The sequence below is a fragment of the Besnoitia besnoiti genome, chromosome I (assembly GCF_002563875.1).
Source record: "Besnoitia besnoiti strain Bb-Ger1 chromosome I, whole genome shotgun sequence".
In the NCBI taxonomy this organism is placed as follows: Eukaryota; Apicomplexa; class Conoidasida; order Eucoccidiorida; family Sarcocystidae; genus Besnoitia; species Besnoitia besnoiti.
This window is the reverse complement of record NC_042356.1, coordinates 1,899,329-2,131,992: the sequence shown is the minus strand read 5'-3', so window position 1 is coordinate 2,131,992 and position 232,664 is coordinate 1,899,329. Positions and strand designations below refer to the sequence as shown.

The window sequence follows — 232,664 nt, the reverse complement described above, 5'->3', positions numbered from 1 at the left end:
AACCTGATGCCTGAACGGTCGCGTAACAATAACTGAGAGCTCTTGTTGCTTCATTCGATTGGGCGGGTTACCAGGAGCGGGCGGGGCACTCGGTCAGATCGCATTCTCAAGGCTCACAGGGGATGGAGGTCAAACGAACTCCCTGACGAATCTACCATTTCAGGTGGCTGAACGGGGGCTGGGTGCTTGGAAGCACCAACACGGAAACGAGGAATACGGTCGAAGATGGCACAAAGAATTGCCTGCCCCGCCAGCTAGCTATCAGAGAGAGCCCGAGGGCATTGCTATAGCTGCACCCGGCGCATGGGCACCCTCGAGACGCCACATGTTCGAGCTCTTGATCAATGTGAACATGTATGTTCCCTGCGGCTCAGACGGTTCGTGAATCTTCGAGGCACTGAAGCAGAATTGCACGAAAATGGTCGTTGTGCCTTGCTGCGCTAGCCTGCGGCGTTTTTCAATCATGTTGACCCTTAGAGGGATGCCCAGCAGGACAGCGTTTATTTGGTTGCTTTCTGCGACAATCCTCTCGCTCTTGGTTGTTGAGTCCTGCTACACTGTTTCATCTCTGGGAGCTACGGACTGTGAAAGGCCTACACTGTAAAGCGGAACCGATAGTGAAACGCCTAGGTCGGCAAGTAGTGCTGGGCGGGGTGAAGGTCAAGTCTCTCGGCCGGAAAGTATCGAAGATTTGATTTCGGAGGCACATCTGGATATTGAAGGCGAGCCTCGACAAAAGCCTGAGCCGGCAATCGCAGAGGCATTGCGGCAAGTAGGAGCACAACAACCGCGGCTGCTTCCCCATAGACAGGTGATCGCTGTTGAAGCAGATCGCGGTCTATATATCAAAACGAAAAACGAGAACAGATGCGGAGGTACGCGCGCGACGCCAACGCCTCGAGAACGACGCCAGACTCTTCTACAGGGTGCTGTCGAGAAGCATGGCAGGGAGGAGCCCCTACGCAGGAGCGGCGCGGGCCCCGCCTTCCGGCGTGGGAGCGAATCCATCTCAAACGAAAGCAACCAAATACCTTTAACTCGTCTCCCTACTACCCCGAATTCACCTGCAGGGGCTGGGATGTATTTCATGTCCAAGCCTCGCCTTCTCCAGGGCATACCCCCAATACACCCGGGAGGGCGTCACGACTACAGGCCTGATGTCGATCACCAGCATCTCCATCGTCAAAGGCACGACATGTTTCAGAGGCTTCAGCATCTCAAAGAGGGCACTACAAGGGAAGACAAAGAAAAAACTATCGGTGCTTTGGAGGAGTGGCGTGACGATATGCTCTCCCGAGTAGCAAAGCTAGAAGCCCGAGTCTCAAAGATTGTCGAGGACGCGAACGAGCAGACGTAAAGTCGACACCCTTCAAAGAAAACCTTACAAAACAGTGTTCACGTCAGTGGCGTTTCCTTGTCGATGCGAGGACAAATACCCCGCCCCCAAACTTAACTCTCCGACTTTAGTAACTTGCCGGAACTCCAGCCACAACTGCTTGTGTGCGTAAAACTGCATCTTAATGTAGCTGTTTTCGTGAGGCTAGAAAGCTGAACTTTGAGTGAGGAGTATATCTGTACCGACGGTTGTGGATTCTGAACGCTTGAGATTTTTGTCTGCGGTGGTCGTAGCAGCCAGTGGAGAAGGTTGGAGCACTCGCGCTCGAATCTTGGTAACCGCAAACCAACACAAAACATGTCATAGTGGGCCACTACCGTACAGCTAGATCCCCGCGGGAGCGATGGTTGCACAGGGATGTCACATGCGTGATGGAGATGAGCTGCATACGCTTCATGCGGGGCACTGCTTGTTAGATTGCTTGTGGGCTACTTCGGACTTCGGCTGAGGGTGGATCTGCTCTTAGGGTAAATTGTGCATGCCATAGCAGAAGTTAAGAGCAGAACGCGTGCGCAAGTTCGTGCACACACATTGTCGATGGGGTTATACCTAAGTCACATTTTTCTTGTGTTCGAACTCACACAAGAAGGAAATGTTCCAGCGGCGCTTTTCGAGGCGCGGAAAGACCTAACTCTCTAGCGTTACTCGAGGCTACAGAGTATTTTAACACGAATGCAGCTGGCACATTCTCCACATGCATGAACGTCTCGAGATCAACCCTCCTATCTCAAGGACCAGTGCAGTGTTTGGGTAGTGATGACGTCCCTCCAGCAGACCCGGGTTGGCGCATACAACGATCGCAGACTTATTTTGTAGCCGACGATGGCGGTGCCGGTACAGTACGCGGGTTAAGCGTTGTGTAGGTAGCTGATAGCATTCTAGGTCCAGTATCCTCCGCAGATGAAAACGCGCCTTCGTGATCAGTAAGTCGTATTCTGAGCGACGAGGTTCCAGTTCTCTTCACTCTGTGCGTGCAGGTGTTGTGCAGTGCAACGGGTAACACGTGGCGTAGACCGTAATAGCACTGTCGAATGCGGCACGCATACCCCTGCGCGTGAGCCTCTGAGGAAAACGATGGACGGGTTTTCACGGGCGACGACAACTTTCTGGCCTCCAACTGCACAGAACGGGGAAGCACGAAGAAGCCGTAGATTCTGTTCAGACGGTGTTCGCTTGCGGCATTGCAGGATGCTGTTACCCCTCGGCACGTGTGCACTCAAACATAATCGGAGCCCTTACATGAAACTCGCTGGTGGCCCACTGATGTTCACTTTTGTAGAACTACTGCTCTCCTGGCCTTGACCACTACCTGCTTGCTCTTCACTTTAGCCTCCCCCTGTGACGCACAACATTTCAAAAGCTTTGGCATCACGAGTTCGCTTCGGGCCCATACTTGTTGGACTGCTCGGCGGCTGGCCCATGCGAGGTGCCCCTATGGCGTCTCAAACTCTCCCGGAGCATCGTCTAACCTGGTGAACTCGCAAACGTCCGATACACTCGATAGTATCCTGTGAGACTGCCAGGCAGAAACGCCATGGAATATCGCTGCCCAGGAACTGCTGGAGGCATTCTTGCCCGGCTCTTCCGAGGTGCTTGACGCCGCTGCTGCCCGGTGCGACACTGTCCATACCAGGGCGTTCGCCTGGTGGCGTGTTGCCTCCGGGGCTAGCCGGTTTGGTTGCCCCAGCCACATCTGACCCTGGGGCTGCTGGACTAGTTCCAGACGAAGTTTCACTTGAAAACGCCTTTTTTGTCTTGCTTGCAAGCAGGACGTGGACGCATAAACAGGCTCTCAGTGTCGATTGTTCGGAAAGGTTCGACGGATTGGGGCGGGCGTGCTGGTGGCTTCGTCACTGCAGCGGGTTTGCTAAGAAATGGGCATGACTTTCCATGTAGCTTTTTCTCATTATCCAGAGCTTCTCTTGGGTCCTTCAAGTGTACGAAGTGAATACCTTCAGGCTTTAACGTTCTGATGTGCGCAAGGCGCTTGCTCTACGCGATGGCAATGGATCCGAGGGCCGCACACTGGGGTTGGCCCACTTGTTGTTGCTGTGCCACCCTAGCGCTTCTGTTTATAGTCTCCGTGCCAAAGTGTGGTACAGTTGCTGCTAAACCCTTCACCGCCGTCTCCAAACCAGAAAGTGAGGCAGAGGAACAACGAAACATTCGCTCATCGTTGAGGGCCGAAGGCCCCCATGCCACGGCAACACAACCAAACCTCGCGCTCGCCAGTGAAACGAGGGGTGATCTGACATTCCAACCGCAGAGAGCCGCAGAGTCCTTTGACGACAGAGCCAAAATCAGTGGACGAAGAAATCTGTACAGAAATATGGATCGTAAGTCTGTTTCAGCAACGCCAGTGATGTGTTATGACGCAGTGCGCCATACCCAGCGTGTAAGTATAATAGCTGATATGACGGAGGCTTGCTGCTGCGATTGGGACTGTGCTGTGCGAGAACATCCGTATTGCTCTTGAGGTCGGTACGCACAAAGGCGCACTCTACGATATACTTACGGAATGGTGAAAGAGCGAAGTAAATACTGTTTTGATGCACTTGTGTTTGTACGATGAACTGCTGACATTGAGGTGGATTAAAACACTTTTAAAATTCTCTCATACGACATGGTGTGCTTTTGTTGCGTTTGTAGCTGCAGAAATACGGAAGACTACTTCAGGGTTGGCCGCAGATCCATCCAACGACATGGAGATCGATGGCACCCGCACGGGTGCGGCGAGCGACAGCTACCAAAGAACCCTCCAGCACATCGAACGCAGCAGAGCTCGCCGTAAACGGGACAATTCGGCTGCTGAAGAAGATGCTTCACCGTCTGTCGGAGATCTTCCCCGAGTGCTGCAGAGTGGCATGTTTCCCGATACACTTGGGTTCAACCAGCACGCAATGGAAGGTGCTCCACTTTTTTATGGGATAGGGAGCTCACGCCAGAAGACGGGACCCAGCTATTATAACTCGCCACGGGCGGACAACATTATTCCTCCGTTTCCGTGGGCAGAAAAAACTCAGGAATCACCTGTACTCATTCCATACATCACTAACCCCTACTACTCAGTGGGTCTACTAGATCCAAATTATTGATGACTAAGAGAAGTCGCTTGTACAACGTCTTTCACGATCATGTGCCTCTCTACGATGAGATCAAGCATTTCTGTCTATACTTCTTCTTCTACAGCGACTTCCGGTGAACTTCGAATATCAGATCGTAGGGGATCCGTTCCCTGTTAAATATCCCAAAAAGCGTTCTCAGTCAATTGTGGCTGGATATCAAGCGCGAGTTCGTTTATGTCTATGCCGTCATTGTATTCGATTTGAGTGAACACATAAGATCATCGAATTCAACGGTATGCTCCTGAAAGTAACGGCACAAGCTGTAATTTCATCCTGCATTAGGGAGGAAATGCAAGTTACTGCGCGAAATTCGAGAAAACGTCCTTTCATCGGAGACATCAAGTGTACAGGCTCGCATAGCCGATAAACGTACGTTTCAGCGTTTTCAAAAGTATATTCCACCTGCGGCTATCTGCGGAGTGTTCAGTTTGCCACTACCGACATTCCACTACACCTGGGCTGTCAGCACCCGTGATATCCCTTGCGACGACAGTGAATTTCGACGTATTTGCCGTGATCATCAAATAAACGGGCTCAAGCAGACCCAATGTGCTTTCTGAAATACACAAGGCTGTTCAACTCGGAACTCAATTCTACTCAATGTTCACGCGGCAGAAATGTTCAGAAAATGTGTACCGAGTATGGTCTCTCTTCTGATATTAATATGCGACGAAATTTCGGCCCCTCTCTACCGTTTATAGACGAAGCGCTCGTGACAGCTGAGCCTAATTTTCCTCTGAATCGCAGTGGAGGGGGAAATACAGACGAATCTGGTTCCTTAAGCGTACCAACCCTTCTGAGCAGTAGCCGGAATGCAAATAGTCTCTGCCGCTGCTCCTAAAAGTTATAAGCTCCTGACATACATGATCCAGACCCAAATAGCAGCATGGAATAGTTGTAACACGGTTTTTATCGGGCACTCTGCAAGCTGTTGCGAGCTCCGCATCGTCAACATTACTGGACCCTGCTCAAGAATGGCTCGGGGGCCCCTCTGCTCCAAATAGTTCCTGATCTAGGAGTGGTTGATGACATCTTGAATGCCACGTGAGCCTTTCCTGCCAGGTTTGATCTGCTCCTGTTTTCCACATTCTGTGTGTCCGAACCCCGTTCATCCGCTTCACCGACTGGAGAGTCGGCCTGACTAGTCTCCTTGCATTCTCCCTTATGTTCAAGAATCGCCTTTTTGCACTTTAGGGTGCATGCATTCGGATAGGTTCTCCCATCTTCTCCGCAGACGGGATCCCAAACTGCGGGACAGATGCATCCAGTCCAGCTGTCCTGCTCTTGTGATTCACAGGGCCCCTGGTGCTCCATGGTGACGTTCGCGCACCGAAGCAAACATTCGTTACCATAAGTTGTACCGTCCGAACCACAGACCGGGTTGAGAGCTTTGGAGCACTTGCAGAAGGTAGAAGACGTGTCGTCCCCGCACTGCCCGCGGTGCTTGAGTTTGACCTTTTCACATCTGAGTAGACACTGATTTTCGTATGTCTTGCCGTCCCTGCCACACACAGGGTCAGTTACGCGGGGGCACCCGCAGCTGCTGGGCGCTTCATTGCCGTCCTTCTGTTCCTCACATGGCCCCCGGTGTTTTAGTGAGACTTTTGCGCATCTCATGAGGCAATTATTCTCGTAAGTGTTACCGTCTCTTCCGCAAACGGGATCGTACTTCTTCGGGCAGCCGCATGCTTTCTGTTCGTTGCTGCACTCACCATCATGTTTCCACCTAACTCCGCTGCAGCGCATAAGACACTTGTTGCTGTAAGTCCTGCCATCCTGACCACACACTGGGTCAAGGTTGTAGGGGCATGCACACTCCCTCTCCGGGATTGATTCCGTTTTCAACGAGGGCTGCGATGAAGTGACGTTCTCGTCATTGACGCAGGGGCCGGTGTAGTCAAGTCGCGTTTTACTGCATCGTAGAAGGCAGCGGTTTTCGTATGTTTTTCCGTCGATGCCACAAACAGCGCCTGGCCGCGCAAGCTTGCACTGACAGCTTGAGTCGGAATCGCACTCACCACCATGGCTGAGCCGGACGCGAGCACATTTCAGATGGCACCTATTCTGGTACGTGACGCCGTCCTTGCCACAAACGGGGTCAAAATCCTTCGGACAGTCGCAAACCTCGTCATCTTCTGGCTTGCATTCTCCACGGTATGCCAAACGGACACCCTTGCACCTCATGACGCAGTGGCTTGCGTATGTTGTTCCGTCTCTGCCGCAAACTGGATCCTCGACAAGGGGGCAGCTGCATTCCTTAGTGTCATCTCCAGATGCGGGGATGCATTCGCCTTTATGAGCCAGCTTAGCACCCTTGCATTTGAGCATGCACTTATTTGAGTACGTCTGGCCATCTCTGCCACATACAGGCTGGAACTCGAGGCTGCAGCCACATGCCTCTTCTGTTCCTGCCCCCCGGAGGAGATCGCATGCTCCCCGGTGATCCAGCGACGCGCCGTGGCATTCCAAGAAGCATGCGTTGTTGTATGTTACTCCATCCTGGCCGCACACGAGATCGACGCCGTCTGAGCAGTTGCAGTTGTCTGGACTGCCGATGCTGCTGCACGCCCCATGGTGCTTCTTCTTTATGCTATTGCACCGCATCACACACTGATTGGTGTACGTGTTTCCATCCATACCACACACAGGATCTACGCGGTCAGAGCAGTGGCACCCGGTAACTGAGCTTCGACTGTCTGCCAAGCACTGACCTTTATACGCGAGGCGTATACCGTGGCATCTCATCACACAAGCGTTGCTGTAGGTGTTATTGTCTTTGCCGCAAACGGGATCGTCCAAAAGTGGGCAAGGGCAGTCTGCTATCTCCTGATCTGTCGGTCCAGGGGACGGGTCAGAGCCGTCTTCGCAGGGTCCATCATGATCCAGGCGGACTTTATTGCACTTCAGTAAGCACTCGTTGCTGTATGTGGTGCCGTCGACACCACAAACGGGCCGGTATAGTAAAGGACATATGCATCTTTGCAGTCGTTTAATCCTCCTCTCTTCGGCAGCGCTTTTCGAGGACGGATCGAACCGCAGTGTGCGAGTTCGATGCCAATCAGTTCCAAGCAAAGGATTTGATTTGTCTTGCACTGGAGAGTACGTTACCGTGAGCCTAAGCGCGTCACTGATGTCATCTGGATTTTGCCCGGATAACCGGGTTGAGTAATCGGTTTTACCTCCAACGGAAGCCTTGGGTTTGCCGCCCGCCTCCGCCACCATAGCAGCCTGTTGTTGTCGTAGCAGTGCGCCCAACGTCACGGAGTCGCGCTGAACGATTCTGTGGGTTTCGTCTGCCGAAATAGACATGTCGATACCCGTGTCTGCTGGAAGAACAGACGTGACGCTTGAGAGATCTCCTACCCATTTCTCCTTTGTTCGCAGCGCTTGCCTCAGTTCTCCTATGGTCATAGAGCTCTTCAGGGCCTTGTACAGGCGCCGACGAATTGTTTTATCCTCCAGCTTGAAAGTAAGTGCAACCTTAATGTGCTCATTATCTGCAAAACAAACGACAATAATAACGGCACAGGCAAAACAACATCCGGTTGAGGGCTCCGGCTGCATGTCACCAAGACGCCTATTACTGGTGTCTGCGGTCGTCAAGCTAAACTGGGAGTGCAAAATACCCACCAGAAAAGAAACACAGCTGCCATCGGTACTCGAAGTTCAGGTACCCCGTGTCGCTGACATCGTTGATTAGTCTACTGCAATCGTACCTCCAGAAAAGCCACAAACGGAGACGATGAGGGGGCCTGGCACGGTGACGATGAGGGGGCCTGGCGCCGCGACGGTGTCATACAAAGTAAGTAGGGCTAAAGCCCACACAAGATTATTCTTCATTTTGGAAAACTAAATCCCCGGCCAAGTTAAACCAAGTCGTTAATGAATTGCTTGACTGTGGTGTAAGAGTTGCTGTGCTTCGACGCAGCCGAAGCAGTAGCACCCACGCCCGGCCATGTAGCAGAAAATACTAGGCACGAATAGCCAGATTGACTGGCTACCGATTTGCTGCCCAGCAGGATGAAAAATTGACGGCTCCTTTCGGTTTCCTTCTGGGGCAGTTCAGCATTACACAATTGCCGATACGCACGAAGTGTACTCAAATGGGCGGTATACCATTCGCCCAAAAGCCTGCTTCCCACTGCATCACTGCTCTATTGTGGAAAACATTCTTTCTCACAGCATACGCGCCACTGCAGTCTCCGTAATCCTCACTAACTGCAGCTGGCTGAGATGCATCATCTAAATGGTTATGGAGGTGCCTGAGGCGTGTTGGCTCACGCAGGTGGCGAACACGCACCTGCCCGCACAGGATAGGCTCGCATGGTGGGAGAAACGCCTGGTAGAAAAGCACGGCCAGGTAATATCCTTGCTAACTGATGATCTGGTCCTCTTTTGGACGCAGAGAAAGGCTCGAACATCTTGTGATCCGCACTTGTGTAGCGACTGATGCAACCAAAGAACCAATGCCAGGCAACGCAATGCCGCAGACCCGCGCCTCTGCAGCGCCGACTGGGGTGCCCCACTTGTTCCCACCGTAAGCATTTGATCCACATATAGCAGTTAGTCTCTTCCCAATCGCAAATTCATGATGCTCCAAATTAAGTTTGCCAGAGAAGCAATACCCTTGTGTTTGAGGATCGACGGAGCCACTGGGAAGGGACCTGCAAGTGTCAGCAGCGCCTGATTCAGCTCTGCCAGCTCTGTCAAATCAACCCTTTTTCTTCGTACGAATTACTTGCGAAGCTCTCTCTGTTTGTTTTTCCATCAGCCGTTACCCAATGTCACTTGCTGTGGTCACAACCTGCTGAATGCTCATTCGATTTCTACACAGAGCTCGCACTGCGCCCACGGGCCTAGCTCCATGATCCGAAATCTATTTCCCGCACGCGCACCATGCGTAGGAGACCTGCTAACAAAACAGGGAATTTTCAAGAAAAAACTCAGTGCTTCCTGCAATATGTACCGTCTCTTTGCTAGCAAGAGCTAACCTTGCATGACCATCCGCTGTGCCGGGGAGCGTCACGTTTTCGAAGACATGACAAGTTCTTTAAAAAGTCTTTGTAGTTTTCGAGGATCGGAGGAAACAAGGAACGTCTCCACCTCAACGCGGTCGCCAGAGCCCGACCTACACTACCCGCGTACATGTGCGTGGACAAAGCTGCGAAAGACCACTGTATTCTTGCATACACTTGTACTAAGATCCTAATTAACAGAAACCCAGTTGGCCGCGGCTCCAGTCCGGTGCTGAGACTAAACTGTTTCTGCCTGACCTGACAGTATCCGGGGTAATGCCCAAAACGCCAGTCCAAACACTGTGAATTGGTCACTGCCGTGCCACTCGGGGCGTTGCGAGACCGGCGCAGAGTGCCACAAGTTTTGCAGCTCATAGCCCCGGTGTCCCCAATGCCGTCCGACACGGTGATGACAAAAAGGTAGGGCAAAAGTACACAGTACGCTGGCACTCTCAGTCACCACCCACATTTCTAAGTAAACGCTCACGACACTTCTCTCCTAATCCATATGAACACCCGCAGTTGGCAGAGCGCTTCTCTTCCGACGGCAGCAATACACTTGTGGGCCATAGGTGGAGCATCCAGTTGCTTTGCCAGATAGAATTCCTGGTGTTGGTCCAGAAATTCCCTGAGAAACGATGGAACCAGCGACTCGTCATAGAGTCCGAGCTCCTCCCTCCAGGAGTAAGGAGTATACACTCGATAATCAATAACGCGAAGCATGTCCCTGCAGATGCGTGCGACAATTTCAAAGTCACGAGCCATCAGGGAAAGTGGATCCGCTTCCGTCGCGTCACCACCCATACTTGGAACAGCGTTCTTGATGCATAGGACACGCGCTTGATCCTTGTATGCTTCTGCAATCTGCGTCACATCGCCTGCTGGCCATTGGCCCCCATGCGTCCAGTACAATGGCAAAAGGAGCCCCACAACGTTCGGAATAAGCGCTTCAAACGAGGCCAGGCGGACGGCAGGTTCGTCTGCCTCATTCCCATCTTCCTTCTTGGCTTCCCGCTCTAAGGCTTCTACTGCGCCGTGACGGGAGTCCGCGGCCACTACAGGCTCGCCCGCTTGATCCTGGGGAGCCGCGGAGGCACACTCCTGCTCCAATTGGCGCGTGCCTACTACCGCAGAGAGAGCATTAGGCGAGCCCCCAGATGGCAACGAAGGGAAAGTGGCGTTTTCACGGGTGCCAGCGACTGTAACCGAACTCCGGCTTCGCGCGCTTGATCCAGGTATCTCTACCGGGTCGCCCGAGTCCCGAGTGTTTCCACTCTCGCCATACACCGCATCTGCAACACCCGCGTCGCTGGCCTCCTGGAGTGAAGCAGATTCTCGTGGATGGCCCACAATGCTGGCCGCCTCCGCGACATGATTCTTATCTGACTGCTGGGAGCTCTCCCGCGGAGACTCACTCTCGTCCCCGTCGTCCCGATCTATCCAAAATAGGTGATCCAGGCTAAGGATTGCATGACGGAACGTGGTAGCAATGTCTAGGAAATCCTGAACGTACTGAGATCCCCACTCAACCTGATGACGCACGGTTAAAAAGGGCAGACCCCAGTCCTGGCCCGCTTCACGACCCCCCACGGGATGCTCTAGCCCCAGATATGGGAAGTACGCCGCCACACACATCCGATGAAACGCACTGATGTCCAGGTGCACGGACTCAGACTCAGTCGGGTCAAAATAGATGTATAAATCTTCCACTAAACCCGAGGCCAGCCACCGCCGTACATCCGCTCTTCCTCTTTCAGACAAACCCGCCCCATCATTGGCGGCCCACGCGAGCCGACCCATCGGCTCGCCTTCACTCCCCCCGTCGCTGTCACTATCCTGATCAGCTGCGTCTCCGCCGCGCGCAGCGTCTTCGATGCTCGGGGGTGCCTCCGCGGAGGCATCGCGGGGCTCGGCGTCGCCTGCATGGTCCTCGTCAGCTGCGACGAAACCGCCGTCATCTTGAGAAGATGGAGTCTCAATGCTTACAGTGGCCTCCGCTGGCTGTCCTCTCGGTCGAGCCCGTCTTGCCTGCTTTCGACTCAAGAAGCTGGACAACCGCGAGGGCCAGTCTGTATGTGGCGCGGCCTCCGCAGCGATTTCTACCAGGAGGCTCGTGCTGATCACAAGTGCTCCCTGGACATCCACGACGGCTTGGGGGAAAATGCCATCGAAAAATCGAACTGGATCGTCTGCTGCTTCGCTCACAAAGATGCCGACAAACCCAGACAGGAGAACTCGCCGAATCCGCGGCAGTCTCTTCATCAAGCGGATATAGTTTGCTGCGTCTGGATCATCGTCAAAGTCGTCAGTGAGCAGGCCATCATCCACTTCATCCATGTCGCTCTCCCATTCGCGGTCAACTTGCGAGTCGACGAGCTCCAGCTGCGACGTAGCCGGTCCGCCACCGTGGCGTACCCCCCCATTGTCGCCTTGGGCTTGCCCGTTATCAAGGTCTGTTAGCCAACTATCTGCGCATTCTATCCAACTGTAGCCACGGAAATCTACAGCACGCCTCTGCCCCTCGTCCCTGTTTTGGAATTCTGCTCTATGCTGCACGCAGTAGTCCCGCCAGATCTGCGTAAAACTGTGTCTGGGGCCAGCATAGAAGTACCAAAACTCGTCGGGCGTCCAGATGAACCCAGCGCCGTTGACTTCAAGACTCATCAAATTGCAGAACAACCGCCGCCCTCCAGAGTTCTGCGAGGCCAAGAAAAGCAGAAAATTCGCGACTGTGCACGTGTGCCAAGCGCCGAACCCGAGGTGTTGCACGGATGTCACGTTGTGCTTGACAAGGAACTGCTCCAGAATTTCCAGACCTCGAGAGGTCATCTCGAAAAAATGGACCTCCTTTAGAACCGGAAACGGCTGCACCTGCGCGTGCGCGCTCACCACCGCGCTCGACGGGGAGGCAGACGATTCAGAAGAGGAAGGCGGAAGACCTCCAAGAAAAAGATAAGTGAAAGGACACGGCTGCGGAGGGTCGCCCGACCACTCGCCCCGGTTGCGCACTGTCAGTGAACGTAGACGCGGAAACACACACAAGGGAAGCACTTCGTCTTCTGGCGCGGGCGGCGGCTGCGGCAGCGACTCCTCCGGGCGTGGCTCGTCAGGGCGCTCCTGGGCATCTGCGGCACCAGTCTCCGACTCAGAAAATGACCGAAGTGTGTATTTCGCAGGACACGCGGCAGCTCCAGAACTGGAGGAGGCCGGGTCCAAGCCAGGAGAGGAGGAAGAAGAGCTTACCTCGCTGCGGAGCGATGAGGCATCGGTTTCATGTGGATGTCCAGGGCTCTCTGGTTCTTCGCCGGCAGCTTCGCTCCCCGAACCGGCGTCTTCCACGCTGTTTAATCTGCCAAAAGGCGGCCACTCGCCTTCAGTGAGCTTGTCACCTAAGCGGGCAGAAAATAATTCGACTAGAACCAGACTTTCGAGACTGGGGGCAGCCACGCACAGCAGCTTGTGGTAAGTCCGCAGCCAGGAGCGCGGCACGGTCCGCACACTCTCTGGAATGTGCAGCGTCAGGTGATGAAGCTGCGGAAGAGGCGGAGCTAGAGAAACAAACGTCTCAAGGAAGTTGAACGAAAGAGGATGTTCGGACGAATTCACGGAAGACAGACACTCGGAGCGCCGTGTCAACCCGTACGCGTGCGGCGCCGAGGAGTCGGCTTCTTTTTCATACTCCTGGTTGCGATCATTGCGACGATGCAGGTCGTCTAAGATCTCTTGACCCCAACCGGCTGGGAAAATCATAGCCGGAGGCAGACGCATCAACACGCGGAAGGCGCCGACTGTGAAAAGGCTTTCATTGAGGCGCTTCGATAAAAGCCGCAAGTTGGCTACTTCGTTTACAAACAGAAACGAAACTAGTCGGCCGAGGACGGCCTGGTCGAGACGCTCCATCGTAGACTACGCAAAACGATCTACATGCAATGCTCACGAACTGAGAGTTGTCCAGATATCGCTTCGATGCGGTGCCCGCCGCCTCTGTACCCGCAGGAGTCGCAGCGGGTGCTTCCGCCGACCCATTGCAGCGCAACACCGCATGAAGAATCCGAGAGACACTGGTCCTTTCTCGAGCCGAAGCGCCGGCCTGAAGGAAACTCACAATGGAATGCAGGGAGACACACCGAGCGTTCGTCTCGGACAAAAACAGACGCGCAGTGTGACGGCGTTTGTGCTGCTCAGAGTGGAACCTTTCGTGAGCACGCTAGCAGACCAGCGTCGACCTCCTTTCAACGTTAGAACAATCGGGCAGGTGTTAAACCAAGCTCCCTTTGCGGAAGAGGATCATACACATTCCACGCTACCAACCACGTCGAATATGTGTCTGCAACTGAAACCGGACGCGTGTCCCACGTTTGAAACGCCGCAAAGGTTATTTATTGGTTTCGACACGCGCCCACCCGAGCGGGCCTCTACGGTGTCACTGTTCCGCGCCACGGATACTTTCGCCGGCAAAAACCAGTTTTGAGGGAAACGTTCTCTTAATCATGAAGCGTTCACGTTCGCGGCTGCCTGGCAGACTTTGAGTGAGGCAGCGTAAGCGGCTTGTCTCGCTGCTTCACTTCGCCATCCGTTTGAAGTGACTCCCCGCTGGCTCGCTGCGCTGTTTCCTGTTAGTTCGCGAGTGCTTGTGCACTGACGCACTGCGTTCATCTGCTGTTCATTTGCCGTCTTGGGAGCATCTGAGGGTGATTTCCTTTCCTGGGTGATTTCGTTGCTTCTTTCGCTTTTTCTGGCACGGAACCGTGCTAACGCCATACGCAGTTTTACGGGTTTGGGCTGCGGCGGGTGTCCGTGTTTGCCCGGTTTGCCGCATGCGAGCACAGTCTTGGTCACCTCTCGGAGGCAGGCTGGAACTTTGAATTTTTCTCCTTACTGCATACCGAAGGGAGGTTCTCCTGCATGCCTCTGGATTTAACACCATCAAGCTAGTACTTAGTGGAGGATACATTGTCCAACCAAGACAGGGTCGCTCGTTTCTGCCTGACTCTCTTTGGCCAAGCAGAGCGGGGGCTTGAAGGCTGTGTCTCGTGGTGGCTGTCTGGCAATGGTTTGAACGGCCGCGCGGCCCCTCCCTTAATCGAATTTTTACGTTCTCCCTCACCAAAAATTCCTCGCTCGCGTTCAGGGACCAGAACTCCAGCGCGTGACGAGACTGCTGGAAAGCCGGCGACCGGCGCCGAAAAGCATGGGATGACGCCTAGCTGTCGGACGGTGTTCATATCTTTCCAATCTTCTTCACGCTACAAGCGATGCGTATGCGAACCATGCCCGTTGATGCTGAGTGTTGAGGTTTCACGACCTCCAGTTCCATTGATAGTTGCCGGTAGGCGCCCTGTCCCGCTACTGAGGAGGCGCTCATCCCTTCCGAAGCGTTGCCAAAGGCCTTCCAGACCGCTTCAGCGTCCAGCTCGTCCTCAGCTCGCTTTCCAACGATGAGGCCGTGGGAGAAGATCGAGAGCTACACAGTGTTCAATTTTCCTGAGCATGTCGTTCTTTTAGGGGCTTTTTCGGCCCCTGTGCCTGGGGCGGAATGTGGGTCAGGAGTCGAGGGAAGCTCACCGCATGCGCGTGCCTTCTCGCCGTGTGGCGCAAGATGTAGGGACGCCCGCGGACGCGCTCACGGCGTTCGAGTCTGCGCCTGCGCGGGGAGAGTGGCGTTCATTCCAAAGAAGTTCATCTCAGAAGAGGACCTCTCTCGCACCGCTCACCGACACCTCCATCAGCAGCGCGCCGCCTCTTCTGCAGCGCGCGTGACGGCCCGCCTCGCTTCTGAAGCAGCGACAGCAGCTGTGCGTGAAGCCACATCCGACGAGGGCTCGGCTTCACGCTCGGACCCATCCGGCGGCAAGGACCTCTCGTTTGAGAGAGAGGCCGGTGGCGCCGCCTCCACTGCGGCTCCAGTCGAGAAGCGCACGACCAGTCTCTCCATTCTGGGGGGTATCTTGTCGAGTTTTTCGGCAGCGCTCGCCGACTCGAGCAGCGGGAAGGAGCCTGCGCAGACTGACGCTGCCATTCTGTCTTCCTGTGCCCTCCGCGACGCCGCTCTCTGCCCGACATCCGTTCGGGTCTACCAGCGCTGCGTCACATCGTGGGCGTGCCTGGAGGACCTCCGTGCCGAGCTTCAGCGGCTGGCAGAGCGCGCTGGCCAGCGGTACAGACTGTGGAGGCTGCAGCAGACCAGACTTCACCAGCCGCTGCTTCTCCCCGAACACGCGCCGCAGCGCCTCTGGGCCGTTTTTCACGCGCTGGCTGCGCGCGTCTCGAGCACGAGGGACGATGAGGCGCGGTCCTCGCCCGCCACGGCGAGCCAAAGCGCAGCTCGCGGGATCGACTCGGCATCTTTGGCCAGTCGCCAGCAGCCGCCTACGCGTGAGGCCGGAGACGCTGAGAGTGTCGCGTCGTTCGGCGCAGGCGCCGGCGCCTCCGGCTTGCGGGAGTCAGGGGAAGGAGTCAGTTCGATGCAGCGGGCGCTGGAGGATGCGTCAGAGCGGAAAGCCGAAGAGAGAGCAGGAGAAGGAGAGCGGTGCTTCCTCTCGTGCGGGATCGTGGGTGCCATTCGGTTTCTCATGGGCTTTTACCTCGTACTGGCCACGGAGAGTCAGCAAGTCGCCACACTCGGCTGTGTCCGCGCAATCTCCGCGCGAGCCCCGCCAGGTGACGCGCAAGCAGGAGAGGGGAGGCAAGGGGCGGCAAGCGCCGAGACGGCGGCGGTGAAGGAGATCTCCCGCGCCCAGGAGGAACGGCGCGCCAGCGCATATGTCCTCCTGGACGGGGCGAAGCAGCCCGAGGCAGCGGCGGCTGGCGGACATGAGCACTACGGCACTGGGCACCCTGTTTACATGCTCAGACATGTCCACCTCCTGCCTCTCTTTTATTTCCACTCCCGAAAAGAAGCGGCTTTCTCTCCCTGGCTGCAGCCTGCCTGGCAAGCGGAGCGGAGTGAGAGTGCCGCAGGCAGCAACAGATCCCACAGCGCCTGCTCGCCCTCGAAAGACGACGTCAGCAGCGAGAAGGAAGCGATCCTGCGTTGGTTGGCTGACGTGGCTCACTCCGACCGGGCGGACAGCTCGCACACGGGCGAGCGTCAAGAGAAGTTGTCGCCGGATTCAGGGATGTGTGACCCTTTGCATGCCCCCCGCGATGCGCGCGCGACGAGACCCGAGGTGCGGCGGTTGAGCGCCGCGTCAAACGCGTCGGCGGAGGACGCGACGGACGCCTCACGCAGCGTCTCTTTGTTTCGGCCTGGCGTCGCTCCACTCATCGCCCAGAAGGCGACTCCGGCGTATGCCGCAGATTATCAGAGGAGCCGGGCGCAGCTGCTTGAGTCCGAGAGGAAATACCAGACGCTTTTTCTTCAAGTCTTCCTCAGCCCGGCGCTCTCTTTCTTCTACAGCCCCACCCTGGACCTCACACAGTCCGCACAGGCAAGCGGTCTTCGACGAGCGCAGGGGACGCGGGATGTTACCCACGACGAGAAAGTGAATATGCGCGGAGGGAGTGCGGGAGACGGGGAGAACAGAGAAGACACGATGTACTCAGACGACTTCCAAGGTGAGAACCAAACAACGGCTCGTCTGGAGCTCTTGGAAGGCAAGAAACTCGACGCCGTCTTCAATCTCTTTCTTCTCGAGCCGTTCGTCCCGCTGACGTCGCCTTCCTCTCGCCAAGCGCCTCCCACTTGTCTTCCGCTCGGTCCCTCGCATCCCCTGCCCTCCTCGTCTTCGCTTTCGTCTACAAAGGATGGGCGAGAAACGCCGAACTCTGTCTGCGACGACTCCGCACGCGTTGCGCGGGCCTGCGGGCACTCAGCCATTTTGCCTGAGGGTGCGCCTTCTCTGTGCGCACCAGGCGACGTGGCTGAGGCCTCAGCCCGACGTGCAGCGGGCCGCCTTCAAAGGTGTGCATATCGACTCGCGGAGGCCCCGAGGGCCGGGCAGGCGCCGTGCGCGGGTCTCGCAGACATGTCGCCCTGGCTGCTGCTGCTTCAACAGGGATGCGTCGTTCAGAAGTTCTTCTCAGCCTCTCGCCCTGTAAGGGCGCGGGCGCGCCTTCGTCATCCGCACGGTACAAGGACTGGGTCGACGCATTTGCCGTCTTCCGAGGGCACGTCGTCGCCGCAGGACTCCCTCGCCTTGGCGACGGACTCCCTGCTCTCTGCTTTTTCCTCTTCCCCTTCGTTGGTTCCTTCCTTGGTAGCTGCTTCCTCCCCCCCGCGTTCTGCGGAGCCTTCTTCGTCCTCGACTCTGAGTTCGGCCCCGAGTGCCTCCTCCACAGCCGCGCGTGCAGCTGCGGCGTCGCGCCGCGGGCCGCAGGCAGCGCTGGAGGATGCCTCAGCGACACCTCTGCCTCCCACGAGTCACAGCGCGGCCGCTGAGCCCACCGAGCCGACACGCTTGCAGCGAGACGTGCATAGAGAGGAGGAGTGCACCACAGAGGAAAGTAGAGAACGTGACCAGGGGCACACGGCGCCGGCAAGCCTTGCGGAGAGCGCACAGCCGAAGGACGAGATTCGAGTGCTGTTTTCACTCGTTGTTATCGCTCGCCGGCTGAGACTCGGTGCAGGCGCACGCTGGTTTCGCCGTGGCCTTGCGCTACCGGCGCTCCCTCGTGCGGCAGGTGCTGGTGCATCGGCCCCAACCACAGGCAGCTGGCGGCTTGCCGCTCAGCCTCCACCCTCCCAGGTGTCCTCAGCAGCCTCCTTAGCGAGCAACGAGCTCGCCGCAGTCGCCGACGCCGTCTCGTCGTCTGCGGAGGACTGCGCGTGGCCCGTCGAGGACGCGCTCGCGGCTCTGGGGGACAGCGCGGTGGCGGCCAACCAAGTGGAATGTGAGCAGATTCTGTGGCGCGTGAAGACTCGAAGCGCGGGCGGGCGGCGAAAGCGAAGCTCCGCGGAGACTCGAAATGGGCTAGAGAGGACGTCGTCCTCCGCCACTGTGCGGCAATGCCGCGGCCCAAACCTCGACGGCGCGTTAGACGCGTCGTCTGCCGCCTCAGCGTCTTCGTCTGCCGCGAGTCCGCGCGCGGCTGTGGAAGCGCCACCAGGCGGCGAGAGGCCAACTCGGGGCAAGCTTCCGTCGGCGGCTGCGTCGCCCGTGCGAACCGCTTCGTGCGGCTCCCTCTCCTCCTCAGCCGCTTCGCCCCGCGTGTTCTTCTCAGGCGACATCGCGGCGGTGGTTCAGCTGCGCGGGTCGGTGCCGGTCTTTTGGGGTCACTTGCCCACGCAGGCGTCGCTGTGGCCGCCGTTTCTGCAGGGTCTGAGTCCGCCTCTGCGGCTGTCCTCCGCGACCTTGGATCCGCGCTTCCTCCACACGAAGGGTCACTTTGACGCGCTGCACCACGTGTACGGGTGCCCGATCCTGTGCCTCGACCTTGTGCGCCAGCAGCCTCTGAACCACATGGAAACGAAGCTCGCCAGCACCTATCGCGCGGCTCTCGCGGCGACAAACGAGATGTATCGTGCGCACCGCCGCGCGATTCTGCGGCGTCTCCAGCAGGCGCTCGCCCAAGAGAACGCGGAAGACGCGTGCAGGCCGTCGTCTTCCGCCTCGGCAGCCTCGGCCGCAGGCGCGGCGGCTGCCGGCGCTTCTGCGGACTCGAGGAGTGGCAGAGACACTTCGGCATGCGCGCCGGAAACTCCGACTGGAGTGGGGCCACAGGCGGAGCCGAATCAGGTGGAAGAAACGAAAGGCAAAGGCAAACAGAAACAGGAATGCAGACTGAACTCGACAGGCGCCGCGCACATGGAGGCGCAGGCGGAATTCAGTCCGCGCGGAGGTGGCAATCGGGCTCTTTGCACGCCAGGCGAAGACAGCGCGCACAGCCCACGCGAGTTGCAAGAGCCTGAGGCGGAGCAGGCAGAAGCAGCAGCTGTGCTAGCGGAGGAAATCTCCAAGGATGCTCGAGATTGCGCGTCACCTCTCCCCCCAGAGGTTTCGTCGGCTCCGGCAGGTTTCAGACCGCGAGCAGTAGTCAAGGAGGCGGTGGCGAAGCAGAAGGCAGGCGCGGGCAGCAGGCCAACCGACGCCCGGCGGCAGCGCGGTGTGGACGCACTCGGTTCGAATGACGAGGCGTTTGATCCTCTGCCTGGATGGACTGGCCGCTGGGCGCTGTTCAAGCAGGAGGCTGGCGGAGGCGCGAGACCGGCAGACTGCCACAGCACCGAGAGCCGCGTTCGGAGTCCGTCCTGCTGGACTCACGACGGGCTCTGCTTCCGGTGCATGCAGAGCTTCGTGGGAGACGCGGGCCGTGACGCAGCGCCGGCGGACCAGACGGGCCGGCCGCAGGCGAACAGACTTCAGACGATGGCACGAGCCTTGAGTGCTGCTCAGAGGCGCGCCTGCTGCTGCGAGGTCGCCTACGAAGCGTTCGACTGGCAGGACGCAGACAGACGCCTGGGGTTCGACGAGGCTCTCCAGCGACTCTTCGGGCTGGTTGCCACGTCTCTGCGGTTGACAGGGTCTTTTGTGTGCTTCGCGCGTTCGAGCCGGCGACGCGCACTGCAGGCCCCCGCGGAGACACAGCCGAATGGGGACGCACGAGGCGACTGGACGAGCCCAAAGGACGCAACCACAGCGGAGAACACGGCTCACGAAGGCAGAGAGACATTTGCGCGCGGGTCGCGACCCTGTAATGCCGAGGGTAGTTTGAAGGTGCACGGCCCCGGGGATGCTGCGAGCGGAGACCGAGGAGGGCGAGCAGAACCCCGCAGCAGATACACAGCGCCGGATGGGGATATCGGGGAGGACGGTGACGTGGCTGCGGGGTTCATGAGTGAGATCCAGCAGGGGGTGATTCGAATCAACTGCGTTGACTGCCTAGATCGAACGAACCTCGCCATGCTGGGCCTTGGAGTGGCGGCGCTGTACCGACACCTTACGACGCTCCTCCGCTCCCGAGCGCTGCAGGGAGGCGCGTGGACGTTCGCGCGAGAAGAAGACATCGAGGAGAGAGAAAAGCGATCTTTTGCTCCCAGTGCGTGGTGGAAGCGGGCGATGCGCGAACGGCCAGCGACTCGAGAGGGAGAAGTGGAGGGTTGGCTGGGCGAAGATTTCGCAGCAGATGATGGAAGGCGCTCGTCTTCACCTCGTTTGAATGAGACGTCGCCGCAGACAGCGGCGCCAGCGCCGACAGAGACAAAGCGAGAGGGCGACTCGCGGAGCGAGGGAGGGCACGCAGCTGTCGTCCATCAGCTGCCCTCTTCTGCGTCGCGTTTTCTCTTCTCGTGGACGTCTTCCTTTGACTCTCTTCTGACCTCAAGCAGCGACAGCGAAGGCGAGGAAGGCGACGCGCGGGACTCCACGAACGACACCACAACGGAGGGCAGCTCCTCTCTCGGATTTGACGCGGAGTCGACTCTTTCGCGGAGCGACAGCGACTTTTCATCGCATCTCTCCGCGGCAGGCTCTTCCGTGGACCTGCCCGCGTCTGCCTCTGCGTGCTGCTGGACGCCTTATTCCCCGTTTGCCGATTCTCCGCAGGCCCCGTCGCCGCCTCAGGCTTCAGCGCCCTCCTCGTCTGCTTCGCCGTCGGCTGCTGCGAGGCCTTCTTCAACCCCGCTGCCTGCCCCTGCGCCCGCGGCGTCGGTGTCGTTTTTAAACTTTTTGCCGACTCTGCTGCTGCAGATTGTGGGAGAAGCCTGGGGCGAGGTAGGCGACGCGCTCGCGCAGCAGTACGGTGGCTCCCCGGCGATGCATGCGGCTGACTTTGGCGCCGCGGCCGGCGTCGCGCGAGCCGCTGAGGCGCAAGCCAACGAGGCGCTCGCGGGTGCGCGCAAAGCCAGGGAGGCGCGCAGCAAGGGAGACCGTGGCAAGGCTGAGGAAGCCGAAAAGCGCGTCTGGCGAGCAGTGAAGCGAAGCAACGTGCTGATCGCCGTTCAGAGGTACGCGAACCAGAGAGAGACAGCGTGACGCGACAGCTAGCCGGGGCAGCGAAGAGGCAACGGCGGCAGAGTCTCAAAGATCTGGGAGGAAACGCGGCGACTGGGCAGATCGAGGAGAGGAGACGGGCAGGCCTGTCTTCGGGAACAATAGCCGGCGTTCGTGGCCAGGGCGCGACGCGGGCTTAGGCGCCTCCTCCTCCTCCTCCCCTCCCCCCTCCCCGATGAACATCTCTCTTGCCTCGTGCGTCTCGCCGTGTTTTGTCTTCAGGTACTTTAACAACTGCGTCTACGACGCCGACAAGCAGCGCGGATTGGATTTGTTCGTGGGTCTTTTCAGGCCGTATGCTTCTCCGACTGACATTTGGCTGAGAGATCCTCTAGACCCCTTTTCCCGCTTCTTGACTTCGCCGGCGCTCCCACTTCCCCCGCCACGCCTCCTCTTTCCGCTGCCGTCGCCGGCGGCTGTCAAAGACGCTTCGGCCGCGGCGGCGTCTGCGGGCGGCGAGAGGCCTCGCGGGTGGAGAGAAGGGCGACGCGGAAACGAAGAGGAGACTGGTCGGCCGGCTGTGGCAGGCTCCAAGGCAGGCGAAGAGGGTGCGGGCGTGCGGGGGAGGAAATCGCGCCGAAACTCAGATCCGTGTCTCATCGAAGGGGAAGAGTTTTTCGCCGCAGGCGACGCCGTCAGTTCCGGCGTGTGCTGGGCGTGCAGGGGCATCCGGCTCTGGAGCATCCACTAGAGACGGCGGAGTGAAGAGCGAGAGCCGGCAAGAAGACGGCAGACTCGGGCAATGAGCAAGTCGAGCGAAATAAATGTGAGCAGACAAGAAATCAGCAAAACGCGGGGGGAGGGGGGGGCCTAAATGTGAAGGGAGTACTGGCTTGTTCTGCACGCGAGAAAAAAGGACGGAAAAGGATCAGGATGAGCTGACGAGCGGAAGAGAAGCTACGGGAGAAGAGATCATTCTGCGAAAAGATCCGCGAAGGGCGCTTATTCGTGAGTGGCGACGCCTCGTACTGGTGTCTCCCTGCCAGTTGAAAGACTGTTTAGTCTTCTTCAGGTTATACAAGGGTATGCACGTATGCGTGTTGTATATTGGCGAGACATGTGCATCTCTGCGTCGAGACATGCATGCGTGGAGGCACTGTGCGCGCCTCAGAAGGGAATGCATGTGTGTCCGTGGTGGCGGGACGGCGGCCAAAAATGCAGAGACACTCAGGTCAGGCAGGCCTGTGTCTTGGTGGGAGTGTCCTGCATCCTTGGTTGTTTCCAGCGATCGCTATAGGGAGCGCGGCTGTAGTAGTGTGTCTCCTTCCCGGTTTCGAGACGCATTTCTCAAGTCAGCGCAAGACTTTTCAAAAGCTCTCCTTGCGCTAGACGTGCCTGCCGGTGACGCCCAGCGAAGGAGAGCGCATTCACAGAAGCGACACGAACGCAGCCAGCGTGCGTGCAGACGCACCTCACACACTTTCTGCTCGATGGATTCATGTCTGTACAAATGCATGCATATCTACATTGTGAAATACATACATGTAGATGTAGATATATGCGGGCGCGAAGAAATATCCATTCCAGGGGGGTTTGGGCGTAGGGCAAGTTTTGGCATCTTCGCCGTTCGCGCAGAAGGCTCTTTCAACGAAAACGCCAACACACCGGTAAAAAATATGGAGGAATACACGCAGGCGCCCGACTGCTAAGGCGCATGCCGCAGGCGCACGCCCGCAATGGCATGCCGGCGCTTTGCCAGCACAGGCCCGTCCTTCCTATCATACACACGCCTACGTGTAGCGATAAATACACGCACGTATACCGTGCCTGCATATCTCCATATACTTGATTTATATATATATATATATACGCGCCTATTCACACAGGAGTCTAGTACCGAGCACACCTGGCATGTGCATATATATATATATATATATATATATAGGTGTATACATTGATAAAGTCCCTGTTCTAGGGTGGTCGGCTGGCAGTAGCTTGTACGCTATGAAAATTCCTTCGACACCCCCGCCAGCGACGCCGACGACGAAAGCAACGACTAACAGAAAGTGCCGCAGGCAACGCTGCCCTGAATGTCTGTGAGAGAAAAAAAAGAGCCTGCAATAGTTGCTTCCATCTCTGACAATGTCGCCGACAGTAACGCGCATCCCGAGACGCGGCAAGCATATACACAGCGAAGGAGAGGTCTACCGTCACTCCGCACTGCCTCCACACAACCGCGTGCACGTAAAAACCGCAGAATCCACCACGTCTCTCGGATGTCGAAAAAACGGCAACCTCTCAGTTGTGAGAAAAGCACTTCGCGGGTTCGCCGGTCGGACGCGGAGAGCCGCGCGTGCCTTTAAGTTTCAGCTCGAGATCCTCCAGCTGCCGCCCCACACCGTCTGTCATGAGCACGCAGGTTCCACCCCCCCCCCCTTCCCCCCCCCCCCGCCGGGCCCCTCAAAAGACGGACGTTAACGAAACTGGAACCTGCATGTGTCTTCAGTGCGAGACGCTTCGGGAGTATTGTACTGAGGCGCGCTTCGCCGCGCTGAAAACGCAACGAGCGAAGCAATCTGAAAAGAAGGCCAGAGGTCTCCGGGAAGACTCCCAGGCACAGAAAGGAAGCTGAGCCGCTCGCACGCAGGCGGAGGCCTCGCGCCGATGAAGAGGAAGCGGAAAAAAAGCAGAGATGCGACTATTCGATGAACCGATAGGTGTCGCCGGAGTCGTGCAAAAGCTTTCGCAGTGTGCGGAACTTGTCTTTCAGTTGCGGAGGCGTGAAGCGCCGCAGGGGCGGGAAAAACTGAAGAAGAAAGCACAACACATACAGTCTGCGTGGAAAGCGACTCAACTGTATCCGTCACGCATCCTCGTATTCTGCTGAGTACGCCACCAGTCCCGCGGCCGGAGAGTGTCAGCGGACAGACCGCGCACTGATGGAGGGTTCAAATAACAATGATTATTTACGAAAAAGTGCTCATACAGTCTATTTCCTCTCACCTTGTGGACCTCGTTCCATTTTCCAATGCCAAAAAGATTCACGCCGGCGACGAGCAGCTGCTCCTGAAAAGGGAGAAGAACGCACATCCCTCTTCGATGAACAGACACACGAACCCTGGCAGCGCCTCCGCGCGAAGCCCCGCTCGCAATACCCCCTCACACCGAAGTATTGAGCAGCCTTCATTTGCAAAACGCGCCAGACGCTGCCGCGCGCGGCCGCACCTCTCGTAAGTTCCGCGGACACAGAAGAGGATCGTCACAGACCCAGAATAACATGCGCATCGACCTACACGCCTCCCTGGGCATGCAACGGCACGCTCCACACACAAAAAAACAATACATACACATATTTATGTGTAGATACATGTGCATAAGTGCAGATAGGTGCATATGATGTCTGTGTGTCTGTCGAACGCGAAATAATCTGGAACGTCGGCAGGGAGACTGGTTTCTACTGAAAACTCTTCGTGTGGTGGCGCTGCGTGAGTTGTGTTGGATCTAGCGCTGACTCACGTCGGCAGCCATCCACTTTCGCTGCGTGCGGCAGACGAGGCCGGCGCCGGGGTGGCGGGCGTTCAGGAGCTTCCGCGCGAGCTCCGGTTCGCCCACGGCGTCTCTGTACTTCTGGTAGCGCATCGAGGCCGCGTCACGCAGTTCGTCGCCGTCGTCGCTGTCCTGCCCTCGTTCTGCTTTGCTGCAGGCACCCCCCCGCGGAGAGCCTCTCCGCCCCTGGGCGCCAAGCCGGCCGCCCCGCGCGGCTGGCCTCTCCTCAGGAGCGCCCAGCAGCTCGCGTTCGCGGCGGCGACGCGACGGTGCGCGGCGAGCCTCTTCGGTCTTGCCAGCACTCTGCCGCGCGCCGCCGGAAGCAAACGCCGAGGGGCTGTTGTCCAGCGAGTCAGACCCCCACCTGAAACGCATAAAGGACAAACACACCACACGAGCGCTCACGGCCCAGTCAGACGGCACGTGCACGCCAAGCGACGCGGTGCCGCAGGCGAGTCGCGGCCGCGATCGGCCACGGTCGATGAAGCAAAGCACGCCGCCTCGGTCATGTGTCCACGGAAACTCCACATACACCCATACACATAGATAAATGTATACATATACAGACAAACAGGTAGATAGATAGATAGATTCGCGTATTTACGTAGAGCGACAGATTAAAAGACGAGCTCCTGAGGATAAATATATAAATATATATATGTAAATCTGAGCGATGAGCCAGCAAGTCACACAAGCAGGCGCCGACAACGCAGCAGCCAGTGTGCCGCATCGTAGGCATTATAGTTCGGAGGAGGGCGTCGCGGGGTGGTGCCTGAATGAGCCTTTGCATCACAAACCCCTATGTGAATATCGAAGCAGATACTTGTTCTATCGCTGCCTGCAATATATATATATATATATATATATATATATATATATATATATATATATATATGCGGCGGGGGACTCAGGGACACGAGGCCTATCGGCTGGTCCGGGAGTCTTTCTGGCTGAATCTAGTCGCAGGCGACTCACTCTTCTCGTCGTTCCCCTGCCTGCGGGTCGAGGAGACTGCGTGGTCGGGTGCTTTCGGCAGACCCGCGCTGACTCGCAGAGGACGAAGACGCTGCGCCTGCCACAGAGATCGACGCCGAGGAAACTGAAGACGCCGACGACACACGAGGCGTCGCGGCCGGCTCCGCGTGCGAGGTTGACGCCAACGCCGCCGCTGCAGTGGAAGCTGCGGAAGCGACGTGCATCTCCACATGCGCCGCCGCGGACACACGCTGCGAAGCTGCTGAGAGCAGCGAGTCCTCCACAACAAGAGGCGACGCATCCGACGCCCAGAAGCATGAACTGAGGCGAAGAGCGGTTTCATCATCAACTTCCGCTGCCTCAGGTATCCGCGGAACCCCCTGCTGAGTCTGTGCGCCCAGCTGGTTCTCATCTCGAGGGCTGCTCGTAGCCGCCCTTAAGTTGAGGCCGCTCGCGTTGCTCTCGTCGGTGACAGAAACGGCTCGCTCGTCTCCATCGACTTTGCCGACTTCCTCTTTCTGCGCTGCGGCGTCGTCCTCCGTTATTCGTCGCCTCTTCTTCGCTCCGCCGGAGTCCTCGTCTTCTCTCGCGTCCTCAGGATACGAAGCCTTGTCTTCCTCACCTCCACTCGATTCTCGCGCTCGCTTGGGTTCGCACTCTTTTCGCGCACCCGCCGCCGCGCTCACGGCCTCCGCGGAGTCCGCCACCTCGTGTTCGTTCATCTCCTTCAGATTCTCTGTCTCTTCTGCTTCGTCTGTTGGTTTGTCTGCGCCAGGCCGCTTTCCTTTGCTTGCCTCGTCGCTGCGCTCCTCGAGTGATGCCTCTCCTTCCTCCGCAGCCCCGTCTTCGTCTTCTCTGTCTCCCTCCTCTCCCTCCTTGTCCTCCAGCGTGTTGTCTTCTTTGTCCCCGTTCTCTGCTCCGGCATTCTCGATTTCCACCTCGCCGGCGCACCTCGTCTCTGCCTCGTTTCCACGGCGCCCTTCTCCTCGAAGTTCCTCCTCGGCCGCGCCATTGGCGGGCTCGCTGTGTTGCTGCGGCTCGGAGACTGCTCCTGAGGCGCGCGCGCGACCATCTCCTTCGTGAGCCAGTTGGCCTGCGGCGCCCGCTGGCGGCGCTTCCTCGCCCTGGCGGAGTGCGTCTCGCTGTCGCTGCTCCACGAGCGGATGCAGCAGCCCGCCCTCCTCCTTCTGCGCGCGAGGGCCCCACGACCAGAAGGCCAGCAGCGCCTCCCGCACGCCGCGCGAGGACGAAAGCGATGGCGCGAGCGACGCAGAAACCGCAGCTGACGACAGCGTCGAACACGCGCCGCGCGCCGCGCGATGTGCGCTCTCTGCGGCTGTTATGGACGGGCTGCCGCTATCCTTCTGAACCTTGCGACAAGCCTCCGGTGCTTTCTCTTGGCTCGGCAGGTCGCCTTCTCCTTCCTCCGCAGGTTGCCAGCGCCCAGCTGCCGCCTCCCCCTGCGAGGGCTGCCAGTTTTCTTTGTCTGCTTCGTCGCTGTCGCTCGCGGCCTCTGCTTCCTCTCCTGCAGGCGCCGGGCGGAACTGCGGAGCCACCTGTCGGCAGCCCGCGCACTCGCCGGTTGCTCCCTCCGCAGCGGCCTCTGGGTAGACCGTCTCGTTCTCGGCTCCGACCTGCCGCGGCGCACCCTCGCCGTCGCCCGCCGTGTCAGCCTCGCGCGCCCCTGCTGGCACGTGCTGCGCGGCCGTGGTCTCGCCCTCCTCGTCGTCTGTCACTACGACAACGTCCTGATGCTCTGCGGCCTCCGTCTCGGTCTCGGCGTCGTCGCTGGCCTCCGGCGTCTCGTCCCGACCGCCGTCCGTCTGCCAGCCGGCGCGCAGGACGCTCTGCAGCCGCTCCCAAAGGTCCTTCTCCGTCCAGAGGACCCTGACTGTCCTCTGCACCCGCGCGAGGGCCTCCATGCGGCAGCGGCGCCATTCGCTCCAGGGCGTCCAGCCCGCCCGCGGCAGCAGAAACCGCGGCGAGACCGCGCCGCGCTTCGCGAGCACGTCTAGCGTTGTGATCACCTCCTCGTGCGTCGACGCAACCTTGTGGAAGTGCGAGAGCAAAAAGAAAATGTTCTCCTCGACCAGCACCTGAAAGTCAATTCGTGCCTTCTCGCGGCCAACGAGACCCTCCAAATGCGCAGAGAGGCACTGCGCCTTCGCTCGCGAGTCTTCAGCCGTCTCGCCCCCTGCGCCGCTTGCAGCCGCGCCGGCGGCCCTTCCAGGACGCGCCATTCCCCCCTCGCTTGGCTGTCCTGCTTGCTCCACGCCGCGCCCAGCGCCTCCCTCCTCTCCGCGTTTGGGTTCTGCGTGAGCGGCGCCTTCGCCGCACGACGACGCCGGCAGCCCTCGGCGCCTTCTGTCGCGGCTTCGGGACCCTTTCCCAGGAGAGGATCGCTCGGCGGCTCCGTGAGGCTCCGCGGCTCGAGCCCCACGAGCAGGCCAGGGCGCAGCCGACGAGGCGCGCGGCGTCTTCGGTCTCCCTTCCGGCGTCGATGGAGACACAGAAGACGCGGCACAGAGCGGAGACAAGGGTGGAGGCGCCGAGACGCGCTTCGCGAGAGAGCGAGACGACGAAGCAGACGCGCGTGGAGTGGCGGACGGAGAATCCGATGTTTGAGGCAACAAGAGGCGCTCGTAGGCCTGAGGCAGCAAAAAGAAGACCAAGAGGGAGAGGCATTCTAACGAGATGCAAAGGCAGACGTGGAGGCCTCAAACTAGTTTCCAGTGAACGGCGTCAGGAGTGCATGCGGACTCAACAAGGGCAGAACAGCCACAACATCCACTTAGCCACACACGAATATAGATATATACATCAAGGTATGTACATGTACCTGCACACATGAGTCCAAGTCACCGTATGGATGCATGCATGAATGCAAGTGCTCCGAAGACATACAAGTATATAGATAGACTGATTGATTAATAGATGTATATATGTGTATATGCACTACTAGACTGACAGAAGATGTTGGCATCTCGCGCGGGAGCCTCCCAGATAGAACCGCCGCGCGCTGGGGTCGAGGTCAGCGCCGTTTCGGTTTCGGATCGCTGCGTCTTGCGCCGTGGCTAAGTCCCTTCGCTCGCGTTAAACTTTCCTCCGCAGCTCACCTCGCGCGTGGGCAGCGTCCGCCACAGCTGCGCACCCTCGCCGATGGACACGCAGAGACGACGAATCGCCTCGATTGCTGCGTCTGTCGCAGCGAGAATATCCATTTCCGCTGCATCCACGTCTGGACGGTGAAGCTCGTCGCTCGCATCGTGCCCCGTGGCGTCGCCCGAGACCGGCAGCCGCTGAGGCGACGTGCAGCTGAACAGAAAAACGCGCAGCAGACGCCGACAGCAGACGGGTCTGAGCAATCCTAGACCTTGAACCGCGAACGTGTCGCATGCAGTTCAACGGAGGAGGCCCGTCCGCCCGGGCAGAAACGCGCTCGCGCCTGCGTAGGGGCCTGAAGACGCGGCTATGAGATCACGTGAGCTCGCGTGCCCTGCGCGTAACACGAAAGAACCAGAGGATCGCCTCCTTCAGCAGTCATAGGCCGGGCGAGAAAGAAGCATGGGGAAGGCAGAGAGCGACGCCTCGTCGTCAGACGTCGTTTCGGATACCGAATTTGCGACTGAGTACGTACCTGATATGACCAGGCGCAGGCTCTAGGGGCTTATTCGCACCCGCGGGTGTCGCCGTCTCTCCACTCTGAACAGACGACACGCACACGTTTGGCGGCAATCGACACGCACCAGAGGGGCGGAGTGCGTTTAGGGTGTAGGGTTTATGCAACTCGCAGCTGCGCTCGAGAGGAACACACAGCGGCGCACCGGCATACAAAAAAAGAAGAAATGAGGACTAAGCAGCGAAATGATCTGAAGCATTAGCTTAACCTTAAACCCCACGCTCATGGGAACGCCACCTTCCAAGGAAGAAACACACGCGACACACACGGAGAAGTCGCCATACCTTGCGGGCGATCACCGCTGCCAGAGGGTCGCCTGTCTCTGTGAGCAAGGCCTTCCGGAGGCGCTTCAAGGCGAACATCAGCCTTCCCATGTGTTGCATGGCCTCAAACATGCGTTCGTTCGCTGCGGCATCCGCGTCCTCTTCTCTCGCCTTCTGCTGGGTGTCGACATCTCGTTCCAATGCCGCCCACTCCTGCAGCTCCGGCGGAGTCTCCCTTCGTCGCCTCTTCGCGAACGCGTCTTCGCCTCCCCCTCTCTCTCCTGCGCGTCCCGGGGCGTTCGCGCTCGCCGCCACGGCTTCCCCTCGGCCTTCGTCCTCCCTGCTGCCCTCGGCGGGCTCCGGCAGTCCGTCGCCTTCGCCTGCTTTTTCGAGGTTCCCTTCGCGCTTTTCACGCAGCGCAGCGGGCGCGCAGAGGAAGCGCGACACCGGGGAGACCGCAGACGCCTCGCTGGCGCTTGCGGCGCTGCCGGAGGTCGACGGCGAAACCGTGAGGAGCGAAGACGACGCCAAGGCGGAGAGACCCAGCGCTCGCGACAGCTCAACAATCTCTTGCATGCGCAGAAGAAGCTGCCACCAAGCTTGATCTAAAAATGCAATCTTCTCCTTCGAAAGAATCTCGACCGCCTCCAGTTGCCCCGTCGAGTCGCGCGAGCAGCGGCGCTTCCCCGGAGTGCCCGCCGCCTCACCATGCTGCGCGTCGTCTGGAGCGTCTGCGGCGCCTGCCTCCCGCGTTTCCTTCTCCGCCGGTCCTACCCTTTTCGGCGCCGTGTCTGCGGCAGACGGAGACAAAGGCGAGGCTGCGGCAGAGGCAGACGAGCGTCTGGAGGCGCACAACGAGACGCGCGAAGCCCCGCGGCCCGAAGAGCTCGCCAGGCGAAAGGGGGGCGCCGGGATGCCACGAAGGACGCAGTCGATGGCAGAGGCTGTCGCAGAGGTCAGCGCGCATGCAGCCACTTTCAGGGAGGCGACTTGGACGAGGAGAAAGAGGCGGTCTTCGATGTAGACACAAAGCGCCGCTCTCCGCTTTGTTTCGTCCTCAGCACATCTTTCTGGGCCCTGTTCGTCGTCGTCGTTCGCCACATCTCTCTCTTCCTGCGTCTCGTTACCGCCGTCGGTTTGTCTTGCCTCGTCTGCCTTCAGGCCATCCTGTGGCGCCGCTGAAGCTCCGCGAGCCTCCGCCTTGCCAGCGCACGCCCGAGCAAAGGGCGACAGCACCTCAGCGTCGAGAAGACTGGACGCGGCGAGGCCGCGGCCGCCCCACAAGGCCGCCCTCGCGCAGAGGCCCTCCCTCTCCTCTCCAGCGAGGAGCGCCACGTTTTCAGGCTGCGGCGCCGAGAGGCCTCGCAGCCGCTCAGCCTCGAAGGAGAGCGTGGCGAGCGCAGGACGGGCGAGCGAGCGGAGAAAGGCGGACGTTGCGCAGGGCGGCGACGACCCCAAGCCGGCGCAGGCCGCTGCAGCGGAAACGTAGCTGCGCATCGATTCGCGTGGCGCTTGATGTGCGTCTTGCCCGAAAGAGTAGAGAGCCGAGGAGGCGGGGGCCGAAGCGGAGAGCCACGCGCCCTCAGGCCCTGCTGTTTTCAGCTCTTCGGCGAACCGCTGCCCTGCAGCGTGGCGACAGAATCCAGGAAACAAGAGTGGATGTTGCGCGGCGCCCCCCGGCGCATCCTGCGACAACGGCCGAAGAAACCCAAGGAACGCCAGCGTGTCGCCGGCCGCGAGCGCGGCGGCCAGCGGCTCCGTCAACCCGACCAGCAGGGCGTCAAAGGCCTCGAAAAGGGGGAGTCCATCCATCGCCCAGGGGCACTCGCAACGCGGAGAGGACGGCGGCCCAGGAAGTGCAGGCTCCGGTGGACAGCCAGAAGACAGCGAAGCGCTGGAGGAGGAAGCAGCTGACGCACACGGCGGCGCAGGCGCAGAAAAGGGGGCATCCGAAGAGGATGCCGAAGGGGTAACCGGCCGTGAAGCATCAGGATTCCGAGCTTCTCCTGCTGCGGTGTTGTTGTTTGCCTCCACGCAGGCAGAGCCGCTACCTGGTGCCGCAGGGTCTCCCGCTCTGTTGCTCAGGGCTGCATCCTCGGAGACAGAGCAGCGATGCCGCGACGGCGAGCCGCGGGTCGCCTGTATGCATCGACGCAAGAACGACGAAGATGGGCTCCCTGAGGCTGCAGAGCCAGCGCCCTCCAGATACTCGCCGCGCGACTCAAGTGGCGGAGCGAGGGGGAGGTTCTGGGCGGCCCAGTGGAGGAAGAGCAGGTACGCGGAAAACGAAGAAGAAAACGCCGCGGGGACGGGCGCGCAGGCGGAGCGGGAAGGCAGAGCAAGAGCGGACGACGCATAAAAGGGCGACTGGCGTGCCGAGGCACGTGAAGGAGAGGCGCAGCAAAACGCCAAGAGAGGGGAAGGCCGCGGCGAAGAGGCGGGAAGCGAGACAGGGTACGAAGAACAAGACGGACCCTCGGAGCATGGAGTGCTTCGACTCCTCTCTCGGCTTGGTATCTGGTTGTCCATTTTGCAATAATGTGCCAGACGTGTCGTTTCCTCCTCGTGCTTCGTTTAGATGCCCACCGCGCCGGCGCGAGACGGGCGCTGCAGCCGCGAGGCCCTAGAGCACGCACAGCAGCCACGTGCGCGCTCGGGATAGACCGATTAAGAAAAGAGGCCAAGGCACTTAAAGGCAAAAGACTGCTGACTCGCGCCCGGGCTGAGACCGACAAAAACTGCGATTTAAAGTGTGGGACGCCTGATGAGTGCGGTGTATGTACACCGCCCATCAGGACAGAAAGTGACCCTCTCGTACCCGGACGGCTTTTTCCCGGGTTTAAAAGCGAAAACAGAAGAGAGACAGACGCACGACAAGAATGAAAGATAAACCCGCCCACGAAGAGAAATTTATGGACGAAAGGAGGAGCTCACGAGAAGATGGTGACGGAGTTTAACGAAGTTGTCTCATCGCGGCTGAAAGAGGAAAACCGGGACGAGACAAGTACTCTGAGTTTCGCAGCGCATTTCCTCTTTATGCATGCGCGGAGAAATGTGAGCATAAACCGTGTGCGCATGTGCCCCTTCTTACGATTCCATCTTCCCTACACGAAGAAAGACGTCGAAGGCGTTGAAATCTGTCACAGTGTTGAGGGTGGCTGAGGAGGCCTTCATTTGCGGATCTGCATTTGTGAATGCGTTTTTTCTCCCAACTTTTTCTTCCGCCCGTCCGGAATTGCTGGAGGAGGCGCATGTATGCGGCGAGGCAGAGTCGCTTGTTTTTTCTACCACTCTGTATCGTGTGTTTTCCCTCTTCTCCGTCCATGAACTTCTACATCCTTGGTTGTTGTGATGATCTCCCGTAGACTGTCCGCGTGAGGCCAGGTACATGCGACGCCGCGCGGCGAGGTACACCGGAGCTTCCGAGGTGCTCGCCCTGACGTGGTTCGCCTCATCGGCCTTTCGTTTTCCTGGATGGGCCGTCAGTTGAACCTCGCTTCTCGATTGGACATGTGTATTCTTCTGCCTCCCTATGGACTGCATTTTTCGGCGATCAGGCGTGACAGAAGACTCCGCATTTGGATACAGCCGAAGAGCGCAAGGGAGAGAGAGGAAAGCAGACTTTTTTTAAAGTTCTAGACAACATGGACATCCTCCTCTCCCCGTCGTCCTCAACTATGAGGCTGCGACTGGCGCGTCGTCCGCTTCTCCCGGCGACGCGTTCGAAGGAGTCCCTTCTCGCGACGAGAGACTCTCTAAAACCGAAGGACGTGTCTACCTCTCACACGTTTCATACGCATTTGCCCTTTAGCCGTCATGCCTGCGGCCCCACCGTTTCCTTTTCTCCCTCGCGCGCCTTGCGCTTGCCGTCTTCCGCTCCTTCGTCTCTCGGCTCGTGTGCGTTCTCAGGCTCCTCAGGTGCTTCGCTGGTCTGTGGCGCCGAGGGTTCTTGTCTGCGTTTCGCGCGTTCAGTTTCCTCATCTGCGTCTTCTGGCCGTCGTTCTTCGCCGCTCTTCTCTTGTTCGCTGTCTCTCTCTGGGGGCGCGCTTTGCCGTCGCGCCTCGTCGTCTTCGCCTCTCCCTTCAGCCGTCGCTTCCTCTGCGGCCTCAGCTTCTTCTCGTCGTTACCCGCTTGTCTCCATCGGGCCTTCCTCGCTCGATCGCGCACGTTCAACTTCCTCTTTCGGCGCGCTTGGAGGCTCCGTCTCCGCTACTTTCGAAGGAATCCCTCCTGCGTCGCCTCTCTGTCTGCACGCGGAGGCTGCGACGCTTCGGTCTGGGACGAGAGCGGAGCCGCGGTCTCCCGCTTTCGCCGTTTTCTCCGCCTCGCGCGGCTTCGCGTGCCGACCGGGCGCCTCGCGGATGAAGTGGCCTTTTGCCAAGCCTTACGTGCGTCGCGTCGCCTCTGATCTGTTTCGCTTCCCGCTCGTCTCATCCGTCTCGAAAGAGAAGATCGACTGGCTGTACCGCCACCCGCGCTCGGGCTACGAAGGCGCGCAGATCTTCGGCCCCAACACACTCGAAGTGACCAACCTGCCCATGGGCAAGACCTGCGAATATCTGCAGGAGCGCCTCTGGAGGTACTTCGGGAAATTCGGCGTCGTCGAGCACGTCCGCGTCCTCCCCAACGAACGCGACCCCTACCAAACGAATGGAACTGCCTATGTCTGCTTCCGAAGGTACGCATATCTGAATATTGTCAATATATATAATATCAATATAGTTAATTATATCACAATGTATATTAGAAATATGTTCTATAAGATATTAGGTTTTATTTTGTTCTGTTGAACTATTTTGTGTTATTTTATTCTATTATCATTGTCTGCAATCCTGCATACATATATGCGTATACGAATACTCGCGTACATCTATATGTATTTACATACGTGTGTATACGTACATACCATTATATATATATATATATATATTTTATATATATATATATATATATATATGTTTATATGTAGGCGTTTTGGTATGTGTTTCCATATGTGGGTCGCTGACTAATAAAGCATGTACGGCCCGTTTGCGATGTCGTTTCATTTCAGCCGCATGGCGTCGCTGCGGGCAGTTCGACTGCCGGTGCATCTGCCTGCCTCGCTGCACAGCCGCGTTCTCCATCTGCGCCACCTCGGCACCGACAAGACGAGCGACGACGCCTTCTACTTCCGCCGCCAGCAAGCGATCCGCAGTCTGCTCTCCGTTGCGCAGTGAGGATCAAGGATCCAGATAGTCCTCCGTACACCGCTACCCCTTTCGCCGACAGACGGTTGCTTGCACGCATGTCTCGGATGTGTACACCTCTAGCGAGTGTCTAAGTGGAGCATTTGCTGCGCTGTGCTGCGTTGCCTTTCAGACAACTCTACGCCTACCTTGAGCAGCGCGGCCCGCTGCCTGCGGACAAGGCGCTTCGCCTTCTCTTCGAGCGATCGTATCCCCGTCTCGCCTGGCGACAAGCAGGTAGGCCCCGCGTGCGAGCCGCGTGTCTTGAAGCAACGCGTGCGAGCCGCGTGTCTTGAAGCAACGCGTGCGAGCCGCGTGTCTTGAAGCAACGCGTGCGAGCCGCGTGTCTTGAAGCAACGCGTGCGCGTGGCGCCGCTGATTTAAGCTGGCGTCGCTCTCTGTCGCCGCGTGTTTCATGTTGGCGTCTGCGTTCTCGCGCGTCCGCGACACACTGGACTCTGTATCAATGCAGATTCAGCTTCATCTACATGTCTGGACTGCAGAGACGTCGCCTGTCGGTCTATCCTTCTGGTTCTTTCATGGACTTCGTGCGGCGCGTGACTACACCGCCTCCTAGATGCCCAGCCCGTCCGGAGGCAGATTTGTGTACCCCCGCCCCCCCTTTTTGCGTGCGCCGTATCCGCTCTGTCCACTGTTTGGTTTCGGATTTTCTCGCATTTTTTCCGTTTTTTTCTCGCCTCTACTCCTCGGATGCAGGCTACTGCGTGCGGCAGTGCTGCGGCAGTTGGCTAGATTTCTTCGCCCGCGCGCCATTCAACGAGCTTTTCTACCTGGCAGAGAATCCCGCGGATGGGCAGTCGCCGCGTGATGCAGGCGACGTTGACGGCTCGCTCAAGGGCGAGGCTGCGCAAAACGCTGCAGAGACCAACGGCCGCCGCAAGTCGCGCAAGGGCAGCAAGGAAGGATCCAGTGTCCGCGACGGGAAGCCGCGGACGGGTGAGGCGCGGCCGAGCGCAGCCACAAGACGTGCATGCGTGGGGAAAAGGAGGCAAAAACACGACATGCGCGTGGACTGTTCTTTGAGTGCGCGAGGCGAAATATTCGTTGAGAAAGACTGCTACATGGTGCGCGATGCGAGCGTGCTGGATGGCTAAGTGTTTGCGGTCGCAGGCCTCGGGGCCTGAGCGATCAGTTTATGCTTCGCGCGGTTTTGTTGGTGTTTCAACTCGGGATGAAGCTTCGTTTTTCTCCTCTCGTTGCTGCGTGGACTCTGTCGCGATGCGAATTTCCGGTGTCCTTTGCAGATCGCGAAGAAAACGCGATCCTGGCGAAACTCGTGATCTTCCCGCATTTGCTGTCCAGAGAGAAGCTTCAGACGCTTCTTCTGCGAGCCGGCCGCCTGCTGCAACAAGATCTGCAAAACGAGCTGTCTGTTCACTGGCGAACAGACCGCCCCCCTCTCCCAGAGTACGAACACAGAGTCCGCGAGGGCATTTGATAAGATTCGTCAGATGCATTCGCGGGTCTAAACACGTTAGCACGCCACGGAGTCGCGACGGGCGGATAGACGTATGACCTTTTGTCAACTCTGCCTGCAACGTGTTGTCGGCTCGCGGAGCACATAAGAAGGGCTAGTTCGCGCTGTCCTCGTCCGCACATATATATATATATATATATATATAAATATAATATGTATATAAATACATAAATATCACATATATGTATACATTGTTTATGATTATTGATGTGTATTACGATGGGAGCGCCACCATTTTGGAAGGCTTTTTTATGTTTTTCCCTCGTTTTTTTTCGTTTTTTCTGCAGTTGGACGCGCAAGCAAATTCAGCTGTGGGAGCATCAAGACCCGCTGCCTGAGGAGCTGCAGATCTGGTCGAGGACGAAGGACTACTATAAGTAAACGACTCGAAGCGTTTCTCCAACGCTTGGCCTCAGTTCACTCACGCGAACGCGAGCAGGCCGCCTCCAGGGTTTGGGGTTTAGGATTAGGAAACCCTAAACTCTAAATCGCAGCCACTGCTCGTTCGCTGGCATCTCTGCGTTGTGTGTGTGTGTCTTTTAGAATTCATGAAGAGCGTTTCCTTTTCAAGCTGAAGCTGAAGAAGGAGCGCGCGCAAGCCAAGCAAGAGCTGAAGCAACAGCGACGGTGAGGAGGGCGGAGAAGCACTCGCGAGGAGGGCTGCAGCAGAAGCGTCGCTCGTGGCAGAGGGCAGAGAGTATATTGAGTTGTTCGTGTGTTTTTCCAGCGTCTTCTCACTCCCGCCTTCGCTAAGGGCAGTTGCATGTGTTTTGTTTTTCCATTTTTGGTGCTTTAGTTTGCTGTGGCAGACCGTCAGTCAATTGCACGTAGCCTGCCAGTCGCGGGTGTGTTCACAGAGGGTCTACTGAGCAAAATTTTCAGTTCTTTTTTCTCCTGTTGTGTGACGCGCATCAGACGAATGGAGCTCGAAGTCGGTCGCCGCGCTTCGGCGTGAGGCATGACTGCGTCTAGAGGGCGCATCCAAGACAGCGCGACGCGGTTTCAGCAAGAGCGACTGATCACGAGCGCTTTGTAGCCTGCAGAGTGACTCAAGGCGATTGTGGTCGTGGTATGCAGGACACCTGAGGCTGTGAAGATCGACGAGTCGCCGCAGAGAAAGCCCCGCGAAAGCAGGGAGACAGTTGCAGCTCGGCAGTCTGAGGGAGGGCTGAAGTGTAGGACGTTACGCATCGAAGAGCGGAATATCGACGAGCCGCAGCGGAAAAAAGCTGCTGGTGGCGCGAAGAGGCTCTAGGGGCAACCTCCACGCGTCGAGTGTGTGAAGCGAGCATAGGCATGCAGCGGTAGTGTTTGTTCTAGTTCGAACCATGCACACTGCAGAATGTGCCCCCTATGTCTGACTATTTTGTCTGACCTGTCAAAGCAATCTACGATCCTGGCCTGGCGTCGCCGGGGTTGCATCTGTGATGATTGAATGCCCTGACGCCGGCTGAAGCATTTTTCGGTTATGAATCGTCTGCGCGTCTGCGGCTCTGTGCGGCTGAGTCCTGTGAATTCGCCGGCGTGCTGTTTCGTTGCGCGATGCGCATGCGAGGCCAGTAGTCAAGAGGACGCGGTCCTCGAGCGAGGGAGACTCCACAGCCGCGCGAGACGCCCCTGAAAGCGAGCTGCGAACAGCTGGGTGTTGACGCGACCCGAACTCCAGTGAAAGGCGCGCTAGCGTCAGACACACCCACAATTATGGGGACACAAGCAGGGCGGTACGAAAAAGCAGACACCAGGACAGGTTAGTGTAAGTTTTGCGGAAGCTATGTGAAGGCAGGAGTTTGGGGTTTAGGGGCATACGTGCAACAACAGGTATGCACGTAAAGATGTAGTGCCTGGCAGCCGCTAGAGTGCAGAAGGCTATGAAGGCTTCCCTCACTGGGGAGAGACTGAGCACGACCATATGAAGCAACTGAGCTGCAGTAAGACAGCGCATATCGGCGCAGAGCTGAATTGAAACGGAGCCGAGCTGGCTCGTTGTCTTTCTCGACCAGAGCATCGTATCGTCAGAGACGAGAATAAAACCGAAACAAAACAAACCGAAAGTGAAAGTCAACACTCCGCAGGAGCCCTGCGTAAAGCGGATGTGGCGCCAACGTACACGAAGGCGCCGATAGGACTCTCGACTCCTGACAACTCATCACAGATTCTCTGGCTGGGCTCGATGCTTCCCTTCCTCGCTGCAAGGCCGCTGAGCCGCTCCGGCTTCGGAGGCGGTTGGGGTTCGGCTCCACATTGCCTAGAGCGTCGCTTCTGATTCTCGCGCATTGTCTGTCATGAAAGTTCTGCAGCAGCCCCACCATTATTGGCGCTGGTCTCATTCTCGCCTGCCGCCTTCGCTTGGCCGTGTCCGCGCCGTCTTTCGACGCTGCCGCGCCGCGATGAAGAGCCGCAGCACGTCGCGCAGGATGGGGTTCGCAGCCAGAGCTTGGCGGCGTCGCGCGGAGCCTCTTTCGCGGTTTCGTCTTTGACCGGCTCCAGCCAATCAAGTGAAGGCGATCTGCGTGAGACGCAGGCCGTCGCCGTGAAGGCGGCTCGTGCTTTGGGCTCAGCTGCGCGCCGTCGGCGTGGCTCGCACCCTCTACGCCGCTGCCTCGCAATCCCCCACCCGCTAACGTGACTCGCGTAGCGCATTCAACACAGCTCTGCGGAAGTAATCTGCTGCAGCCACTGATCCAGCACAGCCGGGCCCAGGCGGTGGACGGTGGCGGCATTCTCGCGCATGCGTGGGAGTTTCCCTTCTCGAGATGCGGTTCCTCCTTCACCGCCCGTCGTCGCGCGGCGCGGCGCCGGTGCGTCTACGCGCCCCGCCTCGAGGGTCGCGGGGCCTTCGTCCGCGGAGTAGAAGCCGGCGCGGCCCTGAGAAGCCGGCCGCGCGGACGCAGATCTGAAGGAAGAAGGCGCCAGCGCCGGTGCCGAAACGCTCCCGGGGTCTGACTGAGGGGTGCAGACTTCCTGCGTCTCCCAGAGCGCGTCAACAAGTTCTTCGAGACTCGCGGTGGTGGCATCGAAGCTCGAACTCGCCTTCTTGTCGTCAGTCGCACGCCCGTCGCTCGCGCCCTGCTGGCCTCGTGCAGTCGATCCTCCGCCTCCGACGCACTCCTCTGGGGACTCTGGTGCAGTCACGTCGTAGTCAGCCGGTGGTGCAGGCGCCGCCTCCTCGGCGGGACGCCTGAGATCGCTATGAGCATCCTTCGCCTCCGGGAAGAAGTCCGCGCAGGAATGTTGAGGGTACGCGTCGTCGCGCGCCTGCCCGCTTCGCCTGCGATCAGCTGCCGTCCATACAGCGTGCTCCCACCGACGCAGACACGCGCGCCGCGACCGCCAGCGCGTCCACGCAGCGGATGAGGATGCCGACGGCGACGGCGACGGAGGAAGACCCGAGTCGGCGCTCGGAGCGGTGAAGGGCGTGGTGAACTGCGGTGCCATGAGCAGCGGTGAGCAGATCGGGAGCAGCGCGACCTTGGGGGTGGAGTCAGCGGTGTCCTGTGAGCGCGCGGTGTCCGTCTCCAGGAGCCTAAACGCCGTAGAGGGGGCGTCAGAGGCCGCGCGCGTCCCCCGAGGCCGCAACGCCAGCGGTGAAGGAAGAGTCAGACGGAAGTGCGTTCGACTGCGGAGAATCGCGTCCTCAGCTTTCAGCCAGCTGACATGAGACACCTGCGGCACACACATCGCCACAGCCCGCGAACCACCGGTGAGTCTGGGTCTGGCTACCTCGTATCACGCGCGGCTAACGCCTCATCAAACCCCCACGTGGCTGATTCCCGCCCCCCGACGTTGCCTGAAACGCGGCGGGTTTGCAGAGCCGTCTTTCTCGAAGAAGCAGGTGTTGCAGGCAGCACCCAAAATTCCCTTCCTGCTGCTACGTCTTTAACCAGATGATGAACTCTAGCAAAAGCGCAAGATGCTTCGCAAGTATATTCTCTTTTCTTCTCACTTCTCTGGCGAACTGCCTGAAGAAGAAGGAAGTCGTGCCATCCAAGTCTTCGCCGCTGAGTTCCTGTTTCTCGTGGAAACTGAGCAGCTGCTGGAAGATGCTGTACTGGCTGACGACCGGCACCCCGCCGCACTGCCCGCCCTCGACGCGGAATAGAAGCAGCGGCGAGTCTTCTTTGCGGCCCTGCGGTGAGACCGCCGACAGGCGTGGCTGCTGCCCCTGCGTCGCCGGCGGCGCCTCCGCCGCGGCGAGCGACAGCGCGGCGCGAGACAGCGAAGAGCAAGAGGCGAGGGAAGAGGAAACGGAGACCGGTGAAGAAAAGGCGACCGCTTGCGCGGGATGGCGGCTGGGACACACCTCCAGCATGCAGCAGAACGCGCTATGGCGAGGGAGAGTGAAAACCTGAAATCCAAACCACATGGGAGAACGCGAAAAACGGTGGGCGAGTGTGTCCTTGTGCGTCGCCGGCAGACGGACCCACGCGTCAGTCACGGTTCCGCGAAGCCCCTCCACGGCATGCTGTCTGCCCGTCCTCAGACTTCAGCGCCTCCTCAGTGCGTGACTCGATGGGGTCCCATCATCTGCCTCTGCTGATATATCGGAGACCTGTGGCGTTCTCATCGTGAGGGCATTCAGGCGACCACATTCCGTGCGCAAGCCCGACGTCTCAGACGCCATCTCGAGTTGATTTAAACTGCTGCACGACTGTGCCTATCTCTCACTTCTTTCACGCCTCGCCTCTCCGGGGTCTCGAGGATCGCGAGCGTCGCGGGATGCGCGGCAAGCGCCGCCAGGCGGCCTGCACTCCGCTGCTTCGCCTCGGCAGTCGCGTGTCGGCTGGCCTTCTTTTTCGTCGCACGCGCGCCGGCCGCGTTGGCGTCGCTGTGAGACTCGAACGCCGACTGCCTGCTGCGCTTCGCAGAGCCCGGCGGCGCAACGAGCAACGCGTGCACGAGTCGCGCGCGGGCGAAGGCCGGGGGGAGCGGATCAGAAGGCGACGGCTGGAAGAAAAGGCTGTCCCAGTCCAGAACGAAAATGCGGCCGCCCTGCACCACCAGACACACACGCACACCAGCCCTCGACTCGCGTGCACGTCGTCTGAAACGACGTCACGCTACCGTGCCTACAGCCTAGATCGTTTACTCGCCTCGATATCGACCCAGGGATAGACAGGAATGAAAAATAAGTGTAGAAGGTACGCAGTCGACGTCAGCTGCTGCTGGACCGCTGCGCTTGCAGGGAAATCAACCAATAGACGCAGGCCCGCGTTTGACTACCTCGAAGCGACCACTATACTGAATACCTGTGCATGCAAGCGCCTTGGTGTAGGATGTCACGTTTTAATATTTTCGCTTCCCCCATCCCCCCTCCCGACCGGCGTTCGGGTCGTGTCCGCGTCTCGCGGATCTGACTGCGATGTCGTGGCATACCATCTTGGCGCTTTGAGCGAGCACGAGCTGCCGCGACGGAATCCGCTCGTCTGTGAACGCGAGCGTCGCCCCGCGAAACAGCGGAATCCAGTTTTGCCGCCTCACGCGGACTCCTCGTCCGAGGGCATCGAGGTGTGTCTGGGGCGACGCGTCCGCGGCCTGCGACTCTGCTTGAGATCGTTCGCTGTCTCTTAAAGCTGCTTCAGGCGCGTGCGAGAGCGGGCGGTGAGGATACAATCCGCCGCTTGCTGACGGCGATGGCAAGCCTGGAGACGCCCGCCACGCCCACGACGCGGCCGCCGAAGACGCCGGGTGTTCGCGCGAAGGCGACGAGACCGCCGGTGCGCCGCCGCTCGAGGGCGGAGCGGCGACGAGTTCGCAGACGCTGAGTTCGAGGACGGCGAGGCCATCCATGGCCCAAGTGAGCGCCGCGACGCACGATCGATCTTGGCTGACGGCAACGCGTTTGCAGTCGAGTGAGAGCGCACCTCTCGCGGAGCCCGTTTGCTGCAGCTGATACGTCCAGGTCAGCGACGGCTTTCGCGGGGGGCGCCGCGCGGTCTTCTCAGTCCGGCCTGCGGACTGCTGGCTCGCTGCGCTGGAAGAGGCGGCACAGCGTGCGTCGCCCTGCGCGCTCGTGGAGAGTGCCGGCTGCCGCGGTGTCTCCGCATGACCCAGCCGGTCGTGGCCTGTGTCGGACGGGGCTGTTGCGAACGACGCGAATCCGCTGCCTCCCATGAGGAGGTCAATCTGCGTGAGCACCGCGCCCGTGTGGGCGTCGCAGATGTGCAGGAAGTCGTCGTGCGTATGCGCCACAGACCACCACCAGTGTGAGAGATCTGCGACCGCACGTAAGGAGCTGATGGAGTCCTCGGCCTGTGTCATCGCTGCGGATTCGCCGCGAGGCGAAGGCCGATCGCCTGCCACAATGCGCATGTCTGGATCTCGCAGCGCCCGCGCCTGAAGCGGAAAAGCCTTTTCAAAGTCGACGACGAACGCGCGCGCGAACCAGGAATACAGAGCCGTCCCCATCATCTCTTTTACCATCTGCTCGGAGGGAAGGCCAACAGGTGCGGCGGCCTGCGCGAGGAGCGTCCGGAAGAAAGACGCTTCGCGGCTGCTGCACAGCCGAAGGTTCCGCGCTCCTATCTTCTTCGTGTGCGCCCCCGATTGCGCTTCGCAATCTGCGGTGTCGTCGTCGCGCCTGTCGCGGTCGCCTGCCGATCCCTCTGACAGGAGCTTGTCGCCCTTCGCCTTCTTCGGCGTTCCAGCGAGCGACGCCGGTTTTCGCTTGTGGGAAGGCGAGGCGCACAGCGGTGTCCTGTCGTGTTCGCTGTGCGCCGCCTCTTTTCCACTGGCGGCCGTCGCCTGCTTCTTGACAGGCGGGCTGGTCGGCGGAGACGCCGCCGGCGACGGCGCAGCCCCCTGCGCATCAGCGATAAGCGCCCGGACGGAAACGAGCGCGCGCATCCAGTGAATCAGCGTGCGGTAGGCGACGCGGTTCGCAGCGGCATTCTGCCGAAGCTCCACGGCGAGGGGCGCGGGACCGGGGACCCTCCGCGCCACCAGCGCAGGCCACGCAAGCAGCTGAAAAGGGGGAGACGGCAAGCGCGAGAGAGCGCCCGCAGAGCAGCCCGACGACGCGACCGAGGGACAAGAGGGCGACGCGGTGAGCGACTGCGGCTGCGGCTGCGACTGAGACGGCGGAGGTACAAAGATCACAGAGGTCACCGAACTCAGATGGCTGTTTTCGATCTGTGGCGCGGGGAGGGCTTCAGCGGCCCCACCTCCGTCGCCTGGCGCCCCGCCCGCAGGAGGCGACGCGGCAGCCTCTTCGGCAGAGGGCGGCGGCGACCCCGCGCGCCGGGGCTCCAGTGCGCCGCCCCCCGCGGACGAGGCGACAGGCCGACCGCGTGCCTCGCCGAGGGGACGAATAGCTCCGCACCGCGAGCAGAAAGCGATGAGAAGCGGCGGCTCACCAGGCGTCGCGGCTGCAACGACGACAGTCGCAGAAGGCAAGGCAGCCGACGTGCACGATGAGGAGTCATCCGCCGTTGCGAATGACAACGCTGGGGAGAACGCAGGCTCGGGGCGAGCAGCGTTGGAGAGCTGCGAGACGGCAGAACGCGGCGAGATTGCAGCCTCCTCACGAAACCCGTGCGAGGAGGCGCCTTTCGCGATTCGCACATTGGCAGGCACGGACGACCCTACCTGAGGAAATACTCGCCTGTCCTCAGGTTCTTCGCCGTCCACCGGCTGAGGGGAGGAAGTCGGCCGCCCAGGTCGATCCGCATCGAATCGTCTTTTCTTGCGCTCGTTTGGCTTCTCAGACAGGCTGTCGATTTCTCGCCAGGCGCCATGCATGCGCCGCGTCCCTGAGCTGTGGCCGCAGCAGGCGCAGCTCCAGCTTCCCGATGCACGCCGGCTGTTTTCGTGTTTGTCTGTGAGGTCTCCCTCTCCCTCCCGATCGTCTGGCCCCTGGGAATCCTGCCGCTTTACCTCTTCTGTGCGGCGCCCCTGTTGCAGGTTTCCAGCTTCGTGTCGCGCATCTCTGCCTTCGTTCACTGCCTCTTGAACCCAGAGAACTTGCAGGAATGCGCCCCGGCAGGGTCGCGCGGCGCCGTCACCTTCTCGTTGCCGCTTTCTGCTCCGCGTCCTCTGGAGCTCATGGGCGTCGGTGGCAGCGTCCTCTTCACCCGCCTCCTCGTCGTTCTCGCTGCCTCTGTTGTCTCCCTGCGCGCCAGGATCGCCAAACTGCTTGCCGACGCTGCGGCCCTCTATCGCCTCGTTCCTGTCACCTGCGATGAGCGGCTTGTCGCCAAACAGGCTGCCTGCTTCCTCTCCCAGGCCGTCCTCGGGTGATGCAGCAGCAGCGTCGCCTTCCCGGCCTGGAGAGTGATTCTCTCTCGTCGTCGCTTGCTTGCTGCGCCCGTCGTCCTCTATCCGAAGGGCACTCTGCGCGCCGGCTTCAGCCGCTCGCGCGGAGACGCCGTTCCGCTCTGCTGCGGGCGCAGGCTGCGAAGGCGGCGGCGCGGGTGTCGCAGAGCGCCTTTCGGATGGAGGCGCTGTCAGCGCGCGCGACGTCTGAAAAGACGACGGAAGCGAACCCCGCGAATCTCGGTTTGCTTTCGGCTCTGCGTGTGCTGACTCGATCGGGCTCCGCGCGCGTCCTTGACGAGCCCCGCTGAACGGAAACAGCCACGCAATCCGCGCATGCAGTGGCGTGTTGTCGCTGCCATGTCTTGGGGAGGACTCTCGGGCGCCCGCCTCAGCCTCTTCGCTGCCTTCCCCCCTTTGACTCTCGAAGCGAAGCGCCGCCACGAGTTTCACGCTCGCCTCGTCTCGCGCGGAGTCGCGCGGCGCGCCTCGAGGCCTAGCGCCGGTCCGAGTCCCTTCGCAGTCGCCTCTTCGCGAACCGACCGGCGGATGCAACAGCAGACACGGCACGGGAAGGCGAAAAACAAAGAGGCTCTCGTACGCCTCGTCGGTGACCGCCAAGTGCCCGCCGTCAGGCGTAAAGGCGAGGTGGCATGCGCCGCCTGGCTCATGCGGCGAGGCATCGATCGGCTCTCGCGTCCGCGCCTCACTCCCCCCCCGAGCCGGCGCTGCTGCCCCGCCAGCGCCTGCAGCCGCCGCCGCCATTCTGCGGGCGCAGGGCAGCCGCCACGAGGTGATCGCCGAGCGCGTCACACTGTCGCAGAGGACCAACACAGTGAAGGACGAACGGGACGACGCCGGCGCCGACGAGTCCGGCGCGCCAGAATCGCCAGCCGCACGCGGCGCCTGCGACGCACTGAGCGACGCGTCCCCCAAGTCGGGCGCAGCCGCCACCGCGGTCGAGGCGCATGCATACGAAGCGGATGATGGCGGAAGGTTGTCTGAAACTGCAGGCGCGGGGGCCGTGACACACGGCGACACCAGAGAGCCGGAGTCAGGCGGGACGCTGACCGGCTCGGAAGCGGCACGCGAAGAATTGAGAGACGCGCAGAGGGAGCGCGGAGACGGAGAGTTATTGCGGAGGGAGACCTGGCTTTCAGGCGGTTCTTCGAGTGGTGCTTTGTGCAAAAGCTCATTGTCGCCTTCTGCATCTTCATGCGAAGCCACAGAGACGCTGAAATCATCTGCGATTACGCTCTGCGGCTGCCGCCTGTCGGGCGAGCGTGGCCTTTCGCCCGCTGATGGCTGGCGCCCCTGCTTCTCAGCGCCGCCTCCCTCGCCCTCTGTGCGCGGGGGTTCTCGGTGATCGCTGCTATGGGGTTCCCGTCCTCCTTCGGCCTCAGTCCATTTCTCTGCGTCCCTTGTCTGGGCGCTCGCCTCATCGCAGCTTGCCTCGCCTTCTGCCGCGGCCGCTTCGATCCCCCGTCTTTCCTCTCCGCGCCGCGCAGACTCTATTTGGCGTCTCTCAGGCAGAGTCTCACCCCCCTCCTGCGCGCGCGGCGCCTCGGGGGCAGCTTCTGCCGTAGGCACGTCTGCGCCCCGCGGCGAGACGCAGCCTTGCGGGTTTGCCTCTGCGCGCAGTGCGGCTGAGAATGCAGTCGGTTGCTGGTTTGCCGCTGAGACCTCGGGACGCGGCGTCGACGCGTGTTCGTCTCCCGTCTCCGCCGAAGAGATCGCGGACAAGCCAGATGAACCGGGCGCGGCTAGAACGACGGACGCCGAAGACGCTGCAGCCGCAGTCCCGGCAGAGACTCGATCCGCCGACGAAGCGGCTGACGCTGACGCCGCGGGGGACGTGACGCGAAGCGCAACAGCAAAGAGGTCTTCTGTGTGGTGGAAGGCGACACCAGTCACACGGTACGAAGACGCATAGGACGCACGCCGAGGGGGAGCGCCCGCAGACAAAGGCGCGGGGGGACAGCTGTATGCTGCGCAGGTCTCAGAGAGATTTTGAGGCTCCGCGGGATCGAGTAGCTCGGGAGGAAACGGGTGCGTCAGGAGCGGCTCGTCGCGAGTGGGGACGCGGAAGACATTCGGGTGGCGACAGAGATAATGAAACCCCTGCGTCGCCATTTTCAGCCCCCGCAGAAGGCAGGGCTCCGAGCCGGCAAAGCTGTAAAAAGCGGCATGAAACGCAGACGGGAGGGGAAGGGAAGGCCGAGGAAGGCAGTCGACCGGAGTGCCGCCAACCAAGCACAGAGGGTTGAGATGATACCGTCGCTGGAGCGGCAAGGCCGCCGCTCTTCACGAAACCGAATTGGCGGGCACAAAGAGAACAGAAGACGCAAGAGGAGGTGAGAAGGAGATGGAACAGCAGACAGGATGCAAACGTAGAGCGGTGCAGACAAAAACTACGGGAGGACGACTGCGTTGTCGGCTGCCTTGTGACAGCGGAAGCCGAGGCGACCGGGGCCTGCGCCAGACAGCCCCTTGAATGTGCGTGAGCAACGAAGGGCACGCTACGCAAACAAAGCATAAAAATGTCTTCCATCTGCTCTCCCAATCCGAAGCGGATGTGGGACATCAGTCGGCAGGGGGAGTGCTGTTTTGAAAAAGACGAAAACGCGGTCGCAAGCGATGGTCACCTCCGCAAAATCGACGCGGACGACAGCTCACTTGCAAGCATGCATGCATGCGGCCGCAAGATGTAAGCGTGTCTAGAGAACCGACAGGCCGAAAATGAGAATGCTTGTCTGCTCAAGCGCGGCCAGGGAATCGCCAAAGCAAATTTTGAGAATAATGCTGCGGCTACATTCAGTTTCTACGCCAGCGCAGCAGCGCGCATGTCCGCAGTCGTGGACGGCGTCACGCACACGCGCGTGCGCGTGTGCGGAGGCACTGAACACTAAACTGAATTTGGATACCAGTTTTTCACTCGACCTACTCGTGCCTACATAAGCATATGAGACGTTCATAGTCAGAGATGCACCCTGAGGCCAATCTGCATTGCAATTGACCAGATGTCGGCTCCCAATTTGCAGCACACTCGTGGAACCATAGGGAGACGGTAAAGACATACCGGGAGACTTTCCCTTCAACTCCGACTTTCTCGCTCCGAGGTGAGCATCCAGGCCAAACAAAAGGAACGTCGCGAGGACGCATAATCCTATTCTTCGATGCAAGAGGATGCCGCACGGCAAATGAAAGTAGTTCTTCACATCCCGTCATCTTGCTGCTGCGAATCGCAACTGGCTGCTCAGAATTTCGGGGTCGCGCGACACACGTAAAGACAGCCAGTGCAGCAAACCAGTTGGTCTGCAATATTTCGTGACTAGCGCAACTGCTGATGGACTGCGAATGCGTCCCTAGAACGCAATCCGTGGACTGTGATGATAACTCCAAGGACGATGCTACTGATTAGACTAGCATCTGAGTAGTAGTTTTCTCTCGCCGTTAAGATGAGTGAAAACAAGAATCCATATATTACGCCTAGAACATAACCGATGTGGAATAATCTTAATGTCGTAGGATCTTGAAATCCAACACTTTTAGCTGTCTTACCTCGAGGGATACCGGGGGCTAACGATGGAATTTTCAGCCTCCACCAAAACGGAAAGGGACAAGGGTACGGTGTAGCACACTCCAAACAGCGAGACACCAGTACACGCTGTAACACAGTCCAAACAGAAGAAAGGGCAGCTAGAATATGCTGTATGGGTGCCTCAGAAAAGCTTCTCGTTGAATTGAGGCCACACTCCGGTGAGCATTTTGTATTTGGTCCGGATTCCTTTCATCTACAGTCTGCGGCTCTGATCACCAAAATGATAGAATATTCGGATTGACGACGACCGTCTTCTAAATGGCTCTATCCACATAGGAGAGGCGGTGCACGTCCCTCGAAAAGACAACGCTGGTGTACGGGAGAGGTAAAGTGATACGACAAAGAGACGGTCATACGCAGGAGACTGGATGGATCTCTATCAGTGGAGTCGCTGAAGACTTGTCTACGCGCGTTCTGCACTTTTCTTTCATCTCTGGGTGAACGAGTGTATTCTCTACCCTGCTCCACGCACACGGTATACGGGTTTTTTCAGCTCTAGCGAGTCTGATTTGCCACGTCCTGGCCTTGCCCATAACGGATCTTCATTCTGAGACCCCTTTTTGCTCAACGGATACGTGGAAGCGCAGTGAATCTACGAAGTGGGCGCGTTATCAGCGTTCTACGCGTCCCGATATTCCCGTCTAACGACAGTGCATGAAAATACCCCTTCAGAGGCATAAATCACATCTCAGCATCTTTCTGTCGTAGGAAGCCCGTTTCTTCGTGGTTTCCATCGTCACGATGCTTTCGGTTGCTCACCGGCAGACCTCCTCCGCTCATTGCGGTCAAACTGTGACCTTCTCTACGATGGGGTGAGACAGCCCACAGAAAGTCTCCTTTTGCAGCCGTCTCGGGCGCCGCGGGACGTTGGGTCAGCTCTGCAGATTTGAGTGGATGTTCACAACGTTGACGCTGCGTGACCCCCCCCCCCCCCTCCCCCCCGGTTCCTCGTTCACTGACGGCTCTTCCGCGCGAGCAGAGACGCGGAAACACGGCGTGGAAGCAAACCAGCTGCCAATCCTACGGGCCTCCGTTCCCTTTCCTAGACTTGATTAGTTCTGTGAGTGCCTGATCTCTCCCTGCTGGCCGTGACAAGGGCTTCACAGCGTGCCAGGGCGCGGCGGTTTTTGTCGAAGCCACGTCAGTCAGAAGAAGAAGCGAGAGGCGGAGACGTCGGGCTACGAAAAGGGGGTTGGACAGCGAGGGAGGAATACCGAGTCCGCGGGTGACTGTAGGTGGTCGTCGCGGAGAGGCGACGGAGGAGACGCCTCCGCTTTCCTGGAGGTCAGCGACGCTCGCTCTGAGCGTGCTGGGACCCCACGTGGTGTTTTCGGCAGTCGTTTCGCTCCTTTCGAGCAAGAGACAGACAGATATCTACGCTGCATAAATTCTTCATTGCGCCGTTGAAGGGAAGAAGGAACGTGCGAGACCCTGCGAAGTCCAGTAGTCGCCCCGTGACCGTTGCTCGATATCCGCGACCGCGCGAGGGCGAGGCGATTGGTTCGGGCACAGTCCCCTTTGCTCTCCGTCCGTCGCAGCGGGGTCTCTCTGCGGAGCGAAAGGAGAAAACCCCCCACAGGATCGGAAATTTGCAGTGAGAAATGCTTCGTTGAGGCCGGAAAGCGCAAAACTGTCGCTCCTTTAAAGTCGTCTACATCCGCGTCGTTCGCGGCTGCCCTCGCTCCAGGGTTCTCAAATCGCTGCCAGACGAGGTGACAGGGCAGCGGCCGAGGAGGAGGCAGCCGCAGTCATGATGCGCGGCAAGACGCGCGGCGCTTACTGTGGGAGTGCACTGCGCCTGTAGATATTTAGCGTGTTCGTTTCTCTCTTGCTTCTGCAGCCGCTGCACATTCCCCCACCTGGCGGTCTTCCGTGTAGGCGTCACGTTCACGTGACGCCAGCTTAGGGAGAGACGCGAGTTTGAAATCTTTTCGGCTACGCATCTTTTGAACTCCACGCGCCGCAGAACGCGGGCGCCTGCTACTCCCTCTGTCCCTCAGCAGCAGGCGGCCAGTTTCCCGCCACAGCGGACGTCTTTGTACCCTTTTGTGACTTTATATCCCTGTCACTTTCCACGGCTCGTTCTTTCCCGAGTTCCCGTCCTCTCGTCTTTTCGCCGCGGTGTCGCGCCCTTGGGCTGTCCCCCGCGTGCTGCCGCGTGTCGCTCGCCCCTCTGTCTTCCGCCGCTCCTCCTCCCGCCAGGTGCGTCACCTTCCGAGATTCTGCGCCGACCTGATTGATGAATTTCCTGTCGTTTTCTCTCCGCTCTTTTCTTCCTTCCTCTTGCATCCGCCCGCCTCCCGGCCGGGCCTTCCAAGCTGCAGCCGCGCTCGCATGGTTGCGCCACCGGGAGGAGTCGGCAGTTTTCGTGCCCAGGTCATGAAGATCTGCCGCCGCCTGCGCCTGGTGTCGCTTCTCTAGCGTCTCGCGCTGCGTCGATGTAGGATTTAGGATTTGCCGGGCTTCTCCGCTTTTTTGCCGCCAGTGCGAGCTGCTCCCCTCGGGCAAAGGATGCAGATCAGCGACCGCGACTGACCGCTCGTTTCTTCCAGCGACACTCTCTGGTGTGTTTGTCGTCGCCTCAGGTCGCTCGACAGCAAAGCGAAATCTGGCGCACGCAAGAGAGAAAGGATGGTGCACACGATGGACGACTCCAGGGCGAACCCAGGACGGCCGGCGTCGCCCTCCCCTCTGTCTCGCGCACTCTCACTCTCGTCTTTGTCTGTCCTCCTCTTTCTGGTGTCTTTCTCGTCGTCGACCTCTTTCTCTGCGCTTCCCCCTCCCCGCGTTTCGGTCTCTTCAGTGGACTCCGCGCCCGCGGTCTCCGCTGCACAGCGCCTTCTTCTGAATGCGTCTGCGTCTGTCTCCCCCAGCTTTGCTCCCTCGGTCTTTCTCTTCGCCGCCGCCGCGAAGGCCAAGCCCGACGCGAGCGACCGCGCAGGCAGGCGGCCGCCGCTCGCTCTTCGCAGAGGGGGCGGCGAATCCTTCGGTGCGAAGCTGCCTCCGCTCTCTGCCGCAGCTGCGTTGACTGACGCCGAGCAGTCGACTCTAGCGTCGCTGGGGGACTTCGGTTCCGACGACGGTGGAGGCGACGACGCTGAGGAGGGGCATGAACTCGAAGGACGGGTGAACGACGGAGGCTCCAGTGAGGCAGGCGAAGAGGCCGACGCCCGCGTGGGCGTCGCAGAGTTGGTCAACGCGGTTGCGGAGGACTACGAGGCGCACGCGGAGCCTGCGGTTTCGCATGCGTCGTTGCCGGCGGCGCCGCGTCTGCGCCGCGCGGGGGAGGCTGCGGAGACGCTGCGTGCGGACGCGAAGGCGGTCGCGGCGAGCTGGCCTTGCAAGGCGGGCACGCGGTTCGTCTTCCTCTTCGTGAACGGCACGTCGGGCGGCGGCAGCGGCGCCAACTGGCTGCGGGAGGCGGACGCCAACGGTCGGTACGCGCGGGATTTTGCGGACATCTGCTCCCGCGTGCTGATCTACGACTTGGGAAAGAGCTGCAAAGACGGCTTCCTGGTGCTCAAACAGGTCGTCGAGACCAAGCGCACGCTCACCGGCACGCCGATGCCGAAGAAAACGAGCGCCCTCGTCCGCGTCATCGCCGTCGGCGGCGACGGGACCGTCATGTGGGTGAACCAAGAGGCGCTCAACGCCCAGGTGCCCCTCGAGTGGATGGCAATCGGCACCGTCGGATTCGGCACCGGGAATGACTTCGCGCAGAGCTACGGATGGACTGGTCGCCACCTCACCAAGGCTGATATCTACAAGGGCGACACGTAAGTCCACGCAGCCGTCACTCGCGCAGAAAAAGGTGCTTGCTTGCCACACACACTCTCATATATTTATGCTTTCTTTTGTGGACATGGATGCGTGTTTGGAGACGAGTCTGCGTGCACGCATGAAGACGAGATGGCCGGAGGGTTTAGGGTTTCGAGGCGCCAGACGCTGAGTTTAGGGTGGGGACACGGTTCCTTCGCATGCAAGGGGCGATCGCCCGGAGCGCTGTAGCCGTTCAGATGCGTGTGCGGAGATGCGCAGATTCGGTTTCTGCGTCCGCGAAAATGGGCAGAGGCTTCTGCTGTGTGTAAGGCGACGCTGCGTGTGCCTTCGTTGGGAAGCTTTCACCGTGGTGCGACTGGAGAATGCCGCCTCACTCTCATTTCGCCTTTATCCAGCATCTGTAGGCGTGCTCAAATGGGTTTGTAGTATGGTTTCGTCTGCTGTGTGTGATTGGCCTTCAGGCTGAAGACGCTCGTCACCGAGTGGCAGAAGGCCTCCGTGACTCTTCACGACATGTGGAAAGTGAACATCACGACGGCGGAGGGCGGCTACTTTGAAAGAATCGACAGGAAGACGCGCCAGATGGTGAAAGTCCTCGATGAGACCACCGGCGAGCCTGCGCGACACTTCGAGTCGCTGCTTAACCTCTATCTCGGATTCGGGTACGCAGAGCAACTCCCGCATCCCATATGCACATATACAAATTTGTATCATACATCATCTCTCTGTAGTACTTGTGACATATATGTGTTAAATTGTTTTAATTGATGCGTCGCTTCATAGTCGACGCGTCTACTTGCGTCCACGAGACGGTTTTCCTGTCTTCATTATTTTTCGTCGGTCGCGGTCTCCCCCCTGTTCTATTTTACAATTTTCAGCTTCGAGTCGATGGTCGGTCTGGAGTTCGACCGCCTGCGCAGCACGTCGCGCTTCCGGAATCGCATTATGTATGGCGTGGCGTTTTTGAAGTTCTTGAACCGCCCGTGGACGAAGATTTCTCATCAGGTCGAGTCCGTCTATGCCATCGAAAACGGCGAGAAGCGGATCCTCTTTACCACGAACCCAACCAAGTACCCCGACGCGCTCCAGCTAGAAGGTAGGCAAACATCCCCGCTCCGTGTGTTAGTAGCCTCTCTTGTGTTTCCTGTGTTCGCGTGGCCGCGTGCCGGCGTGCAAGGAAGGCGGGTGTGAGGCCGCGCATGCGTTTGTGTGTGTGTGGCTTTTCCGCAGACTGTATTTCGCTCACCTTGTTGAACAACCGCTCGATCATCGGCGGAGTGGCGCTCTGGCGCAGGACGCAAAAGGTCGGCGTCTTACCTCCAGCCAGCGACACGCCGGCTAACCGCGCTGCGTACGAAAACATGAAGGATCGTCTGGTCAAAGCAAACCAGTCGATGGGGGACGGCAAAATCGAGCTGTTGTCTTTCCATGATCGCTTCGCCCTCATGCGCAGTGTCCTGGTAAGTGCCCGCGCCGCGAAGCCCATGCGTGAGACGACACACTCGGTGGCAGAAAGCGTGCACTCGCATGCATGTGTGGAGGTCGAGAGAGACTGCGGCGGGGTCACGGCGCAGGCCCATGTGGTGCGGGCTATTGTTGTCGTACCTGTCGGGGTGCGTTGGCGGGAGGGGGGGGGGGGAGGGGGGGCGGAGACGTCGCCTCTTTTCGAGCCTCACCGAGGTCCGCTCGCTCCACGGCTTGAGTGCATCCATCCAGGATATGCCTCGCCCTGATTCAGAGGCACGTGCGTCGGTCGCATCGCAGCTTCTCCGTTCCTGAGGCTTTTCCGTTCGTCGTGCGGCCTGGACCCTTTTCTGTCCACGTGAGGCGAGCACTCTCCTCTCGGACTTGGCTCCTTGCCTGCGTTTTCGAGGTGGCCTCGGCGTGACCTTTTTCCTCGTTTTCTGTTTCGCTGCGCAGGTCGACCACAACGCCGCGCGGCGGCTCGCGCAGCACCGCGGCCCCTTCTCGGTGACCTTCTACGCGCCGGAGAAGGCCGGGTCCGTCGGCTTCCAGGTCGACGGCGAGTTTCGCCAAGCCACGCGCGTGGAGTCTGCGACGGTGGAATACATTCGGTCGTTCAACGTCCTCAACAACGAGGCTGCGGCGCCACGCAAATAGTAGAGGCACGGCAGGCGCGAGCGGCGGCGAGTCGAGGGCGCGGGAGAGGCTTCGCGGCAGCGAGCGGCGGCGTCTCGCCGTCGATGCAGGTTGCCGCAGGACCGGATAGGAGGCTGTGGAGGTCTGACGCATGCGATCGGGAAGCAGGCGTGCTGCCCTTATCTCTGTATAGACACAATTATCCACGACTGAAAGAGAATGTGGAGTGGAGGATGAGGCGCACAGCGGCGACAGAGAACAGGAGGGAGAGAAAGCGAAGATCATGGATGGAGGGGAGGAACAGAGGAGAGACTGCGAAAACGCCTGCCCCGATGTTTGTTCACGTGGAAAGGAGACTTTTCTGAGCACGCTCGGGCGTCTTCAAGCTCGGCTACGTGTCCGCGCTTCGAGGTAGATGTATAGGTTATGTAGATCTATAGTCCACACCGCAGCAGAGGTATGTGCACGTATTTCCTGGTGCTATATGCAGGCGTGTGGGTTGAGTGTGTAGTGAACACAGGGGAAGCGGTATCGGGTAGAAAAGTCTCCAGAGGGGGGGAGGGGGGAGGCCAAGAGGCGGGCGGAAGTCCCACGGCTGCATGAGTCTCGAAATCGTCTGTGCAAAACCGGGCCTTGGTGACAGCAGACCGCGTGCAAGGAGGTGCGCACACCCTCTGTTGATTTCTACAGGGGTTCCATGCGTATGTCAAGACGCGTATACTTACGCGTTTTCTGGCGCATCGGTGGAAGTCCACTCTCTCTCCGCTTGAAGCTGAGAGAGAAGGCCAAAAAGAGCGTTGAAACGGCAGCGCAGGCGCGCAGTTCCTGCTTCCGGCAGCCGGTCGGCTCGGCGAATGCGCATTTGCCGAGCATCTCTCGTGACGCATGCGCGAGAGAGGTGCGTGCAGGTCGGGTCTCCTTTCGGCTGTCGTTCGGCACTGCAGAGAAAAAGGACTCAAACGCTTTGACACCGAGCTGTCGCCTATCCCGCAGGCGACGCTGTGGCCGCGCAGGCGCGCAGGTCTTCGAGCGGGTTTTACGCGTTCGCGTCTTCGTCCTCCCTATCGTAACAGCGAGTGCTGGATTCGTCTGCTTCGCGAAGCAAGTTGCTCGTTCCTGGGTTCTGTTCCTCCATTTTTCCGTTTTCCTCCCTTTTCCGGCCGCACGGTGTGCTGCGTCGTCTCAGTCGGACGGGGCCATTTCGAGTTTGAGCTTGTCTCGCTCGTGCAGCGCTACCAGGCCGTGCTGTATTTTCCAGATATTAGTTTATGCGACAAACGTGCATTTGCACAGCGACCGCGTGTGTCTCTGACACCTGTAGGGTTGTATCAGGGTACCTGTGGATCGTGTATGTGCGTTGCACGCAGCTGCGGATATGGCGCATATTCGATTTTCCGTTTTTCTGGCGGTGCGTCGTCCAGGGCTGGTTTACCCGAGTGCTTGCGTCACCTCGTCCCCTGGCATGTCACCGTTTTTTTTTCTGTTTTCCCGCTCCTCTCGGGGCCTGGAGCCTTCACCTGGTGTTTAGTTGCGTGTTCGTTCGAGGTGCGAGCGATCGCGGCTCGGCCACGATCGCCCGCGCCGCCTCCGCAGGACAACGCAATGTGTCTATCCCTCCGACTCGAGAGAGCGGGGTGCGGCTCCTTTCCGGCAAAAAAAGGGCGTGCGCAGTGTGTAGCGCGCTTGCAGGAAGAAGCAGTTTGCCACTGCACAGTGCGGCGCGGAGGCGGCAGAGCCGGTTTTTCTCGATTGTACTCTGTCATGGGTGTCCGGCGACTTGTGAGTGGAGGCGTTTGTACCTTGCAGCGGATGTTCCTGTGTATGAGATCACGTGCATTCCTTGCATGCTGGGCGAGCGTATCATTCTACGTGTCGGTCCGTGTGTCGTTCCGCGTTTTATGCCGCACGCTTGTTGTGGGGGTTTGTTGAGGCACCCTCTGTGCTCAGTGTCGATGTTACAACGGCGGGCGTGCTTGTCTGTCTTTTGCGTGGAGGTGGTCAGCAGTTTGAAAAATCATTCGTCTCGCCTTTGTTTTTGACCCTTTTGGGAAATGTCTCGAGTTGTCGTGGAACGTGAAGAGCGGACGGAACCGACTCGGAGACTGCTGGTGCGACATGATTCAAGTCAGTGCAGTTCGAGAGCCCTTGCCTGCGCGGGCGTTCGCCTTCTTCCCCGTCTTTCGCGCGATGCTATCGGCTTCTGCCCTTGACGTGGGGCGGGCCGTTAACCCACCTTCATCTCCCAATGCGGCACGCTTCGCCTGCGTCTGTTCCTGTTGTTGCCGTCCACCCCGCGCGCTTTTCCGTCGCATCCTGCACGCTGTATGCGGCTTCGGTTGCTCCTGCCAGGCCCTCACTCCACCCTTTCTCTGCGCCGCTGTCGGTTTGCACTCGGATGTCCCTTCACACGATCTGGAGCGCCCGCCGGCAGCTAGCTGCATTGCACGCAGACACGCGGACCGTGCGTCAGCCTGTCGGCGCTTGTCAGAACGCCGTACGGGAAGCCGACAGCGGGGCGAAGAGAGTGCGCGTTTCCCTAGATTGGCTTGTCCGGCGTGCAAGGCCCGTTGGGACACGAGTCGTGCAAAGTGCGAAAACAACGCAGCAGCTGCTTGCCGCCCAGAAGAGATACAGGGGAGCGCTTCCGCTGGATTTCGTTGGATTCTGTGTGGGTGGGCTCTTATGTACGGTCCTCTAGCTTGTTCGCGCACCGGACGAGTTGCGCGACGGTTGGGCACCCCACAGCTGTCTCACGAGGAGGTTTCTGTGTCACTCGAGGAACCGAGCGCCTTTCCTCCTCCGTGGAAAGCTCGGCTGCTACCCTCGACTGACTCAAACACTGCACTGAGTGTTCCGCGCACACACAGACACAGTCTACGCATTCGACTCCGAGAAAGTCTATCACCAGTGAACGCGACAAGGTGTCTCTCCTGCAGGATGGAAAACGAGGCAGCTTTTCGTCTTACAGGGCACCCATGCGATATGGCTGTAAGCGCCTGCTGGATGCGCAGTCCGGCACGCGGAGACTTCATTCGTTACTGAGGGTTGCGTAGACAGGATTCAATCAGTAGAGAGCCGGATGCCGGCTGCTAGAGAGAAAAGAGCGCTGGCCGTGGTGAACATCAACAAAGAGTCCCACGACGCTTGTCTGTTGTACGTTTGTATGTGAACCGCTTCGGGCTCATGAATCGCGTAACTTACACGGCTTCTCTCCCCTACACCCCTACTCATGTCCATTTATATTTACAGCTATGATTTCCTTGGCTTCACCGTTTGTCTGCGGCTTCTTGTTAATGTTTTCCCTTCGTTACACGAGTGTCATATGCTCTAGTGTGACTCACAGGGGGGTTAAGAGGGAGGTGACCCTGTCTGCGTTTTTCGCGGCGAGCTGGCCGCCTCCTTTTGTGTCACCTCGCGTGTCTCTGCATGCGCTCCGTATGTCGCCTAAGCCTTCGTTTCGTCTTCTTATCCGCTATTCCGGAAGACACACCCAGGGGAAAAGGACATCGTGGTCCGTTGCTAGGGCGTAGATGAAGGGGAACCGGCCAAGACAGAGGCTGATCTTTTTACAAAGGGAGAACGGCGGAAGCACGGTGGAGAGTCTCCTCCCGGGATTCCTGCAGCACCCTGTGTCTTTTTTCTGTACAACCACTCCAGGAGTGTTATCTGTTCCTCTGTCTTGCGAAGGATTGTCTCAATTTCCTTTTCTTTCTCGGGATCAAGATTCCAAGGGCCAGGCCCAGCCGACGTCTCTCATTTCTACAAGAAGCCAAAAGCGACAACTCATAGGACCGGCAGTGCACATTTGAGCTTCGGTCTGTATCATCTTCTGTATCGTCTTCGTGTGTTTGTACGCTTCGTGGATTGAAACTATGTGAAGGAAAACAGCGTGTTGTCGAAGCTCACCGACGCATTTATCCTCGCCGCTGGGATTTGATAAGATAAGGCACACGGTGCATCGGGCTTGAGAACGTCAGCTCTCTCTTTGCCTCGTGGTCCGAGCCCCGCCATTGCCTCCTCACGTCTCGTTGCTCTGAACTTCTTTTCTTTCACTCCCCCGCCAGTTCCCCACTGGGACTTTCGAAACTGTGTCTCTCGTATGCCCTTTGGGTTTTTTCCACACGCTCTTTTCCGCGATCTACGCCGGCAGGCTTATTCTTGGCGGCGGGTGTATGCGCACTCAACTTGAGTGTTCCTTACGGCTCCACAGTGGTCTGCAACTTTGGTTGAGTGCATCACACCTCTGTTTCTCTAAAGCTGGTTGCTTGGTGCTCGTTTCGCTGACAGACTCGCCACTCACTCGCAGCGCTCTCTCGTCCGGTGTGTGTACACCGGAGTCTGCGTCTTGTGCCCGCCAAACGACGGCCTGCCGTTCCTTCTGCCGAAAAAGACCGGATGAGCTCGCAACGAAATCTGACTCCGTCTGCACACTTTTTCCGTCAGGTTCTATGTTTCGTGGTCTTCAGCGTCTCCCTTGATCGCCTTGCGTGCCATCACTTGCCTCGCCGGAAGTGTCTATTCCCCGCTTGCGCCCTCTATCGCTCTCTTCACCAGGTCTGAAGCGCATTTAGTGCCGCCCATTTTCCGTTTTTCCTGTTGGCAGCCTGCGAATATTCTTCCGTCCCGGTTCTCCGCGGCGAGTTGTCGCTCGACGTGCGCGCAATGGAGGTCGATGGAGTGCCCTGCGGGGCTATCACCGCGCGTCAGACCAGCAAAGAGGTTCAGGGAAACCCTTTTGGCGCCGCTTCGTCCGGGGAGAAAACGAGGACGGCGGAGGACCCGGCGGGCGCGAGCAAGGCGCCGGCCGGGGCTGAAGAGCGACAAAAACTACCTGCCGGAACCGCGTCGCCAGGGACATCGCTGACGCAGCTGAGCTTCAAAGATGACTTGTACGCTTCTGAAAACGCCTGAATCAATGGGTCCTTAGCCCAGCGAAACGAACTGCGCCAGATGGAGCTCCCTCTATACTCCAAAGGGGTGGGCTGACTCTCACTGCGGTGCTCGTGGCTCGTCCCCTGCTTGCGCCTAGCGCTCCAACGATCGGTGTTTTCTTTTTTGACTGTTCAGGAATTCGGACTGGTGCTTGGCAGTCAGCCGCGTGGACAGTGGGCGCATGCTGCTGGAGCGCCTGCGGGCGGCGCTGCTGCTTTGGGCGAACGCGGCCGTCGAGCAAGCGAGCAAAATGGAGAACCTCGTGCAGACCTTCGTGGCGACGAACCTCGAGAGCAAGTGCGAAGTCTCCGGAAACTCAGCCGCTGGGCTCGCAGCTACGGATCATCGATACACGAGGCACTGGGGCCGGCCGCTGCTTCGTCCCTACAATACACATGTCAGATGTACAGAGAAGCGAATATGTGTGCTTCTGTATCTGCGTTCTGCCCCATGAGGGCACGTGCGGGCGGTCTCAAACACGCGTTCTTTTTCTTCGCGCTGTGTTGGGTTCTCTTGTCGTTGTGCGTTCGGAGTGGCGCCCTGCGCCTCGACGGCCGCCTGCGTATGCGATCTCCCTCTCACTGTGTGGTCTTTCCTGTTTTCGCTTCCGCCCTATCGCAGAACGATCATGGGCGCCGTGAACGCGCTGCGGCTGGAGTGCGCACACCAGGCCGATCACTGCCGGGAGTTCGCCGAGGCGCTGCGGAGGGACGTCGTGGAGGGCACGCTGACCAACACAATTCACAATCACTACTTGGTTCTTCAGCAGGTATCGCCTCGCGCTGCAGTTCAGCCAAGGTCTCTGCGGCTCGACGCGCCGCGTCCAGGCAACACAGAGGACGAAACAACTTACGAACGATATACATATATATATATATATATGTATAATGGTCCAAAGAAGCGACGACTCCTCCGTGAAAAGCAGGGTGTAGTTACTACGTAAAGATCATAGCGCGCAGAGGCCCGCACTTCATCGTTCGTTCTCTGGATTAGACCTTTCCGCAGAAGCACGCGGAAACAGTCACGATTCTTGGCACTGAGACATGGCTCGTTGCTCTCCCGCCCCTCGACGGGAGCTGCGACAGAGGAGAGGCTCGCGTGTGGCGGTGCGCCCGCATGTCGAGCGCCGGCAGGGCTCGCTGGCTTCGCCTTGCCCTCGAGACCCGCTGCGTGGTGCCTTTCCTGCTGTTTCAGATCAAGGCAGACGGCGCTGAGTCGCAAAAGGAGTTGACGCTTGCGACTGTGGATCACCAAAAGGTGAGAGAAGAGGAATCGTCCGTTTCACGTGGGAGCATATCTCTACGCTTCGTAGGCATGCCGTGAAGTGCAAATTGTCTGCGTCAAAGCGCCGGGGTCTTGTCTCGCCGTGTTACAATGCGTGATGCACATCTGTAGGCAGGCGCGTCCGTGTGTGTGGATGCGTCAACACATTCTCGTTCGCGCATGCCTGTGGGCTGCGTGCCTGCTTCTATTTTGTAAGGCTCTGCGTGTCGCGGAAACCGGATTTGTGGCGATCACGCATTCGCTTTCTCTTCCTCGCGGGCGGTCAGTCGCTGCTGTGCGCGTCGCTCCATGCGTGAGGGATTCCGTCTCCATCGTCTTTAGGACATCTGGCGCGGGTCATTCTCGCTTCGTCCCCCCCCTGCCCCACTTCTTTCTCTGATGCACCTTGGTGTGTTTGCGCGTGTCTCTGGTTTCTTGCCGCGCTTCGCCCTCCGGTCTCGCACAGCCTTGCTTCCGCTGCTGCATTTCGCTTGAGAAAGGCCTGCAGGTCCCCCTGCTGGGTGCGCGCCGGGGCCGGGTTCAGGGTTTAGGGTTGTGTGCCACTGCTTGGTGTCTGTATTTGCTTCTTCACTTTTCTGTGGCGTGTCGGTGGGTCGCGTTCCTCTCCACAGGCGATGGACCGGTATCTGCGCTGCAGCAAGGAGGCGGCGGCTGCGGCGCTGAAGGCGCAGGCGGCGGAGAGCGAGGCGCCGAGTGTGCGGACGGAGCTCGCGTTGTCGGCGATTCGGCGGTGCGTGGAGGCGAAGGCTGCGGAGGATGAGCACCGGGAGAGTGTGGCGCGTTTGAACGCGGCCGCGCAGTCGAGCGAGAGGAAGATGTCGATCATTCTCCAGAGTCTGCAGGACATGGACGAGAAGCGCATGCTGTGCTTCCGCGACGCGCTCCGCAAGGCCATGGTCTACCAGGCCGCGTACCTGCGCAACCTCCAGTACGACCTGGAGCAAACTATCAAAACGGTAGACCTCGTCGAGCCGAAAGCAGATCTGCAGGAGTTCCTCGGCAAGCACTACCTGCCGAGGAAGAGCCAAGCCGCGGGCCCTGTCAAGGCGCAGTCCTGGGTGGAGCTCGAGACCACTTTTGGCGACGCCCTTCTGGTCTCAGCTCCCCTTTCCGCCTCCTCCGCAGCCGCTTCGCCCTTCGCCTCCACGTCGTTTTCCTCCTCGTCGCTCGGGGTGACCTCCGCCGCCGCCGCAGCCTCGAGCGTCGCGCGCTCGCTGCTGCAGAAGTCTCCATTCACGCGCGTCATGCAGTCCGCAGCGTCGCTCGTGGGGGGGGCGGGAAGGCAGGGGCGAGCGCCGGCGCCGAAGACGCTGCCGAGACGCCTCCCGGCTGCGGGCGGCCGCCCCTCTCGTCGGGCTCTGTCCTGGCGATCGCAACCGACGAGGCTGCGCCGCGCCACGAGACAGCCGCCGGCGACGGCCGGAGCAAAGTGCGAGACGCGCGGTCGGCGTCGCCCGTGGGCGCAGGCGAGAGCCGAGAGGGGGAGGAGGAGGCGCTGGGGAAGGCGGAGAGAGACTGCGACACCGTTCTCGACTTGCTGTGGAGTGCGGCGGAGCTCGAGGAGAGTGAGCGGAGAGACCGTGGGCGCGAAGCGAGTCAAGCGGCCGGCGAGCCCAGCAGAGACGGGAGCGAGGCGTTGCCGCCTTCCGCTGTGGTGGTGGATCCCGCGCAGTGTCCGTACTCCGCAGAGGTCTGTGCGCAGCTGTCGGCAGTGCTTCCGCAGCTGAAGGTCGATTTCGCGTCGTCTGCGAAGCGTTTCGCGTTCCTGAAGTCGCTGGAGAGACGCCGTCGCGCATGCATGGTCAAGGGCCATAAGCAGGTGTATCTGCGCCACGTGGTATGTCTGAGGATTCTCGGACAAATCAGCGAGTGGCTTCTCGACTACGCCGATGAGCAACTCGACGTCTGGACTGGACGCATGCTTCTCCTCCTCTCCATGCAGATCGCCGCCTCGGGGCTGAAAAGCGCTGACCCGCAGATGCAGACTTTCGCGTGGCCGGAGTTCGCGCGCGCGGTTGAGGAAGAAAGGAAGAAGCGCGGCAAGGCCCAGGGAGACGCCCAGCGTGTGGCGGACGAAGGGGCCGGCAGTGCCGACCGCGAAACAGTCCGCTGGTCGCTGCATGTAAGACGCAGAATCAGCTTTTCACAGGTGCCTCGGGGGGGGGGGGGTAGTGGGCACGCAAAAAGCGGGAGGCGCGGCGCGTGCGGATTAGATGCGAAGCGCTTTGCCTTCTCCGGAGAGACACGTGTATGGAGACGCGTGTCTGTCAGGCAGCCCACAGTCAGGTCGTATCTGCATTCGTTCATAGAGGCGGTGAGTGTCCTGCGCCCCTATCGTGTGAACCTCGCGCAAAGCGCCCCGGAGGTTATGTTTAGAGCCGACACGCTGGACGTGCGGCTCGGCTGCCTTCTCTATTGCTGTCATGGGTCGGTGTAAGTCCACGTGCCGCCGCGTGTCTGCGAACAGTGTTAATTTCTTCTTTTTCGGTGTTTTTTGTTTCCCAACTTCCGCGTGAACCCTCTGCAGAGGTGCATTTATCATCATCGCTACTGGAATCGCGTGACGTTCTGGGAGGAGGCTCTCACGTTGACGATAAGCGAGGAGCTTCAGCGCCAAAAGGTAAAAGCATGAAGTAGCTCCAGCATGCCACGGTCATTTCGCGCTAGCGAGCATGAAAGAGACGCATTGCAGAATTGTCTAGCGCATAGGGATGCTTAGCTCCATGTTATCGGCAGCCCCCCTCTTGAACCTGAATGTTCTGTTTCCTGCAGCTGATGGAAAAATGGAGGACGATGGGAGACGAGGTCCTCCAGCAGGAGGAACAGAAGTTCCGCGAGCGCAACCCTTGCTGTGGTTGCCTTACCTCATTCGGTAGGCGCGTGCTGAAGTCGGTTCTTCTGTACCACGGATGCTTTGTCCCTTGTTTTTTTTTTTCTTGTTTGTTCGCGTCTGCGTATTGTTGGCTGCTTGGCGCACAGATGGCATTCTCGCGTGTAAGGATTCCCACGCGTTCCCGCCTTTATCTTACATCGTGGTCGTCTGTTTTCCGGCGAATCCGCGTTTAGGCCCCTTCTTCATATCTGCCTCCCAGTCTTTCGTCTCCTGTTCCTCTTGCTCGTCGTCGTGCGCGTGTTCCGTCCTCTTCTCCGTGTCCCTGACTTTTGTCTGGGAGTCGTCCGCGGCGCTTGTGGTGTTTATTTGGTCCTGTGTTGGCTCGCATCCTGCCTGCAGGTTCGTTCATGGTCCTCTACGGCATCGCCCCCGAGCAGGTGCAGTCGCTGCTGCTCTCCGTCTGTCGCGCTTGCCACCTCGATGACGACTTCGCGGCGCGTCTCGTGGAGGGCATGAAGCAGTTCGCGGCACCAGCGGGTGCGGGCGGGGCTCCGAAGCCGGCTGCGCTGTCGTCGGCGTCTTCTTCCTCTGGCGCGCTTGCCTCTTCTGCGCGCTCAAGTCAGTCGCGCGACAGCGCAAGCGGCGCGGCCGGCGAGGCAGACCGAGGGGTGGCAGCGAGCTCCTCGCACGCAGCGTCGGAGGCTTCCCCTGAGTCAGCCATGGCTGAGGAAAGTGGCGCAGCGTGTGCAGCGTTCGATAGAGGGGAGAACGGGAAGAAGCGCGAAGAAGACGGGAGGGTCGCCGCCGCGGGGGAGGAGCCGCGCCGCACGCGGAGTCTCGCGGGCAGTGCAGAGGAGGAAAGGGCAGGAGCGCAGGCGGGGGCATGAAGTGCGGGATGGCGCAGAAGGGAGTGCGGAGAAGGGACTCCGACGAGAAGGCGCCCGCAAAAGCGGCGCGAAAAAGAGAGCGAAATAGAGCAAAGAGGCGGCGCGACAGGCGGCAGCGGAGCAAGAAGACCGTGGAGGAAGCGACACCGCAGCAAGTGTTGCCTCCTGGTCTCTGCGTCCGCGCCCGAGCGCCAGGGTGATCCTGACGCTTCCGTGACTCTGCTGAGGCCGCCAAAGTCGGGTGCGGAAATGAATCGGCGTAAAGGGAGGAACTGAGAAGGAGAAAAAAGTCCTCGAGTTTGGTTTTACATATCTGCAGGAGGCGGAGGGGCACGGCGAGGCTGGCGTGCGGCTGAAGGAATGCATTTGAAGACGACGAAGGCCGCGATGACATGCGTGACGTTGTGTGTGCGTAACTACGGTAGTTCAGTATTGAATACATCAATATATATATAATATACGTGCATGTCGAGGCATGCGCCGGCGCATTGATGTGTCCTGCAGTGCATCTTGTGCGCTCAACGAAAGAGCTCGTGTTCGTGGTGTAGGAAGAAGTCTAGGCAACCGCATCGAACGACGTGGCCTTCATGGATATAGAAAGAGGCAAAGGGCGGCCCCGTCCCGCGGCTGACAAGCAATCGCCTTTAGGTGACGCGGCTAGGTGACGCAGCAGGGCACAGGCCGCGTGTCGGCACGGCGCGTTTCTGTGTGGGCGACTCAGGCTAGATACTACACACGAAGGAAAAACACTCCACTCGCTGCCTTGCACAACTCCGAAGAGACACGACGCTATTCAAGTGGCTGCCGCGGTGTCACTCGGCCGCTGAATGCCTCTCTTCCACGCTAGTCTTTATATATATACATGTATATGTGTAAAATATTCAAACATATGACTTGTTCATAAATATAGATGTGTACACATATATTCGTATAATATGTCTTTGAAGGGTTCCCACACCGCAGTGGATCAGACACCAGAGTCACCGGCTCTCAACAGAAACAGGGGCCGCACACCACCTGGATCGCTCATGCATCGGCCTGAAAGAGGCGACGCTATGTGCTTCAGCCACACGCCAGTAATGAACATGTGAATATGGATATATATATATATGTAACTATGTAGCTTGTGGAGCAGCTTTCTTCTGAGCAGTTTCGTTCCTCTTTTCGTGTATGAATGACTCGTGTTAAATGTCTGTACTCACCAGAGGGACGGCCGAAGGGACTTGTTGCACTGTTCTCTTTAGCGAGTGGTATCACCCCAGCGCCGCACGCCTGTCTCCGCATGCATGTGCCCGTCCCCACGAGAGTCTCTCGAACGCCACAAGCGTGTGCGCAAGCGATGACAGACATCGTTCAGCCTTGTTCTAACTGTGTCAAAGTGAAAAGGAGCCCCGCCTCTGTAACTTACTCGTGGCCATGGCACGCACGACGAGCTCATGCCTTCCTTGCGGCTTGAATGAAGGCCATAGAAGCAACAGCAGAAGCAGCGGTATTCGCTCAACTCTTCCGCGAAATCTCGCTTCAATATCGACGTCCAGTCACTCCCTCGTGCACCTCTAAGTCTCGAGATGAAGCTCCACGGCATCACCTGCTCGCTGCCTGTGAACGTATACCCTGAACGACTCACGCTTCTGCCGAATGCTTACGGAAACCTGGTCTGCGTTTGCCGCTCTGAGGTTTTCTGATGCGGTGGCTTCTCTATTCGACAGCCTTGACGCGTCGTCTAGCTCTAAATTTGGCGAGACTGGCGGCTCGCTCGCGCGCCGCCGCCGCCGCGCGACTTTTGGTACAAGTGGAATTCTTGTTCGGCCTCTTCAGGAGAGACGAATGAGATAGTATTTCATATGATTTTTAGTGCTGCGGCTCGGTGCAACTGTTGGTGGCAGGCTCGGCTGTGTCCGCACTCGGCTCGCTTTCCGCGTATGACCGTTTCTCGCCGCCGATGACTCTCGAGGGAAGCTTGTGGCAATTGCGAATACCGGCCTCTGTCAAAGATTGTCACGGTTAGCGTTTCGGCTTTTCTTCTCCCATGGTCTTGCTGTTTCGAGGACGCTGCATCTGGTCTTCACGCGACACTAAAAAAAATGTCCGCCACGACTCCGTTCGCGTATGTCTCCACTGTAGATGAGCATCGTTTGCAGTCTTGGCGGTTTGCGGGCTGCTGTCGCAGCGGTTCGGTGTTTTCTGGGAAACTCATGCACTGCACACTGGTGGGAAACTGCAGTTTTCAGTCTGCGTTTTTTCAGAGTCCTTGCGCGCGCATAGTGTCTTTTTCAGCCTCTCTTTCGGAAAAGTAAGAAGACAAGAGGATCACAGCCGACTGCGGCTCCGCCCGTGTTTGCTCGTTCATCTTGCCTTTCCCCGGGTGCGGAGGGCGGGCGACAGACTGCCGTTGCCAGGTTCCTTTTTTTTCGTATCACACCTTTGCCTGAGGATCCGATAACCACGGTCACCGCTGAAGCGTAAACCTGCTTCATACGATCCCTGGTGCAGGCCGCCCTCTCATGGGGATTTTTTTGCCGAATTGGCATGCCTTTCTTGTCTCCGTGGTGACGCTTGCTGCTTATCGGTGCGTATCGGGTGCTTCGTGTTTATTTGCAAGACCTCGTTCCCTCTTTTAACCGCTTCAAGTTGACCTTTGGCCTCTTCCCAGCGTGCCTCCGCGCTCTTCTGTCTTCTGTTGTGCCTCATCTGCTTTTTGACGTCGACTCTTCTGCGCGTTTCCCAGCAGCTATTGCTGTTCGCCGCTGTCCTTGTCTTCGCTGATCGGTTCACCTCGCGCGTCTGCGGTACCCTGTCTGTTCCCAGGTCTCGCATCCTTTCGCGTTTGCCTTCACTGTGGCCTCCCAGCTGGCGAAGAGGTCCTCGCCGCAGCACCTTCGACAGAGGCTCTCCTGCTGTGTTGCGCTTCGATCTCGCTCTCAGTGTTCGCGATGTTGTCGTCTTTTTGCTTTCTTCCCCGCGCTCTTCAGGGAGCTGCGGCGGCGTCCTGCGGGCTCGCCCAGCGCCACGTTTCATCGTCACTGCGTCTCCGCCCCTTGCTGCTGCCTCGTGCTTCCTCCGCGTTCGTGGGCGCTTCGGCGGGCGCGCGCGCACAGCGCGCTTTCAGCTCCGCGGGCGTCAAGAAAACACTCGGGCTATCTTCGAGTCAGCCTCTTTCGATTTTCGCTCAGCACCGCCACGTGGCTGGAGGCGCCTACTACTGGGCTAAAGCGCGGGAAAAGCAGTACAACGACGAGGAGGTTGAAAAGTGGCGCGAATCGTTTCTGAACCTCAAGCCGTACGACGATAAGGGTACGTACGCGCACAAGAGTCTCTCTGCAGTGGATGCACATACGCACGCGCATAAATATAAATGCACACGTACATAGAGGCATATATATTTATAGACATCGCCTGTGTCCGCGTGTGCTCGGCAGCATGTATCGGCTTGTGTGCGCAAGCCCGTGTGACAGACATGATTTGGTCGTCAGGGTACACCACGAGGGTCTCCAGTCTTGGCGGCTCTCTCGCAAGAGCGCTGGGCGGCACCAGAGACGAGTTCGCTGGGTTTGACGCGTAACGCACCCACTTCTTTTTCCGCGTTTTCGCGCCTCCCTGTGCTTACATGTATGTATATATATATATATATATATATGTATTTATATGTATATATCCATATACGTCTATACAGTACAACACACAATGTATACATATGTACTTACGTACGCACGGGGGCACATGCGCCTGTACGTGCATGGGTGTAGCGCAGCCGATATGTTTGCCTTCCGACGCGCGCCGCGTCGGAAGGCAGACATATCCTTAATTGGTACTGCATTGATATCATTATCGTACAAGCACTCAGCTAGTTATTGAGAGACACTCACGAGCCCAAAACCATAACTACCTTGAAGTGACGAAATCTCTGCTAGACTGTGCGTGTCTCCGTGGGGCTGCCCCGTGGGCGCATGCTTTTGAGACTCCGGCGCATGCGAGCCCAGGCTATGTTTGTGTTTTCGCGCAGCACTGCGCACGTGGCGTCAGGTGTTTGACTCGCTGGATCGCGATATGGATGGATACATCTCCCGCGCGGATCTTCAGAAGACCCCCGAGTTCACTCTTGCCAAGGCACACAAACTGAAGCGTAGGCATCAGACGCGGAAGGCCTCTCAGATGCCCGCGGCCGCCTCGCGTGAAAAGGAAAAGAAGCTCTTTTGTGTGGGAGAGCCGTGCTGCACCGAGGCGGGCGCTCTCCGCCGTGATGAAGATGGCGGGCTGTCGCCAAGACGAGGGAAACTACGCAGCGTATCTACGCTAGGGCAAAGAGTTTTGCTCTTTCACGATCTTCTGTGCTGCGTGTGCGCACTCCGCATTCGCGTTTGCGTTTCTCTGTGCTCAATAACCTGATAGGTACATACATATGCAGGCTTAGGGATTTACATATTCGTGCAAATGGAGAGTCGCGTGCGCGTGTGCTTCTGTGTGTCGATAGGGCTTAGAGTTGGGTCGCTGACGCGTGAAGAGTGTGGGTACTGGAGACGTATCGGCTGTTCCCCGAATGATGGCCTGCGTGAGAGCCGTGGATGCTTGTCTGCAGGACCTGCATTCAGTTTGTCTCTGGCTTCGGTGTGGGCTGTTTGTGGTCGCGCAGGCTACGACACAGACGGGAACAATTTGATTGACTTTGGTGAATTCATTGAGGCTCTCTACAACGTCGACAAGCAGATGTTCCTCGAGTCCTTTGAAGGCTTTGACCAAGTCGATATTCAGCTTGAATTCGACAAATATGCCGGTAAGGCGCGCCTCACTTCGGGGCTGCAGGCTGGCGCCCTCTCCAGCCGCACTGCCCTCTGCCGAGGCGCGTCGGTTTCCGGGTTCCTACGCATGCGCGAGAGACTCATTTTGACTTCCCGCTCGTCTTTCGACATCTTTTGTATAACACACGGAGGGGAGTTGCGCGGTGCTTTACAGTCTTCAACTTTATTCTAGACCACATACGCACACGCACAGGCATATGCGCGGATCGGCTCCGCGAAGCCGATCCCCTTGGCCCATGCATCAGTCATACTCTAGTCATCAGGCTCGCGTTGGTGTATCCGCGCGTGCATGGGCATGTGGTCTCCTCGCCCTACCGGCTGACACACATGCGCATGCGCGGCGTGTGTTATTTTTTTCAGTAGTCGACGAGACGTCGCCGACGAAGAAGCACATCCCGGAATCGCGGGTGGCGGAGATGATGCTTGACCACAAGTTCACCTGCGTGACGGCCCTGGACGCCAAGCGCCTCTTCCAGGAAATGGACGTCAATCACGACGGCGTCATCGACCTGGCGGACTTCAAAGAAGTAGGTGTCTGCGCGGCGTGTTCATAGCCTTGAGCCGATGAGGACTGGCTTCCACGCGTCATTCGTTCTTCGCAAGTGCGGTGGAAATACGAGGCGTATATATCCATGTAGCGCGTGGAGCAACAAGGCGGTCTCCCGCTTCCTTTCCTCCCCCTTGCACGCTCTGCATGTGTGGCAGTGGGCTGGAGAGCGCGTTGCTCCAAGTCGTCGCGCAGGGTGAGCGTCAATCACGTAGCACAAAGCCTTCCTGTTCTTTAGTCTGCTCGCCTCGAACTCTCTCAAAGGGCCGCCTTCGCCGCTGTAGAACCCAGCCAGTGCTGAGGCCAAGAAGCTGCCCTCGAGCGACGATTTATACCGCTTGCTGTCCCCACCCTTACAGGTAGTCATGTACCGCGTGCACTGAGGAGAGTCTCATGCGTGTGAAAGCGTCTTTTTGTGCTTCCAGTGCGTCCAGCGACGATGATCGTCTTGCGTCGGAGCCCAGCCGCCGATGACGGGCCGGTTGCTCCAAGTGAGCAGAAATGCCGCGCGCGCTTCTAGTTCAAAACGGTGAACCACTGGCACGAGAAGAGCGGGCGCCGTGTAGGGGGAGTCTGAGAGAACGAGGCTAACGCAGAGGAAAGGCGCGAATATGCTACGGAGACAAACGAGAGGAAACCAGATCGAATAGGCGACTGATAGGCCAACATGCCCAGCGAAAGGCCCGCATAGAGGAAGATAATGGACAGGCAAGAGTAGAAAACCGATTTGTGCGGAGCGGTCATGCGCGTGTCGTAAATGTGGCTTGGTGCGTGCGTTCGTTGCGTGCATGTAGACACGAGAGGGCGGGTCGAAAGGATGCGTAATTTTTTTCGGAGCACCGAGGGTGTCTGGAATGTTTGGAGAAACAACCGTCGCATGGTGGACTCGGATGGGGGCCAAATGGTAGCCGCCTGACGACCTGAGTCCGCGCAGAAAAGCGGGCAATCACCATAGCCAAATTCCCCCAAAGAGACAGCCTTATTTCCCACTAAGTGCTCACATACAAACTGACATCTTTACTGCCTTCGAGCCGGACGTCATTTTCAACGAGACGTGCGCGTCACGGTTTTGAAGGCTGTGTGAGCGACTTTCCTACTCCGGAATACACCGATAGCAATGAAGTCACCCGGGCTTCTGCGCAACACTAGCCGGCATTCTGGTTTTACGTCAGAGGCCGGATCCGGAAGCTAAAGAATCAGATAATTGTGAAGGCAGCGGCACTGGAGTGGTCTACGTTGTTGTTACTGTGCGGAGGCCCGCTGGCAGTTATTTTATACCATAAGATTAGCTGGAAAGGATCAGCGGTGGATCGTAGGATCGTTTCACTTTGAAACGCAATCCTGCAATCTCTTCAGCACGGCCACTAAAGGAAAAGGACGTTTCTCTGTGGAAACAAATTGAGCGCTGCCCTGCGGCGATGCCTGCAGCATGTGGCCTGGTCTGCCAAAGATCTGGGAGAGCTCAAGTTACGCAGGCCGATCCTGAGGCAAAAGACTCCTGTCGCCGCGAAAACAGTTTTAATTGGCGAGCACACACCTAGCAACTCATATCTCTGTGTCCGCAGTGTGGCATACGTCTAGAGCAACAATTTGTTGACGTCCCTCGAGCGCAAGTAATAAAGGGCATGTAGAAGCTATGTCTGTCTTCAGTGTATGAGGCCTCCTGACGAACATAGCTAGCTACCTGTAGGCGTCAGCCGACGCTACAGTGGAAAGGCAAGGCGTATTTTGTTGCTCGGAAGAAGACAGGTGACAGATCGCTGAGTTATTTGCCCATTCGTCCGCGGACTGGCGCATCCTTGCGCGTCTTTTCCACGGCTCTCAAGAGCCCCTTCAAGTGCTAGTCTGGTAGAGAGTGTTTAGACCGCCAGCGTGAGTTGACGGATTGCATGCGACGAATGGTAATGACAAGCGGCCGGCGCCCCGATCCTACCGAGCCCTTTAAACAAAGTACTTCCTTCTCGGATGCTCATATGTTTTATCTTTCGTTCTTCTCATGTGACCAAACTCCGAACCAGAAGTGAGTGCTGTTCGGTGCTTAATAAAAAAATAGGCGACTCATTTGCCGGTGTCTCGCTGGTCACCAGCGGAACGCTGGTATCCGGCGGTAGACTGCACGTGCCTCCGTGGTTCTCTCGCCGCCCGCCAGCTTTTCTATTTGAACGTCTTCCGGCTCCTTTATATGGGCTTCGTTTGTTTGTCTTCTGCTTCCGAGCTTTTGTTTTCACGTGTATACATCCACTTCGGTGGCATTCCGGTTCATTTATCCTCTGGCTACCCGGCCCTCCCAAGGCGGCTCACCCGACTAGCGACGCCGCTCGCTCTAGACAAATGTATTCTGCAGTATTCGTTTGGGGAAATTCCCAACTGAAGATGGTCTCCATTCTACTTTGGAGGCCAGACTGCAGCGTAGGCCGCGTGCATTAGGCGTCTGCAGTACATGAGGCTGGGGCGTGCAGCAGCTGCAGGCTCTCGTTGAGTCGCTGCGGTGCGGTCAAGCGATCCGAACTCAGGGCTGGTTAGTGCCGGAATCAAACACCCTATCCACCTGCTTTTAGCGTAGGGGGGAACAGATGGGCTAACGCGCACGCATGTTGGATGGAGAGAAGGGACGGAGGCCTTGCCTTCGGATATCGAGTGCGTTCTTGCTGTGTGAGCGCGAAGTCGGAACGCGGAAACCGTGGCGTGAGGATATGCAACACTCCGCGGCGCTGCTGGTCTCTTCACGTGGGAGTTCCAGGACTCTGGAACCGGCTTTTTGAGGGAAAATGTCGTTCATCATGGATGAGGAGGCCCGTCCAGAGCCAACTGGATTATCGGAACGAGAAAGTTGGATGGCCACCCGAGAGGAAATAGAAGACGCGCGTCGGCCGTACAAGGGCGAGAACGTGGCGCAGAAACAGATCGAGAGATTGCGGATGCGCGTACTGTTCATGTGGGTTTTCAATGTCGTTCTTCAAGTGTCGACCATTGTCATTGCGGTGTGCTCCGCTACTCTCACCTTCCGGGGCCAGCAGTCGACGAGCTGGCTACTAGCTTTGACGCTAGTTAATTTTCTGGTCCTCGCACTCGCCATCGGCGCGGGAGCATGGGGCATGAGCAGAAAACACGCCCGTCTGCTCAAGCAGTCTTCGTCAATAATGGTTGCGCTCTGTATGATTTGTGTATTTGAGTGGTGCTACGAACTTCTCTTTATTCTTGTGGGATCGAGACGCGAAGGCAAGTGGCAGAAGGGCGGCAAATACACATCCGAGCAGATCTGGGAATATAATGCGTGGATGCTCGGAGACATGGTTGCAGATATGCTCTCCATAGGTGTGTGCTTCATCTCAAGTAAGTAGCAACGGGAGGAACTTTTTATGCCGGCGACACGCATGTGCTTGCTGGCTCGGAACTTTTGGGTAGTATGCTGCCTGTCATACCTCATTGTGCTGTTCACTCATCCCCTTGTCAACGATCCACGTATCGCATGCATTTCAATGTTAAATTTGCCTGTGTTCAATCACTCACTTGTCCACGGAGCATGCTGATATGCGTATACATACATACACATATTCATGCAGGGCGCGAGAGAAGCCGTCCGAGGTTGGCGTGCCTTATATGCCACCGGTCGCTGAATAGATTATTAAGGGCGTCCAGTCCCTCCTGAGCAGTATCGACGCTGTTATCGTGGGATGTCATTTGCCTGAGAAGCGTGCAAAACGTCGTTACTTGCTTGTCGTTCAGGTCACCATACCTGGGAGCTGGCGAAGATGTTCGAAATGGAGGATCAGACGCAAGTGGAGAAGCTACGAAGAAGGGGCTCAGATTCCGCCTACGGAACTTTCTACGAGAAGGGTGGTAGACAAGGCACGCCACCCTTTACGACGAAAATATAATTTTGGTCAGCTGGGTCACGCGATGCGTCTTCTGATATGTCCACGATGAACGTGTCTCACGCATCTTTCCCATGTACAGACCGGGAGGCTGCGAGCGCGTCGAATAGGGGACGCGTGAATATGCGGAGGCGAAGAGGCCTCTTTTGAGATGCGTTTTGAGACGGCGACGTGGTGTACCGGTCCTCGCGTTTTGCTTGTCTTTCCTGCGAGAGGTCTCTGACCTTCATGTGACCACCCTGCCACGAGCGAAGCACGAAACCTTGAACGTGCGTCCGGCTCGCAGCCCCGCAACAGCATTTTCAGGTTTTCTCCATGCGTGCTACTCTCACACGCCTGTGACGCTCGGATCACGTCACATGTGAGAGCTAGGGCGCATACCAGGGTCTTCGCTAACATCATGTAGCACTCGTCATGTAGGTCGACGGAAACACGTCTGCCTGTAAAGTATCTGCATGAGATGGCGGTGAAAGTTTCATAGCAGTCACGAAAGACTGTCGAGTTGAGGGATACTGTTTGCAAGAAGTGCACCCTCACAATCGGGTGTCATTCTGGTGCTTTCTTACCCATTCTGTGTGGCAGACGATGGTGCACGTCTCGCCATTATCACAAAAAAGAGGATGCCATCAAGAATCTCTTGCTTCTGAAAGCACTCCTCTCAGCGGCGAGACTTCACACAAACGAATTCACGTGAATTCTGTTCAATACATCAGAATCGCTAAAAAACGTAGCTCTAGGGTCAATGTTCCCGCCCCAGTCACAGAACGTGGACTCGAAAATGACTCCAGGCATATAGACGAATCTTACACTGCAGATCCCCCCGAGAAGCTCCCGAACGCTTCCATAGCACTAACAAACTGACAAAAAGAGCTACCGTCATTGTATGACAGCAACTGAAGACTGTCCCACAATTCCATACATCAGGGTTCGCATGGCCCCGTAAACGACACTACGTACTTTGCTCCAACAGGCCTGCTGGCTGCTATTCCGTTTCATCTTCGTCCCCGTACTCTACGGTTACCCAATGTGCTTCAAATCTGCGCCCATCTGCCAATACAAGGCCCGCCATTCTGTCCTCCCACGGAGTCGATCACCGCGTAGGCGCCGGTAATAGCTGGCGGAAATGCCTGCTGCCCTGCGAGCGCGTCACATACCGTCCCCATTCGATCAGCAGAGGCGCTGAAATATTTATATATATATACTTATGGGCACGGAAGCGATACGCTCATCAGTACAAGAAACACTTTAAACGACAACCCAATGCAACGAGCTTCAGGTTTTTCCATAACACATAGCGTGTCAAGGACGCCTAACGCTTTAAATGCCCGGAATTTCATTTCAGAAGGCTCTGCCTCTCGAAAAAATCGACGTCGCGTGGTGGCGAGGACGGGCGCAGCTACCGAAGCTATCGTGTTGCTCCAGCCGTATCAGTGTGGTGCTTCATTCCTCATGTCTGAATCCAGAGCGTGAGAGGGATGCACCAGCGTTTCCGCAGTTGAAAAGCTGGAGTTTCCGAGCGCATTGCTTATAGGACTCTTGTCATCGCTGTACAACGCGTTTACGCACGGCGTTGATTTGTTCTCTGTATAAGTTTGCTTGGGCAGCCATATCCTGTGGCAGCAAGGACAAGATATGAGAACAAACGAGCAGACTAAATCTCTCTCTTCGCGGAAGATATCATCAAATGGTTCTCCCTGTGTAGACGCCCACGTCTCTGGTGACCCCAAGCAGTGCTATACACACGTCTGAATCCTCTATGTTACCCTTCGCCTTGGCTGCAGGACCTCCTGGCAACCTTGTTTCCACATTGCCGAGATGAAAAGACGAGAAAAGCTACTCTGAAAAGACAGCATTTGAATGTGACAACAACGAGGTACTCCAGCCTCTCAAACGATACACAGTTGTTCCGCTCCAAAAACGTGGTCACGCAGATTGGTTTTAATGAAATTGGATTGGTGGCTCTCAATCCCGACCGCTCGTCCTTACCTGAGCGCGAGAAATGCCGCGGGAAATCGGAATGAGCATCCCTTTACCGTCCTTGCAAAGGCCTGCACTCACAAATGCAAGTCTGGTACGAACGATGCATGCAGGCATGGAGGTTCCAGGCCGTCAGTTCATGTCCGGGAGCCTCCTGTCTGTCTCCTACGTGCATTTCAGATTTCAGACATCGATTCTGTGCCAAAATGCTGCCTAAGACTCTCGTCGCTGCACGTTCGCTACTTTTTTTCTCAGAGGAACTTGCCATCTGCGTACCTGCTTCCATGGCCTCTTCAAGGTCGCCTCCCTGAGCCCCAATGCCGGGCGCAAGAATGTAGAGGTCAGGGCATGCCCTCCTCACTTCCTGCAGAGCTTTCACGTCTGTCGCTCCGACTACAAGGCCCACACCGCCGCCGGATGCATTCTGGCGAAGACTCTGCCCAGGCTGGAGCGCTGAACCTCCTTCGGAGATGCTCTCTGTTGAAGAGGAAACACAGAAGGAGGGACAGCAGACACATAAGGAATATGGGCGAATACATACGCAGACGCCAGGAATGCCACGCAGGTATGCCTTGCGAGTCCGGCTCGGCTGAGCCACGTGTGGGGCTGTGTCAGAAAAGTTGTACGCATCCGCAGGCGTAGCGCACGAACTCGCGCTTAGTAATTTCGAAAACTTCGCGTTGAGTCCGCCGCCAGGACGGCACAACGTGAGTCTCGCTCTGGTCGACTAAGGGTGTGGATGCGCTAGTCGCGTTCAGCAGCAGCATCAAGGCGTGGAGCAGAGAACGGCGCGACAAAATGGAGGGGAAGTGAACGCCGCTCACCTCGGGCGATGTCATTGCACAGCCTGGCTACTTGAACGTAGAGCGGGATCTGCTCTTCAGGTGCGGACTGCGGGCCTGCCCTGACAAGCAGAGTCTGCAGCTCGTTGGAGGACGGGTTCGACGTTTTTGCCAAGACGAAGACTCCTCTGTCGCGGTAGGACAAAAACGGACGGACTGCATCCCTGCCCATATAGGCATTAACAGTCACGCCCTCCGCCTGGGAGCGATGAATACAGTAGACAGGGACGTGTAAAGCTGATGGCAAGCAGAGACTCATGCATGATCGTTCCAGACTGACAGTTCCTCGGACACGCATGCCCCTTCCTTGCACAAGAAAAGCAGCCGAGTGGCAACATCAACCGTTGCTGCGGCACTGCCGCATGACGGAGGCAGCGGAGGCCCGAGGAGGCAACGAACACCAACGGCTTCTCGACAAGGGCTGAATTGGCTACTCAGGCGGCGGCATCGCCGCTATGGGAGGAACAACCGCACCAAGGTGATTCTGTCTCATAGTGCACTGACGAGAGCGAGCTGTACCTGAAGGCCCTCGAAAGCAGCGACCGCGTAGGCTTGAGCCGTCGTCCCGATGTCTCCCCGCTTGGCATCCAGCAGGATAGGAATATCGTCGGGAATCAAGGCGCATACCCTCTCCAGCACCTGCGGGCGATGCGTAGGGAAACGAAACGCCACAGCGTCCAGGTAAGTCCCGCTTAGGTTCCGTTTCAAAAAACGTAGAGTCACTCCCTACGGATCGGCCGCAGACTCGCGTGGTAACGGTTGCTACCCGCAAGATGGATTCTCCACGAAAAAACGCGGATGATTATTTTGACACGGCACACAGTCGTCGCCGCAGTGGTTCCGCTCCTTCAACCGGATTGATACGCAGCGCAAAAAGATAAGTTGTACGTGGGCAGTTCACGCTGCCCTGTCACGCTGGACCGTCACATATCCAGGCAAGGATATCAGAAGTCAGAAGGAGTGTGGCCGCCCACACTCATCTACAGGCGCGAAAGTCTACCAGAAAGTTGTTTTCCAGTACGTATACGCAGCAGATCAATATTATTTGCATTCCGGCTTACGCGCACAGTTGCACTGACAGAGACCCCCACATGTTCGCCCCCGCCGTTTTTAAGCGCAGGCGCGTATGAGGGCCGTCGGCTAGAGTAGTGGATTATTGAGCACGCTTGTCTCGCCACAAGTCGGAACCCCACGGACGTCGTTAACTTATATAATCATTCTCGACTCGGTGGCGACAGAATTTGGTACAAGGAGGCGTCCGGAGGAACAGACACGAGAGGTATGGGCGTTGACTACAGATTCGACGGAGACTCAAATCCGGCGGACGGCTGGTAAGTCGGCCGATACCCATTATGGTTTCACGTTGAAAAACTGTATTTAACCCGGTAGTACCAATGTGGCCGTCGCCCATCCGTCAGCCCACACACGTCAGCGCGCTTAAGACCTGCCGAAACTTCGTGCGAGGCACATCTTCTTCTCAGACAGAGGCCCTCGTTTCCGTCGGAAAAGCTCGTCGTACCTGCACCCCTTTTGACCCGAAGGCCTCGAAGAATGCGCAGTTTGGTTTGTAGCAGCACGCATACGGTAGAGTCGCCTTGATCACTCGTTCGCAAAATGCAAAGGCGCCCTCAGCTGAGGCGGGAGCTGGCAGCTCTGCGGAGTGTGGGTCAAGGCCGACAGTGAGCAGCGAGTCCACTGCATCGATCCTCGCATTCAGCTTTTTAAAAAAATTCGTATCGTTTCTCCGAGCAGCTGGGGAAGCCTGCACGGACGACGTTGGTTCTGCCCCGTTTGCCGACATTTTATATGACCAGTTATACGGAGTCAAGGCAGGGTCAACAAATGTAAAAAAAAAAACAGATCCACAAGAAAAAATCGTACAAGTATGGTGGAAAAGGCACACTGGATTGGACGGCCGAGCTGTCTCGCTGCGCCAGTCACTACACCGTGACAAAAACGAGAGAAAGCGCCGCAAAGGCTGTAATGCTCACCCCGCGGATGCGCAAGTTGTGCCACGGAAATGAGTAGCAAACTCATCGCTGAGTCCCCTCAAGCGCAGTCGGTAGAACCTGGGACAGGTTTCGGTGCTGTAACAGTCAAAAAAGCGAAGGAGCGTAGAGGCGAACTCATCGTCGAGGCTGTGACTTTTCGCCGTGTCTCCATGTTTAGAGACAGAACTGCAACAGCGCTGGGACAGCCCACGGGGTTTTTCCCGCCTCGAACCCATACCGAGCATGCACTAGTGGGCCCCACAAGACAAGCTACTGCAAACAACCGCGAGGAAACTAGCGTCCTCGAATTTAACACTTTAACGCATCGTGTGTTTCATTGAGGCATGCAGCAAGAGGAGCTGGGGTGCAAGGCGTGCAGCTTGGCAAGGCGCCTCGTCACCGGTCGCGTTCATTGCCCGGCAAGGTTACATACCGCTCACAGTCCGCTGTCGTTGGGTCGGCACCATAGCATTTAGCAGGAAGATCGCGGAAACTCCGCCCTCACCCATCAAGTACATCGTGCTCGTAATTGCCATCACTCGCCTGTTATCGTTTACGGATGTGGTGAGGAGCTCTCCGTGGCGTAGCCGGAGGATGTGACTATGTGGGTTTAGAGCGCACTTTTGTTTTACAAGGCATCCATGTAGCTTTCCATATGTCTACATCTCCACTATCGTTTGAAAGAGTCTCTGCAACGGACGCTACTTGGACGCGTATCTGCGTAGGACACTGCCTTTGAAGCCAGCCCGTATGGCCTTAGCGCTCTTGTCACTGGTGCCATAGGCAGGTGGAACACCGAAGATACAAATACGGTACCTGGGATGCCAGCAATGACGCACTGCATTATGCTCACCGCGTGGTCCACGCGACTCCTTGAGGGCGCGGAGGAACCGCCACAATGCTGAGCGCCGAAATGTGTCACCAACGGCCGTTGTGTGTGCTTTTAAAAGTGAGAGATTCATCTGACTCCCCATCATGCACTTAAATATTGTCTCTTGCGCATCATCGGGGCATAGCATCGCAGTTCGGTTTCGGCGATAACTTTCTGACTCCCTGGCGCGGGCGAGCCGTGATACTTCTTTTTCTGCGCCACGCCTTCTCTATTCGAGGGAGCGGCAACCCCCAAATCCGTGCATCGCCGCAAGTGAAATGCAGGTATGCTGACCATTGCAGTCACTTGACCAGAACACTCTGCGCGGCACAAGTGAGGTTTCATGTTCCGCACCCCCCGCCTGGGAAACCTGGGCACTGGCTCGTAGTTCTCAATTGCACGCTCCGTGGTGTTGCTCTGTAGTCAAAGTTGTGGTGCAGAGGGTTATGGACCGCCATCTGCTGGCAGCATCGCCAGCGCTGCACACATCATCTTGCGACTGTCGAGTCATGTCGCGAGCTCTGCCTTATTTATGCATGCAGGACAGTTGCCTGGTTGCCCTATGGCAGCAGTTTAATACCTGCTGGATTTGCAGTTTCACGTTGCGTGGAGCCGATTCATCTTGATTACTTATCCGAGCCAAATGACCGCTCATCGCTTGCAAATGCGCGAGCACATTGGCCCGGAGGGACAACCTCGCTCTCGGGTACTCTGCAACATTTGTCACCACCTGTAATGCCTGCGGGCAGCGCCATTCCTGCGATGTCTCACGATGATTTTCAGGCTTCGTCAACGACTTTAGAGGTTAGCATGCATAGATCTGTGCTTCCGACCCCCACTTCAAAAGGAAGGAACCTGGACTAGGCGGAGCTTCGCTGCTACAAGCATGTATATATATATATATATATATATATATATATATATATATATATATATATATATATATGCGTATGAATATATGGCAATCAGCGTTACACTATATTTTTCCTGTCGAGCACACAGCTCCAAGCGCACACTGTGCCTTGGGCGGCACGTTCGTCCAGTGACGGCAAAGTGGTTTTGTCACGCTTGATTTCCAGCAGCAACGGTCATCTGCACGGTGGCAGTGTGCAGCATGCTTGTCGTGCATGCGGACCTGCTGCAGCTTTCACCCCTCTTGGGGTCATATTTCTGACCTTGTGGGGAACGGATTTGCTGCGACTACGATGGGTTACGTTGTTCACCCGCCGTTGTCCAGACGCCGGTGCCTGTGACGACAAGGGTGAGGAATACTACAGTTATGCAGAAAAATGGTACATTTAGCTCAGCTCTTACATGAGAAATGCTAGAAGGATCGGTCTCCAAGAAGCATGCAGCGGCCACTACAGGAAGAAGCTCGGCCGCACAGTCTTTTTTTCCTTGCACTGACAAGCACAAGGCGCTCAAAAGAGCTAACACTTGGCTCCTGCAAGTGTCATATAGCGGCACCACAGAATCGCGATTCCCCGAGTCCTCGAAACAGAATAGAGCTTCGGAGAAGTAATCCTGACGTACGTGAACAGTGAGAGCAAGCAGCACAAAAGGCACACAGTCGGAGCAGAGGAGTCGGTCAAAACAAATCGATTTTATCATCGCATCTCAAGCGCGGCTCGGGAGACGAGCGAATCTGCACCGTTGATCACTGCGTCATCCACGACAGCCAGTTCGGCAGCTACTGCTAGAAGCACAATCGAGCATCTGGATCTGTTGAAAAAACTGAGCTCGGTGTGTGCTGCAGAACGTGTGCATCGGTCCAAATGCTTCATGCACGGCAAAAGGAGACCTTCTCGGCAAAGGGCGTGTGGGGAGGCATGGACATATTAGAAGATTTGCAGTCTGTTTGACAGAACTATATTTCCTTCGTCAGATTGAAATAAAGCTCTCTACCTAACAGACGCCGCAAAAGACAGGCACTTCCTAATAGCAATGTCAGCTTGACAGTTCGGTCTGCCGGCAGTTGTTGCTGACCGCCGTTCAGTGAAGTGCACAGAAATGAACAGGACGAGGTCGCCTAAGGGCGAGGCTGGCATTGTGAATGTATGTGATAAAATGACACCCCCTGCGCTATTGAGCATACAGTGAGCCCTCGCTTCTGATTTACCTTTCGCTGTTTCGATGTTTGTGTGTCTTCCAACTTCTGAATCAGCATGTGCCCTTTCCCAGCAATGAGCTGATCCCGGCGTGACCCTGGTTGTAAGCACCACGTCGAATGCAGACCACTCGCTTTTTGGTCGATGACTACTGAGCACGAATCATCTTCTGAATCACAGTCGAGCGGGAATCTCTTCTCTAGCATGGCAGTCAGAAGGTTGCCTACGAAAAGAACGAGTCCCCTGTTTACCAGGGACTCCCGCACGCCCTCTTCCCCGCACAAGAGGAGAAGAAAATGCAGCACCGCTTCGAGGCAATTTCGCCTGCTATTAGGCCCTGGCTCCTTGCTACTTCTAGTTTCTCCAGAGGCGGTGCCGCACAGCGTGGTTTGCAAAGGGGTGGCGCGTGGCGCAAACGCCTCGAAGAACAGAGCCAGGAGACGACCGGGATGAAGTTGTACCAGTTCTCTTAAGGCCTCCTGACAGTTTGCGCCGATAGTGGCCGCAAGCCGCAGGGATGCGGTGCGAGCCGGCAGACTGAGGACCGAAGGAGACCTTATTACAGATGAATAATTCTTGCGCCCAACCAAATGATGTGATTGGACGTCCTTCGAGGGCTCGGTCGATTCTTCTGAATCTTCGCGACTGACTGTGTCGCTCATAATCCCTCGGTCCGGCCGACCGTTCTGGGTGACGTCACAAAGTAAGAATCCAGATAGGAAAGCAAACAACTGAGACAAAGCAACTGTGCCGGTCCGTGTACTGACAGCTGGAAAACGATGTTACAGTATTTTGTGGGTAGCTCTTGAGGCTTTTTGCTGTTTGTGCCATCGGTGGGATCGGGTCACCAGGGAGAGGACGCTAAGGCAGAACGAGCTATTGGATAGACCGCCATCTATTCGTGATGGCGTGACTTGGCTTTGCTACCCTGACAACAACGACGCTGTGGGGCGGGCACGGGTCCAACAAATTATGGCTGTCGCTAGGCAGCGGGCTGGGCGGGGCGTCGGTTTACTCTTCTAGACACAAAGGGAGGCATGGCACCGCCTGCGTTCCGGCAACTCCAGGCAGCGAGTAAGATTTACTCCAGGCAGTGGTTGATGGAATGGCTGCTGTAGGCGGGTCTGACTAGCCAGAACGAAAGAGGCGACGCTGTGTAGATTAAGCCTGATTCGATGCGTGATGCCACGCAATTGGACAGAACAGGTGTGCGTCTGCCTCGGTGTGGTGCTGCGTCCCCCGTGTATTGAGTTCCTTTGAGCATATGAACATGTTATCTTCATTGGCTGTCTTCTTCCCTCCCACGCTGTTCCAATCGAGACGAGTAGCTCGTGTGTGAGCCGTACTTTTGGTTTGTTCTGAAGAGGGGGCTTGCCACCGGGCCCCGGTACCAGCAAAATGTCGTGGAGAGGCTCGTGCGCCCGAATGCTTGTTCCGGCATCCGACAAAACGTTATTGCTGTGTGGCTCCGACATTGTCACTTCATTCGCCGAAGCGGTATTTTCTTCGACGTCCTGAAGCCCCATCAGCTGTCTAACAGGAAACGTCCTCCACGTCTTCCCCCATCTGGCCCGCGCTTCTCCCTCCACCGCCATCCACTTCTGCCGAAGTGGGCATTTCACTCGCAGCAGTCGCCATGACTTCTCAGGGTTCCTCACAGTAGCTGCTGGTCCAGTCTGCGTTGATGAACTAAAAGGTTCCCCTTCACTGCCGTGGTTCGTCGTTTTCACATAGTCATCCCGCTGTGCACATGTTCCTCTCTCCTCTGTCCCTATCCTTCCCGAGCAACGGGGGTCTTGTTCGGGGCTGACACCAGTTTGAGATGCAAAACGGAAGCCACCCCCGTCGAGGTGTTCCTGGCACTGAACCAGGCAGTGTCTGAATGTCCGTATCCTGCAGTGCGTCCCAACTCTCAGTGGGACCTCACTCTCCAGCGCTACCCACAGGCGGTGGAGCCCTTTCTTGATTCTGAGTTGTCGCCATGTAGTGGTGGGATGGACACGTTGGTGACCTTCAGGCTGTTGATCAAGTGGCTGGGAGTCCCCGACACCAACATGTTGACCTCCGGTCACCCCCTTTTCGTTGCGGGACTTGCGTGCATCAATGCCCGAGACTGAGGGGACGCATGTCGTGACGCTCTCCGGAGGTCTACTAAATTTGATGAGCTCGCCCTGTAATGAATCGTCCAAGGGAATGGCTTGCCTGACAAACTGCCACATGGTCTCGCTAGAAAAGAGGAAGCTGGCACCTTTGCATACACGCATCACAGGGGCATAGAGAGAAGCCCTGCTACAGACGTAGGTGTATGGATCTGGGGCGGCAACAAGTAATATGCACTGCACCCGGAGGATCCCAGAGACGACGAATAACGAATGCAAGCTTTGACTGGTTAACGTAGTTTGAAATGCACGTTACCTTTATGTACAGAGCCCAGTCCAAGATCTGCTGATTCTATTGCGTTGATAAGCTCGTCAGGCTGCTCAAATTGGCCCTCTTACCTAGACGGGTCACACGTATCGCGTAGTATCAACACAGACCCGACCACATCAAAACATACCTTCCTTGCTGGTCGCCACAAGTTGTGCAAATTCTGCCACCTCGCAGCAGATGGCTGTATTTTGAGTGCACAGCATCTGCGGCAGAAGCCCGACCACTGCCGCGAGGTTTTCAGGATCCAGCAAACGGTGTCTCGTTGCATCATGCTTCGCTAGCTGGATCAAAACGGATAGGCAGCATCGTCTCAAGGATACGTTCTCCAGCTGCGCAGCACTGAGAAGAGCAGGAAGAATGCCTGGAAGGAAAGGAAACAGATACGCTGTGGACGTGGAGGCGAGAATAAAGGGCCATGCAGTCAACAGGACTGCGGAGACATACTGTCTCAGGTAGGAGCGGAGCAGCAGCAATTGAAGTACTGCGAAAATATAGACAACGCGGGAGGAGCGGGGGACAATGCCTCACCTGCTTCAAGTGCTTCGATGCAGTTTTGAGGAGTGCAGAAGAGCGTCTGCAACCGCTCCAGAATTTTTGCCTTCAGGACTTCATCATCTTTGTCGAGCTGTGCAGCGAGGCTGCCAAAGAGCCGCAGACCAAAAGCGTTTTTGGCTGTACTGGCAGGAAACATTGCCACGTCAGGATTCACAACCCCCAATCGGGGGACCGTGGAGTTGAACATTATGCAGGGACGCCGCCGCGGGGGGGTAAGACTCCCACCACGCTTGTTCGCGCAGGCGCGGCGCCGCACAGCCGTTCTCGTCTTGGGAACAGCCTTGCAAAAGCAAAGCACAAAGTCCATCGTTTATCTTGTTGTTGCTTCTGTGTTTGCGGTCAGGGGGTCCCTGGAACCCGCATTCAGGTGGTTCATGCACAGCAGAATAGTAAAGCCCCACCTGTATGCGCAATGGCAGTCCAGCCCCGGTGAGTGAGCATGCGGTGCCCAACCCGGCCAGCTTGTATCTGCCACTTGATCGGAGCCGAGAAAGCTCCCCCCGCTGTAGCCGTAAGAATGGTAGGAGCCTAAAGCCCCGATGTAGAGCGATATGGGAACACACCTAGGACCAGCTGCGTCGGAACATGCTCGCTTCAGAGGGGAAAAGCAACTGATTTCGGAAATCCAGGTGGTTGGGACGCGCATCATTCGGTACGAACGCGCGGAGGCGGGGGACACATCACCCTGAAGCTACCCCTATTCTTGGCCATGACACGGCTTTTAGAATAAGAGGTGGGATCTTGGTGGCGACTCTTTCGGTGTGGCTATGCGGATCATGCAGTTCCTCAGTTGTGTGCCATAATGGAAGGCCAGGTGACGGAAATGTTCCGGGCGTAGTATGCCTGGACCGTAGGAATCCGTGTGCATAGTGGTGGCTCTTGTTTGGTGCAACAGAGTATACTGCGCTTGGAACGAATGTTTGGGCAAACGGCAGGAGCTTCACAACTGACAGAACTCAATTCGAATAAAAAAACACCATGGCTGGTAGAATAGTGAAGATTTCTCGTTCTATCATATGCTCTACTACAGATGATACTACGGACGGCCTTGCTAGTTTGGCGCTACCAACGTTGCATCAAACGAGTTACAGCGTGCTTCTTTCCAGGGTCCAGCACTGACGCGTGCTGCCTGCGTACACAGACACTCCTCCGTGTAGCTAATATTCTCTCATGTGACTGAACAATGGTTCGACATCTCCACCTGCGCATCATGCTCTCCCCCAAATAGCCTGGGTCCTTATACAGAGTCACACACACGCGCGCCGCCAGTTCTTCTCAATCAATAATCGCACTGTGACTTGCCGTCATCTATATCCCACCGATGTTATGCATCGAGTGCCATAAACGGCAGTGTTCTGCCACTTCTTTTCTGGGGTCATCTTTGTATGGGGATCGAGCCATTAGGAAGGGTGCTAGTGTGTACGGTAGGGAAGCAAGCTTCAGGGTTTGCCCTGGCACACGGCGCGTCATCGACACTTTTTATGGCAGCAATTCAGTGCCTTCCCTGTCGTATGCCGTAATCTACGTCCGGAGCTGAGAATGGAACCAGACGCTGCCTCATTACTGGCCCAGCGTAAAACAACATATCGATCGCGGACGAGTGTTGCACGCCTCAGACAACATGGCGAGTTCCGTCTATCCCAAGTCCCCACTCGACGCCAAAGTGCGAGCCAAGAACTCGAGCGCAATCGCACCGGATTGGTATGGTCACTGATGTGTACCGATGCACCGCGCGTGGCATTTCAGTATCCCCTTGGATCTTGGAACGCGACACGAAGAAGGCTACACCACGTTGCACGATGGCAGCGGCATTGGCCCATCAAACGCGAAAGATGTTTTTTGGCTGTTGAACGAGGTGCTGGGGATTGGTGTTGGACCACGAGCAAAGGCAGATCAAAGGTTTCCCCGAGGGGCTAGCGCTCACGGGCCGCCTTCAGCGGGTGACCTTCTAGTGCTCTAGTCCTCCTGGAAGTTCTTTGCGTGATGTGCTTGAACACTATGACGGCCCAAGCACTGTACGAGCCGATGCGAACTGACCACGAGGCGTGTCATCCGCCGCTTGAGGGTGGCTAGCTCGCGCGAGTGGGTGAACCGGAAGCGACAGTCATCGGACTGTCGATGAACAAAGTGAATCCCGAAGGACGGGCCGCCTCGGGAGGAAGTTGGCCCGATGCAAATGTTATTGGCGTTTCATGGGTATTTTTGAGCAAAGGCAGTGTAGACCAACGGTCAATGCCGGACTACTTTGTTGCATTCCTCCGTCTCCTCCTTCATTTTACTCGTGGCAGAGTAAGGCTTCCTCTTGAAAGCAGCCCTTTGTGCTCACAGAGCACTCACTGTTCGCATAGAGTAGTTTCCCCAACTAAAGAGCTGTAGCCCGGTGCCGAGGCGCATCGCCCGTCGTTGTGACCACGCAAATACGCATTTATAAACGTTGACGCACAATCTTCATTTTCTGTTTCCACCCTGCTCTTGCTTCTGCTTACCGAGCGGTGCCAGCAGAAGCGACGTTTTCCACATCAGCGGATAGGAACCTTATTGCGTGATTTACGCTCACCCCTTTTCGTTATGAAGGGATGGCGAGTGCTGCTGCTGGCCCTATGGGGTCCGGCAGCTTGCTTGGGGGGCACTATTGCCACCTCTGGATCTCTTCGGGAAGGTAAGACTTTTGCGCCAGAGGCGATATCAGTAAACAGCTGCCGGGCGAGACCCTCAACAGCACTTCTTTCCGAAGCCACGCTCTGCCTATTGCCATCCTTCTGCGTTCGCTATCAGCCGTCTGCCTCACAGAAAACAACTCAATGCCTTGCGCTCTGTGGTGCACGTGAGCTCAGAGTCCGATGTATTACAAACGTATAGTAAGTCGTATGTGACATGGGAACGAATTCGCGCCACTGAATGTGATGGGTCTGTGTTCGCAGCTCCACGCGCATGTGGCTCTAAAATCGACGCCGTCATAGTGCTGGACAGTGCGGGGAGTCTCGGGGCTGCCAACTGGGAGAAAATAAGGCATCTAGGAGCCAGTATTCTGAGTGACCTCGACCTTGGGAGAGAAACGACGCACGCGGGTGTCATCTCGTATGGCCAGGTGGCTCACGTTAACTGGGACCTCAACGACGACCGAGCATATCACCTAGATCATGCGCAGAATGCTTTGACCAATATGGCATGGATGAACTCCTTTACAAACACACCGGCCGCTCTGGAAAGCGCAGTGGGTATTTTCGAACGCTCATATCGTGCTGCCGATGAAACTGTTGACCGGTTGCTCATAGTGGCAACAGATGGATGTGCCAACTATTACGACAGATTTTCCCACAAGAGCCTTTCGGATCATTACGACAGCGCCTTCAGAAAACTGGAAAATGTCAAAAATATTCACACCCTGGTTATTGGCATCGGGAATCAGGTCTGTCGCGGTGAGCTTCAGCGAATTGCAGGCTGCGATGGTCAAGAAGGCGCCGATTCTTGTCGCAATGTCAAGCTCGTAAGCTACGATAAAATACCAGAAGATGTGAAGGGGTATTTACAAGAGGCTTGCGGTCACGAGGTGGAGAAGGAGCAACCTGGCACTGACGGTGGTGATACAGATGTCTCGCAGCCAGGCAGTGAACAGCCCGAAACCTTCACGCCCGGACACGAGAATGAACCTGAGGAGGAAGCCGGTACTTCTGATGGAGAACAGAAACCGGATAAATCGGATCAATTCGCACCGCCTACTGAAGATGAACAGCACGGCCAGGAGCGGTCGTGCAGAATGAAAAATGTTGATGCAGTTGCTGTTTTAGACAGCTCGATGAGCATTGGTCCTGACCGATGGCATGATCTGCTGAAGATGATTAAGAAATTTGGAAAGACACTGGATAGCACGGCTGGTCAAAGCAGACTAGCAGTCGTCACCTACAGCGATGATGTCACCGTCAATCGCGCGCTGAACGGTGCCCCGCTCGGATCGTCCCAGGCAGAAGAAGCTCTGTCCCGCATTCCGTTCAAGAACGGTAACACTTTCACTCCAAAGTCCCTCGATTCCGCATATGAGATTTTCAGGGGAGCCCTGGAGGAGAGCACGGAGCATGCCGGAGACCCCCACAAGGAACGTGTGTTATTGCTTGCGACTGATGGGTGCGCGGACATATACGGCAAAGAACACGGTAGCCTGGAAAACCATTACCGCGTTGCCAGGGCGAACCTGAATAAGATCCCTCACCTGCACACAGTCGTGCTGGGTATAGGAAACCACGTGTGTGTCGACGAGCTGCGATTCATTGCCGGGTGTGGTCCGAAAAGCTCCGGTAGCCCATGCAAGAATGTAGTTCTCAGTTCTTGGGAGTCTCTAAAAGATGATTTCGAACGCCTTGATCAAGGTCTATGTGAAGAACTAAGCGAAGGGAAAGAAGAAGAGGACGAAATACCCTCACCAACACCTGAGACACCACCAGCTTCGAGCACCACGTGCAAAAGAGGAAGAGTCGATGCTGTAGCCATCCTTGATGGATCTAGCAGTATCGGCAGGACTGACTGGAAGAAAACCCGTGAAATCGCTAGGGCGTTTGCAGCTGCCTTGAGTATTGCTGAGGATGCGAGCCACATGAGTGTTGTACGGTTCTCGAACACAGCACGATCAGACTGGCATCTTAAAGACTCAGTCGCGTGGACAGAAGCGAGGCTGACGGAACGCATATCGAGCCTCCCTCAACCGTATGGAGGGACGAATACTCCCGCGGGACTAGAACAAGCCTACGAAGATCTCGTCGCTTCCATGAAGGCGCGAAACGAGGGCGACGCAGACAACGTGCATCGGTTGCTGCTAGTTACCACGGACGGGTGCGTAAACCAGTGGAACCGATATAAATATAAAACACATGAAGACCATTTGCGTGATGTCCTTGGACGCATTTTTAGTCTTAAGAACGTGCATCTCAAAGTGCTGGGAATTGGCCGCGAGATCTGTCGCTCAGAGGTCCGGCTCATTGCGGGGTGTACACCGGAGGGGACTGACACTTGCCATAACGCAAAATTCACCGATTTTGGCTCAGTGCTTGACGAGCTGCCGCATTACCTTGAGGAAATCTGTGACGAAGTGGAGACCAGCGCTCCGCCACCCGAGCTCCAACCAGAAGAGAGTGGACCGCCGGTGCCGGTGACTCCTCCTACTGGCGAACTCCCACCGACTGCGGAAGTAACACCGCCAGAGGACCTTCCGCCGACTGGGGAGGTCCCACCAGCTGAGGAGCTGCCGCCAACTGGAGAGGAGATGCCCCCGACGGAAGAGCTTCCTCCGACTGAAGAGATTCCGCCGAGTGAGCAACTCCCGCCGACTGGGGAGGTCCCACCAGCTGAGGAGCTGCCGCCAACTGGAGAGGAGATTCCCCCGACGGAAGCGATTCCTCCGACTGAAGAGATTCCACCGAGTGAGCAACTTCCGCCGACCGGGGAAATCCCTCCAGCTGAGGAGCTGCCGCCAACAGGAGAGGAGATTCCCCCGACGGAAGAGCTTCCTCCGACTGAAGAGATTCCACCGAGTGAGCAACTTCCGCCGACTGGGGAGGTCCCACCAGCTGAGGAGCTGCCGCCAACTGGAGAGGAGATGCCCCCGACGGAAGAGCTTCCTCCGACTGAAGAGATTCCGCCGAGTGAGCAACTCCCGCCGACTGGGGAGGTCCCACCAGCCGAGGAGCTGCCGCCAACTGGAGAGGAGATTCCCCCGACGGCAGAGCCTCCTCCGACTGAAGAGATTCCACCGAGTGAGCAACTTCCGCCGACTGGGGAGGTCCCACCAGCCGAGGAGCTGCCGCCAACAGGAGAGGAGATTCCCCCGACGGAAGCGATTCCTCCGACTGAAGAGATTCCACCGAGTGAGCAACTTCCGCCGACCGGGGAAATCCCTCCAGCTGAGGAGCTGCCGCCAACAGGAGAGGAGATTGCCCCGACGGAAGAGCTTCCTCCAACTGAAGAGATTCCACCGAGTCAGGAACGTCCACCGACCGAGGAAGTCCCACCAACTGCGGAGGATCTTCCGCCGACTGAGGAACATCCACCAACTGAGGAATTCCCACCAGCTGAGGAGCTGCCGCCAACCGCTGAGGAAATGCCACCGGCAGAGGAGATGCCGCCTGCTGAGGAAGTTCCACCGACGGAAGGAGAAGAGGGAGTGGTGCCTCCGCCTGTGCCTGAGGAGCCAAGCGAGGAAGTGCCCCCCACGGAAGAGACAGTTCCGCCTCCGGAAACCGAGGTTCCACCCGGCCAGGGAGGATTTCTGCCTCCCACAGGTGAAGGTGCTGAGGAACCTACGCCTGTGCCCCCGACAGAACAAGGTCCCCCGTCAGGCGTGTTCCCAGGCGAAACCCCCCAAGAGCCGACCAAAGAGAAAAAAGAGGAAGAAGGAGTCCCCATGGCTGCAATCGCCGGAGGTAGGCACAGAATAGCTTCTCTGACTTTTCCACAGCTGGCTTACACTCGCCGTTGGGACGGTTTTAACTGGATAAACCTGACGGCACTACGTCAGCGACACATGGGAGTCAGCGCGATTTGACGAACAACAAAACGCGTAACCATCCGACTAGGAAGATTCGGTTGTGAGCTAACGATTGTTTTAGTCAGAGAATGTACAAACTGGACTGTCCCGCTGTTGGATGACGTAGAGCTTGCTCCAAGCGACATGTGCTTGAGCGGTTTATCCATTCTGGCAGAGTTATCTATTTCCTTGTGAAAGGTCAGGCATGGAAAAATACCGCTGTGTCTTCGTGTGGTTGCAGGCGTTATTGGAGGTGTTCTGTTGCTTGGAGCTGCGGGAGGCGGAGCGTATGCATTTGCTGGTGCTGGAGGGTAAGAATTGCAGAGAGGTCGCTGTTTTCAGTCTAGGCTGTCTCACGATATTGGAATATGCTTCAGTACCTCCCAACCCCTCATTTTTGTGGATGGGGTGTGCGCGCACGTCAACATTCAGCAGCTGCTCTATCTTTACCACGGTACCCTATATTTGCGGATACTATATTGTTTACAACTCTGAACAAAGAACATACGTGCATATAGATTTATGATGCTACATTCAGACGTAGTGCGCAACTTCGCTGAGCTGAAGGGTGCTAAGCTGCTCTTGTTCCCGTGCTTGTTTCTTGCGTGCAGAGCCGCAGCTAAGGCGCCGGGGGATATTGGCGCGGAGGAGGTCGCCGGAGAGGAGGAGGGACTGGAAGAGCGGGACATAGGCATTGATATTGATGATGATATGTTTGCCGTGGATGAGATGTGATCTGGCGTGCTTCGTCACGAAGGTTCGCTACATGCGCTTCAAGTCGTCAATTACGCCGCTCACTAAGCAGCCTTGTTATACAGGCGCTTAATCTGTCGGGCTGAATCGCTGCGACAGCTGGTCGGATTATTTGAAGCGAGCCGTCATGAGCTTGTCGCAAAACGTTTGTTGTACGACGTATGTGAGAGGCTGCAGCTTGGCTACTGTGCAACTTTGTGATCGCCGTTGCAGTCTGAGTCTGTAGGAGACAGAGTTTCTAAAGGAGGGTGGCAGATAGTGTGCCATCCGGTACTAAACTGGTGTCGAACTGCGAACCGTAACCTCGCATCCTCCGCGCGTGATTCGTATACCCGTCAGGTGAGAGGGCGCTGCCAGCCTTTTGCCGTTCGAAGGTTGCACGGACTTTATATCGTGGTCTTTCGCTCGAAGCTGAAAGTACAACTGCGTCTGTGCTCTGATATACGGAGCATCTCATAGTGGTCTGCTCTCTTCACGACAGCACCCCGTTCAGCCCGATGTGCACGAACCCTCGACACCTGTAAGAATAGTGCTAATCAGGTCGATCGGAAAGAAGGGTCTTTCGAGGGTCTCGACATCAGTAATGCGCAGGGGCTCGCAATGCCTCATACAGACTAGCGGGTCGAAACGTAGTCAGCAGATGGCTGGTATTTGGGTGTTTCAGCGGGTAGCACAAGAGTGACGTCTGAGTGCTCAGGTGCCGATCGAGACTGTTTGACCCTTATAGTCTTTCTGACATGTATTAAGCCCCTGGAGTCACCTGCGGCCTGACCGCGGGCGTGCCTGCACAGCGGACGATGCTTTTTAGAAGAAACATATCAACACTGGTTGAGGTGATTGTGAGGCGAAGCGTACTCTTAGTGGCAACTGATCTATTTGCGCTATATGTCTGCCCACGCGATCTTCGCCGCTAAGATACGTAGATTATTTAGAGCTGGAAGGTGCTTTGGTTAACGCGTCCACACCCATTAACACCGAAACTTCGCATCACGGGTGCATACTCGCAAGCATTACAGCCGCCGCTGCAATTCCTGGAGCACCGGCAACAACGAATACGCGTAAGTGGTACCAGAGAAGCAAGCTGGATGCATTCAGAAGACCCACGTCACACCGGGGGCAGACTAGACGCAAATCCTCTAGCACATAAGTCGCAGAATCAGACGGCATCTATGGCTCATGGTCAGCGCGGGCAGATCCAGCCGACCGGTCCACACTGCCCCAGATCGTTATGTCGACGCGTGGATTCCCATCTAAAAAATTTCTGCATCGTTAACGATTTTCCGTTCAATACACCAGCATAGCCTGTAGCTGTGCGAGAGCGTCTGCGCGGACCCTCGGCGAAAAAAACTGAGCTGTAACACCGCACTCCCGACCAATCCACTGAATTCGCGTCTTCGTTCCCATCCACTGAATCACCAATATCACGACGCCAAAGGCGCAAGCCATCGAGGCGAATCGCGTACGATAAACGCCTTAACAAAGAAACAGATGATTTTAATGACAGGAATGCATGCGTCTTGTGATGACACATACACATACATAGTACGCGGTTTCTACGCCTTACAATACATCTGTGGGTAGCTCGTCTGTAACTCCATATTTGCGGCGATATTCAATTAAATCATTTCGAGCTTTCTGCAGTGTCGCCCGCGACTCGAGGTCATCACCCGAGGAAATCAGCTCATCGAGGAACAAAAGCATATCCGTTATGTTGAGGACGGAGAGCACCGTGGTCTTGCAGTCCAGCGCCAGTTGCTCAGCAGCAGATAAGTTAGACTCTGAATGCGCAGTGCATCACCCATAAAACACCGGCTTTCTTCTGAATATTGCGCCATGCTGGACGACTTTGCACGGTATATTTAGCATCATCGAAGATCCTGTGCGCAGCGCGCCGACCGGCGGCTAAGGAGAGTTCCCGCCAGCGGCTTCGGCATTCTTCCTCCGCGAGCAGTGAACCGAGAAGATAGTCGTCTCTTTTCGAGAGATGAACTGCGTTCCGAAGCCCAGGTTCTGCTTTGGACGAGTGAGTTTCCATGCCCCTATGCCACAGTGGCAAGCTCGCCCAAAACCATTGATTCGTCTAGTCCATGTCCTGAGCGAATGCGAGGCCCTCGTTACATCCTGCGCTGTAACTGCGTTCTGTCACAAAGCAACTGAGAGCACTTGGAACGAGCGGGCGAGGCGCAAATGAGCAACCGCGTCGTGCCTATGTAGTTTAGGGTTCGCTCCCATGCACGGTGGTGCGTCCAGACGCAAGTGCGCCCCTATCCATGCGAGTACACTGATAAAAATATCCGAAAGATACAACTGAATATGCCGACGACAATACATGTAGCTGCACAAGCGATAGCGTGTCTAACGAGGGCGTCGACACAGAGCGCGCCGAGCTGCAGTCTCGTTGAACGATATTGCCCACATCTTGCTCCCCCCCCCCCCCGCCCCCCCCCCCGGCCCCCGCCCACCTCCCCTCCCCTGGCAGAGCTGAGGCTCTTCGCGTACCTTCGGAAACCCGTTCCTGGCGATCGAGCATCACACATATGGCGGCGACCTCGACGTCGGGCTGCAGCTCTCTGAGAAGTTTCATGCTGGCGCGGATCGCCGTCCCCGAAGTCAGCACGTCGTCGATGAGCAAGACCCGCGGCGGGCGGTACTGGTCGGTTGTTCCTGGAATGAGCTTCGGTTTGAGCTCGTTCAGTGCGCCGATGAGATTGCCACCTTCCCCGTGATCTTTCACTTCTTTGCGGTCGTAAATAAACGGCGCCGGGCGGGAGTACACGCGGTTCAGCGACATCGCTGTGCACGCCACCAGCGGAATGCCCTGCGAGAAAAAGCGGGGGAAAAAGAAAGCTGTCTCGCCTACGACCCAGCACCCACTTAGTCACTCCCTGGCCGCGAGCCTCGAAGGAGCGTCTGCGGCTGAAATTTAGTATACGCAGAGAACCGATCCGGTAGTGAGATATACAATAGTAGCTAATCTACCCCATATAAGATAGAAGTCGCTTGTGGAATACCACTACCAACAATAATCGAGCAAGTCACAATCAACACCCAAATAAGGACCCATCCACTGACTACACGTGGCGTCAAAACACGTTGCCGTATCAACACTCGGGTCTTCAAAGCTCGACTTTCGGACAATCGAGCTACGTTAATGAGGGAAAGGCCCCCTCAGGCGCCAAGAACCCAACAACACATGGCGAGGCCCCCTAGGATCATTCTTTCCGCTACGCAGTCCCATGCGCGCGAGCAAACGAGCCGACAAGAGAGACATTCAACACAATCGGCTCGTACACGGTGCATAACAATATACTTCTGTTCCACAAAAATTAGACAGCTGGGGAGGGACATTGACAACGCGAATGCGCAGCAAAGCCGTTGCAAAGCGGAGCCCTAGGCGTAGACGGCCACCGCTCACCTTGTAGGCGGAGCCGAAGAGCAGATCGAACTCGACTCCGCTGCGGACGATTTCGGTGGCGTACGCCTTGGAAATGAGCTCCATCGCCTCGCCGTTGCCAAACATCCCTGCGTTGAAGAAGAAGGGGCTCGTCCGCCCGCTCTTCAGTTTGAATTCTCCGAACCTGAGCGCGCCATGGTTGTGTGCGAGATACAGCAGTTCCTTCTGCGGCTGGCTCAACTTGCGCCCTTCGTGCTCATCCGTCTCTCCTGGAGGGCCCGCGAGGACGCGGCTCAACGCGCGCGAGGTCGAACTCGACAAAGTTGCGCTGGAGTTGGCTCGCGACATTTCGGCGGGTGATGGTGACCGAGACGGAAATCCTGTGGGAGCCTACGGATTCAGCCACACACGAAAACGCCAGGTAAAGATCCACTGCGAAGCTTGCTGGAACGACGCCCTCGTCGATCTCTGCAGCCATCCCGGCGTGCCTCTCGACATTCAAAAGTGAGACTTCACGGATGTTTCCACAATGCAGGTGCGTAGAACGCCAACGGGAAGCTAGAGGGACGGAAACGCAAAATTGAAACACAACGGGAACGACCCGCTGAGCGGAAACGGCGACCAGCACGCAGAAGAACCGAGTCCGATACAGCAACAGAAGAGGAGGGAACGGCAGACCGCAATACAAATCTGAACAGCATGGACACGCACACGGTGACAACTACGAGAAGACGGAAAAAACTCGAAGAAAGCGACGGCAATCACACCAACAGGGAACGATGACCCGTGCGGCGGCGCTGCATAACGACTTGTAATTCGTAGCAGAGAATACGCCGTTGGCTCAAGACGCTCACAACAGAGACAGCCGTTCGTGGCTTTTACACAAGCCACGAGTTCGAAAGCCAACACTCCTCTGCCAACACTCCTCTCTCATCACCTTGGAAAAAAATGCGTAGAAGGGGGTAGTGCTGTAGAGAAAACGGCGAAGAAGAACGACGCCACGAAAAGAGGACTAGGATCGAGACTAGCAGGTGAACAGGGCGCAAGAACGCCGAGTTTGCATCTGCTTGTCGCGAAGCAGGAACAGGAAATCGAAGCCCAGTAGTTGGGCTGAGATGAAAAAATTCGAGGCGTCAGTCGATGGACGGCCCGCTCTCGAGGGACTGTATTCGCGCAAGCGTGACACACGGGTGCCGGAGTATTTCTCACAGCGGAAAATGCCTAAAAATCGAAAGTTTACCCATACAACGCCGGATGTGCAGCAGAATACACCGGAATACCACGTCGATGCGGCGACTTGCAAGAAAAACTTCTTCGATTCCCCCGAAGAATCGCAGCTGGCCCCGCGGTGTGCAACTTTTCCCTCCAGTGTATGCCCTCTGGACAGCCAGAACCTTTCCAACGCCCGCCTCAGTTACTGTTCTGAGGAATCAACCGCATGTCGATTCTTTGTCCAGGTGGACTTTTCCGTAGACTGTTTGATTTTTTCGGTTTTTCACAGGTTTCCCGCTTCGGCCGGGGCGTGCATGCATTTTCAGGGCACATGAGGCCTGCTACGCAGCGGTTCAAGCAGCTGAAAGTTCTGCTAAACTCGCAGCCCCTTTCAAGCATTGTATGCCTCTTCGTGTCGCCAACCTGAAAGAGTGTAACACGCCTTTCCGCGGAGTCTCAAACAAGGCATCTAAGCTTCCTCCCCTGGCCAGGGCGCTTTCTCAGTCTCGTGGCTGGGCCGCCCCCATCCTCCGCTTCCCAGCTTGTGAATGTCAGTCTGCTTTTTCTGTGGGGTAGGGGCCGCAAGACCAGGAATTCTTTCTTTCGTTTATCATTCGTGCGCGTCACGGCGTTGCTGCGAGGGCGCTGAGAGTGCCTGTCCCTTTCTGAGACCCGCTGTAGGGGTCTGAAGCCTGCTTGCCTGCGCGTCGAAGTTTCGTTCTCAGGGCTCTGTTGTCTCCGCGGCCTTGCGGGGATCCTTCTTCCTGCCGCTGCGTCTGTTGGGGCGCTCTCGCAGTTCCTCCTCCACGAAAATGCTGAAGCGCGCCGTCTTCGGCCTCTTCGCTTCTGGCGGGGGCAGCCGGCCGACCTCGAGGCCCGGCGGCAAAGGCGAGGACTCTGCTACCAGGCGGCGGGGGCGGGAGAGATTTGGCAGCGAGGAGAGAAGCGCTTCAGACTTGTCTTCAGACGCGGACGAGGAGTATGAGCAGCGCAAGCGCTTCCAGAGGCGCGAGGTCTTTTCGGATGAGGAGGGCGGCACCAGCGGCGGAGAAGAGGGGGAGGAGGAAGACGAAGAAGAGGAAGCGCTCGACGCGGAAGCGAGACTGGCGTTGATCAAGAGGGCGGCCGCGATGTACGCCACAGATCCGCGCTCGTTCGTCAAGGCGATGAAGCGACACGATGCCGACCTCGCGCAGGAGACGGAGCGAGGCCGCGCCGCAGTTGGGCAAAAACCGAAGAAAGCCAAGAGAGGCAACGAGCAGAAGCTGTCGAACAAGCGACCGGCAGAGCCCTCAGAAAACGAAGAGGAAGACACAGAGGACGAAGACGAGTTTGCGCTGTACGACGACGCCTCAGAGGAGGAACTCGCCGCGGCGCCCAAGGAGAGCGCAGAGCCGGAGGACAGACACGAGGAGGACGCTGCCCCGGAGAACTTCCGCGGGCACTTCCAGTGCAAACTGTGCCCCAAGAAGATCTTCATTTTCGAGGCTGACCTCGAGCAGCACCTCAAGTCCAAAGTAAACTGACTTCTGAGAAATCCCAAAGCACGCGAAATGCTGGAGTGCCCCCGTGGCAGATCTTCCGATGTGTCCACTCCACCCGCGTACGCTGCACTATATATATATATATATATATGTACATGTACACATACTTGCATATACATATATATATATATATATATACATCTAAGCATACATACATACTTGTACAGAAAGCCCTGCTCCATTGAGCGCAGCAGCTGCGCAGGCGCCTGCGCGGCTTGCTCAGCGCGTGCGGCAGCCCGTACATTTATCTACGCATGTTCCTGTATAAATATTTATTTATGCTCATATATATATACTGATGTATGTGATTTTTTTTCTTGCTTCCGCTCGCTGCACCACTGTACAGAAACATCTTCGGCGAGAGGCAGAGTGGGAGAGGCAGCACGGCCTGTCGGGCGCGGGCGAGGAAGCTAGCGGAGACAGTGGCGTGGACTTGGCGCCGATCGCCAAGCAGAGCAAGAGAAAGAGAAAAGAGAGTGCAGGCGGCGACGCAGCATCCGCTTCAGCGGCGCCAGCTGCAAAGAGCGACAAGAAGAAAAAAGGAAAACGCTCACACGATGAAGAGGATGTGGCAGGCTCGTCTGAAGCGCAGAAGAGAGCTGAGGGCCCTGCCGGCAAGAAGAGGCGAGCAGCTGCGCCTGGAAGCTCGAAGAAAGACAACGAAGGGGACGGCGACGACGAGGGCAGCGCAAACCCAAGAAAGAAGAGAGCGAGAAGGTAAACAAGTCACGGCCTGTGGGCGCGGCTGCTTGCTCTTCCCTGCAGTCTGTGAGTTCCTAGCTGCCTCGTCGGTTGAATCAGCTCAACCTGTACGGTAGGCGTCACAACGAAAGTCGCGAGGAATGCACGCACACTGCATCAAGCTGACACGCGAGGGCGGTCTACGCGCTTAGCCGCCTCCCGCACGCGCCCACACACACGCGCAATTTGTGTCTGGGTGTCCATTGGCGCGCAGGAGGAGCGTTGCTGTCGACGAAGAGGAGATTCGGCGACGGAAAGAAAAATTCCAACGCAAGAAAGCTCGACGCCTCGCCCGCAAGCATGCGCGGCAGCAGGTAGACGGAGCGGTGGATAGTGGCGACGCGTGAAGAGACGTGTTTACGCCTCCGAAGCGACAGATCACGAAAGAATGCGTTTGCGCCAGCTTCACTTCGATTGTCGTGTATCTCTCGGGGAGGTTAGAGAAATTTGCTTTTTCCGATGCGAGGGTCTGCACGGCTGCCTAGAGGAGGAACTCAAGTGACACGCTTTCCATTCCTGCAAGCAATGACCCTAAATAGGATTCGCGCTGCTCCCCACAACAGCCCCGCGGCGGCAACAGGAGTGCTGAGATATCTGGCTGCTTCTGCGAGGCTAGAGCAAGAGGACTTTGTTCAATAACGATAAGCGCTAAAAAATCAGAAACGTCAGTCTACAGCTCATTGGCGCACACTGAGTAGCTGGTAGCTCTGTGTATGAGTTACGCGTAATGGGTTACGCGGCACAAATGCGCTTCTACTGAGTGTAAATATTGATTTTGGCAGTTTGTCAGTCGCTGCGATGTAAGCCGAAATACGGCGGCGGCGGCGGGGGGGGGTGGGGGGGGACGCCGCTGCTGCGGACGAGAGAAACGCGATCGGCAAAAGACGAAGAAGACGCAGCAGGAACGCCAAAGTGAAACGGCGTAGTCGGCAGCCCGTGGCACCGACACACACGACACAGGAGTCGGGGTGCGATGAGGCAAGGAAACACCTCTTGAGAAAAAACGTGTGCAGGACTTTCGCATCGAAGTCTCCACGATAACTTCTCTTCCTGTAAGTTGCGCGAAACGCATGCATGCCCCGCGGACGCGAGAGCGCGCGCGGCGAGACAGCCCCCAGAGGCGGGCGGTAGCGAAGGGCTGCGAAAGGCCTCAAGGCTCAAAAGGCAGAGCAGCGACGCTCACGCACGCCGCCTCAGCTGTTTCATGGGGCGTCGTCGGTCCCTTCAGCAAGAGCGCGACGCCCTGCCTCGCCTCAGCGACCCGCGTCAGCGACCAACCGCTCTGCCTCGCCTCAGGCTTCAACGGGCGGGCGACGCGGAAGCCCCGCGCGTCCGACTTCGCCGTCGCTGGGCCGCGTGGTTCGCGGCGCGCCTGTCTGGGCTCCGCGTCGGCCTCGGATGCTTCGCATCGCAGCTCCAGCCCCGAGCGGCAGCAGGCGAGCGCCTTCCGCTCGGGCCGCCGGCTGCATGTCGGCGCCATGATCGCTTCACTCGCGCGTCTCCTCGCCCGCGCGCGTGTGCCCTATCTACACACTTCTCACGCCGTGCTCTCCTCAAGAAGCGCAGTCCTCACCGCTATCCAGAATGCGTGCTCGCCAGATCCTCCGTCAGCAGAGACGCCCGGCCGCGACACGCCGTTTGTTTGATCAGCCTCCGGTCTCTGAGTCTCTTGCTCCGCTTCTCGCAGCAGACGCGCGGACAAGTCTTCGTCCGCAGCTCTCTCGTCGCTGTCCGCGAATGGCGGCATCTTGCGCGAGACAGCGTCCCAGTCCTCGCGGCTCTGAAAAAGGAAAAGACAGGAACTATGTGGACTCCCAGTCGCGCTGTCCCACGCCACAGTCAAATCCCACAGGGCATCTGACGGACAGGAAGCGAGAGCGCTATGCCATGCATCAAACACGCGGAGACAATGTGGGCGTCAGCCCATCTAAAAGCGTAGCTCGCAGTGCGAGTGCTCCACAGGTGTGTCATATCCTGACTGCTCAAGCACCCGGGTCTGTGTCCTCCAACCAAGTTCAGGTGAATGTTGCACTGGGCGCCTCAGCGAGGAAGTCTCACCGCCACAGACGCGAGACGCAAGTGGGATGCGAAGGCGGAACAAGCCCAGCTCGCACGGCGGCAAAAACGCAAGTCGCTTACGTGCTTTCTCTGTCTCTTCATCAGCCAGCGGAGAGCGGTCTCCAGGCGCGCGAGACGCGTCAGATCGACCGGGAGGATTGACCTTTGTTCGGCGCCGACGGCGCAGCTCGCGAGGATTTCTTTCTCGATTCCGTTTTCGCGGACGGTCACCTCTCGCGCGTCTTCAAACAACTTCGAGGGACCCGCGCCCAGAGTCGTCCGCACCGCTTCGAGGATCTCGAGCAGCAAACTCATCTTGGTCTCAGTTGACAGAATCCGCACCGAGGGAACGCGCCCCACGCCGCCTGCCGCCTCCGCGGGCCTCTCTCCGGCGTCACCTGGGGCCGGAGTGTCTCTGCGTCGCGCCGTCTCATGCAGCCTCAGCTCCTCGGCGAGGGCGCGAGCCGGCCCCGCGTGAGTCGAGCCCGTGAGGCTTTCGCACTTCTCGAGGGCCCTGCGCATGCGCGACACGCGAGTCCTCTCCTCCACGAGCTGCATCTGCTGCAGCAGCACGGCCAGGAGAAAGCCTGGGAGGCACTGCAGTAGGGCCCGGCCCGCCTGCCGCAGGAGGTGTCTCTCGACCGCGCCCGACGGGCTCCAGAGACTCGCCAGCGACGCCCGCAGCGGCGCCGCAACCGATGACCCCAGGAACCCGCGGGTCAGCGGCAGACGAAGTCGCAAGCAGGCCCAGTAGAACAGGAAGGCTGCCTGAAAAGCCAACGTGCAAAGCCAGAGAAAACGCGACCCTCTGTCGCACGGCGGAAAAGGAAAACAAGCAAGAGACGGGTGGGGGACGAGGCGACGGTACAGGACACGGGCACAGCAGCCGGCACGCCAACGCAAATCGCAGAAACCTCCTGATATATCGCTCTCAGACTCTGCCTCCGTCTTCGTAAATGCATATATCCTCTCTCTGTATCGGCGGTACGACTCAGCCGTGGTTGCTGTGGCGCTCGTCTCGGACCTGCATGAATTTCTGTTGGTTGAGCGCGTAGGCGGCGTCGGCCTCGTCGATCCACCACTGTGGGACGCCGATTTCATCGACGAGGACGCGCAGAATTTCTTGCCGGTTGTCCTCAAACAGCGTCTTCTCCACCTCCAGCCCACGCGCACTCTGCTGCGAGTCTCCGCCGCCCGACGCCGCGAACCCGGCGCAAGTGAACTCCGCCGCGTGACGATTGATCAGCGCGCGCACGCCCAGCAGGGCCCGATCTGCGAAAGCGCCACGCCGAGTGGATGAAAACAAAGATATTTATATATTCCTTTTTTCGCACATGTTCACTGTACATCGCTCTCCCGACGGCCAATACGCGCAAGATTTCTCGCTTGAATTCTGTCTAGGCCCCCTGCGGATCGAACGGCCTCCTGCGACGCCATCCGTGGCATCCCGCTGCCCTGCTACTTCATTCTCACGCGACCTTCTGGCGAGCCAGCACAGAGAAGGAAGGTCGTACCTTTCTCCTCCGCGCTGGTTACGGTCAGCCACATGCGCCGCACCGCGACAGCCACACGGACTGCGGCCGCGCCCGCAGTTCGGCGCGTTTCGCCGGCACAAATTTCTTCCTTCTCGCCCCGTTCGTCCGCGCATCTCGAGTGTCTCGCGACCTTTCTCCCCGCGGACTGACTTCCGTAAGAGCCCCCTCGCCACTCCCCCCCCTCCCCCTTTCTACGCACTTACCGTGAAACGGCGCAAAGAGGAGAGCCGCGCAGGCCCAGGGCCAGCAGCGCGGCAGCGATTCGAGCTCGTTGGCGAACGAGACAGTCAGTCGCTGCAGCTGCTGCGCCTCGTCCCTGTCCAGGCCTTCTGCGTCGCCTTCCGCCTCCGCAGTCTCCGTCCCCCCCGTCCGCGCTCTCTCGCTGCCGTGGTGCAGCGCCGTGACGAGGCCTGCAGTCCACGCGAAGAAGAAATCCAGCGTGTACGGCGTGTGCGACGCGGGGTCGAACAAGGCGAGTGAGGGCTGGACCAGACCCGCATGCGTCCTGAAGAAGCCACACAGGCAAACAGCACCGAGTCTCCTCACATGTCTCCCTCCGCGAGCAACCCAGAAGGAAACTGTGGAGTTCGAGACGTCGGGGGCCACAGACGGCGTGGCGGTAGGAAACGCGATTTCCACGAAGGCTCCAGTTCTGGCCAAGCAAAAACATCTCAAAAACCACCAAGCGACGCGAACTGCAGATGCACACATGTGCAGAGTAGTCGCCCGCCCGTAGACGACGGCTTGGCGCCTCGGGGCACAGTCGCCCCGTCCGCCGCGCAGGAGCGTTATCTGATTCTCTGCGGCACCGCCGGCGCTCGCCGCACGCTGCAGCAAACTGCCATCCTGACCCCCTGAGACACAGTGAAGGCTCCACGCGAAACCAACAAGCGTCGGCACACGCAGGCCCGGCGCAGAAAATCTACAACGCTGGCAAAGACAGAGTTGCGATGCCTTGTTTGCCGCACACACACAGAACTCGATTTAATAGTCACACGAGGACTACGGAGGGATAGACAAACAGACAGACAAATAGACAGACAAACAGATAGGTAGACAAACAGATAAATAGACAAACATATAGACAGATAGATAGAGTGCCACAGGCGAATGAATGCATGAGTAGGGCATGCAACTGGGCGCGTACCGCAGGAGACTGTACTGGAGATCCAAGACATCCTTCGCGCCCTCCGTGCCGGTCGCTTCTTGCTGCCGGTACAGCGGCGCGGGCGAAGCAGGACGCAGCGCGCCTTGGCCTCGGGAGCGACGCAGCCGCTCGAAGTGCAGCAGAGCCTGGAGATGAAACGCACGGGCAGACGGGTAGAGACTGTCGAATCGATCCTCCCCACCTCTGCGGAAGGCGAAGACTGCTGAAGCAACGAGACTGTCGACGAAAAACTGCAGGCCTCCACGAATCCCTTTTTAATGGCACAGAGTCAATCGTTGACACGCACGAGCTAGCCGCGGCGATGCAATTACACTGGGTCTCGCTCCCGACAGCCTCTAACGTTCAATAGGCACTAAAGCCTCAGCATATAACGGTGGAGCGTGCCAGATGCAAACGTGCGGCCGACTGGTTCGCTCATCGCCGTCTCCCCTCCGGCTTCCTTTGTTTCTTACTCGGCGCAGTTCCCTGGGCGCATCCCCAGCCTGAGGCGGGGCCACCAGTTCCATTCGAATGCGCTTGAATACGTCGGCGTCGCCGGCGTCTCTTGCGGTGGCTCCCGCGGTGGCGGGGTTAAGTGTCTCTTCTGCGGCCTTCTGCGCGCCATCCTTCTCTCTGTCTGCGCCGGATTTTGCCGCGCCGCCCACGCTTCGCGCCGGGCTCTCCAGGGGACTCGCCGAGTTGAAAACGAGGCTCGCCGTCAACTCGTGGCGCCAGCTCACAAAGTGCTCCTGACCGAGCGCGAGCGCGTCGTGCGCGCTCGCCTGCCGGCTCTCCTCTTCTCCCTCCTCGCTCTCGAGGTTCGCCTGCGAAGCCAGAGCTGCGGAGGTGCCAGACGCCGCGGGAGTGCGCCGTTTGCTGGGAGACAAAAAGCAGTAGGACCTTCTTCGCTTCTCGCCGTCCTTCTGCGCAGAACTCGCGCCAGTGGAAGGGAGTTCGTGAGACTGTAACGTCGACGGAGTGAGCAGGCGATAGAGACGAACAATGCCCGCGGGGGGAGTCAAGCCCGCAGCCGCCGTCGAGCGAAACAAGTTGTAGTAAAGGAACTGAGATCCCGGTAAAACACAGGGAAACTGGAGCCACACGCGCAATACAAAAAAACTCGCCCGCAGCCGCGACCGCCAGCCGACCGGAGGCGCATGCGAAGAACGGCAAACACGCAACTCCGCACAAAAAACTGTCGCCTTCCCCTTCACGCTCACAGTGCACGTATGCCGAGCCACGCAAGCGTTAAGTGCGTCGCTCAACGGAGAGAAGCAAGTGTGAAGCCCGCAACTCGAAAGATCACGTGTGAGTGCCCCTAGGCATTGCGTGTCTTCGAACCGAACGGACGGAGTGGCGATGCCAGTGCCACATATACATATATATTTATTTATCTATGTACCTACATGCGTACATACCTATACTTACATAGTTTACGTCTGTATCCGTCGATATAAGCACATCTTTGCGGAATCGTGCTTCAGCAGGAACACCGAGCACGCACTTCATCCAAGCGTGCCTCGGAGTATGAGGCCCTGCGCGTGGTGGTAGGCCGCGCGCCTGAGCTGCTTCGCGCTTACCTCGCGTCCGACCTGCTGCTGGACGTGGGCAGCGAGACACAGCGCCAAGTGCGGATAGAACGGCGCCCCGGGTGCGCTGTTTAAGAGGAGCTCGACGGCCTCGAAGAGCTGCTCGCAGGAATAACAGGAGGTCTAGACCGGGGTGGGCTCCGTCGGCCTCCGCAGTAGCGTTGCCAGTTCCCACACAAACGTCAGCGCACACCACCGGGAGAGAGGCAGGAGACAAGGAAACAGGCGCAGGAGTCCACGGACAGAAAATGCGTCGGCAGTGTTTTTCCTCAACACATAATATGGAATAGTTCCTCGTGGCAAGTGGCCATATGCAGCATCCCGAGTTCCCGTGTCCTGAACTCTGTCGAGCATGGATAGCAAAGGGCGTACCTGTCCTGCAGCAGCCAGGTGGTAGACAGCCAAGAGCTTCCTTTCTTCGTCTCCGCTGACCGCAACCGCCGCGTCGAGAGCCACTCTCCCAGCGGCTCCTGCCAGCCTGAACAGCGCAGGCGTGCGCATCCCGTCCGCCCTCTGTTTGTCGCAGCTTCCTGAGGACTCCCGTCCTTTCCGAGTCTCCGGCTTCTTGCGAAGGACAGCGGCCTGCTGCAGCAGCGTGCGGACTTCTCGTGCGGCCTCACCCAGAAGCCAGTCCAGGACGCGCTCTTGGCGCTGGCGCTCGAGGATGGCCTCTGGCGAGATGTCGCGTCCGGAAAAAAGGTTTGACGCTGCGCCTGCGCACAGGACTTCCTCCCTCTCAGGGCTGGAGAGCATGAGTGCGACCAGCAGCTGCCAGGTCTGCAGCATATACGGAGCCAGATAGGAGGCCTCCGGACGCGGGCCTTCCCAGGCCGAAGCCTGTCCGCAGTAGAGGCGTTTCTGCTGCTGGAAAAACGCGAGCAAACGAACCAGCAGACGCTGCACAACGCGGGCACTACGGGGAGCTCGACGCGGAGAGGACGGCGCCGCGTCCTCTCCCTTGTTCTGCGGGGGACGGCATATCTGGCTCACAAGCCACCACGTGCACGTCTTGCTGCGTGCGCCATTTTTGGAGCCCTGTTCCGATCCCTCGGGCGTGGGGACCTGCCCCGCTTGCTCGCGCAAGTCTCCTTCCTTGACAAGCTCTTGCATGAAGGCGGAGATGACCTGAGACATCGCCGCAGCACACACGGTGCGACGCACTCCGCAGCCGTTTCGAGAGGTGCTCAGGAGCTCCTTGGAGCCTGCGTCTTGGCCGTGGGCGCTGTCTTCGTCGCGGCGGCCCGTACCGAGCGGGAAAGCGTCCCCCACGGGGAAGGCCGAAGAAACCAAGTCGCCGGCCGTCGGCTGCCGAGAACCCGACTCGACGTACCGCTGAACTGCGGCTCCGAGAGACGCCTTCTCGTCCTGTGCCTCCTCTCTCTCCGAGGCGAATGTGCCCTCCTCCAAGACTTCCCCGGCTGTCCACCGCGCCTCCTGCTGCTGAGCGGCGTGTGTCCGGCCGGCAGCAGCGACCGCAGGAGCCGAGGCGTCCCGCGCTGCCTCAAAGCCTTCTTGAGAGAGAAGCGGCGAAACGCGGGCAATCTGGAGTACTGCACACGAAGGAGACGCGAGCACGGCGGGTTCTGCGGAGGCCGCAGGGAGAGCAAGCACGGGAAGAGCCATGAGGCCGCCGCGCGAAATCACCGGCGCGCAGCGGACCGGGTAGGGACAGTGCCTGCGCTGCGGAAGGGGCAAGAAGGAAGGCGAGGAGAGCGCGGACACAGGGGCGGCAGGAACGGCGTCGCGGCCTGCTGCCGACCCAATTCTCCATGCGCTGCCTCCAGTGCCCGCCTCAGAAAGAACGGACCGCGCAGTCGCCGTCTTCACGGAGTCGCCTCCGAAGGAACCAGCCTGCGGGTTGAGGCTCGCGTCTCGCTGCGCGTCGGCCTTGCCCTGAAGGCCCGCAGCGAGCGCCAGTTCTGCGTTGATCAAGCCACCCGCTTTACGGTCCGCAAGCTCTCCTTCGGGACGTTCGCCAAAAAATTCTAGGCGCGTGCCCGCTTTCGTTTGGACGTCCGATGTAGCATGCTTTCGCCCGCTGAACGCCGCATTCATCAGGCCTGCGTAGCGAAAAATCCCTCCGGAGACAGCAGCCTTTGCGCCGCGGTCGCCGAAGTAGAGGCGGGACAGATACTTTTGCTCGGAGGTGAACGCGTCTGGCCCTGCGGAGTCCTCCTTCGGCTCGTCGCTTCCCCCCTCGGGGGAAAGCGGCGATGGAGAGCCGTCGCAGGTCAACAAGTCTTGTCTGGGTGAGCCGGGCGACTGAGGAGCTGGGTGTGAGGGCGGCGGACGGGAGGACGCCGCGCACACGGCCTCTCGCCCTAGTTTCGCTTGAAGGGCCTCGTCGTTCTCGTCGTCGTCCTCGTCGAGAAAGCGGTACGTGCTAAAGTGCTCAACCTCGAAAGTCCACTCGCCAGTCGCCAGGTTGAGATCCAAGAATTTGGCGCCCATGCGTTCCGTGTAGCGCCGCACCTTCGCCACGTGCTGGCGCTGCTTGTCCTGCAGGTACGCCTCGTCTTCCGGCCGCTGAAGTGCCCGAGTCTCGAGGGACTTCATGCTCTTAGGCTTGCAGTTCTTGAGAGTTATAATCGCCCTCCTATTGAGCCCGACCCCGAGCGGCGGAGAGTCGTTGCCGTACACGCTCACCTGTAGACAAAACGCACTCAGAGTTCAAAACAAATCCGCAGTCAGACTTCCACTGAAATTTCCGAGATGCAGCAGAGCATCTGCAGTTCTAGTGTGTGTGTGTGTGTGTCTATTTTGCCTAGCAACGGCACCGCTGAAATCTAATGCGAACATAATCCCTGCCCCCGTAAACGGGAAGCGTCGGCCTAAACTCAGACGTTTTTTCCACCACGTAGACCCCCCCCTTCCGTCCCTTCCCTCCCCCCCCCCCTTTCCATCCCGCCCCGGGCCATGTCGCGACGGCAGAAAACCACTTCTGGCGGGTATGATAAGGCGGAGTTCAACGAGATGCGCAGGCTCCGTCGGCGCGCTTACTTCCAGTTTCTCAATCTTGACGACTTCGTCGAGGTTGATGCCTCTGAGGTCCGTGTATCCGGGCCAGCGAATGCTTCCGTATCCCCTGCGCGTGATAGTGAAATCTTGGACTCGAGAGAGCTCTTGCTCTGTCATCCCCGTGAGGACTTCAATGGAAGGCACGCTCTCGTAGTCGGCGCGCGTGAGAACAGGGCGCAAGTCCTGGGGAGCGGGCATGCAGGCGATCAGCGTGTCGAGGCCTGTAGACGACGCGCCTGCGCTCACGACGGCCCTTCCGCCCGAAGCGCTTTCGGCGGCGGATCCTGCACCATCTGGCGACGTGCCTGGAGAATCTCCTGGAGTCGCGAGGGAGAAGGTCTGGACAGGCGCGCGTCCCAAATTGGCTTGTCTCTGCGCAGTCGAAGTGCCCTGGGCGCCCCCGGCAGCGGGCGACGCGATCTCAGGCGCGCCGCCAGACGCACCGTGCGCGAAAGTCCCGTCCGCGGCGGGACACGAGGCCGATGTCGGTGGAAGCGACGCCGCCTCCTGAGAACCGGAGCTGCCGGCTGCGGCTGGAGCCGACTTCGACGTTGGGGGAAGGGCGAGCGAGGCTCTGTTGGCAGCTGTTCGTGCATTCGCCTCAACCAGTTCCTGCTCAGGGTACGGACACGAGCGCATGAAACGCAGAGCTGTCGCCGACCACGGAGTGACTTGCTCCGGAGTGAGAGTTCTTGCTTTGCTGGATCGCTGCAGCATCAGCGCTTCAGCTGCAGATCTCTCGAACATCCCCGAGACCCATGAAGGCCCCGAGGGGACCCTCCCGTCCGCAAGCGTGCGCAGAAGGCCGCTGTTGCTCGCTGATGTGGCCTCCTCACCAGGCGCGGACGAGCTGCGACTAACCCCGAACGCACGCTGAATATACGCCTCTGGAAGTGCAAATGAGGCGTTTGACGCTCCGTTCGTCAGATAACTTCCAGCCAGGCCTCCTCCTGTTGACCCCACCGGCCGAAACCGTCGTCCCCGCGAAAGGCGCGCCGGCGCACACGACCGCCACATACTCGGGCCAGACGCTCCCACGAGGCCGCTGCCCCCTGCTGAACCTGCGCAGGGATCCAGCAGCTGCAGCCTCGGCGCGAAAATCTGGGTTGTTTGCTGAGCTGAGGACTCCAGTGGGCGCGCCGAGAGAGTCAACTTGACCTCGACTTGACCTCCCAGGAGCGAGGCTAGGCCGTACGCATCTGCCGCCGCCGCTGTGGCGGAGCCTCCTTGCGCCGCCCCGGCGCCAGACAAGTTCCCCAAAGCTCCAAACAGACCTGTCTGAGTTGTCTGGCCCAAGCTAAGTCCCGTGCCTCCTGCTGCAGAACCGGATCCAAAGAGGCCTCCGCCTGTTGTAGCCTGCTGCTGACCTGCCGAAGAACTGCCAAAGAGGCCTCCGCCTCCAAAGAGCCCAGAACCTGTGCCTGTCGTGGACGAGCCGAAGAGGCCTCCACCTCCCGTCGCGCTGGTCCCTGTCCCGGAGGTCGTGGAGCCCAGAAGGCCTCCTGAAGTCGTGGCCCCCGTGGTGTTTCCAAACAGACCTCCTGTGGTGGTTGACGTCCCGGCGCCCCCGAAGAGGCCACCCGTCTCTCCTGGCTTCGCTGCCGTGTTCCCGAAAAGCCCGCCGCCAGATGTCCCCAACGAGCTACCAAAGAGCCCGGTACCGCCAGAGGTGCCCGTCGTCGTGGAGCTTCCGAAGAGGCCGCCAGTTGTGCCCGTGGCTGGCGTGGATCCCGCAGCCGTCGTCCCTAGCTTCAGACCGCCGGAGTTTCCAAACAGACCGCCCCCCGTCAGGGAGGATGTCTGCTGCTGCTGAGTGTTGCCGAAAAGGCCGCCGCCGGTCGTGCCCGCTGCTGTCCCCGTGGCTCCAGAGCCGAAGAGGCCTCCGCCTCCGGTGGTGCCGGTGCCCGAAGCGAGCCCCCCGAAGAGGCCTGTGCCGGTTGTCGACTGGCCCGTTGCTGTCGAGGGCGTTGTCGTCGAGCCAAAAAGGCCTCCTCCAGTCTGACCTGCGGCGGCGTTCTGTTGAGGCTGCTGAGCGGTAGAGCCAAAGAGGCCACCTGTCGGCGGTGTTGTGGAGGAGCCAAAGAGCCCGCCGCCTGTAGCTGTGCCAGTCAGGGAGCTAGAGCCAAAGAGCCCCCCTCCGGTGGTGCCCGTCTGCTGCTGCTGGCCGAAAAGGCCTCCGCTCTGCGTCTGCTGGGGCGTTGTCGTCGCCCCAAAGAGACCGGTCCCCTGGTTCGCCGTCCCAAGCGTGCTGTTTCCGAAAAGGCCGCCCCCCGTCGTCGTCGAGGTCGTTCCGGCATTTCCAAAGAGGCCGCCGGTTTGTTGTTGGGCCCCAGGCTGAGTCACTGTCGAGGATCCAAAGAGGCCGCCGCCCCCCAGGCCGCCAGCGGTGGACGTGCCAAAGAGACCGCCAGTCTGCTGCCCACCGGTCTGGGTAGAAGAACCCAGAAGCCCTGTGCCCGTCGTCGTGGAAGCGTTTCCAAAGAGGCCGCCTCCGGTCGTGCCCGCTGAACTTCCAAAGAGGCCGCCTCCGGTCTGCGGCGTCGTCTGTTGCCCGAACAGGCCTGCACCGCCCCCAGCGGACTGGCCTATGCCCGCCGCCGCTCCCCCGCGCTGCTGGTAGAATCGCCACCGCTCTTCGTCTTGGGAGATTTCCGCGAGCGGGCCATAGCAAATGTTCATCAATAAGCCATCTTCAGTTTTGTGAGGCTGGAAAGGCTGCTGCTGTTGCACGGAGGTCGCGCCAAGCATCGAGCCTCCAGCGCCGCCCCCGAAAGCCGACGTGCCAAACCCTCCTGCTGTCGAAGTTCCGGTCGTCCCGAACCCGCCGGTTGCAGCCCCTCCAAAGAGGCTCCCACCCTGCGGCTGACTTCCAAACAGACCTCCCGACGCTGGCTGAGCCGCAGTGCCCAGCGTGCCTGTCCCGAACCCGCCTGCAGTTCCGACTCCAGACGCAGCGCTGCTGCCAAAGAGACCCCCCCCTCCTGTTTGCTGCTGACCAAACAAGCCGCCTGTGGTGCCGGTTGCCGTTCCAGGTGTCGTAGACGACCCGAAGAGGCCCCCGGTCTGCTGAGGTTGCTGGCCGAAGAGGCCGCCACCAGTCATCGACGAGCCAAGAGTCGTGCCTGCGTTGCCCCCAAAGAGGCCTCCTCCGCTTTGTGCAGTTGTCTGCGCAGGCTGTGAGAGGACCGAACTCCCGAAAAGACCCCCGCTCTGTTGCTGAGGAGTGCTGCCAAACAGCCCGCCTCCAGTCGTCGTCGAAGATCCGAAAAGCCCCCCTGACTGCGGCTGCGACGTCTGTTGTTGACCAAACAGCGACGCCCCTATTGTCCCTGCATTGCCAAACAAACGGTTTCCCGTCTGCTGCTGTGGTTGAGATAAGAAGCCTGACGGGGAGAGAAAGAGAGGAAGACACGGAACCACACAAAAAAGTGAAATACGCGGACGAGCCTGCGCGGACAGAAAGTCTAAAACGACGACAGGATGGATGACCAGTGTCAGGACGTCAGTACGCTGTGCTACATTCTAGTCTTCGTGTGCGACAGCTGCCAGTGTCGCCACAGGCCGTGAAGAACCGCCGAACGGCCAAGACGGCTTCGACACCATATCGTGTGCTTCTATCACTACAGCTCCCTCCGTTTATTCTGCGTTGATGTTTTTCTACCGGCAAGAAGGGTACATGCACACAAAAAAGATGCGTGACACTTGAAAACACGGCCAGCATATGAATCTGGAGGCACCCCCACACTCTCACATGCAGCAGAATATGAACATCCCCTGGCTGTGCACAGCTTACCACCTCCGCCTCCAAAAAGACTGCCGTTTTGCTGAGGCTGCGCTCCGGTCGCACCAAAAAGTCCTCCTCCTCCGGAAGATCCAAAGAGGCCTCCCCCTCCGGTGAGGGACGAGGACGTGTTTGACGAGAACATCGCTCAGAAAGAAACGCCGCCAGTGGAAAAACACGGTAACTGCAGGCGCGCCGAGCCTGCTACAGACAAGCAAGCGGAATTTTTATTGTTTGCACAGAAAAAAGTCTTTTACTTCGACACAAAGACAAAAGAAAACAACGAGTGTCTACATGATGAAACACGTGCCAAACCGGGCAAGAGCGTCGACGGACGCAAGTCGCGGGCGGGCTCGGTTCTCAGAAGGTCATCGTTCGCGGAGTGATCCAAAAAACACCGCTGTCCTGTCCGGATTATGCAGTTACGACAACATGGGACTGAAACAAAACATGAGGAGAATGTACAACCTCGAGTAATGCAACCGCCTAGCCGGTGCGGGGTGCATCCGTCGGCGACGAAAAGAGGGCGGCGGGAGAGCTTGGGAGGAAACTTCCACGATATCTCTGGCACGCCTGCATACATCGACTGCGAAAGACAAGTTCACGGCCCAGGAAAGCAAGCTACGAATATCAGACTGGAAAGAGCAAGCGAACGAGCGCTTTGCCGCTGGAAAAGAATACCGCGAGATCCGCCGAAGAAGACACACTTCTTTGGTCACTTCAGATTTCGGCTGGTCGGTCGATTACGCTTAGCAAAGGAGTGAGCCCTCTTATACCGATATAGTCTCCTAGTGTGTCTCATCAACAAAATACCTCGGGCGGCTGACGGATGACTCACACATGTAGCTCGACGCTTTGTCCTTTTAAAAACGGCAAGAAGTACACGCCCGTGAGAAACGTATTGCTACTGCCCTCCAAAACCACACGACATGCGTTTCTTCGGTTGGGCGTCGCATGTGGGCATGCGCGCAAGGGATGCACAGAGGCACCACAAAGCCGTATGACTTTGTCTGGTACGAACAGCAATATGGTACTGCGCAGCAGTGCGACCTAACTTGTCTAAGGCGAAAACAGGCATCCCATTGAGTGTGTGATATAGACGAGGCGGCATGGAAGGCGTACCATTTAGTTCCTTGAGTTTTGCGGGGCATTGGAGCGCTCACGACGAGAACCCGCGCAACCCGTTACAGCCGTTTCCCTAATTTAGGCCGATAGCACACAGTGTGAACCTGAGCGGCGGCGCGCTTGGCTAACCCTCAGTGAGCCATGGCTCATCGACGGCCCAGGAAGAGTTACAAGGTCAACCTTGCTCTTAGCACGGTTGACAAATGTTACAGCGACGGCGAGCCGTCTCCTCTATTGAGCAGAAATTTTACTTCAAGATTTTTCACTTCCTTTTTGCGTTGCGAAGTTCATTCCACCGGCGCGTGCTTTCCTAACAGGGTTTGCATCCGTTCACAGTTTGTGCTAAACCGCACGGTTTCTCATAGCTGCAAGGAGAGTGATCTCCCACTTCTCGTCACCATGGCGGAGCAGAGCGAATGGGCCCGGAACCCCGACGCGAGTGAGTCACGTGTGCCTCTTTTTTATCGTGCTTCGACACTGCCACATCATCGGTGGTTCGTTTCTGGTGACCCTCATGTATCGTAACACACTGGGGATTAGAGTGAATGTACGTACCTTAGGGCCGCCAAGTACAAAAGGAGTCCCGCGCTTGTCCGTCGCAGAGGGCGGGGCCCCGCTTCCGAAGAGACGCCCATTAATGGTAGAGCCTCAATCAAGAATCACCCGGGGGATAATCAGTTGTATCATGTTTTCTCATTTCTTGTTCCATGACTCACTTCCTGGTATTCTTGAGAGAGCTCTGCAGTATCCCGTGTGTGAGCGGCGCTCGGTTGCATTCGATGCCTCTGGAGTGCTGGATGAAGAAACCATCATTTGGCCTCCATTCATGCACAGTACGTTGGGACATCTCTTATCTTATCTTATGAACCCTTATCTTACGAACCCGGTGTCCGGTGTTTGACCAGGCCAAACTGAGAATGAGTTGCCGCTCAAATCAATCAATACCGCGGATATCGAAGGGCCTGAATTGCACTATGCGGGCACCAACGTCATCAGGGAAACGGTCAAGTCCCCAGATGAAGTCATCGAGGAAATGAGAACGTGGCTGAAGTAAGTGATGTAGCAGGCCTCGGTCATCAGGCCCGACGGCGTAGCGGAGCTCAGGCCTGCGTCATCTGGTTCTGCGACACCGTTGATATCTCCATGGATGTGTATGCTATCTTGCCTGTTGTCCTCAGGTCTGGAGTTGCCCCCGATGGCACCCGCATGATGACAGAAGAGGCGTGGCAATGGTAAGGAGTAGTAGCCTTGCAGTGACTTTCTAGTGTCAGAGAGTGATAATCAGCCCAGAGCTGGATAGAGGTGGTTTGAGTTTGTGTGTGATTCTCCAGGCATCAGGACTACTACCAAGTGACTGTCCGGTCGGATAAACACCACGAGTGTCTGCCAGAAGGTTCTGGAGTCGACTACTACTACTGGGAGACTCCCTACCTGGCTCACGTCGGCAACATGAATCTGGTGATGATGCATTCACAAGTCAATCTCCCCGACGGCACTCACCTGCCTTGCGACCGGCTGAAAGCAGAAGCGCTTCAGTCCAAGCGACTGCGACAGCTAGCAGAGAAGCGAGTGGAGGTGCAGCGTAGGGAAGGAGAAGCGTTCGTCCGGGAAGCCATGAACCCTCATGCGCACATGGGCGCACCTTTTCGTAAAGAGGGATTGTACACGAAAATCATGTACCGACCATTCCATCGAACGGAGGAACGTACCGAAGTGGTGAGGGCACCCACCGTGGCGCTCCAGGCAAGAGCTGCAGAGGCAGCTCTGAGGGCCTCCGAGTAAGTGCATGTCCGTGCAATTCGCGGCGCTCAGACATAATGTGCCGTTTGTGTCGCACGTAACGGTCGATTGTCATTCAGATTAGTCTCGCTTTTTTTGTAGTAATGGAAATCGTGGCTCGCGGTCGGTAACTGGGCCATGTTGTTCCGCGGAACAAACAGGATTGTCCACTTCTCCAGTCATAACAGGTTTTTTCCTTTTCAATAAAGTACCTTGGTGTCAACTATCGTGGGGAGCGAATGTTGATGCGGAAAAGTACATGAACTTCTTTGGTACAGACTCTCACTTCAAAAGGTTGCTCATGCATCCACCGTTCCAGACGTCCTTGTCTATGAAACTGCAACCACAATCACTATTAGATGCGGCAGCGCACCTTGTGTTGTTTTCGGACTCAGCTCGCTAAACTGTGTTTGTTAGCAATGGAAGCAAAGCTGCGCCGTCTTCTACTGGCCAGACTCTGTTCACGGCTCACGCTTTTCGTTGTACAGACACCACAGTAGTACGAAAGCACAGGGGCTGGCTTGGTCGTACGCCCGCTGAATGAACCTTTACAGGATGTGGCCATCTCGCACGAATTCGTACACTGTTTAGACAAAATGGCTGCCCGCAACTCAGCAGTGATCGCGTTTCTCGCAGCATTGCGCGGCATTGCTTTCTGCAACGCTGTTGAACAGTATGAGGCACAGCAGGCAGCCCAGCTTCCCGGTCTCTTTACAAGCACAAAGGCAAACATAGCTCTCAAAGTACAGCCCGCGAGATGGCTCCGGCTGTCAAAAAGCGACATCAGTGGCTTGCTGCTGGACCTCCGACACGAAGTGAAAAAACAGGTAGAACGACATTACCTCGTCGGCAATCACCAGATTCGACACACCAACCGCTGCCCACACAGGTCTCCCAGCTTGAAGGTAACGGGGTACCGCTGACATCCCCGGTGTGTAGGCAGCACTTTTCGTCTGCAGAGGAACTGGCAGAGAGAGCACGTCTGCGACAACGATCAAAATCCACCTGGTCAACGCATGGTGCTCCCATCTGGATCCCCTCCGGAGGTGTGTAGACGGAACGCATTTCTAGAAAGCACCGCCCTTCGTGGACACGTCGTTTGTGATAGGAACAGCTAGTGCGCTGCAACCGTCAGCTCCTAGGATGGTAGGTTGACCTCTTGCTAACGCGCGGTGCTGTCCCAGAGTAGCGTACCTGCAGCAACAAGTCAACCCGGTGGAGGATTATACGGATCCAGATGCGGGTCAATCACACCAGATGCACCGCAGCAGTTGGAAGGTCTACTCGCCCCCCTGTCATAATTGTTGTGGGTCGGCATTCGAAACTTCCCCGTATAAGCATAAACGCATCATCTAGTAATGTGTCTAAGTCCCAATGCAGTAGCATCTCTGCATAGGCGTCAGATAACAGGCTACCTTAACCCATAAAGGATACCCGCCATTGGCCGCAGGCCCCGGTCGGGGGATGCTCACGGGTTTGGCCTTCGTGATGGCGTCCTGCTGAAGTTGCGACCCGCATTGTCTGTTGGCGTATTCTCACGGCAAGTCAGGCTTTCGTACTGAAGCCTTCCATGAAGAAACGCAATGAAGGGAACCATGTTGACCCCGCATCACCGCAATCCAGTGTCGAAGTGTGCAGAGGCTGGACTGGTGTCTAAGAAGCCATGGCGCTTCCTTCGCACGAACCTCGACCAGCTACGCGGGCCTATCTAACCGAGGGTTGTGGAAACATAACACAGGCACATGGTATACGCAAGTATCATGATTATTTTTTGAACGGTGGGAGCAGTCACACCACTATGTAGGGGCGTGGGCGGCCCCGCGAAGCTTCACTCTGGCTGGACTGGTGTCTAAGTCATGGCGCTTCCTTCGCACGAACCTCGACCAGCTACGCGGGCCTATCTAACCTAGGGTTGTGGAAAAATAACACAGTCACATGGTATACGCCAAAAGACACACACCTGCCCTGCCGCACATACACACACCCTGCTGTTTGCGGCTTCGCCTGTGCGGAAAAAGGTATCACGCAGACTGTCGCTGACTGCGCTCCACACCTTGCATGCACGGCGCTCTACGTATAGCTGCATTCGGGCGTTACCTCGTGCCGCCTGCATACGCGACTCGCAGTTGCTGCAGTTTGGGACTGACGATCGTCGGTCGCGTTAGGGCTGCCGGTCATCGCGCAGGAGCCCGTTACGCACTTCTTCTGAAGTCGCAAAAGCAACCACGCACTCCCTGCGAACCACTGGATCAAACCGTATGCGATTAAACGCTTTTTTTTTAAAGAGGCGAACCCTGTGAGCCCCAAGAAACAATGCGCCGGCAGGGGCAGGCCGAACACGGTAGATACCGCACGTTGTGTAAACACACTGACGCTCGGCTGACCGAACTAACAGGTACATCTCCGCGATGTCATGGCTGCCCTGCCACGCGAAGCATTTTGTATTACGAGCCTTACACTGCTACGTATTGGTGCGCCACGGTTGCCCTCATTCGCGGATCCTGTCGCAATTAGGTCACTCGGTCGGGGAGAAAAACCACTCCTCTCTTCGCCGGAGACAAAATAAATCAATTCGCGGCACTAGACACGCCAATCTATGGTCCCGTCGGGGTTGCTTCATTTTGACTACGCGGCATTCCAGCGCCTTCGACGGGCGGCGTCAATCACATCCCAACCATGCACCGAATGGAAAGTCCTCCCTTGCAGAGTCATATAATATTGCCAATAGCCGGGCGGCCAGTGTTACCGCACATCTCCAATGCCGTCTCACAGAAGTCTACCAGTGTCAATCAGGCAGGGGCCACCACGGTAGCCGCTACATAACTCGAAACGTAGTCAGTGGATGGGTTATTATTTGGGTGGTACCGAATATGGGAACACACGATGTTGCTCGGAACAACCGTTTCTTTAGTTCTTACGGAAATCAAGAGCTTCCACACACTTACTGTGTAGTATTAAACGCAACGCTCGAAATTTGGTCAGCGAATGAGTCAGTATTCGGGTTCTCATCTTAAGTATGCCATGCCAATGCACTTAGCATGACGGTCAGGAAACAGGAGATCGCGTTTTTCCTTGGGAGGACGATTCCTGAACTACTTAGCGCTTCCTAACGGTTCCGTCTTCCTATGTTACCTTTTCAGATATCAGCGGTCTAATTTGTAACTCTACTCAAGATCCAATCCAGGTATTCCGGACAGACTCACACCGCTTATATATTTAGACGCTAAACTTCCTTTCTCGCCGTCCTGAATAGTGGACCGTTTTTACAGAGACAGTAGGATTATCGGAGGTCTTGCCGTACTAGGAAGTATTTACGTTTTCGAAATGTCAATGAAATATAAATTGTGACTCCCACGATCATGCATATCCTACAACCGCTGATCCGTCGCGGACGAAGAAGTCGTCGACGACGGCTGAACTCGGCGGCCAGCCCGCAGCTCATCCCAGGTGCTAGACCGACGCGGACCCTGTACCGCTTCACGCCGAACTTCGTCCCATGTTCGATAAGTAAAGACGTGTGCTGAAAAACACATTGTCACAAGTCACAGATATGCGGGGCAGCAGTGAGGTTGCAGGAAAACGTTCACCGCCCCCATCCCATGGGCATGCGTGCCACACTCACCTTTCAGTGACGGGGCCGAAGTTGGTTGTGCCTCTCTGAGAGAAGAATAAGATGGAATGGTTAACACACATGGCAAGCGCTTGACCGAGATGGCAAATTGAGGGGATGTTTCATGCGGTTGCTGCCACTTGCTGCCTGTAATGAGCGGCGGGCTTACGAGTCCTTTTTGTCTGTCGCTTGCTGCGGGACGTTGACGGGTTGCCAAGCCTCCACGCCGTCGGGCATGCGCCACTCGTTTGGCGCTTCACACGCATCACCACAGTCCCCTTCAATAGGAGCAATGTGAGCCTCTGACCCATTCTCCACGCGCGTTTCAGGATCGTGCTGAGATGCTTGCCTGGCATGGCGGTTTTGCCCCTGAACAGCAGGGCTTCGGTCAGCCTCCGACGGCTTCCCTGAGCCACCAGGAGGCGCAGAGCTTGGTTCGAATTCTTTCCCCACATGGGTCGATGCTGCTTTGCGAGCTGCTGCCGGATCACTGGCCGAAATATCGGGGGTGCGGTCTGCTGTCTGAACCCAAAAAGAGTGTGAAGAGACTGCGCCGCGTTCCGCGTCGATTCGCAATTGCGAAACGAGTGACCTTGCAGCACGCCCAAGCTCCGAATTCGGTTGCTTCATTAGGTTTTCCCACTGTTGTCGTTGGTATACTGGAAAGAGATTCGAGTAACCAACTGTTGAGCCGATAGCAAAGCTCATCAGCCGTGTTACCTGAAGGCATGCAGAGAGTTTTCTGCACCGCGTAGTGAATCCTCATTCGCTGATACTCATTGAGCAACGGAAACTACGCTCTGGTTTGAAGCGATACACAGAAAAGTGGTCAAATATTCGTTTTGCAGCGTTAAAACAAGCGTGGTAACCCTGCGGAACTGCCACAACAAAAATGTTGCTGCCCTGGAAATACCTGGCTGATCTGCTGGACACCGGTGTATATTTTTCCTTACCAAAGCAGTCGTACGCCGAGAGACAGCGGTCGCAGCCAAAAAACCCATGAGACTGCCATATCCAACTGCTTTTACCCAACATTTCATGAATTCATTCATCTCTTCTGAAGTCGGGGTATATCGCGTCGCTCTGATCCATGCCGGCATGCGTGTTGTGAGTTCTGCGCATTCTACCCGCGTCAGTCGCCTTTGCGAGGATGCATCGTCAGCATCTGAACCTGTCAAACGTTGCGAGCAGGAATGCACACAGGAGTAGTGACGCATCAAGAGCAATATAGTCCGATACTGGTAAATATAGGACTTTTTATGGCGCTATTTCACGTATCCACGCAGAATGGCCGCGATCTGCGTGCTGGCGGAGTGGAAATAGTCTGCTCAAGATTGATGCCCACCGTTACACATCTTTATGCACTACATGCATAAACGCACAGCCACCGGTGGCTTCATGATACAGTAGCGTCTACACATCAGCTGGACGCATGGGCGCCACAGTGTTTGGGGTAGATCGCGCTCCTGGCTGCGATCGGGCGCCGTGGTTGTGCTCACTTGCACGAATGAATTGCTCATTTCGTGCACCTAGCGGGTGAACGTCGGAAGAGGCCGCCATGATGCCAAGAAACTTTCATTCGATAATTGTTGCGGTATTAAGAGGGAGAGAAACAGGAACCATGTACCAAACACCCACACGCTTTCAGGTGAGCAATCCCGTGCAATGCATGCAACCATGCAGTTATATGCATGTTCGCATGTACCTGTTCTGTCTCTGCATGCCCGCGGCCGGCACCGGGGATTCAATAGGGTTTTCTGGGCTCACAGAGGTTTTATTGTGTTCTTGTGTCCGTTGTGGAACACGCGTCCAAGTACAAGGGGACCACGGTCTGGCAGATGCTGCTGAAAGAGGCTACCCCCTAGTACTGAGAGGCTTTCGCGGTAACTTGAGGGGGCTCCGCGGTCTTCAGCACAGAGCAACTGCGACGCTGCGTCATGTCAACCTCATAAGTCGAGAGGCGCGCTCAATACACCCCTCTAATAGCAGTCGTGACTACTACGTCACTCCTGCGAGAAAATGCAGACGGCTTGGATCGTTGTCTGCGGATATCGGAGCGGATGATTGCGGCGCACGAAGTTGGATGCGCCACCGCCGTCGGAGGCGATATTCACTGAGGCGTTGCGGGTCTGCCGCAAGGGGGCAAGCGTAAGCAGAGCTGCTTCACCGCATACTTTCTGTCACCTCCAAATAATTTGTCGTTCGTTCCCTTAGTCATTCTATCTTTGCTCTTTATATTTCTCTGCCGGCGTTGCTGACGAATGCCCTCCAGAATCTTTGGCCTGCGCCGCCTTTTCTAGTCTGTGTTCCGCCGACCTACTTCCAACAGAACTCGCTCACCCGGAGTTTGGCGCCTGTTTGGGACTGGGTTGTCGCGGCATCAAAGCGACGAACGAGGAATCCTAGCCTCATACAGGGGGGGAGGGGGGGGAGGCGGGGGGCACACCGCTGGGTTCCATGCTGGCAAACGCTACGGTAGCCCCGATCTCCACAGACGTCGCGCTGCGCATTTTCGCCGCACAGGCGACGGCTCCGACGCGCTCCTGGCGCTTGTAGGACCCCTCGCTCAGGCGACTGCATCCGCGTGGGGGATGCAAGAATGTGGGATCTGAGGCGCGTTATTCTTGGGGAGGCTTGCTTGCAGGTCAGGCAGATTGCACAGCCGAACCGACTGCGACATTCCTCGGCCTCTCGCGCAGCCATCGGACTTCAGGATACGTGGAGTCCTCCCTCGGCGAGCTGTGATCATCGCCTCTCTCCCTCCCTTGGGGGACGACTCGGACGTCCTCTCTCAACCAGCAATGACTCCTTCGATCATGCCCACTCGACGCCAGGTTGCCGGCGGGACCGCGCGGAAAAGGAGAGGCAACAAGAGGGCGCCTTTTCGGCTGCTCCGCCTCGACTAGATCAGATAGCTGCGCGGCAATGCTTCTCTTCCCTCCGCTTGGTTCGGACGCCCACTCACGGGCCTCTGACGTCTCCTCTGGGAAGCTCTCCGCTGACTAGCAAAGGATCTTCTTCGGTTGCCAGTGAAGCGCCAGCGGTCGCGACGCGACTAGACATAACATCCTCATGGATCCGCGGGGGGCTGAGGCAGGGACGGCATTTTTCGACGACATCGGCGGGCGGCGCGCTCGCCGACAGCCGGTCGACAGGCGTTCAAGAGGATGACAGACGCACGTGCGGATACAGCGTTTCGCAGTTTGTCCGTGCATGCGCTGAAGTGTTGGATGAGTCTCAGCTTCGCCGAGTGGCCATCAGGCTTGTGGAGTATAAAAATCTGAAGCGGCAGAAGCCTAACAGCAGGGACGCCGCTATCCGGGCAATCAAGAGAATCCTTCCAGGTGCGTGTCACTCGCGGGGGCCTTCCTCCCAACATCTCGTGTCTGGAGCGTTACGTTCCGTGCGCTTCCGATGCAGCAAATCACTAGTCACCGTGCACACGTATTTCGCAACTAAAGTGCGTCGCCTCCAGCAGGAAAAGCTGTGCGGAATGTCTCGTGTGCTGTATATACTAACGCAGGCAAGTACCAAGACTCCATCGCTGAACACTTGGCTCGCTGCATCGACGTTGTGGATCCCGACCAGTTTCATCGCTTGGCAAAGTTGGCACGCGCTCGCCACTGCCTCGTAAGCAAACACGCGATGGAGTGATCGCCGTCTACGCCTCGTTGTGGACAAGTGAACCGTCGATCGAGAGCAGTGTTGAAGTTTGTGCCGCACCTTCCATGTGCCTGGTTATTCAGAGATGCTCAGCTTTGTAAGGCCACTGCGTTTCAGCGTCGTGCGTGACTGGAGCCCGCGGTGGCGGTCGATGCATGCGGCGTTCTCTGCTGACAGTGCGCGGCGCACGTTAGCACAGCGATATCCTCTTGAGTGTGATGCGTGGGCCGAGGAATTCGAGATCGAAATCGGATGGGTGGCTGGGGTGTACTGTCTGTTCAGGCTGACGACTTCCATGAGAGCGTGCCGCAGTCGCGGTTGTCTGACTACACATCCGCTGCTCGTTTTTTGACGAAGGCGTCCAGCTCGAAGGCGCAGACGTCGAAGAAGGCAGCCAGCGCTCACCAGACGGCTGAGGCGTACGAAGCCCTGTGCGACGTAGGAGACGTCGGTGTGGCTGCCACGGCCGACGGGCTCGTCCGCCAAGTGGCTCGGAGGCCACCGGCTCCGACGCGAATGCAGGACGTAAGAGACTCACCGGTGTCTCGCGTCTTCCACCGTGCAGTTCCCATGCTGACGTTTTGTAGACCAGTCGCGTGATAGCGTGAAGTGTCCATTCTCAGCCGCTTGTGACAGAAACGCTACAGGTGCGGATCGGGTCGTTTAGGATTGAGGGGTCGAGGGGCGCCAGCAGTCGTCTTGCTCCGCGGCCCGCTGTTGTGAAGTTGCGTTGCTGCGGCACATTCCGAGAGTTCACGAGCTCAGCGTCCCAGGAAGGCGCCGACACGGCGGCGTCTCCGGAGGCTTCTCTTGGCTAGACAAGACTTGTGGACTTTCGCGGAGTCTGCATTTTTCATATGGGTTCCACCGCAGAAACGCGTTGGCGAGTTCCTAGTACACATTGAAGACCCCTCGATACCGGCCGCGGGAAGCACAACAGACCGTCTCGTCTTTATTTCGAATATTCCTCACGGACCGCGAAAGCAAATACGGAAAGCTATCAAAGAGGTGAGGGGCGCTTCGGTAGGAAAGCCTGACGATTACTCTAATGTTTTCGGTAACGCGTATGAAGTCTCCGATGCAAGTTTTCTTTTTCATGCAGTTCGCTGTCTACCTTGTAGATTAATTTCCGTAGCGGAGCAATCTCACGGTTGGCTACAACGTTAGTTTTTGTGGCACACGCGATCTTCTCATAATCGCATTTAGGCCCTCAGCGTGGCTCGTGTCTGGTCAACTTGACTTGTCGTGCAATGCGCTATTACAGGGCTTACGATAAGCCAGAACTGACTCTCTGGGCTCCTGTATGCGTCGACGAGTCTACTATGCGTCTTGCAGTTTATATCTGCGTGTCTGTGTGTGGCTGTGTGCATTCAGGCGTTCATGGGGTGCGGCAAAATCGTCAACCTCGAGATCTTTGATGACCGACTGAGGACGGTGGATGAACGGGATGAGGTAACCAGAGGAATGCACGTTCGCGTGATGAACTTGTTCAGCTTATGAGCTACGTGACGACTATGATGCGATCATTGTGTTTCTACACGTGTTGGAGTTTGCACGTTCCGAGGCTGCAGCCGTCCATCGAATCTTCAAAGTGGGAACGCTCTTTTGCCGTATTCGCTTAAAAGACATCTGGTCTCATAACACCCGAACTGTACAGTTCTCATTGTTTGTGTACCTGCCTGCGGATAATGTGCTTCCGTCTGTGTTATTCAGTTGTCTCTACAAAAACGCGGTGCAAAGGCGTCGGCGGACAAACTGCGCGGCCGGTTTTCACCGATCTTTGCGATCGCAGGTGCGTCAGGAAGATTACGGCGGGGGGCAGGAGCCACACGCGACTTTGAACCCAGCGTAGACGGGTAGGAAACATCGATATTTTGTGTCCCTTGCGCAACGCTGATCTCTCTCGTGTTCAGTTCCTCAGTGGAGTTTACGGTTCTAGGCGACTGCTGCATGAATGTTTTTGGCGCTCGATCAGAGTTCGACACCGCTGAGGCAAAACGTCGCGCTTGCAGCACCTTCCTGCGCATCTTCGGCGTCCCTTGCATTGACCGGCTTCTCTACGTGGAAGATGCGGCTGACAAGAAAACACTTGTAGCCAGCAACCTGCCCTTTGGGCTCGCTGCTGATGGTACGCCGGCCTCAGGTGGTTTCCGTATGCGGGCAGGGAGTACCGCTCTGGTTCCAAGCCTATTCCGTGCTGTGAGACCTCGATATGCCTGTGTGGAAGACAATGCGTCATCAGCCAAAATGGTGTTTCGGAGATCACAGCACGGCGACAGGTACCAATGCGGTTGCGTGTGAAACTCGCTCTCCTAGGTGGCTTTTTGTCCAGTTTAGCATCGCCCTGTATGATCCTACCAACATGCCTGGAACTCATGTGGCCTCACTTCACTGATTTCTCTTTTTTGTAGACATTGGCGGGTCAACCTGTTGCGCACTGCTTGCTTGCAGAGATTGCACGCATACTCGCGTATGCACTGGCGTGTGACCGCTCCGCATCGTCGGTTCCGGCCAGCGTTTGCAGAATCGAAATGACGAACCCACATGTCTACGGTTACAAGGACCTGATTGTGGAAGCCCGCTCAGATTGCCCGCGCCCATATTTCGTCTCGTTACCAGAGGGCGTTTCTGACGCCCGACGTGACGCTGCGCATGATGAGTGCCCAATCGGCAGCGGTGCGTCATTGCAGCCGTCTCTTTCAGGTCAGGAAGCGACGTGTGTTGATGATTGCCTCGCGCCGCCTGCCTTCCTCGATGAGTCACCAATGGCCCGTTTAGCAAGAAATGCGACGAATGATATCCAACTTCCAAGCTATGAGTCGGCCGGTTACGGTCTTGCTGAGGCGGCCATGTTGCACGCAGAAGGTCAAACCCGGCACTCCACAGAGCCCCGTCCCGCGTTTGAGCCCCAGAGGCTCAGCGTCGCCAGCTTTGAGCAGGTGCACGACCCTAATATCGCGCACATTGACATGCCTTCGGAACACTTTTGTGTTGGCAGCGCTGGCGTTCGAGTGAAACCCTCGGGGAGCGCGCCGCAGGCGGGTCCAGGATCACGGGACATCGACTCGTCGCCGGTATTGCGACAAGATCAAGCCCCCACCATGAAGTCTCTTGGTGGCGCAGACGACGCTGCTCCAGGATTGTTGCCGCAAGGCGACTGCCGTCCCAGGGATGTGTGGGCAGGTTCAGAGCGACAAGCTGACGTATCGTGCTCCTCGCATGTGTCAGGCCAGCGCACGGGCGAGCCCCCTCAGGGCGCTGCATCCTGGAAGGCGCTTGACCTCTGCTCTTCTCTAGAGCATGAAGCCGCTTTTCCTCCATTTGTAGCAGACGGGAATGAGCCGCGCGTTTCTCACGCCAGTGCGTCGGGGGGCGGGGGCACACCGTCAGCACAACCCCTTTCAGCCCTTGCTGACGAGACGGTCCCTCACCCTAAGCTGCTGGCCGACCAATTACAATATGATGCATCTTCGGCGCAGAGCGGTTTCTTGCCGTCAGAACCTTCCGACTCCGTATCCCTTTTTTCGGTCACCGTAAGCCGGACTGGTGACTTGAACGAGGAGACGTTTTTTCCTGAAGAAAAGTCAGACTGCCTCGAAGTAAGCTGCTCGACCGTGGATCAGCTCGGGTGACTGCATGCTCGGGAACTAGGGAGCTCTGCTCAAACGGCGATGACGCTCTGCAGAGCAACCTGGTGTAGGGTAAAGTGTAGTACCCAGACTCGTTGCCAGCTCTGGTCACGTTTTCAAGCACCGGTCATCGCGTGTTGCGCCATCTCTCGTATATGCCCGCTTGTTTCAGGAAAAATCATCGGATGTCAGCGACGTCTTACCCGTCCTTCGGCATGACCAGGATATGGCGAATGTTGTGCTACAAAAGTGAGGCAATATTCGGCGGGCTGCAGGCTCCGGCTGCAACATTCGCCCCTCTCAATCTCTGAGGCCGCACAGAATCTGGACGGCCGTGCTACAAGCCGCAATAAGCACGCCTGATGTGGGCGGACGTTTTCCTCCAGGTTCCTTACAGATCGTCTCAATGCGCAGAACGATGGCCTGTTCGTCCTGAGATTCGCATCATTCGAGGCGGCGGCGGTGGCAATCCGAAAGTGCAGGGGGACGGTTCTGTTTGATAGACGCGCTCTTCTGATCTTCTCCCCAAGGCGATGCGTCGCCATCGATGGTAGGTGACCGGACACCTACAAGGTGTGCGATGTGTTACTCCCATGTCTTACATTATTTTTGATGAATTGCTGAGTTACAGTGTAGCCATCGAGAACCCCATTTCTACGAGTTGCTTGTACCAGGTCACTAGTTTTTTATTTCACAGTAGAACGGCCACTGGTGTCGGCTCATTTTTTTTCCAGGACAGTTAGCTGTGGTATCGGTTCATGTTCTTTTTTAGGACAGTTGGTTGATCTTCCCCTACGCTAAGCGCCCAGCGGGATCACAGGTTCGGTCATCAGCGATGCTTGAGATTGACGGGTGCGCAGTTAACGAGGTACACTTCGATTTCGGAAGAGGACACGTGACCGCCATGGCCGGAATAGTGCCAGAGGGACGTACGGGACACTGTGGGTCGGATGGCCTTTCATGTCAACACCGCGCAGAGATTACCTTAAGATCCTGAGGCTAAACTAACCCAGGAGACTTCCCCCCCGTAAACACCATTTGTATCAGCACTACGGCAAAGAGAAAGAAGATGGCTCCCACGGCTGCAGACCAGAACAGAGTCACCTGCAGGTGGGATGTTTTTCAGCACGTGGGTAAATCGTTAGAGAATTCAGTTCTTACTGAAACGAAAACGGTCCACCACATTGAAGGAGCGGTCGATTCGCATGTCGCTGACATGTTTATCTGTATGTTCCGTGCGAAATTGTGTCTCGGTAATGCGGGACGACCGTCTTGCGGACGTACCTCAATTGTGCCAATCCCCATCCAGATAAATCCGAGGACGAGAATAAGTATTTCAGCCCATATCTGTAGGTGTAATGCTGCTTCGCAGAAGCCTGCGAAAGTATTCAATACCACGGACCGTAGGTTCGAAGCCATAGTATTTCTTAATCAAGCCAGTCATGTAGGTCGCCGGAAAGCTCTGCGCCGCGTAGAGATATGCATTCGAATGCTCTCAGAAAACACCATTGGTGACGTACGAAGAAGGTACAACCGAGGAGCCACCACTCTGCAGCAGGTGGATCAGCCGGCAATGTACAGTGGGCTTGTCATGTCTCTTACTGAGAGGCACGTCACAGTCTGCGTCTACGTTAAGCAGAAAGACCGTTAGAAATACAAGAGTCGCCGTGCCTGAGACAGCAGTGAGAGCCATCGCCTGCAATTAGTGCCGTCAGAAATGGTGTGAGAATGAAATGTTAGGATATTCTCGAGAACAGGCAGGTGGGCTTAGCGATTTGCCTTCGTTAACGCACCGCATCTAGAGATGGAGGACAATTGAATGTGGCGCTACAGCGTAGAGAACGCATCTTGCGTACTTTGAAAGGTCTCCTGCGACAACCTGGGCGGCGCGTCGGCACGTCGGCGGCCCCTGTCTGCCATAGTGCTGCAACTCTGTTTTTATCACGTCAAATATCTGTTTTAGGATATATGTGCTGTCACAGTCACCGATTTGGCGGCCGTGGTAAACCTGTAAAGACAATGGCAAGATCCCGCAGTGCTCTGACATCTGTAGAGACACCTTCCATGCGCTTGCCAGTGGTCCTTCAACATGCCCGCGAGCTCTTCGCGGCTGTAGATTCCTGCAGTCATCTGTACCGTTCATCAGAGAAAGGTAAACGCGAAAAAAAACGTCTCAGGAGGCGTCAGGCGCGTTGTTCAGAATCACTTTGCCTCGAAGCAGCGTCACATTTTTCCAGCTGCTATGCCCTCGGCGGTTGGCGAGCAATCGGGCGAATGACTTCCTTAGCACCTGATGGAAAATGCAAACCTTCAAACCTTCTTCGTGTGCTCAGAAACGTTTCATATGAATATCTCTTTGGAATTCGCTGCGCGCGTAAGAGACGGTGGCAGGGATAATTTATTATGTGTGTCTGACGGGGAGCTGGGTCATGCCGTATGCCGTCGTGCTAGACCCGTGTGCTCAACGCTTTACATCCGCATGCGTGCATGATCTCGTTGCCTACAAGAACCTGCTAAACAGCCCGTTTCCTCTGCGTGTACCACCTTTTCTCTGTCTTTGTTTCAACTTTAGAGGGGGGGCAGCGGGATAGAGATGCTGTCCTGTTCGGTTTCCTGCATTCCACGGAAGGGGCAGGCGTCTTCGCAGCATGAGCTTGTCTAAAGCTACACCTGCCTCGCCCGTTGAGGCTGTCTATTTCGGCGTCGTAGACTGTGAGTGCTTAAACAATTAGCGTCTTTTTTGTGCTTTATTGCCCTTAAACTTCACGAAGTTGCCCCCGTCGCATGCGCTCAATGCTTGCAGGTGTTTTTAAAGAATTACAGGCCGGCGGTTTCTCTATCATCGATAAGAACACTGCCGAAGCGTTCGTAGTGGTGAGCAACCGAAATGCTCATACCGTAGAGAACGAGTGTACGGAAGACACTGGCCATCTTTGCTTCCGCTTCGGCTCTGTGTTAGCTGCCTCAGTGCGTAGGCGCCTGGGTCGGATACGTGTGTACGATTTTCCACGAAACTAGCTGGTGACAGTACAGCAGCAATTTTTGTTCGCGCGCCACCACCAGCTGTAGATGCACTGCCTATAGCTGACGGTAACAGTTGGTGAGTCCTTTCGTCTTTTGTCGCGTCGCAGGCATGGAAGGAAGGTATAAAGTTACGACTGGAAAATCCTTCGCCGTTTTCTGCCCGGGTAGGTGTTTGATTCGGTATTGCCCGCTTCACCAGGGGGAACGTTAACGATGATGGTTTCCCAGTCGCGTACTACGACTACAGAGGCGGTGACTTCTTGTATCATACGATAGATATGCCGTCTCACACGTGTGCGCCACAGGGTGAAACACGCAAGCAACGTCGATTGACATCGAGCGCTAGACGGTGAGGACAGAGGTCTTCCAACGCAGCTGTCATCCATTAGTAGCACACTCTTCCGCAACTAATGGTGCGACTTGCCGGTATGTTCTCTGCCCTCGATGAAAAATATATCAATTTGCTCAGCTCCGACCAATCATGCCGGCGCGAAGTCCTACCAGATCAACACGGTAAGTGTTTTGTAGGAGAGTACCTCTTCGTGGAGGCTGGGGAACCGCCGTTATGGCAAGTGACAGCATCACCGTTGTCCTATACGAAATGTGCAGACGATGATGACTTTGAAGATGCAAACGTCGACCAACCGTCAGAGCCGCACCTGCAAGACTCACTCGGAATAAACCTTGCGGAGGAGGAGATCAGATTTTTATCGTCAGCAGGGGGAAGAGCGGCGCCGTCTTTAGAGGACCTCACAGATGTGGACTCGCGGGAAATCGTGCAGGGGCATATCCTAGGAACTTTCGAAAAGGTAAGATGCTGCTGATGTACAAATATGGTTATGCTGGTATACAGAGGAGGTTTTGCTTCATCAAGCGGATGAATGAACAAGAGCCCGGCATTTTACTCGAAGGTGTCGTCGCGTCTCCTGTACCCCAACTGTGAGTTTCGTGTGCACTCGACTTTTTGGCAGGTGACGCGTCCTGCCGAAACGGGAAAGCGTCTGTCCGACACTCGACCAGCTTGCTGGACACTTACGGTGAAAAACGGAGTCATGAAGGTATGCGTCGTGCACAAATCCGTTTGTGTTTAGCACCAGTCTGCGAGGATTGCACAGAATGAGACTTTGAGCTGGTAATCTGAGAAACGTTTGTTGCTCTTGATCAGGTTTCGGGGCGCGAATTCGCCTTTGATAGACTCGAAGCGGAGGTGAAAGAGAGCTGATCTACGTGGTACTGGACCGCGCTACCCACTGGATTTTTTTGCAGAATCAGTCGAGCTGGTGTCGTCCGCTAGTCTTCGATCCTAATGTACAGGCGGGGCCGGTCACTGTAGCTAGAAAACACTATCATGAAGCCGGTTCAAAGCCCACACCCAGTCGCGGTGGTGCCCTACACTGAGGCTGAGCAACGGCGTTTCATGACAGCTGCTATCAACGAGGCAAAGGCTGCTCTGGAAGAGGGAGAGGTCCCAGTAGGGTGCGTGCTTGTCGACTCAAGGACACGGGAAGTTGTGAGCACCGGCAGGAACGCAACAAACAGGACGAAGAACGCGACAAGGCATTGTGAATTCGAAGCTCTGGATGCATACATGGCTTCACATTCTCAGCAGGATGGAGAGGACAGCGGCCCAGAAGCTGACACCGCATATCTCGACTTGTTCGTAACGTGTGAACCGTGTGTTATGTGTGCCGTCGCCCTGCAGTGCGCGGGGATTAGAAGAGTTTACTATGGCTGTGGGAATGACAGATTTGGGGGATGCGGTTCTGTGTTGTCTCTCAATAAGAAGCTCTCTACGCAGTGGACGGGCTTGGAATGCCATCCTGGCATTTTCAAAGAGGAGGCGGTTGCTCTTCTCAGGTCGTTTTACTCGCGAGGAAATCCAAACGCTCCAGACGAAAAACGCCACCGCCACCTTTAACACATTACTGCCTGACAACTCTGGTGCAATGGCATCGCTCTTGTTGACCCGGCGTGGAAGGCCGCTGAGGGTTGAATGCAGTTCAGCCTCAACTCGGCTCCGAAGCCGGTGATTCCCGTCTTGTCATTGTGTGGACAAGGTATCGAGCACGTATCTAGCATTGAAAACTGAGTACAGTATCTATGTCACTCAGTCGGTGATGATGAGCTTTGGGCCTTCCGACGAAAGCAGCTGAGCTGCAAGACAGGGCCCCTCCACATCTGCGTCGTGACGAGGCACTTTCATTCCTATCGTTCTCGTCTAAAGTGGGCTTGTGTTTCTGCTGACGGATTCTACAGCAAGAGTCCACAGGCGGGGGAACAGGGACGGACCCCCGCTACTACGTGGCACTGACTACTAACTCGGGCTGAATACGGCAACTGTGACTCGGCGCACGACTTTCGTCTGCGTTCGCTGCGTGCCGAACCAAACACACCGAATACAGTAGCCCGTCCGTATACCTTTGCGGTAGATTGCATCGCTTTCTGTTCGCTGGTAGAAAATGAGCTGCTTCACAAGTTGCTGGGAATGTATGCTGGGCAACATCCGGCTCAAACAGAGCAGAGGTATCTGCAGTTCTGATGGAGGAAAATGCTACAGTACAGAGTAAAACAGAACCACAACGGGCCATTGGATTTCGTCGACGCTGTATACAAGATAAAACGGCTCATGTCGCTGTTACTGCTGGCCACACGCCGAAGTGAGAAAAACTTCGTCCACGATCGCTCCAAGCAGAATAGGGGAGCCGGAGCGCGCGGCCGACAGGCCCGTGTGACGCAGCCGAAATTTCCACGTGGATGTCTTCTGTCTGTTAATAAGGCCAGTAAAACTGGTTGTCGAGATAAAATTGCCGCAGGACTACGCAAAGCTTCCTAAATGCCTTCATCAACGCTTTGTAGGAAGAGCATTTTGCATCGGCGCATGCGTGAAGTTGCCGGCAGCGCATAGACATTCATTTCGAGGACCACGGGAGGCTGGTGGAGGGAGGGGGGGACGTTGTCGCTCGCTCTCTCCCAGAAGCCTCTCCCAACACCATGCAGCCAGCCAGCTTCCGTACTTGACTGAGACGAGAGCAGAGACGGAGTACCTCAAGACCTGCTGCCGTACTCGATGCAATATCAGGTGTGAGGACGACGTTCCCAATGCCGATCCCCGTTAAGCTTATTTGAGATGTTGTTTCTCTCTTAGTGAGCTTGAGGGGCCGAGGCATAGAGTTGGTGTTTTTTTCGATGTTATAGACATAATATCAGCGGCCTTTTTTGCGGGTGTTGGTTTGTTTTCCTCGAGCCATCCCAACTTGTACAGGCTTGACCAGATCCCCGGATACGAGGTGTCAAACTACCCTTTCGCGTCAAAGATGTCCCTGTTTTAACAAAGAAGTGCTCTTCGCCATGTCGGCGAAACAAGAAAGATGAAATAGATTCATGCACTGTCTGTGATGGAGATCCGCAGTCTCTGTGCAGTTTGCCATGCGCGCTACTGTGAGATCAAAAATCGGGACAATATGCGCGAGCATTCACCTCAGAGCGCTCATACCGACCATGTGCTTTCCACTCTCGCTGTCTTTTTGAATGGCGCTTCCTCATCCATGCTGGGCATTGTTTTTCTGGGCGATGCTCCTGTAAACATCACATTCAAAACAATGCGTTCTTTGCTTTCTGTAGTCCCGGTGCTTTGAATAAGCGTTATCCCGACGGGAAAGCCTTCAGCCCTCCTTGGTAAGAGTTGGGGCAGCAGCTTTTCGTCACCCGTCCATTCTTCGGTGCGTCTGGAAGCTGTTTCCGTGTGTGTATTCATGATTGCGGTAGGCCTGTGTGTAGAGAGGTTTGCGCATCTCCCATCTGCAACCGTTCCCTTTCGTTCTTGTTCCTGCTGCGCGGGTGAGTCCGGGGGTAGTGGACTCGGGGCAGGGTGACGTTTTTCTGTTTTGCCTTGTGGACATGCGTGCGGAGCTCTGCTGTCATCTGTTCGCGCCACGCATTTTTTTTCTCCTCTCTGGATATGCGTTCGTCTTCGGGTTGTTGAGTTTCTCACGGTGAAACTGAAGCACACTGAGCGCACCGGAGTCAACGGTGAAATCGCCGGTAGTGAAGGGGGCGTCTGTTCGCGTTCAACGGTCCAGCCCCCTTTCAAGAAACCGCAACAGAGCAGTTCTTCTGGCACAGTGTTACCCGTGCAATATCTTCCGTCATTCTGTTTTAGAAAACGGTTGTGGTGGTGGCGTTCGCTCCGTATTTTTCGGCAAAAAGCAAACTCTTCTGTCGCTGTGTCTGGTATTTGTGGATCGCGGACGGCAGTGGAGGGTTCTCCGCTTTTTTGGGGGATAAGCACGTCTCTCGCTGCTGATTATATCGCGGGTTCCTTTTGTGGTCCTTCGTTTTTTGCAGGGTCGCTGTGAGGTGCTGGAGGCTTCTGCGTCGTCCATGCCGCGCCCGTTTTCTGCGGCGTGCGCCGCAGGCTCCGTCCGCTGAGCGTCTGGGACCGAATAGCCTTCGGCTGCCAGGGCTGAGGCCGCGGACAAGCAAACGCATCTGATTTTTGGCCAGTCATGCCCTCAGCGTTTTCAACTGTGCTCTGCCCCATAGGGCCCCCGTCGCCTCATTCAGCCTCGCTGCCCTCCACAGCATACACTCCCTGTCGAGAGGCTTGTGAATTGAGAAAGAGTTACCACGGTTCCCCGTGTATATCTGAGCGCAAACAAAGCGCAACGACTAGCGCTTCAGCAGTGACATTAAAAGCGAGAAACGCAGACGCTGCGCCAGGAGGGTCCCGGCGGACTCCTCCGCTCCGTGCTGAGTCAACGAGGAACTCTCTCAAGTCTCGGAACACAATGACTGCCTCCGCCTTTCCGCCCGTTCTTCAACGCCCGTGTGTCACGCTCTTGCATCAGCACCCACCCACCTCTGGCCCTTTCTCAGGTTCTATGGAGGGGTCAACAGGCCCCACTACGTCTAGCGCCACGTCCGGTCACAGCCGCTCCCTTTCACGCTCAGAATCTTCCGGAGAGTTTCCTGCAGCTCCTGGAGGCGGGTTGGTAGAAGGATTGTCGCGCCAGCCGCAAACGAGTGACATGAATGGTCCTGGCTCCACCATGCCAAGCAGGAGGCACACAGTGGATGGCCAGGGCCAGGCTTTCGTTCCTCGTCATCCGTTTCTGCAGGGCTTCAGTGGACCTCCCCAAGCTTCCCACCGCGAGCCCCGTGGGGGTGTGGGAGCGTCGCGCAGCCAGCAGCCGCCTGGGCTGCGAACTCGAAGCAGGGGTGAAGCTTCCAGCGTCTGGAATTTCTCGGCCTCTGGAGAGAGCGGCGAGAACTCGACGTCAGCAGTGGGTTTAGATCGTCTCTCATCTGAAACTCGCCGCGGTTCCAGAAATGGGCCAGATCCTGCTGGGAAAGCAACCAGTGGAGACACCAGTACACACTCCTTTATAGCAGCCAGGAGGGATGAAGGTTCAAGTGCTGGAGCCAGTGAGAGTGGCTCGACGACCGCTGAAGCAGCGACGTCGGGAGCTGTGAGCGGCAAAGGCACAGACAGCACAGGCGGAGGGCGCGGGTCTCCAGAGGATAGCCAAGCGCTGGTTGACTCTCGAGATGGCTCCAATCCGGGAGAATGCGCGGGACACATTGCTGATGGACCGACAGGGAAAGGCGCGGGTGCCAACCGAATATACACGCGGGACCACGGAGAAAAGGAGACCACCGCGTTGCGATCGCCAGCGGCGACTCCGTCCACCCCGCCGGTCGGGCTAGCGGCTACCCCGCAACGTGAGTTGTCTCTGGGGGGCGGAGCGGGGGAAGGAGCAGAGTTGTTGCGGTGTGACTTGATGTGGATCGCATCCGGGAACAAGGGGGGCCCCATCACCCCTGTTGAGAGCTGTGAATTGCATCCGATTGTGATCATTCGCGATCGGAAAGGAAGGGTGTTTGACGACGACGAGGAGTGTGCAGAGAATCCGATAGGCAAATCGTCGGAGATTTTTTTCCGTTGGATGCGCGGGCCGCCCCGGGCAGTTTGCACCTTCCATCCGCAGCGGACTGCATCACTGCAGTGCGTCGTGACGCTGCGCTGCTTCTGCTGCTATGACTGCTTCCGGAAAGGATATAAACAACTCCACAAATTCTACAGGACGCGTGGCATGGCCTCTATTTTGCCTCATCCGAACTCCCACACATACGGGGTTCCCTGCCGTCCTTTCGACTGGAGCGATTTCGATGCAAATCGCCATTTCGATGCAGAACATTTGGCTCTCCTGAAGCAGGCAGGGCTCGTGGCAACAGAAGGCGAAGAAGGGAACTGGCAGCCGGTGTCCACTAATCGAAACTACACGCCCACGAAGGCTGACGTGGGACACCAACTTAGACTCGAGGCTCTGGTTGTCGGGCGCACGGCGCTGGCACAACTGATTGAAAATGAAATTGAGCGTGGGTTTGGGGGGCCGAATGGCGACGGAGGGCAAGGTGCTTTGGAGTCGGCTACAGGAGATGCGGAGGTCTGCGGCGGCGCGGCGGTGGATGGCCAGTCGAGAAGCACACGTACGTCGGCGGGGGAAGCAATAGAAGGAGGATCTGCGGCCTCGCGGCGTGGAGAGGGCGCGAGGCGGCTTTCGCAAGGTGGTGCGTCAAGTGATGGGCGGTTTTTAGGGACTCGACGAGGGAGTCAGTCAGAGGGCGCGGGGGGGCGTGCCGACGCAGGCCCGCCAGAAGGCCCTCGGAGCCAGAACACGGTGGCGGGGAGGAGCAGCAACACGCGTGGCAGCAGTGCAATATCCACAGCGGTGCAGAAGAGTGGAGAGCCACATCAAGGCAGCAGCTCCTCGTCCGAGGATGATTCATCGCGCTTCCTTGTGAACGGCAAACCTGTCGACATGGCGCTGGCGGCCAAACTTGCCTGGGCAGCTGCGTCTCTCCACGACTCAAGTCACTACCGTCAAGTCTCCACAGGATGCTGCGTTCCTACGGTCGATACGGTGCCTCGCCGCAGGAGACGGTTGGCGTCTGTTCCGCTGGCGCCTCCCATGCATGGGATGGCACAGCCGCCTCAGCACCAGCCGCAAGCCTTGGGGCCGCCAGGCGCTGCTTCGCAAGTGGGGACTCTTCCACCTCACAGCCTGCAGGCTGTGAGGTGGAAGAGTCACCACAGGCAGTCGAGTCCGCATGAAGTGGGTCGGTCATCCGATGGAAGTTTGCAGCTGCCGCCCTCTGCGCGTCTCGGCGGAGCGTTCCCCGGGCCAGGCGGCCGAGTCGCTGCCGCTGCACGAGATCGGTTCCTTGCTCCTTCCGATGAACTGCGAGCAGCCGCGTACGGCGCACGAAGTGGGGGATCAGCGAGGGAGGGGGCTGACTCGTCGACATTGGGTGGAGGCGTGGTGGCGTTCTACGCAGGGGAGAATGACGGCTCAGCGTACCCCGGTTCCAGCATTTTTGGCGCCGGGTTCTCCTCGTCCCCCTTCGGCGTCGGAAGCACAAACGGGCTGTGTGATTTCGCGCGTGGTGGCGGCTCGGGCAACGCTGCTGCTGCTCTGTTGCCGTCTTACGGGTCAAACGCAGGCGGGATTACGTGTCACCAGCCGGCAGGCGGCAGCGCCCGACTGTTCCACAACAGCCCCGGGCCTAGCGCAGGTGGGCACGGCATGGGGCGTGACGGCGGGCTGCTAGGAGGCGAGCTGGAAGGAGCTCAGCATGCGTCACGTGCTGGAGGAGTCTTTGATGATTCGGACAGTGACTGCTGTCTCAGCATAGAGGGAAGCTGCACCAGCGGCTGCGCAGGAACTCCACGACGACTTGGCAGCCAGGATGGAAGCCAGATTCGCAGCAGGAGCAGCAGCTCCTGCGCCCTCGAGGAGCTGTCTCCGGAGGACGCCGGACAGTTCAACGTTACGGTCATGACGTGGAACGTGCTCGCCGAACTCTATGGCACTCTGGATGCGTTCCCCCACTGTGATGCCTACATGCTAGCTTGGCCTTATCGAAGGCAACGGATTCTCGACGAGATCGTCGCTCACGACCCCGATGTTATCTGCCTGCAGGTCAGAAAGTTTCCGTGATGTTTTGATCAGTCATCAAACCGCCGTTTACTTGAGATGGGGTAACATCGAACAAGCCCGAAGCGTTTGCTTTTCTTTGACGCTACCGGCCACAGTGCGTCTGTGTGTGTAAGGCTCCAATGCAATACATCTCGTGTGGCCTGCTGACAGCTCATAAGAGTCTATCAGTTGTCAGCACACACCGGGACGAGGCGTGAGTGAGGGGCCTGTGTGCTCCTGATAGATATCTGGGGTATCCATTATTTGTGTGTGGCCCGGGCGTCTATTTGTTTTAGCCCGCACTGTGCCTGTCTTTGTTGCTTTTCAGGAGGTGCAAAGCGAACATTTTGAAGACTTCTTCCTGCCTCAGCTGGCTCGCCGGGGCTACAACGGTGTCTACAAGCAGAAGACGATGGAGATCTTCACAAGCGGTAGTGGAAAGAAGAGCGGCGGCAAGTTCACGATGGACGGATGCGCAACTTTTTATCGAAAGTCGAAACTCACCATCGTGGACCAGTGCGGTTTGGAGTTCAGCCAACTCATCAAGCAGGCGTCTCGTGAGCAGTTGCCTCGTCAGTTACAGAGACAAGCCATCAAGCGTCTCCTCAAAGACAACGTGGCTCTGCTTCTGCTTCTCGAGGTGAAGAACGAGGGCGATACTCGCGCAGCGGCCAAAGCGGAGGAAACTGACAGGGGCCGCGACACCGGAGAGCGTCGGAATGATGACCGCGGCAATCGCAGCAGTAGTGACAGTAGAGCTCTTTCTGCGTCAGCGGGCACGCGCTCGTGGGCCGATTCCGCGAGTAGTCCGCCGGAGTCTGCCGGTGCGACGTTTTCACGGGGGCGCATGCAGGCTACAGCTGGCTTTGTCAGCGGAGGCGGAAGTCTTCTCAGCGGCGCAAATCGCGCAGAGTCGGAAAATCCGCGAGGCAGTCGCGGCGCGCAGGAAGAGGACGCCGAGCCCGTCCGCTCGACGCTGCGGGCAACCGCTCCGGCGTGGGGAGAAGCCCCGCGTTTCGTTTTGGATCACGCAGCGCAGGGCGGTGGAATGGAGGGAGCGCAGTGGGGACTGTCTCTCGGATCTAATGGACCGGCAGGTTTGACCGGGGCGCGACGCAAACTTCTCCTAGTAGCCAACACGCACATCGTCGCGAATCCCGAGTCCAACGACGTGAAAATCTGGCAAGCACAGACTCTAGTCGGGTAGGTGCTGCTGCAGCGGCGCGTGCGGCACCACGTGCTACGGACGGAAGGGGAGCGGTCGTCGAGCGTGTCTGCCGCAGCCGCTCTCTCCGAGCTGCCTCTGGCGTTTACAGCTGGAGTGTTCGAATTCGGGCCATCCAATCCCTGAAGCAGCGGGGGGGCTTGAAGAAGTCACTGCGGAATACAGAGCTTGTGCCGTGGGATCTGGGTGTGCATATGTTCGGTGCATGCTTTCTTCTTTCCTGTGCTGCGCTCGCTTTCTTCAGGATGATGGAGAAGTACTTGCTGGCGTTCCGCCCTCCCGCCTACATCGATTCCCCCTGCCTCACCCCAGCTGCAGTCCTGTGTGGAGACTTCAACAGCACGCCAGACAGTGCGGTCTACCAGCTGGTGGTGACGGGCCGCTGCGATCGGCAGCACATCGACCTTGCGTCCGATCGCCACGGCCTGCTCACTGAGCTGAATCTTGGCCACAGCATCCCTCTCAAATCTGCGTACGCCGTTGTAAGTGGCGCACGAGCTTGCTTTGCTAGAGCCGTGGAGACTGTCGCGCAGCGACTGACGACCCAGCTCTGCATTGCCGCGGTCTGCACGCAGCGTTGAGGCGGTGCGGACGCCTCTGCCCTGTCGCCCCGCAGCCAAGGCATGACCCCGCGAGACGGTGTCCCTGTCGCGTATCGGGAGCTGTGGTGTCTTCATGTGTCTTGCTTCGCAGAGCAAAGCGTTAAAAGATGGTTTGAACCCGCACGATTTCTACGACCTGCGACAGTCCGAGCCGGAGTTCACCAACTACACGGGGAGCTACACAGGCTGCTTGGATTACCTCTTTTTCACTGACACCGTGTTGCGCGTTCGCGAAATTCTTGAGCCCGTCGACTCCAAACAGCTGTTCCGGGTAAGCCTAGCGTTTCCTTCAATTTCATGCCGTAGGAGAGACCTACATGTCTCTCAGTACGGGTAGGGCGCGAGTGTGTGTGCCTTCCTTCCTTCTAGTTTGTGGTGAAGTCGGTCTAGCCTGGCTGGCATATTCAACTGTACGCACACTATGCGGATCGCCACACTGTCGTGCTGTTTTGTTTCCAGTCGTTCATACCCGCCGGCTACTTCTGAACGCACGTCTGCACGGGTTTGGCGTTGGGGAGGAAGCAGGCATGCTCGCCTCTGTTGTCCCGTTCCCGTGCTTAGAGGGTTCGCGCCGTATCTCCAGTTCTCCCATGTGTTGTGCATGTGCGCCGTCGAAGAGTGCGTCTCGAGGTGTGGATGTCACTAGTTTATGCGTGTGTTGCGTGTGGGATCAGGAAGCGCGAGCGCTGCAACTCCTCCACCAAGCGCTGCCGAGTCCCCTGCGCCCATCAGACCACATTCCTCTGTTATGCAAATTCGAGTGGATAGCGTGACAGTGGCAGTCCCCTCCGCGGGGGGGGCACTGACGCTGGAGCACAATCGATACATGTGACACCGTTGCAAGGCCGGGCGCTGGCTGCCTCCGCTGGTCGACAAAAATGATTGTGAGTCTGTGGACATGGCGCCGGACACACTCGGGTTTCGAGTGAGTTGACCGGCGGCGTGGGGAGGGGGTGGGCGCGGGGATCGAGAGGCTGCGAACACGCAGTTTTTCGTGTGCGAGGAGGACGGCAGCTTGAACGACCGATAACGAGGGGAGTGCAGTGGACTGGGCCGAAGAGGTCCTTCAGACTTCAGAGTAATGTATCATTCCTTGGTTTTTCCAGGTGCTCTGCTGGAATTGTTTGTTGGAAGGCCTTCTCTGTTGTCTTTTTTTTATTCCGTTCGTCAGCCGTTCCGAACGGGTCGATACATTACCCAAAGCTCCGATTGTCATGGGTATTTGCTGACGTTGCGTGTCCACGAAGGTGTGATAGTTCCTGCATTCAAAGAACTCGCCTCCGCTTCAGCAGGGCCACCGTTTTCACAGAAATGGAGTTTGACGTCCTTTGCTGCTGACGCGTGCGACAAGATGATAGAGATGAGGGGGCTACATTCGCGAGATATGATCGTTTATGTCTATTTTTGTTGTGTAGGCCGGCAGTAGTAAACCGGTAGTCGTTTCTGTTTCTTCACTGGCAACCGGTTTTTGCTTGTAGAAATTGATGTTCCTGTCAATCAACACCTGAAATCACGTTTTATCGCATTCGTGTAATCCTAGCGCGCCATGGCTTCCCAGCGCCGCTCCGTCATGCATTTTTGCGGCAACAAGTCCACTGGTGCGCAGAGGGCAGCTCCGGACGGCTGTAGCCCAATTCTAGAGTGTGTCAGGCAGATAGCACGGTCGTTCCATTAGCACTTCTCCAGAGCCCACCCCGTGTCAAGGTCCGGAGAGAATGGGCGAATTAGTTGTTCGCATGGCAGCTGATGAACAGCTCCAAAAAGCGTGTAGCCCCGTCGTGTTTAGTGCCAGTGCTGTATACACGCGGCAAACGCGGACACGGGAGTCGGCTGTGCTCTCTGTGTTGCAATCGTCACCTTTTCCTTCCAAATCCGGCAATGAGGGTGTGTAGCGGTTTCCCGCTGCAACGGTGGCCCAACAGACTGTCGATTTTCTTCGTGTTCCCAAACCCGTTGTCCCACAGTCAGGTCTTGTTGCGATGAGGCCCGTATCACATCAAATAAGTATGTGAACGGAACCACGGCTCCACGGAGGGAATAAACCAGGCTACACTGTTGTGCTATTTGAGGCTACCTACAACCCTCCCCTGAAAGACCTATTGCCTGAAGGCGCCATCACGCCCAACGCTCACATGATCACCCAAATCCAACGTTGACCTTGCTGCCTCGCGATGTCTTCTAACACCCCTCCTGTGCTTGGTGAGCCCCTTTGTCTCGTCATGCTACCTGTTGGCTCGCGCTGTACCGCAGTGCCTCCCAGCAGTGTGTGATAAAGGGCGGGCAATCACAGGCATGGATGCATGTGTCTGAGACCCGTGCCCTGGTGCGACAGTCTGTGCGGCCTGCCCCGCTGCCTTAATGAACAAGACTGGCCACGTCGATACCAGTTTCCCTCATGTTGCTGATGTAGCACTGCGATACGATCGCAGAAGTGCTACAGTGACGCACCAGGATGTAAAAGCACTCACCCCCCGAAACAGCAAACATGCTGCATTAGTAAAGTAATCGACCCAAACACCCCACCACGTTGGCGTGCCGACGCCCGATATTCCCTAGAAAATCCCTTTTCCTGACTCGCGGTGGAGTCGCAGCGAGCGACCTCAGACTACACATAACCTATACTGTACGCAAACTCTGTACGACAGCAAAATCTGGGAGTTCATAAGTTCCTCTTGCAAGCCACGCGGCCTGCAGATTATTCGCAGGTGTCTGAACGAGGGTGGAATCATACCCCACTTGACTTGAACGACCTCTCAAGAGAATTGGCCAGGCACACAGGCATCTTTGCCACCAGCCGTGCATATTCGCGCGCGTCGCAACCCCCGCCCAATGTAAAGGGATGGCAACTATTGTTCTTGTTGAAAGCCACGGAAAACTGTCATAGCGTTTCAGGGCCGAGTTGCCAAGAATTGCAATGCAGTCCATGTTGACATCGAGGACCAGTGTAGAACCACCTGCGTGCGACCACTTCGAACTATCGTGCACACAGCGACCCTCCCCACGACTTCTGTGCAAGATGCTGCACCGCTCCATGAACGGCGGCCCGGGTTGCGCTGCAACTGTACTCCGTCAAAAACAAGTGGAGGTCCAGCCTGCTTTGTTTTGACAACTGGGCGTATGTGACACACATCGCGTGCCCGCTGACAACTCCTGTCCTACAAGCAAGTGTCCCACAAAAGCTCTATATACTACAGTGAAGGAAAGAGGGTTGACGGGCAGAGGAGCTACTTCCAGAAGCTGAAATATGAAGAGATATCAGGGCTTTCGGCCATCTTCTCGATCGCCTTGTCCACGCCTTGGATCTTCTCAGCCACATTGCGCACGAGGCACGTCTCCTACAAGTTTAATAGAAAAACACAGCAATCGGCATACGGCCGCATCTACCAAATACCTCCGTAGCGGTGAATCTGTCCCGACCCTAGGGCCCGTTCATGCAAGGCACGCACACCTGCACGGTGGCGGTAAACTTGCTCTTGAGCCGCAGTGTGAAAGTTACACCAGCGTCCGAGAAACATGGCACACTGTTGAGGCAGAGCGTTGCATTACACAGACAACACTATTCGGGATGCGAGTCCACAGGTAGATGGTCCCACCCTTCGCAAGCTAGTTTACCGCCGAAATTCCTTTCCATTTGTTAGGACGTCCTGTGCTGTGAAACTTCACCTGTGCCGGCCGTACTAACAAGAAAGCCACCTACCGACATGTTTTCCGTCTGTCTCTCAGATGTTTTTCATTCGCATGCGTGAAGGCATGACGCACCCAGTCGCGAAGGTGGACTTAAGCGACTTACCTTCACGTCGTGCGTGCGAATAACACCGATAGCATCGGCGTTCGCAGTGCACCACGCGACCACCGCCGCCCCCCCCCATCGGCGTCCTTCGACTTCTTCCTTCGACGGTGGAGCCGGAGGCTTCGGGCCTTCTTCGTCGGTTCCCCACCCAATAAATCTGCGGAGCACAACGTGCAGACAGCCACGTCGGTACATTCGAACCCTCCACGCCTCCTTTCGCTGCCTTCCTATGTCATACCCGCCAGAGCTGTTCCTTGTGTCCAGTCTCAGAACCCCTGCGCGACGTGGCAAACAACCCCCCGGGCGGTATACTAACCACTGCCCGTTCAAAGCAAGCAATACCGCACCAGCCCCGCCGAAAGCGCGAGCCCCCTGCTGCCGACAACATCCCGCATTACCTCTTCCTGGAGTGACCAATGAGCTGGGGAATGCCTTCCGGCAACATTTCTCTGATGCGTCTCGCGGACCTGAGAAGCTCGAAGCTTTGTTCAGGGCTCTTAGAGATTCCCAAACCTGGATCCGCCAGAATCCTCCACCTGCCGCGCAAAGGCACTGTCGCGCACATTTCGGTGTCCCCCAAACACTGGTGAACTCGTGACTGATAGGCCCTCGACAAGCTCCGCTTGGCGCCTCGGGCTACGCTACCGTGAACGAGCTCCGCGGCAAGCAGGCTGTACTGTGAAGGTCCCAGCGAACACTCAAGCGTAAGACGCTTTGAAGGAGGACGGCTACTACTGTCCACCCTCTCCCCCTCATTCAACACCGCCCATAACAGATGAACGGGCGTGCCTATCGCCTGCGCGCACCGGCATATCCACGGCGTCTAGAAGCGCAGCCACGTACGCCAGCCCCGGCCGTAACACAGTCCAAAGCGGCAGGCGGAAGGCCTATTTCTCAGGAGGCTGCTGACCTACGGCAGCCTGATCCACGAAGCGAGCACAGGTACTGAAAAAACGTACCGGCCAAGGGCATTTTTTTGCAAGGCGTTGCTCATCTCCGCCAGCCACGAGCCGACTTCGCGAACCACGTCCTCATAGTCTACACCGGCGCAACAAACACCAGCAGCGGCGTCCTTCAGTGTGGGCACTACCCCCTGACCCTAAACCGACTCCATTCGTTCCAAGCCATGACACGGGGACTAGATGCCTTCATTCCCTCGCGCCCAGCAAAGGCAGGGGTATCTCCACTGTCATATCTGAAAAGATCTTATCCACGCGTATTTTCCCCAATTAAATGCGACGACGCGCAAAGTGAATCGATCCCTTCAGCGGGAACACGCAAGACGCAACGACTGTGAAAAAACCGGCGCGGCCACGCGCGTGACAGCTCTCACCGCAGTAGGAGTCGAAGGTGTCTGGCGTGCCGCGCTTGTGCATGAGGACGATAGTGGTGGAGCTGTCCTGGACGAACGCTAGAGGATCTCCACTGCCCTTCTTCCGCATCTCGCCAGTCTGGTCATTTACCTGAGAGCGGAACCCCAGAGGAATAACGCGACCACAGGAGATGCACGTCAGTATGAGGCCCCCGATGGCCTGCATGCACTCGTAGCATTCAACACCCGGACTCCGCATAAACGGGGCCGTCTTGCTCAAGCCTGTGAAGGTGTTAATACCCTCGAACAGGTAGTCACACTATGCGACAAGCTCGACTGAGTGTGAGTGAAATTCCCGCTTCTGTCGAACAGGCGTTCACGTCAGAAACTGAGGAGTGCCTGCGGGATGCGATTCGCGGGTGCGCGAGCCGAGGATGCCTCTTTCCTCCTGCGTCCACGAGTCGCGCCTTACCCAGTTCGCGCCACTGCTGACGGCTTCCCGAGCAAGCTCGGCCTTCATGGTGTCGACTGATACGATGACGTCGCCGTTGATTCTCTTGCGAATGCCTTGGATTACTGGGATCACTCGCTCTCTCTCCACGGCGAGGGAAACCTCGCCTTTTGCCTTGAAGGGACTAGTCGCTTCGCCTCCTACGTCGAGAATGTCTGCGCCCGCTGTAACCATGCGCTCGGCCGCTTCAAGCGCGTCGTCTACGCTCTCGCAGAAGTTGTCGGTGAACGAGTCTGGGCTGACGTTCACAATCCCCATCACCTTCACTGGGTGCTCCTTTCGAAGACTGTCCTCCAAACGCAGCAGACGGCTGAGCTGCGTGCGCTGAGAATCATCCAGTAACTCCACCATTTTCGCCGCTGCGCGCTTGACGTCAGCTATGTAGCGAAGAGTATCCGCAACCCCTGCGAGGCCCCCGAGAGTCCACAGATTCTCGGTAGTCGCCGCGAAGCAACGCCTGGGTATGGTCAGCGACCCGTCGAGGGTGTAGGGCAGCTCGGGCGCTGACTCAGAGCATGCAGCGTGGCTCCCCGCGTGTTCGCAGCTGCGGGTCGCAGTGTTTTTGGCCGCTGCCTCTTGAAGGCGAATTCTGCGCAGCTCGAGGTTGCGGAGAAGAAGCTCTTTCAGCGACACGCCTTCAACGGGGTGTATTTTGTCAGGGTCGATGTCGCAGAGGGGAAACAAGACAAAGTTCCTCGTGGACAAACGCGGATGCGGCAAAATGGTCTGCCACTTCTTGTCTGGGGGCCAGGAGGACGCCTCGTCCACCACGCACGACGCACCGTTTTTGTCAAGGAAAAGCAGATCCATGTCGATGAGGCGGGGCGCACCGCGGACGTACTTGGCTTTCTCAGGCTTCTCCGCCGCGTTCCCGTCGGCGCTGGACTCCTCGTCGGCCGCGCAGTCGTCTTTGAAGGCTGCGCCAGTCTTGAGGAACTTCTCCAACTGCTTTTCCTGTTCTTCATCAGTCGGCAGCGGCCGCCCGGTGCGCGCCTCCAGATCCTTGAGAACCTCGAGGACGTCCCACGGGTCTGTGACCCTGGACTGGAGCTTGACTACGGCGTTGAGGTAGAACGGGTGGAAGACGTCGTGCGGGACGCCCGGCGGGCAGACATCGAAGGCGGGCACAGTCTCGTACAGACACGACGTGCTCAGAATCGGACCCAGACATTCTCGTAGCTCCCGAATCGCCTGTTCGATTATGGCCAGCCGGGCCTCTCCACGAAGGTTCGACCCCAAACAGATGTACGCCGTGGCGCTCTCCTCGGCGGAGCCCTCCGCGGCGCGCCCCGGGTCTGCCTGCAGGGGGCCTCCCGCCATCGTTCTCGACTGGATCCCAAGCACCAGAAGGGAACTCAAGGACGCACCGCGTGTTTTCGCGCGCGTCAGCCCAAACGACAGCCCCGAGACTCGGGGGCAGACGCCTCCGTAGAGTCTAGATGGCCTGTTGAAGGCAGCTCGCTGAAACTGGAGGAGCCGTGGCGAGCTGGGGGACGAGGCAGCTACGAGATCCGCACGCAGAGTCGGTGGATCTGAACAGAGAGGACGTGGCGAAGGCGCGGCTCGTGGACACGAAAACGATCGCGGACGAGCAAGCGCGTAGCTTCGAGGCCACAAAGCAAAGCCGGGCGAGACTCCCGCCAGCAGTGGCAGCATATCTGCACAGGAAAAAAAGGATAGACACACCGCACAGGCAGCAGTTGTCCTGCTTCAGAGTCCTCGACGCCCACACGGCAGCAACCGGAACTTAGTTACGTCCTCCCCATCCTACCACGCATTTGCAGATAGTGCAGCCCACTATTCAGAGACAATGGTGTGCGCTACGTGGGCGGCGGGGGGGGGGGGGGGGGGGGGGGGGGGGGGCCGCATATCAAACCGAGTCCTGGGAGCCGCGCTGCCTAGACGCGCAACGCGTTCAAGCTCGACGCAGATTCCTGTCCAGCCTGTCGCTAGAGAAATGAGCACGCATGCCCATAAACTGGGTTTTCTGGAGTTGTTGACAAGGAGCTCCAACACTGCTTCCCCGATAGATCGTTTGCACCGTGCCTTTTCCTTAACATCCTGCACAAGTCGTCCGCGCAGGAAAATATCAAAGATGGACTTGCGCCCACAAACACGCAAAGGCTCGTAAAGCGCACTCGTGGAACATACCTATTCACCGGACGGGTGGAGGCGACGCCCCTCCTTTCGTTTGGGGAAGGGAATGATATTGAGGCGGGGTGCTTCGTCAAACACGTTGACCTCGACGGGAGTCGCGGTCTAGAGCTGTTTTACGCTTCGCAAAATTGAATTGAAAGGGCTCGACGCGTTTCGCAGGGAGGCGCTGAAACAAATGGAAGTGACTGAGCTCGCGAGCAATCGTGAGCACACGGAGCAAATCTGATTCGTCCCCGCGGTGGGAGAAACGCCGTCTGCTAGTTTGCAGGCCGCCTCGATTCTGCAACGGAGACGGGTCTGACGCGCCTGCCGACGCCCAGAGACGCTGGGAGCCGAAGCGTCTGGTGGGGACGAGCCGCGCAGAATCCGTTGCAGAAAGAAAAGCCAGTCAAGCGCGCTTTTTTCTTTGTTTTGGAGCGATGGCTCGTCCGCAGAATGCGGCCGGATACCGATTTCGGCAGCGGTGGACACGTCTTAGGAGACAGCGCGATCTACGCCGTCCGCATGGCGTCGAATTTCTGGAAGACACCACCGAGACAGTTGCAGGAGGAGAACGACATGATTCTGCTGAAGACACCGACGACTCTGCGTCAAAGCCGATACTGTCGACCTTCCCTTTTTAGAGGTTTCCGTTCTTCTTTGCGAAAAAGTCGCACAGCGTCTAACGCGGAGAGTCTACATTTCGCTGTTGACTGATGTTCCCAGAAGGATGAATCGTCACACGTCACGTGCTTGCGTAGGTTCCAGCGTACTACAGTTGCTGAAAATTCGCGTGCCAGAGGTCGCCTTGCACATGCTTCACCAGGTTCATCCGCACCTCTGTATTCTCGACGCGCAAGTCTCGATGAACGAGCTTTTTCGATTTGCGGAAGGAACAAGAAAGGATCACGTCGCCACGCTGTGCCCAAAAACTGCCGCTCCTCCGTCGCCGCGTCCAGCGGCGCTCAGCGTTTTGCTCACTCACGCACCATTCCATGGCGTCAGCTTTCCTAGCACTCGTTCGCGAAACCGCAGTATCTGCGACGTCCACGCCTTCTGTCCATTTCCGTTGTCCGTGAAAGACTGAACACGGGTTCGGTCTTCGCCAGATCACGCCGCGCTCCGTGTTTGCACTATCCGCTCGCAGCCACCCCCCGCTGGCAGTTGGCAAACCGCTGCGTGTTTTTGTCCTTTCTGCGCCAAACTGGGCAGGGATGGGAAATCAGGTTAAGGGGGGAATGCACAGTTGCTCCACGGCACATCGAATGCAGGTTTCATCTCCCTCCAGTTCTGCTCAGCCGACTCGCGCGGCCTCTCAGGCACCCGCTGCGGACGCTTCGGCGTTTTCCGCTCCCCTCTCCATTAATTGAGGGAGTTTCTGGTCCTTTCTGTCGAGGCAGAGCTCTCCAACACCCTCGGATGAGATCAGGAACGCCCGAAAGCAGACGAGAGAGAGCCGGGGGTTTCCTCCAAACAGGCAGAACCTGTTTGCGTCACAAGGAAGTCCGTGCGGAAGAAAGAGACTGAAGGGCAACGAGGCACATTCTCACACCGCAGCCTGCCGCGCTTTTTATTCTATGTGTGGAGGCGCTGCGTTAGAGAAAGTGCTTTTTTGGAAAATCCTAGTTCAGGCGGCACTCGTGTCCTTCCTCCCCTTCAAGGCGAGCCATGTTTTGCTGAGCCTCATTGGGTCGTTTGAAGCTGGATTCCACCGCAAACCTCTTTTGAAGATGTCGAGAGGGAGATCGAGCGCTTCACGAAGCGTTTCTCGATGACCCAAGCGGCTTCGACCTGCCGCTCGCGTTTTTCCGACTTCCTGCAGTCTCCTCTTGGCGCCCCAACTCCACGTCGGCGACGCGCCATTTTGTAGTTGAGTTGCCTAAACGCATCACTTCCGCAGGCTCTTTCTTCATTTTTCCCCGAATCCCGCGCCTTCCGTCCGTCAGGATCTGCCTAAAGGCTTCAGCCGGTCCCCACCTCCGCGTGCCCGAAAGTCACAAGCTTTCCGTCAACAGACACTTCCCCCCCCCTCCCCCCCCGCCCCCCCCTTCCCTACCCGCTAGTCGTACCATCTCTGCAGTGTCTCTGCGTGGATCTCAAAATGGAGGAGTCTCCAGCCGATGCCGTCGGCAAGTACGGGCGCGACGGAGACAGTCTCTCGGCGCGTCACCCGCGGGCTCGCTCTCGCTCGGGGTCGACGTCTACGCCGCCGCCCGAAGACGCGCCGGCCTCGTCTGTGGCTGTATCTGCCGCGTCGTGGCCGGTATCGCGGTGCGTCTGTGGGACGCTCTTGACGGCATTTTCCCTCACTCTGTTCATGCTGCTTATTCTCCTCTCTCCGAGCTCGCTCTTTTCGCTCTCTGGCGTCCGCTCTCTCTCGCGCGCCTCGCCCAGCCCGCTGCGCGCGCGGATCGGAGCGCCAGAGTCGAGCAACCGCGCGCCGCAGGCCGCCGCAGAAGCTCCAGGAGACGCCCGCGGCCCCGGGGGAGCTGACGGAAGCGCCGCAGTCGCCGCGCTGCTGCAGAACTGGAAGCCGCGCCCACGAAGGGAGCGGCGGCGTACGCATCTCGGCCACGAGGGCGGGCGCTACGGAGACGCGCCAGCCGTCATCATCGAGCCCGAGCTGATCGAGGAGGTGAGGCAGCCCTGCGCACAGAATGCCGACGGAACTCACGCAAGTGGGCCTCGAAGCCCGAAACAGCCGAGCCAGCTACTGGCGGAGCCCGCGACTTGCGTTTCGTGCTCGTCTCGCCCGCACAGCGTGCAGAGGGCTGCGACTCTCGGCGGCCGCAACTTAGGTTCAGGGTTGACGGTTTGGGAGGGGTCCAGTGCACTCTCTGTGTGTCTGCGGACGCCTCCGCTGCCTTCAGGTCAATCCAGGCGCGGACTCGGACCGCCTCCACGGCCTTGTCGGCATCCTCGACGACGGCACGCCGGCGTGGACTCCCACGCCGATCTTCTTCAAACAGTCGCCTGAGCAGAAGCGCGAGGCACACAAAGGTACGGAGCCTTCTGAGGCGGCCGACACTTCTCGCGCACGCGCGCGGCACTCTGCGTCGGCTCCAGCCTGTGCGAGACCGATGATGATGCATCATCAGGTGCTGACAGACCGTCACGCAGGACGGAGCAGGCACGTCTTCAGAAGTTTAAGCGTCTCCCTCTCTGATCGATTTTCCCCTGCAGCATCACGGTGAAGCGTCAGCACTGCCTCGCGCTCACTTCTCTTCCGGTGACGAACTTCATTCTTCTGTTTTTCTCCTGCCTTCGGTCTTCCGCCACCCCTCCCCCCCCGCTGCTCCGTCTGCATCCCCATCGTTCGTTATGCGTTCGCCCGTTTTGCTTGTCCGCTGTCGCGAGCCAGGCTGTTTTTCGACTGTGTGAGAGTGGAATGCCTGCCTCTGACCGCGACAGGCGTTGCGCACAGAGGCGATATGCGTTTCGACGTCTCGTCAACCCCGTGTCCTCCTTCGCTCTGCTTCGCGTCTTTGTGTCTCTCTGCAGGATACTGTTTCAACACAAAGGTAACCGACTCCCTCTCGCTTGACCGCGCAGTGCCTGACTATGCGTCGGCGTACTGCCGCGAGCAGCGGCCGCTGTTTGATCGCCTCACTCCGCCGCAAGTCGACGTGAGGACCGACTCGAATGCTCAGCATCAAGACTCCGCCGTTTCTGTGGAGAACGCAGGTACAGGTTTGTTAGTTGACGGGTCATACGGGCACTACCGACGCAGAGGTCCCCAGCGTTCTACTTTTTCATGCACTCTCCGTCGCCGGTTTCTGGTGGTTCCTCCTCACTAGCCCCTGCGTGTGCGTGTCTTCTGCTTTTCGTTTTTCATGTGCGAATTCTCAGTTCCGTTCCTTTCGTTCGTCGCACGTCGGGTCTTCGCCCCTTTTTCTGCGATCCTGCGTGCGCCTTTGTTGTCCGTCTGTCGAGAGACTGTGCACGCGGCGCGGCCGGGCTCTTGCTTCCTTTTCTCATGAGGAAGGCCTCTCTTTCCGTGTGTCGTTTCCAGGCATGGAAGTGGCTTCCCTCACCGCTTCGAATGCGAGCGACGGCCGCGGCCTTCCGACTACCAGCGTCGTGATCGTCCTCTATAACGAAAACTTGAGTGTGCTCCTGCGATCCATTCACTCCGTTTTGAATCGCACGCCGCCGTCTCTGCTGAAGGAGATCATCGTGGTTGACGATTTCTCGAATAAAGAAACGCATCCCTGGTGAGACAGCCGTCCGGGCTCCTGTCCGCGGCAACCGGGCTTCGCCCCCTCATCGCCGCCCGACGGCAGAGCGCCTCTTCAGCCTCCCGGCAGCACGTGTGTCGACTCTTGTGATGGATTCCCGTGGCGAGTCATCCCGCAGGCCGACGCGGGTCCGCAGGAATGTCGCGTTTCTGGTCTGGTGCGCTCTCTCATGCAGGCTAGGCGAGCAACTCGAAGACTATGTCGCTGGAACTCTGCCCAAAACGCGCCTCCTTCGACTGCTTCAGCGACGTGGACTCATGGTATGCCCCCGTAAGAGACTGGCAGATTGACGCGACTCCACACGCCACAAGGGAAACAGCTGTTTGCGTCCTTCACTTCCTTGCGGTCTCTTTTCCGTCACGCCCCTCGGGTGAAAAGGCGAGGCAGCGTCCATCCTCATTGCTGTGTGCGCAAGATGTGTACTTGCGCTTGCACTGTCTCTCGGTATAGTGAGTGCCCTTTGCTCTCCTTTTGGTTGCAAACTGCCACCGACCGTGTCCGCCGTTTCTTCCTGCCTGCATGCGCGTTTGTCTCCCTTTTCTTTTCGCCTTCACTCCTTGCATCGGCCTCCGCGCTTCGCTTGCCTTTCGCTTCTCAGGGCGCCCGCGCTGCAGGCGCCGCGGTCGCGACTGGCGAGACAATCACTTTCTTAGACAGCCACATCGAGTGCTCAGCCTACTGGCTTCAGCCGCTTCTTTTCCACGTCAAACAAGACTGGCGCAGAGTCGCCATGCCTCTCATCTCCACCATCGACGCCGACACCTTCCGCGTGGAGGTATGCAAATGCATACACTCACGTACACATGCATGTACATAAAATGCATAGATACATACATACATACTTACGGACACACATGCATACGTGCATACATACATACATACATACATACAGACATACATACATACATACATACATACTTACGGACACACATGCATACGTGCATACATACATACATACATACATACATACATACATACATACATACATACATACTTACGGACACACATGCATACGTGCATATATACATAAATACATCAATACATCAATACATCAATACATACATTTATACATATATACATGTACACATATGTATACATACATACGAAGCTTTGCTTGTGTATCTGTACGAGTGGCTGAGTCTGTGAAGGGCGTGGGCACGGTAGACCACGCAAAGGCGACGTTTTCGTGTGCGAAAGCGGGTCTGATACGCCGTGAAGGTCTCCTGTGGAAGCCCGAGGGTGTCCGCGGCACGCAGCTATACATGTATTCAAGTAGGTGGCATTGCGTGCGTTTCTTTGCGAGTGCCTGCCGTCGTCGAGGCCTCGGGCTGGAACCGCCCCCCCCCTCGCCCACCCCTCCCTCGCCCACCCCCCCCTCGCCCCCCCCCTCCTCCCCTCAGCCCCCCGTCTCGAGCGGCTTGTGCCCGGCGAAGGCGGAAGGGATTCGAGAGGCGTGTTGTCTCGAGAGCGGGTCGCGGTTTCGATTTGCATCTGCCGCTCTTTGTGTTTGCAGGAGGGCGGCTTGAGGACGTTGGCGTTTACGTGGGGAATGGGGCATCACCACATCGACGAGAAAATCCGAAAGCGCGTCGCGCAAAACGGGGACGAAGAAGCGAAGAATCGAGACGCTCCCGTGATGTCGCCGATCATGGCTGGGGGCCTCTTCACTATTGCAAAGGAGTGGTAAGACAGGCTTGTGACCGCGCACAGTGCGGAAGAAGCGCCAAGCGTGGACTGCTCGAATGCCGCCATCCCCCGCGCAGAAGCTGCCGGGAGGAATCATAAAAGGCGCAACAGCGAGAGTTCCATGACTGCGAATCAAGCGAAGAGGCAAAGAGAGATCAAGAAAGAGAGAAGAGCCCGCCTGCAGCAGCTTTGAGGTCCCTGCGAATGGATGGCACGGTTGTGTTTTTCAGTCAGGGAGGCGCGGCTGCATCTCGCTTTGTGTCTCTCTTTGGCTTGGGTCTTAACGTCGTCTCACGTTTCTGGGTCTTGATGACGGAGAGGTGGGGGATGTGTCTCGCGCGGAAGCGATCTGTGTGAACTGGAGATGCGTGTTGCCAGACGGCGCGTTGTTTTCTTTCTCCTGGTGGTGTCTCTGCAGGTGGAAAACGTTGGAAGGCTACGACAAAGAAATGCAGATCTACGGAGGAGAAGAGTTCGAGCTCTCCTTCAAGGCTTGGATGTGCGGAGGCTCCCTCCACTTGGTTCCGTGCAGCAAAGTTGGCCATGTTTTTCGAAGCTCCAAGTTCTGGAAAGGTTCGTCGTGCCTTTGTTTCCCCGACTTCTCCCCGTAAAGCAAGGCTTCCTGCATCAGCGTCCGGCGTTTGTGCTTGCTTTCGGCTTCGTTTCTGCAGGTTTCGCTTGCTTCAGTTTCCTAGATATGTGCTGCTGTTGTTTTCCTCCTCTGGCTCGCTCTACAAGTTCTTCTGCGCTTACGTGCGTCACCCGACTTCTCGTCGTGTGTTCGGCGCCCTCTCGTGTAGCTTTTCATATTTTTGCCTTCACCGTTGCCGTTTCCTTCTTTGCCTCGTTTCCATCCTCCGGATACTTTCGTTGAAGCGTTCGGGGAATCTTATGTCCTCGAGTCGGCCCGCGGTCGTGTGTCTCATTTCCACGTCTCTTTCTTTCCTTCTTCCGTGCCCTGTCGCGCTTCATTCGCGGAGTTCTGGTGCACTGTGCCGCTTCAGGCCAAGTGTACGCAGTTCGCGGCGAAGTCATTCATCGCAACAAGCTGCGCACTGCGCACGTCTGGATGGGGGACTACGTGAAGATCGTAGAGTTGGTGGTGCCGCGGCTCCCGCCTGACCAGCCTATCGGCGACTTGACTGAGCTGCGGGCGCTGCGCGAACGCCTCCAGTGCAAGGACTTCGACTGGTACCTGAAGAACGTCTATCCGGAGCTCAAGCCACCGAACTTGAAGGCGTCGCTCACGGGCGCGCTCCAGAACGGCCGATTCAACTGCTGCGTCGACACTCTCACCGCGATTCACGAGGATATCGGAGTCTATCCTTGCCACTTTGAGCATGGCACGCAGGTGAGTAGGCCGTGTGACTCTCGCCTCGTTTCCAGGGGCTTCCATTCGTCTCTGTGCTCAAGGGGTAGTAGAGCCGTCTGCGGCGACGTTGTACGCATGCTCGAGTAGACATGTTCGCGCACTGGGCTGCGCTTGGGGTCGACTGCGCAGTATCGTAGAGAGCCGCTGGCGCCCGATCCGCCTGGAGTCCGCACCTACTGCCAGGCGGCGCCCGAACGTGGCTGGGCGCTGACTGCGTGGGCTGGGCGCTGACTGCGTGGGCTGTGCGTGCCGCTCTCTCTCGCGAGTTTAGGCCTTTCTGTACTCCAAAGAGAGTCACCTTCTCATGGTCGCGGAGCACACATTCGAGGAGTGCGTGTACGGGAACCCGGCGACGGGACGTCTGCCTGAGCGACCCTGCGCAGAGGAGCCTGCGGAGGCCGGCCTCAGCCGGTACTGGCTCTACAACGAGCAGACGAAGCAGATGCAGCTGATGGATGCGACCAGCACCCACCTTCACCCTGATAACCTCTGCATGCAGGCCGTGAAAATTCAGACGCCCAAGAGTCCATACGACCTCGTCCTGCGGAAGTGTGACCCAGACCTGAAGGAGCAGAGCTTCACCTTCGTTCCCTAGGCCGCGCACAGGGACAGCAAGGCGAGTGCATGTCAAGCGAGCGAGACGCACAAGGGGACAAGCGGGGCGTGCATCGAACACGGCGGCGGCGTCAGCAGCGGCGAGCCGTTCGCTCCACGGCAGGAACCAGGCCGAAGCTGCAGAGAGCGGCCTCGGCGCCTCGCGGATTGGCGGGCGTGCCTCGCGCAGCAATGGCCACGTCCAGGCAGTCTGTTCCTCCACGCCGATCAAAAGGCAGCGGGGTCAGTGGAGTGTCACCTCGTCCGAACAGAAGCGCGTGCCTCCGTAGCGAGCCCTGTGGGGGGGGGGGGGGGGGGGGGGGGGGGGGGACAAGGGTTGAGGAGGTGGGGAGAGGCAGGAGTTGCAGGAGCGCCGCGGGAGATTCAAATTTGGTTTCACTGTTCATTTTCGACCTGCTGCTGTCGAGTGGGGTGCTGACGCGCACGTCATGCCGTTGCCGGTGCGTTGACGACAGACTAGCGAGTGTCGCTGTTCAACTGCTTCGTGTGCTGGCACGGTAGTGTTTTTCCGTTGACCAAAATCGTTTTTTGTTGATTTGAGAGAAGATCGAGTTTGTTTTTCCGACGACGCTGCGATCTGCGTAGTTGTGGGACTCGCCAGCCGAGGTGCGAGACTCGGTATACTTCTGAAAGACACTCTGCCATCAATGTAATGTAGACCGTCCTGCACCGCCTTCGGCCGCTGTGGCCGCCTCTCGGTCGTGCCCTCCTCCGCGAGTTATTTTGCATGTCCGCGGACACGTCGTCGCTCTCTGCACAGGATTCGTCCCACTGAGGCGATCCGCGAGTCCGCCGGCGGCCGACCGTCCTCTGTGGAACCGCATTTGTACTGTGGCGCCTTCACACGGGTGAGGCCTTGCGCCCTGTTTCTCCTGGTTAACTACGAATCTATACTCACGTCAGTTTGCGATGTGTCCGAGAGAGAGAGAATCTGGAGGTTCGCACCGGACGGCGAAATGCTGCTGCAGTCCTGGCGTGGGCGTGCAGGGAATCAATCCCGTATGTGCGTGGGAGCAGCGAGCGGCTGTCGAGTTCCAGTGGAAACTGGGGTCACGCCTACTCACACAGTTGCGACTTCGGACCGTGGTAGAGAGTCAGCCGAGCTACAGTGCAGGCTAGAGCCACGCTTACTCACACGGCTGAGGCTACGGACTGCTGCGAGCGAGAAAGAAGTCTGCAACGCGCTGGTCACAGCCCCCGCCCGCAGTGGAATCACAGAGTTCCTTCGGATACGGGCACACCCACATCCACGAGGCTTCAGGCGTCGTGTGCGAGTTGCTTCTGCGCCAGCTTTGCTTTTCAGTGCGCGACTAGGCGGAAAGCATAGACAGACGAGCGCCACGGAAGGCGATCCACGACAGAGAGCTGAGACGTGCGTTCCTTTAAGAGTGCCGTGTCAAGAGCTCGGCAGAGGAGCCGACCCTCTCTTCTGTTGAACGCAGATTCTGACAGTGGCTGCACTGACGCTGAGTGTAGTCCTGTAGCTCTGGGCACACCTGCTGGCCGGGGCAGGTCTCGCCAACGTGAAGGACTGACGAGTACTGTTGAGGAACCGAAAGACAGAGGAAAGAGGAGAAAAACAGCTTCACAAGAAAGCACAGAATGCCTCCACACCGAAACGGGACTGGAGACCGCAATTACTCGAACGCGTTAGGCCTGGACAGACGGCAGCGCGCGGCTCCGGCCGTCAACCCAGCGAATTTTCTGAAAAAATCTGAACATGCGACACAGTGGCGCTCGCACTTCGTTTAAGTTGCCAGGAGCGGATACCGCGTGCCAGTGTTCGTTCTCCATATCCTGGTCAGAAGACGGGCACCCCGCTCTCGCGCCTCGCCACCCACGCCTTCGAGCCAGATTTCTATCACGCCACAACGTTCCCTGGGAAGACACTGATTTTTCTACCGCCGTAGCAGAGACGTTCTGCTCTGAGTGCCGTCCGGCCTCCTGGCTGTTGGGGCTCGGGAGCCTGCGGAGGCCAAAGCCCCTCCTCGCTTCGCCGCGAGGCCTCCGCTGGCCTCTTGCCAGCTGCCGCTTCGAGCTCTCGACACAGCGCCCAGTCGACTTGGAGGCGGCCGCCGGGAAATGACAGAAGAGGAAGGAGACGAAGCCCGGACGGCGGTTCCTGCATGACGCGACCCCCGCAAGGCACCTCGCCGGCCGCCTGCAGCCGCTCGCGTCTTCCTCGGAGGCGCCAGGAGACGGATTTCTCCTGTCCTGCGAGAACGAAAAAGCGACAGCAGGCCACGGGCTGATGAGACTGCCACGCTCTCTCCCGGGAACGGTGCAAAGCGCGGAGGACGAGAGAAGCAGACACGCAACAGTATGGGGAGAAAGGCGTGATTTCCAGCGGTAGCGAGTGCAGTAACAAGAATACTTGCAGACATAGGTGGCGCAGGACACGATACAAGCAAGTCAGAAAAGAGACAAAAACGAGAGGCAGACGCAACGAAACCCGCGCGGAGGACAGACGAGGCGAAAAACGGGCAGCTGCTGCAAAGTTGAGCGATCCGGAAGAAAACACAGATCCAGGCACATCAGAGAACGGCGACCGAAGGAACACCAGCGGGCAACCAGACGTCCTGTATCTGTGCATGAGCACACGAGCAATTTTCTTGCCACGCAGCCAATAGTGGCACTGCGGACTCGCCGAAAAACACTGTACGCCTCGTCGCGCCATTCTAGCGTCTCCACGTTACCTGCCATTGACTTCGATCAGGCGCAAGTAGCGAAGAGTTGAGAGCTTCGCTTCGCCTGCGTGATGAAATCCGGCACACATCGAGAGATAAGACAGGGAACATGTCGCCATGCATCTACGGTACAGTGCGGAAACACCTGAAGGGGCAGATCCTGCAGTGAATCACCCTCAGGCAGCGAACAGGCCGCTCCAGCTCTCCCCGAAGTCCCTGCCGCCCAGTGACCCGCGAATCCTACACTTCGTCAGCCGCACAACGCAACAGGAGAGGACGCTGGTGCACTTCTCACCAGTCTGTCCCACGACCGTGAAGTTCATTTTGTTGAGTTCTTTGACGGTCGTCGACGCGCCTTCCCTGCCCTTCTCGTAGCGCATGTGAAAAAGACAGTGGAACAGCGCGTTCACGTCTTGCAGGCGCGCCCTTCGCCGCGTCAACGCTGGAACCTGTTCAAATACCGGAGCTGAGAGCTGCGGACAGAGAAAACGGGATTTTCACAGCGCGGCATACGACCTAGGGAAGATTCCGAACGCGCGAAAAACAGAGGCAGAAGTAAACAGCCCCAGCCCGCACATCCACCGCCAGAGTGTCCAGCCCCGATCGCGATATGAAGCGCCACAGTCTTACGTGCCAGGAGCCTTTGTCTGTTCCAACGAAACTGAAGAAAGTTTGTTGACCCTCCTGCCTCACGAGTGAAGCATTCGACAGTCCTGCCTCCGCTGTTGTACGCGGAATGGCCTCTCTGACTAAGGCCATCTCGCGACCTCCCGGCGGCACTGAGGACGTCTCCAGCTCTATCCAAGACGTACTGAAACCCCAGCTTCAAGAGCTCACCGGTAAGAATCCGCAGACACAGTCTTCGGTTCTCGTCTCTTCGCTGGCACCCGAAGTCTGCTGTTCAGAAAGCGCTTTCTCTCCCGCAGAGTTCCCACTGTCTCTCGAGCCCGGAGCTGCAGCCTCCGGAGCGGGCTCGGGCCGCCCCAAGACAGTCGCCGGAAGGCCGGCGGGAAACGCCTCCGCGGCGCCGGCGACCGCGGAATTCACCTCTCCAGGCGCTGCAGGCGGCTCAATAGCATTTACCTGAATGCAGAGCTGTGAATCGACGCCGGCAGCGGCGAAAGGCGACAGAAGCAAGCCACAGAGTGACGAAATCCGTGTGCAGCGTTTCCCGGCGCCTGAACGATGACGGCGCGAGCAACTCGGATGGTAAGAGACGCCACAGAAGTCCTTATTACCGGTCAGTGCTGCGCGCTTCGGCACGACCCGAAGACGAAAGGCTTCGAATCGCGTGCATCGCAGCATGGGGAACAGCGTGTCCCAAGGCGGACATTCGCTTCCGCCCACCGAGGCCGGTCTCTTCCGGCAGACAGTCTGGAGTGAAGAAGCTATGCATTGGTGGCTAGAGGTGTAAACAGCAGACTGACTCCGTCTCCTTGAGACAGAAGACACGTCAGAAAAAGCTCCACAAGAGCGACGAGGGCTTCCCCCAAGAGAGTGCATCGCGGCAGGCGTCTGCCCTGGCCTTCTGCCGCGATCCTTGCAGCGGTCGAAACGGCTCCAGTCTTCAGAAGGCGCTTTCAGAGAAGATCACTTGAGCTGAGGTTTCTTCGACTCACGTGATCTTGGGTTCTCGCCCAGATGCCGTCTACAGCCGCGTCGGGGGTGCCCGCGGGGCCTGGGGCGGCGGCGGTCGCAGCCTTGCCTTCCGCTCCCTGCTCGTCGGCCGCGAACTCGGGGAACCTGCTCAGCACAGCGTTCAGAGACACTCTATCAGTCCATAAGCAGCCGCACTCCCAGGATAGGCATGATGCCGTCAGTCCCGAGACGAGGCGGCACGCTGCATGTGTTGGTGCAGAGGAGGCTGTCCCAGGTCCGAGCGCTACTTGTCAACTACGGTGGAGGACAAATAAAGCAACTCAGTCGGAGTTTCATGAGAGGCCGCAGCGCTGACGCCGCGTTGGAGAGTCGAGACAACTGCCCGAAACACGTGAGAGCGACGGGCGTCACAAGGCTGACAAAGATGGCAAAGACTTTCAAGCCCGAGTGCCGCAAGGTGTGCGGACGGGGGCGGACACTGGCGCCAACACGCGTCAGCGTAAGCCGACTGACTCTCCGACTGGTGGGGTGTGCGTGGGTTTTATTTATATGCTACTCACTGCATCGCGCGCTGGTCCGTGTTCATCCATCGCCTCAGAAGCTCCTCGCCCTCCTGGTATATCTGTTCGCACCGCACGTCTTGCGCCGGAGCCTCGCCGCCGGCGGCCTCCTGAGACCACATCCAGACAACGGCAAAAAACTTGCTTACGGAGGCAGCTCATCTCAGGCTTCGGATCCTAACCGCGGAGTTTCCTCTTCTGCGCCTTGGGGACGCACGATTGACGCGGTGCCAACACTTTCAAAAAAGTAAGATGCCGCGGTGGCGGACGCTGGTGGGCGGGAACACAGGGAGCCTGTCGCCATAAATGACTGGTGTGTGAATACAGACGCTTTCACGCAGATTTCAGTCTTCGAGCAAACAGAGAAACGTGGCACGCCGGTCGACTAGTTGTCGCGGCAAAGGTGGCAGAGTCGCTCTCGTAGCCGCAATTTCCCTGCTCAATTCGTTGAGGCGTGAACGCGCCGGCCGACGAATCCCTCCTTCCGCCCCGTGGTTTCGAACGCAGATGAGGCGTCAGCTCTCGCGTGCAGAATGCGCGGAAGCGGAAGCGAATCGCCCAAACTGCTGAGGCGAGCGAGGCAGTGACGCCCCACGGAACCGTCAAAATGTCTGTGAGACGCAGCCGCTCAAAGGCGGAGACAACGCACCTGCAGAGTCGCAAGGAGTTCATAGCTGCGCAGCTGCTGGCGGAGCGTGTCTGCGAGTTGTGACTTCGCTGTGAAGATCAGCTGACAGGAACGGCGCACACGCACAAGAAACAACTCGCGCGAAAGTCATGACGGTGTAAAAGGAGGAAAGCTGCCACCCGTCAGCGGGAGAGGGTGTGACAGTTTCCATAAAAAACTCTGCGTTCGCGAAAAAAGGCGGACGGCGTGTCTCTCGGGGAGGCAAAAAGCGGCGAGAGAGCCGTATTGAAGAGTCAAGCTACGCTGCGTTGCCCCGCCAGTTTCGCTCATGTTACCGCAGCATCTCAACGCTGTTGACAAGGAGACAACAGGAGCGGCAAACGCAGCTCAGGGGGCGCAGTGGAAGCAGTTCTCGCTGCTTTCACAGGACCTGTTGCAAGTCGCCCCCTCTTCCACTCGACGGCATTCTTCTCACGAGCCTCCTGTGTGGAAACAGGGCAAGTGCAACTATTTTGCGGATGCTGAGGAGCTCTGCAGGAGCAAGCAACGTCGAGTAGCAGTCACCGCAGTTGGCGTGATACGCGCGATTGTGGGTTTCTGATAACTGAGCACAGAGTGCATATACCTGGAATTGCTCAGAGAGCAGCTGGATATTTTTTTGCACTTTCGCCAGCCGCTGGAGCAGGTGACGAGGATGGCGTTCCGGACCATAGATGTGAGCAAACTCCTGATCCAGTCGCTGCTCAACTATGAAGAGGTCCGTAGACATGCATTCAAACTGCAGAAAAACAGGGACGCAGACGAAAAAGGAAAAATGCTTGCCACCCCTCGCGCTGCGTGGGCGCTCCCCATGCTTCCGGAGGCCAGACGGCCCTTTAAGGCCCAACACGACTTCGTCCTCACGTCAAAGTGTTGCAGCCGCGGTGAGAGAGGATGAAGAAAAGAGCGGAACGGAGCGTGCAGTAAACGTTGATGCTGGAAGTCTTTTCGCCCAGGCATCACCACAAACGAAGCGAAAGAACCACATGCTTTTTGCCTGCAGTCCGCCGCGAGTGTGCATTCCGCCCGATGCGTTTTCGTGGGGACTCACCCTGTCGCGCAGTTGGTGAATGGCGTCCTCCATTGGGAAGCAAGTTTTGACGCACACGCGTGGACTTCGACGGGACTGAGGAACCTGGAACCACCATTATCGTGGTTGCCCCGTGCTCCGCGAGCCGCAGGGTGAGGCCGCTGGCTGTGGGCGCGGCGAAAACAGTCCGCGCTGCTCCGCGCTCCAGACAGAGGTGCCAGCACCGCAGAAGAGCTCCAACCCGCAGGTCAAACTGGCCTAACCGTTGAGCAACGCGGACAAACACGAGTCAGAACATATACCCTTTAATAGCGAAACGCGGGAACAGCAGTGACCCTGTCGCGTGCATGCAGTCCGAAAAAAACACAAGTAAAGGAGACAAGCAGTGACCACCGAATGGATAATACACGCTCCCCTGAGAAACGGCAAGGTAAGAAAAGAGGAAATCAACAGACTCCAAACTGGATGACCGACTATCCTGCCGCGTAATGTCGGATGATCGGAGTGGTGTCTGTCGTCAGCGCCTCTGGTGTCTTGCAAAGCCGCATGCGACTTGGCTGCGAGGAGAAAGGCACGACGTGCTTCACAGGTGCGACACACACCAGCCTCTCTTCTTTTCGGGTTTGGGAGCTGACGGAGGCGTTGCTTGTTTCGTTTACCCAGATAACTCCATACCAGTGAACCGGTTTGTACCTCCGCTTCATATCGTACCTGAATGGTACTTTGATAAGCGAGAGCAAATAAGTTGGGGATGCTCGAGACCAAGCCGCACAGTGTGCAGAATTTTGCAGGAGACTAACCTGTCACAGCATGCCATAGCGAGAATCGCCAAGTTTCGACCGACAGCCCATATATATGGCAAAGCGAAGCCGCAGTGGAACGCCAAGCTTCTTGCTTTCTCTTGACGCCCTCCATGCCCTTCTTGTGAGCATGTTTCAGGTGGCAGGTGGAGCGTATTCATCATGGGAGATGAAGCCGACCTTTCCCGCCAACGGGGAGGCTGAATTATGCAGCGAATCTTTTCAACAAGCACCATCGAGGCAATATGTGCACTTTCACCGAGCCACTGACGAGTGAAGTGAGCCCCTTGTGCATAAGCTTATTATGCATTGCAGATTCCATTTTGGAAAAGACGATGTTTGAAACCGAAAGGGTATGCGGCGGTTGCAGCTGTCCTGTCGCTGGAGCAGACCCACGACGCGGTTCTCGTCACAGGCAGCCAGTTGTTTCTCCAGGCACGACTGCTGTACTACTCGTCCTTTATTCGCACTTTTTGTGGGGTATATATGTTTGCATCTCACAGAGGCGCTCTAGTCGCCGTGAGCCTCAGGTAGAACTCAGCGTCAGCAGAGTCTTAGGTTCCGCACGGATACTACTGGGTGGTGTCCGGCGAACCCTACAGGACTTACTTTGCAGGCACCCAGGGCAGGATGCCAGCTGAACATTTATATCGCCCCAGGGCTCTCAAGCAGGGCCGGTCAATCTGCACATAGTCGCAAGCCCCTCCTGGCATTTTCTCACCCATGTACGAAAATGAGGTCAGAGTGACTGTTTCAGGAGATTTGCCGAAGGGCTGATAGGGTCACTCGTTTTGAGACTCCCCCACGAGAATGCAGTCATATAACTCCCGGGTTCGCTGTTTACACTTTCCTAGGAAAGGAAATGCGGATGGACGCAGCAGCAGCACCTACTTCAAGCTTGAGAACAATTCTGCGCCGAGAAGCCTGCACGGGAGGTTGGGTTTGTGAGATCCGCTGTGGTCGGGGCAGTGCCTCGGATTAGTATGGGACAGTGATGGTGCAGAGTGTGGGCTTGTTCACTGTAACCGACGCACTGTTATGCTCTAACAGTGGGCATCAGTTCCGGAAATTTACATCGCACGGCCCACGCAGAAATCCATCGACTGCTACGTGCGCAAATACCCTGTCAGGCCAAAAACGCTAATCAGCGTGTGCGCGTTGAAAGACGAGCAGCCTCCCAAGGGTAGCGTGGGTGTGGTTCGAAAGCGAGCCTGCATTAGTTTGTTGGACAGAATAGGAAGGCACTTTCCAGTCCTTCAGGGGCGCTTCGTGTCCTGGAAATTGCAAAAACGGCCGCTGAGGCCTACTGCGTGAAGCATCGCGGAAAGAGTTGCCCGTCCCTCTGATGTGATGTGTGAATGCAACTTCTCGCGCTACACTGAGAACGCCTTCCTCCCTTATGACCCCCTCTTCGAGCTCGACGAAGCGTGACCCAAAACTCTCCGGGACGATACTGCTAGACAGACACTGAGTGCACTTGATGCAGTGCGCCATTCACCAAAGAGTTCAGCAGTGCCGCTTTGTAGAATCCTCCACACAGCACAACGCTGCTGACAGGCTCCATCCAACTATCAACTTGTTTTTTTTTTAATAGCCCCTAACGGTGGGATCGGTCTTCTTCTCGGCGTCAAAAAACATCTGTTAGCGTCCGGCACACTGCCTCTTGTAAGTTGCATATACAATGATGCTAGTGCGACAGCCTCCTGCTGTAAGGTGAGTATCAGCACAGTTCCCGTGTGAGACGCAAACACTGACCAACTGCATGCCTCAGCCTGCTACGGAGGTAGAAGTGCGGTGACCACCTCGGCGACCGCATCTAACGGGGCTGGCAGAGTCAGCAGCAAGAAGGAAGCTGGGGGGCTGGACACTGAAGAGAGCCCGCCCCGTTGGCCCGGCGTTTGCCCGTCGTAAGTAGGCGCGTTGGCTGAATCGAGCACAGTAGGACGTTAAACAATATGTAAATTATTGAGGGTATGAATAACGATATCCTCCGAGTTTATGGTTGCAGAGGTCACCACCGGCACCAATATTCCATGGCCACCCTCAATTACGGTATTAAAGGTCCAACAAGCTTCCGATCCCGGCGTTATCAAGATGATACGGGGGCGTTGTATTCTCTCGTTGACCATAGCTTTGGCCGCGTTCTTCATATCCGCCGAGGCGTCTCAGCCTTTGTCGCTTTATCTTACATCATCCGATGAGGAGGTGGGGCCCGCCGACGAGAACCACACGTGTTCCGATACCAATGACTCCGTCACAATAGTGCTGGAGCCCAACGACACGGATGCAGTTTTCGAATGTAGTGACCCGTATTCGACTCTGGCGCCAAAGGACTGCACCGGCGACGAAGGCACGTGCCCTACAAAAAAGCGGCGGGAGACTCATGAGGGGGAAAAACCGACGATCTGTGAGGACCAAGACTGTAACACCGTGAAACATCTAACCGACATTTTCCCCGACGCACAACGGAAACGACACTCCAATGGTAAACGTTTCAAGCTGTTTATTCCCAAACGAGAGGCAAACTACAGTACATCCGTTACGACGAAGGACGTTTGGTATCACTGCGAAAAACGCGACTCCGGACAGACACCCTGCAAAGTAAAAATTTCCGTTCAATCACCTTCTCCTGTGCCTCAGCTGCCACCAGATCCAGCGCAAAATAAATGTGAAAAGGATGGGCAAATTGTGAAGCTGGAAGCTTCACCTGAACTTCCACTCACGTTTGAGTGCGGAGCAGACCGTACTCTGCAACCATCTGGCGCAGAATTGGTGCATGATGACAGCGACGGCAACTGCAGAAACCCGGTGAAATTGTCGACTCTCGTAGACGCACACTTGGACGGACCGCCGGTCGCAGTTTCCAAAGTGGGAAGAAAGAAGTACACCCTGACGGTTCAGCAGCTGCCCCCAAAGAAGGCATTTCTGTGCTATAGGTGTGCTGCCCAGAAAGAGGAACTGACCTTGCGAAGACTGAGCGAGGTAAAAGAAAAAGATTGCTTCGTGAAAATAACAGTACAGGCTGACCCTCAGGCGACGACTCCCGCGCCCCCAGCCACCTCCTCATCAGCTACGGCTCCTGGCAGAGTGATTACAGTGGCGAGCTATGCATTCCTTCTAGTGGCAGGCACACTCGCTAGAGGTTAAAACGAGTGGATGCCTTATTTGCGCATGAGGGATTGGGATGGGAAATGTCGACGCGCATGATAGCTTTTCCATGTGCAAAAAGGAGGCGCGCGATGGGTCGGTCTGTCCATTTTACGGCGCGTGAATTGGTTGGTCGTCCGTGCGTGACATAGTAGTAGATAGAATACGCTGTTCTTGTGTGTCCCTGGTGTGTGGTGTGAGGGCGGAGTGACCGGGAGCAAGTGGGCGTGCTCTGCAACTCTCTCGTCAAGGTTCATGAAGTCATACAACTCGTTCGTCGTCGCCCGCCGACGACTGGACACAGGCACACTGATACATCAGAGCACAGCCACAGTCACTTGGAGGGGCCTCCTGCCGCTCGGGCCTGTGGAGCTTGCAAACCACGCGAAAGCCTTGCTTCGTCGCAGGGCCTCCGCCGGGCTCTCTCCAGCTGCGCATCGACCTCTCGACGCAGCGCCCCGTCAACTCACCTGCTGCGGGCGCGAAACGACGGAAGGAGAGGAAGAAGCCGCGGAGACAGACCTGGCGGATGAATGTCAAATCCCGGCGCTTGCGTGATTCAACGCCCGCAAGGCTCTTCGCCGGCCGTCTGCAGCCCCGCGGTTCTTCGGCTGAGTTGCCAGCACGTGGATGTCCCCTGTCCTGCGAGGCTGAAAGGGCGAATCACTGCCACCGGCTGATGAGTCTACCACACTCTCACGTGTGATAGAGCGTTGGACGAGCGCGATGCCTGTCCATGAAACTAGCGTAGTAGTAGTAGTACCCCATACCGCACTATGAACGCTGCCTGTCCACATCTGAAGCAAAGTGCTCGGGGCCCTCCCGAGTTCAGAAACCGTGATGGTCTTTGAGAGTGATTTTCAACTGCAGCGTTCGGCGGAAATGCCACAACGCTGAACTGAATACCGTTCCCCACCCCCACACCAGCGGCTGACAAGGTCTCTTCTCATGGCCACTCGTTTGGCACGTCCGTACACTAGCGGTAGGAGAGTTCGTGTGTTCGAAGTGCACCTATACTACCGCACGCTTGCTGCTCTGCGGCTAGATCTCGACACGGTGTCTGTCAGGCACTCGACTACTCGGAAGCTGGGGTTGTGTTTGGGTCATGCCCCACCGACATGTGAAATACTCAGAAGCACGGGACATGCCCCACTCTGCATCTACTGGGGCTGTCAATGTGAGCGTCGACCAGTTCGTATCGGGTGTCAAGGCGCAGACCTGGGCGCGCGACCTGAGCGCGCCATGCCGCCCAGGAGTTCGTCCCTTTTTGAAGTCAAGTCGCACTCTCCGAGGATATGAAAGGTAGACAATGATTGTATTACGTGATGCTCGTATCTGAATATGTACGGGTGCATGATTGCAAGTAACTAGCTGCGGGCATTCAACGTGGCCTCTGCCGAGAGATGCAGTTTGAGGTTCACACGCTTTTCAGACCAGAACACGGCCAAGATGATGCGTGCGCGTTGCATATGCGTGCTGAGCGTAGCGTTTGCTGCGTCTATCATGCTCACTGACGGTTGTGCCGCACTGGCAGATGAAGACATATCGGTAGACGACGAAGTGGGAGACGCCAAAGAAGACCACAAGTGTTCCCAATCTAGGCCCTCCGTCGAAATAGTGCTGCGGCCTAGCGATACGGATGCAGTTTTCGAGTGTAGTTCACCGTATACTACACTGACGCCTGCGGACTGCGGCGGCGACAGTTCATGCCCGCTGGCGCAGAAGCAGCGAAAGAACCATGAGGACAAAAGACCAACGATTTGTGAGGACGCGGACTGCGTAGCCGTGAAGCATTTGACGGATGTTTTCCCCAGAGCGCAGCGGAAACAACATTCTAGTAAACAAGTTTATAAGCTGTTTATTCCCGCAAGAGGCGAAACATACAGAACATCCGTAACGACGAAGGACGTTTGGTATCATTGCGAAACCCGCTCCAGAACTAATGCTTGCAAAATAAAAATTTCCGTTCAATCACCTTCTCCTGTGCCTCAGCTGCCACCAGATCCAGCGCAAAATAAATGTGAAAAGGATGGGCAAATTGTGAAGCTGGAAGCTTCACCTGAACTTCCACTCACGTTTGAGTGCGGAGCAGACCGTACTCTGCAACCATCTGGCGCAGAATTGGTGCATGATGACAGCGACGGCAACTGCAGAAACCCGGTGAAATTGTCGACTCTCGTAGACGCACACTTGGACGGACCGCCGGTCGCAGTTTCCGAAGTGGGAAGACAGAAGTACACCCTGACGGTTCAGCAGCTGCCCCCAAAGAAGGCATTTCTGTGCTATAGGTGTGCTGCCCAGAAAGAGGAACTGACCTTGCGAAGACTGAGCGAGGTAAAAGAAAAAGATTGCTTCGTGAAAATAACAGTACAGGCTGACCCTCAGGCGACGACTCCCGCGCCCCCAGCCACCTCCTCATCAGCTACGGCTCCTGGCAGAGTGATTACAGTGGCGAGCTATGCATTCCTTCTAGTGGCAGGCACACTCGCTAGAGGTTAAAACGAGTGGATGCCTTATTTGCGCATGAGGGATTGGGATGGGAAATGTCGACGCGCATGATAGCTTTTCCATGTGCAAAAAGGAGGCGCGCGATGGGTCGGTCTGTCCATTTTACGGCGCGTGAATTGGTTGGTCGTCCGTGCGTGACATAGTAGTAGATAGAATACGCTGTTCTTGTGTGTCCCTGGTGTGTGGTGTGAGGGCGGAGTGACCGGGAGCAAGTGAGCGTGCTTTACAGCTATAGCGTTCAGGCTGATGTGGTCATATCGCTGGTTAGTCATGACCCGCCAACGACTGGACATTGGTATGCTGGTACGTTACAGCACAACCGCGCTGGCTTTGAGACGTCGTTTAGCAGCGCAGCTGCTTCTTGGCACCGAGAGTCCACAGGCGTATAAGTCTATCCTCAGATATGCACGCGTTTCCACCCTTGATGTACTGATCGGTACGCTGGCATGTCCTGTGTGCCCAAAGAGTCGTAGATAGACCGAAACGCGTTTAGGCGGCCAACAGAAGGGCCCCACATCCACAGCTTCTCACGGGGCTGGGCCTTGGTGCAATTGCGACGGGGGGAATGGAGCCGGGCTGGCGCAGCATGGTGCGGCATGCTACTTCATATCATCTCGTCCACGCTCTGCAGTCGAGAGAAATACGTGCCAGCTGACAGCTGCGCACGAACGGGCCTGCTGGCATTAGATTTTCCAGTCATACCACTGGCAGAAGAGCTCTCGTACGCTTGCTCGGCATTCCTTGACTTCCGCCGCAGGTTTACCCTAACAAGCGTTTATCACCAATCTGAAACTGAGGACCTCCACGATGGGATATAAGTGTTGCATTTTCACGTTAGCCTTAGCATTGGCTACGTCATGCTGGCTCGGATGTGTCACTCCAGGGATGACCCACTTTGCGATGCAAGCAGAAGAGGAGAATATTCCGAAGGAAAACACGTGCTCCAGTGACAACATGGAAGTCACCCTAACCTTTAACTCCGAGCACACACAAAATTCGTTCAAATGTGATGGACAACTAACCACTCTGAAGCCAGCAGACTGCACATCCGACTGTGAGCTAGGAAACTATCATGTGGTCGAAGGCCAAGACAGCTTGCCGAAAAAAAGAGTCTGTGAGGATGAAAGTTGTGACCGCCCGCGGTTGTTGACTGATATTTTTCCAGGCGCTACACGAGAAGATAACCTGCCTAAGAATATATACAAATTGAATATTCCCGCATCACTTAGAACCCCCCAAATGGCTTGGTACCACTGTCACCCGCAAGGCCGAATTGAGCCCTGCAAAGTCAAAATCACCTTCCACCCACCGCCGCCCCCGCCGCCGCCCCCGCCGCCGCCTTCAACAGGGGCAAACAAATGCGAGAAGGGCGGGGAGATTTTGGAAAGAACTGCGTCCCCTCAATCACCTCTCACGTTCGAGTGCGGAGAAAACCGCTCTCTCAAGCCAGGTCCATTGACACGCGTGTATGATGATAGCAATGAAGCGTGCAAGGACGAGGTGGATCTCTCTTCACTTTTGGACGCAGAACTGACGGGGCCGCCGCCACATAAAACTCTGGGGGAGAAGAAGTCGTACACCCTCACCGTTGATCGACTGCCACCGAAGACGAGACGCCTGTGCTACAGGTGCGCTGTACAGTCCGACCACAGCGCCTTCAGGACTGGGAGACAAAACGAATCGGATGACTGTTTGGTGAAAGTGAAAATAGAGGGCGACCCACAAGTGACAACTCCGGCACCTCCCACAACGTCTTCGGCTTTGGTCCTGGGAGGCCCATGGACAGTGATTTGCGCCATCTTCGTATCGAGCCTTTCGACGGGGGTGACCAGCGTGGACTAATGCAGAATGACAATCTCTTCCCGCTCGTCCAGTGCCGTTCCTTCCCAGTTCTGAAGTGACGCGCGCTTGTCGGATCGGGCTACCGCCACGCGGTATTTCTTGGTGTACTCTCTCAAACGTGGTGACGCTGTGGAGAGGACTCTGGTTCGCGTTACTCACAGAGGAGCGAAAGAGCTTTTGGCGTTGAAACAAAGACCAGTTGTATTTACTTACGGTTCTGAAGGAAAGGAGACCTCGTTGTGCTTCCAGAAATTTTTCACTTGGACCGTAGGACCGGTGATGCTGGACTGTGAGGGGCACCTACCGCGGCTGTATACTCCAGGCGCTAATGAAGCCACAACCCGCGTGATCTCCCTTTGCCCAAGACGAAGTCGTTGCGGTGGGGCTCTTCCAACACAATACATTGGACTCTCTCCTCCCTCTAGCATACCCACATGACAATGGTATTCCTCACCCGCTTCCCATATGAAACGAAGGCCTCACCCAAAGGCACGACACCACGTAGCGAAGGGGGTATAACGTACAGCCTGTGCGTAGATACATGTCGCGGAGTGACTGCTTGGACCTCATGGAATGCTTCGAACCACTCGGGGCAGTGACACAGCTAGTGAGTCCAAATGTTCCTCATGGCGATTAGTTCCAGGGCATAGCATAAACCGTGCTCAGCTCTACTGTTTCAGTCTCTATTGCTTCCCCCGTGAAAGAATCGCCCACCGGACAAGGCCTCCCGGGCGGCGGATCACATACGTGAAAGCGTTACCTTCCAGTCGAAGCACTATATGTTGCAATGAAGAATCAGCTGTGGACAACAGAGCTAGCAGCGCTCTGTCTAGTGGGTTGGAGTTGCACTACCCGACTAATTCCGCTGCCTGGCTGATGTGGATGGTGATGATGCACCAGTTACAAACGCTACTCAGAAACCAGAGGATCAAAACACGTCGGGAGTCAGACAGACCAGCTAGCGAGGGGGCAGTTTTTGCGGATACGTGTCACACGGCTGGTAGCTCTTCCCATCGCCTTCCATATGCCTCAGACCGACGTAAACGTAGACCAACAAGTCGTCGGGCCGCCCGGGCACCTTGCAGGGGCCTGCTGAAAGCCGGGACTGTAAATCAGTTCTGTCTCGAAAGATGCCATTATGGCAGAGGAGAATCCGCAAGATGCAGAGCATTGTACTCCCGTAGGCGGTACCGGCTTGACGATCCACGCAGGACCGATCCGGAAATGCTGACGACAAGCATGCACCCTTCGAAGCCACACGGATGATCGAACGGAAGACGCCGCTCTGGATAAACCTGAACTCGCCTATCCGGGGGTCTTCCGAGAGACAGTCTTGAGACGGGGCTCCACTTTCAGCTCTTGGCTTTTTTGCGGTAGGAGAGGAATCGACGCGGTTGACGCCAACCCCTAAAGTCGCTGTAAGAAGTTGTTCCACCTGCGTCGCTGCCTCACACCTCTAGGAGCCGCCAGAGACACGAAACAGGTACGTCTCTTCTCCTCGGGCCGCGGCACGGCACCGCGATACACGCGAGAGGCCCTCATGTGGACTCATCTTCTTGAAAAGTGGTCTGGCATGAGCGCTAAAATTTTGCTCAGTGCTGGTGATCTCCGAAAGCCGAACACCTAAAGGATTAACGGGCCACTGACTCCTTGCTTTGACAACATGGTGGAGAGTTGCTAAGCGGTCTACGCCTCGCTCCGTCGCTCCTTTACAGTGTGCTGCATACTGCCCAGTTCTATACAGTGTTGCGTAGTGTTCAGTTCATACCTTCCGGCCGCTTCCATGCGCAATGCAGATCCTCTGTGGGGAAAAATGAGCTAAACGAAGTTGCATCGAGTTTATCTGTTCGGTATGCATTGCTCGAACCTCCCGCCTGCACCGACCACGGAGCGGATGAAGTGTGCTCTAACAGCATGTCAACGGGCCCTGGTACACAGCTTGTTCTCTTTCCTTTTCGACTCTTTATTCCATTTCTTGGAGATAAGGGTCTATATGCAGGTTCGTTTCCTAGTTTCTGGGTTTGAACCGAAGACAACATTTCGAGGTGACGGGCGTGCATCTTTGCGACTCCGGCATGAAGGTCTGCCATGGTATTGTCGTGTCGTTGGTAGCTTCTGCTACTCTAACTTTGTCGACAGGCTATACCGCTACCGTGACGGATTTACCAGTGCTGTCACAGGCGGCTGCCGCAACGGCCGTTGTGTCCAAGGATCAAACGTGTTCCAGTTTGGAAAACAGAGTCACTCTGACGATAGAGGCTGACCGAACAGATGCAACTTTCAAATGCGGTGATTCATTTCCTGCATTAAAGCCGAAAGACTGCGGCAAGCATGATGACTGCGTGAAGTCGAAGCAGAAAGTCACGGATGACCAAGAGAAGAAAAAGATTTGCAAAGATGAGTACTGCATCCACGTGGTGCAGTTAAGAGAAGTCTTCCCACGGGCAACCCGAACCGATAAGCCAGATACACACACCCATACACTGAGTATTCCAATAGACAAAAGGGCACCCACCATCGTGTGGTATCATTGTGAAGACACGGACAAACAGCAGTCGTGTAAAGTACAAATTCGTGTCAAAGCGCCTGCTTCCGCTCCTCCGCCTCCCCCTTCAAACAATGCGAACACATGCGAGAAAGACGGGCACGTTTCGAAGCTGACCGCTTTACACGAGTATCCTATCAAATTCATTTGCGGTCCGGGACGAGTCCTTCAACCACTCCAAACAACACACGTTTAAGATAACGAGGCATGCTCGCATGTAACAGAGCTATCGAGCCTCATGGAAGCGACATTGATCGGACCTGCCGCGCCGCCACCTGGATTCGGCGGCAGCGAATTCACACTGAAAGATGAGAATCTGCCACCCCAAAAGACCGTGCTTTGTTACAGGTGTGCGGCATTCGGTGCGGAGCGCCCTCTGAGGTCGTTGAGCCCTGGCAGTGAGAAGGACTGCTTAGTGAGGGTGGATGTTGACCCTGCCGCGGCTTCGACGACTGTAGCTCCACCATCGGCGGCGGCGATGGCTCGCGACATTGCCTCACCATTGGGGTTATGCCTTGTCCTTGTGAGGGCGTTGGTAGGCGTCTTTACAGCCTGAAATGGGTGGCAAGATTGGTTGTGTCATGGCATGATCCAGAGGCGCGCTACTGGTTCTCTATGTATGATTTTGCCCATTGTTCATTTTGGGCGCATTAAACGTTTCGAGAGTGCGAGTCCATCTATGAGTGCTTCTACGGACACTGTATTGTTGCGCCAAGGGTCTACATCAGTTGCACTGGTTATGGGCGAACCATAACGTCTGGAAATTGGGCAGCTAGCCAGCCGTCGTGGTACCATCGTGTAGGCTTCGAAGGGAAATACCAGGGCTTCACAAGTTAAATATTCCGTTGATACTTATTTGCCCTCTGGGTGACGTCCGAAGTGAATTCACATCCGCAAGCTTGAGGTGCTAGAGTGGGATGCTCCGCATCTTATATCTCACTGGCGGCGGACCGGGACGCTTAAACGCTGATCGCAGGGCGCATCGATTCCGCCCAAGACAACCCTCTCTCTCTTAATCGCTTCTCAGCGGCGACTAATGTGTACGTACTCTGAAATCGACAGAAATCAGGGGATGAGGGGAGGGGTGGGGGGGGGGAGGGGGGGAGGGGAAGGCGGGGTTTTTGGTGACCCATTCGGACTCTTGGTCCAGGCATTACAACTGTACTAAGTTCCTTATCACTCGCAATGATGGTAGTCAGCCTCATATTTGCTTGAAAAAATGCACGACTACGAGATGCGCGCAAACTCGGGGGAATTACGCACTAAAGCGCTGTTCCTAAGCTGAGAGCAATCGGGGTGTGCTGCAGGAAGGTGGCTTCTCACAGCAGCTCTGATTATCCGTATGGTGATTCACTTGCAAACGCAGCCCAGCTTCCGCGCCATCAGGCCCCATATACCTGCCACTTCATCTCCAAGCGTGCCAGTGGTCCACCATCGCCGAGCTTGACCAAGATATCGAAAGTTGTCCACGGGGCATCATATGACTGTAATGCAACTTGCACTCGCTTTACAAAAGCTGTTTCACTCGGCGAACGACACATTTCGCTGAGAAAGAATGCTCCGGCTCCTCAGCACATTGCAGGCAACTGGATCTGGCCATCGCACGGCCTCTTTAGCCCCTCTTGTCTGCTCATCCGTATGCGAGGCGCGCCCCTTCTTTGTCGCGGGAAAACTGCACGCGTGGCAACAAGCACACTTCTCCTTGGCCAGTAGACTAACAACCGGAAGCCTTTCACGAGTGTCCGCTGTGCCTGCCATGCCTATCAGTGAGTTCCCGAGTTTCAAACATCTACGGGTTCTTCAGATATTCTATTCTTCTCGCGTCACAGTAGAGAGGCCCAGGCCCCAGGGCGTCAACTGCCACTGTTGCTGCACTCTTTTCACCCGCCGAGACGGATCATACGTCTTCGCTTCGGAGCAGCTCTTTCCGTCCGCGTCCGAGCAGCTCCGTTGATCCTGGAGCTGATAGGCGAAGTTCTGCATATCCTCCTTCACGTGTTGCCTCGCGTCCTCACGACTCCACGATTGCCCTTCACCTGCCTGAGCCTCGCTTCCCTGAGCGCCTTCCCGCTCTCGTTCAGCGACCAGCGTTGCATGCGGCTGAACTGGCCGCGAAGTCACGTGTCCCCATTCATGTCCCGACGCTCCTTCCTTCGGAGACACCTCACTATTTGTCTCACCGAAGCGAAGTTCGCTCGAGCCATGCGGGGAGGCGAGATGCACTTTGCCTGTTGTGGGCGAGAAAAGCCGCCACCTCAGCTCATCTGTGGGGTCACGAAAGTTCTCCAGAGCAGAAAAAAAGGCCTCCCCCGGAGTTTTGCCCGCCGAGGAACGGCGGCAGTGCTGGTCCGAACTGCCTCGCTGGCATTTAGGGTCGGATCCCTCTTCAGATGCGGCGGCGGAGCGTTTTTTCCGCGGGCATTTGGGCTCCATGCCATTTGTAGGCTGAAGGCTTCCCCTCCTTGAGAGCTGCGTCGCTCCTCATGAATGCAGAATCGGCAGGTGCAAATGGTGCGCCCGCCGACTGATATTTGGCGTTTCGGTCCTCGCTTTGCTTCGCATCCTTGTTTTCGGATTCCTCCCTCTTCCGCGGCGGTGCAGGCGCCTGCGGTCGACCGGCGTCGGGCTCGTTGTCGTCTTCATCCTTCGGCTTCCCTGCCGACGCACTCTGGCTCTTTCCTTCTTCCGCCTCTTCTTGCGCCTCCTGGCGCTTGTCTGCCTCGACACTCGCGGCAAACTCAGACTGATCGCGAGGCAAAATCAGCCACTGGAAGCCCCGCTTGAGCTGGACGATGAGGCGCTGCAAAAAGCTCGGCTGCTCCCCCTGCTGCATGCGGATGCGCAGCTTCTCGACCTTCTTGCGATACGATCCCGACGGATCGAGGATATCCGAAATCTCCTCTCCAGAGAGCGTCTCCTTCTCTAGGAGCTGCAATGCGACTTCGCGCAGCTGCTTGCGGTGCTTGCGGAGCAACTTCTCCGCCTTACGCTCAGCGGTCGTGACCAGCTGCTTAACCTAATGACACAAAACAGCGCATTCGAAGCGATGAAGCACGGTGAACTAGTTCAAGGCAGCCTTGAGGCCGTGGAGACGTGGCTGTCGGCCCACACCGCTGGCGGGAAGAAGGCAGCAGCCAATTAACAGAGTTGATGGCATGAAGTATCCAATCATCTTACACGATTTCGTTATAAGATAGTACATCAGACACGCGCCTACGGCTCCGATGCCTTCACATCCGAAAACCGAGGGCCGTAGCCCGCCGAACGAGGGATCGCCATCGCGCGCGGGAGAGAATGCCTCAGAATTGAATCGCTGCATCCCTCCCCGTGTCGTCCCCCCCGCGCGCGGTCCCTTGAGACGCATACCTCCTCCTCTACGACGCTGGCAGTTTCGCTGCTGATGAAGGCGCGCCGACTGCGGCCATGGACCTTGTAGCTGAGAGGCCCGAGCTTCTCACTCATGCCCCACTCCGTCACCATCACATACGCCATACGGGTCGCCGTTTCGATGTCGCTGCTCGCGCCGTTGCTCAGTGCGTCTCGCCCAAAAACCAGACGCTCCGCCACGCGACCGCCCATGCAGACACACAGTCGCGCCTCCAGCTGCGCCATCCCGTGGCCGTAGCGATCTTCTAGCGGAACCTGTCCAACGCCGATGAGACACGACAAGAATGCGACAACATGCACGCCGAGGCGTGCATGTCGTGTCAGTCGACAACACGCCTACCAGCCGAGAGCCGCCCTCGCCGCAAATACCTGCCCCTTTCCAGCGGCGTTCTTCCCCACTCCTCCCGTCCACCCACTTCTCCTGTCTCAGTTCTTGTCAGAGTCACCAGCCACGAGTCATAGATCGCAACCCCCTGCAGGCCCGCGGGCGGCCGAGAAACGCCTGGCACAAAGGCGAGACATCTCCCAGGACTAAACTTTTCCCTCTCCGCGAAAGCGGGAGACTGCCAACTCTCCCTACCTGCTCCACGAACCCCAGAGCGGAGCCCCTCGAGACGATGGTCGCCTTGTGAATCGGGTCCGCGTAGGGCTGGAGGTAGAAGGCGATGATGGCGTGACCGGCTTCGTGGTAGGCTGTCAACTGCCTCTGATACGGCGACATCACGCGCGTCTTCCGCGCAGGCCCCATCGTCACTTTGTCTCTCGCCTCCTGCAGCTCTTGCAGAGTGACGATCTCCTTGTCTGGAAATAGGCCAGAAACAGAGAGAGGAATCGCCGTCCGTAAAACCGCATCCGCGCGAGACTACTCGCCTCTTTCGCGGCCTCATGTGGAACGCCATGGTGCCGGGAGAAAAGGGCACCACAGCAAAGGAGACTACAGACAAGAAGGCTCCGCGACATGCCAAGAGGCACATACCCCAGAAGAGGCGAGAAGCACAGACGGACAAAGCACCGCGGCCGAAATGAGTGAAGCCAAATGAAGACTTGTGAGACTTAATCGCACCGCGGACGCGCGACCCGTACATGCTTAAAACTCCGCATGCGCATGTATGGCTCCATGCACACACGCAACACAACCGAGCCCGTCGACGAGCAGCCGGGGGCTGACACATGTCGTATGCACAACGCACTGCACGGCTTACTTGCTCGCGCGGCAAGGAGAGCAGCCTCGTTGACGAGGTTTTCCAGTTCAGCTCCTGAGAATCCAGGCGTGATTTTTGCCATGTGTTTGGCCAGGTCTTTGTGAACCTGCGTGAGAATGGGTTGCTTCTTTTCTGGTACTTCGTACCACTGCCCAGACTCCTTCGCAGGGCCTGCCGTCCGTTCTGAATGAAACACCCGCTCTCTTTCTCTTCTGAGTGCAGCCTGGTCGCGGCTGGTTTGCGGCGGCGGTGCGCGGTTTTTGTTTCCTTGCTGCGGCTCGTCGGCGCCCGGTTTCTCCAGCTCGTTCCGCTGGTCGACGGGCGGGCGCGGACGCGGCAAAGACGAGGTGGCGGCAGTCGTTTCCACCTCTCCCGTTCCGTCTTTCTGCTTCGAGTCGCCCTGATTCAAGCCCCCCGAGGAGCTCTTGAGCGCCTGGCCGTCCAGCGTCTCCTCGGGAGGCACCACAGGCACCCGCTGAAGGTACTTCTGCAAAATCAGCTCGCGCGCCGCAACGTCCGGCAGGGATACATATACGACGCGGTCGAAGCGCCCTGCGAAAACGCATGCACCAGAAAGACGCAGACGCCGGGATGGGCTTCAGGCTCCCCGATGGGAAGCAGAGGAGAAAACCTCACTGAACGCGCATGCGGCCTAAACTGTGGCGCATAGTGGTCGTGAATCGCCCTCATTCCAGCCCCGTATTGGCGAGACGCATCGAAAAGAAGACACCCAGCAACGGCAGAACGCAGCACCGGAGCATCTACAAGAAGTGCGTTGCAAATACTCAGCACGCATCAGAAGACATAACTTCTCGGACAAGGCACTCCCTACGCATACATATATACACATATATATACTACATACATACCTGCGTGCGTATATTCACTCATTCAGACATTCATGTTATTACATACATACGCATATACACTACACACATGCATACGCTTATATATATATATATATATATATATATATATATATATATATATATATATGGGTGCGACCAGGTTCCATGGCGCATTCAAGCGACCACGGGGTGACACGCGAAGCTGCGGAGAGTTTGGGCTCCCTCGCGTACCTGGCCTGAGGAGAGCGGGGTCGAGCGTGTCGACGCGGTTCGTGGCCGCGAGGACGATGATGCGGTTCGTCTGGTTGAAGCCGTCCATTTCCACCAGCAGCTGATTCAGCGTCTGGTCGTGCTCGCGGTTGCCGGCACCGGGGCCTGCAGAGGCCTGCCGGCGCCCGCCAACGGCGTCAAGCTCGTCGAGGAAAATAATGCACGGCGAGTGACTCCGCGCGTACGAGAAGAGGCCGCGGACGCGCCGCGCGCCCTGTCCCACGTAGATCTCCACAAACTCCGAACCCGACGCGTAGAAGTACGGCACGCCAGCCTCTGCCGCAGCGAGCACGACAGCGCAGAGTCCACACGAAACTTAATCGCGGAAAAAACGCCTGCGTGCGATGAAAACGCGTGTTGGCCTCCCCAGACTGCGCTCGCTGGACTGAGGCACTTGAATGACAACAGTGCGATACGGCGCGTGCAACGCACTACAGAGGGTGGGGGGCCGCGGGTGCGTAGCGGCAGCAAGTCGAGCACACGCGTTCACCTTACAAAACACTCGCGCTGGCCTCCGCCTCCTCTTCCTGTTCTCTCGGGGAGGACGTCCGCGTCTCCAACTGATGCAAACAGCCGCGTCGCTGCAGTGATGCCGCGAACGGCCGACACCCCGAAGGTTCAAACCGTGGATTCACTCCGTGCTGCGTTGAATGCTTTTTCCGCTTGATCTGGGGCCTCATCCATCCAGCAGAGGGCCCTCAACCCAGTCGTCTCCCTCCTCTGCTCACCAGTGGCGACAGCTCTAGCCAGGGCAGTTTTTCCGGTGCCCGGCGGCCCCACGAGCAGCACGCCCTTCGGCAGGCGCGCGCCGAGACGCTCAAACTTGGATGGATCGCGCAGGAACTGCACGACTTCCTGAAGCTCGGTCTTCGCCTCCGTTAACCCTGCGTCGCGAGACACATAAAGGCGCAATCACGGGTGACCATCATGGCGAATCTCTCAAACCACGCAACACTTTGCATCTTCGCGCAGACAAGCTGACTTCCTCTCCCGAATTCCACGCCGCAGTAGTGCACACATGCACATGTGCGACCAAACATATGTACATGTTTAGACGCTCGCACACATGCATCCATGCGTATGTTCACTGCCACGCGCGATTAAGCCTTTCCACGATACCCAGCCTACGAATATGACGTAAGCCCCGAGCATCGTCGTTCTGAACTCCTCTCGAGGCAGCCCCTTCGCCTGCCTGTTTCCTCCTTCTGCGATACAAGATGAACCACACTGCACAAACAGTGGACGCGCCACTCCGGCAGGGGACCTCCCCTGGAAGAAGGCTGCTATCCTCGAGGAACCGACTCACATGCAGGTGCGGAATGGGTTCCGATCAAAAAGCAGCCAACACGAATCGAACTCCCCTGATCCACGCAGCCGGGGTGAAGGCATGCCTTACATGCCTCGCACTCACCTGCCAAGTCGTTGAAGCTGAGCGGCGGGAAAGTGGGCGGCCTCGGAACGATGGCGGCGTCCGATGCCGCATTGGGCGCGCCCGCAGAGGTGTCGGTCGCTGCGCGTGGACAGCACATGGAAACAGACACAAAAGCCATCTGTTTCTAGGCGCCCTAGAACTCGATCGTCCCCGTGGAGGAGGCTGTTCGCGAGTCCTTCCTGGAAAGGATTAGGGTTCGATACTGTGCCCAGCGGACCTCGTCCAGCCATGAAGCCACGCAAACGAGCACCTCATTCGATGTGGGACATCCTACACACCCGCGCATCCTGACATCGCGCGGCATTCCACATGAAACCTCAATCCCTTTGAGAGTCTTCCTGCGCAGATGCGGCTCCATGGAGGCCGAAATCGCAGCCGGAAACCCCTCCACGCCCCCGGAAAAGAACTCAGAGAGCTCGAGGGCAACACGGAACTCTGGAGATGCCATCCAAGCAAGGTTCTGAAGCCGTTCATGCGGGCTGGGGCAGAGCAAGGGCTGCACTCACTGTTGTTTCGCATGTGGCTGCCGAAGCTGCCGTCTGGCGGTCGGGCGCCGTCGTCCTCCGCCCCACCGTCGAAGTCGGTGGCATCCAGGTCCGTGCTGTCGCCTTCGTGGAACGAGTGCAGGAGCCGGAACGTGAGGAAGGAGACGAACATAGGCCAGACAGCCAAGCCGATGCAGACGCCGATCAAAATCAGCACGACTGCCCGCAATTTGCCTCGTTTTCTCCCCGCCCCAACGCAGTCGTGCGGCAGACTGCCGGATTGCTGCCCGGGGAGGGCGGAGCCGGACGCCCAGCTCTGGTGAGGCTGACGTGGATCTGAAGGGCTGGAGACTGACGACTGACTCGGGTAGCCTGACGCAGACTGGTGGCGATGCTGAGGCTCGCGCGGAGAAGAGGAGGAGGAGTCCGACCTCGGGAGCGCGCCCGCCGCGTCGGGCGCGGGGCCTGAGGGCGGCGGCGAAGCCCGGTTGGAGTGAGCCGGCATGCTGGGGGTGATGAAGGGCGGAGGAATGGAGGGCGGAGCGAGAGCGACTAGCGTGGAGAGACTAGTTCTCACGCGGTAGGGCGCGTTCGTCTCGGATTCACGCGCGTACGTGTAGGAAGACCCTGCGCGGATTGGTTTGAAGGCGTCGTCTGAGTTTTGCGAGCCCAGCAATCTGCCTAGCGGGGCCCTGTGGACGGCGCTGACGCTTGCGTCTGCCGCACAGTCCGATTCGGGCGAAGAACTCTGCGCCGAGGCGACGCCAGTCTGCGGCGGAGTCGCTACAGCGAGGTAGGCGTCGTCCTCTCCGGACGGCGCGGAATCACCAGCGAAAAAAAAAGGGGGGAATCCGTACCAGGCGGGGCGTGGTGGCTGGGGCTTGCAGAGCGAGGTTGGCAGCCAGTGGCACTTGCTTCGGCCGGGTGCTCTGAAACGTGTCGGGACGAGGCTCGCGCAGCACGTCTGGAGGCGCGAGAGTGTGGAGGACTCCCGCCGCTGCGAGCAGTCATGTGGGCAAACGCCGGAGTTCACCGCGCTGGCGGTGGCTGCTCCAAAAGAGACGCTGAGACAAACAGAAGAGAACAGTGACGACGAGAGGGACGAGCACGCCGGCCGCTCCACACAAAGGAGACTTTGAGGAGGGGGTTGCTCGCCCTCAGGACCGGCGGAGCGCGGGGTGCATGAGTGTGAGTCAGTCACCGCGAAACACACGCGGAAGTCTGGCTAGCGGAAAGAAATCCGCTCACCGTTCCTATTCTAGGCTGTTTCTGGCCCAGACGCCAGTGCGTAAGACAGCACGTGACCTGCCGGCGACCGCGATCGACGCACGGGAGGCCCTCGGCGGCAGTGTCTACTGGAGCGCGAAGACACGTTTGTGAACCACAACAGAACTGGGGAACGAAACGTACTTAATACTGGCACAGGCGCAGACTGCAATACCTCTGTGCTTTGGCACGCCGCAAGACTCCCGTCGTCGCCTGGAAACCTCGAAACATCACGGCGTTGGATGTATGAGACACGGAGACAGACGGCGCACACCCTCAGCTGCCAGGCGGGTTGGGTCGGCTGGGTGAATTCACTTTTCGCTGATTCCGATCAGTGAACAGACTTGGAAGCTGGACTGTATGTCCCGTTGTCAGCCCGTGGCAGAGGAGCTTTCTTCCCGAGGCAACGCTGGCCTTTCGTATCCAGTGCCGTCGCCAGCGTCCCTCCTCCGAGCGCACTACCCAACCCCCGCAAAGGGCGCCGCGCGCTGCCGTGTCTGCTTTGCCTCGCAACCTCGACTTGTCTCCTGCTAATTGCCTGCGGACTCACGGGATACTTCCAAATCGTGGGCCTCTGAGTGTGCTCTGGAGCTGCAAAACTCGCCTGGACGCCATGTGGCGGGCATTTTCTGCAAAATTTCGCCACAGGACGCCACGCGTCTACTTTGCGGGGATTGCGGGCGGACGACCGCGAGCAACTGTCGTTCCTGCTGCGGTGTGCAACACTGCGTGACAGATCGCGACGAGCTTTTTTTCAAAGCACGTCGACGGGGGGTGCGCAAGGCATGGTAAAAAAAACTCAGTTCCGACCAAGCGACGGGCCTCCAGCTGGCAGGAGGCTCTCTCACCTACACGCTGCCCGCCCCCCTTAGGGGAATTTGCAGACACCGCCGGCAGCTATCGATGCAGGTTCGCTCGCCAGTTCGGAGCACAAATCCGCGTTCTGGTTCGACTGAGTAGACACCGCCAGAGTGCCATTGGGGGAACGCCGGCGACTCAGAGGCGTGTAGAAACGAAGTTCCTTTTCATGACCATCATGTTAAGTGCATTAAGTATAGTGGTATCCAGCGTATATTTGAAAAACCAACATTTGTATACAAGCTGTACGAATATCATGACATTCACTTTGGTAGTCGCCCAACAAGAGTCCGATCCGTGTATTCCGTACAGACTACCACCAAGAAGGCGACTACCAAAGTGAATGTCATGATATTCGTACAGCTTGTATACAAATGTTGGTTTTTCAAATATCAACTATGCTTTGCTAATGCACTTAACATGAAGGAAGCCTGTGGACGTCGCCACTCGAGGCTCTCGACATGCGGTACTGAGCTTCGCCCTTCAAAACGACCTGTTCTTTAGGAGAAGCGACGGCTCCATGAAGCCATTCGCAAGCAGCAGCTCGACTTCTCTGTCGACAGCTAGGACGGAAATTCGAGTTACGTCCCAGCACACAGGTCGTTTCTGTTAACCGCGAGGCCTCATGTTGCTGACTGAGCCATCCACTCAAAGTTACCTCTGTCCAGCGCACACAGTCACTTCAGGGATGTCAAGGTGCTCAGGGTCTCACCGTCGGACCACCTGTACTCCAGCATTCAGTATAACTATACTTCAAAGCTTTTACACAGGCGACGTACACATGGAAGTTGACAGCTCGCACAACATGCAATCGTGCCAATTTGTGTGCGAACTGAAGATCAATGATTCGCTAACTGTCAGGCAGAAAGTACACGAATTGAGCCAAGTAGAAAGTGCATCGGAAACAGCCGTTCTGTGCGGGCAGTGCCAAACACTACGGGCCAAACATCCACATGCATCTCCGGCAAGACGCTGCGTTTGCGAGCAGTTCCTTCAAATAAACAGTTTTCTACCTTTGCAGCCCTCCAGTGCTTAGCTCGGTCAGCCGGCTAACCGCCCTGACAACGCTAGTTGGTAAGGCGCTGCGACCCCCCCATTTTTGTGTCGTTTTTATATCTTAGGTGCTGAATCGTGATCCTCGGAGTCGACAACGACTGCGCCCAGCCCGCCGCCGCGGTGTTTCGTGCTGCGATCGTGGGCTCTCCCACGAACCACGTCGCTAGCTGGAACAGAAGGCTCCGTGTTTCCTCCCTCTCCTTCTGCGGCCTCTGTTCTGCTCGGGGGCGACCGCCTCGCTACTCTCGCTCGCCGCATCGTGGCAGGTCTCACGTTCCCCGCGGGCGGGCTAGGCCCGATTGCAGCCTCGGCGCTGCGAGACCCCCCGCCGGCACGTTTGCGGACCGACTCTGCGACAGCGCGGAGGCCTTCACAAACGAGGGCGCCCGGTGCTGCAGACTGCCGCGCGGCACGGCGCCAAGGGGTGCGGCGGCCGGGCGCGTGTCGGCTGCTAAACGCTCGCGAAGGAACGCACTTCGCGAGGGCTTCCCCGCCTTCGCCTCTGCTTCCTCCGCCAGCTCTTCTTGCCGCTCCAGCTCCTGCATCACCGCGCGGAGGCCCTTCGCCCGCACGGCCTCAGACACCCGCTCGCTCTTGGACGCCGCCCCCAGCGGCCGCGCCCTCCGCACTGCAGCTGTGTGGTAGACCACGCGGCCTCGCCGCGCGGCGCCTCCGCCGCCCGTCGCGCCCGCTGTGCTTTTTCTGTCGCGGGTCATCGCTGAGGCGGCAGAGTCCCGCGCGAGAGGCCGCACCGACCGGACGCTCGCGCGCGCGCTTCGTCCACAGGCGGTCGGGCTGCCGTCGCCGTCGGAGGAGTCGTTCCGCTCGAATTCCAAGGTGCCCAGTGCCAACGCCCCGCCAGCGTCCTCGTCGACGGCAGCCGCCATGCCGCCTCCCTGGAAACTCCAGCTTGGCCGCCGAGAGGTGACGCGCGTGCGCCCGCGGGCCGCCAGCGACGCGAGGCGGCGCGAAGAGGCTGAGAAGCTTGTCGGCGTCTGCCACGATGCACACGCCCCGCCGGCGTCGGCCTTTTCCCGCCGCTCACATAGGTCGCAACACGGCAAAGCCTCGTCTCTGCCCCCCTCAGAGGACGCCGAACACCGGGCGCGCTTTCCAACGTGCGAAGGAAAACTGGCGTCACCTCTCTCGGCGATGCCCTTTTCATGCGAATCCATGTCTGTATCTGCTCTCGGCGTCTCTAGGTCTCCTGTGTGCGAGCTCTCGTTTTTCTCTCTTTTCGCGTGCGGCTGGTCAGAACTGGTTGCACGCTCCCCTGCGGCTCTGCTGCGCTTCCTGCTGCCCTGCTGACCATCAGCATTCGCTGCGCCGCTACTCGGGAGACGCCGCCACGCGGCGCCAGCATGCAGCGAGAGAGTCTCGCCGAAGAACTTGAGAATGCATGCGCGGCGACACACCGCTTCCTCGCAGTAGGCGCGCACTGCTTTCAGAGAAGCAATTTCTTTCCGGTAGCGTCTCTCGAGGCTCTCCAGGCGGGCCTTCGCGTCTTCCTGCGCGCTCCCGGATCCACCCGCTGCCGCTGGGGCGTCCGCCTGACCTCCACCTTCGTGCCGCTTCGCTCGCGCCCCGCCGTCCTCCCGCTTGCCGCCCTTCGAGTAGAGCTTCACTTGCGAGAAAGTGTAGTCCATGATGTAGCGCAGACTGTCGTAGTTCCGGCGCGAGTAGTACAGCAGCGCGTGAGCCGGCAAGCCGTCGCGTCCGCAGCGCCCCGACTCCTGGTAGTACCCTGCGGACGAAAGCGAGCAGACAACGCCGAAACGCGTTCAGAGAAGCCAGAAAAGGCCAAGATGACAAAAATGATGGAACTGCAGAACGGCCACCGAGAGCGCGCCAAATGCAGAGAAGGGAGAAAACCGCAGCTCGACGTGCGGAGACTCTTGGCGTGTCCAAGAGGACGCGTCCCCGCGCAGTCGTGCCCATTCCGCGCTCACCTTCCATGGTCTTCGGGAGCGAGTGGTGAATCACAAACCGCACGTTGGGGTTGTCGACTCCCAGGCCGAAGGCCACGGTTGCGACGAGAACCAGAGTCTCGCCCTTCATCCACGACCGCTGCAAGTCGCAGCGGACCGAGTCTGAGAGCCCGGCGTGGTAGGCGCGCGCAGAAATCCCTTTGCAACGCAACGCCACGGCTACCTGAAGCAACAAACAGACACACAGGCTCGACAACCCTCCTTTGCAATGCACTGCCGTCTCGCCTCGTCCGCCGCCCGGTGAAAACCCGTAGCCCGCGGGCGACCAGAGTCGGCGAAGAGAGCCAGAATGACGACACACGCTGGTGACGCGTGCTGATGCTGGTATTCGAGCGAGACAGAGGGCGGCCTCAGGCAGTGATGTGCACTCTCGTGCTCGACAGTCAGCCGCAGGGCTGAGCATACTGAAGGCGAATGATGAAAAAATGAATGTACGCAGTCGAAACGATTCACAGCACTCGTCCGAGACGCGTCGACACCCTTCGCACCCTGCGGGAAAGAGGACGCGGCTCGGTGGCCTGTAGGGGACTGAGCCTGAGCATGTGCAGCCTCCCGTTCACGCAAAACCGAGTTCCGGCTTCCAGGATTGAAAGCGCAGATTCGCCACCTGTAGGTGGCGAATCTGCGGAGGGACCAGGCATAAAGCCAACTGCGGACGGAGACAGGCGGTTCGCTACGGTGCGCGGAAGCTTCAAACGTTTTTTATCTGCGCGTGCGGCCTCATATTCGACCTTCTGCGCGCCTGGAAAAGGAAGCGCTCTATGGGAAGGCTATCGGCCGGCGGCCGCCGGAGGAGCTCTGCGTGGAGTAGGGAACTCGGGGGTGTGAAGCCTCACACACCCCCGAGTTCCCTACTCTACTAAACCCTAAACTAAGAATACAGGGAAAACCCGAAATTCAAATGTTTGATTGGCATTGTGCCGCTAATATACAGACATCCCAGGTATATGTATCCACCGCAGGATGAGTGTGATGCCTCGCTCTAGTATATAGACCACATGCCTTCCCGTCGCAGACTGAGCCTCGGTCTCTCTGCGGTCTGAGAACGTCGAGACGTACGTCGTCGCACGTGGATTTTTTGAAGCAGTAGATTATTCCACACTCGCCTTTGTGCCTCGTGGCGACCTCCGAGGCCATGTCCGCCAGCGCCCATTCCTCTTCGTCTTCCGCCGCGCCTCCAGGGTCTTCTTGTCCCTTCCCCTGCCAGGCCTCCTCGCCGGGGTTCGAGTCCAGGTGACTTTTCAGGCGCACTTCGTAGAAGATATTCTTCCTAAAGAGCCACCGAAATGCCTCACAACGAGGGAACGTGGTTCCATGTAGAAAGGGCGCCTCTGCTCCGCTCGCAGCCTGACACCGGATGAGAGAAAATCAATCTCTAGCGCCTCCGGCAGGCACGCCAACGGCCAGCTCGGGAAGCGCGAAAACCAGTGCGGGCTGTGTGAGACGCCTTCAACGCAAAAGACGGAATCCGCTGAGCCTAGGTTTCCTTGCGTGACAGTCACCCACAACCCAAGCAGAAGCCTGGAGATATGAATGGAGTTTTATTTAAAAATGCTTTACCCGGGTACGGAATGCCGCAGCTCGTTGAGCCACGCGGATGTGCCGTGACCAGCATCGTCCCGACAGATGCCGAGATGAATTGAGAAATGCGCAGCAGATAGTCAGCGCGAGGGCAAACGTAAAACGGGCAGTGAGAGGAGTCGATCGCCTCTCCCCCAGGCCGACGGCAACAGAGACAAAACGCGTCCTCGTTCGTCTTCGTGGCACCGGAGAACGCACCTGTCAAAGGAAAGCCCGACTCTGACGGGATTTCGCAGCTCCAAACTGCTCTGAATGTCGGCGCAGACGGCAGGCGTCGCGGTCGCTGTGCAGGCGAGAAGGGGCGTATGCGGCAAGATTGTGCGAAGGACGGAGAGGTTCCTAGAAAAAAAAGATGACAAAACAGCAGACCAATGCGGCTGAGAAAGCTGCAGCCCCTAGCGCAGCACAGGGATGGGCATGCAGCGAGTGGAGAGAAGAAACGAACTCCCCTATGCGATGAAGGAGCCGCAGGAGAGGCGCAACAGACAGAACGCGACAGAAAGATTAACAGATGAATTGAGCGCACCCGCCACGCGCACGACAAGAATTTCGTGAAACTGACGGGAGCGAAGGAGAGCTTATCACAAGAAACCCGAGTATCCAGGGGAAGGGAACGGGGAGAAAGCGGCAAGAACCCCGATGCCGAAGAGATCATCAGCAAACACGTAGACCCCTTCGAAGCCTCGACGGGTGGCGACGAGCAGCCTAAGGAACGCGACGCAGGTGGCGCTGTGGGCTGCGACAGTTCCTCCGTCTTTCTTCCGCGTTCCTCCTGTTTCCTGCACTTGCGCTTTGCGCGACTCCGAGACTCCAGCCACTGCCAACTTGCCTGTAGCTCTTGCGAAAATCGTGACCCCACGTAGAGATGCAGTGCGCCTCGTCGACCGCGACAAGCGCCACGCCGGCGTCCGCAGTTCCCGCGGCCGCGGTCGCGCCTCCGCCGAGGCTCCTGGTGGGCTCCTGCGGCGTCAGCCGGCCTCTGGCGCGCGCCTCCAATCGGCGGAGGACGCCTTGGAAAGCGGGGCTGGCGACTTGCTCAGGCGTCACGAAGAGGAACTTGTACTTGCCGAGAAGAGAAGCAGAGGCCGACGCGAGAAGCGCGGCGCCAGGCAGCGAAGGAGGCGCATGCTCTGAGGGCAGCGCGTCGCCGGCATAGGAGGGGAAGACGTGCCGCGGGAGTTCCTCGAGAATCGTCGCCCGCAGGCGTGCGGAGAGAAGAGAGTTAAATGCCAACGCAGGCAGACCGCGCTCGCGGAGCCGCCGAACCTGAAGAAGCGATAAAGGCAAACGCGACGGCGACGCCAGCAGAACGCCTTCAACTCATCTGCTTTTCGCGTGAGAAGCGACACACGCCGCGCTTCTCAGGCACGCACTCCAACGCGACCCGAAAGGGTGTCGCCGTCGGTAGCCGGCAACGCAGAGAGCTCTGCGTGTGGCTCAGCCTGTCTCTTCCCTCGCCGAAACGCGACCAGCGGCGCTCTCTGCATGCGCCGCCCGCGAATCACAGAAGACGCGAGTTCTGCGTAGAGACTAGAGTCAAAAAGACACGCATTTACTTCCCAAACAAACATCCAGAGACGTTCCCTGTATCGGCGACCCCGCGACGCGCAGCTCACAGCGCCCGCGAGCCCCCCCAGGCTGAGTCGCGTCTGCCTCCTTCGCGAGCCTTTGCTCTATGCTTGTAGTATCGCAGATTCCTCAGACACAGCGGCGGCTGCTGCTCAATCAGATCATATTATTGTGTGCGCTGGAAAGTTCAAGACTACGGCTGCCATAGCGAAAAAAGACACAAGTCAAATCGGGTGGGGCCACAGCAAAGTGCATATCCGTGGTAGACCAGCGGAGTGCAAAACTAGGAAGCACCTCGACAGAGATATAGATATATACATATAAATGTATACATATATATACGTCGTTTGCGCCGATACGCGTGGATGCTTTCTGCACACGAGAAGTCTCGCACGTCCGTCCGCGGAGTCGTGGAGCGCGGCGCTTCCGCGACAGACTCTCGTTTCTCTTTCAGAACCGTCCGATTACAGTCGGATTTTCAAGGCGGCTCACTTGGTCGTCCATCAGCGCCAGAAGCGGCGAGACGACGATCACGAGCCCAGGGAGCAGCAACCCGGGGAGAAGATACGTCAAAGTTTTTCCGCCTCCTGAACGCAGCACAAAATGAAGTGGGCGGCCTCAACAGAGTGAACTACGGCGCGAAATTGCAAGAGGACTGCACACTTGACAAACGCGCTTTGGCGTCCGGCGGCTCCGCGCACGAGCCTCACGTATGTATCGGTGGGCTTGCTCCCGACACTTGCCCTCAGGCATACTCGTATATCCGTGCATAAATATATGTATGCTGTATGCACGCATATAGGTATGTAGGTGTGTATGTACACATATATATGTACTCGGAAGCGGAGAAAAACGGCGTTTTAGTGGAAGGACAGTGGCGGCGTCTGTAGAGCCAGCCTGACCGGCTACTGACACAGACGTATACTTGGAGGCTTGGGGGCCTCTGCGCCGCACCTGTGGGCATGACAACGAGCGCGTCGTTTCCTTCCAAAACGGCTCGCACTGCCTGTTCCTGGCCTGCGCGAAAGGCCGTGTATCCAAATTTGTTTTTCAGTGCCTTCAAGACGTGATCCTCGGGACTCTCTCCGTGCGATGCCTCCGCCGCCACAGGGCCCTTGGCTAGCCGCTCTCGCCCCGGGGGCGCGTCTCCCTCCTTCGCCGAAGCTCCATTTTGCTTCGAGTCCGTGGCGCTGCCGAGGTGTCTGAAAAAGGCGGACGGCGTAGTGCGGCGCTCTGAAGCCCCTTCCGCCTTCAAACGCGGCTGTGCATCCTGTGGCAGACTCTCCGTTCCCGCAGACAGGCCATCAGATGCCCTCGGGTTCGCTCTCGACTTCTCCGCTGGCGTCCCGCCCAGCCCCATTCTTTCACGTTTCTCAGGCTGCCCAGGGGCGCCCTCGTCGCTACGCCGATGTGTGTGCACATGCCGCGTCAGCGCAGGGGCTTCAGGCGCGACGTGAATCGAAGCGGAAAGTCGGCGGGTGGAAACGCCTGCAGACGCAGCCGCGCACGCCGCTGCGCTTCGTTGAGAGGAAGCAGGAACCGATGACGGGGCGGGCGACTCCGCCAGCTGACACCAAGGCCTCTTCTCCCTTGGGACTCCTGCTCCTTCTGAGTTCGCTCGCCTGTTGAGAGGAGGCGCGGCGCGAGGCGGCCGCGCAGCAGGTGCAGATGAAGAAGAAGATGGCGCAGCGACAGAGGAGGCTGCCGGGGGTCGAGAGGGATGGGACAGCGGTGCAGTGGAGGCAGGGCGCAGGGAGGACGAGGCAGGCGACGACCGAGAAGACGTGAGGGCGGAGGAAAGAGAAGATGCAGCTGAAGATGAAACAGAATATGCAGGGGGGAGAGGCGGAGGAGCGGCGCCAGACGAAGAAGCAGAGGACGCGTCCTCGCTGCTGCTCATAGGCCCGCTGGTCGCCTCCATTTCTGTCAAACAGAGATGCAGAGACCGGAGCGGCGCGGCGCCGCGCGAGGGATACCGATTGTCGCGCTGCGCGTGGAGATGTGAGAGTTTTCCACTCTCTTCAGTCACCCCGACGCGCCTGACGCCTGCACAGCTGAAGCGCCTCTCCTGAGGTGCGATATGCTGGGATGAAGCGCTGCATCAGTCCACGGAAGCCAGGTAGAGTCCTCACGTCCGCAGCCCTGGGTGGCGGTCGCTTTCTGCGCGGGAAGGGCCTGCGCGGCTTGTGCGTGGAGAATAAAAGCCGGGGAAACGCGAAGCTGCCTCGCGAGCTTCTGAATGGAGTGAAGGCCGCAAAGCCGCGAATCAGGCGAGGCGCAGAGGTGTGAGGGCTGAATACAGAGCGACAGGAGCTAGAAAACTTCATACAGGTCACAGCATGCGCTTCTCTGTCTTGAGCCGCGGGAGACACGAGCTGCGCGGCAGCGAAGAAAAGCTGAGGCTACACCAGAAGAAAGCCGCCAGATACAGGAGGAAATGGGGGAGCGAAGACAACAAATAGAGGACACATGAAGATATTTTCTCGCAAATTCCATTGGGAACAAGGAAAACTCTTGACGGTGTTCGCTTGTCTCGCGAAAAGACGGCGCAGCGCAGACGTGCTGGACGCCTGTTGCTGCTGTTTGCGAAAATGAACAGCCTTCACGCAAATCGAGGAAAATCGCCACTACGAGTCGCGACAAACAATTCTTCAGCGAGACAATGACCACCATCTCGCTGCTCGTCAAAAAGGCAAGGTAGTACGTCCGCGGCCGCCTTTGCGTGTCTCTGCAGAAAAGACAGTCTCTCACAAGCGCGCCGGTGGTAGGTTAACTTCTTCACCCTGTCCACGAGACTCCGCAGTCCTTCCTATTTCCACTGGATTAAGTGCTTGTGTATCGCCTCGCTGGTGACGGCCTTTCTCCAATTCGTGAGTCGCCTTTCCGTACTTTTGCGTGTCAGAAGTGATCAGTGTGCTGCAGAACCCGCCCAGCTCGCCGGCGGGGAGGCGCGCGGCGGCACAAGCGCGTTCACATTCCCTTTTTTTCCGTGTTGTAAGGAACAGACGCAGTCTGCAGACTGGCTGGAGACAGTTCCAGGCACCAAACAAGCGCTGTGTCTTCAGGTTCGCTCACCGGGGGCTCCTTACCGACAGTCAGTCTGAGGATATTGAGGAAACAAGGGACGACTCCTAGTTGCCTGTCTTGTCTGGCTGTTGTCAAATATCGCCTTGGAGGGCCCTGTCTCTTAGCGAAATATTTCTCCTCACGCACCGACAGGTATCTGGTTACAGAGGGGATTTCTGCGTCCACAACGGTTCCGTGGAGGCGAATGCGCCGCTGCGGCACCCTGCTCACGTGCGTGAGGCTTTTGACACACGAACCTGCTATATTCGAGGTGCTGCCGTTGTGTACTAAAAATACTGTTGCACTGTGGAATCTATGACTTGGCATGCTGCGTAAGAAGCATCAGTTCCCCTCCCAGGAGGGCATGAAACATGCCTCAGCGGCAAAGTCTACGCGTCGGGCGTAAACTCCGTGGTACGCTGAGACCGCTACGGCGAGCCGATGCCTACGTTGCCGCACTAGGAGTCATCGACATCCCGTGTAACATCTGCAGGTCACACACTTGCAGATTCTCGAGAGATTAACCTCGGGACGACTCTCTACAGTCTCGTGGCATTCGCATGAAGTATGGGTTTTCAAAGGGGGCGCGGAAGTTTCGTGTCGGAGATGTGGGGTGCTTTCAGACACATGCTGCAGCGGATATGTTTTGTGCAACGGGGTCGCGCGTCGCGCAGGGTGCGAAGGTGTTGGCGTGCGGCCTTTCGAGTCCCTCGTTTAGCCAGGCAAAAGTTTGCAACGACTCTCTTGTCCTTGTTTCATCATCCTCCTACCCGAAGGTCACACAGGCCACGTACGCACGCAAGAAAACGCCACAAAAGGCGGGGTTTGCTTTCGCCGGCGGCGGCCGTCGCCCGCGTGGAGCACCGCTCAAGAGAGGACGACTCACTGTCAGGGAGTGGGAAGGAGCAGTCCTTCCTTGAGGAGATATAACAAGACAAAAACAGCTCTCTCTCCGTTTACTTGGCGAAAGTCAGCAATCCTTTCTCGTGCATCAGGCGGTTGAGGCACGCGTCGCTCTCGCCTCTCTGACGCACCGCGCCGCTGATCGCGAAGGTGTGATACTCACCGGTGTAGCGGCCCTGCTCATCGACCTGAAAAGAAAAAAGCAAGGCGAACAGCTCCTCGTAAAAAGGATGCGACTCTAGCATCACAGGACGCAAAAACGCGAAAAAAATGGGGGCATTGGCTTTTCATACAGCAGCACATCGAGGCCAGCCCGCCTGAGGCCGCACAGTCCCAGAATTAAGAAGCTAGACTGACACAACGACCGCGGCGACTTTAGGACTAGGAGACAGGCGGCCGCAGGCAGGAATAGGATTAAAAATCGAACAGAAACTGTTGTTAGGAAGACCTCCTCCCCGTCCGGTGATCACGTCGCAGAAGAGCACAGCAAGCGGAGGATGCCATTGCAGGATGCGCGCTTCTTCTTCGTGTCAGACTTCGATTTATTCAGTTTCCCGGGCAGAGGAGGTGACTCCTTCGCCGAGAGATCATAAGGGTAGATAAGGAGGATGGAGAGATTCATCCCGAAGAAGAATTGGCACGCACAGCGAGAGGGGGCGTGCATGGGACTCTTACGAGACACGCAGCAACCGAACCGCAAGCACGACAGTGAGAGCGCCGAATCCGGAGACGGCCCTCCCCCTTTTCGGCCCGTTTGGATCAACTCAGAGAACCCCTTTCCGCCGCGGCTTCAAATCCGAAGCTTGAAGCTGTTCGCCCGTTGCACAGAGACAGAACTCTGGTCAGCTCGCAGAGCCGGCAGAGCGCTGGAAGAAGGAAATGGAGAGAAAGATGAAGTCGGCACAGAAAGAGTGCGCTCGAAGCTTTTTCCACAGACGTACCTGACCGACATTGATCTGGACAGCACCGTGCTCCTTGGCGGGGATCAGGCGCCCAGTCGCGGAGCACTTGCGAGGGACGTACAAGTCAACGATTCTTCCTTCGTCGTTCTGCATTTTGGCGAAAGTCTGTGGACGTGCTGGAAACAAAGCAGAGAAAAAGAGAATCACGATAGGACCGAGAGGCAGGAGAATATGCCCAGCCAGAAGAGCCGAGTTCTGAAACGTGCAGAGGGACGATAAAGAGTCCGCAGACTGAGCCGACAGCGCCACGGGAGGGAGGAGACGAGGCAAGCCAGCCATACGGAAGACATCACGAGGAGAGGGAGCAAACGTCGCGAGACGAGCGAGGGACGATCAGCAACAAAGGGCTCCGCAGAATCTCGCAGCGACCACGCGCCGAAGACGTCGGAGTGTAGCATAAGATTTTTATGTTTCATCCTCATCCCTGTCGTCTCCTTCGGTACGGGGTCCGGAACCATGCATGCGCAGCAGCCAAGCTGAAGCTCCTGGACCCGCATCACGCAGAGGCCCTAAAATATGGTGAGAACCATTGGAAAAAAGCGAGTCAATAGACACTGCGGAAAAAGGCACGCCGAACTAGGCACCCGAGCCACACGGCGGCGCCGTACGGCTCCCAGTGCATGTAGGGGAACCCACGCTGGAACACTTCCCGTTTTCCGCGACACAGCGCAGGCACAATCTCCACACTCACTGGAAAAATACAGCCTAGCAGGGCGCGATACGAAAACGAGAAAATACCCAGAGCACCCCTAGTGGAGAATTCGGCAACTCTCTCGACAGCGTTAGAGGGCTCCATACAGGCGCCTCCCCAGAAGAAAATGTAGGATTATCACGAACCGGCGCATCGCAGAGGACAGCAGTTGCAGAGAGGCAAGAAAAACAATCAGTATGGGGTCTCGTCGATTTACTCTCCGCGTGATCGAGGAAATGCGTTGCAAATCAGTAACAGGCTTCTGCCTGTGTGGGGCACTTCCCTTGTGCCTCTTCTGAGAAGGCGAAGCCGACATGCCCTGCCGAGGTCCCCAGCTTACCAGAAAAGAAGGGAGAAGAGGAACAGGAAGACGGCGAAATCAAAGAAGAAAGAATTTCAGTGGCCAATTTGTCCTTTTTCTCGCCCTGCCTTTCGCCTCAATCACTCTGTATGCCGTCGTGGCAGCCCACGTGTAGATACATCCGAATCTCTCTCTCCCGCTCTCCGCGACGCCCCCAAAGCGAGAAAGAAATCCGCGTATAAGCCGAAGCAGGGTCCAGGCCCTCCCTCCTGTCTGCAATTTTTCGAGCTCTCGCGCTTTTTCGTGCAGTTTCCGATGTCTCGCGCTTGACGGGCAAGACAGACAGCAACGGGAAATCGAAAGAAAACTAGGCTCGCTAGCGAGACGAAGAAGGAGCGTGCCTCGACGTACCAAAGAGGTTTCTTCTCGGAGTTCCGAGCTTGCTTCCGGTTTGCCAGGAATCCTGGACGAAATGAGGGCGTGTGCAAAGATTTTTCTTTGAAAGAGATACGCCAAGACAAAGGGACACACCGAAGAGCGAAGAGGCGGGCTCGTTCTGAAGTGTCTCTACAGCTCGCCTCAGAGAGCCGAGAGATTACCAGTTTCTTGCTTTAACGAACGACACTTCTGCGTCCTTGGCAGGTGCCTTCTTGTTTGTTTTCACCCGTGAGGATCGTCTGTACGCTCTGCCTCGTTCTGCCGCGGTGTCTCGCTGGTCCTGTGCTCGTCTCCTCCCTAGTCAGCGACCTGCTAGTAACGTGAGAACCGTATCGACTTTCGCTCTTTCTTTGGAGCCCTGCCCCACCGTCGTTTTTTCTCTGTGTTGCTTCGCTCTCTCTTTGTTTGCCTGGAGAAGGGTTAGCCACCTCTGTCGTCCCGCGTAGGTTTGCCAACAGGGCGTTCCCAGTCTTTGATTCTCTGTGTGGTTCTACGCTCGTTTGTCGTTGTTTAACCTCCATTTCGCTTCTCGACAGAGGTCTGAATGTTAATTCTTCTCTTTGGGGCATTGCCTCTAATTTTTTTCCCGTTTTACTCTTTGCTTGGTGTTCCCGGTCTTCTCCGCCCCGCAATGCGTAGTCACTGCCGTTCTCTGCGCCAATGCTGAGACGTCCGCAGCCCTGCCGTTTGTTCGTTTCCTTCCTCCTTTTCTTTCCTGCCTCTTCTCTGTAGCCCCCAATAATGTCCAATGTCAGTTCAGGGCGAGCTGCGCATCGCATGCCTTCCATGTCTCTTCTTTTTCTCTGCTCCAGCCTTCTTTGCGCCGCGTGCGCGCCTGCCTTGCCTGATTCTCTCCGTCGTTTGCCTTCTTGTCTCTCCAGCGTCGGCTCATCCGTGCCGCGCCCTCCAGAAATGTAGTCTGCATGCTCCAAACGCCTCTCTCTGTGCGTCTCCGTTCTCTGTCTCTACTTCCTCGGCCTTTGGCGCTGCCTCCTCTCTTCTTTCGCGTCGCCTGGATTTTCCTACAGGTCACGTGAGCCCGCCATGTCTCTTTCTCGCCGCGGACACTGGAGAGCAAAAATCCCGGCACGAGACATTTTTGGCGCTGCATGCGCCCGCGCATCCGCCTTCTGCCCTCTCTCTCGCGCGTGTCGCACGCACTCACTCTTTCTCCTCGCTAGCGTCTTCTTCGCAGCTGCCCTATTCCACTCGGTTCAGAGAGGCAGTCCGCTCCAAACCATGTCTTCACACAGCTCTTGCTGAGGCTCACTTGCGCTTGGGGGCGTCAGCGGGGAAATCGGGATGCCCGTTTCTCCAGCGCCTCACCCCCCTCGGAAGGCGAGGATGGTTGTCTCCTCTGGGCTTCCTTTCTTCGCCGTCGCGGCCGCCGTTTGGCCTTCTAACTTTGCCTCATGCTTCCGCAGACAGGTCGCCGAGGAGAGGGACTCCTCTCTCAGCCTCTGCGGCGTCGCCGTCGTTTCCTCGCGCATTGTTGGGCGAGTCGCTCACTCCGCTGCGTTCGCTCTGCAAGTCGATTCGCACCTCCCTGGCGATGCAGTGTGATGCCCGCGCGGATTTTCTCAGCGTCGTCGGCGGCCGCTTTCCATCAGATCCAGACGGACGCGGATGTCTTTTAAATGGCGACCGCGCTCGCCCCCCGCAGCACAGCTCGCGGCTCTTTGGAGGGCCTGAGGGAGCCGAGCGAGGCGGTGAGCTGCGGGCAAGTGGAGAGAACGATGCGAGGAAGGAGTCGCCGAAAAAGCGCGAGGCGCTGGATAACTCAGAGCGTCAGGGCGCCGGCGCGAAGGCCGTCGTCGATTCCCCCCTCGCAGACGGAGGTGAAGGCGCTGACGTTTGTTGTGGCTGCGCAAAGCCGATGACGAAGCGGAGGAGAGCGAGCAAAGCAGAAAATAACCATGCCGAGGGCAGTCTCGGCGCGGACGGGTTCCCTGCGACCGCGGCGCCGGGGGAGGAGTGCGCGGTATCTCCAACGGGGGAGAGTGCCCAGGCAGGGGCCTCTGCAGGAGAGGGCGACGTGAAGAGAGACGTCAGCCTCGCGGCGCTGAAGGCCAGATGCCGCCAGATGCACATGTCGTGCAAGGGAACGAAAGAAGACATTCTCCAGCGGCTCCAAGCCGCCGACGCCCAAGCGAAGCAGACGGCAGAACCCAGCAGACAGGGAGACGCCGAGAAAAGAGCGAGCGGACACGTCGAAGGAGAGTCGCCTCAGGACGCGGAGGGACCCTGTCGGGGTCCAGCGGCGGGCGACCGGGAGACGAAGCGAAACCGCGCGGAGACGCGTGAGCAGAGAGAGACAGGCGATGGAGGTAAAGGACAGGGACCTAAAGAAGGAATGACGAGAAGGAGGCGGAAGAAGGCTGCAGACGCAGGAGCGAACTCAGGCGCCCAGAAGGGGCATGCAACGGACGGCGGCGAGCAGCAAGCAGGAAACGTGACACATGCAGGACCGAAAGACAGACGACGAACGCGGAGCTCTAGCGCGCCTCAGGAGGAAGCGAAGAAGACGCCAGTTAGGAAAAAAGAGGGAGGGAAAGATACGGATGAAGAACGCGAAGACGCGGCGGAGCGCGGGCCTGCGATATGCGGTGAATGCGGCAAACGGATGAACAGAAGTAAGTCTCCTGGCGTTTAGCTTATGCTTCACGAGAATCCGCAGGGGACGCAGTCCGCGCCGCCCGCCTCGGCGTGGTTTCCGGACTTCCGAAAGCTCGGGAAACAGTTTTTTTTCCGCGCGGTACTCTTCCGTCCTTCCGCGTGTCTTCCCCCTGAGATTTGCCTCCGCTTCCGCCGTAGGCCCAGCCCTTCTCTGCGCTTTTTCCCGAAACCTTTGCGCTGTCACACTTCGTTCTGCCTCAGGAGCAAAGTTCTGCGGGCGCTGTGGCGCGCCAGCTGGGGTAGCCGCTCGGGAGACGCTGCGCGACTTCATCGAACACCACTTTCTCCCGATTCGGTGAGCGGCAATCACGTTCAGCGGGGTGGAAGCCACGGGATGGGACACGAACTTCTCGACGCGGCGCCGACCGCGCGCGCCGCTGGCTACGCACAGGCTGGGAGTCTTTCGCAGTCCCTGAACGCTAAACTGAACACCGGCGACGCCTTGTGTGCGTTGCGGCCTGCAGAGAACAAGAAGTCGGCGAGCACACTCGCCGCGTCGAGCGAGGATTCTGGAAGTCGATTCTCGAGGTGCGATTCGCTTTAGTCAGTATCTTCGCCGTCTCGCAGGGATGCAAGCGGCTCATGACTCAGCCTTCGGCCGTAGTTTGGTCCTTTTGGGCACGCACAGATACGAACATTAACGCGCAGACGCATGCTCACTGCTTTACACGCATGATCTATACATATATCTGTATGTACATGTATATGTATAAGCCGATAGATGATCCTGCCTCAGCGGTGACCCCTGCAAGAGCGATGCCACTGATCTGGCTAGCGCGGAGAAGTAGTCGTTTCCTCTCGCTGGTAAGACGAGCCACAGAGGTCCACATGCACTCAGAACACGTGCACGCGTGGCCGGGACATACTCGACGCTGCCCCGGGGATTTGCAGGGCGCGGAGGGTGAGACGGAATTCGTGAGGTCGCCGCGTGTGTGAGTCCTGCGCTCCAAGCTCCGCCGCAGAGTCTCGCTTTGCGAAGAGGCTGCCTCCCTCTCTGCTTTTGTTTCCTCGGCTCTTCTCTAGCCTCGCCCACGTCTGGCGAGTCTCCACGCGCCGCCCGCCCTGCGTGCTGGTTGCTTCGTGTCGCTTTGTTCTGCCTCAGGTGCTGGGCAACGTAGCCGTCTCAGAGCTCTCGGGCGTGCACTGGGAGCGCTACCTCAAGTAGGCCGGTCGTGTCTTTCGCGGCAGTCCGCGCGCGGGCTTTTGCTGACGGCGGAGACAGAGGAGCGAGTGTGGAATGTGGGTGGGGACCCATTGCGATGGGACACGCTGCGGCGACTGCGATGAGCACGCGATGCATGCCAGTTGGCGCAACGCCCCTGCGCTAGGGCTCGTGTGTCTCGCTGGTCGTGAAGCAAGTCGAGATTGAGAGGAGCCGGGAGGGGCGGGGGTTGGGGTCAAGCGGGCTGACTCGTGCTGCATGTGCGGCGTCTGCGTGATTGGCTGTGCTTTCGTTTGATGATTGGCTGTGCTTTCATTTCTTGCAGAATCCTCAAGAAGCGGAACTGCTCGCCGAGGACGCAAGCGCTCCACCAGGTCGCCTACCAAGCTGCCCTTCGCTACGGTGTCCATACCGGGCGGCTGCCGCGCTCTCACGACTTCCGCAGAATTCGAGGCTGCACAAAGCGCACGCTGCAGTCTGAGCCTCTTCGAGCTGGGGAAGTAAGTTCGCTTACGTGGTTGATGTGCGTCTGCCACGCTCTGCCTTCTATCCTTCGCATTCGTGCCCGTTCACGGGTTCAGCTGCTTATCGAGGGACTCAGATTTTGCCCCGGCTTGATTCTCTTTCGGCGGCGCATTCATCTCCGCCGCCAGTCCTGCTCAGTGCAACGCGCGCCTCCATTTTCTCGCTTCTTGGTCCCGCCTCCGCGCAGGTGCCTCGGCTGCTGGACGCCGCGGGGAGCCTGATGCATCGGAGCATGTTTGCGGTCGGCATCGGGATCGGCCTCCGCCCCAGCGAGCTCCTCCGCCTCCACTGGGAAGACGTCGACTGGCGCAACAACATTGCGTCTATTCGCGGCTCCAAGACCGCGGCCTCGCGCGCCGCAGTCCCGCTTACCGACCTCGCCAGGCGAGAGCTCTTCAAATGGTGAGCCTGCGGGCTTCAGGCCCGAAGGGAGCGCTCGGCAGACCCGGGGGGGTCTCGCTGGGGAGACTGGGGGCGCCGCCGCGGTGCGCAGGACCTCGGAGAGCCGTTGGGCTCTGCCGAGTCGGCAGGTGCGAACAGGCGTCACCAGCGGGCATGCGTGGAGGCGGCGCCAGGGCTTTGTCGTACTTTTGCCATGAACTGTGAACTGCCCCGTTTGGCGGTTTAGACGCCACTCTGAGAGAGCTTCAGGGCTTCCATTTCTGCGATTCTCAGGTGGGAGAAGGAAGGAAATCCGACGACCGGTCTGTGCTTTTACGCGGAGGGCGCCCGGCGGGCGGCGCTCAGGCTGAAGCAGGAGGAGAACGAGAGCGGAGAAAAGGAGAACGACGAGGGCATCCACAAAGACGCAGACGGTCCACGCGACGCAGAGAGGAAAGACGAAGAGAGCAAAGGCAAAAGGCGACCCATGGGTGAGGCGGGCACAGCGAGAGAAACAGATGCAGCGCAGACAACGAACCCTGACAGATGGCGCAGGTCTCGTAAAACAGGAGAACACTCTGTCTATTTCAGCGTTAGGCGCGTGGTAACCAGGCAGTTAGGATTCTACATCCTAAAGTGTCAAGGCGTGGAGAGAAGTGCTTGTCCCCCTTTCGCCGACACGAAATGCTGCGACGCCGCTCTACATTTTAGCACACACAGGGCGAGCAGCTGCGCCGGAAGACACATGTGCAGATGTCTGTTTATAATTCTTCTTCCAATGCACAGAGGTGTGTAACTATACGGGCGGATGCGCATATGTCCAGGCAGATACCCTCTGGCTGAATCGCTTTCCGAAGCGCAGATGCACAAGCCGTCGTTCGACGATGACGTTTTACCTCGATTCGCTATGTGACCGTGTATCAACGTTCTCGCGCTGACAGAGTGCGCGCTGCTCTTGCTTGCTGTTTCGCTTTGCAGGGAGCTTCAAGAAGGCGCTTCAGGCTGCGGCGAAGCGGTGCGTCGCGCAATGTGGAATCCGTTGAAGACACTGACGTTGTATTTGAAGCGCGCGACGCTCGCATCAGAGCTCTCTTAATGCTGCTAGCGCGTATTGAAGGGCGCATTCTGCTGCAGCACCCGGACGCCCATATGATTGCGGATGCAGTTCCAAGCGCAGCTGCTTTTCGACCTGCCCTTTCCCCCTGCTGTCTGCATCGAAATTCATTTGTCATGCCTTGTGACTTCAGCGCGGGCCTCGAAAAGACTCCGGACGGCGATCGTCGGCGCATTTTTCCGTATCTGCTCAGGTGCGTTTTTTCCAGAAGGCCCCCGCCCCAAGAACCGTAACTTTGTCGCTTTCGTCGTGCGTGTTTTCTCGTGGCTCGCCCTACCTGCTCGTGCCTGTCGTGCCTTACCAGTGCTTCAGGGTCGTGCGCCGCGGTCTCCACACCTCCAGGGTGGTTCAGTCCACCCTGCAATTGAACCTGATTTCGTTCCGTCGAGTTCGCCGTCGAGATTGTCTCAGGCCGCGTTCCCTCGACGCGCTGTGTCTCTTTCTTCCCTTCGCGTAGCGCCTGGGCGTGGATCTGCGGCGTTAACCGAGAGGCACTTCGTTTTTCCCGCGCTGTGTTCGCTCTAAGTCCTGTAGATCCTGCCCAGGGGGGACTTGTCTGGACTTCAGTGTCACGGTCTCTCTTCTCGCGCTTCATTTGGGCGCGGCGGGTTGTCGTCTGGCGCCTCGCGCCTGTGCGTGTCGCAGCTCGTCGGTCTGGCTTATTTCAAGTAGTATCGCGTTTTTTTGTTTTAACGTGACATCTTAGAAGGTGAGGCTGGATTAGGTTCAAGCTCTACATCGCATGCGTTTCAATGTTGACTCATTGAACACATGTCGGAGCGCAGTCTATCGTAGTTTGTTGTCGTTGCCGCCTTTGTCAGGCACTCTTTTGCGACTCTGGCCGCCACTTCGAACCCCCCCGTCCCGCTGCCAGTCGCGCAGGTGAGGCCCGACCCTGCGGCAGCATCGTCGTCTTTATGTCAGGCCTTGGGCGTCGCATCTGTTCTAAGAAGGTGTGAAGCTGGGGTCGCACCCTCTGGTGTCTTCCCCCTCGTATTTTTCGCTGTGGCTGGCTTTGGAAAGCGCCCTTTGCATGCTTCGTCTGCCCTTCATGTTCCCCGCCGCAGGTCTGAGCGTGTGTAATTTGCCTGCCGGGTCGCGTATGCCTCTCTGTTTGTCTTTCTTCTTTCTCTGTTGCACAGGCCGTCATGCGCCACACCTCCTCGAAGATGCTGCTTGACACCTACGCGAAAGCGGGAACGCTGGTGATCAAGGAAGGCCTCAAGAACTTCAACGTCTGAACTCGAGACGAGAAGCGGCTCGCACGCAGACGGGGGCGGCACGTAGACTTGTCAACTTCAGCGGTCGAGAGGCAGCGGCAGCGCCTGCAAACACGCAGCGCGCACCCGGCGCCCGCGCTGCCTGACCCCTGCACGACCAGCGTTTGCGAGCTTCGGGCACAAAAATGCGAATTTCAGATCCTCGGCTGCCGCGAAAGGGCATGAGGTCTGCGTGGTTCGTGGGTTGCACGCCACTCCGCTGTCTCTCAGGCGCCTTTCTGATTTTGGACTGCTTCGATATGAAGAGCGGGGCTTTAGAAGGGAGCGGGGGCATCTTGAACGAGTCCAGCTGACGCCGCAAGCGCCTCTCGATTGAGAGGAATGGCTTCTGCGATGCCGGCAGGCATGTCGCAGCCTGGGGACAGGGGGGGTGTGTGTAGGTGACGCTCAGCATTTATCTGCTTTTTCGTGAATCACTTGTCAAGGACTCGGCAGTTTCCGACCTTTTCAATTCTGCTTACACTGCGCTCTGCTACACTGCAACCGAGCCACGGGAACTGACGCAGAGGCGCGACCTGGCTCCAGGCAGCACTTACATCGCTTCGGCGTTTGCATCATCATCTGTTTAGACGTAGGCTGCGAGGCATTCCCATGCGCTCGTCGTGTCCCGGGCGTGAGCGTGAGTCACTCGCGAGATAGCATTTTTATCATCATCAGCGCAAGAAAAGAGTGTGGAACAGGTGGACGTTGAAAAAGGAGTCACTGTAGTCCCGCGCCTTGAGCGCAGACACCCTAAGACCGGTTCCGAACAGCGGAAAGACGGCGTTCGCACTCGACACGAATCCGACGGTAAAACAGCCAAAGAGCGTGGTTAGGCTCGCAATGGGGGGGCGCAGGGGGAGGGAAAGATAGTCGGGGAGGCGCGCCTCCCCCCCTTCCCGACTCGACAAGGGAGACGACTGAGCGTCACTCGAAAGTTCCCGCAGCAAAGAGAGTCCAGCGAAGAATCCTAGGCCCCAGTCTTTCCATCCCATCCAAGACTGACTCTGACTGGAGGACAAAAAACGATGAACTGCCACACAGGAGCGCCATGTATCCTGCTTGGCAGGTGTGGATGGCCTCGACTCCGACGGAAACGTCCAGTAAGGCCGACGCGGGTGCATGCGTCATGCAACGCTGCCGTCATCCGCTTCCTTATCCAGGTTCCATTTTCCCCTGTTTCGCGCCAAGTGTGCTCCGGGGGGCCGTGCATGTCGCCCGGTGGGTGACCTGTCTGTGACGGTAAGCGTGTGATTCTCTTCTCTTTTTGGGAGCGCCCCTCGGGAGGCTGGCTGCCAGCCCATTCTCATACAGTTGCTAGCGAGATCCAACACGTGCAGCTCATCGTTGCTACTGAACAGCTCTCTTTCTCTGCTTCCCAATCGAGCGGGATCTTCCAATCAGCAGAGGCCCTATGGGGTTTCCTGCGCTGCGTTTTACGGCGCGGCTGCACCTGAGGGGTCGCGTGATCTGGTCAGGCTCCACGCAGCGGCTGCGTAAGGTGCGTTTTCTTTACCTAGAGCGAACATGAGCCAAGGTCACCTCATAGACGTTGGCGCGTGTTCGCTGTCCACATCAGAACTAATGAAAATCTTTCAGAGCATCTTGGGCAGTCGCAGGGGCCGCGCCACGCCACATTTGGTGAAGACACAGAACAGAACGGAAAGAAGCAAGAAGCTACGCCAAACAGCAAGGCGGGTGAGAAGAAATCCGCTAGGCGCGGTGAAAGGTTGAAGACGGACCACAGAAGGATGCGCCTCTGAGCTCTCCGCCGCAGAACTGGGGATTTTACGCTAGAGGGGGATGCAACTGCCGCCAAAATGTTCTTTGGACAAAGTGCCCGAAACGAGAGAGTGCCGCGAAGGCGTCCGGGCGTGACAAGCGGCGCTTGCTTTTAACGCCAGACTGAGCTCCAAACGACTTTGTCGCCGCGGTTGCACCCTGCGGCTAGGTGCTGGTGCGATCACGCTGACATAAGCGAAAGACAGACTATCTTCCCTTCTTCCCTCTCTTCCGCAAGAAGTTTCCCTTGGGCTGACTCTTCGAGAGGTTTTTCTTGTGTTTGATCTTCCAGATCTTGCGACCCGAGAGAGCAGGCAAATGCTCCGGCGCGGTCTCCGCGTGGTTGGGCTCCTTGGCCAGCTGGCTTGCGCGGGTCACGAAGCGGTGGGCGTTGCAGGTCCGCTGGCCTCGTCCAGGCCGCCGTCGCGTCTTGTCGCTGCACAGCCACAGCACAGACTCACGTCAACCCAGAGGCTAGTAGGTGGGCAGGCCCTACGCTTGCCTCACGATCTCTCGCAAACCCTGCGTCACGCTAAACCCTCAATCGCTCGAACCCAGCCGCGGAGCCCTCCCTCGAAAGGCTCCGACGCGCGCACGCGGGTCTCCAGCCCTGCGGCCCAGTTGCGTGACGGCCGCCCTGCTCTGGGGGGGGGGTGGGGGGGGGACGTGCTTCTACGACGCACTCTGGAGAGCAGCCCAGAATGCGTCGCGTGTCCAGCGAAGGAACCCAATCTGCTACTCGGTGGCGTACCTGCCAGCCTTGAAGCTCTTCAGAGGGTCGACGAGTGTGCGCCGCTTGAGCACCGACCTCTCTTGACTGGCACGGGGCCCCTTGTGTGCGTTCTGCGCCTCAACCGCTAGCTGAACCGCGGTCTTCTGTAGTCACACATCGCCGCATATTAGGCGAGGAATGTCACGCCATGATTCCAGCAGACTCCCACAGTTAGAGCCACAGACCCTCGAGAGGCGAAGCGTCTGCTGCGCGCGCCTTGCCACGCCTCCCGCGCAACGTCCGCCCCGATTCACGCTGGACACGGCAGAAACGGCTGCGAAGAGACGCCCACACGTGCGCGGGGGCCCGCCAGCGGACCGCGCGTCTCCGGGTGCGTAGTCCACGCCGCACTCTCTTGATGCCTGACTTTTCACCACCTGGCGAACCGCCAAGTCTCTAGCCACGCCTTACGCTATCCACATGCATACATATAATGTATAATAATATAAATATATATACGTGGAGAGAGATCCTGCCGGCTCGCGGATGGAGGAGAGACAGGTTTTCAAGATATATACCTGAGCGGGCGGCGTCTGCGCGAGCAGATACGACGGCAAGTGCTGAAGGTGGCCGCGGCCTGCCAAAGCGCGGTCCTGAAGAAGCGAACAGGAACAGACACACAGCGGAGCGGAAACGTGGTAAAGAGACATTATTGGATCCCGCATAAGCGCCGCATACGCGCACATGAAACCCGAGCTACCAACAAAGTGGAGAACATGTACGTTCCGTCGATTACGGAGGAAACACAGTGTCAAAAGGAAGCACGAAAACCTCCACATACAGAAGCACAGACACAGGGCAACTGCAACCTATTCCACCACACTCGCGCCTGTAGATGGCTCGCCGAAATCGCCTCAAAATTTGCATCCGCCACCGATCGCCCTCACCTCGTGTTCCTCGCCCGCATCCCGCACTCACCTTGAGCTGCTTGCAGGCCGCTCGGAGGACCTCCTCGTCGCGCGGATTACGCCTGAAAAATTCTCGCATTTTTCTCGAGCGAAGCACCTCCTGCTGCAGTTCCTTCGCGACGAGGGCCGCGACCACTCGCTTTGTCACGCCTCGGTAAACGTCCTCCACGCGGTAGCGGAAGCACTCCACGTCTTGGAGGCGCAGCGAGAGGGGTTTCAATGCTGAACAAACAATTCACTCGTGGGCGCGCGCAAACTGTCTATCGCTCTTGCTTGCAGGTTGCAGCATGGAGCAAGAGGGACTGAATCCGCCTCAAATTCGCTGAGTCGGGAACGCGGTTCGCGGGCTTTCCAGGCGTGTCCCTCCTGGGCTGCCTGACACACTCCCACGGAGATGCCTGAGAGACGTCTTCGTCACGCGACCACCGAAAGCCCCAGCGCGACCTCAAGTAAGGCCGAGCAAAAGCGAGAGGGATGAGGCACGAGGCAGAATCGAGGAAACCGCCGGCTCATAACGCCGTGGGTCGCCTCTGCGCGCGTCGGCGCCGTGACCATCGTCTTCGAATTACCTGCGCCGCTGTCTTGGCTGCCCTCACGCCGGGTCTGGACGAGCTTGCGAAGCAACAGCACCTCGCGAGCCGCCGCTTGGTTCACCAGACAAACCGAGACACCTGGCGCGCCTCCGCGTCCAGCGCGACCAATGCTGAATACACGCACGCGCCACACCAACACAGATGCATTCACGCTCCACAGGTGGAGCCACATGCACGCGAGCACAAAATGAGAAGCTCAGACGTATGCTCGCATTTGCGCGACATTGCCCAACGAAGGCATCCGAGGCCAGAGGCGATGCGGGGAGGATGCGAACAGCGCGGGTCTTCGGGGGACGGCAAACAGACGAAAACCTCCGCTTTACGCCGCCGAAATCGCCTGTTTGTTTTTGCGAATGGAAAGCGACGTGCGTCAGCCCTCTCAGGGTACCGGCGACACAGGCAAATCGGATATCAGCCAAAAGCGCTCGTCACCCCGCCGAGCAACCCGCAACTCCTCCTCACCGGTGAATATAGCCCCGAACACTGCGTGGCATATCAAAGCTCAAAACGCAAGCGACGCTTTGCAAGTCCAAGCCTCTATGGCCGCCAAACTCTTCGTCCTGAAGCAGCAAGAAGGAGACGCAGGATGCGAGATCCGCTGTGAGTCCGAAACAGCCGACTCCCCACACGTGCGCATCTGCAGCACGCGAAGCCTCCAGAGAGTACGAAAGGGGTGGGAGCACTGAGCTCCACTCCTTGCGGCTGCGGTATAAGACAAAACGTTTGCTTAACCTTTTAACTAAGGGTTAAAACTTTCCTCGACCCACACAGTTCGAGTTGGAGGAAACGCGGGCGCAGACGAAGGGCGACGCGGCCGGTGGAAGGCAAACGCACCGCACGAGACTCGCGAGATCGCGCTGAGCTTCGAAAGTGCCGTGGAGGTGAAGCCTATGCAACCTATGCAAAAGAGTTGATGTGGCGCGCTCATAGAAACGCCTCACCGTGGAGACCTTTGCCTTTCGCTTCTTTTGACTCTCGCCGCTTGCGGCCGCAGCCGTGTCCTTTCGTAGCGCCTCAGCAGCGGCTTCAACACCCGCTTCGTCTTCTTCTTCGTCCTCCTCGGATCCCACTTCGGCGTTTTCGCCCTCTTCGTCGTCTTCATCGTCTCCCTCTTCACCTTCCTCTTCTTCACCGTCGTCTTCATCTTCATCTTCCTCTTCTTCCTCCTCCGCGTCGAGATCCTCGTCGTCCTCGTCTTCTTCGTCGAGCTCCTCGTCGTCCGCGTCTTCTTCTTCGTCATCCCACGCGCCGTCTGTGGTGATGAGGATTTCAATCAGGCCCTTGTTGAAAGCCTGGAAACCGTCGCGAGCAGAGATCACAAGACTGCCGTTTCAGAGCCAAATCTGACTGAAAGCCAGTGGGTCCAATAACCGAAAGCCCTAGACTTGGATGGTTGGCCCCCAACCCCTAAACCCTAATAGCCTTTTTTCAAGGGTTTAGAAATGGAGAGCGGCTTCAAGAAAGAGAGACGAACTCGGCTTTTGCGTGGCTCGAGTCTCCCGCCACCAGGCCTGAGGTCCGTCAGAAAGCGAGCGCGGCGGAAGATCACCTCAATCGCGGCTCCTGATGCAGCCACCCCAGAGCTCAACTCGAATCCGCGGATTCGACGGCGGCTGCATACTTAAGTGTATCTCTTTGCATTAACGACGGAACCACGCCGCGCGTCGGCACTCCTCTCAAAGCCAGTCGAGTCGGAGGGGGCTTTCACCCATCCACAGACGCGGCGCAGACGTCCGCTGAAGGCGGTGAACGCGCGTCACGCCCCACTCACACTCTCGAGGTTGCTGACCCTGGCACTTTTCCTTGCTTTTTCATCATTGTCAGCTGATGCGCGAATGAGATGCGCCACACGAAGCCTCACCTGAATGAGAGTTTGACGCGACTCAATCGAAAGGGTCGGGCTGAGGACGCCACATCCGATGCCGAAGCGTTCGAGGAAAATGCGGAGTGCGTAGGCGCTGCACAGACAGACCAGGCGACGACACACTCTCTCGCATCTGAGCCGCACGCGCGTTTCGCGATCCCGACGCTGCCCTCTCTTTGCGTGGACCGCCATTTGGGATTTAGGGTTTGGCCTGCATTCTACGACTCTGTTGAAAAAACACTCGAGAAAGAGAGGTAAACCGGCTGATTGACAGCTGCTACCCTCGCGCCGTTCCGAGCGACCCCGCCTCTACGCGAAACGACCGCGCGTTTGCGACCGTCCGCATCGAACGAAACGCACATGCTTAAATGCGGATCAGAACCCAAACCCTAAACACACATCTATACCCGTGCGTCAGTGTTCCTCCCGCATGCTCCTGCCCATCCCCTGAGCCTGGCGCCTCCTGCCTCGTCTCGAATCCGCGCATCCAGGGAATGCAGACAGGCGAGCAGTGAGGAATCCCCCGGAGAATCGTGTAGAGGCGGCTTTCGTGAATCTCACCTCGAGACGCCCGACGTGAAGATGAGGCACTTCCGTGGAACGAGGTCGAGTTTCAGGAAGGCGTACAGCACAACCCATTTGTCGCCAGGCTTGGGAAGGGCGAGGTAGAACTCCGACAGCTGCGACGAGGACTGCTGGAGTGTGTCGTCAATTTTCACCATGACCGCTTTATGGAGCAGCATTTGGCGCAGCTGTGCCACCTGCGAAAGGGCAAAATGGCATCACGAAGAAGCGATTCACTCAAGAGCGACGATCGAGTCTTGCTCCGTTCTTCTCGCCTAGGCGCGCGCGCCTAACTTTGCCGTGGACGCTGCGAGGAAACTCTGCCGCGGCGCGCGACTTTGTCTCAACCGGATACGCAGGCGCCACAGCAGAAGCCTATTCTCGCAACCGAGAACGAGAAAAAAACTCGGAACATGAGCACCCAGAGCATCTAATTTTTCCCAAAGACACACAGCTCACCAGGGATATACCAATACATATAATCTATACTTATAGATATAAAGATAGATAAGTAAGGGCATGGTTCCATCCACAAAAAACTGCATATATATGTATATATATATATATATACGTATCCATACAGTACATACATATACATATATATATATATATATATGTAGATGATGATATTGACTGCACCGACGCCACGACACCCCCCGTCCCCATCCGATCGTCGTGGCAGCTTCACGCCTTCCCGAGAGAGGTATTCGGCTCTGCAACCGACAACGCAGAGCCCCTCCAGGGAAGTGCAGTGCCCCTGTGCGCTCCAAACGTGGAGCACGAATGCAACGGAACTCAATCTTGAAAGTTTCGTTTCGGTTAAACCTCTGCCCGTCCCTTGCGACAGCAGTTCCACGCAGCACGGTGTGTTTTCGTCGCTTTCTTTCCGCGCACTTCCTCGTTGAGCGTAGCGGACAACAGGAGCGCCTGGAAGTGCCTCTCGGCGGTAACCGGCAGGAAGGCGAGGAGGTTCCTCATCTCGTTTTCGAAGCCGAAGGAGAGGAGAAGATCCGCTTCATCAACGACCAGCATCTGCAGATTCCTCTGCAGCAGACTCTTGATCGAGGCTTCACTGTCGAGCTTCCGCAGATACGCCACCAGCCCCGAAGGCGTGCCCACGAGGACGGAGGGCGGCAGAAAGGGCAGCAGCGCAGTCGCCGTCGAGAGCGTCGCTGTGTGGTTCACAGTGATCAGTTCGCGGCAGTACTTGAGCAGCGAGACAAGCACATCGTAGATCTGCAAAAAACAAGAGGCCACAAGTAAAAAAACTGTGCACGCGACGACGGCGCGACACCAACCAAGCACATCGTGTAAAGGCTGATGCCCTCAAGGCTCCTTCCGCAAGGTCCGCGACAAACAAACTCGTCTCTCACATCCGTGGTTCTCTGTGTAATGCGCTGCGCCCCTCAACTCCATAAAAAAAAGAAGATTCGGTGTGCGCGCGACACGCTTGGCATTCCTCTCTGTGCTCAGCGGGATGACAGGTCTTAGCCCCGCGCTCATGACTGCGGCTGTCGCAGCTTGAGAGGCCGCGCGTGCTTCCTCCGTGCCTGTCTCTCTGCGCCCAGCGCTTCCTCGCTTCGCTTCCCCACTCTGCCGTCTCGTGGTTTGCCCGCCTTTTCCGTGCATGTCAGCGACTAGGTTCCGCTCTGGGGTTCTCTCTGGCGAGATGCCGTTCTTCCGCGCGTTGCGTGACACACCTGCAAGCAGAGGTCCTTGCTGGGTACGACGATGAGGGCCTCCAAACCCTCTGGGCGAGGCTGCGAACTTTTTTCTTCTTCGCGTCTCTCCAGCAGCCGCTGGAGCAGCGGCAGCACGTAGGACAGCGTCTTGCCGCTGCCGGTGCGTGCCTGCGCGAGAATATCTTTCCCCTGCAGAGCGAGCGGAATGACCTGAACAGAAAACGTGACAACCCACGGATAATGAGCAATCAGGCGAGAAAAGAAGAGGGGGGCAGTCCACGCTGGACAGGCATGCCGAGAGGGAAACGACGGAGGATGACGACCTTACCCCGTCTGAAGGCGCGCGCGGCTACAGTGAACCGCGCCCGTCGACGCGGCGCGAGAGAGACAGAGAGGACAGTGCAGAGAGGACAGTGCAGAGAGGACAGTGCAGAGAGGACAGTGCCACTCTGCTCTGAAGCGGGATGTTTCGTGTGCCGGGAGGATGCATCCCTGGAGGCAGGTTGCCATCCCTCCGCAACGCGCGCTGCAAGGTGAGACTTCCAAGGCCAGCGGAGAGGAAGGGGCGACGCACCTCAGCCTGAACGTGAGTGGGATGCTGCAGATGGAGATGTTGAACCGCGACGCGGGCGAGGCGCCTGTCGAGGTAGAGGGCACTGAAGGATTCGAAGGACTGCGAGCTGTCAAGAATGCCGCCGTCGCCTTTCTTTGTCACAACTTGCACGACTGTGGAAGTCGCATCAGAGGAAGACGTTGCGGAGGCGTCTGTCGCGGCGGTCTTTCTCTTCTTGACCTCGTTGTCGCTGCTCGCTTCATCGTCGGATGCCGCAGTCGGCCCGTCTCTGTCGCCTCGCCTCTTTGCGCTCTTCTCCCGCGCGCCTCCGCCGCTTTCTCCGTCTTTCACCGACCCGTCGGCCTCCGCCTCTGCGCAGGCTGTGGAACAAGCGGCCGTTTCCTCATCGCTTTCATCGGAGTCCGCCTCCTGCTTGACACTCGAAGCGCTCTTTCGCTTTTGCGCAGACGAGGCGGCTGCTTCCTTCGGCGCGGTATTCTTGCGAGGCTTCTCACGCCCCCCCGTCTTCCTTCGCGGTGCGGCGGCCTCGGGGGCCTCTGCCTCTCTCTCCTCGTCTTCCTCAGTCTCCTTTTTCACGCGTACGTCCTGCGGCTGCCAGCGCTTCCTGCCCTCCGCGTGCGATGAGGCAGCAGCGTGACTCATCGACCGCGCCATTGGGTTTGACCCGAGGGCGAACAAACAGAGAAACAAAAGAGGAGAGACACTATTTAGACAGGGGCAGCGGACAGCTGTACAGTCGACGGCAACCAGCCGCGCTGGATGGTCGGGGGAGACCCGCGCAGCCGCCGGACGAAGCGCCGGCGCGTGAAGGCGAGAAATGAAGTCGCGTCCTCCACAGGAAAACCGGAACAAGGCTTTTGAATCGGTTTCTTGCTCAATGGCGGACTGGAAACGCCTGCGAGTTTCTTGTGGGGCGACTCGCGGGAGACTGGAGAAAAGACGCTACGGGACGAGTCAGGGAAGTCCGTCCTGAAAACCTCTGCCAGTTCCACAGAAGAAATCCCTCCAGGCCAGCTACACGTGACTTCGCTTTGTTTCGGAGAGAATAGACGAAATTGCTGGTTCCTTGCCGAGTTTACAGGAATCCACATGCCACAGGAACAGCTGGGATCGTCCCGTGCATGCGCGCGGTCGGTCTTCGCGTGCATGCGCGACACTCGATTCACTAGACGCGTCAATCAAAAAAAGCGGATATTTTTTTTCAAGAATCAAAGCCCCAGAGCCCGCACAACTAGCAACACCGAAACCACGTTCCCAGCATCTGTAATCTTCTGCACATACGGTCTAGTTTCCTTCGGTTCCGCTTGACCGCCGTCCGCCAGAAGCAGGCGCGCTCCAAGCTGCCCTGGGCGAAGGCTGTCTCATGGCGCAGTCACTGTGCGTCATCGCGAGAGCTGGACGATGTCTCTCGGGGGGACTTTACGTGATGATGTGCACTGGCTGAGCGGTCAGAGGCTATTTTCGTCTCCTCTGTGGCGCTCTTCGTCGCGGTTCGTTGCGCTTTAAGCACGCGGGCGGCGCGTGGACTTCGTGTCTTCTACGCCGCTGAGTCGCGCGAACCTAGAGACCTTTTCATCTGGCGACCTGGCGACGGCAAGCAGCCACCATTCAGACTTTCCAGTCTCTCTCACCGCCTCTAAAAGGTGAGGAACTTGAGTCGGTTCCAGATTTGGTTCATGAGGCCGGTTCCCTCACTCCTAGGTACTTGCGACTTCTCGTCGCGCTCAACCGGTGACTTGCTCCGCCAACTGTCGTCGCGGCGAACGATCCCCGGTAGAGTAAGACACGAACGACAGACGAGCTGCGGTCAAATGGACTCGTAAAGGCTGCTCGCCGACCTCCTTCGAAGGCCGATGCTCATGAACCTCTCAGCGCTTACAATCCAGCTTCACTCTATCCTCCGCCCTCTTCCACTTCGCGTACCGTTTCGTGTCTGTCATCCTCTCCTTTCTTCCCCGTAACGGGCGCCGCGCACGCCCCGCCGCGCGGTCTCTCGAAGGGTCCGTCTGACGCCATGGAAACAGAGAAGAGAGACGAGATGCTTCAGCGCGAGCGCCAGCTGTTGCGCGCCGCCGCGAGGCAGAGACCTTGCGCAGAGTGCATTCTCTGCAGAAGCAACGCCTGCATTGAGAGGTGGCAGATCGCGCCGATTTCGGCATTTTCTCTCGCTCACGCCGAGTCGAAGGTCTTCTGGGACACAGCCTTTTTTCCGGTCGCCGCGCGAGACAGGCGCCCGCTGTTTCTGGGGCCGTTCGCCGACGAGGCCCTCGGCGGCGCGCTGACCGCCCTGACGGTCGATTCGCTTTTAGAGAAGATGGCGCACGAGCAGAAGAAGCGGGTTTCTGTTCACGTCGCGCCTTCGCGCTGCCTCAACTTCGTGGCTAAGAATTTCAAGTACGAGTTCATGGACTTTTCCGAGCTGGTACAGAGCATTCGACGTGAGCTGAGAAGCGGCCGCGGGACCGCGGCACGACGCGACGCGCCGGCGGGACGAGGGGAAGCGAGCGACGCCTCAAGCATTCCAGAGAGCCACGCAGAGGCAGCTGACTCCTCGTCGCGGCGGTACTTCTACTTCCGATCTCTGGGGCGGAGACCTGCCAAGGACCCCTCTTCGCTGGCTGCCCTCAGTCCTGCCGTCGCAGCAGCCTTCCGCCTGCCGCCAGGGCTGCGGCTCGAGGACGCGACGGGCGCGCCTTGTCCCTCGTCTCCGACTCCCTCGACGTCGTCTGCCTCTCCCGAGTCTTCCTCGTCGTCGTATTCCGCTTCGGCGTCGCCCTCATGCGACGCGTGCAGCGCTCGTCGAGAAGCGGCGAAGGAGCCTGCGCGACGGCGCGACGGCGAGGTGACACACGCAGGCCGCATAAAGCAAACGATCGGCGAAAAGGGAGCCGGCGGCTGCAGCTCTGCGCCGGCGGAGGCGCCAGTCGAAGCACACTCCACGGTCCTGCGGGTTGCCCAGCCAGGGCTCGAGCTGTGGACACACTACGACATTCCAGACGTGAGTTTTAACGCAAAGCGTCACACTGTGGCTACCCAAGCGGCGGGCGGATCCGCGCGCCTTTGGCAGTCTCGCCTACGCGCAAACTTGGGTAGATTCTACACACAGAAGATCCTTTGGGCACTGCAGCGAGCCGCTGAAGCACATGTGCCAGGTCGCTCGCTGGTGTCTCCGAGTCGTGGGGCTCGTCACCGCACTGAAACACGGGCCTGCGTTGACTTATCTGTCCCCACTAGGACGGGTTTTCCCATGCCTCATGTGCACGCCATCCTCTCTGCATATGTCCGTGGTGCTCGAATAGGGCGCTTCCCACACACATGCGTGGAGGCACATCCCGTGTGTAGGCCGATATGAGTATATCGATGCATCTGATCATACGCACTTCATCCCGACAGCCGGACGCCTGTATGGAGGTCTAGCGACATGGAGACGTCATGAATAGTTCTCATTCCCCATTGACTGGCTAGGTGCAAACTATTTCGCAGACACGCGGAGGTCGCCGCCTGTGCTTCTACTTGCTGTGGCGGTTGGGAGTGTTCCCATCTGTTATTTCCTCTCCGGCCGACTTGTATTGGGGTGGTTGCGCGTCGCCTTCTCTGTCGCTGTTTGCCAGAATTTCTTAGTGCAGATCTCCGGCTACAAACGCGTCTTCCTCTTCCCGCCCTCTGCTGTCGATCGCCTCGCGATTCGCTGCTCCTCATCCCCAGTCGAGGTAAGCGTCTGAACACGATCTACGCTGGCCGTCGATTCCAAAGTTAGGAATGCGCTCTAAGCGTTAACCTGGTTCACAACTGCTTCGCGTGTACCTACAGTATCCTTCAGCGTTGCGTTCAAAGCCGAAGCGAAAACACAGGGAACGCGGGAGGACGAGGACGAAACGTGAACTGCGTGGACCTGCGGACCCTCATAAGAGCAGTAGAGATACACAGCATGTGCAGCCAGTGCAGCCACGAAGGCGGGGGCCGCGCTCAGCGGGCTCCGCCTGCGTGGCACTCTCCGGCTGTGAGTTGCTCTGGCTCATGCGCGTCGCCCGCATGGGCGTCTGGCTGTCCTGGCTGTCTCCCGCGTCGCAGGGACTGGTGTCGGGCTCCTCGGAGTTTGAGCAGACGCATCCGGAGGCTGTGGGGGCGCTCCGCGAGGCGCGGTACGTCGATTTGTCTCCGGGCTCGATCCTCTTTCTGCCGACACGTTGGATCCACGGCGTCCTCGCGTTCCCTGCCTGGACGGATCTCTGCGCAGGCTGTCGCAGCTACGTCGAGGCGCTCGGGAGTCGCTCCGTGGAGCCGGTGGGGGACGCGCGGGCGTCGCACGGTGCCGACGCGCAGCAACGAGGCTGCGAGAGGGACAGCGGCGTGCTCGATGCCACCGCAGAGGCGACCGCGCGAGGCCTCAGCACCGCGCAGAGCCTCAAGGAAGAGGATGCGCGAGAGACCCCGGACGCATGCGTGTCGGTAAATGTATTCTTCTACGACCGCACTGTGCCAAACGCAGAGGCGGTCTACGCGAAAAAGGACGTGTACGGAAACAAGGTACGTTCGAACTCCGCGGTTGAGGGACGGCTGAGGCTAGGAGGAGCACGCACCAAAGGCGCTGGTATTCGTTTGGCTGCGCGGCCACAAAGCGAACAAGTTGGGCGTCGCTCCCAACGATACCCGGGGGACTGCGGTCGGTGGCAATCACATTCAGGCGACTACTGTGAGCGCGAGCATCCCATAGCAAGCAAGAGAAGAGAAGCGAATTCTGGGCGGGCTGTGACGCCCGCGGCGGCTGGGACGCACATCGCGCATGCCAGCGTAAATGTGGCAATGTTAATACGCGGGCGCAGATATGCAACAGGGATACCACAGTTTTCACGTGTGAGGTACCGTCACAGGTGACTCGGGATTGTAGCAGCGGTGATCACGTATCAACTCTCAAAGTCCGAGCGACACTGCTATAGATGGTAGTCCGCTCGGTGTTGGCATCGTTTCGTGCGGTTTATTTGGAAGCCAAGGGGGTGAGGCCTGGAGTCGCCGCAGCTTCCCGGGGTCTTTGGGGTGCTGGGAGATGGAGCAATGCCCGCGTCAGCCAGATAGGCATCTGTGAGGCGTCGTATGGCGCATGCCACGGACACGAGGAGTGCTCCGGGAGATCGGCGTCCATCGGCCTCAGCAACTTTGCCTACAGATTGCTCATGGTTTCTCCGCGCGCTTATGCCCCATTTGCTCGCTCGATTTGTGCGGAAACGAGGGAGCCGTCTCATGCGGCAAGGCTCGAGGCTCATGCGTATCTGTGTTCTACCCAAGCCTCGAGCAGTGATGCGCGGCTGCGGACTCGCAGCAGAAAGCAGCCGCTGAGTTGTTCGGCAGTTCCTGCGCTTTATTGTGTCCCACGCTTGTCTTTCCTGTTCCCTTTCATGTGGCAGGATCCAGAAATGTACGAGGAGGCACGTGCAATCATCCAGGAAAAGGTAGTCCCGGTAGGCTGTAATCAAGAGACCACTGCTCCAGCTCAGGTTGACTCTCAAGCCTGTATGATTTTCAGTGCCTTGCAGCTGGTGGCGGGGCCTTTCTTCGGCTTTTGTTTGCGTTCTGTTCGACGCTGTTCAGCGGAGCCCCCGGTGACCATATTTGCTTCAGGCAGCCCGCTGTGCTGTGTCAGTTTGTACGTTATTGCCCTCTGCTATCCGCGCTCAATTTCGATATGCACCCCGCCTTTCGATTGCTTATATTCGCGGCATGCTCATTGTTTCTTGCAGATTTTCTCCGCCCTCCCCGATACGTCGTCTGCCTTTTACTTGCGAAAGCTCTCGCTTGAGCTTCAGCACATTGCGAAAGCCATGGAAGAGAACGGGAACGCCTAATGTTTCCCGGCACGCGCACAGCTGCGAGGAACCGCACGGGTGGCTGCAACACAGGGATGTCCGCTCGTGCAACAGAGAAAGAACCCGAGGACCTGGCGAGACAGCTAACCCGAGAACCTATGTCCTTGTTTTTTTCGGTTTTTGACTGAGTGGATGTAACGCCAGGCTCCTGAGGGCGTCGAGACACACTTTCGCGCACTTTCCAGGAGCGCGCAGTCTGATTTTGGGACGTCACCGGTCTTTTGATTGACAGCGCCATCGAGGCCCCCCATGACGCAAACAAACACATTCTTTCCTGCCTGCTCTTGTGTATAACGACTGGGACAATTACTGACTATTCAGTAGGAGCTGGCTTAGTGTTTCTCTCGCACGCCGAATTTGCACAACCCCTCGATCGATTCCAGGGTCAGTCTGCTCTAGAGATCGTTCCTGCTGACCGATTTATGAAGAATGCGGCTGGCTGACCCTCTACTCTTCATCAAGCTGTTAGCCGACACCACACCTCGCTACGGTAATCGACGTCTCTACAAGCCTCTCGTTGCCATCTCCTACGTTCCCTTCCTCCCCCCCCTTTGTATGTGGGAGCGGGGCGGGCGTAGTGAGCGTGTCGAGTTATCATCTAAAACTAGGTAAATGCTTTCGCCGGACCGGATCCCGACTCATGCACGAACGAAAGAAGTCGTGGACGCCTTGAGGCCACGACGCTGTCACCGGATACAGCGTTACGTATACAAGGAGATCAATCGTGCGTAATGGGGCATACAATATCTCCCGCATGTGCTGTATATCTGTGAGGCGGTAGCGATAAGCAAGCCATACCACTCGCACGACCTGTGACTCCTTTGGAAGTAGAAGCTCAGGGACAGTGCGCTCCCCGCCAGCCATCATAGCCGGCCCCAATAAAGGCTCGGGAGAACGACTGGCAAGGCACACGAACGGCGGCGGCAAAACGCAGACGGCGGCCTAGAGAAGAAGCATTAACGGCATCGGTCGGCGCGGGCATTGAAGGACAATTTTTTTGTTCGCAGTGCTTCATCATATGGTCTCCCAGATAGTTCACTAAACTGTAAAACCTATGGAAGCATGCTGTATGAGTACGATGTTTAGGAGTCGCACATCGAGCACGAGCAGCACTGGAGCCACTTCAACCGGTGCCTGTGCCGTTCGGGACGCGGAGAAGAGGTTGCGATTGCGAAAGTGTAGAACCCGACGCAAACGATACTTGTTGCTTCGGCAGATGGCATGAGTGACGGTTGACGAATCCATCAACCCTACGGATCACGTCGGAACAACTGCTCCTCTGAAGCGCACTTACCAAATTTCGTAGTCAGCGGCTAGCTGTAAAAGCTACAAGTCTCCGCTGAAAACATCTGGATTGGCCGCCAAGCATAGATGCGCGCAGCAGCGACAAGAAAGCAAACAGCGAAAGGTACGATATATGCATACAACAAACAACTGGCCATCGTGCCTGCCAGGGCCGGTGCTACTAACCTTTCCGGCGGCGTGAAGCTTCTTGCTGATGATCACATAGCGGGATGATAGTCTGCTGTGGACTCTGTCTCTTGAATTCACTTTGAGAAACAGGGGTGAACACCACACGATTGCTCATTCTCGATGACTTGTCACAGCGCGAATTGGGTCGGTTTGTTTATCACCCTCCCCGTCCATTCCATCAGTGAGTTGGAACTTACCGCTCGCGTCTCCGTAACATGGCCCGTATTCCTCTAGAATGAGCGATACTCTTGTAGTATCTGGTTTGTTCGTTTCAGCGTTCATTTTTGTGCCTCGCGACAGTTATCGCGTGCGTTCTGTATTTTTTGAGGCCAGCTGAATATTTAGTTAAGCTGTTTATCGGCGTGCGTCCACTGGTTTGCAAGGCTGATCTCGCTTGTTTGTGTTTCGAAATGGTTCTTTTCAGGAGTTTCACGGTGCTGTGCCACCGGCGGGCGGGAACCCCAGTTTGTGTTGGCCACCTTGAATCAATAGGTTCGCATCGACCTCCGTTGAGCCTTGTGCGTGTTGGGCCATTCTTGGTGCAGAATCACGGCACCACCATGCGTTGTTATTCGTCTCCTCAAAGTGGGAATCGGCAAGACTCGCATTCGCCTCGGCACAGAGACGATTCTGAAAGTCGACGGAGGGGACAAGGCGCATCTACTGACGAATACAGAGGTCGGTCCTCTGCTTATACTTCCAAATATACAGACGCAGCAAGTCGATCTGGACACTTCAGGTATGCGTCAGCAGGAACGGCACCACTGCGACAATCCACGAGTGAGTGCCGAGACCTAGTGCCGGTCCCCACCGCTAGTCACGAAAAAGATTCCCTTGTGAGCGCATTGCTTGACAAAGGCTGGAGAAGTCTCGCGACGACGAGAATTTGTTCGATGCCGCTTCTGCCTGCGTGGGCTGTTCCTCCAAAGGAAGGAAATATGTGGAGAGAGCGGTTTTTCCAGGGTCGCCCGACAGGCGGGATTTCGCTGTTTGATCTGGCGCTTTTCGTTGCTCTTGGACTGTTGGTTTTCGGATCCCCTGGGCTTCACGCGCATGCCACTACAAACCCCGAGGGCGCTACAGGAGGACTGGCAGCGCCAGCGCCTGGCCCGGAAGCAGTGGTACCATTCCTGGCCAAGCCTCCTACATACGCTGTAGTGGCTGCTCCAGCTGTTGTTTCTCTAACGGACCTGTTCACAGTTTCACCCTTCGCAGCGCTGGAGATCCCTACAGAAGGGAAGGCTCATGAACCGCGTCCGGTAGAGCCATCAACAGAAGCGTCGGGGTCGCCGCCTCCTCCTCCCCCTCCTCCTACGGGCGTGAAGCGGGAAGACTCTCCAGGGGCGCAAGCGCCTCGTGGAAATACGGCTGCAGTGCCGCCATTCCTGAAGCTTGGGCTAGCCGCTGCAGCTGCCAGTGGCCTCTCTGAAACTTTGCGTCGGCTCGGGGTCTCTCCAGAGCTTCTCAAGGTACCTGATCCCTCGGGAACCTCCGGCGTCTCGCCATCCTCAAGCGAGTCCCCTTCAACCAGTGCGCCTCAAACAACGACGGCATCAGGTGTCGACACCGCAGTGCAGAGTGGCCCTAGCGGACAAGATGCCGCGGTAACTGTTGTGGCAGCAGAGCAGCGAGATCTGAGACCTTCCCCTCGGGCATATCCAGTTCCTGTTCCAGTTCCCTATTTTCCGGTAATGTATCCGGGACTGGCAGCTGTCCCCGTTGCCCCAGTGGTCTCGTACCCTGGTGGACGTTACGCGGTTCCTCCTCCTTTCCCCCTTTCACCCCCCGTGGCGGGGCCGACTCTTCCGCCTCAGGTTCCTGGGTTCGCGGCAGTAGCTCTTCCTGGCGTCCCCGTTGGAGCGCCAGTTGGGTACGGGGTTCTTCCGGCGGTCCCCGCAACAGTTACCGTGCAGCCAGCAGTCGCCGCCATGCCCGCACAGCAAGTTACAGTGACAGTCCCAACGTACCTGACAGCGCTTCCCGCAGTTGCTACGGCCGTTGCCCCTGCGGCGCGGTGATGGCATTTTTGTATGCCCCCCAGGTTTCACCGGATGTCGGGATGTGTGCAGTCTGCGAGGCACACCAGTGGGGAACGTGAAGCCAAGTGATGCTCGAAAACCTAAGAAGAATCTTGAATTTAGATTGTGGGTGTGACCTGTTCTGACGCGAATGAGCGGCAGTATGCCCGTAGCATTTGATCCATAGAGAAACGCCTCCGGTGCTCGTTAATAAACATGGAATCCGGTCCGCGGTATTCCCCTGGCCAAGTCGAAAGGGGCGAGAGGAACCTGTGGCGGCCCTTACACTTACTGAGAAAGCATCGCTTGGCTTCTGCATGCGCAACGTGCAATGCGTGTTTCTGTTTGAATCGTCCACTTCACACTGGCGATCTATCCTTTGTGACCGTCTGAATACATGGCTGGTGCAGGATACTAATATGGGCACGCACTGGTCGCATGCCAGAGAAACGTTTCATAAGACGGGGTGCTTCTTTGCTACAGGACGTGAAAGAAATCTAGGACTGAAGCATGACTCCACGTTTTAGTGGCGAAGCCCTTTTTTACGTATCGCAGGAACTCGTGGGGCTGAAAATCAAGATAAAGGCGGGACGCAAAAAGAAGGGTTGATTGCAGACATTGCCTTTGTGACCGGTGTGTCTATCTGCCGGCCACACCAGGAGACGCGGAACAAAGGAGGAACTGTGTTTAAAAATGCAATTAATGAGACTCCCACCACATGTACCAGTCGTGGAGCCATTTGCATAACGCGCAGAAAGAAACGAAAAAAAAAGGGCGGCAGCCATCTGGCGCATGCTGGATCCGTCGACAGTGTTTGTCTGCGAATTCTGCAATCATCGAAGGCCGTACAAGTGACTGCGCGCGGCGCCGGGAGGGAGCGTCTCGCATGTGGCATGAAAAAAATTTTGCTGCACTCTACACATAGCTCGCAAAACTACGTGACATATCTGCCTGTTGGAACGAATAAAACCAACCTAGTGACCCAACACTAGAAGGCCGCCTTTCCATCTGTACAGCGGAAAACGTAAGACACGGCAGACAACTCTGCTGCGACCGCAGCAAAACAAAATGGGACATCTACGCTGATGCACAAAAGAGAGAACTGCACGAAGGGCCTCCACATCTGGACCACCGCTCGTGACAACAGGTGCTGTGTACAGAACGCACTGAGGCACTGCATATGCATGTAAGCCACTCTTCAACTAACATCACTACGCCGATGCAACGCAGCGTCCCATGGTGCCAGATTCGCTACGTTTTACAGTTCTTCCCTTCACAAAGAACGCCAAACCCGACTGGCGCCTGCAAGCACTCTCTCAAGGCATGCCACATCCGGATCTCGGCGACCTGCCTGTTTGCAGTCCTCCGAGGGTCGCCTCGTCATTCCCGCGAACCACGGAGAGTCGACTACACTGTCGGAACACACGCTCCTCATCGGCGTGGGGTGCGGCGGGTAGGCTGAGGTAGGCTGTTTCTCCGCTGGATGCTGTCTTCAGCACTCCACCACCGCCATCTCGTTTGCCTCCGGCTGCTGCTACCCTGCCCCCGGCGGTGTCTGCGGCCAGCAGCGGGGCCCCGCCTGCCTCTGCACCGCGACCTGCGTGGGCGCCCACAGGGCATCCTCTAGGCTGCGCTGCGAAACCTGTTCAACGCGACCAGCTCGGCCGCCTCTGCTGCCTCTCCGTTCCTTGTTTCTGAGTCGTCGTGCCCTAGACGGCGCTGGTGCTGAAGACAGTACACGCGAATCTCCGCTTCGAGCGGAAGCGGTTGCATGTGCCGTCCGCTGTCCATCATGCGAATGACCGACGCCTGACGGTGTCTCTCTCCCAGTCGCTTTTCTTCCTCGTCCGGCCCGTCACCGTTGCGCGCCCACTCCGCCTCCCACACAGAGGGTCTCGACTTGCGCCCGCCGGCGGTGCGCCTGGCCTCGTCGCCCCGCTGAATCAAGCCGAGCAACTCGTCCTCCGTGTGCCGCCTGTCCCCGGGCTCCGCGTCTTCGTGGTTCTCCAGGTCGCGTCCTCGATCGTAGTCGGCCTCCTCCGTGGATGGGGAGCGCACAGCGACCGCGTCCCTCGCCGCCTGCGACGCCGAGGACGACGAGCTGTTGATCGAGTTCGCCCGCCCGCGAACCCCCAGCGCGAGGACATTCCCCATGCCCGACGGGACGCAGTTCTGCGGCCGAATGAAAATGAAACACGGCCGGAACCGCGACAGCCGGAACTGCTGCTCGTCCAGGATCCGCAACAGCGTCTCCTTGTCTTCCTCCAGCACCAGACCTTTCTGCGCCGTATCCTTCACCAGCTGAGCGGTACACACCCCACACAACGACAGCACACAAGCATGGAGAGAGGGCTGCCCTCCCGCTTCCAACTCTACGCTCCGTGTCCTAAACTCGCAGAGCGAGCGCGTCACACGCGGATGACGATGCAGTCTGCGGCTGCACGCCGTCGGTGACGCAGTCCGAAGGCCTCGAAGCGGTAGCGGCCCAGGCCCGACTGGCCATGAGAGAAAAACCGGCAAAAACATGCGAAAATGCAGCAAAAACCGAATCGATATACAGACATCACACGGGAACAGAACTACCGGCTCGCAATGCACTCGAAGTACCCGATGCGGAAATCCTCTAGAGACATGCGAGGGAAGCGAGACTACCGACAATCGTGCGCGTTGGCGGTGCATCAACAAATCCCGCAGCCTACCTTTGTTTTCAGATTGAGGAGGAGCGTGGCGGCAATTTTGCAAATGGCGACGCGGAAACTGTCTGGGTAGCAGTCGCGTATGTAGAGCACGAAACGCTTCGCGGAGAGAATCTGACGGTTGTAGCTCGCCCTGGAATCAACACGCAAACACGCACCCGAAACAGACATGGACTTGTGGCTTTGGCCCCCAGGCGTGCCTCTGTTGCTTTAGTGTACCGTTTGTCATTCACGCGGATGTGCGGCATCCTCTGGACTGAATCGTCATGGGACGTCTTCATCTCACAGCGAGTCGGCACGCGCGGCTACGGCCATCCGCGGGCAGTGGGAGGCTGACGGAGACACTGCGAATGCCGGGAAAGAGAGCGTTTGGGCCAAGCACATATAAGAGAGTCTTCCACGGGGTATTGCTGCGCACGAGACGCCCATGAGCGTTCCTGGTTGAGAAGCTGTTGCCGCTGCGGGACCTCCCGCGGCGCGCGTCTTTGGCTTACAAAAGTTCTTCGCCCATGAGCTGCTGCATGTTTTTCCCGCCCTTCTCGAGAAGCTCTTCGTGAACGTCAACGAACGCGAGGATTTGCTCGAGGTCGCTTTGGCAGGCTCCGCTGTTGAGCAACGACCGCATGAACGCCGAGGGAATCCGCCTGCCGCAGCAGAAAGGCGCGGCCCTGAGGCCACACCACCCCTGCTGTTGCTCTTGCATGCAGTGGAGGCGGGACTGGAGCACGCTCCACTCGTACTCAAATCCTGTGAGCGTCTGAAAATTCACACAGAAGCGGCGACACAGCGGCGCTCGTCGCCGCGACTCTCCCCTGCCCGGCGACGCAACTCGCTTCCTCGGCATCATCCGGTGACGCCCTTTGGATGTGGCTCCGTCCGCATCAAGAGCAGAGCGTCGACATATCCAGAGAGGAATGCGCTCGTCCGTGGGCGGCAGAGGACGCAGATCCCCCGTGTGTGGCTCACTCGACAGCTATCGTCGCATCGCGTGACTTGCAGGTGAGAGCGAGAGAGTGCTTTCCTTGTTTCGGGTCGGTGTACTCACCTGAAGAGTTCTCTTTTTAGGTCCGCTTTTGCTGCGCTTGTCTGCCGCTCCGTGTGCATCCTCCTGGAGGACTTCTGCCCACGCGCGAATCGGGTTCTGGCGTACTTTCCCGACGGCGAAGTCGTTGCTGAGGTCGAGCGACGTGTTGAGACTGAGCAGCGCGCTTCCGCCGATGCAGTTCTTGTGGTAGAGCCGATGATACATTTCGCGGCACGCGTTGAAAAACATCAAATACAACTCACCCTCGCGCTCCTTCCGCAGCACTTTGCGACGACTGCCCGCCCTTTGCGCGTCGCGCCGGAACGCAGGCTCGACTGCCTTTCCCCCACTCTGGTGCGACGACGAGAAAGAGCCTCGACGAGGCGTTGCCGGGATCTGCGCAAAACGCCGCATGAAGCGCCACCAAAGGCGTTGAATTCTCTGCCGCTTACATTGCTGGAGAAGACATTACACATGAAAAACTGAATCTGAGAGGGTGCGAAAGCGAAGGCGTCTCCGGCCGCCGCCATTCTGTCGAGAAGCCCGCTGACCATGCACGACACCACAGCTGCGGCCGCGCGCGTCTCCCTACTCCCCTCTCTGATGCGGGCTCTCGTCGGCTACGCGCGGGGGACCCTCACGCTCGTTGCCTGGGGCGGCGACGCAACTCTGTTGCCGCGCGGCTTGTAGCCAGCCAACCCCTAGCGTCAGGCTCGTATTGCTCTTCATCTCGAGAGAAGTTCCTAATTCCTCTGCGAGACGTTTCAGGCTTGGCTTCCGGTAGTGGCTCACCTCGAAGTAGCTCTCGGAACTTCCCAGGGAGAGACTTCGCTTCAGGTCCTCTAGGTTTTCTGCCTCGTGCGCCACGCTCTGTCCGCCTTCGCTGCGCGTGTCACGGCCTGCCCACTTCAGGTCGAGGCCGCCCGAGCTGACGGAAGCTCGCTCGCCGGCATTGTAGTCTGTCGACATGGCTCGCTCCCTGACTCCCAGCGCAGTTTTCCGCCCGCGCAGCAAAATTCGTCGCGCCTTCACGCCCTGCAGCGTCCCTCGCTTGTTCCACCCCACGCGTCGGGTCGTCACCTTCCCTGACCCAGGTTTTCCCGACCCCTTGCCTGTCTGCTCGTCTCGGGGCTGGTAGGTGCCGACTGCTCCTGCGGCCGCCGGATGCTGCAGCCCCGCGAGGGGAACGGCGAACGTCCCCTTGTTGCCGACAGGAGCCGAAGGCGGGAACGTCGGCATGGCGGTCGCCTCGGGCGTATACACACTGTCCTGCAGCTTCCGAGCGGCGCTCGGGAGCGAAGGAAGAGGCGCGCCTCCCGACCGGCTGCGCTCTCTCTCCTGTGCGTCGGTCCGCATATTTTCCAGCGACCGCGTGAGTAGTCGCAGCCCCGTGTCGCGGGCGTCCTCCTCGGGTCTGCCGTCCGCCGCCGTGAGGCGGCTCTCGCCCCTCGGCTCTGCGTCTGGGAGCAGCACCACAGACGGCGGAGACACCGACGCGGAACAGCAGCCCCCCCCGTTGCGCCGGTCGGTGGCGCCTTTGAAGAGAACGCCATCCGAGACAGTCAGAGCCTGCGGAGACGAGGCTCCGCCACCGTGCGGCTCGCCGTCACTCCCGCCGGCTGGGCGAGGGCTGCTTGGCGGCGAGACCTGCGGATTGGATCGAGAGGCGTCCGAGCCGCGGCGCCCGCGGTGATAAGGCAGATGCAAAAGCGAATGCACGCGCAGGCTCACGCCTCCTGCCTGAAAGGACATGCGACATGCACCCCCACATAGAGGAGCCCAGGTCGAAGAGACACATCGCCGGAGCTGCTTACAGTTAGTCGCATCCCTCGTCATGTCTCTCCATTTCTATTTAGAGGTATCTTTCTACCTATTTATCTACCTGTCTACCTATCTAGCTACCTACGCTAGAGAACACTGCGCTCACCCACCGCTGGTTCCAGTGTCCAGGATGAGTTGTATGCGAGAGACGGACTCAAAGAGTTGTAAAGACGGGTGCGCAACCACCTCCACAACGCGGCAGTCTGCGCCAAGGTAGGCGGCGACTGCTGCTCGTGGAGCCCCCTCCCCTTTTCGCAACGCGCTAGCGCGGCCGGAGCACTGCTTTTCAGTTAGGCGAGAGGAAGGCGCTTTGCTCTTCTCCGGTTCCCCATACACCCTGAAGCACACGTGTGCAGCTGCGGAGGGCTCACCTTTCTGGCCTTTTTCTTCCTCTTTCTGACTCCTGGATCGAGGTCTTTGTGGTGGAAGACGAGCGTGGCGTCTGTGTCAAGCCGCCCAGGCAGCCGGCGGTCGTAGTCAAAGTCATCGTCTTCGTCACTGTGCCGCGGAATGTCCTGCAGGACGTCGTCTTCTTCGCCGCCCTCTTCCCCTCCTCGCAGCGCACCATCATCGAGTTTCCGCGCGTCGCCCGATGTTGAGTCGTCATTTCCGACGTCCCCGGCCTCGCCTTTTGGTCGGGCGGCTGTCCGAGGAGACGCTTCGGCTCGCGCTCGCCTAGACCCGGTGCTCATTCCTCGCTTTGACAACAGCGCCAGCGGAGGCCCAATGCGTCGTCCCCGCCTCCCCTTGCCGCTTTTCGCCGCGACCTTGCAGTCGGCGTCTTGGGTTGCGAGCCCGCCCTGGCGGTCTTGCGTACTGGCGAGATCACCGGGTGCGCCGTCCGCTAGCCCGAGGCCCTCGTCGTCGTCTCGGCGTCTGCTGCGGAAACTGCGGCGGATCGGCGTCCGAGAGCCCCCTCCGGCAGGGAACTGTTTGTCGGTGACAGCGCTGTCCAAGCCGCCCTGTCCTCGCGTTCTCCGCAGGCGAAATGTACTCAGCAGGGCGCTCGCCCAGTGGCCTGGGTGGCGGGCGTCTCGGGCGCCATGGCGCTCCTGAGCGAGCCGCTGTCCGCCGTCGCCGACCGCCGAAAACCCTGCGGCTTTGTCTCCGTCCCCGTCGAGGAGAGCCCGATGCCCAGCCCGCGTGCTGGTGAGGCGGTAGAGAGGCAGCTTCGTTTCGGGGTCTTCGCCCTCGAGAATCACTTCGATCGGCTTGTCTTCCACGACATCCGAGTCCGATTCCTGCGAGGATAAATCTGAGGAACTCGCGCGCGCGCCAAAGCCATCCTCGGCCTCTGTGCGCCGACTGTGGAGGCGCAGTCCACGGCTCCGCTTTCGCCGCGAAGAGACGCCGGCAGCAGCGGCAGACGCGTCGGGCGCGTTCGCTTCGCTCACGCCCCGGGTCCCAGCGGCTTGCTGGGCCGTCCCCGGGGGCCCAGCCGCCCCGCCTGCAGAGACGGGGGGCCCATCCACTGTCGTTGCGTGCTCAATGAGGCGGAGGTTGAACTTCGGATCGAACGCTGAGGACGCGCCGATGCCGCCGCCCAGCTCCGGCTTCAACCCCTGCGAAAGAGCCGCCAGCGTGTGGGCCTGCTTCTCCTGAGAAGGCCAGTGGCACGCGGACGCACAGACAGAAACAAAGAATGAAGCCGAGGCAGAAAAGTCGGACAAGGATGCGTCCCCTAGCCACAGGGGAGAACGGCCCTGAGGACGCAGAGCCTCTCGGCCGGCTAAATTTCCCTCCTGCTTGTCTAGTCCTCACCTTTCGGTAGCTTTGCATGAGAGATTCCTTGTCATCCTCGATTCCGCGTCCGTCTCTGGCTGGGCGCGTCGCCAGCGGAGGCACTCGCTGCCCAGCGCCGTCGCCGTGGGGGGGAGCTTGGAGGCTGTGGAACACGAGCGACGGAGCCTGAGACAGAATTGGCGACGGGTTGGCGTAGTCGCCGTCTACAGGAAGAAGTTGACTTTTGGCGAAGTACCGCGGTGAGACAGGCGCCGGCTCTCGTCCTCTCTCCAGCTCTCGCCCTACGACTGCCCCGTCCCCCCCCGCGCCGGCTGCCCGAGCAGCCGGCGACGGAGATCTGGCTCTGCGTTGCGCGGCCGCAGCCAACTCTGCTCCCTGTCGCCTCGACGGCGCGGAGCCACGTCTCTCTCTTTCGCCTTCGCCGCCGGGGACAACAGAGGAGAACGGCGGAATTCGGTTGCCGCCACCGGCAATCGAGGAGACACCTGACGTGGGCGGGGAAGCCACGCCTCCCGGCGGCACAAAGTGCGTCGATCTCTCCGTGGATGGACGCGATCGGTGCCGCTCGGCGGTTCCGGGGCCTGTGCTAGGTCTCGCTCCTTCAGACAGGGAGGACGGTCCGAAAGGCGATTCACTGACATCGCCAGTCCGGTATAAACCCGAGTCTGCGCCTACCCGGTGCCGATTCACGCCGCTTGCGTGCGCGAAGCCGGAAGGCGCCACATCCGCGGGAGACGCCACTCCAGCGCGATCTGCAGGCGAGCTCGTCCCGAGAGACTCGTAGGGCCTCCGTCCCACGTGCCCGCCAATCCGTTCGCCCTCGCGTGTCTCCTCCAAAGCGAGCGAGGCGTCAACAGCCAGCATGACGCTCCTCTCTGGCGCCTTTCTCGACAGCTGGAGAGGCGACCGTTTGACTGCGTCGCCTCCTGCAAACTCGTCGTCGGTCAGCGGCAGAGGCGCGAACTCTTCTTCCTGGTAACTCGCCAGGCCCTTTCTGCCCCCCTTCTCGCCTCGACCCTCGTCGAGATGGTCTCGCCCCTGGGCGCCGGCGTCCTCGGGCTGCGCGAAGCTGCCGCGGGCACCAAGCCCCAGCGGGCCTGTCTCCATGCGCTTCACCAGCGTCGCGGAGGGCCTGACTGAGAACGCCGTTGGCACCACCCACGTGTTGAAAGACGCATCGTGGAGACAGCTGAACGCGACGCTGATGTCTGGGACCTTCAGGTTCATGTTCTTCAGCCGATCCACTTTACCCCAGCCCAGCACCGGCACCACTTTGTCTGCGTGCACCAGCACGTCGGTGCCTGGAAGAACATCCAGACGGAGACTCGGAGCGAGTGTCGAGCCCTCAACACTTGAGAGAGACTCAGAGGAATGCGGCCGCGCGAATGGAGGCAAACGAACAGAAACGAAGGAAGCGACCGCGCGAGAAGTGTCGCAAAGAGCCGCTCGGAAGGGACTCTGAAGCAAGAGGACGAACGCAGACGTAAACGGGAGCCAAGATGCTGGTGACCACGGCGCACATACAGCGTAAGATCGAAAAGAGACAGAGGTCGCCGGCGTTGCGCTGAGGACTGAGGGCAGACACAATGGAATGGACGCCTAATAAGAGTTCGAGGCACGCCGAAGTGTATCAGCCCTTCGCGGTTTGCGCTTGATCAGGCAGCCCAGCGTCAAACGCGAGCGTCGCGCCTCACCTTTGAACAGCCAGTGACTGTTGAGGGCTTGCTTCTCTTCCATGTACTGATAGTCAATCATCTTCATGACAGCCTCGAGATACACGCGTCGAAACGGTTTCGGCGGATACGGGTTCAGCCACCGATAGAGAAGTTCAAAGGTCATTCCGTGGATCAAGAGGATCAGAAACACGCTGCCGGAAATGAAGAAAGACAACGCCTTCGTGAGCTCGCCCTCGAGGTTGCCGTCGCGCTCAATCCGAAGGCCCAGCGCCAACACAATGCCCCCGCGAAGGCCACCCCAGATCAAGAGCACCGCCTGAAAAAAAGCACTCCATACGAACCGGCTTCAGAAATCGACGTTTCCGAGCCAACTCAGAGAGTACGTCCAAGGGATCTCTGCAGATGACAAACTTGCTAGCAGGCACTAAGATACGCGAACCTGTTTCTATGAGTTCACGTAGAAGAGTTGGCGAACGACTCACGAATGACAAGGCGAGCACCGCTACGCCGCCAGACTAGGTTAGAGAGCGGCGGGGGCCTCTAGAAGCGGCGCGGCTCGCCAACGCGTTTAAGGCTGCTGGGTGGGCGCTGCCTACCTCCTTCCACGTGAGGCCGTATCCAGTTCTCCGCAGGAAGGGGGAGAAAAGCACAATCATGAAGATCCGCGCGAGGTTGAGGTAGATGTAGGTGAGCAGAAGATGCACCCAGTAGAGGCCGCCGTCGCTTCGGCTGAAAACTGAACTCATCATGCCGTATGTCACGATGCCGCTAATGATGAAAATCGCGCAGTTCGCCATCAGACCCAGACCTGAGCAGAGCGTGACAGCAGACACACAGCCAAAAAGAAACTCAGACCACTCTAGGCGGGCGACAACCCTCACTCCCGCTCGCGCGCCTTCTTGAAAGCGTGCTGTAAGGCTCTCATCCCTTCTCCGCTCGCGACAGCCGCGAACCCGCTCCTGCGCACTGCCGCTCGCCCTCCAGTCCGATCCGCGCCGGAAGAATCAGTTTCCTCCCTGAGTAACTCTCGCGAAAAACGCCTCGCGTAGCCCACCTTGCGCAGACTATCGCGCACGCACAGACACACACCAATGTGCGCATTTCAGCCTCGCTCCCTGTGTCCACGCAGTCTTCTCTCGCGCCGTGTGCGGCAGGCGCGCCGTCCTGCCTCAACGGCGTGTTTCAGTTCGACTGCCTTACCTTCGACTAGCGTGTGGTGCTTGAGCTGCGCCTCGCGATCGAGTGCAATGTGTCCGTAGCTCTTGATAAAGAGCCCGTAGCAGACAGCGGTGAGCGGCCCTGAGAGGCTGAAGGCGACTTCGGCGACAAAGTAGGCGATGTAGCAGACTGTAATGACAGCCAGGCACTGCGTCATGGGGTATCGCCGAAAGCAGTTCAGCCACAGATACACTGCGAATCCAAGGAAACAGCCCAGCGCAGGCCCCGCAAAGAGCAACTTCATGAACATGATGAACGTGGACAGAGGCGTCTCCGAGACGCCCTGCAACAAGTAGAAAAAGAACTGGAAGAGCAGCACAGCCGAGCCGTCGTTGATGAGGGATTCGCCTGCGCGCACGAGCAAGACAAGCCAAGCAACATCCCTGAAATCTCCAGCGCGCCGCAAAGCTCGACCCGCAGATCGCGCGCTTCCCACCAAGACGCCCGCGCAGCCACACAGCTCCCCAGCTGGGGCTGCCCAGCATCCGCCGTTTCAGATTGTGTGAAGTCTCTGCTTTCCTCTCTGCCGTAGGCATATACATATGGAGAGACGGAGGAGTATTCGCTTTCACGCAGCACCGCTATACGCGCGGTTTAATGCACCATGCTGGCGAAGGCACGCATCATCAGGAGTCGCAGCTCCCATCGTACGCAGATGTGCGCGCGGCCAGATCCCACTCTGTAAACCATGCAGACGCACAAATCTACACGCGGGTACGTTTTCAACCTTCAAACGGAGGACGCGACTGTCGCGCTGGCGTGTCGCGCTTACCGTCGAACATGGTGCAGAGTTTGTCAGAGGCGTTGACGGCGTTGAGGACGGACAGCACCGCGACGGGGTCGGTCGAGGAGAGCGTGGAGGCGAGGAGGAAGGCAGCAGTCAGCGGGTTCTGGTCTGTCTCTTCCGCACTCTTCACGTACTCCTTCATGTACGTATAGTAAAACATCAGCCCCAAAACGCCAACTTGAACCGCAACCTGAACGCGGAAAAACACCAGAAAGCACGCACACACGGTCAAGCGTGCCCGCAACTATATAGATTCACATATAGATGTACACATTTAGATCCAGCGATAGGAGGACGCGGATGCGCACGAGGGAGAGGGGGGGGGGCGTCTCCGCCTCGAGGTGCAGCTTGCGCGCTTGTCGACTTCGTCTACCTGCAGGCTGTTATGTTGACGTCACACCGCGACAGCTTGCGCGAGTAGACCAGAGGTGAGGCAGAGAGGCAGACGAACGGCGCAGAAGAAGCAGCAAAGTCCACTCTGCGTTATCTCCCAACTCTGCGTGTACGCGAAGCCGGCCTCACACGCACGTCCGAGGCCTCATTCAAGCGAACCGTAACGCCTCGAGAGCGTCGCCAGACAGGCAGACGACCGGAAGAAGATGCGCCCGCGGGCGTTGACAGACGGCGAAAAAACACTTGGGGCGCGCAGTGTCGATAGACGAAGAGCTGCAGTTCCCGTCCGCATTCAGTGAAAAAGGCAGCAGCTGCTGTTCGAGCGCCGTTTCGAGTGAAAGAACTTGGTTGTCTGTATCTCATGGCAGAGTCATCTGCAGTACTCTACGAACTATATTGTCTTTGTTTATTCGTGTCGCGACGCGTCTTACTCCCAGGACAGCGAGGAGAAGGCCGCCAGCGAGGAATCGTTTGAATTTATGCCAGTTGATGCTCTGCGTGGCTTCGTAGAGGAGAATGGGGACGAGGACAAAGTACACGACGTTGCTGTCGATGACGCGCATCTCGAGGATGCCTGTTTGAAGCAGATTGTGGCCTTTCATGGGCACGTCGCCGATGCCGGTTGAGCTGTTTGCCGTCCGTCCGCAGCCTGCCTCGAGCGGAAACGTCGCACCTTCGCCCCAGTCGGCACCCCCCACCGGGTCCTCGCAGGCGGACCCCGCGGGCAGGCCCGCGGGGTCTCCAGAGGCCCCCGCGCCCCCTGCGGTCGCGCTGGGCTCCTCCTGCGGGGGCAGGAGGGCGGGCGCGCTGGCGATACCGTAGGCGACCATGCCGAAGACGAACCAGACGATGGAGACGGGCGGCGGGTAGGAGGGGATCTTCGAGATAAGCCACTGGAGGAAGACGGCTGAGAAGAAGAGGAAGCAGAAGAAGGCGAGCGTCGAGGCGATCGGGTTTGGCTCTGCGCGCTCGCTCGCGCTGCCATCGGGCTCCGGAAAGACCACCGACGTGTTGAAGGCTGAGACGCTCGGCAGAGAGCCTCTCTCTGTCTCCGCGACGTCCGCGAGCCGCCGCGAGTCCCCTGCGGGCCGCCCAGACGGCGCCGGGGGCGGAGCAGACGACGCTGGAAACAGGTCAGCCGGTAGAGAAAGCGAGGAGAGAGAGGTGGAAGGCGCCGGGGCGGTTGCCGTCGGCGGCGGGAAGAACTGGGAGAGGGCTTGCTGCGGAGAGGAAAAGACGCTGGCGTGCGTGCGCGTCAGGGGCCGCCCCAGAATGTGCGGGAGAGCTTTGAACAGAAAGGAAAAACAAACAAGAAGCAGCAACGCCGCGAGCGGCAACCACGCACTGGACACGGAGGAAAGGCGCGCCTTCGGGGCCTTCCACAGCCGAGCGTCGTAGGACGATGGAGCAGCTGTGGGGGGGAAGGAGGCGCCGGAAGAGGGCGAGGAGAAAGCCGAGAAGGCAGCCAGGAGACGCCGCAGCGAAGCTTCCGCCCGCTCATCATCCGAGTCAGCATCTGAGCAACAGGGCGGTGTCTCCTCTGCGGTCTCGTCCGCGCTGTGCCCCCCCTCGGTCACGCCCCCTTCGTCCGCATGGGTGAGTTTGAACCGTTTTTTCCGGATTTTCCTCCAAATATTCTCTGTTTCCGCCGCCCCATCCCCCGGTCGATGCAGTAGGTCCGTTTCTTCCTCCGCGCACGCCCCAGATACCCTCCGTGGTTGGATTTTCTTGCACTCCTCATCGCGGCGAGCTTCACTCGAAGGGCTGCCGGGTGTCTGGCGCGGACCGTCGCAAGAGCTCCACGAGAGACGCCTTTTGGAAGGGGAAGGCGAGGACGCAGAGACGACAGCTGACGACGAGCAACCCCCAACCGCCATCTTGCCTGCTTTGATGGAGTCACTCAACTCGTTCGTACCACATCTGCAGCACTCTCCGCGGAAAAGTGACGCCGGGATCGACCCGATCTGCGATCGACACAGGGAGTGACCGCCTGGGTCGTTGCAAGAAGGAAACCTGTCCTATTTCTGAGCTGCCGCTGCGCACGCGAGAGGATATCGCGCCTTTGACACCCGATAGAAAAGACAAGAACTGACTTTTCAAGGAATCGCATCTCTCTCTTGACGCCAGCGATTGCGCGCTTCGGGAGGCAACTGCTTAATGGACATGCGTTTCGAATGGAAATCCCATGGCAGACACGGGACAAAAGGTCAGGCTGCGCCACTAAAAACACCAGTAACCGTGAAAAAGAAGCCGTAGTTGCATTATGCCTGGCAAATGAATCGCCAGAGGTGTGCTGCGCGGAGAAGTCGGCGGGCCCGCGAATCCCCGCCTCTGAACACTGAAGACATAAGACAACGAGAAATCGGCTCCCCTGCGCACAGTGCCCTGTCTCTCTTTTGTGGCTGGTCTCACGACTTCGTGCCAGGCAGGAGTTTGCAGCGGAGGAAACAAGAGAGTGCTCCCCGAGAGTGGAAACAAACACGTTGAAGCCGCCAGAGACGGCCCGAGGACAGCGCTTCGCAAAGAAATGCAAAGAAGGGGCGATGTGACAGTCTCTTCTCCCGTGCGGCACCGTCC

General features: G+C 57.9%; 37 protein-coding genes across 37 annotated transcripts; 20 read left to right on the top strand and 17 right to left on the bottom strand.

The window, feature by feature from the left end:
- Positions 1–5,475: 5,475 nt before the first annotated feature.
- Positions 5,476–8,361, bottom strand: BESB_003160 (Kazal-type serine protease inhibitor domain-containing protein; the record flags this gene model as incomplete). The annotated part of the gene is made up of 2 exons (XM_029359071.1): positions 5,476–8,018; positions 8,238–8,361. The coding sequence occupies 2 exons, from the start codon at positions 8,359–8,361 to the stop codon at positions 5,476–5,478; spliced, it is 2,667 nt and encodes an 888-aa protein (XP_029221984.1).
- A 1,658-nt stretch (positions 8,362–10,019) lies between these two features.
- Positions 10,020–13,436, bottom strand: BESB_003150 (uncharacterized protein; the record flags this gene model as incomplete). The annotated part of the gene is made up of 1 exon (XM_029359070.1): positions 10,020–13,436. One exon carries the CDS (start codon positions 13,434–13,436, stop codon positions 10,020–10,022), a length of 3,417 nt encoding a protein of 1,138 aa, XP_029221983.1.
- A 1,538-nt stretch (positions 13,437–14,974) lies between these two features.
- On the top strand, positions 14,975–22,157 carry BESB_003140 (uncharacterized protein; the record flags this gene model as incomplete). The annotated part of the gene is made up of 2 exons (XM_029359069.1): positions 14,975–21,420; positions 21,689–22,157. 2 exons carry the CDS (start codon positions 14,975–14,977, stop codon positions 22,155–22,157), a joined length of 6,915 nt encoding a protein of 2,304 aa, XP_029221982.1.
- Positions 22,158–24,104: 1,947 nt separating this feature from the next.
- BESB_003130 (uncharacterized protein) lies at positions 24,105–32,398 on the bottom strand (the record flags this gene model as incomplete). Its single annotated transcript, XM_029359068.1, has 7 exons — positions 24,105–24,212; positions 24,410–24,472; positions 24,923–25,316; positions 25,928–28,575; positions 29,044–29,242; positions 29,565–29,629; positions 29,891–32,398. 7 exons carry the CDS (start codon positions 32,396–32,398, stop codon positions 24,105–24,107), a joined length of 5,985 nt encoding a protein of 1,994 aa, XP_029221981.1.
- A 1,115-nt stretch (positions 32,399–33,513) lies between these two features.
- Positions 33,514–37,223, top strand: BESB_003120 (uncharacterized protein; the record flags this gene model as incomplete). Its single annotated transcript, XM_029359067.1, has 7 exons — positions 33,514–34,547; positions 34,920–35,081; positions 35,228–35,331; positions 35,812–36,051; positions 36,360–36,522; positions 36,880–36,969; positions 37,136–37,223. 7 exons carry the CDS (start codon positions 33,514–33,516, stop codon positions 37,221–37,223), a joined length of 1,881 nt encoding a protein of 626 aa, XP_029221980.1.
- Positions 37,224–39,232: 2,009 nt separating this feature from the next.
- BESB_003110 (uncharacterized protein) lies at positions 39,233–46,975 on the bottom strand (the record flags this gene model as incomplete). The annotated part of the gene is made up of 4 exons (XM_029359066.1): positions 39,233–40,255; positions 40,536–40,937; positions 41,258–41,581; positions 41,966–46,975. 4 exons carry the CDS (start codon positions 46,973–46,975, stop codon positions 39,233–39,235), a joined length of 6,759 nt encoding a protein of 2,252 aa, XP_029221979.1.
- Positions 46,976–48,173: 1,198 nt separating this feature from the next.
- On the bottom strand, positions 48,174–49,223 carry BESB_003100 (uncharacterized protein; the record flags this gene model as incomplete). Its single annotated transcript, XM_029359065.1, has 2 exons — positions 48,174–48,509; positions 49,203–49,223. 2 exons carry the CDS (start codon positions 49,221–49,223, stop codon positions 48,174–48,176), a joined length of 357 nt encoding a protein of 118 aa, XP_029221978.1.
- A 1,863-nt stretch (positions 49,224–51,086) lies between these two features.
- BESB_003090 (diacylglycerol kinase catalytic domain-containing protein) lies at positions 51,087–54,344 on the top strand (the record flags this gene model as incomplete). The annotated part of the gene is made up of 5 exons (XM_029359064.1): positions 51,087–52,219; positions 52,685–52,885; positions 53,102–53,319; positions 53,454–53,683; positions 54,144–54,344. 5 exons carry the CDS (start codon positions 51,087–51,089, stop codon positions 54,342–54,344), a joined length of 1,983 nt encoding a protein of 660 aa, XP_029221977.1.
- Positions 54,345–58,985: 4,641 nt separating this feature from the next.
- Positions 58,986–64,259, top strand: BESB_003080 (uncharacterized protein; the record flags this gene model as incomplete). The annotated part of the gene is made up of 9 exons (XM_029359063.1): positions 58,986–59,212; positions 59,391–59,552; positions 59,877–60,024; positions 60,450–60,512; positions 61,151–61,711; positions 61,822–62,661; positions 63,067–63,159; positions 63,312–63,411; positions 63,772–64,259. 9 exons carry the CDS (start codon positions 58,986–58,988, stop codon positions 64,257–64,259), a joined length of 2,682 nt encoding a protein of 893 aa, XP_029221976.1.
- Positions 64,260–67,192: 2,933 nt separating this feature from the next.
- On the top strand, positions 67,193–69,985 carry BESB_003070 (protein kinase; the record flags this gene model as incomplete). Its single annotated transcript, XM_029359062.1, has 5 exons — positions 67,193–67,553; positions 68,263–68,382; positions 68,890–69,030; positions 69,419–69,582; positions 69,962–69,985. The coding sequence occupies 5 exons, from the start codon at positions 67,193–67,195 to the stop codon at positions 69,983–69,985; spliced, it is 810 nt and encodes a 269-aa protein (XP_029221975.1).
- Positions 69,986–72,370: 2,385 nt separating this feature from the next.
- On the top strand, positions 72,371–73,480 carry BESB_003060 (uncharacterized protein; the record flags this gene model as incomplete). Its single annotated transcript, XM_029359061.1, has 2 exons — positions 72,371–72,935; positions 73,329–73,480. The coding sequence occupies 2 exons, from the start codon at positions 72,371–72,373 to the stop codon at positions 73,478–73,480; spliced, it is 717 nt and encodes a 238-aa protein (XP_029221974.1).
- A 1,536-nt stretch (positions 73,481–75,016) lies between these two features.
- BESB_003050 (orotidine-5-phosphate decarboxylase/orotate phosphoribosyltransferase) lies at positions 75,017–78,097 on the bottom strand (the record flags this gene model as incomplete). The annotated part of the gene is made up of 6 exons (XM_029359060.1): positions 75,017–75,088; positions 75,464–75,525; positions 75,731–75,931; positions 76,279–76,495; positions 76,816–76,935; positions 77,816–78,097. The coding sequence occupies 6 exons, from the start codon at positions 78,095–78,097 to the stop codon at positions 75,017–75,019; spliced, it is 954 nt and encodes a 317-aa protein (XP_029221973.1).
- Positions 78,098–86,819: 8,722 nt separating this feature from the next.
- Positions 86,820–91,500, top strand: BESB_003040 (von Willebrand factor type A domain-containing protein; the record flags this gene model as incomplete). The annotated part of the gene is made up of 4 exons (XM_029359059.1): positions 86,820–86,910; positions 87,173–90,661; positions 91,007–91,076; positions 91,377–91,500. 4 exons carry the CDS (start codon positions 86,820–86,822, stop codon positions 91,498–91,500), a joined length of 3,774 nt encoding a protein of 1,257 aa, XP_029221972.1.
- A 1,578-nt stretch (positions 91,501–93,078) lies between these two features.
- On the bottom strand, positions 93,079–95,260 carry BESB_003030 (orotate phosphoribosyltransferase; the record flags this gene model as incomplete). Its single annotated transcript, XM_029359058.1, has 3 exons — positions 93,079–93,296; positions 94,018–94,336; positions 94,934–95,260. 3 exons carry the CDS (start codon positions 95,258–95,260, stop codon positions 93,079–93,081), a joined length of 864 nt encoding a protein of 287 aa, XP_029221971.1.
- A 1,676-nt stretch (positions 95,261–96,936) lies between these two features.
- Positions 96,937–98,756, top strand: BESB_003020 (uncharacterized protein; the record flags this gene model as incomplete). Its single annotated transcript, XM_029359057.1, has 3 exons — positions 96,937–97,641; positions 98,015–98,385; positions 98,624–98,756. 3 exons carry the CDS (start codon positions 96,937–96,939, stop codon positions 98,754–98,756), a joined length of 1,209 nt encoding a protein of 402 aa, XP_029221970.1.
- Positions 98,757–99,559: 803 nt separating this feature from the next.
- BESB_003010 (uncharacterized protein) lies at positions 99,560–99,889 on the bottom strand (the record flags this gene model as incomplete). Its single annotated transcript, XM_029359056.1, has 1 exon — positions 99,560–99,889. The coding sequence occupies one exon, from the start codon at positions 99,887–99,889 to the stop codon at positions 99,560–99,562; it is 330 nt and encodes a 109-aa protein (XP_029221969.1).
- A 57-nt stretch (positions 99,890–99,946) lies between these two features.
- Positions 99,947–111,682, bottom strand: BESB_003000 (nucleoporin autopeptidase; the record flags this gene model as incomplete). The annotated part of the gene is made up of 10 exons (XM_029359055.1): positions 99,947–100,189; positions 100,549–101,235; positions 101,492–101,739; positions 102,206–102,507; positions 103,150–103,295; positions 103,623–104,213; positions 104,730–104,837; positions 105,111–107,384; positions 107,739–111,139; positions 111,550–111,682. The coding sequence occupies 10 exons, from the start codon at positions 111,680–111,682 to the stop codon at positions 99,947–99,949; spliced, it is 8,133 nt and encodes a 2,710-aa protein (XP_029221968.1).
- A 1,379-nt stretch (positions 111,683–113,061) lies between these two features.
- Positions 113,062–114,444, top strand: BESB_002990 (uncharacterized protein; the record flags this gene model as incomplete). Its single annotated transcript, XM_029359054.1, has 4 exons — positions 113,062–113,101; positions 113,568–113,712; positions 113,841–113,894; positions 113,994–114,444. 4 exons carry the CDS (start codon positions 113,062–113,064, stop codon positions 114,442–114,444), a joined length of 690 nt encoding a protein of 229 aa, XP_029221967.1.
- A 3,365-nt stretch (positions 114,445–117,809) lies between these two features.
- Positions 117,810–119,103, bottom strand: BESB_002980 (uncharacterized protein; the record flags this gene model as incomplete). Its single annotated transcript, XM_029359053.1, has 4 exons — positions 117,810–117,961; positions 118,064–118,098; positions 118,221–118,771; positions 119,005–119,103. 4 exons carry the CDS (start codon positions 119,101–119,103, stop codon positions 117,810–117,812), a joined length of 837 nt encoding a protein of 278 aa, XP_029221966.1.
- Positions 119,104–120,650: 1,547 nt separating this feature from the next.
- Positions 120,651–126,144, top strand: BESB_002970 (uncharacterized protein; the record flags this gene model as incomplete). Its single annotated transcript, XM_029359052.1, has 11 exons — positions 120,651–121,395; positions 121,575–121,681; positions 121,997–122,239; positions 122,588–122,722; positions 123,089–123,166; positions 123,428–123,506; positions 123,690–123,842; positions 124,166–125,313; positions 125,516–125,592; positions 125,730–125,893; positions 126,116–126,144. The coding sequence occupies 11 exons, from the start codon at positions 120,651–120,653 to the stop codon at positions 126,142–126,144; spliced, it is 2,958 nt and encodes a 985-aa protein (XP_029221965.1).
- A 248-nt stretch (positions 126,145–126,392) lies between these two features.
- BESB_002960 (putative membrane protein) lies at positions 126,393–127,190 on the bottom strand (the record flags this gene model as incomplete). Its single annotated transcript, XM_029359051.1, has 7 exons — positions 126,393–126,425; positions 126,505–126,567; positions 126,628–126,690; positions 126,746–126,805; positions 126,864–126,892; positions 126,946–127,039; positions 127,137–127,190. 7 exons carry the CDS (start codon positions 127,188–127,190, stop codon positions 126,393–126,395), a joined length of 396 nt encoding a protein of 131 aa, XP_029221964.1.
- An 801-nt stretch (positions 127,191–127,991) lies between these two features.
- On the top strand, positions 127,992–129,589 carry BESB_002950 (uncharacterized protein; the record flags this gene model as incomplete). The annotated part of the gene is made up of 8 exons (XM_029359050.1): positions 127,992–128,055; positions 128,147–128,217; positions 128,475–128,531; positions 128,673–128,716; positions 128,837–128,880; positions 128,977–129,176; positions 129,339–129,425; positions 129,533–129,589. The coding sequence occupies 8 exons, from the start codon at positions 127,992–127,994 to the stop codon at positions 129,587–129,589; spliced, it is 624 nt and encodes a 207-aa protein (XP_029221963.1).
- A 126-nt stretch (positions 129,590–129,715) lies between these two features.
- Positions 129,716–130,285, top strand: BESB_002940 (putative CMP/dCMP deaminase, zinc-binding; the record flags this gene model as incomplete). The annotated part of the gene is made up of 1 exon (XM_029359049.1): positions 129,716–130,285. The coding sequence occupies one exon, from the start codon at positions 129,716–129,718 to the stop codon at positions 130,283–130,285; it is 570 nt and encodes a 189-aa protein (XP_029221962.1).
- A 2,869-nt stretch (positions 130,286–133,154) lies between these two features.
- On the top strand, positions 133,155–138,946 carry BESB_002930 (endonuclease/exonuclease/phosphatase family protein; the record flags this gene model as incomplete). Its single annotated transcript, XM_029359048.1, has 5 exons — positions 133,155–136,349; positions 136,675–137,549; positions 137,816–138,053; positions 138,265–138,444; positions 138,848–138,946. The coding sequence occupies 5 exons, from the start codon at positions 133,155–133,157 to the stop codon at positions 138,944–138,946; spliced, it is 4,587 nt and encodes a 1,528-aa protein (XP_029221961.1).
- A 2,451-nt stretch (positions 138,947–141,397) lies between these two features.
- Positions 141,398–145,106, bottom strand: BESB_002920 (dihydropteroate synthase; the record flags this gene model as incomplete). The annotated part of the gene is made up of 6 exons (XM_029359047.1): positions 141,398–141,508; positions 141,964–142,120; positions 142,362–142,499; positions 142,923–143,001; positions 143,297–143,426; positions 143,748–145,106. The coding sequence occupies 6 exons, from the start codon at positions 145,104–145,106 to the stop codon at positions 141,398–141,400; spliced, it is 1,974 nt and encodes a 657-aa protein (XP_029221960.1).
- Positions 145,107–148,023: 2,917 nt separating this feature from the next.
- Positions 148,024–153,813, top strand: BESB_002910 (GalNac; the record flags this gene model as incomplete). The annotated part of the gene is made up of 10 exons (XM_029359046.1): positions 148,024–148,557; positions 148,793–148,922; positions 149,424–149,606; positions 149,935–150,136; positions 150,336–150,420; positions 150,759–150,935; positions 151,674–151,843; positions 152,265–152,419; positions 152,851–153,197; positions 153,490–153,813. The coding sequence occupies 10 exons, from the start codon at positions 148,024–148,026 to the stop codon at positions 153,811–153,813; spliced, it is 2,307 nt and encodes a 768-aa protein (XP_029221959.1).
- Positions 153,814–155,731: 1,918 nt separating this feature from the next.
- Positions 155,732–161,901, bottom strand: BESB_002900 (uncharacterized protein; the record flags this gene model as incomplete). Its single annotated transcript, XM_029359045.1, has 11 exons — positions 155,732–156,047; positions 156,530–156,584; positions 156,816–156,993; positions 157,358–157,578; positions 158,115–158,263; positions 158,680–158,789; positions 159,329–159,409; positions 159,933–160,054; positions 160,398–160,634; positions 161,088–161,176; positions 161,786–161,901. The coding sequence occupies 11 exons, from the start codon at positions 161,899–161,901 to the stop codon at positions 155,732–155,734; spliced, it is 1,674 nt and encodes a 557-aa protein (XP_029221958.1).
- A 1,369-nt stretch (positions 161,902–163,270) lies between these two features.
- On the top strand, positions 163,271–164,323 carry BESB_002890 (SAG-related sequence; the record flags this gene model as incomplete). Its single annotated transcript, XM_029359044.1, has 1 exon — positions 163,271–164,323. One exon carries the CDS (start codon positions 163,271–163,273, stop codon positions 164,321–164,323), a length of 1,053 nt encoding a protein of 350 aa, XP_029221957.1.
- Positions 164,324–168,070: 3,747 nt separating this feature from the next.
- BESB_002880 (SAG-related sequence SRS26C) lies at positions 168,071–168,673 on the top strand (the record flags this gene model as incomplete). Its single annotated transcript, XM_029359043.1, has 1 exon — positions 168,071–168,673. One exon carries the CDS (start codon positions 168,071–168,073, stop codon positions 168,671–168,673), a length of 603 nt encoding a protein of 200 aa, XP_029221956.1.
- A 2,075-nt stretch (positions 168,674–170,748) lies between these two features.
- BESB_002870 (SAG-related sequence) lies at positions 170,749–171,414 on the top strand (the record flags this gene model as incomplete). The annotated part of the gene is made up of 1 exon (XM_029359042.1): positions 170,749–171,414. The coding sequence occupies one exon, from the start codon at positions 170,749–170,751 to the stop codon at positions 171,412–171,414; it is 666 nt and encodes a 221-aa protein (XP_029221955.1).
- Positions 171,415–173,604: 2,190 nt separating this feature from the next.
- BESB_002860 (uncharacterized protein) lies at positions 173,605–189,081 on the bottom strand (the record flags this gene model as incomplete). Its single annotated transcript, XM_029359041.1, has 16 exons — positions 173,605–174,234; positions 174,585–174,860; positions 175,186–175,406; positions 175,808–176,359; positions 176,887–177,201; positions 177,654–177,809; positions 178,337–178,435; positions 178,864–179,906; positions 182,296–183,766; positions 183,972–184,173; positions 185,070–185,280; positions 185,790–185,930; positions 186,421–186,540; positions 186,706–186,857; positions 187,653–187,747; positions 188,115–189,081. The coding sequence occupies 16 exons, from the start codon at positions 189,079–189,081 to the stop codon at positions 173,605–173,607; spliced, it is 6,651 nt and encodes a 2,216-aa protein (XP_029221954.1).
- A 2,101-nt stretch (positions 189,082–191,182) lies between these two features.
- BESB_002850 (ribosomal protein RPS21) lies at positions 191,183–192,184 on the bottom strand (the record flags this gene model as incomplete). Its single annotated transcript, XM_029359040.1, has 2 exons — positions 191,183–191,317; positions 192,071–192,184. The coding sequence occupies 2 exons, from the start codon at positions 192,182–192,184 to the stop codon at positions 191,183–191,185; spliced, it is 249 nt and encodes an 82-aa protein (XP_029221953.1).
- A 2,085-nt stretch (positions 192,185–194,269) lies between these two features.
- Positions 194,270–200,620, top strand: BESB_002840 (site-specific recombinase, phage integrase family protein; the record flags this gene model as incomplete). Its single annotated transcript, XM_029359039.1, has 11 exons — positions 194,270–196,154; positions 196,399–196,492; positions 196,662–196,725; positions 197,300–197,358; positions 197,685–197,859; positions 198,072–198,286; positions 198,560–198,654; positions 199,244–199,280; positions 199,513–199,572; positions 200,201–200,261; positions 200,522–200,620. The coding sequence occupies 11 exons, from the start codon at positions 194,270–194,272 to the stop codon at positions 200,618–200,620; spliced, it is 2,844 nt and encodes a 947-aa protein (XP_029221952.1).
- A 2,007-nt stretch (positions 200,621–202,627) lies between these two features.
- On the bottom strand, positions 202,628–210,031 carry BESB_002830 (DEAD/DEAH box helicase domain-containing protein; the record flags this gene model as incomplete). Its single annotated transcript, XM_029359038.1, has 12 exons — positions 202,628–202,856; positions 203,172–203,296; positions 203,711–203,785; positions 204,111–204,322; positions 204,670–204,803; positions 205,156–205,253; positions 205,635–205,985; positions 206,555–206,651; positions 207,119–207,318; positions 208,016–208,357; positions 208,822–209,013; positions 209,378–210,031. The coding sequence occupies 12 exons, from the start codon at positions 210,029–210,031 to the stop codon at positions 202,628–202,630; spliced, it is 2,709 nt and encodes a 902-aa protein (XP_029221951.1).
- Positions 210,032–211,391: 1,360 nt separating this feature from the next.
- BESB_002820 (uncharacterized protein) lies at positions 211,392–215,217 on the top strand (the record flags this gene model as incomplete). Its single annotated transcript, XM_029359037.1, has 5 exons — positions 211,392–212,375; positions 212,989–213,087; positions 213,449–213,904; positions 214,780–214,833; positions 215,113–215,217. The coding sequence occupies 5 exons, from the start codon at positions 211,392–211,394 to the stop codon at positions 215,215–215,217; spliced, it is 1,698 nt and encodes a 565-aa protein (XP_029221950.1).
- Positions 215,218–217,604: 2,387 nt separating this feature from the next.
- BESB_002810 (uncharacterized protein) lies at positions 217,605–218,729 on the top strand (the record flags this gene model as incomplete). Its single annotated transcript, XM_029359036.1, has 1 exon — positions 217,605–218,729. One exon carries the CDS (start codon positions 217,605–217,607, stop codon positions 218,727–218,729), a length of 1,125 nt encoding a protein of 374 aa, XP_029221949.1.
- Positions 218,730–220,352: 1,623 nt separating this feature from the next.
- On the bottom strand, positions 220,353–231,964 carry BESB_002800 (uncharacterized protein; the record flags this gene model as incomplete). Its single annotated transcript, XM_029359035.1, has 13 exons — positions 220,353–221,030; positions 221,429–221,558; positions 221,920–222,182; positions 222,471–222,845; positions 223,242–224,189; positions 224,642–225,868; positions 226,032–227,314; positions 227,708–228,005; positions 228,286–228,497; positions 228,890–229,255; positions 229,680–229,884; positions 230,519–230,714; positions 230,805–231,964. The coding sequence occupies 13 exons, from the start codon at positions 231,962–231,964 to the stop codon at positions 220,353–220,355; spliced, it is 7,341 nt and encodes a 2,446-aa protein (XP_029221948.1).
- Positions 231,965–232,664: the final 700 nt, after the last annotated feature.